Source organism: Xiphophorus hellerii, chromosome 8 (assembly GCF_003331165.1).
Source record: "Xiphophorus hellerii strain 12219 chromosome 8, Xiphophorus_hellerii-4.1, whole genome shotgun sequence".
In the NCBI taxonomy this organism is placed as follows: domain Eukaryota; kingdom Metazoa; phylum Chordata; class Actinopteri; order Cyprinodontiformes; family Poeciliidae; genus Xiphophorus; species Xiphophorus hellerii.
In genome coordinates this window covers 24,303,279-24,587,976 of record NC_045679.1, presented here as the reverse complement: position 1 = coordinate 24,587,976, position 284,698 = coordinate 24,303,279, and the positions used below count along the sequence as shown (strand labels likewise).

The following is a 284,698-nucleotide window of genomic DNA, read 5'->3' as shown; positions in this document are numbered from 1 at the left end:
TGATTTCTCCTCCAAATTACAGCCAATAAAATAACCTGATTTAATATCTGAAAGTCGAGGTTCGACCCGTTTGAGGAATGTTGGGCCACAGCAACATTTGTTTAATTGCGCGTGATGTCGCTTGTTTTTTTGTTTTTTTTTGTTATTGTGGGGCCACCGGAACAAGGCTTGGATTCATTCACTGGAAGGACAGAGCCACGTGTTCGCCTCATGTCGTCAACAAAAACATGAGTTTAACCCGAAGGACATTTGTAGTTCCGTGAGGTCCAGCTCAAGCAAAAAGATCAAATAAAAATAATATATGCAACTTAATGCACTGTAAAAAAACAAAAAAAAACATAAATAATAATAATAACTTTGGGGTGGAAAATATACACAATTAATCGAATTTCAACCACAACCAAATATATATTTAATGCAAAAAATAATTGTCTCATTGTAACAACACCCGTTCATTTCTTTTGTAAACAAATCCCACCAAAACAATTTGATTAGATTTTAACTGCTGTCAGTTCATGGTACGCCTATTCACAGCGCACTGATAAAACAAGCTTCACAATTTAACTAATAAAATTGGTGTAAAAATGTCCATTTGAATCAAGATTTCCAAGTAGGTATGAAAGAAATTGACACGTGAATAAATTCGCCTAATTTTAACCAAAAATTGACACAATTTTGTTTTAGACGTTAGTGTTAGCATTAGCATTAGCCCTGTGGCTAGAAATGCTAAAGCTGGATCGCAAACAAATCCCACCAAAACATTTTTATTACAATTTAACTGCCGTCAGTTCCCTGCACCCGTACGCTGATTCACAGAGCACTAACAAAACAAACTTCACAATTTAACTCATAAAATTGGCGCAACATTTTACACCTTAAGTTAGATTTGAATAAAAAGTTTCTAAGTGGGAACGAAAGAAATTGACACAGAACTAAATGAGTCTAATTTTAAACAAAAATTAGACGAAAAATGCAATGAAATTAAGCGCTAGTGTTAAGGCTAACATTAGCATTAGCGCTGTCGCTAAAAAACAAAAAGCTATAGCTGCATGCAGACTTACGGCCTACTGCCAAGACAGACTTTTACATCCACAGGTTTCATAACAGGCTGTATGTTGGTGCAGTTGGTAGGACTGTCACATTACAGCATTAGGGTTGTGGGTTCGAATCCTGGACTGAGACCTTTCTCCATGGAGTTTGCATTTTCTCCCTGTGCATGATTCCAAAAACATGTCGGTTAGGTTCTAAATTGTCCATAGCTCTGTACGTGTGTGTGTGTGTGTGTGTGTGTGTGTGTGTGTGTTGTCCTGTGATGTACTCTTCCTCTCGCCCAATGCCTTACAGCCTTAACATTTACCTGATGGACATCATGGAGTCGCACGTGAATGAGAATATTTGTTGTCTTAGTCAATAACGCCAGTCAAATTTTAATAAAGACGTTCATGTCTTACTTTTGAAAACAAATTCGTTTTCAGAATAAAAGCTTAATTTAAACAAATAATAGATATTTAATAGTCTCTAAAATTCAATTTCATTTATACGAAAGATAGAAACTGAACATATGATTCAAATGTTCTGCACTTTATCTCTCATTTTCATCACTTTTGTACTGTGATGGACACAAAATGACTCATGGAGACCAATCAAGTGGGCTTCCTGTAATATTATTGATGCCAAACTCACAATGTTTTATCAAATAAAGATAAAATAAAATAAAATAAAATAAAATAAAGACATTTCTAAGCGTTATTTGGTGTAATATGTAAAGGAATTGTGTTTGTCAGTTGAGCCAAGACAAGTTTTCTGCTGCTCCAGCACTGGACCTGGCTACACTGTAAAACCGAATTTTGAAGGGGATGTGATAATACCCAATAAAATTTAAAATTTGTTATTGCGTTATCTTATCAACTGTGGGAACAAACCTCAGCGATACATATTGAAGAAAATTAAACTAAAGAAGACAGAGAGCCACTTGTTGTTGGTACTGTGTGCTGTCCAGCAGAGAAATAAGTAAGGCTGATATGTGTTGTAAAATATAAATTGATGTTAAAAAAAAAAAAAAAAAGTCATTCAAGTTAAAAAGTTTCAAAAATGAAAGTCTGTGTCCATCTTTGGCTAGAGACAGCGTTAGCGCTCACATCAAATTTGCTAGCAAGCGGAGCTTTTTAGCTCTGAAGGAACTGTTGCCAATAGCGAGCACAACTTAGCTGTTGTCAAGGAGACACATCATCACTATTTCAGATGTTTCCTGCCGTCATCACAAACCAATCCTGATTTAAGATTTCATTTTTTTGATTGAATGACAAACCGGATGAGCAAAACCATGAGAATATTTCACGTAAACTTGAGTTATGACACTTTAGAAAATGTGTGGTGTTGTCTGTTGTGGCATTTAACTCTTAAACCTAACGCATGTCATTATTACTCAGAAATGTGAACCAAAACAGCTCCTAATTTCATTGATTCAATTCTGACAGTTTGTTTTTTCAGTGCAGGTGGACGCCTCCTAACTGGACGTATCTCCCATTTCACTGTCCGCTTAAGCAATTAGTGTTGAAACTTTAAAAAATGAAATAAAAACAATTTTAAAAAGTCAGCATTTTTGCTTTTTGAGAGTTTGATCATTTTGATCAAACTCTCTCTTATTTTATTATTATTGTACAGTACTTTGGTCAGCCTCGATGATGATTTAAAACTGTTTTTCAGATCGATTGTTATGACCAACATAATTGATGGACAAAATTTGCATCTGACGTAAGCACAAATTCTGTCCCTATTCAGTCCCGTTTAACAATCTGTTCAAATTGACTCGTTTTATGTGCACAAAAAAAAAAAAAAAAAAAAAAAAAAAGCAAAAACAAACTTATTTTATGCTTCTAAATCAAATTGAATTTAATAAACCCAGTGGATTTTGTTTTCTGTTTTTTTATGCAAGCGCATATCTATAGATGTGGACAAAAAGAAAGTCAGACATGTTGAAGACATGATGTCGGGAGCTTTCTTTCTTCTTCTTTTTTCTTTTTTTTTTTTGTTATGAAAGAGCAGATTTATTTATTTATATATTTATTATGCGCCACAATGGAGGCGTCCGAGCGTGAAGCCCGGGGTTCTTTTCTTTCTCCATCCGTCCAGGCTCCGGTTGCTGCTGCTGCTGCTGCTGCTGCTCATCTTTGATTTGTCTGCAATCTGGTGGCGCTACACGGAAGGATGGACGCTATTTAAAACGCCTTTGCGCTCCTTCCTGCGTCTTTTATATATAAAGGAGCAAGAGAGAAAGCAGCGAATTTGGACTTTTTTGTTGTTGTTGTTTTTGTTTGTTTGTTTGTTCGGTCTTCTTGTATCCTGTTATTTCCAGTCTGGTTTGCGAGGACGACATCGTGCGCCTTCTGCTATATTTATACAGGCAAAGGAACGGATTATGCGCAAATATAACCGCCCAAGTTTTTTTTTGTTGTTGTTGTTGTTGTTTTTTCATCCTAACAGCGATGCCTGTGCACACTTCTCCTGACGCACCTTGCAACACGAGGGTAATTTAGATCCTTCGCGTTGCGCGATGATGGATTGCGCGCTTGGTTTTACGACGCCACACACTTTGCGCCGCGCTTTTATAGCTGTGAGTGACAGCGGGTCATATTTAACCCGGGCAACCAGAGAGCGGATCATGATGTGAGGAATGAAGATGGGACAAACAAACATAATAATAATAATAATAATAATAATAATAATAATAATAATAATAATTTTAACAATTATTATCTAACAATAATTTACTTTCGAACGGCAGCTCGATGAAGGTTGTAATTAAGGAAGGAATCGTGGACCTTCGCGATGTCACACATTTTCTCTAATATTATCGGACAAACAAACAATCCTCGTCTTGACGAGTCAACGCGGTGCGTCTCTGTGGGACGTTTGGGTCGTTTTAGGTTTTCTGGAGACGAGGGGAGACTTTTACACTGCTAACACAAACTGTTGGATCTTAACCACTAAATAATAATAAATTTAAAAAAAAATAAAAAAAACCCCCGTCTACATATGGTAATATTTAAAAGAAAGATCTGAGTGGAAATTATTTAAATAAAATCCACTCGGGTAAATAAGAGGAATTCCAAGCAAATTTGAAAACGTCTGGAAATTAGATGTGTGGGAGGAATTCCCTTTGTACTTATTTATTTATTTTTACCTAAGAGTTTCGTGTATTCTTTTCACAAGTAGCTCAGTTGTATTGCAAATAAGTTAGTTTTGAAATATTGTAGTGTAACCTGCCTTTACTGCAATTTTCAAGCTTCCTCTCAATCTAAGGCCATTCGAAATAAGACAAAAATATGAAAAAAACTGTTTTGCTTTTTTTGTTCTCTCATCACCATCAAACTGTGTTTTTAAATACCTGCTGCCATATTTTCTGACAGATCACTTTTGTTTATTATTAATTTATTAATTTTTTTTTTAATGGTTGAGGGCTTGTGCCATCCTTTGACAAGATGCCACCCTAGGCAGAGAGCCATATCACTTCTATCAACTATAGCTGGAACTTCAATTCTTGGATCAGTACAAACTTTATTGATTGAAAATCTTATGACAGTTCTCGGTGCTTACCAGTGTGACATCCTTCATCATAATGCATGATACATAACACATTAGTCATACAGTTTTCTGCTGGACAACACAAAGGCCGAGAATGAAGTTAAAAGTACATTTTATTTTCACCCAAATAAAGAAAGTGCAATCTAAAACAGCATCCGATGAGTCGAACACCATCACCAAGCCTTTCTTTTTGTCTTTGGCCGGGCTTGAACCCATGACCTTCTGGTTACACAGACCAGAGCTGGTGCAGTTCCTGTTTCTCTCTCTCTCTTTGCAGTCCGTATTCACTCAATTAGAGATTTCTGAGGAGAAAAACAATCGATCTTCCATGTGCACCGTGCTCCCAGTTCAACAAATGAGATTCTTGTTTCATGCAGCTGATTTGGTGACAGTCTGGGGGATTATAGGAGGAATGAAGTTACCGTGGCGAGGAGAGGAGGAGGAGGAGGAGGAGGAGGAGGAGGAGGAGGAGAGCTGCTGCCACAGGGCGCTGCTCCGAGCTGATGCGGGAAAAGTTTGACACTGACAGACTTAAAGGCGGAAAATGGGACAACCTCTGTTGTGGTAAAGTGACGGAAATGTACGGCAGCAGGCTTTTAGGTTCAGTGGTAAAGGTCTCCCGTCTTGTGTGAGACATCAACAACTCTACTGGCTCCACATATATATATATATATATATATATATATATATATATATATATATATATATATATATATATATAGTATTTAGTTAAAACTGGTCAAATGCGCTTATAAAGGCTCAAAAGTTTAAAAAATGTAGTCAAGCGTACTAGTTTGTAAATTAATTGTTCAATAATAGCTCAATTCTAACTACATGTTGGTAATAAATTATCCTACATCAACAATATTAGACTTTAACTCAAGATTTACTGGTGTTTTTATTTGTTGCGTAACATACCCAGCAGAGGATAGCAAGGCTGATTGGTTATGGGTTGGACTGTAAATTAATTCAAGAAGTAAATAGAAATGTTGTATAGGAAATGACTGGAGCAAGTTTGGAAACAGCGCTAGGGGCTGATGCTAATGTGAAACATGCTGGCAAGTGAAGCTTTTTACCTCATAATTACGAGATAAAAGGCTTTTTTTTCCCCACCAGTGGCGGAAATGCTTCTTCAAAATGGTAGAATTTAAGGTTTCTCCATGACAACCGGTGTAGCTTTGCTATTTGCCTCATTTAAAAAGCTTCCCTTGCTAGCAAGTTCCGTATTAGCGTGAGCGTCGTTTCCAAGCTAGCTCATAATCTTAAGATACTGTCGCATAAAATATCACAGTTGGGTTTTCATAGAAAAAAAAAACATAAAAAGCACCATTTTAGTGCTTAAATAACAAGCCAGTTTTTATATGTTGTTTCTTTTTAACATGGCGGTCACTCGCTTCATGGCGCCATAGCCAAGGAGGAAGCTACAGGGCTTTGCTTATCACAGAGTTTATGTACAACTGTTTGAAACTTTATCCTTATAAATGTAAATTGGACAGATGATTCTGGATTGATAAAAAGAAAATGATTTTTGCTCAGAAACTCTGCATTGTGCTTTTTTTTTCTCCGCACGACAGATTTCCCCAGCTGTGTCTGAGCATTAAGTCCAAATTAAACTGAAAAGTTAGAACTTAATTTAGGTAATTAAATATTTGGATGAATTGATCAAATTCAAAGAGTGTTGTTCTCTAGCGTATGGTTTAATTCTTAAGCTTACAATTTCCTCTGGTGGTGGAGTGCTGGAAGCACAGGTTGATAAATGAACAGTATTATCCCTTATTGAGAGGACATGTGGCCTAATTCAGTGAACACTCCGATTAGTTAATAATTACATTGGAAATCTCTATTAATGCTCAGAAGAGTAAGGAATAACTTTAAAAAACTGATGATTATAATTTTTAAAACATGGTTAATTACGCAATGTTTTTAAAATAAAATAAAAAAACGTAACTTCTTACGGTGTTTACATCGATAATCGTAGTTGACCAGAATGTCATTTTGACTTTAAGTTTTAAATATTTTAATACATTTAGTAACACTTTTTACAGTCATCGTATGGTTCTGTTGTGGTTTCATGGTGGCTGCTCCATTCACTTATAGCATTTTTGCCAACTCTGGCTCTCTTCAGTTCATCAATGCGAGCTGTCCATGTTATGTGAACGGATCAAAGTTTGGTTCCGTCAGCCTAAATTGGCCTGTTACCAAGACACCTGAAAGCTGGATCTCATAATATGTTCCCCCATCTGCTGCCTCCCCACCAACCGGGACCTCCAGCCCACGTGTTTCCAATCCGCCTTGCCCGCGGTCCCTTCTGGGTCACGCCAACCGCAGGTGGAGCGCCCCGCCGGCCGCATCTCATGCCTCAATTAGCGCCGCTGCCCTCCTGCACGGACTCCCGATTAGGCCGTGAGTTATCCGAAAGAAATATAATTATACCTCCAAATAAAATAATCAGCATTGAAGAGCGATTTCCTTAACGAGACGGAGCGGGCTGGATGTCACGGAGAGGCGCCGCCTCATTAGGGCGGTAATGAGACTTTGGGGGTGATCCCGATAATTATCGAAATCTGCAAAAATAAGGATCAAGTCAAATGTAACCTTAATTTGTCTGGCAATTGAGCTCAGTTATTAGTATGACTATTTAGGAAGGACTCACTCAGCGGTAATGTAAGGTGTCGTTATTTTTAGGCCATTTGAATAATAAAAGGGAGAGAAGCAGGGGACGTTTTGTCATTCATAAGTAACTGACAGGGTTTCCCAAAGTGCTCTTGTCTTTATTGTAGGCATCAAGACACAATCCAGTTCAGTGTGGTTAGCAGGAACATACATGCAATTAAATTCTTCCAAATGCTTAGCTAAGTGGATTAAAAATAATAATAATAAAAAAAGAAATGAAAACCTACATTAAAGTTGGAAAAAAAAAAATACCTCTAGGAGAAACTTCACAGTGCATATTTGGGCTTTGATTGGTTAGAGATCATTCTTCACCGTACTTTTTATTTATTCAGAAACAAAAAAGGCTAAACAAGAGAAAGCAACATAATCCGAGACGACAGAAACTCGTCCCAGAGAAGGCAAAACATTCAAATTCATGAAAAGTCCCAAGAAAATGCAAAAAAAAAAAAGCCTTTCGAAACGTAATGGACCGAAAGTGAGCGTTTAATAATCAAAAACGCTGAGAAGCCCCCTTCGCTCCGTGGTGTTCATAAACAATATTTCACTGTGTTCTTATGGGATCTACACACAGGAGGAGTTGAACAAATGGAGGCGGGAGGCATTAGGAGTAAACAGCAGAAACAATTACATCAAGAGCAAGAAACTTTGAGGGGATTCTGTTGGTCTCTGTGGTTCTGAACAAGGCCTGGAGAAAAGGGAATGGACATTTAAGCCGGCGAGAATCCAGCGGCGAGAACAGAAAGCCGGCAGAAATTATCCTTCAAGCTTCACTGAGTCCAGTACTTTCCTAGCTTCTTTGTACTCCTCTGATTCGGCCAGATCCGCTTCTGTTTCCTGCACACACACACACAAAACACACACCAACAGGGTTATTGCCACCACTGCATTATTCCTGACTTCCATTAAAAACATATACAAAATTAATGTTTGTCACCACCATTAGGAAACGTGTTACTGGGAGCTAAAACTAGCAGGGCAGAAGTCGCCGGGAGGGACGTCGCGACCACAAAGCCGTCGTTTAGTCGAGTGCGTTCCGAGTTCCTGCGGTGGTCGCCGCCGTGACGCCGCCGCTAATGAGCTGTGATGAGCGTGTGCACGTCTGCCTCGGGGAGGGCAGGTTGTAGGAGAGGGGAGGTTGTGACTCACACCTGGAGCCGCCCGGCTGCTGCGCCGTGCTAATTGCGCTGACCCTGAGCCGCGCATGCTTATGTTTGCTTCTCGCCATATCAACTTAAATCCCCGGGGGTTTGGCCGCGCTCTCCGCTTCCATTGTCACACCCGCACACGAGTTCATTAATGCAACGTGTGCTTTCTGCTCATATTAAAAAGTTCACTTTGTTTAAAGCAGCCAAACGGCCGCTGAAGTTCGCTTTCCGGGCAGTTTGTTGTATTTGAGAAGCATATCTTATCTCAGGGTGCACCGATTGGGAGTTTTCTGGCCGATCGCAGATTACAGATTTTCAGAAAGCCTGACCTGCCGATTCCGATTTTGTCCGATACTGATTTTTATGGTCTAAAATGTCACTAACTACAATATGGAAGTTGCTGAGTTGGCAACAGTGGGATGACCATTGTTAAATACAAACTTGCAGACGTGGCCTGGTGTGCGGAGCTAACAGACAAAACTTTCAAAGCGGAGCAGAAGAGGACAGTGGCTTATTTTTATACGCTTGCAGAGAAGACTGGTGGATAAGATTGGCTTCACATGCAAGAATCAGCAGATCAAAATTAAGAAAATTGGGGCCAATTTATCAGTTGTCTGCTCTATCGGTGCACCCTGACTGTAATCAACATGAAAATGACTGACTGGCAGTATTACATCACTGCTCTTTCATTGGCTTATGGAGCTGAAGCTAGTTGGATTATACGAGTTGTGACAACATTTGATTTCCCTTTTGGGATAAATAAAGTATTTATGACTTGAATTCTATTCTATTTCGTTTAGATTCTACTCTATAACAAAAAAAAAAAAATTACAGACACTAAACAAAACAATGAAAAGATGGATTAAAAAAATCCTCATAAATTACCTTTAAGTTTGTAGTTCTAATGTGGAGAAATTGCAGGAATAGGATTAGGGTTTCCCAATAATTTCTTTTTCCCAGACCGAGTCAAAGTCAGAGTAAAAAAAAAAAAGGTAAGACGCTGTAAAAAAGTGTCTTACCACTTTTTTTTTTTTTTTACAGCGTCTTACCACATTTGTCGAGATTTTTTGAAATCTCGACAAAACCCTAGTTTGACCAATCCTTCTCAAGAGTAAGTAATCTTTGTGGACTGGACTGCTAATGGAGCTTTATTCTACCTCGAAAAGATGGCGGAAAAATCAGTCTAAAATTTTTATACAATTCATGTTTTTAAACTCTTTGTGGCATTATAATAGTTTCTACTGTTTCAAAGTTGGTCAATGTTTCATTTGTTACGGTTCTAAAGTAACTCTAAACAGGTGGGTTTTTAGTCTCAATTTAAAGGATCTCTGTTTCAACTGTTTTGCAGTTTTCTGGCAGTTTGTTCCAGATTTGTGGCACATAGAAGTTGAATGCTACTTACTAGCAACTGAAGCAGGTCTGCGTGGGCTACAGTGAGGCGGCGGCGGCAGTCTGGCACCATCATTCTGGACTCCTGCAGCACCTCCATCTGCACATGCACACACGGACCACATCAGTCTCTTCCATCTCTGATTATAAGACCTTAGATCTGCTCAAACTGTCAATTTAATACAAGAATTTCTTTAAGATTGTCGTGAAACTTTCCCTCCAATGTCTCGGCCTTTGATCTGAACAGCTAGGTACAGGCAGACTGATTGGCCGGGCCTTTGGAACACGGAGGGGAATGTCTCCACTGTGGAGAAACCTTGAGGCGAGGGTGGCGCTGATCAGAGGAAGTGCAATACAGTCGAGTGCTAACGTGGAGCGCCCTCCTATAAACAGCAGAACAGGCCATCAGACACACTTCTTCTTGACAGAAACTTCCTCGCCAACCCCGCTGCGGCGCCGCAAAGTCAAAAACAAGCCGGACGAGTCATCTAGGTGCGACAGGGCGAGTGGAGCGACGCTGGAACGAGAGGAAAGTCACGGCGCCCTCCCCGGTGCGGTGGAATGATCCCATCAGGACGGGATGAAGGCGACACTTAAAGCGTATTGATTCCATTAAAACATAAACCTCTAAGTCATCCCGCCTCACAAACCTCTCAACTTCAATAATCCATCTGGCCTCCCAATCCAATCCGGTTTAACACCGACTAAGCCTGTCGCTCAAAACTGCGACAAACCCAACACAAACAGAATCTTTGGTACGAGCTCAGCTTTCGTTTCTGAACCACTGTGGGTCCCACGCTGAACAGATGACTTCTTTACATCGTTTTAAAACAATTAAAGGAAAACAGGTAAATCACACATAAAATCGTACTTTTCTCACGAGTGAGATTTTATAACGACTGAATTTAACATTGGTATAACAATATTAGTTGCTATGAAATCAGAGTGGTAAGATTGCAGTTTTCAGGCCGATCACCGATATTTAAAATGCCTGATCTTCTGATCAGTGATTTTCTTGCCTGAAAAGTCGCTAAATGTGGCAACAAAGGAAATAAATCAACAGCAATACATAAAAGCTGTAAGCACATGATCAATATCGGTGTTAAGTCTGATAGAATATTCTAGAATTTCACTGAACTCCGATTCAGAACCGCACGGCATTGTTGGGGATGTAGGCAGAGGAAAGGCTTTCGCCACTCACCTTCTCACAGCGAGCAAAGCAAGGCTGCTGGCATCAACTAACTAACTCATTCAGTCTTTGGTTACCTAGCAACAACCTGTTGAGTAACTTACACAGCAACAGTTTCGGGTTCGCAACCCTGCCTCATAACTGCCTAAAAATGAAAATAAAAAAAATTACGGTGTGGAGTGAAAACTGGAAAAAAACAGGAAAGGTCTCACCACCAGTTAGGCAGTATATCAGATATGTAAGACAAATAAAACCCCAATCAATAACTATTAGGGTCAGAACTTTAGCAGGTTAATCTCAATTAATTACATAAATTTTAATGTGTTAAAACATTTTAACACAGTCACATCTTTTACACGCAAAAGTCCAGACCAAAAACCTTTGTGTTGTGTTTCTGGTACGCTCGTAAACATGACACACAAGTTTCATCTGCAAACAACGATGGAGCCGCTTCTCTTTGCCCAGTGGGGGTTTATTTTTCCTTCAAAAAAAAAAAAACAATCAGATTTTTTGTAGGAAAAGACAATTGTGTGCAATTAACGATTAAAATTTTTTAATCTAGTTCCGCCTGTAAAAATGACTGATATCAACTAATATGAAACCCTTATATCGTGTTACATTGAAAACACAGCACGAGATTACATGGGCCTGTAAACCGCTCAATTACAAACACGAGTCAGCAATTATCACACTGCAACAACCCAACATGATATAATCATGTCTGGGTCAGTTTAGAAAAACTCTAATGTCCCAAATTGTGGACTTACCTCATTACACACTCAAATAATCAACCAAGAGATGTGAAGTGTTAAAACCAGAGAACCAGTAAAAGCTGAACACCTGTTTCTTGATGAGGAATTCATCCCCTCCCTCTGCTTTCAGGCGCTCCACTTTCTCCTCTTGCTCCTTTGCTTCGTTTATGTATGAAAGCTCCTCTTTGGCCAGCCTGGAGACAGACAAGAGCAGAGGAAAAGAAAAGGGGAAAAAAAAAAAAGAGACATGGTTTAAGGCAAAGACACTGTGTTGTTCCCGCAAACATCAAACACTCGAGAGACCGGATAGACTGGACCATGAAAGGCAGGCTGTGATGGTCACTTTTTACAGACTGGGCCATTAATCTTCATGCACTTCCACTGACTGAGGGGACACAGAAGGATCATCTCCCCCAGGATGCCAAGGTACACACCACAGTAACAAACTCCTCTCTGCTGCCGAAAGACCTGCTAACTTTACCCTTTGACTTAATAATAAACATTTGAGTTTGGACAAGGGGTGGGCATTTATCGTATCGTTTATTGCGGTAAGTTTCTTATTGTGATAACCATTCTGAGTTATTGGCGTCACGATAAATTCTAATCAATGGTTTTTAAACCCGCCCAAAACTGTCGTATTGCTGAGATTCTTAGTTTTACTATTTTCTCCACTGTTTCGTCAAGGAGAGTAGAGGTGGGCATTTGTTGTATCGTTTATCGTGATAAATGAAGATTCTGATTTATTGCCATCACGATAAATCCAATTAATGATGCTTAAACGTCCGGATTGTTGGAATTGTTCATTTAAAAAATCTTCTCTACTGTTTAAAGAGAATATCAATAAATATCATTGAACTTGCAAATATGATTAAAAGTAGCTACTGTGTGCAATTTAGTGATACAAATGACCCTTCTCTATGTGACTGGTGTCTTAAACATGCATATTATAAATGGGTATGTTGTTCAAGAGAAGTGTTGCTATGATTGGTCTGCCAGGCAGACACAGTCATACAGTTAGTTTAAAAAGTAGTAATAAATAGTTCTTATCGTCGCTTTTGTCATTACAATAGTATCAAAATATCGCAATAAAACTTCAAGTTCATATCATCCACCCCATATCTTATTGCAAGGTGCTTTTTTATTAAGATTTGATTCAATAGTTTTTAAAAAAAAACACGTAAAAAATTAAGCCTATGCTGCATGATAGTACCTTTTAAATACAATCAAATGCACCTTCATAATCACCACTAATAATACTGGTGTTATCACAACCAATGCTGCAAGTTAGCAAGACTGAAAAGTGTGTATGATGACGGGTTTTATAAAATATGAAAGCAAAATATATCCCTTAAGTTTGGCAACCATTACAGTACAGCTGGAAGAAGACCAGAAACCCACTGTTTTAAGAAAAAAAAAAAAAGATTAAACCTGATAAGTTAGCAGGTCAACCTATGGAAAAACAAGCAGACACATGGCTAGCTTAAGGATGGCTCAAAGGCTTTAAGAAAAATAATTATATAGCTCCACAAGCTAAACATCACTTGGAATTGAAAAGGTAGCTTAACCAACAGCAGTTTTTCTAAGTGGTACTAAACAGTCACATGTAGAGCCTGCACCTGTTCATTTATTGACAATGACTTGAATAAATTGTTGCAATATTGGTGGAGTGCAGCCATGAAATGGTTCATAAACCAAGACAGAATAATGATATCTTAACATTATCGACCCAACTCAGTCATTTTTGATCTTGACGTACCTGACAGTGATGGAGCAATTTGTTTTTTAAAGGCTCTTCAATGCTCGTTTATAAACCATTTAAACTGGTTTTGATTTTGTTTTGCCAACTTGATAAAGAATGTGTCATATGAGGGGTAATGGTGGCATCAGAAGTTCGATTATTTCTAATAAATTAAAAGTTCAACAAAATAACTAATTTTCCCAATCTGTTTCACCCGTTTGGGACGACCACGTCTAAAATGGCCTACAAACGACTCAATTCTTGCACTATTTCTACTTTTGATGGACCACATTCTGGTAAGTCATTAATGAACAAGATAAAAAGCAGTGGTCCCAACGACGACTCCTGTGGTGCCCCATAATTGAGAAAAACTCAACTTAGTTAGCATCTGATAGGTTAGTGTTGAAAGCTTTCAGAAAATCAATAAAGAGCATCGACAACACCACCTGTACTTACCTTGCAGTTCCTGTTTCTGTTCATTTAAATCAATTTCAGAAAAATATTTTCATTTTACATGAAAAACGTCAATCCTTTATCTGTTTTTTCCCCTCATCAACCATCCATAGTAACTGCATTGTACCATCCAGTTCACATCTGAACGTTACTAGTTGGCCCTTTTAATTCATCTTTACCATCTCACCCACTCACTCCCACACACTACTACTCCTTTTTAATGATTAATTGATCATCAATTCATTCCCTAATTTGGACCAAGTCAGGTGGTAAATGGGCCTCCTCTCATTGATTGGTAGTGAAAACGGGCTTGAGCACATTGATAAATTTTGATTATTTATCAATTACGGGCCAAATGGAACTAAATCTATTAAACAGATTCGGAGCCTGATTGGCATAATAGAGTTTGAAAATATCGCTATTGGTAATGATTTCCATCTAATTGTCTTTTTCCGGCTGCGGCCGCTCGTCGGAGTGACAACACAAATTTCATTTTTCATAACATCAGCTGAGTGTAAGTGAGTAATCCTTCATTAGTCAGTCACATTACGGGGGAGCCTCGCCTCCGTGCTGCGCCGCTCCTCGCCTAACCAAGGAAGCCAACAGCACTCTGTCATATTTTACATCAATTACCCCTTATCGTAATGCGCTTCCATCAAGAAGCTTTTAAACAGGCACCATATGTAACGCCGCCGGCTGTCTTCCGCCCTCGGTGAGTGATGTCGTCTGCTCGGAGAGGAGAAGGTGGCACGCGGAGGAGGAAAAGATGGAGGAAGGGAGGCTAGGATAATTTAAATAAAACTGAAGGACAGTCTAATAGCAAAACGTCCATTCCTCCTCCACCTTCCAGACCGGATGTTAATTTCTTATTTCTCACAGACTTGGGAGCGCAGTGTGAATGAGGGGTGGGGTCGTGGCTGGTTTTAAATAGACCTGCCACCACGGGCTTAATGGAAAAGGCAGCTCTCTGGAAAATAGGAAGAAGAAGAAAAAAAAAAAGAAAAGGGAATTAAAGCCAACCGACACACACATTTGGCCGCCTTCTCTGGCACTGTATTTTTGAGCCGTGGTGTAGTCTCTGCTGCGACCGGAATGACAAAGGCAAATTACTGTTGTCATTTTATTAAGGGCATCCGCCTCGCCAGGGCCAGGGAGGTGCTGTCTGAAATGTGAGGGGGGCGGGGGGGGGGGGGGGGGGGGGGGGGGGAACGGCGCAGGAAGTGGGGCCCGGCTAAAAGAGCTAGGCAGGCTTTACCAGGAGCCCGAACGAACGAAGAGGGCGGAGGAACTGAGCAGAGACAAATAATTGTGTGTGCTTAAACCCAGTGGTCTGATTAAAGGGTCATGTCTCTCAGAGACGCTTTTGGTCCGGAGCGATTGGAGATTTAATATCTTCTGTCTGGTGCTGAGAGAATGTCAAAGCTGGATACAGTAGGAAGGGACAGAGACTGCTCAGTGAGACTGCGCTGCTGCTTCACCTCCAATGGTTGCTCCTCCAACATCCTCCGAGGAAAATCATTATCACGCAAGTCTGCAGGACCCTGCTGGTAATCTAATCCGAGTCAGAAACAATCAGTAGCATGCTGCACAAATCCAATCAACGGCGGGGAATTAGAGGTCTGCCTATCAAAAGAAATACACTTAGCTAATCAAAAATACCAATACACTGTTATTATTATTGTTTTCTCATGAAACCTACATCTTTTTGTTAGCTTATTTTTTTTAAACACTGGTACATCTGGTTATTAAACCTATTTTTATGTTTGCCCAAGAAATGCTTTTTCTGAAATTAGGCATATTGGTTATTGTTTCCTCCTCTGACACTAAGCATGTGCCAATTTTATTTAGTTTTTTTAATCCAAAATGCATTAAGAGATAACACAAAAATTTTACTGGACAATAAATTATCCTGGAAATTATTGCGATAGACGATAACATTGTATTGAGACCATTTCTAAGCAACGTATTGATAATGGAATAATGATGACAGTTCTTCCTTCACAAAAATTGATAAGCTTTCATTTTATGAAGAACACTTTACATTGGAACTGGAAGAATATTGTAAATATTTTTTGTCTTAAAATAGGTGAACAAAACGATCAGAAACAATAAATAAAGCCCCACACAACCGAAGCCATACATTAACTACAAAAATGTGCACGAAATTTGCCTTCATGTGAATTCAGAGAATACGTGGCACCATTTGCAGCCACATTGAATGTGTGTGTTGTTTAGAGATTTCTCTGCAATAAGAAAACCATTAAAACATTTATACCCATAAACATTAGTAAGACTGGAGGTAAATGCATCCAAAAGCGGTTAAGTATCCAAGTAACATAGTAATAACACAAATAAAACTCGAATTTTGGGAGATATTTGATCGATTATGTCATGAGAACGTTGCAATTACAGCAAGAAATAATTTCCACTCTCTTGTTTAATAAATTTACATCTGATTGGACGACCTTAAAAATGAGCCCAATTCAAACCGTTTAACATGACATGTCAGTCCTAAGCAAGGGAAATTAAACAGATAAAACTCATGATGCGGTGCGTTATATAAACAAGACAAATAGTTAAATAGTAAACTCTACTGTATATGTATAATGTAAAACTTATTTGTGGAACATATAAAAGTATATTTGCAAAAGAATTGTAAGTATGTGTTTAAAATTTGATCAGATATGGATTCATTGTTTCCTTTACTCAACTGTGGACCTTTGACCTCAACACACGACTGAATATCACAGAATAAATACAGCTGTGTTGACCCAGATGGAGCCGTTTGGTTCTATTTTCGCTCATAACGTTTGTAGTTTTCATTATTATTATTATTATTATTATCATTGGTTAAACATACATTATCTATAACAACTGAGTGCAACTTGTTTTTCATCAGCACAGCCAAAATTAAAACAAATAGCGGCAAAGCAGCGCATCACAGAGACAACCCTGTATTAGCCATATGCTAGCAGGTTAGCTTACCTCTAGCTTTGGCACCTCGAGGTTCTACACACATTTTACCAGTTCATTGTTTACAGTCGGACGTCTCCGCCTTCATTGTCACTCTGTACGGTTAGAGAGAGTCGATAAGATACTTCCTGGTGCCACGAATTAAACTCCAACAGAAGCTAACCAAAGATAGCGCCATGCTAAGCTAGCTGTTGCGCTCTAGCAGCGATCCGTCATCGGGATACACCACGCGGGCCCACGCGGCAAATATTGCACCGTGTACGGCGAGAACTTCCTGTATGACTTAGCCGGTTAGCTAACTAGCATTAGCCTCGGGGTTGCTTTCATGAGACCTCCGCCTTCGCTAACTAGATCTTATTTAAGTATAGCAAACAAAATACCTCTTCACGATGCCCGTTTTAATTTTGATCTGCCGAATTCTTGGCTCCGCCATGACCGCAGAAGATGAATGAAATTCGTCGCTGTGTGATTCCCGAGCTAACAGGAGGAGGAAAGCAGATGGACTTCAGGGATGACAAGCTGCTCGCAGAGAAGTCGATCCGCGGAGTAGATTGTTATTGAATTTTCAGGTCTGAATGGCAGGTCGAGTGAGAGCCCTATCTGAGTGAGCTGGTCTGTACCTCACTTGATTTCAAATAGATCTACCAATGATTTGCAATTTATAGAAGCTTTGTAAATTATTATATTATATTTATATTATATTATATTATATTATATTATATTATATTATATTATATTATATTATATTATATTATCTCTGTTGATAATTATAATTTTTAAGACTTTACCACTGCAACAGTGCCAGCAAAAGAATTTAAGAAAGAGTTTAAGTTAGAGTTAAAAAAATCAGTGGCAAGACTTTAAGATTATTATTTCATGTTCACAGATTCGATCGAACTGAGTTTGATCTGTTTCGCACAAAAACGTGTTTAAAAAAAAAATGTGTGTGTCACGATGGTAGAGGAATTCTAAGGCAAAACAAAATTGGTTCTAAAAGGTGTCAAATCCACACCACACTTTTAAAATGTTTATTTGTACAAAAAAGTCATCTTCCATTGATTTTACAATGTTGCACTCCTGTGCTGTGGTCGATTGCGTGGAAAGTTTCAAGGAATATGTGAATGTAATTTCTGGTTACTGTACTTATCCCAACATACACCTGTGAAATTTGAGTGAACACTTGACCACTTTTGTACAATCCATACAATAAGTATTTAAGTTAGTAAAAAAAAAAAGTTGAATAAATCAGATCTAAAGCACAAAATGAGATCTTGAGTGGGAACCCAAACAGAAATCGCCTTTCATCCGACACGTTTTTCCAAGTCAAATCTTTAAATGTCCTGTTCATTTACAGTGCACCGCTTTCATATCTGCCTTTGCGCTTACTTTGAACAAGAATTAAACACTCCACACTGAAATGTGTCAAATAAAAGGTTATAGGCCAAATAAAGAAAGGTATTTATTTACACAGTGTGCCACCTGAGCTAAACAATTGACATGCCTTTACAGAGCTGTTTTACAGCAACAGCGCATTCAATATCATTTGAATCTGCCTGCGTCTCGTATTGATTTGTGTGATCACAGAGAAAAGAATCAATTTCATAGCATTACCCAAGGCAACTTATGTCAAAAATATGTACTGTATTCTATACAGTTTAGATTTTTTGCTCTGTGTTAATAACAATAAAGGTTTATGTACTTAAACATCTCTTTTTTATTAATCTTACTACTGAGAACGTGGCTAAAACCTCATGCTAATATCAAAAGTGTTCACTGAAGCTGAAAGTGATGAATTCTGTACAAGCTAAACTTCTATAAGAAAACAATATGTAAATAAGAATTAATACACATTAAAAAGCTCTTAATAGAGCATATCTTTATACGTACCACAAAATACAACTAGGCTTTTGACAATGTTCTAATCTTGGTTGTGTCTGATGATGGGCAAAGGAATCCATTGTGAAGGAGGAAATACAGTGAATGGAAAGACATTTAATTGCTATCAAGTTTCTTGGATAAAAGCAGAGGAACTGTTTGTGAAGATTAATAGATCAGAAGGAGATTTAAAACGATTGTGTGGAAAAAGAAATCATCACTCAGCATTTGAAAGGGCAGTATTACATAAAATAAACGTTTTTGAGCTTCACATCATGTTATAATGTTATTTTCTCATCACAGACACACCTAGAGTGTTGCCTTGATTCTTTCATGCATACTTGAGAAGTCCTTTGATCTCCAGTGGCACCCATTCAGTTGTGCAAAAACATCTGAGTGGACCTAGCTCCGCCTTCAAGGACGAAGCTCCTCCTCTGACCTGCAGTTTCCGAACTTCTGCCTTACAGAGCAGCCCTCCCCGGTAACTCCACACTCAGCTCCTTCAGACTAGCCAGCAGCAATAAGCAAACACCTGGTAGAACTGCATCTGCTAAGCTAATTACAGGAGCTACTTCTCAGTGAAACGCTGGTAAAAAAAAAAAAAAATTTAAAAAAAGAAGCTTTTTTTAAAACCTATTTTGTAGGTAAAAAAGTTTTTAGGTACAAAAACTTTTTTTAAAAACTTGCACTAAGATTTGTCTTGCATTTAGACAAATCTTGTCTTAGTGCAACTAAATCTGTTTATTTGAATCATGAGATTAAACTGTATAGTGTCAATATTTCTTAATAAAAATGAATATTTCATGGGGTATCCTCATTTTTTTTAAAACTGTACATAAAAAAAATTAAGAATTTAAACCACATGGACTTTTTTAAAAAAAAGCTGTTTCTTTCCTGTTCTTTAAAACCTGAACGCTTTTAAAGATTCCCCAGTCATTCGAAGACAACATGAACAGCAGTCAATCTGCACTATGCATCGACAATTTTTGCGCACAACTCCTCATTTGAAATGTTTTGACGATTAAAAAGACATGCAAGCCGAGATAGACCGCAAATAAACAAAAGGTATAGTGCTGACTTTCTCTGCTCAAGAGCACTAATTCAGTCCAGGCTAACGCGTGATTGAATCTGAGGGGTGGGGGAACCCGGGGCTCGTTCCCTGCAGTTCCGTGGCCGTTGATTATTGGTATTTTCCGAGTTTTCCAAACTAATAAGTGGCACTATCAAGCATTTGGAAGCGCCGGGAGACTGCAGACGGGGCTGCTCGGCCTAATTGATATTGAGCGCGGCGCTGGTAGGCGCGGACGGGGCCGCTGCTGGGTAATTTGCGGTTTAATCAGCGTTTGTAATGAGGGCCGCTGATTAGCGCGCGCTGGAAATAAAAGAGAGTTACAAGGAACGTCTGTCAGAGTCCAGCGATAATTCCCCGCTAATTGTAATGATTAGAGGGAAAACTGGATGACTTTGGAGTTTTCTATCGCGTCGTCGTGACACTGTGTGTTAGAGCTGCATGCTGCGTGTTCCCGCGCCTTGTCCTATACGTGTCAATTTATTCTGGCAATCCCCCCTCCCATCAGAAATGACTTTTTTTCTTCTTCTTCTTTTTTCTTTTTGCACGCGCAGCGGAGAACAAGGCGGAAAGAAGAGATTTGATTATCAAACGAAAACAGCTCATTTCTGACAGGGGGCCTTTCAGGTGGGTTTGAATGAGGGTTTGTGTGTGTGGGTGTGTAGGGGTGTGTGTGTGTGTGTGGGTGGGGGGGGGGGGGGGGGGGGGGGGGGGGGGGGGATGGATGGACTCTGCGGCAGAGAAGGGAAGAGATGTGTTCCTCGAGACGTGCCTCGACCACTGCTGGAATAGCAAATGTGAAATTAGTGAGAAATGTGTGCATGAACGCCTCTGGTCAATTAGCGGGGAGAGGAAGAGGAGGCAGGAGGCGAGAAAAATCAGCTGGTGCTCTCATAGTGCAGGCCTGACTGTTTGGTAGAGAGGGAGAAGAAGAAGAGAGAGCACACACACACACACGCACACACACACACACACACACACACCCACACCCACACCCACACACACACACAGCAGCTGTAGCAGCCCCTCCACCCAGCCTGCTGGCGGCCCTCGAAGCTCCATGTCATTCCCACTGAATTATAATGGAGTTGGAGGAAATAACTTCTCTGACTGTGATGATGACCAGAAAGAAAACGCTCAACTCACATTGTTCCCCTTTAGAGCAATTTAACCAAACTGTAAATGTGTTTTCCTGCTTTATTGGGTTTTGATTAGCTTTTTTTAATGTCAACCTTTTCCCTGTTTGGTAATGGACACCGAAGGTCTTGTTTTCTAAATGTGCTACTCAGAGCTAGCCCAAGATACAAGTAAGCTAGGTCATAATGTTAAGACCCCCAGGACAGCAGGGGGGACCCCCCCCCCCCCAAAAAAAGTTTTGTTTCTCACACAGAATATGTGCCTTGCGGCCTTACCTTGTTCTGGCCCTGTCACAATAAGCAATACATCAATAAATCAATTAATCACATGATCAATTAAAACAAGCTCAGTAGTTTTCATTTTCATGATTTATCGCTTCTCTTTTCTCTCTTCCAGTCAAAAACTGGAGGATAAAAGTAATCTCTGGTGCTTTGGTCTCAACTACCACTTGACAATTTTGTTGACTGAGACTTCATAATTCGCTTTATTTGTTATTTTGTTTATTTTGAATATTTAAAATGTCTTCCAGTGTTCCAGCGTTAAACTTTAAACTCATCAGGATTTAAAGTTTATTGATCTTTTTAGAATGGGTTCTTGCATTACTATGCAATTATCATTATATTACACGAATATGATCTCCAAACAACAACATTATTGTCGTTTGTCATAATCACTTCTGTGACAATTTATCGTCCAGCAAAATTTGTTATTGTGACAGGCTTACGTGTTGCATTTAATTTGGAAGCTTGAATTTTTGAAGTAATGAGTGCTTTACACAACTGTACACCACACTTTTCAGAAATTTGTTTGCAAACAAGTTTGTGAAATTGACTCGTGCTTTGCATTCCACTTTGCTCATATTGTTCTGTTGGTATAAGATGACAAAATGTTCAAAAGTTTGTAAAAGTCGAAACTTCTCAACTTTTGAAACATTTTTGAAATTTCTTTATTCTTTCTAGAAATATTCTTAGATTAATCTCAAAATATCTGAGGATTTTCAAGCAATTTTTTTGATTTTTCACACTCAGAAAATGTCCTTGTTTTTTTTTTTTTCCCCAGAAAATTTCTGAGGTCAATCTAAAACATTCTGAGTCGTTTCAAGCAAATCTGCAACTTTTCAAAGTCAGAAATGGACTTATTTTGTCTGGAAAATGTCTTGAGATTAGTCTAGCTTTTTGGCGGAAATCTACTTTTTACTTTTCTTTCTACAATTGCCCTAATACGGCGTCACATGTGTGTACTTTTGCGATGTATCATAAATGAAGTAACTGAGATTGAGTTTCTCACTCGGTTGGAAAGAAGCGTCTTTGCCCACTGTTTCAGGCTCCCCAGCGGGTCTCTTTGGGAATCTGTCTGGTAAAAAAAGAAAAAAAAAAAAAACCCTATTAAAATGCAAAAAAGCCTCCCTGCGCACTGCAGCCGCACAGATGACCTGCTCGGTACCAGGTGTGATGTGCCACTACGCTGACCTTCTCAATCTGATGCTCTGTTGGGGCGGCGCGGCGCGACAGGGACCGGACGAGCCGGCGGGGGCCAGCAGGAGTTGGCGATCGATTCTCCAGCAAGAGGTTATCTATATGTGGTATTTTAATGTCAGGGAGTCGGGCCAAATTGATAGTGATAAATATTTGCCGGAAGATTAGGTGAGGAGGGGTGTGTGGGCGCGCGTGTGCGTGTGTGTGTGGGGCGCTCCATCTCAGACCTGTAACCCCGGCAGAGCTGTTCCTCTCTGTGTCGGATTAGCCCCATCCATCCAGTGTCAATGGCTGTCTTGTTGAGAAAATCAGTGGGTAAACACGGCTGACAGGGAGAGACAGAGCAGTGAGTGTGTGCGTGTGGGGGTGAATATATGTGTGTTAGGTGGTGGATCGGCGGCTGATTACTCATACAAATAGACTCCAAACTCTCCCTGGTCTCTTTGGAAATCTGTTTTCTCTCTGTTCACCATATCTCCTCTCCTTCTTCTGTCCCTCCTATATTTACTCCTCTCCCTGCTGTCTCAGAGGACCCACCCCCACCCCCTTCGCCCCGCACCACCCCGTCCCTCCTCCGGTTCCCCCCCGTCCCCGCCACCTGTCCTGCTGTTCCCACTTTGTCCCCATCAATCACTGTGGCATTGTGTCCTGGATGTTATATAGAGTGACTTAATATCCCCCCCCTTCATCTCTATTCACTCCTAAAATCATTCTCCATGAGGGTCCAACCCTGCAGCTTCACATATGACCATGTGTGTGTGTGTGTGTGTGCGTGTGTGTGTGTGTGTGCAGGTGTGTGTGTGCATGCATGCCTGTTTGTGTGTTTCTGTAAGAAGAAGATGCAGAGTTAGAAAAAAGATACAAAAGCCACAACAATCAGCCACTGGAAACAAGTTCAGAGTATTTTCTGTATCGAGTCTCCCAAAAAATGTTGATACTGATCTTGTTTGCACGACATCTTGTTACAGAGATCTTCAAATTAACAAAGATGCTGATTCATTAAAAATGTGTGTCCTAAAACTCTGGACTGCCCCCTTTTTAATCCTGAGCCTGTCTTTATTCACCTCTAAACATAGATTTTTTTTTTTTTAGGGGTGTCCACATTTCTTCAATAACCCCTATGCCCAATTATGACAAGCAGCATTGAGCGCCCATTGTGGTGAAGCTGCTAAATAGAGCTGCACAATGCACAAAATCGCAATCAGTGCAACATCACAACCACAGAGGAATGCTTGGAAGCAGAATTGGGTCAGCTACTACATTTCAAACGCTATGAATTCACACCCTGCTTGACGGTAAGATCCTTGGCAAGTTGGATGGATTCCTAGATTCCCTGACGATTTAGATAAAAGTAGCAGGAAAGCTCAGAGTAATGCGAGTCTTATGAACAATAGGTTTGAGTGTAAACAGTAGGTATGTCCTAGAAGCTAGAGGAAGTACATCAAACATTCTTTAGTTTGTATTCCTTCTGTGGACATATTCATCCATCCATCGTCTTCTGCTTATCTGAGATCAGGTTGTAGGTGCAACAGTTGAAGGAGGGAACCCCAACTTCCCTCTCTCCAGCACCATCCTCCGAGGCATTCACAGGATGCACAGTCCCTCCAGCGAGTTCTGGTTCATCCCGATCTGATTCATGAACCACCTCAGCTGATTGCATTCAAAGCAGAGAAGCAGCATCTCTACCTCACCCTACCTCTGAGTTTAAGTGCTGGCCATCCTTCTCAACCTGGCCCCTTCACACTCAGCAGAGAATTACGCGCTGGAGGTCCTGCCCTGAAGAAGCCAACAGAACAAGATCAACGTCATCAACATCCTACACGACTACTTGAGATCCAGTCCATGAACACCACATAAGGGATCTGTGACAAGGGGCAGCTACGGTGGAGTCCACTGGGAACTGTTGTGGTCTCAGAGGGTTTTTATGACCTGGCATGGAGAGAGGGTTGGATTCGTGGAGGCAAGTGGCTGTGACTTGATGGAGGGGCGAATGGGTGAGTTCCTCTAATCCCGAAGATTTGCTAATGGGAGCTGATGGCGGCGACGCTCCGGAAGACAACGGTGGATGATGGAGGTTTGAAGGAGATCCAAAGCAAGGTGAAGTTTGGAAACAGGAACCAGTGTGGCATGGAAGCCACAAAGAAATCAACCAGGTGGCATCAAATGGTTGCCTCACAACTTCTTAAAAGTCACACCACACAAAGGAAGTGATTACAGACAGGTATGAAGGCACCAGTAGGTGGATTACGTCCTCCAGAACAGACACATACAACCACTAACATGAATCCTAACAGGAACAGACTCGGCTTTGAGCTGAGAATGCGAACACATCTCTTTCTTTGGGCATACAAGGATCGGATAATCCTTAGACCAGTGGTTTCAAACTTCAGGGGTCAAATGCCAGTGTCCTGTAACTTTCACATGTGTCTCTTGTCCTACACACTGGAGGGTACCCAGATATCCCATAGTTCCACAGCAACCCCATCCCAAAATTACATGGACACCAGATTTAACCCAAAAACCTTACATCGACAAAATAAGCACTCTCAATTCAAAAACCCTTTTTGCTGCTAAATTATTGAATAAATAGAAGTATGAGCTCAATTACAAAGATATTTGTTTTAAATCTGTTAGGTTATGTAACCATCACATTGGTGCAAAGTGCTATCCTACCCATTCAGCTTTCAAGTGTTTCAGGAACAATCACTCCTAGAGCTTCTCTTAAACAAATGTGAACTGTGGACGCTGACATTAGAGTCCGGGGCGTCTGTGCTCCTGCAACACATTTAGCATTGAGATGCTATTTTAGGCTTGAATAGTTTAGCTGATAGGCTAACTTCTTTTAGCACAACTTGAACACAAGAATAATATTTTTCAGAGTCCCATCAGATCGTTCTTTGAAGCAAAAGTTAAGTCCCAGTGGGCCAACAGAAATGAGCTTTGACGTCCATCGCTGTTGTGCGACAGTTTTCGGGTTGTACCAGAAACACACGAATATAAAGGTTCCTCTCTGAACTTTTTGTATGTAAAAAAAAAAAAAAAGTGATTGTGTTAAAATTCTTAACGCATTAAAACAATTAATCGAAATTTAATTAATCGAAATTAAAACATCAAAATTTATCTCAAAAGGCTTAATTTTTTGCTTGTCAAACATAGGCTACTCTTCGGATTGAACACAGATGTAAAAAGTTACAACACACAGTCAAAAATATCTGATGGTTCAGACCTTGAACACATAAAACAATTCCAGTCCACTCAGTGACTCGGTCTGTGGGAGCTTATTTTTATTTACATCTACCTGAAACGCATTCACGTCTTTTAGTCTTCAAAATGAAGACATCACGTCTCCACCGTCATCCCCGTGTTTTATGAAGGGTCCCTGACAAATAGGGGCTCCTCGCCACGCTCGGGCGGCCCCCTTCACTCCGCTCCCGGCTTGTTTACACAGCACCAGGACCATTTCCACAGATTAAACAAATCGCCACCCAAGGGGGACATCCATAATCCGCTAACGGGTCACCGACAAGACAGTTAGAAATGCCTGCGTCTGGCGGTGGGGGTGGGAGAAATGTCCGTGTCCAAAGATGACCTTGTCTGAACGCAGCGCCTGCAGCTGTGAGCGGTTTATTACGCCACAGCAGGAAGAAAAAAACAAAATTAAAGGAAGAAAGAAAGAGTTTTGTCACAAGATGTTTTATTAGATTGTTATTAAATGGTTCGTTGCAATAACAAGACAAAAACAGATATTTCTAAAAGCCAAACCTCAGTCCACTCTGTTAACACCAGGCCCGGCGTTAAGAACCCATCACCATCCATCAGCTTTTATTGCCACATGAAAGACTTTGAGGCAGCCATAATAATAGCAGGAGACGTTTCTCCAACAAATAGAATGGCCAGTGAAATAGATCAGTAAAACACAGAGTGGATCTTGGACCAATTTAATTCATCATTCCACATTACGGCTTTATGAATTGCTCAAATTTGATAACAAGCTCTCAATTCGCTCTATTATGTAAGCTAAATTGGACTTTGCATTTTAAAAAAGAAGAAGAAGAAAAAAAAGTTGCGGGGTTAGTCAATGGCTTCTTGAATAAAACGTAATTTGCGAGAGAATTTGTTGTATCTGTCACAAATATTCGCAATTAGCAGCGGTAATTATTTGATAGTTTCTGCAATTACCAGCCTAAACGGTTAAATTCGGAACTGTGTGGAGGCCTAATTGGCCTAAATGTGATATTTTGCATATTTGCATAATGAGGAAATTGGTAGAAAATTGTGTTCATTCATTTGTGAAAAATCCTATGAATTTTATGAATTCCAAAGGCCTGCGCCTGCAGTCTGTGACTTTGCCGGCTGCTCCCCGAGGAGCCCAAGGGAAAGTGGGGCACAGGCAGGGCGCCAGATGGAGGTGCATTAAAAAGGAGAGAGGAGAAAGTGAAAGCGGCCTTTTACAGAACTTCAAGACTGCAGCCGCAGACTACTGGGCTGTTAAGCTAGCCTGGTTCAGTCACTGTGCTACTTGAACCGACACTGTAAACAATGAATTCTGGCGGGATTAGCCGTTCAAGTCATACATTTCAATGAGTTTAAGTCCAATGTTAAATGTTGGTTAGACTCTACCTTATTTTGGTAATAACTCCAACCTAAACCGTTTGACTGGAATATGAGTGGAGATGTTGGGTCATGTGTGGAACATCACAGTGAAGCAGTTGGATAAAAAGTTGCCTTTCAGAAATAGCATCACGAGTTCGAATCTCACAATGGGGTCTTTTTAGACGGAGTTGGCGTGTTCTGGATTCGGCCTCCTCTCACAACCAAAAACATGATTGTTACATGGAGTGAACACTCTAAATTGATGGAAGCGCTCCCTTTCAGGCAGTGTTTTGTCAGCCTTACTCCTGCCTCTTGCCCATTGGTGGCTGGTGACAGGAACCAGCAGACCACCGGGTTAAAGACAGTAGATGATCAGATGAATTATGTCATAAATTAGTTTATCACTTTGCTATAGGTTTTGAACTATCACCAGAGTTGTGGTTGAGAAGAATTCAAATCCCGTTGTTAGCTATCTTAGCAACAATGCTAATGCTGAAGTCCAACTTGCTAGCAAGCTAGCTGAGCTAAGTTACGAACAGCACATTTTACATGTGGTTATTGGGGAAAAGTTTAATACATCCTCTTCTCATAGAATAGTCTTAAATAGTTTATCACTTTTTTCCTGGGTTATTACTCAATTCTTTTTTATTTTCAACGTTGGAGGACAAACCAGATGTGCAGGTGTGCAATCCAACTAGAATTGACCTACTTGAGTCAGTCCATTTCTTAAAAGTCATTATTTAACAAAATTTGTGTTAGTTTTAAACTTAAATTTCAAACTGTTTTCTTTGAGGACGAATAGCATTGTGAAGCAGACAGGTCAGCGATAACGTTCTGGAAGAGTTTGAAGCGGGGCTGGGTGAGAAAAATGGAAAACAGAAATGGGAGGAGTATGGTACTGAACGGTGGTGCAAGTAAACTTTCAGAGGCAGCAAATGTCTTTCCACAGCCAGAAATGAAATGAAATGGTTTAGAAAAATACACCGAATCAGTGGCAAGGCCTGAAAATGGGCGTTCACGGACTTCCAGTGTGACTGAGCTTTTACCCACACGAAACAAACAGAGACGTCCGAAAGACTTCCCACTGCCACGGAGGTGAAAGTTGGTCCAATGAAACGTTGAATCTGGAGGCTGAGCACAAGCCCACGCCACACTGCACCTTATATCATATTTAACACCATGAATCATTTCCTTCCATGAAATGTGCGTTCGGGGATTGTAACCTGACAAAAATGTGAAAACGTTCCTCTTTCAAGTACTACAAATTAATTCAGTGTGCACACTTAAGTAAACGCCGAACCACTTTTGACTCTTTGCTTGACTGTTTATTCTTCGTTTTCCAAAGAAAAGAGCAGATAAAAAATCCCTCATCATCTTAACGGGAATCACGTTTGTTTGTGTTTTGTGCTTCAACAATCGTCCACGCTAATTAAAAATCTGACAGCTTCGATTGAAACAATACAGGCCGACAACATTGCGACGGGGTTCCCGTCGCCTCAAAGCGAACGGCTCAGTGTGAAGGTGGAGCGGCTGGATCACGGGGGCCTGACGGAGAGTTTTCGAGGGCGCACCTCTTTCCCCCTTTATTGTGCTTCCCTGTCATTACCCAGAACCTCATAAAGCTCATAGACAATAATGATTCTGCCATAGACTGTAATGATCCCACCATTTCATGGGGTATTACACTATAATGATGATAGCCCCCCCCCACCCCCCTCCTTATTGCCCCCACCCCTTTAACATTTGCATCCCATCCAGGCTTTAGTTGCCGAGTTGCACCTCCATCTCACCTGGCACGGGTAATTTATAGAGCACAGGCGTGAATAAGACTCTCTGGAATAACACGATCCACCACAAAGATTTATTACGAGATCGTAAACCCCGAGAAGGCAAAAAAAAAAAAAGAAATAATAATAATCCACCTGCATGGGAGATTTTTTTATTATTATTTTTTTTTCGTGGTCAGTGTTGAGAAATAAAGACATCCATGAGAACCCACCAATGACAGCAAGATAAAATATGATGGTGAGAGGTTGGAGGGATGAGGGGGGGGGGACCTGGGAGGGAATTAGGGGTGTGGCAGAATCATAAAAATGTTCGAGTGTTAAAAAAAAAAGAAAAGAAAACAAACTCGAGTGTAGACGTGCTCTTTCGCCCAGAATTTCTTTACTCCACCGTTCTTTACAAACAGAGAGACAACGACGCGGCGCCACGACGACACACACAATCGCAGAAAGGGAGAGGGAGAGGAGGGGAGGTGGTGAGAAAAAAAAAAAACACAAAAAAAAACAACAAGCCTGTGCGTATTTTACTCTGAGAGTTAATGGGAATAAAATACCTTGGTGGATGAGTGCAGATGTGTTTGATACAAATAGTCATTTTCCTATTTGCTGCCTCATTGAGCATGATGAATGATGGGAGTCAGGGAGGCGGCGTGATGAATGGCAGCACCTTGGCTCCATTGCATGCCCTATTGATTCTCCTTCTTTATTACTCCTACAACCCAGCTGGCTGCTCCTGCCCTCCCTATGCTCTCTGTTCTCCATTGACGGGGGAGAAGAGGAGGAATAGGTGTGCTTGTTGGGTGGGTGTTTGGTGGAGAGGTTGGTGGTTTGGGGGATCTTCTCCCGACTGTAAGACCCCGCCTCTTACAGGAACAAAAAAAAAAGAAACGAAAACGCAGAGCTATGTGTGTCTGTGTAAACATGCAGGTGAACAAGCACCATCTGTGTGTGTTTGTGTGTTATCCGCGGTCTGCCAGGAATTCACGGATGGGGGGGGGGAAAAAATGAGTTTTCTGATTAGCAGATTAGAGGCCAGCAGTCTCTAATAGGGACTTGGCTGGGAGCTGCTTAGTTAGAGGGAGCGCTCAGTTGGGGGAGGCAACAAATTAGCAAAAGGCTGGAATTCAAAAAGTGAAACAAAATTTGGCAGTACGGGGAACATGTGGGGTTGCTTAAGAAACTAAAATACATAACAGTTCAACTGACATCCTTATCAATGCAGCCTGGCCGCATGCGCCGTTGTGTGCAATGTCAGCATTGTAGGAACATTTGGCAAACTTGGCAATAATGTGGAAGTTCTTATCAGATTTTCCTCTTTAAACTTAGAGTGAAACTCTGAATGGGAGTCTTTTCAAGGAAATCTTAGACAGATTTGATCCCTCCGTAAATCAAAATCGAGAATATTTGGTCTGGTCCAACCTGAGCTGAATTACTGCAGTGGTGGGCAGTGGGGCGCCATGCATGCTAGAACCGCCACCGCTAAAAGAAGCGTGGTCCACAGAACCTTTAAACGAATTACATACCAACAAAAGCTTCATGAGCTCCTGTGGCTATCGGTTTCCCTCAACACAAGTGTCTTCATTGGTTCCTGTGGCGACACAGTCGCCTTCTAGACAAACGCCTTCACTAGTTCCTCTGGACAATTGCGTGACTGTCCATTGGTACCTGTGGCCACGTGGTCACCCTCCAGAAAAGCACCTCCATTGGTCAGTGTGGCTACAAGGTTGTGCTCCAGATAAACGCTTTCACAGGTTACTGCGGCCCCCTCTGTTGCCTTCTAGACAAGAGCCTTCCTGCTGGTTCCAGATTTATCGCTCTCCACTCAAACGCTTTCGTGGGTTCCTGCGGCCAACAGGCTGCCCTCCAGAATTGTTCATTTTTCTATCCTTCCTTCTGAAACTACTTCTGCCCACCCACGCATCAGTCAATTTTTGTTTGCGGACTAATTTGGGCATCTGGAATATACTCTTTACTGGGCGGTTCTGTTATCATCGTTGGGACTTCAGTCTTTTGTGCCCGGATTTCCTGTTTCCTTGTTAGCTTTTGGTCCGCTGAGTTTTTGTGTACTTCTAAGTCTATATCTCTACTAGTGTGTACTTCTGTTTGTGTCTTTGTTCCCAGATCTGCCCTGTAGAGATAGATCTCACTTCATCTGCTTGTTAAAATCACCTATCTATCATTCCGGTAATCATGCTTCTCGGTACAAAAACCTCTTGGTTTTCTCACCAGCCTGTTTCCCGGTGTTCCTCTCATAGTTTACTATTTTGGTCCTCCCACACCAAATCACAAGACAACACTTTCCCGACACTCTTTCTTGCTTTTTAAGGAGGACTGTTCCTACTAGACTTGTCGGGGTGTTTGTAAGTAAGAGATAAAACAAGTGTCACATAGAAAGCTACGTGAGTGACAACTCTGTGTTTTCTGCAGAGGTGCCCTTAGAAGATCAGCGAACAGAACCCACGCTGTGGGACTTCAACCCCGTTCCCGTTGGCTCCATCAAAACAAAGGCCTGCTCATCCATCCGTCCCTTCATGTGAGTCCACATCTGAGAGGCTGGAGGGGCGGAGGGGTAGACGCTTGGCCGGGGCCGACAGCTCCTGTGGGGAGGGGGCCGGCGAAGCGAGTGTGTTGTCGTCGGCCTGTCTTCGTGATGAAGGTTTCTCTCTGGTCAGGACGCAGCTAACCGGGACGGGACTGGCTCTCAGGATGCCACAGGAAGACTAGCCAAGGGTCGCGGCAGCAGACGCTGGAAAGCTGGAGGCTCTAAAGAAATCTGCAGAAGTGAAGCATGAAGAAGTGATGACAAGTGTACTTCTTTTGCTCTGTGTGTCTTGCGAAACTATTGATGGCCCTTGACGTTTTTCATATTTTGCGAAGATACAACCGATTTATTTGTTGGGATTTTAGATGATTATCAACACAACGTAGCACATAATGGCAATGAAGTAGGAGGGAAAATGTGCATGGTTCTCAAATTGAGTGAAATGTGGCATGCTTTTGCCTTTAGCCCCCTTTACTCAAATGCCCCTAAATAAATCCAGTGAAACCAAATGCTAATCATTCTCAATATCTACTGTTGCTCTGCTGAGGTATTAGGGGTTTTTCATAAAGCAGGAAACCAAAAATGACCTTTGTGACCTGCATGCTAACCTCATTGCAAAAGCACAAAATCTAACAACGCATATTTCTCTAGTTTCTAGTGCAAATGCCTTAATGCGTATATTAGAAATGAGACAAAACCAAATTAAAAGTAATTTTTGAGCAAGAAACAGGGACTCGTTGTGAGTCAGTAATTCTTTGATATTGATGGAAAAAGTACCAGCAGGTTATTTCACCTGCAACTTGGGGAAATGTTCCTGTTATAAGTGAAATAACCTGCCAGAAATTACTAAGAAATTATTTACTTAAAACAAGCTCCAATATTTTTCTGAAAGGTTACTTTTGAGTTAGTGCTGCCCCTTTTTTTGTTAAGTGCACCAAAATATCTGGAAGACTTGTTAGATGCTGCTAGGAAGCAGGACAACATGATGACGCAAACGACTGGTTTAGATCAAAACATATGTTAGTGTTAGGGTGACCTAGTCAAAGTCCAGATCAAAATCCAGTTAAGAGTCAGCAGAAAGACGTGAATATTCATGTTTACGGATGGCGTCTTTGTGATCTCATGAAATCAAGAGGAACAGGCGAAAACATCGGCTTCTAGAAGCTGTTCAATGCATTTCCCAGAAGGCTTGAGATTCTGTATGCAGTGAATATTGATTCCACAAGGTGTTGACTCAGGGGAGCTGAATACAAACGCGGGGCCACGATTTTCATATTTTCATTTGGAAATCCCTTTGAGGAACCCTGCACGCTGTTACTTTCACGTCACAACCAGGCGCCGCTTCAGATGCCGATCCTGATGAGGCACTCTGGAGCTGGGGCTCCTTCATGACCGAAAAGTTCCAAATGTATTAAAAATGTCAAAATAGCAACATTCTATCTGAAAGTACATCCCGAACACTGAAACCAGTCTCTCTTTTTATGCTAATTCAAAACAGTACATTGAACATAACGGGTAGTTTCTGCAGCCCGTTGAAGCAAATTTTGATAAAATATTTTTCTAAAACAGGCATATTATAATCCCCAACCAATAACATGCACTAATGCTACACCCCGAGGCGCACAGACACACACACACACACACACACGTATATCACCCTCACACACGCGTTTCGCTCTCGCCTCGGCCCTTACGCGAGAAGCTTCCCAAACTTAAATTACAAATGTTTCGGCGGATTGGAGTTGCTGGACATAATGAAGCAGTGTGGCACGCTGAGAAGTAATTACCCAGCAGCACTCACTCCCGGTGTTCCCCCGCCGCCCCCTGCAGCCTGGCGGTGAGGTGAGAGAGGAGTGGGGGGGGGGGGCGGAGAAGATGAATAGCCAAAGTACAAAACCACTGACCCCTCAAAAGTTTCATTTACCATCTCCTCCCTCGCTGTCTCCCCTCCCTCCTGATTTTGGGGAGCTTGGAAGAGGTAATCATCTAGGGACAGTTTTGGTGGCTTGATGAATGGTGTGTGGCTTTGGTGCTCCGACGCACATGGACACCTATTTATCTGCTCCGGCCCGGACCCAGCCGAGCAGGGGCCCTATTGAGTCACAAGAGCCAGCAGAGTGGAGAGACAGGAAAGGCAGGAAAGAGGGAGGAGTGGAGGGATGGAGGGATGGAAGGAGGACGAGACCAGCCCTGGCTTGGAGACAATCAATTCCCCCCCCAAACTCCCAACTATCAGTCATGTCCTCTCACTCTGTCCGTTTCTGCTGATGACACACTTTCTCTGCCCAACCGCCCATTTCCAGGCCAAGGGGAGGAAAGGAAAAAATCTGGATTTTGCCTCGTGTGTGGGTGTGTGTGTGTGTGTGTGTGGGTGGGTGTGTGTGTGTCAGTCAGGAGTTGCAAAGACACACCTGAGGGGCGGCTGTCAGGAGGTTGGAGTAGCGTGGAGGGAGATGAGGAGGCTGACCGTACTGTCAAAGTCCCCCCCCCCCCTCACACACACAGCCCCTCTCTCTCACCGGGCAGCGGCCCCTCAGGTGAGGCCCCGCCTCCTCTCCCAGGCGCCCCGGCGAAGGTGGCAGCATCCAAAAGCCTTGTCAATGCATAATGCATTAGAGACCCTCCAACCCCCCCACTACATCCTTCAACTGACAGCAACCCCCCCCCCCACTCCACTCTAGAAGCCAGGGCAGCTAATCAGAAACGACACATCCGAATGTCCGGGGCGTTCACACACACACACCCACACACACACACACACACACACGCACACACACACACGCCCTCGCGCACAGGCAGAAATTTACTAATCAAAAAGTGTATTTCCTAGAGGCCGACTCCCAGGAGAAATCCGGCTGGAAGAAATTGGAATAATTTATTAGCTTACAAGTTTTCGTTGACAGTTAGCCCGAGGCTATTTATCTCCGTAATAGAGAACGTCTCCAATGTGGCAAAATTGACCAAATCAAACAGCTTTGATCAGAAAATGAATCTGGCAAGGCTGTCTGTCTCCGGTTGTCCCGGGAGGTGAGAGGCAAACAAACAAAAACTGTGAGATGGAGAAGCAGACTCTGGGAGAAAGAGAGAGATTATTTAAGAAGTGACCAGAGGGAGGAAGAGGATGAGGAGGGGGGGGGGGGGGGGGGGGGGGGGGGGGGAGTGAAGGATAGGTTCACATTGCAAGTAAAATTATGATCAAATCCACCAAACGCGACTGGCGATACTTATAATGGAGGATGTTGCTGGATAAATAATGACAGCAGCAGAACATCAGGGCAATTTGTTGGGTTTGCGGTCTCTTGTCGTCAACTTTGAGGTGGTAGAAATTGTTCTGCTTTTTTATATTACAGCTGCGGAATCCTTTATTCACTTTGTCCGCTATGAAGTTGGTGAAAGAAGGGAGGTAAAAAAAAGAAAAGAAGACATATTTTTGACAGAACAAATAAAACAAGCAGAAGACATCTGGTCAGCTCTGGTCACTTCCGCAACGCCAGTTCTTGGTTTGGTTTATGTTTTTGGATCGGTCCCAGCTTGGCTCAGCTGTGTGTCATGATATTTACACACGAACTTTAACAAAAACCTCTAAAATGCGGAGTTAGGTCAAAGTATAAGCTAACTTTGCCAACACAGTAAGGCCCCCTGCTGGACTGGAGGTCCTAAAGGTGCAACTAGCCATTTAGTTGAAGTCTAGTTCACTTGCCAAGAAAGTCTTGGGAAGTTTGAACTATCGAAATCAGATGTGGGCCACAACAAAAGTGAACTCTGGTCCGCCTGAAGGCCAGCTTGGCTGAAGTGAAGACTGGTACGGTTTGAATGCGTGCCAAGCAAACCGGAGACCGCTCCAAAAGCAGGAAGCACACTACAACGCAAGGCATTCTGGGTAAATACAACCAAAACGAATGTATGTGTATAGAGCTAGTGGGAGAAACAGCTTGTGGTCTAAGGTGTAGCGAAAAGGAGGTAAAGTCCCTCAAACAAATATGGTCAGACAAAAAAATATATATAAATCGCACAAAAATAAAATTTTTGTTTACATTAGATGAAAAAGGAAGTCATGCTCTGTCTCCCGTCTTCAGAAGTTTTCCTGACGTTTCCTTCAGTGGTTCTTGGTGCAGCGCCACCACAGGTGGGAAGGGGAAGTGTTTTTCAAAGGGTTTGTTGTTCTTGTCTCTACCGGACTATCAGATCTCAAAGGGCACTCAAAAATGGTTTCTGAATGAACCAGTTGCACTCACACCACGGAAAACCTTCAGAATTCAAAAGTTAGAGAAACCCGCACAACCCAAAATGGTAGGCTTCGTACGCACTAAACAAATTATACTACTTTGAATAATGTCAGACGCTAATGTAACATTTATCCCACATAATTCAACTCAAAAACCTAAAAATCTGTGTAAAAATAAAAACCGGTGATAACATAATTGCATACATGTGAACACCCTTAAACTACTGCTGTATTATTCGGAACCACCTTTTGATTTTGTTTCAGCATTCCGCCCTTTTGGACTCACACCTGCCTATGCAGTTACAGCAAAATGTGATGAAGCTAAAACAAAGTTCTCCTGCATAGCGGCGCAGTCGCTGGCAGCAAAAAAACGTCTCGAGTTCGAACAGGTTAAAACCTTTGTCTACCTTGATGTCAGCAAGAGGCCCACAGTTTCGGTTCACATCTTCCTCCATGGTAACACAATTCCCCTCTCTTCAATCTCCCAGCTACTTAAGGGATTTGCAGACACTTCTAAGTCAAGTCTATTTCCACTCCTGCACAGTATATATCTCTGTCACTCCGTCTCAGTGACAAAGACACTGAGACGAGCTGTAAAACACGCTTTTGACACGATCCCCACGGCATGCCTCTCGCGGCGAGGGACACATTCATTTGTCGAGCCGGCTGACAGACAGTTCAAAGGGTCATTGGGCTGACACCGAAAGGGGGACAGTAAACACACCGCAACCGTCTCAATTAGCAGCCGGGCCCTTTGACTCCCAGCTGTCACGCTCAGATCCCGAAGATAGGTCTCATTATGTTAAACGCGTGTCGATCACGGAGGCTTTAAAGGCAACGGGAGACGAGGAGGCGGCGGAGGACCCAAAGAAAGTGACGCCGTGCAAACTGAACTGAAGTATTAGTAGCCCTTAGAAATGTTGGACATTTGTGAATTCGGTGAATTTGACCTATTTCCCAAAGGTGACCATGCATATTAATCAACATGAATGCATCACACAAATACGCCAGACTTAGCCAAAGAAGCTCATTTTCATCTGTAGTTCCCGAGCAAGATTGAAAAAATTTAAAGGAATTATATTTAACATGCATAATAACATACATGACCTATGTTTTATAACAGATTTCAATGTATAGCTAAAAGTAACATAGTTTATAGTAAATATTTATATATATATATATAAAAAGTCATATCCGTAAGAAAGAAGTATTAGGCACACTTTCAACTTTGAAGTTCAATATCTTCACTGGGAGTCATATAATGGGAAAAAAAAAGTAAAAGTGAATGTGTTGCTGGAAAGTGGAAGTTATGGAAGATATTATTATCATATGTTTAGCATTAGCAACGACCTGCAATAGCTGACATGAGTGGTAGCACACTTAGCGGCTTACATGAGGTTGATTGACAGCGCTAAGACCCTCCTCCCGACTCTGACTGGTTGTGTTTGGTCGGGAGTGGGTGGAGGAGCCATATCGTTTTCCATAAGTTGCATGCTCCCAGGTTTGTGACCAAAAAGCGAAACGCTCGGAGCGTCACACCCGGCAGAAAAGTCACGTCAACTCAACTCAACTCGATGACCTCGCAGCTGAAGGGAGAGGAAGTTTACGGAACAACAAATTCCTCCACAAGCGGGGCAGCCGCCACAGTAAGGAAACAATGATTGGATCAAAGGCGGAAATTTCTCCACGGACTGGCATTAGCATCGACACCCCACCCACCTCCACCTGTTCTGCCTCCGCGCCTCCTCCCTCTCCCTCGTCCTCTCCAATCTATCCGCCTAATGAATTTTTACCTGGCACAGACTGTTTTAAACTCCATTTGGACTTGTGCCTACAATTACCTCCTCAGAGTCTCCAAAGTAACTGCGCACAGCCTAATTAGTATGCATTATCAATTAACAAACTTAATAGCTGGCAGATTGATTGGATCCTCGGTAGGAAGGGGGAGTTTGGGGGATGAAGGGTGGGGAGGCAGAACTGGAGCGAAACACAAAATGGAAAATCTTCTCCCCTGTGCGTTTCTCGCTTCTCTCGCACAGGTTCGTATCTGTACCATATCTGTGCACGCTAATGACTTGGCAGGTACCAATCGCCGTGCATGTGGAGTGTCTACGCGGAAGGTCTTGTTTATTTGTGGAAAAGCTAGAAAATCTCCACAAGGATCATATTTAAACACACACTGAGGTGTGTTTGCAAGCTAATAGCGGTTTTAGATGTAAGGATGTGACTCAGAGTGTGAAAGAGGGCCCTGCAGCTCTCCATGCAACAATATCATCGTTCATCGCAGTAATTACTGGGACGATTTATCGTCCGGTAAAAATTTGATATCCTAACTATAAATAGTATTACATACATATACCACTCTTGTGTCTCTGATTTCAGAGTTCTTGACATGTTCTGGGCAGAACTTTTTTCATACATGGCGTCTGACAAATATGGTGTGATTGGTCAGAAATTTGAAGTGGGCGTGGCTACTAAACCGACCCCAATGCTGCTTTGGGGTAACTTATGAGGACACTGCAAGAGATGGGGTGGAAGAACTTGAGTTCCTGTTTTGTTTTAGAGGAATTGTCCTAATCAGTCTGGCACTACTGTTTGTGATTAAAACAATTATTTCTAGAGTTAATCTAATGAAATGAAGGTCAGATTTTTGCAACAATTTTCAGTGTGACATAATACTATCGCAGTGAGCTGTGAATAGGGTTATAAATAGTGTATTACCCTTGATAATACATTTTGTCTTAAACTCCTAATTTAGAGCATATTTATCAAGGAGATTCATGTTTGTGTTTAAGCTAACAAAAAAAGGCTTCTTTTTTTTCCTTTAAAGTGCAATTCACGGTAGTAAACGTCTTGGTCTTTTCTTGCATTTTAAAACAGCAGGATTTTTTTTTCTCCCCATCTTCAGCAATGTGTAACAAAGCATGTAAGTGTCACATCTGCATCGGGGTGAGTGTGATTTTTCGAGCTCCAGCCGTCGCCGGGTTGCGCTTAGAGAAGCGCTTGCCTTCGTTCCCTCACGACATAAATAGACGCGGCATTTGTTGTGCTTCGTTTCTGCTGCAGCAAATTAAGCAAACGTGCGGCTGAGAATTTTTAGAACAAGTTCAAGAACATAATCAGGCTCCCTCCCAGAGAGCTGGAGGCGTGTTGTTTGCTCTCTAATTTACGGCTTGGATAAGGTCTCGCTATGACGGCGAGGATGAGAAAACTTCATGTATGTCAGAGCATCATTGGTTAGTGTGAGTTTCACAGCTTCCACTGACTAAAAGGGATCGTTCCTGTCATGTGGGATACGCTTTATTCTGTCCTTTGTCGCAATTACTGATGTTGTTTTCTAATTTTAAGACCGTTTGTTGAAATAAAGGCCTTACAGCAGCTTAAGATATTGTTGCAGTGTTCTGAAATCATGCAGCTAAGCACATTGTAGATTAAACAGCATGTTATTTACAATGAAAGAACAAAATTTGCAACAAAAATGTTAACAGAACTTACATTTTTACACATTTTGTCATATTACGACTATAAACCTCCGTATGTTTTATTTGACTTTTATATGATAGACCAGGGGTGGGCAACTCCAGGCCTCCAGGGCCGGTCTCCTGCAACTTTTAGATGTATCTCTACTTCAACACACCTGAGTCAAATAATGAGGTCATTAGCAGGACTCTGGAGAACTTGACTGTTCTTAGGAGGTGATTCAGCTGTTGGATTCAAGTGTGTTGGACCAGGGAGACATCCAAGAGTTGCAGGACACCGGCCCTCGAGGACCAGGATTGCCCACCCCTGTGATAGACTAACGTAAAGTACTGCGTAACTGAAAGAAAGGATTCATTTATTTTTTTGTCTCACAAGTAAAACTCTGGAATGTTTCACAGTGACTTTCATTCATCCCCCTTTAACTCTAAAGCCCCTAAAATCCAGTTCAAGCACCTTCCTTTGGGAGTCCCATAGCTAGCAGTGAATACAGATGGAACACGTGGCGCCACCCTGTGGTCCAAAGCCGCTTTGAACTCAATCCAGAGTCTGTGGTAAGATTTTTTAAAAATCGGAGCAACGCGTCCAATCTGACTGAGATGGAACTATTTGAGACAGAGAAAACTGGGGGAAAAGTTCTCTAGATGCGCAAAGGTGGTAAAGACGGAACATGAACTACCCATCCTTGGTTCTTCAAACTAAAGGTCAGGAAAAAGACCAGCCGACTCGTGTCTCCTTAATCAAAAGGAATTTGCAAAGTTTTTGAATTTTTAACTTCGTTGAAAGTCGTGTCAAAGAATCTCAATCGGATTTAAGCCCAGACTCTGAGGAGGACTTGTGGTAGGATTTCAATTATGGTATTGCTTCGTAATCACAAACACATGAGAAGATTTTTTTTTTTCAGGATTGCTTACGGAGAACATTTGCAACAAGGTGTCTAGTTCAAACACATTAGACACAGACTTTGAGACTTCCACCACAAAGTTTGACTACCAAGATAATATACAGCTCTGCTGCCATAAGTCAATTAATCGCATGATAAATTAATACAAACTCAATCATTTCCATTGGCATGATTTATTGTTTTTCTCTTTCTACCAAAAACTGGTTGGCAAAAGTCTTCAGTCTGGTGCTTTGGTCTCAGCTAGCACTTTTTTAAGGGCAATTTTGTTTACAGGGACTAATAATAATAACAAAAACAACAACAGATAATTGACTTTATTGGTTGCTTTCTTAAATTATTTTGGATATTCAAAATGTCTTCCAGTTTCAGTGTTAAATATTCACTAGTTTATTGACCTTTGAGATTATGTTCTTGCGTTATTATGCCATTACTATTGCACTGGTTAAAAATGGTCTCAAAACAACAATATTATCATTTATTGCAATAAATTCTGGGACCATTTATCAATTTTCCATTGTGACAGGCCCGCGTATTTTTCCCTCTTGTTTTGTTTTCTCAATTTGTGAAAAGCTGCTCTGCTTGTTTTTAACTGAAGTTCCAAAAGCTACTTGTTCGATGACCTTTGACCCACTTCATGTTGACAGACAGGTTCTATATCTTGATTCTGCAGATCAGTCGGTAATCAGGCCTGGGCGTCGCCGGTGAAATTAAACTCGGCTTCCAACATTTATCCCCAGTATCTATGGAATCCAATCAATCGTCGAGATTCTCTTCTCGCATCATCAACACATGGCCTTCTCACCCATCACGTCCTGAACTGGAGGACCCAAACAATTCAGTATCAGAAGCATTAAAAAAAAAAAAAGGAAAGTGAATCATAGGAGACAAGCCCGGCATGGCAGACAAAAAAAAGTGGGCACCATCCCAAACGTGTGTGACGGTGCTAGAAGAAACCAATTTGTCAGGCAGATGAAAATGTTTGTAAAAGCAGCCATTCATTCTCCGGACACTGACGTCGCCATAAAAAAAAAAATGCTGTCTGACATAAAAGTCGCTGAGTGGATGAGAATGTCTGCATTTTTCACTCCTCTTTTTAATTAACGTCTTTTTTTTTCTTTCTTTTTTTTCCCTGCAGATCCTTATATGAAATCCCCCTCGGAATAAAAAGAAAAACAAAACAGATGCTGTATTTTATGGTTGCGCTGTGAAACCCGAGCAAAGGATCTAAAATAGACGATTTCCACCTTGGTGTCAAATGTTCTCATCACATCCGCTCTGTTAAAGTCAATGACTTTACGCCCTTTTTTTTTTTTTTTTTTTTTTAGAGGCAATTATTCTGTCTTTAAAACGCGAGGGGGGGAGGGTGAGGGCAAAAAATATCAGTCTTTCCGCGCGAGGCTAATGCTCGAATAACATTCATAAACGCATTAGCAAAACATGTTTGACAGAGTCACTTTACATGCAAATTGGCCAATCCGTCCTCGGCTCTGAGCGCGCCGGCCGTGCCGCGCTCATTCTCTGCTGTGAATCCAAAATGGTTTTGTTTTTTTATTATTATTATTATTATTATCATTATTATTATTTTCCACCTGATTCAAAACGGTCTGCCTGGAGAAACTCGCTCATTTACATAAATATCAATAAGGCGACATTACTACAATTAGCCGCCCCGCTGGTCACCAACTTTATATGCTTGGAAATATACTTTATTTTCATTAGGAGGCATGAAATGCAGTCATTAGAGCATTAATTAGGGCCACTATAAACAATTATATAGGTTAGTTTCTCCGCTGTCCTGTAATGGGTCATTGTTGTGTTAGAATCCGCAGCGAGCGCGACTCCAATCTCCCACACAACGCCACTTAGGACGGGACAAAAAAGGGCGTGGATCCCTGCAGCAAAATGAACAAATGGAATAATGTTTGTGCTTTTATGGAGCGTTTTTTTTCTTCCTTTCTTTCTTCTTCTTCTATATTTGTGGTAAAGATGGTCTCTCAGCAGAATAGCAGGGGGTAAGAGTTGGGGGTGGGGGGTGGGAGTGGGCTCCAGTGGATACAAAAAAACAATCCATTACCTGGTGCAAACACCGGTTGTCGAGATAGTTCATAGCGCGGTGATACAGCAAGGCAGAGATGTGCTGTAAATGCAGGGAAGCAGCAAAATTGAAGAGTCACATACAATGAGCATCATGCCAGGGAAGAAGAAGAAGAAGAAGAAGGGGGTGCAAGAAAGAGGGGGCGCAGATTCAGCAAAACACCAGAGAAACTTTGGAGAAATGTGAAAAGGAAATCTGATCTTTCCTTTTTAAAAAAATATACAATATGAGATATGGTTGAATTGTTTCCTTTTGCTTTAAAATAAATATGAGAAAACAAAATGACTTCTGGGTAAGACTGCGTGTCAGTTTGTACCCCACTTTTGTACCTAAGAGTTGCTGTGGGATACATTCCTCTAGGGGTCGGCATTTATCGCATCGCTTATCGTTTATCGTGATAAAAATGTTGATTTATCATTGACACTATAAACTTTAGTTAATGAGGTTTTTGTTTTTTTTAAAAGACAGCATTATTGGGATTGTTATTGTTTCCTTTTTTTGTATTTAGAGATGCTCTGTTTGTTCAACTACAGCATCAATAAATGTCAGGAAATCCCAAAATATGAATAAATGTAATTTCGGTTTTTCTGATATAAATAAAACCTCTGTAAGGGAAGGAGCCTGTTTCAAATGAGGATGCTTTTCAGGGGCAGCATTTGTGCTTGTGGGGTTAATAATGCTGTGGCCTTCAGTCACAGTCATACAGTTGCCTAGAAAAAAACATTGATGTATTCTTTTTTTTTTTAGTCACCATTTTTATCATTATCACAATAATACTACAAAATATCGTGATAAAATTCTAAGCCCGTATCGCTCACCCCTACCTTCCTCCATGTCGTAACAAACCGGTCAGGTCAGTGCCGATTCATTTCGGCCCTGCGCCATTTTGTACCAAATAGCAAAATTTGGACCAAATAGTCATTTCGTACCAATTTGATTCGCTGATTTCCTCTTGAATCAGCGAATCAGGATCGCTGATTGGATTTGTTGGGCTGGCGGGTACAAAATGTCTGCTGGCCAGAGCGTTGTGCTCTTTTGTGACCGTTTTACAACCGTTGAGCAGGTTTTTCTTTTTATGCTCAACCAGTGTAGAGTAAGACATGTGTTTCGATGACTTTAGTTAATACTCATGAGTCGTAGGCCGCTTAGAGCTAACTGCGTTTTCAGGCGGTCGTAGTCTGTCAAGAGCTCCAAAAAGGGATCAAAACAAAGATCATCTGAAGAGAGTGTAATATCTTTTGTCCCATTTTTAAAATCATAAACAAGAACCTTGAAGCAAAAATGATCAACTCAAACGTTTGGATATCAGCTTATTTTTCTTGTTTGTTGCAAAGACTCGATTGTGACCCCTAATCAAACAGCAATAATTGTGAGCATTTTACGCATGTAGATGTGCAGGAGAATAAAATATCAGTAACATTTATCATTGAATTCAATATATCGCTTATTTTTTTGCCGTCATTTTAACCAGATTCATTATTACAATACTTTTTCTTTTTTTTTCCTGGCGCCCGTATAGGTGCTAACAGCCGTTAACATCAGTGAAACTGTTGTGAATTTAATTTTGCACATTTGTTCGTGGCATACAAACCAGGGAAGTTGTATCAGAAGACTGGAAAGAAAACAGCTAAACATAACACAGGTCAAGATTTCAAACGGAACTCTTGCGTTTATAGATGGACTAAATTATTGCTGCTGTTTAGAACTTGTCCCTTTAAAAAAAAAAAAAAAAAAATCACATTGTGTTCCACATTTCTGAGGTAAACGGTGATTGCAGGCGGGAAGGGGATGCAAATCCCGCCTGGTTTAAGGAAGAGCTCCCATCCTGGTGTGATTCAGCTTCGACAGTGTGTCTAATCGGCTGGGCGCGCGCGTTAAAGGGCGCAAATGAGCGACTTATCAGGAGCGCTGATTCGATTTGTTGGGCTAAATGAACATTTGGGGCTTTTCGAATGGCTACAAAATGGCAGCGGTGAAACAGAGCCACGCGCTGGCTTTCACTAAAACGTCCCAAACAGGAGCAGAAATTAGCAAGGAAAACATGGAGGGAGGACACATGAGGGCGCGTGCGGCTGCGAGCGCCTCCTCCGTCGTCACTTTCGCTCCTAACCCCTACCCCCCCTTCTTCCTCCTCATCCTCCTCCTCACTGATGTATATTTTGTTGTCCGACGGCTTAATTTTGATTTATAGTCCGCCCATAAATTAGAAAAAAAATATGCGTTAGAAATCCAGAGGAAAAAAAAAAAAAGAGGGGGCTCGTGATGTCAGGGGAGCGGCTGATATTTAAGATGTCAGAAATACATATTGGATTAGCGCGCTTTGTTCCCCCCAGCAAAAGCAGGTGTTTAATCACGGCTGATGGCTCGAGCGAAATGCGTTGGGACAGGCCGCGCGCGCCACCGGATAAAAAAACAAAAAAAACAAGCAGCCGCTTCGGCTCCCATCGCGATAAATCACGTCGCATCTCTCCTTTCCTTCAAAACTAGCTTTGCTTCCTTCCTTCCTTCCTTCCTTCCTTCGCACGCGCGCACACACACTCTGGGTTTACCTCGTCGCGTGACGGTCGCGCGCTTTCCCTCACGCCTGAACCCGCGGGTTAAACCTGCTGATCAGGAAAGTAATTGAAGCAACAGTCCTTAATGTGAGCCTGATGCGATGACGGTGAAACAATTACTGGCTGATATTAATTTAATTCTTCGGACTAATCAAGATTCGCGAAGCTTTGGATGATGTGCTTAATTTTTTTCCTCCTCCTTCTTCTTCTTCTGCTCTCTCTCTTTCTCTCCAAGCCGGTAGAGGTAGCGCCGGCAGCACAGGTGAGATCCGCTGTCATTTCCTCACATTAGCACGGATGAGCAGTTGTGAACAAACCCGCCTGCAGCCCTTTTTAAGCTTATTTAATCGCTAAATGGCACAAATTAATGCCATCCATCATTTAAAGCCACTTGCACTCAAAGTATCAACGCTGCAAGTTATTTCAATAGACTTTTAGAAGACATCAACAACAAAGAGCGCGAAACTCACTCTTAATTTGAAGGAAAATTATTATTATTATATGGGGTTTTTTTTACAAGTAAAAACTTCGCCTTCAGGAAGTCACCACGACTATTAACCCTTTAACATTTTTTATCAGCATTTCACTGAGAAGCATGAGTTGAGCAGATGTCAGTTCCACCAGGTGGTTGCTAATTGCTGCTGGCTAGTCTGAAGGAGCTGAGTGGGGGAGTCAGAAGCCTGGAAACCGAAGCTCTGAGAAGGAGCTACATCTTGAAGGTGGAGCTTGGTCCCCACGCCCCCAGGTGTTTTGCACAGCTGAACGGTTGACACAGAAGATTAAAGGATTTATTAAACATGCGTGAAAGAATCAAAGCAACACTCCATGATGTAAAGCTAACAAACAAAAAAAAGTTGAATTACATAATACTGCCCCTGAAACCTGCAGACAAAACATTAGAGAACTCATTCAGGATGCAACTGACAGAAAAACGTATTTTTCTCTCCTCTTGTGGCGCCCCCTAGTCTGTACCGCCCAAGGCAGAAAGCCCTAACTCCCAAGGCAAACACATGTTTGTTAAATCGCTATTTTAGTTTGATGATCCTGCTGAGTTGGGTGGAAGGAGGCGACTCCACCTCAGACACCACGATCACCCTCAACTGGGAGGGCTGCCTGGAGCTCTGGAGGTTGAGACTGGTGACGGAGGAGGTGGTGGTGGTGGTGGTGGTGGTGGAGGATTGGGGGAAGTGTGTCGGCGTGCGTTTAGGAGAGCAAACATTCCCAAGGTCACCCGGTGAACTGGAACCACGGGAGGAGAGACGCATGGAGAAAGTAGTGCGTTTTGACATGAGCGCGGCGTTTGATTAAAAGCCAAAGTAATGGGTTTAAACACACGCAGTGAGAATGCCTTCAGACTCTCCGCCCCTCCTTCTCCTCCTCTTCCTCCTCCTCCTGCAAATTACTTAACGGTGCAGTGATGGAAATAAGGTTGTAATGTTTGGTAATGGAAAAGAAAGCCTATGCGGGCCGTTCTTCTCTTTTTCTGCTCTTCTTGTTTTCTGACAAACACAAAATAAATTACCCAAGCTAATAACCATGGCGCATGAATTCTCTCTCTCTCTCTCTTTTTTTTTTTAGTTCCTCGGGTGAATTGGACTTTCTTCTTCTCCGAGCCTTTTTCCATTCACAGCAATGCTGAAAATGATGAGGCATCAGTCTTGTAATGTAACACTAGCAACCGAGACTCGAGGGATAAAAAAAAAAAGAGAGAGAGAAAAAGAAGAAAACTAAGAAGAAGAAGAAGAAGAACGCTGGATGTGAATTTGAAATTAAAGCGGAATTAGAAGGGGGGGAAATAAATGCGGCACCTGCAGAGCACGAACAGGGAGGGTTGCTATGAAATCCACTCGGAAAACGAGCTCAAGTATATTAGTTTCCAGAGAGAGAAGTGCTAATCGGGCTTTACTGGACATGAAAACTCAACAATTAAGTGCAGGAATCCACCGATGACAACGAGTCTCTCCCTCCGTCTGTCAGTCAGTCAGTCAGTCTGCTGTTTGTCTTGGAACCACCTCCTCAATAAATCCCCTAATTCCTCTCTAATTCCGCGTGTCAGGGCCCCGTGTCCCCGCCGCCCCACCCATTGGCCCCTCCGCCGCCCCGTTTTCAGCTCTCCCCAGCATTAGTCAGCTCAATGACACACGGCAAATTGCATTTAATAAATTAGCTTAATGGATCCGACTATCGGTTAGCGGGCGCAGTGTTTCCTCTGGTTAAGCGAAACATTTATATCCTCTTGATCCTTTTCTCTTTCTCTCTCACACACACACACCCATACACACAGTGCCTCGCAAAAGTTTTCAGTCCCTATAAACTGAACTGTCCCTCGTTTTTGTGACGGTAAACTAGACCTGTCACGATACAAAGTGATAAAAAACGTTGCTGGGCGATACGTTGTCCCAAAGGTTATCGCGTAAGTGATAATATTGTAGTTTTGAGACCATTTTCAAGTAATATAATGCTAATGGTACAATAACGCAAGAACACACTCTCACACTCTCAAAGATCAATAAATGTTAACATTTAGCACTGGAACTGGAAGGCATTTTAAATATCCAAAATAAATAAACAAAACAACAAATAAAACGGATTGTGAAGTCTCTGTAAACAAAATTGTTCTTCAAAAAAAGGGGGTTAGTTGAAGACTTTTTTTCATCCAGTTTTCATGCAAATAGAAATGATTGAGTTCATTTGAACATATCATGCGATTAATCGATTTATTGCTTACTGCAACAGGCCCAGGTACAACAGACGTCCAGGTGTTTGCAGTTTCACGCACATTTATTTCCCAAATTCAAATCAAAACAATTATTTTCAGAATCATCATAACGTAACCTCTAATGTGTATGGAGAGCCAGAATGGGTTACAAACTAAACGAGTAACTATTCTATAAAATAATTCAATGTAAATGTACGAAATTCACCCCCAAAAAATATCCCATTAAATCGTTATTATTCATCAAGGGCTGCAAGGTTTATGAGCCTCTGTAACAAACACACAGCTTGGTGAAGACCAAGGGAGAAGTTTAAAGCATGGTTGAGTTAAAAGAAGAAATGTCCCCAAGCTTAATCTGAAATGGACTGGAAAGGTGGGAAAAATGAGTTGACAGGACAACTGGTGATGGGCCAGACAATACCGAGACTCGACAAAGAGATGGTAGGGGGCGCTAAACACAGGACAAATCTGCAAGAAAACCTGTGAGATGATTTGAAAGACTTTACACTGGTTGACGATCTGTCTTCCAGCAGGACAACAACCCCAAACATACAGCCAGAGATCTAATGGAATGGTAGAGGTAGAACGGTCCAGTCAAAGCTCAGAGATAAATATAAATGAGAATCTGACTGGAAAACAGGTGATAAGAGAAACTCTCGATTTTTGGACACTTGGGCATATTTTGGGGGATTTTCTTTCCTCCCCACCGTTCGTGCGCCGTGTCGTGTCGGTTCTGCCGCGTGACATCCGAACACGACACGGACAATTCTGCGGTTCTCCAAGGGGGTTGAATACTTTTTGCAAGGCGGCATGTTCGGTTGCAACAAGGGCAAGCAGAGACCTTGAGTGGAGCTGCGTCCTTTTGCCTCTCTGCCGTCGTTCATACCCGGAGCATGGGGGGAGGGGGGGGCTCTAAAAAAAACCTTTTCAGACCATAAATCAGGATCATCAGCATCAGCGCCGCCAGCAGCAGCAGCAGCAGCAGCATCCTGCACTCTGGGAGCCACGCTGGCTGCACGCGCCTAAATGTCACTACATCCCTTTATGGCCTCTGCATGTTTGGTTGCGCAAAACAATCTCATTGGACATTATTGATGTTACAGATGTTATAGTAATCAAATTATCGGCCTGTGAAGGGCCCCCGTGTCACAGCGCCGTGTGATGAATTATAGGAAAGGTCACTGGCTGCTGCTGCTGCCGGAGGGTTGATGCTGACGCTCAGGTGAAAGGATGCAAACACGTTTTTCATTTGATTTATTTTATTTTATTTTATTTGTCCTGTTCAGCTGAGGCGGACAGGGCTTCGGCTACGTCTCCATGGAGACGGGGGACAAACAGGTTGGGGTGTTTTTTTTACCTTTAATTATTAAAGGGAGAGTATAATGTAAAATCACATTTTTTGATTCGCTTTGCATCATGTCGTAATGTCGCACCCTCATCAAAAACTTACCTGGAGCGCTATCTTGATTCCTTCACACATGTTTGAGAAATTCTTTTAATCTCCCGTGGAAACCGTTCAGCTGTGCAAAACACTCGGGTGTAACATAGCTCCGCCTTCGAGACGTAGCTCCTCCTCCGAGCTGCAGTTTCTAAGCTCCTGAGTTTCCTCCTCCTCCCCTGTGGCTCCTCCACTCAGCTCCATCAGACTAGCCGGCAGCAATTAGCAAACACCTGGTGGAACTGTGCAAAGACGTTGTTAAAGGGCTAATAGAGGAGCCATGTTGTGATAACTTCCTGAGGGAGGAATTTCAGAAAGAGCCTCGAAATAAAGAAATAGAGGTCCAATTTTGAGGCGTTAAATCAAGAAGTAAAATTTCTCTAAGTCATATTTGAAATATAAATACCATTTTCATAACAACTTTGATTCATTCTTCAAGGAATTAAAGTAGTTGCTGAAAGGTTGCCATATTTGAAATTAATATAATATATCAGCATTCCCTCAGAGCCTAAGCTTGATTTTTTTCTTTCCTAGATTTAAAAAGTGATACAACATGGCTTTTGTGTTTATAATGGAATCAGACCAAATAAAAGCAATAGAAATATACATAAAAATATAATAAATGTGAAAGACGCACTGAACCAGATTTACATAATCTTTTAGCTGCTAATGCAGACTTGCATTAATAGAACAAATAGCATAAAAAAAATAGCATTTCCTGACTGCAGTCCTAGATTGGACTGCAACTAAATCAGCATAGCTTCTGTGCATTTCTGAACTTCAACTCAAAATGTTTTTTTCCAGATCATATATATATATATATATATATATATATATATATATATATATATATATATATATATATATACTGTATATATATATATAAATAAAATCAACCCTGTTGTGTTTTTTTTATTACATAGCCAACAAGACTAGTTATTTAGAAGTCATGAGGTCCTACTTAAAGTTCGACACAATCCATGTAAGGAACAAGGCAAACATGTGGAAGAAAGTGTTCTATAGTCAGAAAATAACAATTTAGCTTCCTAAACTCAAATGTGGTTTTCGATGCATTCATTCACAGCAGCACTTTGGGGTTCGTTTTTGACCGTCCTGCTGGTCCCTACAGAGCGGGGTGAACCGGCTGCTTAAGGCCGGAAGCTCCGCTGTCACTTCCGGCCGCATTAATCCAGGCGCAATTAGGTGTCAGCTGCTCTCTGCTGTGATGGCGGCCTTGAGGCTGAGCGAGGCGGAGAGAGAGAGAGAAAGAGAGAGAGAGGCCCTAATCAGGAGAGTAAACTCCGCTATATTTCAATTTGGGAGGGCGCTCTTCCGCTCCGGGGGGCTGTGGCACCGGTGATAAATAAAACGCCCATTTACTCCCCATTTCGCCCGCAACGCAGACATCCAACAAAAAAAAAACAAAAAAAAAAAACTGCGCTGCGCCATCGGCCCCAGTAATCATCGCCGAGCGCGCATTTTTTGGACGCCGAACATAAATCACGCAATTGGAAACGCCGTGATTAGAAGAGTAGGGGGAGGAGGGGGGAGGGGGGGTGCCAAACTCAAACAAATGCAGCGTGTAACCTTGTCAGCTCCTGAAATCATCTCCAATGAGAAATGAAACAAAATGGAACAATTGACTCATATCCAAACAGGAGGAGCTGGAGGAGCGGTGTGTGTGTGTGTGTGTGTGTGTGTGTGTGTGTGTGTGTGCGTGGGCGTGTGTGTGTGTGTGTGGGTGTGTGTGTGTGTGTGTGTGTGTGTGGTTGGGGGGGGGGGGGGGGGGTATCAGTTACACGTGAAGAAAGAAAAGAAGCAGAAGGAGGAGGGGGGGAAAAAAGCTCAAGATAACAAGATTACAACCTCCTCTGGTGTAATCCCTCTGTATTATGACACATCTGTTATTAAGAAATGTGACAAAGGTGGCCCCCCGAGTGGCCCGGGCCCTGAAGCCCCTTTCAAATGTTAACCAGCAGGTTCCCGGAGCCGCTCCGGAGTGCTAATTGGCCGATTGAGTCCATTTATGTAATCCCTGCGCTCCCCTGCTGCCCTTGAGCCCTCCGCGCCGCCAGTGGGTTTCGGGCTGAAGTGCCGCGCACGGTTCTCTATTCAAATACTTCCATATGACAACTGCCCACAGAGCGCTCCAATTAAAGGCCAGTCACTTTCCATTTGGGCCGCGTCAATGGACCTGCGCCGTGTGCGTGGCGCAAACAAAAGGACCCTTCCAAAGCATTTAACACCCCCTCCCCATACATCCCCTAAAAGTGACCGCTGGGTGCCGCCCCTTCAAAAAAAAAAAATCCCTCTCAGGGGATTTAGGCTTTGGAGGAGAGTCAGGGCCGCTAAAGAGATCCGTGGCTGTACGTGCTCAGCAGCGTGAAAATGAGATGCGCATTTAAATCTGGGAGCGGCTGGGTCCACGCGCCTGCCAGGGAAGCCCGGACCGGCACCGGGCGTCCCCGGCAGGGCCGGGCCGGGCCGGGGTTAATTAAGCGGCCTTCAGAGCGACAGAGGCAGGACAGGCCAGCCTCGATTCTCCCTACATCTCTGATTTCAGATTCCTCCCCGGTTCTCTCCCCCGGTGTCAGAGGGGAGGATTTTTAAATGGTAAATTAGCATGCAGATGAGAGGCGGCTGCAGATGACCCATTCTTCAGAGCAGCATTCAGACAAACAGTCCCGCCTGCAGCAGGAGGTCCATGCGGCCAACTGCAACTCTCTACAAATATCTCCCTAATGTGGAACATGAAAATTTTTTTAAAAACATATATTTTGACAAACATTTTCGTGATGTCAAAATGGAATTTGATCCTCAATAAGTTTGATCTATCTGCGACTATTGATCCCATAAAGTCACAGCATGGCGTGGCCATTAAAATCTCAGTTGGCAGACAGTCTGAGATTTATCCCGTTCACTTGGATTCCCCTTCCGGTTGAATTTCTACCGGCCAATCAGCGAACAGAAGGAGAAGTGGTGAAGGACGACGCCGATTCTCTGAGCCTTTTCAGAATTGTAGACTGTCTGTAGTTTTAGCAATGGCAGCGGAGGAAATGAACGAAGCCGTTCAGTCCGTGTCGGCCAACGCTTCCAAATTTTGAATCAACATGAGCAGCCATCTTGTCCGGCTCAGCACTGCTTTCCTTGCAGTGCAGGAAACGTTTAGCAATTGGGTAAAATGTGGAACTTCAGCAGAGTCCATGCCTCCAGGAAGGATTTTTTTTTTTTCTCAATACCCAAGAGTTCAGCCCAAGAGGCCGTTTTTTTTTTTTACCAGGCTAGGAAAGCAGCAGAAAACAGTTGAAATCTGGGCAAGCAAGAGAATGTGTCCTTCAGAGCAGAAAGATCTAGTGTGTTTTTATGCCAAAAGACTAATAGTCCAAAAGACTCGGTTCTGTCAGGGACCAAAATTTTAACTTTTGTTACATTTTCAGCTGCTGTGGTTCGCTTTCACACTGCACTGAGTCAAAGGAACCAAACTAATCAAAAAGCCCGTTCCCCTTCTTGCCTGTGGTGGCGCTGCACCAAGAACCATTGAGATAAATGACCTGAAAACCAGGGGCTGCACAGTGGCGCAGTTGGTAGCACTGTTGCCTTGCAGCAGGGTTCGATTCCCGGCCCGGGGTCTTTCTGCACAGGGTTTGCATGTTCTCCCTGTGCATGCGTGGATTCTCTCAGGGTGCTCCGGCTTCCTCCCACAGTCCAAAAAGATGACTGTCAGGTTAATTGGTCTCTCTAAATTCTCCCTAAGTGTGAGTGTGTGCGTGTGTGTGTGTGTGCATGGTTGTTTGTCCTGTCTGTGTTGCCCTGCGACAGATTGGCGACCTGTCCAGGGTGAACCCTGCCTCTCGCCCGGAACGTTAGCTGGAGATAGACACCAGCACCTCCTGACCCCACTGGGGACAAGGCTGTAAGAAAACGGATGGATGGATGGACCTGATAACCTCTGCACAAGACAAGAGCTGAACTTTCTTCTCCATGGAGCGGGGATCCGATTTTAGCAGTTGTAGGATTTCACTTTTGTTGTTGGTAAAAGACCACAATTCATTTCTCACGCTAGCGCTAGACTCGCTTTAGTTTTGTGTGTTTACTCTGAACGGCCTCCACTACAGTCTGCTCCCTGCTCTTAAAGCAGTCCCCAGCTTGTTTGGCAATCATAGATGAATTCAAACCCCATCAGAGTTCACTTCAACTGAGGTCTAGGTTTCTAGGCAGACCAGAGTTTGCCGTTTTGAACCGCATCAGAGTCTGATTGTGCATTCACACCTTCCCAAACGAACCGGACTTTCTAAGCAAACGAGCTAGAGTCCTATTAAAGTGGACTAAACAGGGCTGGTGTGAATTCAGCCTCCTTAGTCTTAGCTGTCAGCTACAATGCTTTCAGTCCAGCTTTGTACAGAGCTAAAGTTTGATCTGATTGACTCTAGTTGTGTCATCTTTTCATTTGAAGGCGAAAAGGTCAATCGTAGTTCTGCTCACACGGCACGGCTTTTATTTCGTTTGCTCTCAGTTTTAGTCCAGGAAAAATAGTCATTGACAAACCCTAATTCAAGAAGTTTTAATCATTAAACTAAAAGGCTGTTTTGTATTTTAAATGACTTCACTGTATTTGATCATCTTATAACTCAAAATCTGCAACACGGGCCGTGTTTCCATTACAAATGCACGCAGAACTCTGTCAATATTCCGCTAGTGTCGAACAAAAAAAAAACAAAAAAAAACACCACAATTTTGCAATTGCAGTGTTCCCGTTAAAAGAGAAACCCGATTAAGATCTCACATGAATAAGTTTGTTTGTGCAATAACTCATTAAAAATGATACTGCGCCATCATCCTCCAACTACTTCCTGTTGTCTTCTTCTTCGTGGATCGCGCCACTGGCAACATCCGTTCGTTGGTCAAACGACTCCTGTGCTGCGACAGAAAGCGTTTCCATTGCAGTTTTGCGAAATAAATACATTTTGATACGGCTGGAAAAAAAAAAAAAAAAATCTTATACTAGCACCAAATTTTTTTTTAGCAAGAAACAAGAGTTTTTCTGAGATTGGCGTGTTTTTATTATGCAAATTTCTTTTCAAAATGTCAAAGTTGCACCGTATAGTTCAAACTTGAACAAAAAGAGAATACTTTAAACTTCTGCTTTGGTATCTGGACCATAATACTGTACACCAGGGGCGATTCTAGGATCTGACCTTTAGGGGTGCTTAGCCCCCAGCAGGGCTAAGACCCATAAGAAGATATTCGTTGGTGCGGTTTTCTAAACCTAACTGCTTATTTACATACATTTACATACCAATCAGCATTAATAGATTCGTGTATTCGCAGGATGAACTATTGGCGCTTACGAACAATGCCGTGACTGGTCTTCGCCATCCTGTTCCACCGGAGCTAAGGCGGAAGTACCGGGGCTGCAGAGCCGGCTGTAAACACAAGGCTAGGCTAAAGGCTAAATCAAGGACTCGACAGCGTTTAAAGCCACCAATTCCCTCAGTTGTGATGGGGAATGTGAATGCCTTATCTAATAAGATGGACGAACTGACAGCGCTGGTTGAGAACCAACAGTGCTACAGGGAAAGCAGTCTGCTTATTTTTTCGGAGTTGTGGCTATCTAGCCACATACCGGACGCCAATGTGGATCTGCCTGGTTTTACCACTGTGAGAGCAGACCGGGACCCTAACGCCAGCGGGAAAAGTAAGGGCGGAGGCCTAATTCTGTACGCTAACAAAGAATGGTGCCATCCAAATCACTTGACAGTTAAAATTGTATTATGCAGCGCTAACTTGGAACTACTAGCAGTTAGCATCAGACCCTATCGCATATCCCGTGAGTTTTCACACGTCATAGTTGTGTGTGTCTACGTTCCGCCAAGAGCAAACGCAGATGCAGCGTGTGATTCTATTTGTAACGTCACTACAACACTGCAAACTCAGCATCCAGAGGCTTTCGTCATTATCTCTGGTGATTTTAACCACATTAATCTGGAAAGTACCCTCACTACTTTTTACCAGGTTGTAGACTGCCCCACAAGGAGAGATAGAACAATTGATCTGTTGTATACAAACACTAAGGATGCCTACTCAGTTACTCCTCTTCCTCCTCTTGGTAAATCGGACCATAATCTTGTACACCTGCAGCCTACATACACTCCTCTTGTGAAGAGACAAGAAGTCACAATGGTGCAAGTCAGGAAGTGGTCCGCTGAAGCAGAGGACGCTCTCAAAGACTGTCTTGCGATCACAGACTGGAGTGTTGTAGTGGGGTCTTATGGGGAGGACATAGATAATAGTCAAATAGTCTGTCATGGAGTGTATGACAGACTATTTGAATTTTTGTGTTGACATAGTTGCCCCTGTCAAAACAGTAAAATGTTTTTCTAACAACAAACCCTGGGTCACCAGTGAAGTAAAAGCTATTCTGAACAGGAAAAAGAGAGCGTTCAGGAGGAACAACAACCGTGAAGAGATGAGGAGGATACAAAGGGAACTTAAACTCTGCCTGAAGGAGGCTAAAGAGACATACAGGAGGAAGCTGGAAAAATACTTGAGTGATAACAACATGCGGGAGGTTTGGAACAGTATGAAGACAATAACAGGCTGTAGTAGTAAGAGTGGCAGCGCAGTGGATGGGGACCCTGAGAGAGCCAATGAACTTAACTCTTTTTTCAATCGGTTCAGTTCCCCTCATGCCACCCCCTCCCTCCTGAAATCCTCCTCCAGCCCTCCTATCCACCATCCTTCCACGTCTATCTCTCCTCCTTCTGCCTCTGTTTCCTTCTCACCTTCTCCACTCGCTCCTACCACTCATCCTCCTTCCATCACTGCTGACCAGGTGCGGACTGAGCTGAGACGACTCCATCCTAGGAAGGCTGCAGGACCAGATCGGGTGTGTCCGAGGGTTCTAAAGGTCTGTGCTGCGGAATTGGGAGAACCTCTACAGCAGGTCTTTAACCTGAGTCTGCGACTGGGTGTGGTTCCCACACTATGGAAAACATCCTGCATAGTCCCTGTTCCAAAAAAGGGTCGCCCAAGTGAGCCAAATGACTACAGGCCAGTTGCTCTGACGTCCCACGTCATGAAAACATTAGAGCGACTGGTCTTGAACATGGTGCAACCCCAGGTGCAGAACGTACGGGACCCTCTTCAGTTCGCCTACCGAGAGAGGGTGAGTGTTGAGGATGCTGTTCTCTTCCTGCTTCATCGTTCCCTCTCCTACCTGGATGGAGGGGGCTGCTTTGTGAGGATCCTTTTTTTCGACTTCTCTAGCGCCTTCAATACTATCCAGCCCCTTCTTCTACAGGAGAAATTGAACATCTTGGCTGTAGACCCCCACCTGGTGTGCTGGATAACAGATTACTTGACCAACAGACCACAGTTTGTCAGGATGGCGAGCTGTAGGTCCACCACTCTGACCAGCAACACAGGTGCTCCACAGGGCACGGTTCTTTCGCCCCTCCTCTTCACCCTCTACACTTCCGACTTTAAATATAACTCAGTTACATGCCACATGCAAAACTTTTCGGACGATACTGCCATTGTGGCGTGTATAAAGGAGGGTGAAGAGGGGGAGTACAGGAGCCTGGTGAAGGATGTACATGTTTTATAAGTCCATTGTGTCTACTGTTATATTCTATGCAACTGTTTGTTGGGGGGGCAATGCGAGGAAGAGAGACATACAGAGACTGAACCGCCTCATCTGCAGAGCTGGCTCCGTGGTCGGTGTGAGCCTGGAGTCTGTGGAGACGGTGGTGGAACAGAGGACACTGTCTAAACTCAGTCTAATTTTGGAGAACACCAGCCATCCTCTGTACACTGTTTTCTCCAACCAGAAGAGCTCCTTCAGTGACAGGTTCCTCTCACTGGGTTGTTCAAACCTAGAGGATTAAAAACTCCTTTGTCCCACGGGCCATTAGGCTTTACAATGCTGCTATTTGTGGGGGGGTGGGGGTGGGGGGGGGGGTGACGGGGTAACTAGTATTTTAACATATTTAAGCACTTTTCTAGACTTCTTTTAGTGGGAATGTATTTATTTATTATATTCTTGTATCTTTTATGGATGTCTCCAAATGTACGATTTTAATGTGTGGATGTGAATTAATGTGTGAGCAACAGATAACCTTAATTTCCCTATGGGATTAATAAAGTTTAACCTAACCTAACCTACATTCACAAACAAAATTAAGAGACATGTCAGTAATTCACAGAACAAAAGAACAATGTTAATTTTACTCAAACATATACTTATAAAGACTAAAATCAGAGAAACTTTAAATTTTTCCCAGAGGTGTATAAACTCAGTTTGAAACAGAATCTCTAGACCACATCATGCCTGAAAACATTAATGAGACACAAGCAGCTGTGGAGTGACACAGTCCTAGTGTGGAAATCAAAATAAAATCTACGTACTCAAAACTTTGCATTTCCAGTCATTTGAAGAACATTTTACTAAATGCATAGGATTAATAAACCTAAAACCAGTTTATTATCAAGGTAGACGTTCAGGTAAATGACTATTGAAAATGAGTCTTTAACCTGAACTTTATTTGAAAATCATACTTAGAAATTGCATGACCCTTATTTTTGTCTGAACGTTATGCGGCCGTTGGCCTTTTTTCTTTAAAGAAGAATGAATGTCCGTCTATGGAAAAGTAGAAATTATGAGTCGGGGTTTTACTATTTCAGTTCACAGTTCATGAAGTGGGTCTGTCATAGTTTCAGTACCAAACACCTTTCTGTTCACACAGAAACAGCCTGACATTCTGCACTGCTCTTTAGTTTTACATTATTTAAGTGACTCCAGAGAGATTTGGGAAATTAATTACAAAACAACACAACAGTCACTAATCAAACTTCACAAAAGACCAATAAGAGTAATTAACAAGGCTAAGGACTGGGATCAGACTAACCCATTATTTATCCAAATATTTTGCACACATACATTTTGTACTGAGGTACAAAATACTCTTCAAATAAATAAAGCCAATGCTGTACACAATTTCATTCATAAATCTAAAAATAATTCTAAATTAATTAAGTGCTGCATTGCCCACTGCAAAAAAATCCCTAAGCATAATATTTTGCATTGCAAATTGTCATCTGAATGAAGGCGCTGATGATACAAGTCTGGTTAAAATAATATACAACGGTCTTTACTGTTTTCTTTAGAGGCTGGTTCTAGACCAAATTTACCACAGGGGCCCGTGTAGTCAGTGTTTTTATGGAGACATTTGAAAAATGAATTAGACAAAAACACAGCAATATTTCATCATTTAATAATGTGAGCCAAAGAGCCACTTGTGTCTCCGGAGATTCAGGTTGCAGATCTCTGATTTAGCAGATGGAAAGTGTGAACTCCATACAGCAGTTAAAAGAGCAGTACTATAATTCTTAATTCATTAAATTAATTTTTATTAAAAATAATTTTAATGTATTTTTAATCATACCTTAAAAAGAAAATTGTGAAGAAAAAATATCTACCACTGAATATTTAAAAAAGACATTTATTTAGTATAATTTCTTCAGAACCCCTCTTGGCCCCCGTATAGAACCGGCCCTGGCCTGCAGGGTCTGGTGTGTTTTTGCTTCGCATGTTTTTTCTTCATTGATAGGAAGTCAGATTATCCAAACTGGTAAACCACATTAATAAAATATTAGTGAAATAATACATTAAATGACCACTGGACAATTATTCATAAAATACATCAACATTTTTGAATAAAACACACAGAAAGTAATGTAATGTAGGCAGTGGTGGAGAAAGTACTCATACAATGTACTTAAGTAAAAGTACAAATACACAGACAAAAATTTACTCAAGTAAAAGTCAAAGTACCACATTATTATTTTACTTAAGTAAAAGTAAGAAAGTACAAGCTTTTAAAACTACTTAAGTATTAAAAGTAAAAGTACTTGCCGACCATAATACCTAACGGCTTATATAATGTCATTAAGTGTACCTATCGTATTTAGTTTTAATAAATCAGTAATGTACCATTTTAATGAGCAATGCTGCAGATAAAGCATGTTTTTATTGTGTTTACCCCCTGTGACAGTTTAGATTTAGATATTTTATTCTATGCATCAGAATTCCAGGGATGACCTGCAGGGTTACATGTAATTAGGCAAAATGAGAGAAATTATTATACCTTTGAAATGTTTTATTTAATTCAAAATAAACACGTTCAAAAGAAAATTGTTTCCCTGAAAAAAGGGACTTTAAACTGACCTAACAAACATCAAGCGATTTGGAAACATCTAGTCTTTCGTCCTAACAAAACATGAACTTAACTTTTTTGCCAGCTATTTTGAGAGAACTCTTAACAGAAAGGGGCTGAGGACATTCAATCAAGGAAGAGGAGTCCAACTTGGAACAGCCACATAAAGTTCTGTAGCCTCTGTATATGGGTGCGCCTGATCTGAATGAAATTGGTCCCCCCACATTCTTCAAATCAGACAATTGGTGTCAAACATTTGTGCTGTTTATGCAGAATTTTTTGTTTGTTTGTATTGCTTACCTTTGAAGATATTAATGAGCGTCTAAAGGTCCAAAAGTCAACCAGTCCCCTACCCCATTTACGAAGTCAAAATTACCTTTAAACGTCCATTGATATTTTCAAAGATAAAACAGGAGAAACTCAAATTTTGCTGCACAAAACATTTGACATTGATTTGAAGAAAGTGTGGGGGTCAGCTTCAGTCAGCCTACTCTAATCATAGCACCACATTAACTTCTCATTTTAACATCACGGCAAGAATTTCTTGTTCAGCTTAAGCAGAAGTTGGTTCTCAAAGTTTTTAGAGTCCAGCCTGGCTCTTTTGGGTGAGAAAATTTGTCCTGCTATACTGAAGAGTCTTTCGCAGGCTGCTGAGGCGGGCAAAGGTGTGTTTACTTTTAAAGACAAATTAAACACTGCCGGAACTGACTCGAGAATATCCATGGTATCACTTGTGCTGGCCAAATATGCATCTAGCTGTCTGGTAGTCTCTTGAATGTTGCTCTTAATGACTCTGAAGTAGTCCTCCTCATCTGATGAGCTTGAGTTGTTCCGAACGAGTTGCACTGGCTCTTGATCCAGGTTTGTCTTGATGTAGTCCAGTCCTATACAGAACAATCAAAATTAATACCACATAGGAAACATAATTCATCAAAATTTTATAAATGACACATAAATGTCACCAATATACTTTTAAAACCACAAAGTAGGTCTTAACAACTACATATATATGACCATAATGGGTAGCACCTACAATTTTGCTCCTCGGTGGTATGAGAGGAACAAATAAGGAAGGTGAAGACTGGATATAATTTATTCAAATCATAAACTACTATACACTATGTAATGTATAAAATTTTTGATTTATAGGTAATATTTTCTGATGACCAGGAACTGTTCTTTGAATTTGACAACAATAGAGTATTTAAAAAAAAAATTTTAATGGCCATTGAGGAACAATTTTTATGATTTACCCATTTTCAGCATGTCATCATTGCTTGTCCAGGATGTTCGGAACTTTGGAAGAAGAATCGCTGCTGCAATGAGTTCAGGGTCAGCAAGCATGGGTCCAAAGCGCTGCTGTATTCCTCCTTGAAGTGCATCAATCAGTGGCTGGCAGAACTTAGCAGAGATCCGTAGGCGGTCAAGTTTCACACTCAGAAGACTTGTGGTGGGCACCAGCCATCCCATATGGACGTCTGCTTCTGCCTGCATTATGTTGAGGGCCTTGACGACTGGTCTCATGGTTGAAACATATTCAGTCAGGAAAGCAAGCTCAGCAGGATTTAACCTGTTAAACAAACAATTATACAATTTAATGTATATTTATATTACATGTTAGTATTAACTATTTCATAAGTTATATATACTAATAACATGTCTTTTTACAATTCACTAGCAATTGCGCCTGATAAAAAACAAAAACATTTGCATAAATCTTAAAAAGTTATATTGCCATCAGAATGTTTCTGTAATTTGATTTTATTCCCAAATAGTTTGTGTAGGGTAAATTTTCAGCAGTACTACTATCAGTAATGCTTATTTCAGACTCACTGACAAAAAAGTGCTATTAAGTGTCACTTACATGGAAACTTTAAGTACAATGCAAACTGCTCTGATGGCCCCTTCTCCATTGTCTTTGATGATCCTCAGTATATGTTCCACTGCCAGAAACAGGGAGTTCCACCTGGTGTCATTGGGGCGGATGAGTTGGAGCTTACACTCTTTTCAATTACCTCAGCAGCTATTGTAGATCGAGCACTCTTGTTCCACAGACCCCCACACTTGGCAAATGATGCACATGAAAGCTTTTTGTAAGTCTCATTTGAGTTTGCTTTGGTGGCATCCACTGTTGAGATCAGATTAAGCACATGACAGGCACAGCGATGATGCTTCGGTAGCTGATATTCTGAACTATCATCTTCTTCATCCAAGAGAGATCCAATCTCAACAGCCTCTACCTCCACTCCCAGAGCATCGTCTTCCTCATTTTCATTCGCTTCCACTACTTGGTGCCCTTCAGCTAAACTTCCTAAACTAGATGTGTCCAGACTGTTGTTTTCATCAGGGCCATAAACCCTAAAGGCCTTAACAAAATTGGAGCCATTGTCAGTGGTGGTTCTCACAATTTTCTCCCGGATGTTGAACTCAGTATGAATATCGTTGAGGAGACCAGCCAATGCGTCAAATGTGTGGGGACCTTTAAGTCGCCTGCAAGCAAGAGCTACCGATGATCTCTCAAGACTTTCAGGATCTATCCAGTGAGCAGTCACTCCAACAAAGCTCTGCCGGTGTGAAGTCCAGGAATCCGTTGTTGTAGCAATGTATTTGATATTTTGCATTGCTTTTCTCACATTTGCCTTCATTTCTGCTGTATTTTTTTCAATCATGGTTCGAACTGTTGAACGAGATATCACAGTAGAATTAGGCTGAAGCTGCTGCACCAGGCTTCGAAATCCTGCCTGTTCTACTATTCCAAAAGGGTGCAAACCCTGGACAATGAAGTTTATCACTGCATGGTCAACACTCTTCTGAGAAACTTTACTGCTTTCCTCAAGTTTTCTCTGCTTGCTGGTTGAAGCACCTTCATTGGAGTCAGATCCTTTCCTTTTGACGACCACTGCAGTCATTGCAAGGTATTGCTGGAGATGGCTGCCATGCTTTCTCTGAAAATAAACATATGCTCTTTATAAATCTTAATCCTAATTTATACAAATTAGATAAGAATAATAAAAAACATCAACTGTTAACACACAACACTATCAAACAAAAAATCCTGAAAGGATGGGCTCTTTAAAGCAGTGATCTTAAACTGATCCCTCTGATTGTGCTAAGTTCTTTGCGTTTTGCTGCCATTTAGAGGCGGCTTGGAAAAGCAGGTTACGACATGTTAACAACGGCTTAAACAGTTTCAACTCCTGAAAATAGTGACAAAAAGCACAGATATGGGAAGTGCGGAAGCTTCTACTGTATCAAATTGATATAGCAATAACGGAGAGTTGGCCATTCTAAGGTAAAAACAATAAACACCTTCCAGGCAGGGGGAGTACGGCTGACTCTGTGGGCGGGAATGTCCGCCAATGTCGCCGGACTTGCGACAATTGCGTCTCATTGGAACCCATATTCTAATTTATTGAATATGACTGTAACTGTTACATGGAGATTATTTTAATGGCGCTAACATTTATTCAATAACCAGGACGTGAAGGAGTTTAGCGTCAACTTATATGTAACATTCATGGCGGGAGACGTGATCACGACCGCAGTAATCACTGTTACTTGCAAGTTCATGCTAGCTTATAACAATATACAGTAATCGTATTTATTTACTGCAGTCGAGTTCAACAAAAAGCTTGCTAAGATTACATAAAACTTCACTAACACAAATTAATTTAACATCGATAGCGTTTAGCAACTTAACTTACCTCAATATGTTTTTTCAAATTTGATGGTGAATTTTTGAAAGATAGAATTTCATGCTTTCGGGGAAGGCAAAGGCGGCATTGGAATCTCCAGGAAGCGTTTTTTGACCCAGTTATTTCAAAGAAATCTTTTAAATAAGGCCATGGGTGGGGCAGGTCTTCTGGAGGATGACTATCCTTGGACTCCATTCTGGGAGTTAATGATTCTGCAGGTCCTGCGTACTGTGCTGCTCTTCTTGAGGGAGGGCCTAATGGTTATTTCCCGCTTTGGATTGGTTCAGCGGACTGATTCTGCTCTCGCCATTGGATACTTTCAAACTAACGAACAAATCAAAAAACTGAAATGCGTCTTGGATGTAACGAGTAAAGAAACGCTATATAGAAATGTAGTGAAGTAGAAAGTACAGATACTTACTGTTAAATGTAGTGGAGTAAAAGTAGAAAGTATCCATTATTAAATCTACTTAAGTAAAGTACAGATACACGAAAATTGTACTTAAGTACAGTAACGAAGTACTTGTACTTCGTTACTTCCCACCACTGAATGTAGGAAATATTTATGTATTTACTGTTAATCTATTCGTATGATTTGTTCTTTAAATGGCCACTTATTTTGGCTATTGCTATTATTTATTAAATATCATCCAAACTCAACATCCTAAGCAAAGAATCAAACCACAATAGTCAACTAAAATCACAATAATCAATAATAGCTAAATGTTCGGTACCATGTCAGCCTCAGGAGATGATTGAGGATGAAGAGACGTTGATTTCTGGTTCTTAAGGTTCTGATGGGTCTACGGTTCCTCTCCTGATCCATTCAGTATATCATACAGCAGCGCACTGAGCAACGACAGACACTTTTTCTTTTTTTTTGTCTTTCAATGTCCACAGTATCCATCCTAACTGAAATTGTTCAGCTTTTGCGCGTCTTTTCACTCACGTCTGCATTTTTAAAAGCGTTTTTGCTTCTAAGGACATGGAATCGAGTCGAGGACGTTTTAAAAAAGACGCCGGTTGATAGCAGCTCACCGCGGCTGCGTAGTGTCCGTCTCTAGGCAACGGTGACGTTCAGCGTCGGTCCGTAGCGTTTTGGGGTCCTTTTAGCTCCCGCCACGACAATTTAGCTAACCTTAATATTTCCTGTGTTTTATTTTGGTCATTATCGTTAAACTTAGTGTTGATGTGTGTATGATAGGCGTTTCTATCGGACAGTTATGTATCGGTTCAATACGGGACGCACATTTAACGGCCAAATATGGGACGACTCCGTATTTTACGGGAAGGGTGGCGACCTGATTCAGGGCTGCTGAGACACAGTTTTCTAAAACAGGCCTAGATGCGCCACTGCTTAACAATACTAATACGGAAGCGCGGCGGGGAAAATACGTTAATTTCCCGGCCAAAACGGGAGATTTGACATATAGCTGTATATACCCTATGACGTCATTGACAGGACGTAACGCAATGATGACGCATCAACGGCTTTGATACGGTTCGAGTTACTTTCTCCTTCACTGACTCTTCACAGACAAAAGTTCTAAGAGTTCTCACACTTAAAAGCGTAGAATTGTGCCGTGCAGACTTTTAAAGAAAAAATGAAGATAAAGAGGATATTTTTTGATTATCCCGATGTTCCTGACCCTACGGAGAAGGTACTTGAAAGAAACCAGCTGCAGATGTTTGCAGCTAATTTAACGCTCGTGCTGCTGGTCGACTGCGGGGCTTTAAAAGTTTTAGATCAGCTAGGCGAAGAGGAAATCGCTCTCATCAACAAAGTAAGAGACAGGATAACAGAAGGTAGCACAATCCCAAAGAAGTTTGGTACAACGTCGAAAAAGCGGAAATGTATGTGCAGAAATGTGCTTGTTGAGCTGAAAAATACACACAGTAGCTCAGAACTAGAAGATCTGTTGAAAACAAAGGATGAAAATCTCATTGCCGAGATGACTGAGCTGTTGCGAGAACAAATGAAAAAGGTCTTCAAAGATTATGAGAACAGGGTTCTCAAAAAGGTGTTTAGGGCAGAAGTTGCAGGATTGGTCATGTCATTTGTTACCGTAGTTATTACAGGCTTGATAATAATGCTGTAACAGTTTAGTTTGAGAACTACACTAAACTGTTACAGCGTTAGTTCAACTAACTGATAACTTATTTGAGAAACTGATTTATTTCTCTCTATGGGGGGTGACAATCTTAAGCCTCCATGGCAAGGTCTATTCAGGGGTCCTGGAGAGGAGGGTCTGTCGGATAGTCGAACCTTGGATTCAGGAAGAGCAGTGTGGTTTTCGTCCTGGTCGTGGAACACTGGACCAGCTCTACACCCTCGGCAGGGTCCTGGAGGGTGCATGGGAGTTCGCCCAACCGGTCTAGATGTGTTTCCACCAGCACCTCCCGACTCCACTAAGGACAAGGGTGTAAGAAAATGGATGGATGGATGGATGGATGGTTAATAATAATAAGAAGAACTAGAAACTTCCTGAAGAAATTTAACTGGGGCCTGCCAAAGTGTGCCCATCGGTTTGGACCTAGCGTTCTAATGCTAAAAATTAGCATCAATGCTAAAGAAACTGCAATGTAATCAATAGCATCTGAATAGTAACAAGCATGTTGACGAACCTGGACTTGCACCATTCAGTATGCTAAAATTTGTGTATAAGCTAAAATTAGCCAAAGGCTAATGTAAGCCTAAATGCTGTCAGTAGCATGTGGGGTATCATTAGAATGTTTTCTTAGATTGACTTCCTACATTCAGTGTCCAACATGGCTAATATGTAAGAAAAATAGCTAAAAGCTTATTTTAGGGAAAAGGCTTATGCTAATGCACTGTCTTGCGCACTGTCTTCATTAGCATTGCACTGTCTTGCGCAAAAACAGTGCATTAGCACTGGGCACTGGCCTGTGCACTGGCGTGAGAGAAAAAGATAGTGCAAGGTAATATTATTGCACCTATGGTGGTGCACTAGTGGGGGGCAGCGAAATGCTAATGTTTGTGCTAATGTTAATGTACTGCCTTGCTATGCAAGGCAGCACACTAACCTAAGAGAGAAAGATAATACAGGCGAATATTATTGCACCGCCATAGGCGGTGCACTAACCAGAGGGGAGTATTAAGGCTTTTATTTTGAAATTTTAAGTAAGCTTCATTTTAAATGTCCAAACTAATCCCATGAGTAACAGTGATTGGGTTAAATCATTTCTATAATGCTCAAAAGAGCAATAATCTCATGTAAAAATTGTCAAGGCTTTTATTTTGAAATTTTCAGTAAGCTTCATTTTAAATTGCCACACTAATCCCATGTGTAACAATGGTTGGGTAAAATCAGTTATAAAAAGCCCAAAACACAAGTAGTTCTAAAGGCCAGCTCAGTCCTCCTCTGTAGTAACTGACAGTTCCGCCATGTTGTAGTTCTGACATTCAGCTCAAACCTCTTTTGTAGGCACTGAGTGTCCGCCATGTTGTAGTCCTAACCTTGAGTCATTGTAGTTCTAAAGAGAAGTTCAACAGACCTTTTTCACGCTTCCGGGTTTTAAAGCGGATGTGGGGTTTGACAACTTCCGGTGGCTATAGCGTTAGCATTAAAAGGCTAGGAAAATGGCTCAGTCTCTGCGCAGTTGTTTTTGTTAAGTCCCTGGTTGTTCATGTGGGGCAAGAAAGCAGCCGTATCTGTCCTATCATGCGTTCCAGACGGACCCGGACCAACGGAGGCAGTAGATCCACACGATCCGAAGAGATGTTATTTACTGGCAAAACAGCCAGTAGTGCTAAATGGCAGCTCAGCCCTCTGTTTTAACTGTGTTAGTGAGAACTACAGATATGGCGTATTTGTAGTCCTATCCATTAGCATTAGGTCAAAGGCTAATCTAACCTGAAAGAACAAGATAATGCAGGCTAATATTATTTCACCGCCTATGGCGGTGCACTAACCTGACAGGAATATCGAGGCTTTTATTTTGAAATTTTCAGTAAGCTTGTCCTTGTCGTTCTTCTTCTTCCTCCTCTTAAAAGCTGAGTCTTTCGCCGATCAAACATTAGATTCCTGCATGATTGATTGAAGCAGTAATGAGTCCTCTTATCGCAGCAAACAAATTCAAGCCAACGTTTGATCAATAATTCAAAGTAAAAAAATCTAACTAAAATGAAATAATTGAGGATTCTTGGATAGTGAGCACCCAGGTTGCCCACCAATCACCACCCACATCAGCTGGATTCGTCCCAGCAGATATTACTTTACATTTCATCAGCCAGCACTCTTGTCAATCTATCAAAAAAAAAAAAAAAAGGCTGGGCTCGTTACACTACAGTGAACAATTTCGACCCGAATTGTTTTGCGCTCACTTTGGATTCTCTTGTGTTTTGTGAAACATTTAGTCTCTTTTTGACAAGAAATGACCAAAATCACTGCAAATATCTCACCTCCTCTCTCTTTCACGAACCTAATATATCTGGTCTTTGAAATTTGTTGCACTGTACATTTTTTTATGCTATAAAACAAGTAAACAGAGAAAAAAAGTCCCGATTCACACACAAACACACACATATATATAATCTACCTTATAAAAATATAGAAAACAACATGCAGTTTTGCATCTGTAATTAACAGAAATACTGCAGCACCTACTAGTGAGAAGAAATTAACTCGAATGAGAGACAAAAAAAGTAATAGACAAGAACATGAGCACCGACAACCGTGATGGAGGCAAATCACGATATATATATATATATATATATATATATATATATATATATATATATATATATATATATATATATATACACACTGCTCAAAAAAATAAAGGGAACACTTTAAGTGTTAAACACCTGTTTAAGTGTTCCCTTTATTTTTTTTGAGCAGTGTATATAATATATATATATAGAAAAGAAAAGAAAAAAAAATGGCGAACTCAAATTCCACGGACGAACAATACGTCCATCGAAAACAAGACAAACAGGCGCGCCGAGGCACTTCTCCCCTGATTTCCAGCCTCCATCTCGGCTTTCATCATCATTGAGAGCCCGCCGCGGACGCAAAGTGTTTGCGGGCTCCGAGCCCCGGCCCGGCACTCATCTCCCGGTGCTTCATTGTGCCATACAGGCCTTCATTATGAGCACCTAGAGACCCGGTGAGGGAGGGGTGAGTTGAAGGGGCTTTTGTGAGCCCGCATCCTCGTGGTTTATGTGTCTTTAGCGCCGCTAAATACGCCGCCATGTCAGATGGAGTCTGTTTTAGTGCGCGAGCCTTTATGGGCGGCAAATTGGTGGCGAATAGGACAGCGGAGCACTTTAGCAGCACTCACCTTCTCCTCACCCCTTTTAACTTATTAACTTATATTAACTCAGTTTGAAGCTGTCAACAGGGCTCGCGCGCGGATCGCAAATAAATCCCGGCAGCCGGGCGGGGAAGAGCGAGCGAGAGAGATGTGTTTACCGCCGCGTGAAAAAGGCCCGCACGCGCGCTCTCTCGCTCGCTCGAGGCTTTTTTTTTTTTTTTTTTTTTTTTTTTTTACCTCGCAGTCACCATTAATGAAGCCAATCTTCATTTTGACCGCGTGATCACTTTTTAATGCACTTGAGTGGCTTTTAAAGCGCAATCAAATGCTAATTAAAGGCCAGGGCTGACCATAAATGCTCTTTCTCCGTGGGTTTTTTTTTTTTGTTTTTTTTTTTGGAGCATGCTCTCAACTCCAGACTGAAGGCAAGCATGAGTCAATTGTTAAATGCACCTGCAGGGAGGCCGTTTCTATGAACGGTGTGCTTCACGGGAGCAACGCAACAACAAGAAAAGAAAAGAGTCCGATAATGAAAGCAGGCTTTTAAAGAATTTGTGTTGAGTTGGTTTTGTTTTGTCGTCTGAGAGGCTCCAGAGGCACACATTAGAGCAGGTTTTTAATAGTCATGCTAGCCATTTAAAGATGTGACGTGGCTATTTTTAAGGGATTTTAGTTGCAAAAAAAAAAAAATCAAAATAAAAGGACTTTCACTTCACCATCCTTTGCTATTTTGAACTAAAATCAAAATTTCACATTTTGTCACAACATCCATCTGTTTTATTTTGATTTCATATCAAAACGCAAAGTCGCACATGGCACATTGTGTCCCAATATGTACATATGTACAAAAACTATATTTACAAACGTTGTGTACAATGTTCCCACCAGCTCCGACTTGCTTCCTTGTTCTTGCCGAAGAAAACCATCCTGGCAGCATGATGCAGCCACCGCCGTGCATCAATTTGGAAACGCCGCGTTCAGTTATTTTACCAGCCACAAGTAAAGTTTGTTGGTCGAGAAGTTGAATTCTGAGCTTATCCGCTGCACATGCTCAACTGAAATCAGGTCTGGACTTTGACTGGGCCGCTCTAAAACATAAACCTGCTTCAGTGAGGCTGGAAGTTTGGCACCAGTCATGTGGATGGTTGTCCATCCAGCCCTTTCAAATCCTTTTTCAGCCTCTCCAACTTTCTGTCTAGCTTCCCGTTCCTGAGCAGCTGCAGGGATTTGTGCTCTCACTTTTTTTTTTCTTCTTTTTTTTGCTTTTTGGATAGTTATGACACGTAACCATGGCAACAACATATTGCTTTTACAACTTGGAGCAGACGATTAGCATCTCTAACCTCTAGCGTAAAGGCCAGACACAGATCTAAAGCGGAGCGGCGAAAGCAAATGAGGTGGATTAGCGGCGCTTACGCCGTCCAGGACATTTTCCTCTGCAGTATCGCATCTGCTGTCCAAGTGTTCAGCTGTTAGCCTGTGATGACAATCATGAGACTATCATCCAGCAACAGTCTTCAGTCAGAGGCCTCTTCAGAATCAGGGCATGACTGACTGCTACTGGAGAGCCTTCCAGGCCACAACGACAACGTTCATTTTCCTCTGAAACAGGGTGGGAGTAGGAAGGAAATCGAGGACATACAGCGAAGAAAACTAAACAACACCTGATTTTCTCAAGGGCATTTCTAACAGTCACGGGAAATGTACTTGGCTCACCCTGGTGATTCGTTTAAAGCATTTAGTAAACAGAACGCGGATGCGAGTTCAGAGCAGTTTCGTTTGTTTCCAGGGCTGATTAATAAAGACGTTTCCTCGTAAGCCGGCGCTTTATTCCACAGCTGATCTTTTCCCAGGCCGCAATTTCAGCTCCTCCTCCTGCGACGTAACGCAAACGTCTCAGTAATGCGCTAAGCAGTCACAGAACCACAACCTCTCCCACCGCCCTCAAAAACCAATCACACTGTAACCGCAGCACACCCCTGGGAACAGTAATTGTAGTGATTATGCTTTGCAGACATTCCTGTGTTTCTTGTATCATAATTAGATTTTTTTTTTCCTTTCTCTCTTTTAGTCACACCGAAGTTTCTTTTTAGAAGCTTCTTTGGAGCGTGGAGACTAATGACTACATGTTTCCGCGCCGAAATATTCAATAAACGGCTCATTAGGGCTACAGACACATTCAACTCTGCTGATTTGATTTTTCACTCTCCTGTTTTGTTTTTTTTTTTCCCCTCAGAGTCACGCATTTATCAATCTGCGGTCCGGAGGAGATGAGAGGAGCGATTCCTGACAGGTTACCTGATCCCTATACTGCAGGATGCAGTGTGTTGCAAAAGTATTTATACTCTTTGTACTTTTTTTTTTTTTTTTTAAAAACAACAAAAAAACATTTTGATGCATTAAAGTCACAGAGTTAATTTCTATGATGTGAAAGTCCAACAAAAAGTAATTCAGAACAAAAAAAAGGAAAGAAAAAAATGAAAATTTTCCCTTTTTTTCCCCCCAAATGGAGATCTGAAAAGTGTAATGCACGAAAAAGTGAAATGCATCTGTATTCTGCCCCTTTCACACCGATTCCCCTAAATAACATCCAATGCAAAGACGGAAAAATTGCAAGTTGCGCACATTTTCTTTACGGAAGGAGACATGGTCTTATATGGTGGTGGCAGCATGATGCTGTGTGGGAAAGCGCAGCATCATGCTGGATGAAGCTTCAAAACCAAACATGCTATTTAAAGCATAGGACGGTTTCTTCTAGCATATCTAGCAAAAAAACCAAAAGAAGCCAGAAAATCACAGTTTTCTCAGAAATAAGTCATTTTATTTTTGTTCTGCTTTAAAAATCGATCTATTTTGAAGTTCTCCCTGAAACATTGTTGAATATTTACCATCCAGCTAAAATATATATATTTTTACCACCTTAGTGCCCTAAACATCATCACCAAAACCAGCCAACAAACACTGGCGTAACCAAACTCGCCACCGACCTGCATGGTCTCTCACTTTCCTCATATCCGCATACAAAGCAGGTTTCTACAACAGAGTCAACAGTCAAGTTTAAGGATGTTATAAAATTACATATTCATCTCATTGACGTTAGTCAGGTATAACGACTAGGTGGATTCTTTGTGACTCCAAACACCCATGTGACCCATGCCACTCATCACCTCAGTTACTTCAAAAACCAATATGGCTGCCACATGTAAGAAAGGCACTTTTTCTGTATTTGAACCGCCAGTATTTTTGCTGCATCGAATTTTTGGAGCTTTTCATCCTGTTGTAATGTTTTTTCATTCATCAAAAACATACCTGAAGTGTTGCCGTGATCCTTTCAAGCATGCTTGAGAAATCCTTTAACGGCAACCGTTCAGCTCTACCAAAACGCCTGGGTGGACCTAGCTCCGCCTTCGAGGACGAAGCTCCTCCTCAGAGCTGCAGTGTCCAAGCTCCAGAGCGTCTGCCTCACGGTGCAGCCCCTCAACCGCGACGCCTCTACTCAGCTCCTTCAAACTAGCCAGCGGCAATTAGCAAACACCTGCTGAGCGAATTATATGAGCTACTTCTCAGTGCAGCGCTGGTAAAAACGTTGTTAAAGAGTTAATAGAGGAGCCATGTTCTGACTTCCTGAGGGCGGAGTTTCAGAAACAGCAGGAGTTTTTAAAGAGACAGAGGCCCAATTTGAAGTCATAAAATATCAAACTCAGATTTCTTTTCAGTTATATTTGATATATATTGCATTTTTTTAGCAACTGACAGTAATAGTTACTTGATTGTGCCATGAAATGACACTGTGTGTCTGGAAAACACTGTTTTAATAAAAATCATGAACTCAAGGAAGATGAAACATGAGGAGGATAAAACTTGGCGGAGGATAACATTCTTACACCTGTCATGGTGATGCTGTTAGTCATTAGAGGTATTGCTGAGCATTAAGAGATAATGATGTTTGGGGGTCACGACAGTCAAACATATTCATGACAATTCAAAAGTGGACAATGACTTGTGCAGGTAGTGAACTCTTCGCTCTATGTACCATGATGTTCACGTTGCTAACAGTTCAGAGCGAGTGCCAACATCAGCAGCTAGCCAAGATTATAACGCTAGAGGAAGTCGTTATCACCTAAAGGCGGCAGCCTCACAGGTTTTCCGTATCCATCATTTAAAAACACCAAAACGTCATCTGCACAGAGGCGTCATGCTGTAGCGCCGTAGTGGAAGGAGTTTTTCTTAGTGGATTTATTGCTGTGCTCTAACAGACTGCAGATGGGAAACAAACACATAAAGCTTATTACATGAAGTAATTCCATCAGTTCTTATAAAACTAACGGAACAGCAGGTACTTTCCCTGACGACGATCATTTCAAAGCTCCACTAGTTTTTTTTCTACTAGCAAGAAAGAAAATACCAAACTACTTTTGCAAAAACAACTTAAGACAATCAAATACTTTTAAGTTTGTTTTTTTTTTTATTTCTGCCAGTATGTGCCTCCCTGTCTCTCTCTCCTTCTGGATGACGACTTGATTTTTACGATTCGGGGATGTTTCCAGAAAATGGATGCAAGTCGGCGCGATGTCCTCCGACGCGGCGATGGGAACGCGACTGCGTGCGAGGAAGATCCATTTCCTCGGCGCTGGCACCTGCTGCGATGGGCTCTGGGGCGGAAACGGGAGAACGCGGAGCCGCCTCTCCTCCCCGCCGGCGGCTCCCTCAACCCGGCTGGCCGGTGACAGCTTGATTTCGGCACCTCTCTTGAGGCGGAGCGCGCAGACGTGACGGGCCTGTTCTGCTGGTCTCATCACAGCCTCTGCTGGGGAGCGGAGATGGAGAAAGGAGCGGGTGGGGAGGACAGAAGCAGACACTAGCTGAGGAGCTGACTGTCTCACCTAACCAGTGAGATTCATCTGTCATCAGCCAGGTCATCTTGGATCATCCCAATGCAGACCTGACAGGGAGTCACACGTGAAAATGGCGTAAACAAAAGCAAATTGATGAATCCTTTATCGATTTGCAAAAACCTCGCATAAAAACGACACTTTAAAGGGGCAGTGTTTCGTAAAATGATATCTTTTGAGCTAACCATCGTGGTATAATGTAATTCCCTCTTCAAAACCGTACCTGGAGTGTTGCTGTGATTCTTCAGGACGTGTTTGAGAACTCCTTTGATCTCCCATGGCGACCATTCAGCTGTGCAAAATCCCCGGGTGGACCTAGCTCCTCCTCTGAGCCGCAGTTTTCGCCACTCGGCTCCTTCAGACTAGCCGGCAGCAATTAGCAAACACCTGGTGGAACATCAGCAGAGCTCCTTATATGAGCTACTTATCACTGAAATGCTGGTAAAAAAAAAAAAACGCTGCTAAAGGGTTAATGGAGGAGCCAAGTTGCGATGCCATCCTGAAGGCGGAGTTTAGAAAGAGCAGGAGTTTTTAAAGAGACAGAGGCCCGATTTCACAAGGCCTTAAAATACAAACATTTCTTTTAAGTCATATTTGATACATAAAGCATTTTTTTTATAATAAATGAAGTTAACAGTTATTTGATTATGCTATAAAATGATAATTTTAAGAAATATGAACTGAACAGTGAGACAGAGTAGGGACATTATTCTACCACTGGAGTCCCTGGAGATCATCTTTTTTAAAGGGAGACCTAAACACATGGATAAAATGGTTGGCATCCCTCTGCTAATGAACACAAAGCCAACAATGGTCAGTGAAACAACTTGAAATTGACAAAAGTAACAGTAAATATAATAACCAAATAACCAATGAGAATCAGATACCGCTTTAGAATTGTGTCTCAACAGAACCACTTTTAAAAAAAACAAACTATTGGAAACAAGCCTGGACAAAACTGATGGTACCTGCTACTTAATGTTGGGTTTTGCAAACTGTTGAGGAAATCATTGCAATCAAAAGATTTCTGTCGCTGTCAAGGAAACCTCTGGAACTGTCCAGATATTTTTGCTCTTATCCTTTCATGTGTTTTTAGCTCCATTTTTGCCTTATGATTAAAGTGAAATATAATCCCCTTCTTTTGCAGATTTTGAAAAGATTAGACCTTCATGTGTTGATATTTCTTAATACAGAGGTACATAATAATGGGATGTTTTGATTTTTTTCTTTCTCTCCATCTGGCCGGATAAAGAGAAGCATTGCCGTTGTTTTTTTTTTCTTGGTCATCTGGAATTGATATAATTGTTGTTGTGAAGCAGGATTTGAGTCAGCTGCGTCTACCGTTTACACAATCCTACGCTATTAAAGACAGTTGCTCATTATATTGCTAGATGAGCCGTTTATGAAACGGAAATGATACAACACACCAATGACAAACGAATAATTAGCACTAATAAATCAGGCCTTGCAAACAAACACTGAAGCAGTGATCTTTGGATAAATCGAAACGTTTCCTCCGCTGCCTGCTCTCTCCTCAATCCGGTAACGGACTCAGATGATGTGAAGGCGGGACATTGTGCACATTTAATAAATTCACACGTTCTTAAGAAGTGGCAAATGAAACTTCTGTTTGCGTTCGTCTACAGAGCAAATGAAAGAACAACCCGCCAGCAATGGTTTCCTGTTCACTTTTCACTACAGAATACGTTATTCGGTCATAAGCTAACAGAGGCTACCAAAGACTTTTGGATAGGTTACTAATTTCCAGCACATGATGGAGCACATACACACCACTGCCACAAAATCAGTGCAAATTCAGCAGTGAAATTTAATTGCAGACACTTCACTTACCTCAGCATGCTCGATGCTTGACACGGAAAGTGAAACTCTAAACGTGCCTATTAGATGACTTTGCTACTACTTAACTGACTGGTTGGAAGTCATTAGAAACTGAAGTTTCATTTTGAGATGACCAATTGACTCTCCTAGACAGAGAAACTGCAGAAAAAGCAACATACGGGGCCCTGATGCAGCCGAACACTGTGAATTCCACGCCGTTGATCCCAATATGTATGCACTATTCAGAACTGGATTGGACAAAGAGTGACGCATGCCTCAAAGAGTTGACATGTTCCACAAATCGTTTCCTCACATTTCGACCTGCGCAGCGAGCAAGAGCAGTTTGACAATCTTCAACACAAAAGGTACAGCAGTGTCCTTTAAAAATTGCTTCGTGTGCAACCTTTAAATCTTCCTAGATTATTCACAGAAAAGTGGTAGGTTTAGAAAAACCTCTTAAATATGTCTTTAAATCACTTTCTAGTCTTCGAGGGGCGCACTTGCATTTTCTTCTTCTCTGTAGCAGAAGGTAACAACAATCACGGCATTAACAAACATCCACTTTGTTAAGGTGTTCTTTTCATGAAGCAGCATGTCAGGTGTGCAGATATGTCTGAAACTCTGATCGAGTAGAGAGGTACCGTGTTGAGGGGGGGGAGAAGGAGGTGTGTGTGTGTGTGTGTGAAGTGGGAACAGCTGGCTGAGGGAATGAGTACAGAGGGAGAGGTGATGGATGCGAGTGGAGCTCCTGTGACAGATGAGCTAACAGGTGTTCACCACGGCCCTCAGAGAGACGCTATTTATGAGCCAGAGAAGACAGCCAGAGGCAATGCGCGCCGCGCCGCCGGCCTCCTCAATGCCGAAACGCATCACAGACATCTGCACAACTTCACTCGACGAGGAGCAACACGGCAGAACCGGCTCCAGCCGGCGGCGCGGTGTCCACCTTCTTATTCTTACGTAGCGGCCAGGTTAAGGCGTTTCATCCATCAGTCTGTGGAAAACAGGAGGGGGGAAAAAAACTCCTTCATATAGGTTTTATTGCTAAATATTTAACATAAGATAATTTTATACAACTCAGTGTCTTCATCTGATAGCTGAGAAATTATTGTGCTGCTACCACACTTAGGATTTACTCCCAAGTCTGTCATTGGCGTTTTTAGTGTCTGTGGTAGATTAAATAAAACATTCACAGTATCATTACAATGCACAATAAAATGTTTATTGTTCAGCAATGTTTGGGTTCGCCGTTCTGAAGCCGTTAGAAATTATATACAAGAAAGAAATGGCGCCATTTTATTATTTTTGAGAAAGATGTGCACGATTATAGTGACTGTTTATCCACCTACTTGGTATGTTGCTTGTGTGTTCCCATCAGTTATCCCCGTTTCACCTCTTCTTACTACAATGTTTTTCCTTCCACTCAACCTTCCTTGTACAAGCTCAGACACAACCAGCTTCTTTCAACAAAGATCTTTTGTAGTTCACCCTGCTCCTGGAGGACGTTCTCCAGCTGCGCTTCCGTTTACAAATGTGCGCAAAGCGTCGTCTGCATTACACAGATGTCCAGCATAATATAGACAATAATGTCGGAACAAAATGTTGCACTTACAGCGTTTCCATCAAAATAAGAAACGCAATTAAAATAACAAGTGATTAAGTTCGTTCATGCAATAAAGTTATTTTAAAAAAATCCTCCTCCCACCACTTCCTGTCGTCGTCTTCGTCTTTTCTGCCAGTAGTAACATTCGGTTGTTGATCCCGTGATCCATGCGGTGCAAAAAAAAAAAAAAGTGTTTCAGTTGCAGTTTTGCGAAATACACTCATTTCAATATAGCCGAAAAAACCTCTCTTCATCCCTGCACAAAAACTTATTGAAAACGACCCCCACCCAAAAAAAATAATAAAAAAAAACTGCCATGTCTCTGTCAAGCTAATTTACTTTAGCAATTCCATTTAGAGGCTCAGGAAGCCTTTCCAGGTGTTTTGACTTAATTAAGGTAGGACACCACAAGTTTCAAATAGAATTTTGTTTAACTTTTTAACTGTAGTCAACTTTTGTGAGATACAGAATTTTTGATTATTTGTAAGCGTCAAAATTACAAGTAATATTTCACTCTGTGTGATCACTATACGAGTGTCACTCTCCGAAAGAAGAGACTGAAATATAAGTTTTCATTATATTTTTACAAGTTTATGGTAGTAAACATCTGATTCCCACTTTAAATACTCACCTCCAGTGAACCAAGTCATTTATTAAATGTATCTATTTTGCTAACGGCAACAAATGGAACTCATTTTCTAACAAAAAGTCAAGATAAGTTTGTGGGTTGGGCAAAGTAAAAGAACTATAATTACATCACGCTGCTCCTAATGTGGCAAAAACAGACATTTAGAAGGAAAGAGAACAACCAGTGACAATGTATTCAACAAATCTAGAGCAGATCACATTAATTATTTTTATTTTAAAGAAACACGATGTGAAATGCCCGCAAATAACTGCAGAAGTTTCAGGGTAAGAGGACATTTTGGTTGCAAATTTTGGTTCCAAAATGTCCTCATTTTGGAACCAAAATATCAGGTTACAAAAATGATCAAAAAAGACGACGGGAAAAAAAAAAAAACTTTGACAAAGTCACGTTTTATTGATCAGAAAAAGCATACAGATAAAAAGACCTTGGAGCCTAATTGATCATTGGTTTTCTATGTAACATTATTACCAGCCGGAGGAGCTTCAGCCATCAATCAACAGGGTTTGTTTAAAGGCTGGTGTGTAAAGCTAAAGAGTTTCACTAATTCGGAGTTTCCTGATGAGAAAGTCAATCTCTCCCTTCTGTCCTTGGCAAGAAAAAAAACCCGAGTGGATCACGGTGATGATGGGCTGATTCACCGGTACGGTAACTGATGCAGCGATAAAGACTGTTTCAGTATACAGGCCGTTTCAAAACAGGGATATTTAGTCCAATAAATTGACAGGAAGAAACTTACACAAACTTCAGAAATATGGAATGACTGGAGTGCCAAAAAAAGAGAATACATTTGTAAAAAAAAAAAAAAAAAAATATATAAACAAGGACAAGAAAAAAAAACATGAAGACAAATTGATGACATACAGATCTTAATGGATGTAGAATTTTTGTTTAGAATTGCAGAAAATATATCAAAAGAGCTTCTGGATCTTTTGATATTTGTTCTGCTAGTCTTTTTATTAATTTCTGCTTCACCCATTTGTCCGTGCACAGTTGTCAAATCCTAATAATCTAAATCTTAAAAATTGAAGAAATTAAAAAAAAAAGTCAAACAAATATTTTTTTTTCTACTTTTCCAAATTATTATTATTAGACAAACATCGTCATTTTTTGGCACTCCTATCATTCCATACAGTCCAGATAAAGTCAGTATTTTTGTGAATGGAGCCTTGTCAGTATTTTATTTTATTTTTGGCTAAAAAGGTAGTGAATTTGTAAACACAATGAGAAAAGTGTCACATCTGAAAATGTAGAGTCGTATCCGTGATGCCTTCCAACACTGCCGAGACTTTCACATATTTATTCTGATGCTTCGGGACAACCCTCGCTAAAGATGCCGGCCTTTTAAAGTAGAAAACACTGAACAGGAGTTTCTTCATTGCTTCCAGTCCATTTTGAGTCAAGTCTCCTGGATTTCAATTAAAAAGCGCCGCGCACTTGTTAAACAGAGCCAGAGCCGTCCCAAAATAGGGGAATAAAAAAAAAAAAAAACACGCGAGATCTTCTAATAAGAACTGTTCCCCTTTCTTGGTAGCTTGACCTATGCCTGGTAGAGGGCTTGTTTGAGATCTCTGAGCAACATGGACGCCATGACGGTCTTCTCTGTGTTGATGGTGAGGAGGGCAGTGGAGGACTCTCTCAGCTCCAGTGTAACCAGAACCAGAGCTCCGCTGCTGACGGTGCGCCCAGCAAACCTGCAGGAACACAAAAGAACTTCAGCAGGGAAACAACAAAAAAAAAAAAAATGCCACGCACTATTAGGCTAACGGCTTAAAGACCAAAGCGTATACAAAAACAAAACCAAGAGATGAAATACTGAAATGCAGCCTATACAATACTTTAAACACCCTTCCACCACATGAAAGGGAAAGATGCATAGCTAGACATGTCACGATACTTTTTGCTGGATGATTAATTGTCCTAGAAGTTATTTCAATAAACGATAATATTGTTGTTTTGAAATCATTTTCAAGTAATATAAAAGGTAATTGTATAATAGTGGAAGACCACATTTTCAAAGACATTTTAAATTCTTATGAACAATCTTATGACACTGAAACTGGAAGACATTTTAAATATCCAAAATAAACAGAACAGAAACGAGAAATAAAATGAATTGTGAAATCTCTGTAAACAAAATTGTCCTTCAAAAAATGGGTTGGTTGAGACCAAAGCACCAGACTGAAGACTTTTGTCATCCAGCTTTTGGTAGAAAGAGAGAAAAGAGAAAAACAATAAATCGTGCAAATGGAAATTATTGAGTTTGCTTTAATTTATCATTCGATTAACTGATTGATTGCGACAGGCCTGTGTATGGCCATCAAATCCAGGAAGGCCTTTCACTCTAGTGAACTCAAGATTAGAGGCATTAATTTAAGACAACTACCGACTAAAATCATTTTAGATATCCCCATTCCACTTTCAAAAAGCTTCAAATACCAATGAGAATTTTAATCATTTTTTTCAAAGAAAATGTCTTATGACAACTTACCTACCACCTCAACATTTACATTTTACTGCATTACAGACAAAACCTACTGGATTTTATTCATATTTTGGGGGATGGACTGTAAATGACCTCCAATTAGGAAGGTAGCTGCACTGGGTTTGAGTCAAACCAATAGATTTTGTAACAAAAGTCGCTTCATTACTTCTAAACCCCCTCCCCCCCAAAAAGACCAAACAAACCAAAAAACAATTTCTTTCAGGAATGTCACAGATTTTTCTTACTGGATATAAAGTATGTTTGTATAAACAAACGAGGCCAGCAAAGTAAGTCTGGCTCTGCACTAAGCCACATGTAGCAGAGCAACAGAGTCTATTATCCCATCGGGCCATTGGGGACGGAACCGCCCTGTATGCCCGTCAAACAGCACTCAGCCTCTTTTATGGACTGAGAGTCTATGACTGTGTGGGAACCGACGCCTCCCCTCCTCCCCCAAACCCCGTCCCACCAGCTCCCTCTGGGGCCATGCCACCCCCGTTTCCTTGGATACCTTCGCCGCAAATCTGAGTGCACATGGTCCCCATTGAGAGACGCTAACAAGAGGTAGACAGAGGCTATGACCCGGCGTGACCCTCTTTGAGCGTGACAGTGTCGAGCCGGGACCTCACGTGACACATTCCTAGCCATCTGGCTCCGTTTAACACTACATCTCCCGCAACAAAGGCCCCCTGCGGCGGCCCGCTTAGGCCTGACAAACAGCCCACAAAGGGACCCACTTAGGCCTGACTAAAGCCTGTAAAGAGCCCCCAACAGGACGGGCCGCGGACGGACGCCGTGCCGCGCTGCGACCGGGGGCCTAACGCCTCCGCTAATTAGCACGCGCGCGTCAACAGCGGGGGGGGGGCGGAGGAGACGACACGCACGTACAAACCGTACATCGGGAGGAGGGCAGGGAGGGGCGGGGGGGGGGGGGGGGGGGGGGGGTGACGTCCCTGGGGAGACGCTAAATTACCATCAACAGACGAGAGGGAGTTTATCACGGCGCTCTCAGCGAGGAAAGAGAGAGTCCTGCTTGGACTTAATTAAAATATTAGCCACTTCAGCAGGAACCGACTCATTCAGGAAGAAGATGGATTTCAACCCAAAAAAAAAAAAAAAAAAAAAAAAGAACCTCGTTTCTGCTTTCATTTCTTTAAATAATTCAACTGTTGTAAATCGGTCCTTATTACCCGACAGGGATCCATGCTGTGGCCTCGGCCTCTTCTAACCCTTAAAAGTATCAAATTTGATATATTTCCTTCTTTATGTGACAAACAAACACATAGTTGCTTTGTTTCCCCTCCCTCCTCCTCGCCTCTCTTGCCAGTAGCCTGGGGGGTGTCTCTGCGGTCCCTGCGGCTTTGCTAATGGATTTAGGATATAAATCTATCATTTATTCAGCCAGTTAACACCGCCCCGAGGCCGCTGGCGCTTCGTCTCAGGAGATGCGGGTGTGTGCCCTCGTTCTCGCTCTCTCCTGCGCCTCCAACAAGAGCTGCCGAAAGCACAAGGATCGCGTTTGATTTCCGAGGCCGGTTTTCATCGAATGCTTTGCCGTCGTGCGCACGTTCTGGCGCACGAAAGGACGAAAAGAAGAAGAAGAAAAAACACACACACACACATCACATCTGGATGTAGCACAACATCAGCGCATCTTCATGGACCAGGAGGGAGCGATTAAGGTCGAGCGTGCCCTTAAACGGGTCATTGGTATTCTGCTCTCTCCGTAAAGCGGGCTAAGCGCTGGATTAATTGCGGCGCGTGGAAAAGAAAAGCAAAGCATTAGGCCCCGGACTTAAAGCAGGTGGATTGACATCGATCGTCGGGGCTGCGGCTAAGCATCGCTCTCCAATTATCTGTGATTCTCTCCGCACCGAGTGGAGCCTGGGAGTGCCATCTGCCTCTCCTCTGCCCGGCCACAGCAAACACAAGACTGGGCTCCACCTTTTACACGGGCTTCCCTCTGTAAACCATCTTTTCACGCTTCTCCAAACTCGTAGAATTAGACATTTAGAAATAGCATTTCAAATCACATCAAGTCGTCCAGCTGTCAAAATCGACCAATTTCCTCTTGACCGTGTCTGATCGGTCGAGTACAGTAGAGAGATATTTTTCTTTTATCCCGTTTATTAAACACACCAAAACATGTGAATCCTCAATGTAATGTTGGACACTATAGCAGGGGTGCACCGATTGCAGTTTTCTGGCCGATCACTAATCTAATCCACCGATTCAGATTTTGGCAGATACAGATTTTTTTTTTTTTTTTGCCTGAAAAGTTGCTAAATACAGCAACAAAATTCCTAAGCTGACAACAAAAAGTTGCCATGGAAAAAAAGTGGACAATGGTAGATTTTCAGGTCTTTGTGGATAAGATTGGTTTCACAAAATAAAAATTTTTTTAAAAAAATCGCTCAAAATTAAGGAAATCTCAGCAGATTTATTGGTGCACCCGTCGACATATGATTGTAGCATAAATAGTCATAATCCTGTAGTCGCTTCATTTTCTTCTGCGATCTAAACTAAGATCAAATAATCCGTTTTTAAAGAGAAAAATCTTAATCAAAAGTAAATGCGAATCAGTAAAATCGATCAGGTTTTTTTTCTAGTCAGTGCCCTCCCACCATTCTAGCATTGAAACTGATCGGGTTTTATAAAATAATATATAATAATAAACTTCTTTAACACTGCATTTTATCTTTTACCACTTTTATTCTGATTTATGACTTCCAAAAATATTTCTTTCAATTCTGAACAAGCTGGTGCCATACACTCACTATAACCTGGGATAAAAATATCAACTGTACACAATATTTAAGTACATAATTTATTAAAAAAAAACAAAAAAACAAACAAAAAAAAATTATTCCTGCTAAATACACAAATCATTTCAGTCATATTATCTAAATCATATATTAGTCATTTTTGATGCATAGACTTAAAACCTTAGAAAAACAGCAGCTGTTTTTCTCTTTATGAACAAAGTCTGGGAACGTAGCATCATGTTAGCTGCATCATCAGTGGAGTTACAGCTGGGAATTCTTTAGTCACAGTCACCTGAAATATTTCCAAATAGCCTATTATGTTCAGCTTGCAAAAAATGGGGAAAAACAACAACAACACGGCAATCATGTTTAAGCCTGCTGACTGGCAGTGCACAGGGTGGAGGGATGGCAGTGCCAAGTTGCTCTTTGCTCCATTCAAATGGAGGATTCTGGGAAGTTTTCTGGCATCTTGAGGACACTTTGACCTGTAGAAACTCTCTGATGGAGCGTTTTTGCTTTTGTTTCGTTTTTTAAACCAGACATTTCGAAACACTCTGCAGTCGATTTAACACTCTGGCTAGCATACGAACAACCTTACAGGGTTTCTGGAAGTTTCAGGTAAAGTCCTTTTCGACACCATTTTTAGTTAAATTTTATACCAAAACAACTTACTAACGTCATCAATTGTATACCTATAACTTATAACTTATAGAATTATAACTTTTCCAGCTTTTGTGGACTTTTTTACTCAGTGGTCACTTTAACGGATTTCAGTCTACTATTAAAATCCTGTATTAAATTTAGACTGTTTAGCAATAAAATGACTAATTGTACATAACGTCACAATTTTATTAGCCTCAACATGAACAGAACTGGGCAACACCTGCTGGATTTAGCAATGAAAACAGGAACATCGTTAATAAAAGGAAAAACTACTCAGCTTTATACCTAAATAAACAAATGCTTTATGATCATTAAATTTGTCTGGAAAAATCTTGAAGCCATCGCAAATTTGCTGCATTATGGAATTGTGGGCCAAGGGGCCAAGAAAAATCATTTAGAGGGCCTCAAATGGCCCCAGGGCCACACTTTGGACATCCCAAGATTAAAAACATAATAAAGATCTAAAATGGTGACAGAATGTAAAACACAATCTGCAATGTAGTAATTCAGAGCTAAAAGACGCATTAAATTATTTAAAGGAATCAAAAAAAAAGAATACAGATTTTACTTTTTGCAAAAGGTGTGGAATAAAACTATTTTCTGTACTCTTAATTTTCAATTTTTACATCCAAATCTGCCAAATAATAAAAGCTAACTCTGTAGCTGAACACCAAAGGGACAGAGGCCACACGACCTGGACTGAACCAAACATCCAAACACGCCTGACGCTCCCGGAAATGAGCGAGTCAGGCGAGACGACGGCTAAAACGGCACGTTCCGGTCCCGGTCAGACGGATACAGAAGCCGCAGCTGTGCGGCTGTTCGGTTCCTGGCCGGAGCTGGACGCAGGCGGGCCGAGTCGGACCAGGCAGCTAGCCAAAGCTATTAGCCCCAATTAGAACCAGGAAGCCCGCGCGCATCGGCACGAGCGAAGACGAGCAGGGGGAGGACAAACGGATGATGGAGGCAAAATTAAAAAAAAAAAAAAAAAAAGGACCAGAGTGATGCGAGGAGCTTCACAGAGAGCCCGGCGTTTTAATTAGGCCGCAGCAAATTAAATACAAAACAGGAACAAGAACGCAACAGAGGGGAGAAAGAAAAAGAAAATCTGTTTAGAGAAACATAATCTAATTATAATTCAGTGTAAAAAGACAAAGCACAGTTTATAAATCAAAAGGGTTCAGATTTAGATTGTTTTTTTCCCTCCAAACTTATTTTTTTAGGGGGGAGGAGGGCTCTGAATTGGGCTCTAACCAGTGGGGATTGGCAACGCATGCAAAATTCGATCAAATTTGCTTTCAAACGGACTGAAAAATAGAGCACATTTATTCTATTCCGCCTGTTTAGACATAAACAAGAACAGCGTTTTCTACATTTGCTTTCCTGCTTGATTTATTGCCATCCCCCCTTCCCAGCAATCAATTTCTCTGTTTCAGTGGCAAACCTACCCCGCCCCCCTCCTCCACCTCCTCTTCACACCCCACCTTTCTCGGCTTTGACGGCCTGTGTGGGAAAAGCAGTGCTGCACCCTGCTGGCGGACGGGAGGAGTGCAATGGAGAACGGGCTGTCGCTTTGTCAAACCAAACCAGAGCTCAATTCCAGCTCTATTCCACTGATATTACCTTTTATTTTCATTCTGAATCCAAACTTCTAATCCTGTTTTTTTCCCCCTTCAGATTTTACAGGGATTTTTCTCTGGGGGTTTATTTGGAAATACGGGATTCTTGATGGAGGTCACTTTACATCACATTTAATGCAGACTGACCTCTACATTAAGCTCTCAGTGGGTGTATCCGATCTGAATGATTAATCTAATGTCTGTGTGTGTGCGCCATTTAAAGCAGGAACTGCAGCAATGCGTGGGTAATTTGGGCCACTTATAGGGGGGAAAAAAAAAATTAGACTCGCTTTTTTGTGTCGAGCTAAAAAAGTAATGAGAGCTAATCTGTATTTTCAACGTGGCACAATATTCTGCAGAATAATCACTAAAGATAATCGTAAATCAGTGCTAATAAAGCTACTAGTCATAAAAAAAAAATAAGGCTATAGATGGAGACTCAAAAATACAAAGAAGGTGTTCAAAATTTATTTTCGTGCAAGCTTTTTTTTCTTTGTTTTTTTTTTTAATTACTGGAAAAGTTTTTATTAATATTGCTCCTCTCAAGCAATTCTTAAAATTTCATTAAAACACAAAAGTGTAACAATATAACCGACTAACAGTTTTGACACCACGACTGTATTTTTCGAACTTGACCCGTTTCCAAACATTGGGATTTTTGCTTCACTGTGAGCATAAAAAAAGTGCAGGTGCACTCTTTCAGCCAGCTGGCAGAGTGTGCAGCAACGGGCAGGGGAGGGGCAGGACCACATTGCTCCACCCAGCAGGAGAAAACCCTTTTATTAGACTGTCAATGATGATCTTTTTGACAAAACTTGGGTGAATCTTGATTCCAGCTGCCTGGATACATGCAGAATTTAGCAGAACTGGTTAGATTCTGACGTTAGAAATACAACCACAGATTGGAATCTGCTCATTTTCTCCTGATCAGGTCTGATTGGTGGTTGGCTGGTCAAATATAAAAAAAAAATTCTGATTTTTCTTTTTAATAACTGCAGCAAGACTAAGAAGACACAAGTAGCAAATAGGAATTGATCATAATCAAAATAATAATGAAAAAAAAACAACACAAATTTTTAGAGATACACTAATTGCAGTTTTCTGGCAGATCGCTGATTTTAAAAAAGCCTGACCTGCTGATTTTAGCCGATACCGATTGTTTCGTCCGAAAAGTTGCCTGATATAGTGAAAAGTTGCCAAGCTGGCACCAGTGGGGTGAGTTTTGTTAACCGTGTACCTGCAGACGTGACCTGGTGGGCTGATCGTGAGACTTTTGCGGAAGCAGATGAGATCCGTTTCTCACGGAAGGATCGGTCGATTAGCCAAAAGCATTAAGAATTTGAGAGAATCAGAGATTTAAAGAAGAAGAGGGAAAAAAAGAACAAAACTAATGGAACGTTGTGTTTCTGTTAATGGAACAAATCTGTGGAACAATCCGTCTGAAGAAACCAAAGAGAGTAGATCAATTTTTACTTTTAAAAATAAAATATAAGATCCTATCTAGGTATAATGAAGCATATTGATTCAGTAAAGTGCTGTGTCATTACAAAGATATGTTTATTTCTTTTTTACCATCTCTATAGTTCACATTGCCCGTTTTGTGTTTTTTGAAGATGCATCTATATGGATGGTCGATTGATATTTAGTTGCTTATGGCATAAGCAAATTGACTTGACAGACTATATGAGATTTGTTTTCCCCAAACTAATCCATTTCATTAAAATGTTTTCTTAACATACGACAAAAACATACGTGTTTTTTGTCATAATGAACTGTAAATAAATGAAACAAAAGTAAGAATATTATCAATTCAACCCAAATGAGATCGATACTGACCAGAAAATCGTCTGATCGGTGCAATTCTAATTTAAAAGTAGACACGCCTGTAAAGCCAGTGCTGCAGGAGCTTTGATAAAACTAATTCCTTTCTGGCCGCCAGTTGTTTGTGTGCAAAACAAAAAGAAGAAGAAGTGGAGACTCGGAGGACTGCCGGAGTGAAAAATGACAGAACAGATCCAAGCCTCTGAACCCGGGTGGTTAACTTTATTGGGGATTCTGTCGGCGAGGAACTCCATCACGTTGCTGATCATAGGGACGGCTTGGACGAGCGTCTTCATTACCGCGGGACAGCGTCTTCCTCTCGAGCCGTCACAGAGGCAGAAAAAGAGATTGATGGCGCAGAGTCGTCTGATCTATTGGTTATTCTGAATGAAGTATGGGCGTATCGGTCGCCGGCCTCTCCCACCGGCTACCATTGATTTCCACTCAGTCTTTCGGCTCTCTGCGCTCTTGTGCAAAATGCCTCCCTCTTATTTTATTTATTTTCATTTTATTTTTTCTCACTCCCAACTTCCTCTGTTGGGCCCTTATTTAGCCAACGTCTCGGACGATTCGCTGCTGTTCGAGCCTAAATCTATAAAGAAATCGTCGCCGAGAGCGACGCCGTTTCAAGACGACACGGCCAGGCAGACGAGGAGAGACGAGAAGGAGGGAGAGGAGGAGAGGGAAGGAGTGAAAGACAAAGAGGAAGTGAAAGACAGACAGCAGTGCAACGGGTGAGACAGGTTGGGGTGTGTGTGTGGGGGGGGGGGGGGGGGGGGGGGAGGAACTGAAAGAGGGACAGAGCAGGAAACAGAGGGAGAGCGGGAGGTGTAATTATCTATCAGGTGTTCGGGTGTGCGTGACAGAGGAGGAAGCTCATTAGCACACTCTGTGTACACCAATTACACAGCTAGGCTTCTCAGGGCATTCCCCTGGCTTGTGTGTGTGTGTGTGTGTGTGGGTGTGTGTGTGTGTGTGTGACAACAGGCACCTTCACTCTGACAGAAACACACTTTAGCAAAACTTTCGATTCAAAAGGACGCCTGAAGAAATATCCAATAATAACAATAGTAATTAAAAAAAAGGGTTGGATTTCCTTTAGACTTTTCTTCCAGATTTAAAGTAGTTCAGTAGGATTGTATTCAACGGATCAACAGAGACAGAACACGTCTGTGACGGAAAATGTTTCTCTGAAAAGTAAAAAAATAAATGCAACAGCTGTTTGTATCCCTTTAATCTGGAACTCATAGATTTAACTTATTGCAACCAATATCTATTTACATAGCAACTATGTAAATAGATGATGCCAGGTTACAAAACAGCAGCCGACCTATAATCTAACAGGCCCGGGCAAAAATTAAATAATTACAAAAAAAAAAAGAGTAATAATTATGGAAGTAAGTGGAGCTGCAGAGATCCACAGTGTCCAAGATCCAAGAGTTTACCAAGCACACAACAGATCTGGTGTTTGTGGAAGAGTGTCAAGATGTTCACAAATGCTCTCTTTCCAATTTAACTAAGCGTACTTTGTATTTCTTTGTAAAATGCTGACAATTTTAAGATTCCGAGATGTGTCAGCTTTTTTCCCCTATAAAGGGGTGCGACATTAAAAGAAATTAAATAGTAAAATGAATCAGTATTTTCCCTGCTCCGTTTAAGAACTCCTGTGGTGACTAATTTACGAAGTAACACGACCTTTAAAATGTGTGGTTACAGCTGCAGTACTGCAATCACTAAGAAATAAAACCTACTAAAACCAAGTAAAGCCATGCATTTGGAAACCACTGCACAAAACTAACTAGACTGAAATAAATGAGCATTCTAACATTGATAACAAGCTATGTGTAAGCATCGTTACATACATAATACGACTCAATAAGACAAGTAATAAATACACATTTTCATAAGAGAAGTGAATGCAGGTGAAATGTGCGTGTGTGTGTGTGTGTGTGTGTGTTTTACCGTTGAAGGTTGTTTTGGTCAGATGAAACCACTCCTACATTAGCCACCGACAGGACCTGCTTGCTGATGTTCTGCTTGGAGGTGTTGGCAGTTGCCATGGCGATGGTTGCTGAAGTCTCATTCATGCCCATGAGCTTCCCTGAGAAGATGCAAAATGTTTGCTCAGAAAAATCACAAAACAACAACAACAACAAAAAGAACTTAATTTTATGTGTGAAGTTACATTTAAAATGGATGAAAATTGAAGTAAAAGTTGAAAAGGATCAATCCGCAGGTTTACAGATGCACAGAGAAGCTGGCTGGTGACCAGAGTCAGCAAATTTATAGCTTAATCAATCCTTGACAAGCTGATAAGCAACTCAAAAATACTATCTTTTTCAAAAGGGGTGAATGCACCACATCCTAAGCACTATCAGATCACACCAACACTTTTCAGTACTGATGTCTTTACTGAGGGAAAACGCTGCATTAGCTTATTTCAGAGTCAGTCAGATGCTTAAATTAAGTGTGGTCTCCGCAGTAATTATCAACAAAAGATCCTAAAGATGGTTTAAAATGTGAAGAAAATCTTTTGTTATCGTTTTAAACTTATTTAACACTGTTTCACAGAAATTCCTCTGAAGCATGAAATCACCTAAGAGCTATAAAAATGATTTTCAATGTCATTTTTTTTGGAAAACCTTCCTATAGAATAGGTTGGAATCTGCCAGAACTAGTATCGGCAGCTCAAAATCTTCGAGATCGGCCACAAAATTCTGATCGGTCCATCTCAAAAAGTACAGAATTGAATAATGAAACCATCCACAACCTTTCAGCATGCGAATATAATCTATCCTGTGTAAAAGAGCGAAAGTAAACAATAAAAGACCAACAAAAAAGGAGAGTTTATCTGTGCAGAGCAAAGGGAAAGGATTTAAATAAACAAATTGAGACAAATAGGAACGTTTTGGGTAGAAATGAAAGTGGTCCCATCATCAAATATAATAAAAACCTATTATCTGAAATAAGTTATTGACTTCACTCCAATAGTATACATTAAAGTACAGTTGTTTGAGAGAAAATGGTCCGAATGAAAAGGCTGTTACTTCATCTTAAATCTCCCTTTGCTTTTATCTAAGTGCAGCTGAGCTCAGACAATCATGAATGAGGTTAATTAATGCAGAAGCAGCATTTAGCAGCACTCAGAAGCTCGCTGACGGGTGGGAGGCGTTCCTCTCCGCTCCCAAAGGTACCACATCATCTGCAGCGGTGCCCAAAGTCGGTCCTCGAGGGCCGGCATCCTGCGTGTTTTAGTTCTCTCCCTAGTGGTAGTAACAACCTCCTCAGCATGTCAATGTTCTTCTTAGGTCTTTAATGAGCCATCATTTGATGCAGGTGCATTAAACCAGGGAGAGAACTAAAGCATGCAGGATGCCAGCCCTCGAGGACCGACTTTGGGCACCGCTGATCTAGAGGATATGGACGAGCTGGAAGCCTTTAGACCAGGGGTGGGCAATCCTGGTCCTCGAGGGCCGGTGCCCTGCAACTCTTAGGTGTCTCCCTGGTCCAACCCACTTGAATCCAACAGTTGAATCACCTCCCAAGTGCAGTCAAGTTCTCCAGAGTCCTGCTAATGACCTCATTATTTGACTCAGGTGTGTTGAAGTAGAGATGCATCTAAAAGTTGCAGGAGTCCGGCCCTCGAGGCCTGGAGTTGCCCACCCCTGCTTTAGACATTTTGTTATTGTTACTCTATGCACGTGTAAACAGATATGGTTAATAGGTTTTATGTGACAGTGGTTGGTGTACATAAAAAACAAGCCCACAGTGACCACAAGCAGGACTGTATCAAAGTGAAATGTGGAGTTTAGATTTATGACCCGAGCCCAACCTGAACCAAAATTTGGAAAAGATGTTTTCCATTTATTAAAGTCTAACTAGGTGATTAGGTAGATTACCCTGTTGACAGACGAAAGAAATGAAGGCGTAGAAGTTCAGTAGACGATAACGAGCGCAGCGCACTGCACAGTGCGCCCTGCTCCGCTCCTATCACACATCCCAGAAGATTTGCACTTAACTCAGACTGCGACTACAACAAGCGACAAAAACGGAGCTGAAAGATGTTAAACAGAATTTACACTGCTTACTCAAATTATAGTCTAAAAACAAAATCCAAAATATCTTCATTAAAAATGACATGTTGTGTTTACTGTGGGCATAAGCCTATAATTTAAGTTAATTTGTCAGGTCGGGCTCGGACACAATGCCTAAGGGCTCGGGTTGGGTTGGATTATTCAGGCCCAGGGTTTCCCCCAGTGCATTATAAGCCTGGCAGGCCACCAGGCTTTACTTGCCCTTCCACCAGGCTAAGGGTTGCGCAACAATTGCATCATCCCTGCACCTGCCTGTTGGCCTCACACTATTATTTCCAAATTATGATGCCTGCTCGTGCACCTCCCAATTTTTGTTACTTTGAACATTTTTCAACAGAAAAACACGGTGGCCTGCTGATGAACTGCCCTGACGCGCCGTCACCGCTCACTAGACTGATTTCTCATTTCATTCAGTCTAGCAGTTCTCTGGCTCACACACATTGAAAACAGACAAGTAGCATCTTCACATACTTCTGCCTGATCCAAGGAGCATAAAATAGTAAAGTCATCAAACCTGGACTGAGACTCTGTCAGCAAATATAAAAACTGAGGGAAAAGCTCAATACCAAAAGGTTTTTATTTAGTTAAAACCACCGTGGATCAGGATTACGGCGCTCGTCTTTGAGCATCTGTTGGACTGTGACGCATTTCTTTACGTTTTCAAAAAGAGAAGCGTGACACAATGCACTCACTTTGCTCACTGCAGAAGTCTGGCTCTTTCATGGTGCTGGGCATTACCAGCTCTCCTACGGCGGGCTGAATGGACACGCTGAACTGGTCCTCCTTGGTGCTGACGAGGGACAAACAGAATTACAAAGGGTTTGTGAAAAAAAACAAACAAACAAAAAAAAACGCTTTCCTTACTGGACCTTAGATTGTTTGGTCGACAGAATGTCTTGACCCGGGCTGTCGACGTTGACGCATGCGATCAATCTAAAAAGTTTAACTTTCTTAGAACTGTATTAGATTTGGAACTGCACTCACATAACATAATGCAGATTAATTGAATTACCCCTTTGTCCTGAAACCCTCCGTCCCGTAGAGTGTCACTTCAAAGCAGCGTGTTACACGGCCTTGTACTGCGGTCAGCAATGAGAACCCTTTAGTGCTTCCTAAAGGGTTCAAGTTTTTAGATTTTGTCCAAAAAGTTACTAACAACCAGATCAGTTTTAGGAGGGCTCGGCCTTTAATTTCCACAGCAACTGCACCACAAATAATAACAATAATAAAAAAAAATTAATAAAAATGAAATGACCGTTTCCTGGTATGCATATTTTTCACACTTCTGGTGATAAATGAAGCACAGGTACAGCTCCTGTACGATGAGCCGCACATAAATTATAAACTGAACATTTAATCAGCCGCAAATATTATCTTCTGTTGTACACTTTTCATGGATTTTTTTTGAAAAAATGTAAAATATTTTTTACATTTTTTGACAAATACACACGATTTATTTCTCATGTTTGCCTGGACCTTGAAGTGGAGTTTTGGGATGATTATAAAGAAAGGGTGTAACACAAACATTATCCAATTTCTTTTTTTTATTGTGTCCCTTAGGTTGGTGAAAAAAGTCTAAGCTCTAACGAACATTTGATGATAAAGGTGTGTTTCACGTTTGGCCATAAAACTCAATATTTAAACATTCTTAATATAACTTCATAGATTAAAAAAAATAAACAACTATTTCTATGACATTTTTATACAACTGTAACAGAAAATGATTCGACAGATCTAAGAAAACGTTTCTGTACGAAGCGGCTAGTTAATGATGCTAAAGCTAGCAGCCAAACATGGCTTTTCATTAGAACTAAATTAAAGGGCTAGCTCCCAGATTTTAGAGAATCTGGGCAGCATATGTATTTCAAAACCTGAATCAGATATAAACGGAAGTGGAAAAACTTTGCATTAAGCAGAACATCATTAAAACACACATCAGTGAATGAAACTACATTCCAATTATTTGTTTTTTTTTCTTTGCACAAGAATCACATTGAGAAAAGTGTGAAAACAAACTTCAATATATTTCTATCAAATGTGGAACATCCCACAATTAATACAAAATCTTTAAAACACAGCAGTTTGTGCTTTGAGGAAGCCTTTATTTATATAAAAAAAGATGGATATTTCAATAAATATTTTCAAAATATTTATAGATTGATAACAAAATTTGTAGGAAATGATTTGCTTATGTTCCAATATGTTCGCTAATGTTGAGCTATTTAAGCTTCTGGCTTAAATAGCTCAACGTATTATATATATATATATATATATATATAAAATATGTTTATATATATATATATACGTATATATACGTATATATATATATATATATATATATATATATATATATATATATATATATATATATATATATATATATATATATATATATATATATATATATTTAAGTGAGCAGTCGAGCCCATTTAAAATGCCTTTTAGTTTAAACTGATGCTAATACTAACATAAATGAACCCATAGAACATAACGCATCGTGTATTTTGAGCGGCCTTATGTCCCTCATCCCTTTTTTTGGAAACGTTTCTCCTCTGGTTGCCGAGCAAACCGATGGCTCTGTGAATAGAATTTTGGAGCGGATTGATCCGTCCTCTCCATCTCAGACAGATTTTCTGATAAGGTTATTGATCAGCTGAGCAGCGGCGCCAATGGCATTCAGAAGGCTGATTTGGGTTGGGGCTGATTAGTGGAAGAGGAGGGGGGGAATAATTGTTATCCCAGTGAAACGGGATCAATCGCGGTTGATGTCTCACCTGGGAACGAAGGCAAAGTGAGGGGGGGAAAACAAAAAGAAAAAAAAATAACAGCAAGAACAAGCAAGAGAGGCAAAACCAGCAGTTGGCGAAATTGATTCAGTCATACAGGTGAGGTTTTTTTTTCCTTTTTTCAGGGTTTCCTGTTATCTTACCATAACTGGAAGTTGGCCGCCTGTGTTGAGTCGCTGAAGTCGATGCCCATGGACACGCTCACCGAGGCCCCCGGCTCCAGCCGCTCTGAGAGTGGAAGTAAAAGGGAAAAACACAAGAAGAGAGAGTGAGCTCCAAGGGCAGGGCGTGCGGCGCGGGGGCGAGGGGGGCGGATGAAGGAAAGGGAGAGCGGAGTGGAACAGACAAGCGTCTACACAGCGTGTGTTTTCTACATCGCAAAGCAAGGCCGCCACGTGTGAGAAATCTATCCTTCAATCTCCTTTCCCGACAAATTCAGCCTCTGAAGAGGAAAAACAAAAAAGAAGAAATACGAAAGAGAAGCACCTTTCCAAAGCAACAGAGCCGCCAAGGGCTAAATCAGCATCAGGAGAGCTGAGGTAGAGAGTTGAAAATACGAGGAGTTTAAAAATGTTGGAGAGAATCGGAATCTTAAAGTGACACATGAAGTTTGGAGCGACTTTACCCAAGTTAGAAAACATAATCACTGCTGATTAATGATGATTTATTTTCTCTTTATTTGCATGATGGGATCCCTAGGCTTGTCTCTGTAAACTTTGCTGGATAATTAATTGTCCCAGAAGGTATCGCGAAACATGATAATATTGTAGTTTTGAGACCATACAACCATTTTCAACCAATATAACAACAATATTAGCCTAATAATCCAAGCACACCCACTCAAACATCCAAAATAATTTAATTTCTAAAAACATTTAATTTGGAACCAGAAAACATTTTAAATAAACAAAATAAACAAAACAAACAACAATTAAAATGGATTTTGAAGTTTGTAAAAACTAAAATACAGGGAAAACAGGCAAAAGTGGCAGGTAGTGCAGACTACTTTGTATTGGGTGTCAAATGTTTGCAGTGTTTCTCAAAACGGCGGCTTTTCAATTACTTTAAAGGAGAGCGTTTTATTGACGACTGTTGTCCAAATGGAAATTATTGCGCTCCTTTTAATTTATTTTCTGACTAATTGTTTTATTGCTTATTGTGACGAGCTTAAGGATGCCTCTCCCCACAAAACCAGCAGAAACATAACTCAAAAGTAAACACCAGTGTCCTTTGACATAATGTGACATGATAGGCGGCAGAAAAGAGCAAATTTACTCATCATCATCATCGTTCAGCAAACAGACACAAAGCAGCTCAACATAAAGCTTTTGTCTGTATTCATCCCCCTGCAGTTCATCCAAACTAAAGCCAGCCTCCGGCTCACCGTACCCACACTCAATCGATCCAAATTACCCACCGTTTGGCTGCATGAGTTCCTTCAATGCCCAATCAATCCCCTGCAAAGGGCGCTTTTAGCATGCTTCACCGCGCACCGCTTCTGTCTCGCACCAGGGCCCGCACGCACCAGAGGTTTTAAAGGTACAGTTTATCAGACGGAAACCTGGGGACGGCGTGTCAATTTTCTTCTTCTGATCGATATCAATGAAAATGTGATTTGATTGGATCTGGTGATTAGTCGTTGGCTATTTTTATTTATTTATTTTTAGTATCATTTTTAAGATCCGTCTGGAAAACACGAGCCAATAAGCCACTCACATTCAGTAGGGGGTGTCCAAAGTGTGGCCCGGGGACCATTTGTGGCCCATGAAATGATTTTGATCGGCCAACAAAACAGAAAGCTAATGCAAGTTATCTTTTTTTTTTTTTTTTTTTAATAAAGCAAAAGTCCGAAGTCCTATTTATGTGTTTGATCTTTAATGACATACAAATTTCATAAAATGTGTTTATTGTTGAGCAGGAAAACCTATAAATCACTAACTAATTTTGTATTTCTTGTTTAATTAATTTTGTGGCCCGCCAGTAGTTTCTAAATTTGTCAGTTTCGGCCAAAGCGTGGCTGCTCTTTTAACCCTTTAAAAACATTTTTACAAGCGTTGCTCTGAGAAGTAGCTCGTATAGCTCCCCAGGTGTTTGCTAATTGCTGCTGGCTAGTCTGAAGGAGCTGAGTGAAGGAGTCGGAAGCTCAGAAGCTCACAAACTGTAGCTCTGAGGAGGAGCTGTGTCTCGGAGGCGGAGCTGGGTCCACCCAGGTGTTTTCCCAAGCTGAATGGTTGCCATGGAGATTGACAAATTTCTCAGACATGCATGAAAGAATCAAAGCAACACCCCAGGTATGTTTTGGAGGAGAGACTAACATTATAGCATGATGCAAAGCTAAAAAAAGAAAGTAAATTTTAAATAATAGTGCTTCTTTAAAGCAAATGTGGACTTTTTTTTTTTTAAGTGACTAACAAACTCATACAAAGCATCTATCCGGACAGAGGAGACATTTCCATGCTGTTGCTACCAATGTACAGAGTAACGGGTGTTGGCGTTTTTTGTGTGCAAGCGACTCACCAACAGTGTTAAAGCAGTGGACATTGAGGCTGGCTGGGCTCCGATCTCCTATATGGATCTCTTCCAGGCTGTGATCTGAGCTGTTGGTCAGGATGACCTGCACCGCAACCATACTGGGCTGGTACAAGCAGGGCTGCCGGGGAAAATGGTACTTGGCCGACAAGCCTTTTCCTGTCATATGGTGGAGCAGCTCGTAGGTTTTCACGGGGCCAAACGATGAAGTAGTGACCTGGAGAGAGATCGGAATAAAAATCAGTGACGCAAACAGGTAGCCATGATACATCGATTCTACTAGATAAGTCTTTACACATTTCGTCAACGTATTGTGTTTTACTGAGATTCTATGTGACACAAAGTTGATAAGTACGTGTAATTTTACATTATTTAATCTTTTTTTTTTTTACAAATTGAAATCTGAAATGCCTAATTTGTAAACTGAGTCCACCACTTTCTCATTTAACCTCAGAATGAATGAAGCAGAGAGCAAACACAATCACGAAGACCAAGAAATGCAACAAAAACAGAACTTCAGTCAGTATGACATATAGCAAAAATCCAAAAAGAAAACACACACTGAACATCACTATTAAACATGGTGGTGGCAGAGTCATGCTGCGCTGGGATGTGGAAGCTGGTTAATGGTTGATGGGAAGTTGGATGGAGCTAAATAAGTGAAGAAAATCTGTTAGAGGCTGAAAAAGAGTCAATGGTTTTCCTTCAACAAGGAGAATGAGCCCAAACATTCAGCCAAGAGTTAGAAAGAGATTAAAGGATATTCTTTTGTTAAAAGGGCCTATACAAAGTTCAGACATAAATCTGTAGCCAGAGAACAGCTGCCACTAGCAATCGATTAATCGGATAATAAAATTGGCACTTTCTGCAGACTCGTCAATTAATCACTTGAGCTGTTTCTAAATAAAATTAAAAATACACTAACATATGCAAATAAAGTAATTAATTACCTTTTTTAAATAAGAAAACATTTGTCTAAGATGCAATAACATTCTATTAGTGAACGCTTGGTCATTTGCAGCAAACGATGCATCTGCAGCTAAAAAGAATTTAAAAAGTTTAGTTTTTTGGTGTTTTTGTATATTTTTACAGCTTTGACATAATTACGGCTCTGGGCGTGTTGTTCTTCGAGCAAAATATTTTCTTTTTTAATTTTCTTACCGAATCGGTGTACTCCGGTTAGCGATTAATCAGTTAGCTGACGATTATTTCAAAAATCGATCAATCACGATTAATTGCTTCAGCCCTAAGTCAGACCTGAAAACTGATGATCACAGATCCCACCCATCCTATCCCGCATTACGATTACGCATCGTCTTGTGAACAAGTTTGAGGCGGCTTCCTGCAAAAACTCAACTGCAACTGCGTCCAAACTAAAGGCCAGATCGACACGAGAATATCCGCCCGTCACGTGACGTACGCTCATCCAGCCGAACGTATCTAATCAACAGCTAGACGGCGCCTCTTGTTAGCGAAGAACTCTCCCTTCGTTAAGTCTGGAAGGCGAAGAGGAGTGCATCGAGGAAACGTCCTCAATCAGCTGAGTTAGATGAAAATGGGCCAGATGCTCAGGCAAAGCAGGCTGAATAAAAACACCCCTAATGAATAGAAACACAAGTGCCCGAGCCCCTGCCTCTGGCTGGCTGTTTAAAAGGAGCTTTTACCCTTTCGGAGGCAGGAAATTGTATTACCTCGGAGAGGCACTGAAAAGAAAGGAGGTGGAGGCGGCGTTTTAGTTTCTATCTGTGGAATTAACATCCTGTTACAGCAGATGAACGCCGTTCGCACTCCGTGGTGTGGAGATTCTCGACTCTCATTAGAGAGACAAGATGTCACAGGCAGCCCACACAAGGCAACACAATACAGCAGGCAAAATGTGTGTGTGGTGTTCTGTTGGGTTTTTTTTAAAGCAGAAAATTATCACATAATGTGAACAAACAGCAGACGCCTTAGTATTGTGTTCAAAACAAAACAAAGCAAACAACAAGCGCAACAAAAAGTATGGGTGTTTTCGTCCTGCTGCAATAAAAGTCAGATCTTTTCTTTCTTGAGTGACGGCACTAATTAGATTTAATTAGACTAAAATTAAACTAAAAAAATAAAAAATAAAAATAGAGATTGTGTAAGACTCAAAAAATAATTATCACCTGAAGGCACTCAATCTGAGTTCAGGGAATAAAAACGAAAATATCAATCGAAAATCGGGACGAGAGGATTGCAAAAGCAGAGAAATGAAAAGTATTTTTTTTAAAATAAAAAGGCTGGAAACAAACTTAATGATTCTACAAACTTACAAACCCAAAAGGTGTGATAAGAATGTGTCATTTGGGGTCAATTATTAATTTTGGGTTTTATTTTTTGATCCATTCTCGTTTCTATTTTGGTGTAGATTGATTATACGACATTAAGGTTCTGTTATGTTGATGCGAAATGAAGAATTTTGTTAAGTCTAAGTAATTGGGGATTTCCTCTTATTAACACAGTCTAAATAACATCAATCAAGATAAGTTGTGCAGCACATTTCAGCAGCAACGCAGTTCAAAGTGCTTTACTTCATGAAAACACGTAAAACAAAAACGAAGGTCACTTCATCTGCTTCTTAGCAACAGCACTCATCAGTTCACACAACCTACTTGTTTCGCTCCCGAGTCGAAATTTTATTCTCCTTCAATAGCAGATTTTCCTTTGGTTAGCCTCACAGAATTAGTGGTTTTCTTACAGCTACAAAGTTGTTCCACTGAGTTTTCGTCATTGTGCTTGTAGTCAACCTACTGTTTTTTTTAATCAGTTTCAGTTTCTTTACTATTTATTTTTACATACGCTATTATATTCCTAATTACACTGGCTGAAAAAAATTAATTTGTGTTGTCTTTACATGTTTGACCAAACTTGTGAAGCTGCAAGTGTATCTAAATGTGCTGGACCAATGTAGAGTTAGCAAATAAATATGTAATTCAGCCCATTTATGTCTGTGTTAAAAAATATAAAACGTTTTAAGTCAATTCAGCACCGATTTCTGTATCAGATCATTGTCTGCCGATACCGATATCTGAGGTTCAGTATCGGAAGTTAATAAAGTGGATCGGTGCCTCCCTGGAATTTAAACTTTTCTATTAAAAACCTGTGGAGTTAGCTGCAATCATAACATCTTCAAAGAACCAGTAATTTGTAATTATTTTTTAAGAATATAGGCAAAGCAAACTTGCAGATAGATTAGAGACGCTTAAAAAAAAAATAGAAATTTAAAATAAAACGTGCATCTCCTGCCACTAGGCCATCGTAGCGTCTGTAACAGAGGTCACAAAAAACATTCGTCTCTGGCGGCCGTCACGCCGCCACGCAAATTTATCGGACCACTTTTGGATGTGTCGGAGCAGTCGGTGTCGATAAAGCCCGCCGTAATGTTTGCCAGGCCGTCACGACGGAGATTTACCTCCCTGACAGAGACATCCCGCCTTCAAGGTCCTCCTGTGTGCCGTCTCGCGCCCCTCCCCGCCCCTATCTGAACGGGGACGGGGACAGCGCTTCAAACTGCATATTATCACCAATTTGACATGGTGGACAGTTAAAGGCTGACACGAGTGCCCACACACCATCCGCTGTTGTTCTACGCCGCGCGGAGCAATCCCATAACACCTCAAGTGTAAATAACAGAGGGAGAGGGAAGTAACCTTGACTTCTCTGTCAGTCTCTCTCTTGTTTTTGTTTTTTTCTTCTTCCCTTTGGGTCTGGGCTCGGAGGCTCGGTCCCGGACAGGAAAGGAGGAAGGTGACAATGAGACAGGAAGTTGATTGAGAGGCTCTATTATGCATCAACTTAAAGGAAGCTCCGGTGATGGATGACACAGACACGACAGTCACCTTCAGAGCACGGACGCAGCGTTCCCAGCATCCTCTCTGGCAAATGACCTGAAAATCCCGCTGACGTGCTCAAAAAAAAAAATAAGTGTAAGGATTGAGGCGGGCTTCTCGTTGAAACGAAAGAGCTGTGAAGTGCACAGCGACGCATGGTTTATATATTGAAAAATCCAGTTTTAGTTTTTGCAGATATTGTCCTCTTGGGATTTCATTAAACTCTACAAGAGTCACCGGGCTTAAGGTAAGGGAAACCTGCGTTTGATTTTTAGGGCCCGGCCGTTTCCCCCTTCGATCTGAAGATGACAATTAATTGAAGGGGCGTCACAAAGACCTTGGCTGCAGATTGAATTAAATAAGTGTTAGCACAGCCGCCCTAAACCTACTTTAACTTGACAAGGAGCCTCTCCAGAACACACATACAGAGATTAGTTCATTTGTGTCAATTTTTCAGGAAATTAGATTTTCTGAAATGATTAATTTTGATTTCTCTTTTCTTCATTAAGGCAGATTAGCAATAATAGAGGATTGATATTCAGAGGCAGGAGTGTCCTTCATCCAGTTTTGTGCCACACACACTTTTTATGCATCTGAATGGGGGAATTCCACTAACAAGAATTCCTCTAAAAATGAAATGTAATCTAATCTAAAAACCCCAAAACATTTTAAAAGTAAAAATATTAACATTTGCAACTGTGCGTTTGGAAATGTGCAATTAAAATTTGTATCTTTTTCCCAGGTGTTTGGATATTTAGATAGTCAGGGACAGATATAAAAAGGATGAGGGCCAGTGGGCAGGACCAAGTTTGGTGCATTAAAGAAAAATTATTTCACTAATGCAAATTACAATACACCAATAAATAGTCTTACATATTTTCTGAGCATTGTTTCTATTCATGAAAGTCCCAAAATATTTATACAACTTGCGTGATATGCGCTGATAACTTTTAAATGAAGTACAGTGTTTGCAAAACATACTTTCAAAAACTAAACAAACAAAACAAACCAAAAAAACTTTGGTAGGCCCCCCAAAAGTTGGGCCCTGGGCTACTGCCCCTGAAAGCCCTTCATAAAATCAAATCTGTCCAAGGTTACTTTTTTAACCGTTTCAAATGGATTCAACCACTAAAAACAATGTATTTTATTAGGATTTTTCTGCTAGGATTTGAAATGCTTTCAAATCTGAAAAGTGTGGCTGAATGCTTAACGAACATGCAACTTAGCTTGCCACCACAAGTGAGGAGTTGGGCTCCTTGAGCTTCTACACCATGATTGTCCATGTTTTTATGAAAGCAAGCATTTCTAAACAGTTACATTTGTCTTGTTTTCTAGCAATCTTTCTACCTGCTGACCTGCAATGTGCAGCAACAGGTAAGAGAGGAACGGTGCCGCATTCCTAAATGCTCCATACAGCCAGAAAGGGTTCACATTAAAATTATATTTCAGTGGGAAAAGTATGAATTAGGAATGCACCAATTGCAGTTTTCTGACTGATCACTGATATTTAAAAAGTCAAACCTCTCACAGCAGAGCAGAAGAGGACAGCGGCTGATTTTCAGACCTCTGCTGAGGTGGGCAAGATCAGTTTCTCATGCAAGTATCGGCCGATTGCAGATCTACCAAGACTAAGGAAATCAGGGCCAGGAAAGCCTGGTGGCCCGCCAGGATTATAATGCACTGGAGGAAACCCTGAACTGTAAAAGACAAATGGAGCTTTATAAATTTTCAAAATGAAAAATTAGTAAGTTCTGAATGGCAACAAATTCACATATCATAAGTGTAAGCAGTAGGCCTGTCACAATCAATAATAACTCAATTAATTGCATGATAAATTAAAACGAGCTCAACAATTTCCATTTGCAGGATTTATTGTTTTTCTCCTCTCCCTACCAAAATCTGGTGCTTTAGACTCAACTAGCCCCTTTGTTCACTTTATTTGTTGTATTGTTTTGTTTGTTTATTTCGGATCTTTAAAATGTCTCCCAGTTCTAGTGTTAACTTTTCATTAGAATTTAAAGTTTATTGATCTTTGAGAATATGTTCTTGCATTATTATGCCATTATATTACTTGAGAACGATCTCGCCGCAACTTCTGGGAGAATTTATCGTCCAGCAAAATTTGTTATTGTGACAGGCCTAGTCAGTAGTTAAAATTCAGAAAAAGATAAACACAAGTGAAAAGAGAAAAGAATGAAAAAGAAAACAAATTAGAGAGTGACGGAAATTTTTTACAACTAAAGAGATGCTTTAAAACCCGTCCGTTCTCCATAACAAGCGGCCGGTTCACCTGACTGACCGCTTCCTCGCGGACATTTCTTCCTATTTAAGAAGCAATCTCTGCAGTTTGAGTGGCAGCAAGAGGCTTGGAGGGCAGGAGCTGCTATATTCGCGGCACTGGAGGTCCTTCTGCTGATTCATAATTAGACGTGAACCCTGGGGCTTACGGCAGCGTGTGAGGCGGGGGGCGGGGGGGGGGGGGGGGCTACGAGGAGGTCACGGGGGTGAGGCAAGAGACGGGGGAGGAGGAGGGGACAGAGCCTGCGCCCGCCTGATGGACACCAAATGAACAAATTATGATGGGCCCCTCTGGGCGTGATGGGGTCAAACGCCCCGCGCCCCGCCGCTGACAGTTCAATTTCCCCCTAACGCGGCCCCATTCGCCGACCGCTAATTATGAATGAAAAGTTATCAGCCTCGGCCGCCCGCACCCCTCACCCCCCAACCCTGCCGCCGCACACACACGGACAGCAGTCGGAAGAGGTTCGGGGGTAGTGGACGGGGGCGGGGGGGATTTAAGAGGCAATTGTGAGAGATCCTGATGTCAAAATGTTATTAGAGAGAGCGGTAGCATGCAGAAACGAGGGGAGAGAGGAGCAGGAGACAGAAGAGGGAGGTGGGTCAAAGACAGTGACCGGGGTTAATCTAAACGCCTTTGATAACCATGCAGTAATTCTCTAAAAGGGCCCGAGCGCTCAGCTGAGACACAACCGCTGCCTCTGTGGGCAGATTGCTGAGAAATAGAAATGACACAGGGGCCAGTTGGTGTGAGTATGTGTGTGTGTGTGTGTGTGTGTGTGTGTGTGGAGGAGGGGATGTGCATATGCACGAGCTGGTGTGTGTGTGTGTGAGTAAAAGGTGAGGTTATTTACCCTTGTCTATGAATTCTGCTGCCCCATCATGTATTTATGCATAGAATTGACTCTAAATCAGATGGTGATGTGCAAAAAGTTCGCTGTTCTAATCTGCATTTCTATTCGCCATTACTCCCTGGCCTTCACCTGAGGAGGAGAGACTGACTAACAAGACTCCAGCTGCATCCATGTTGGCTTGAGAGCAGCTGTCAGTCATCCTGACAGGCAGGCAGGAAGGCAGAGAGGCAGGGGGGTGGTGGGCAAACGCAAACTACGTGCTAACTTGACGTAAAACTCGTCGGCTGAGAGGGGACAGTAGGAAGAACATTTGGGGTGCGTTCACACCTGTACTATTTAGTCTGCTTTAATCAAACTCCAGGTCGCTATGTCTAGAAAGTCCGGTTTGTTTGGGGAGCTGAGAAAGAGTAATCGAACTCTGATGCGGACCCAAAAATTTAACTCTGTTTTGGCGAAAACCTAAGTCTCGGATCAACTGAAGTGAACTCTGGCTTGGTTCAAAAGCAGATGTGCAGAGCAAGTGGACCAGAGACCGCTCCAAAAGTAAGAAGTGGACTACAGCGCAGGGCATTCTGGGTAAATACAACCAAAACAAACGTCAGAGTCTAGCACTAGCGGGAGAAATGGCTTGTGGTCTTTTAGCAACGACTGAAGAGAAATCCTGCTACCAATAAAGTCTGACGCTACTCCATTTTTTGTTTACATTTTGAGTGAGGGAGTTGAGCTCATGTCTTCTTCAGAGGTTTTTTTTTCTCCCCTCCAGGAGGTCTTTTGTGGGCTCTAGAGTCCCTTATATGAAAGTAGGCTGACAGGAAAGGGGGAGCGATAGGGGGGAAGACATGTGGCAAATATCGCCGGGTCTGGGAATCGAACCCGTGACGGCCGCGTCGAGGACTCAAGGCCTCCAAACGTGGGTCGCGCTATCCCCTACGCCACCACAGCACGCCCCTTCAGAGGTTTTTATGTTGCTTCCTTCAGTGGTTCTTGGTACAGCGCCACCACAGGCGAGGAGGGGAACAAGTTTTCTTTTAAAGTTTGGTTTGTTTGACTCAGTGCAGAGTGAATGAGAACCACAGCAGCTGAAAATGAAACAAATGTTGCAATTTTGGTCCCGAAATCGAACCAGGGCTACCAGACTAAGGCTGAGACCATGTGTGCCAGATTGAAGCCTTTTGTGATCCACTCTTTTGGCAGACAGAGAGAGACGTGGGAAAAACAAAAAATAAAATCATGCAAAAGGAAATTATTGAGTTCTTTAATCATGCGATTAAATCACTTATACTGCTCACTGCGACAGACTTGGCTCCAACCCTGAGAAATTTTAAAGACAATGAATAAGTGCTCTCTGCTTGAGAAAAGTGAGTTTTACATTGCAGAGCCAGTAGGGGTACCACTAGTTACAATTGTTTAAAAAACAAAAAAAGTCTGAACTTTTCTTTTGTCTCCATAGAACAGATTTATCTATTCATCTGATCTGAAGCTTTTACAGAAAGTCGATCAGATACGACTGGACTATGGTCTCATAATCTAATAAAGTACCATGCAATCATAATGCCATTCTGGTAGAAAATTCTGAACTGTTCCACTATAGCTAAAGGTGGAGTCGGGCAATATAGCTGAAAAATGTATCAGGATATAAGCATTTCATATCAGTAGACAATGATAACTATTGATCCGTTTTTTGATTTAAATATTCATGTCAAACTGGTAGCATGACCTTCACTGTTTTATCCATGACTTTCTCTCCACACGTTAATTTTTAAGAAGTTATGAGGCGAGGTGGCGAAACATGAAACTACTGCTGCGCAAGTTACTCAACAGGTTGTTGCTAGGTAACCAAAGAGTGAGTGAATGAGTCGATGCTTAACTGGCTGTGAGAGGTTGAGCAGATCAACTCTTTCCTCTGCCTACATCTCCCACAATGCTGTGCAGTTCTGGATAGGAAGTCAGTGACTATTCCATATATTGAATATTCCACCAAAAGTATTATCAATTGATATTGATCACTTGTCTACCGATTTATTGTCTAGCCATACATAAACTTAACATAATATCCCTACAAAAGGCGACAATTGGTTGCAGTAGTTTCATGTCATCATGATTTCGTTGCGATTTAAAAATCCTCTATCCGCAGCATTTCCAATCATCCAACTTTGTCGTAGAAAAATAGACACAGCAGCAGCTGAGAGAGTGGTTTGGACGTTCCCCTCCCAGGGGAAGAGACGGGATACAAAACACACAGATGTGAAGAGCTGCTCACATACTATGGAGAGAAAGGAGCCGTCACACCAGGAAAGGTCAACCATCAGATATACACAACGCGGAGACACGAGGGACGCAACACCTGACAGAAAAAGATGGAGGGCTGCAGAGGAGGAGGAGAGAGAATCAGAGCGGTTGGACTTCTAGATGAGGAGCAGAAATAGAGTTCAAGGGTGTGGAAGAACAAAAAGACGGCGACGGTCGAAAAAGACAGACTATAAGAGATACAGGAAACGGGGAGAGCTGCTGCGCTGTCCCGACTGGCTATAAATATAGTGAGGCTGGAAAGGTCAATAGTTGGCGTCTGGCGCCGAAATGTTCCTCAAGGGAGAGGAGGCTCATTTCGCCATCGCGTGTTGATGCTGCGGTGTCAGGGAGAAAGGAACAATCGACTCCCGGCACACACTGCTGGAGGAAATGTCACTCGGTCTGGCCGTGACACGGTCAGATGGAAAGTTTGGAAATGGCGGGCACCAACCTGCATGGTGGACGAGACGTTGGAGAGAGAAAGGCCTTCGAGGTCGGACAGCAGACTCGAGGAGAACACAGAGGACTTTGGTGCACTCGGAGGCGCAGGAGAAACTAAACAACAAAAGAAACAATGACTCAAACCATGCTGATTCAGTTAGTGAGACTGGCAAACTAGTTGTGTTAAGCTATAAGATCAAAAAGGTAAAAACTGAGAGTACACAATCATTAAGCCCCCTCAACAATGGATTAGGGCTATTTAGACTCCTTTATGTTCAGTTAAATCTGGACGGGTTTAAGAAAAAAATAATTTAGTGTGAATGCTTTCTAACTTCATAATGCCAAGAAAAAGCAGATGGTATTCCCCTCTTTGTCCTAAAACATTAACATGTGCTCCCCATCTTAGCAAAACTCTCTCGGATGTCTCATTAGCTTGTAGCTTTATGTGGGAAGATCACTCCACACTCACTATAATCATTCTCAATTTCCTTTAGTCTCCCAGCAACCAGTGCAATTTGGAGGTGTGCACCCTTCTCCTTCAGGGTCATACTCACATGTGTGGGGATCAATCCATACAAATTGAGGTGTGGTATTTATTAGTAAATAATTGCATGAATTGTTGATTTCAACAACAGTATTACAGCTTCATCTGGGCCTTTTAGGTGATCTAGATTCACCTAAAGTAAGCGTTGTCAGTCCAGATTTCAAGTTTTGTTAAGTTGGAGAGGATTCTCTATAACAAAGTTCTGCAGTACAAACAACATGTAATTTGCTGACATATGTCGTAATATTTATGAACCCTGCATTATGGAGCAACCAGGCTTTTATGAGCAATTTTGACATTGATAGAAATTGTCTCTAACCATTTCAGAAATAAAAGTACAGTCCTTCCACCTACAGAAGATTTATTTTGGGTGAATAATCCTACTACTTCATTATTACTGTCATTATTGTTCCTACAGCCAATTAGGGATGAGGCAGGAAGATGATGCAGAACACAAATCTGAATACAGTGGACCACTACCTAGTCAACTTTCTGTATTTCATTTTTTTCTGTGGAATGTGACTCGCAACTTATTCGTTGAAAATTTATCTAAACTATTTGGAAGAAAATGCAACTTGCGAAGCTGGACGCAACTGCGCACTTGACACGCCATTGGCTGGTATTTGCAAATCAGTCAATCCATGACCTGCATTTATTTTCCTTTGGAACAACAATAAAGGAGACTCTAGATTTTATGCCGCGTTGCATTTGTAGTCGGAACTCGGAAATTTTTGACTTCCAAGTTAGCAAAAATGGACTGGAACTCTCCACGACTCCCAAAGTTGGACTTCCGCTTCAAATATTCTGAGAATCTTTCAGAAAGACAACTTCAAGATTCAGCATGGCCGCTCCTCGTATCAACAATAGTAAACTGTGGTGAAAACACAGTACAAGTCATACTTGTAAGAGTGCGTCCGAAACCAGTGATACATGTAGCGCCTTTAGCTAAACTGAACAAATGAAATGTGTTGTTGTGGAAGGTACAGCCTACGACGATGTTCGTAAGAGGCACTGCGTAAATGGCTGCTTGGGCTTCACGATATAGAAATCACGACTTTTCCGGCTAAGATAACTGGAATGCTGTTAACCTGGCTGTGACGTTATTCACCGCTCCCAGTTCCAACTTCTGAGGTTAGTGGGATGCAGCATTAGCTTCTGCAGTAAGTCAAGGCAACTTTATTTATACAGCACTTTTCAGTCAAAGACAATTCAAAGTGCTTGTACAAGAAAATTTAAAAAACATACAAAAAGAAGATGGTAATAATAAAAAAAGAAAATCAAGCAGATTAAAAATAGACAACGTAAACATTCAAATTTTAAATATAGTGAATGAATAGAATTAAAAAGAGCTACGATGGTTTCTACAGTGTGCATTAATGCATATTAAGGTATATTTGGTGTGTAAACTATTAAAACAGGCAGTGTTGAGCAATTTTGGAGGTGGTCTCAACTACTCACGGATTTTAACTATGCTCAGGCTCTAGTGGCTACACTGAGTTTCACTAGTTTACAGCCTGCTGCCATAGGAAACCAGTCTTAGAACTGACAGATAAACTTACAGTCATCTAGATCCAATAAAGAGACTTCCTTCTTGGACTTTACCTCCACCTAAAAAGCAAGCACAGCAAATTCACAATGAGTGTAAAAATAAAAAGACAAGAAGATGAACTGTAGCATTGTGGGAATTCCATCTAGAGAGAGAGAAACATTTCAATAACGAGACCTTGAAGATGTTACACATTCCTCCCCAAATCAATTGGTTTACATTTCTATGCGACTTGTGCCACGAAGAGTCTGGTAGAGAAAAGCACACATGCTTCAAACTCACAAACCTGCAATAAAAATCAGATTTAAACATATGAGCACGTTTTTATCACCCTTTCTCGACAGCCACCTAACCAAGCTGAGTTTATCACATCGCATAAAGAACCATAAAATCCCACTCTGCCAACTCCAGGCTAGATAAGCAGCAAACAAACAGGACAAAGGAGTGAGAGGCAAACAGGAGTAAAGAAAAAAAAACAAAACAAACCGTAAAGTTCCAGGCGGCCGTATCTTATCAGATTTTCTCTGATCGAAGCTTGGTGGGGGTAATAGAGACGGAAACCCTGTTACTGGAATAGCGGTCTGAAAGAGCCGTGCAGAAAAAAAAAATGGCTGAGGGGAAAAAAGATGCATAATTCATAGGCCATAACCAAATGACAAAGTGAATGAAATGAGAATTTTATAGCGCCGAACGGCAAAAAGGGTGAGAGAAAGATAATGTGATGAGCGTAACAGGTAAGAAAAAGATTGTGAGAACTGGGGGGGGGGGGGGGGGGGGGGGGGGAGAAACTAACATAAAGCGGTGGAAGAGAAAAACAAAATAAAGGAGATGCCATGGAGCCAAATGATATCCCAGAGAGTAAATCAGGATTTTGAAGCTTTCAGCACACACAGCTGGGAGAATATCATGTTAATACTCAGTGGGAGCTGAAAAGAAGAGGACTGTTCTCCTGTTCACAATTTCAACCCCATTATATCCCATCAACCGGGCTGCGTCTCGTACCACACAGATGAACGTTACAACATGAAAGTGAATGTTCCACTGTAGCTTTTTATCAGCAGCCCTCAGCAACGGTAATCCAGTAAAGCCAACATTCTGTAGGTGTACGTTCAGGTTTTCTTCTCTTTTATCTCTTTAATAAGCTCTAAAGCTCAATATTTTACTGGCAGTCTACAAACCGCCCAGTGTGCAGAGATCTCTATAAGATTTGGGGGATCAGCTGAGACCAAATGCTGTCACTGTAAGTTTTGCTGGACGATAAATAGTTGCCGTAATTATTGCGATAAACGATAATATTGTTGTTGTCAGACCATTTTCATGTGATACATGTGTTACTGTTGTTTTATGAGAGTGGAAATGTGAAAATTTGTAGCCTTTGATTGACTGTAATAATCAATTTTCTTGACTTGACTGTAACTCAAACTTGTCCTAACTCTGAGTTGCAAAGTCAAGATTTTGAGGTACTTGCTTCAGCTAAGCAAGTACCTCTGCTCTGCTGTGCCAGGCTATAATGACGTTGAAGGGTGACATCACCTTCGGTTTAGTCTTTCCGACGGTCTTCTTCTGCGGAGCCGGAGAGTCGGAGTCGGAATCCTCCGAGGAGTCAGACTCCGAGGAGGAGGAGCTTTCAGCGGATGAGCTGCTGGTTTTGCCCAAAGGACCGTTTCCGTTTTCATCCGAGCCACTAAAACAATCAGGCAAAAGAAAAACAAAATGCCTCAAACATACAAGCAAGTTTCAGCAAAGCCATTTTCCCATTGTATTAACATTTTCTAGAGATGCACTGGTCCTGAAACTGAAAAAAATTCTAGATTGTGTATCTGTGACAACTGATAAGGTCGGATCTGTTCGGTCTAATTCTATGTTTTGAGCTCTGAGCGACGTCATTATTTTACATTAAATATAGAATTTCTAATTGCAATTTCAGAATAATTTGACAGGTTTGTTGCAGTTTATTTTCACATGTTTGACCAAGACAGTCAACCTTTTGTTTAGTCAGGTTCTTTATTATTAGTTCTACTTTGGCTGCTCTACTCCTAATTGTACTGACTGAACATGTAAAAATGTAAAAACATGTAAAAACAACAAATTAAAGTTGTTGTTTTTACATGTTTGATCAAGATTGTGAAGTTAATGGCGTAACAAATAAGTGTGTAATTCAGTACATTCATGTCTGTGTAAAAAAAAATTGCATCGAGTCAATTCAGCACTGTTTTTCTGCATCGTATCGTATCGGCCGATACCAATTCTCTGATATTGTTATCGGAAGTGAAAAAAAGTGGTTAATCTCTAATAATTTAGTTTACAAGTGAAATAACCTTGAGTCACATTAAACACATTCAGCTGTAACAAAAACACCGGGGGGGAAAAAAAAAAATCGCGTCGAGAAGTGGAAGCAAAACAAACTTTAAGGCGTCTGAAAGCTCTCAGTGCGCTCGATCAAAACGACGACGATCAATCTGTTTTTGTTTGCAAAGTGAATTCAATGCGGCGCTCAGTCAAGAAAGATTTTCTCCATCTTTCTCCCCTCTCTTTCACTTGCTCTGTCCCTCTTCAATTTGTTCCAATAATGAGTGTTTACTCCGCCTGCCTGGGATTTTCAGCCGTTAAATTAATGAGGGGAATTGTGACGGTAACTGGCTTTTTAACTTGGGCGATGATGAAAAGCCAGTATTAATTTGGCCTACAGATTTCATTTGCTGCGAACAGGAAAAAGTGATATAAATCACTGTGGGACTGATTAGGCCCTGCCTGAAATGACTGGGCCATAATGAGGGCATTATGCTGTGTTTGTTGTGGAAGCACTGGGGTGAGCGGCTCTAATTACCGACTGTACGCGTGTGTGCGCGCGTTCTGGTGTGTTTGAGCACTGGGGTGAGTTGCTCTAATTATACTCTCTAATGGAGAGAACAGGGTCAGCCGGCAGCCTGTCACACAGCAAAAAAAAAAAGAAAAAAGAAAAGAAAGAAAAAGAAAAAGAAGATCAGGTACGTTCGGTGATTTTGTGTGTCCGTGAGTAAATGAAGTGCGCTGCGTAAGAAACTAAATTTGCCAGTTGTGTAAGGGAGAGTGCGTGAGCATATTCTGTAGTAATGACTCAAATCTCGTTTATTGGTAACACCAGGCTGCTAAATGACCAATCAAAAGTCATTATCCATTAGCCATGTAAATGTGGGTTACGCTACTGGAGAAAAATTCTCCTTGATTAGCTTGTTAATGGAACGCCAGCGATACTCCTGCAGACCGGCCGACCCGAGAGAGAGGGAGAGAGAGGGAGAGGGAGAGAGAGGGAGAGGGAGAGAGGGAGAGGGAGAGAGAGGGAGAGGGAGAGAGAGGGAGAGGGGGTTTGTGTGGTAAAGAAAGGACAGACGCTACAGTACATTAAATTTGCATGGATTTAGGGTTTATTCTGCATTTAAACAGAGTTTATTCAGCAAACTTTATTGGTTGCAATAAGTTTCCTGGATGGACGTTAATGAAAGAAGGGGGGGGGAAAGTAGTTTTTGTGTGGGAGGCAAATGATCCAAATGGGGAAAACTTTGTTTTCTTCAAAAGCTAATGATGCTAAAGCTAGCATCGATTCACAGCTTTCGATGTGGCAGTGGAGTAAAGCGCTACTCCACTGAATTTAGCAACTATGGGTAGGGCTGCAACTAACAATTAATTTAGTTATCGATTAATCGATCATTTTGATGATTGACTGATTAATCGGATACAAAATTGGTACATTCTGCTGATTTTCCTTTTAAGTCTATATTATATCAGAAATTCATCGCAGCCACACAAATTTAGACAAGTCAAATTTGGAAAAGTTATGCTTTCTTAATGACTGTAGTTAGAGATTTGTGAAACCTGAAGAATCTGGCAGACAGCGTGGATTTCACCTCACCTGTCCGCAGCGGTCTGCTTGCTTTTCCTCGGGGTCACCTTCTTAGCTCGTTTCTTCTCCTTTTGTTGGGATTCAGACTCGCTGGAGCTCGCTTCGGATCCGCTCGAACTCTTTTCGGAATCGCTGGAGGTCTTCTCCAAGTCTCTGCTGCTCTCCTCTTCGCTCTCACTGCCCGACTCTAAAGAACAACATCGTAACTGTAGGTTCAATATAGTTCTTTTTACTCTAATAAATCTTATTTTGGTGTCGTTTGTGTGTTTAATTTAATTGAATTTGTTTTAATTGTCATCTGAAATCAGCCGACCTGTTTATTTCGCGTTGCAAATATTTTCTAATAATTAAGTAAAATAAAATCGATTTCTGTCAAAATCTAAAGGAATAAAAAAGCATTTCTGTCAGTTTCTGAAACCCGCTGCAACATTTAAACTCTAAAACACAAACACACCTTCACTGCTGCTGCTGCCACTGCTGCCACTGCTGCTGTCTTCACTGCCACTTCCAGATCCTTCCTCCTCCTTCTCCTCATCGTCCGAGTAGAACTTATCAGATTTGGGTTTTTTGGCTTTCCCCAGAGACGGCGCCCACTCTTGTACCTAAAGCGATGCAACACATCAAGTTATGTTGCCAAGAGCGACGGGAGATAATAAACGAGCTCAGAGATTAGCAGATTTTTTTCTTCTTTTCTGCTTTTTTGTTAAAGGCCACATTTAAAAATATCTAAGCTTTATTTAAAGACCGAACAAAGTTGCTTTGTTATCATTGTGGCAAAAAGACGCAGTTGTTTCACTTTGGAGTTTAAAAGATTTAAATGGACGGAGAAGTGGATGAGCAGCAAATTTTGTATCTCCAGACATTTTTCTCCTGGCTTTCAGCAGTGGGTGTTAATCAACTTTCACTTTGTGGATGTTATCTGATGCCGTGTTTTGAGCTTTGTGCAATCCAAAGCACGTTATGGACAAATACTTTAAAGTACAAATGTAAATCCTTCATTCCCTCTTGGATCGTCTATTAAACAGGCGACACGAACTGGACAGGACTCCATATTATCGCCAATTAGATAGCTAAAGCTTACAGTAAAACTATGTATCTTCTAAAATATTTGTTAAAACTGTCACTATGTCCTGACAGCATGGGACAGATAATCTACGAAAAAGAGCTCCACTGCCTCCTCGATGCTCCTGCTGCCATCTGCAGAAATGCACCGCTCCCCATCAGCAACAACCAATCAGAGCCAGGAGGAGGGTCTTAGTGCTGTCAATCAGGCTACTCACACCCAGTTTTTACTTTCTCCATTAAATACATATTTTTCACAACCTTATTATTATTTTTAAGCCTGTTGGGGTAAGATACATTTAGAGTAAAACGGGAAAATACACAAACGTTCAAGAAAGTAGGTGACAATTTAACTATTGAGCTGGTGAGAAACATAGATGCTCCAAATGTTTATTTCTTTTTCATCCCTGAATTGTCTGTATGTTAAATATGACAATAAAAATTAACATGGCTGATGATGATGATGACATGAAATATTTGTATTTAACTGAATTCAATGTATCTGAAGGTGTACCTATTACAGTTTACTGCTGGAGTAACTTGAATACGTCAAAAACTGCTGAATGAGAAATGTTTCTGATAAAAACCGTACCGGTTCGATCACTTCCACGTTCCTCACAGACGGATCCGGTGCCACCGCTGGCCAGTCGGACAGCTCCTGGTAGCCGGTGGTTTTGATGTTCAGGCTGTGGGAGAGGGTCCCCAGCTGGAAACGGTCTCTGTCTGAACGCAGCGGGAAGGAAAATGAAAGGAAGTCCAAGAAATCCGACACAAATTAGCAAGAAGCTCAGTTGTCAGTGAAGAAGTCGGTGATTGGGTGTCGAGGAATAATTGTTTTTGTCGTTAATCACCACAATCACCCATTACTTTTTCTCTGTGAGCAACAGGATAACGAGTGCTTTTGTCCTTAGAGGGCGAAATAAGAAAAAAAACAGTGCTCCTTTGTTTGATAGAAAAGAGAAAAAAAAAGAAGAAAACTTCACTTGCGAATATTAAGAATGACAGGAGTGAATAAGGCCATCCATAAACATCCAGTGGGTGCAAACTGCCTGTGAATTTTAATGTTACAGGAGGCTGTTTCGTCCATTTTGTCAAGGAGGAAGAGAGAAAATGAAGGGTTTTTTTTCCTCCACCTCCCGGTGTCTCAACAAAGGTTTGCGCCGGCTCGATAATTTACCCATCTCATTAGTCCAAGGTAAAGGGGTCTGACCTAACTGCCCTTCAAAGAGACACACACACCAGAATAATGAAAGCGCCGCCTGAATCCACTGGAAACAGAGCCACTCAATTTGAAGTAAAGCTTCCCCTAATTCATATTCAGAGATTCTCTTCTGGCTTAAGAAAAACAGGCAGGAGAAAGTAATGGATTTAATCGCACCTAGAAAAGTGGCTTAGGAGGCCTAATACGTTTCATAAATACGGCTTAGAGGTTAAAACGACGTGTGGGTGAAGTACCTTTGAAAGCGGACTCGAGGACCGGCGCCGGCTTGGAGGCCAGCAGGATGCGGCGGGCGTACTTGTTGAGGGCGCCGCTCTTCTCGCTGGGCACGATCAGCTGTCGGATGAAGCGTGTCCGGTCTCGAATGTCGTAGCTCTGGTCGTATTTGCCGAGGTTCAGAATGTACTGGGTCAACAGCTTGGTCTGGGAGTGAAAGGAGAGGTAGGACCTAGAGCTGATTCGTGCACAATGTGATCTACTGAAAAGAAAGGTTCCTGTTGCTGCTGGGGGCTTTAGTGCTTCTGTCTGCACAAAGTGCAAATAGCATCAATATTTAGCTAAATTTTCCAACGCTTTTATCTTCCTAGTTTTCAAAAAAAAATTGTTAAAACAGATTTTTGAAAATTTTTTGGTATACGACTCTTCTGCTTAAAGGAAGAACATGAATGGTTGTAAGAGTTTTCTGTCAGAAATGATGGATGAGACAGAAAGAGAGGAAATTAAACACTAACATTAAACTGTCATAACAACAGTAACCTTACAATTCTTTAAAAAAGGATTTATATTGAAAATTGTATATTTTTATTTGGCTAATCCACATGTTTGTAAATAAATTGCCAGTACGGTAGATGAACATGATTTTTAGTAGAGATGCATCAAGAAACTATCTGGTAACTGGAATCGTTTCATTTTCAACCAGGTCATCCCTGGGCAACAGCTAGCCTGTTAGAAACCAAAAAACTTATTTTTTCCAAATTAGTGAAGGACCCAAACTACCATATAAATAATGTAGTGATATTATTTATGCGGTATTAATATATTATATTCTTTATTGTGATTGCTTAACAGTCTCTTCACTGTTTTTGGCAGGAATGTGACGTCGTAGGTCAGTCGATAGTTTAACTTGTCTCCGACATTCTCTCGTTACTAACGTAGCCTCTGCAAATTTTACAAAGGTGATTCCGTCTTATCTCAAAAAAAAAAGCACTTCCTGTTCATTCATGACTTCAACATCATCTCTCATTCACCCACGTCGTGATTCGCATGCTGTAACTATAAGCTACAGTTACATAGTTGAAAATATTTGATACTTGTTTGAAAGATCTAAGGTCAGCATCAGAAATTTGTCAACGGGTTTTCCTTCCGGTGGAAACCTTCTGCACCTGCTTCGAGTTGGTCAGGTACAGCTTCGCCGCCAAGTTGACCGTCTGCAGCTTTACGATATCTTCCTCAGCAGTGAAAGTCTTCGCCATCTTTCGGAGTACGTCCGGCGCTATCTTCGGCACCCTCTCGCAGTACTCTCCCATCAGCCACAGGATGCTGGCCCGAGCCATGGGAACCTGCCGAGTTAAAGTGAAAGATGGAAGCAAAGTGGCCACCTGTCCTTACGCTGTTTAACAGCAAAGTTCATCAATAGCTGCTTTTCAATCAGCCACAGAATGCCGCAAATTAAAATTCCGAAAATGAATTTGTGTTTCGAAAACACTTAATTTTTTCTAAATAGTTATTGCACTAGGATGAGGCGGTTTTTCAGCCATATCAAAATGGATGTGCATATTGCAAAACTGCAATGGAAACACTTTTTTCGCATCACACGAGTCACGTGATCAACAGCTGGATGTTGCTACTGCTGAAAAAGATGAAGAAGGCGACCAGGAAGTGGTCTTCTAGGAGGATGACGGTTTGTTTTGTTTTTGCAACAATATGCACCTGGCTCCCGCAGAGCTCTCACAGCATCACACAGCTCATGAAAAGTGTTGTGTCATTCGAACGTGTAGAATCCATAGCTCTTCTGTAAAATGGCTGACTACAATTTTCTCCAAAAGGCCGCATATGTAGCGGCTCCAAAGTATGAGAGGCTTGTCGCTCCAACGCTTGAATAAGACTCCAGCATTCCTCTGATGGCTGAAGTATGAATACATCTCATGTAACTGTTTACATCAAAATCAGCCATGATTTTTTAATAACTTATCACGTGAACAAGCATATTGAAACCTGTGTTCTTTTGACACTAGCAGAATATCGACAAAGATTTGGGCACATTGGCAGTGGAAACGCAGCTAGTGATGACGACGTCACATACGGTGATGTTGTCGAAGAGCTTGGCCATGTGCTTGATGATGTCACAGTGCTGGGTGGGCTGAGTCTGCAGCAGCTTCTTGATGACCACCACGCTCTCGGCCACGACCGTCTCTGTCGAAACAAGCCAAGCAACTAACAACGGTCGCCCCGGAGACGAACGCGCGAGGCTGCACGCGGCTGCGCATTTTCCTACCGTCTCTGTTGGAAAGCAGCAGCACCAGGCCGTTGAGGCAGGTGTCCGTGACTTCGGAGATGTTGGTGGCACACCTGCCGATGGCCTGGATGGTAGCGGCAGCAAACGCCTTGTCCTGGCTCTTCACGTAGGTCTGGAGTGCGATCGGAACCGTGAGAAGAACGTTGAGGAAAGGAAAGCCTTGGTTACTGAAGACAATACTTTAAGAGAACCAACAAACCTGGAATTCCCTCAGGATGGTGGAAATGTTGGCTTCGTTGGCGAGATTAGTTAGGATCTCCAACTGTAAAAATCGGGAGAGGAACTTGATTATCGGAAAGTGGGGTAAAGAAGTGGAGTGGGATTTTGTGAAATACAAAAACACTGTGGAAACCAGAAGTTTACACACACAGAATAAAAGAACATACACATCTTTTCTTAAAGTCTGAAGTTAAATCAGATCGAACTTCTCTTGTTTTAGGTCCGTTTGAATTATCAAAATTATTTCTGTTTGCTAAATGTCACAATAATGAGAGAAAAAAACAAACAGTTCCACTTTAGTTTCATCAGATCTCAGGACTTGTCTCCAAAAATAAAGGTCTTTGTCACTCTGTATTTCCAAACTGCAATCTGACTTTTTGATGTTTCTTTTGGAGGATTTGAGTTTCCTCCTCACAGAGTGACCTTACAGGCCATGTTTTTCTGTATGTACACTTGTGATCTTTAAGATATTAACTGGTAAATTCAATTTTATGATATGTACAGCATGTATATGAGGATTTGACCTCTAATCAATTGGTAGGCAAAATTAACACAAATTAACACAAAACTATTAATTTACCTGCAGAATTACAGTATATAACAAAAAAACAATGAATATTAATGATTTTGAAAATGTCATGCTCTTCAAATTTAAATGTTAATTTTGATTCACCTGAAAACTAATCCCCTAACAAACTTAGAAACATTATAATGAATTAAATAGTCAAACAATTTATGAATAGGCGCAGTTTGCTATACCAATCTGCTCCATATGTTTAAATTTTTCCTACAGGTTACCAAGCAACACAGTTTCAAGCAGTAAAATAATTAGTGCTTGTCATTTAGGTTCACTTTAAACTCATGTTGTTTGCAATAAAGCAGGAATCTGTTACCTTCAGTGTTTTTATGTGGGTGGCGTCTGTGGACCTGACATAGAAACTCTTCATGTACGGCTCAAACATCCCCTGCTCGAGACAAATTAAAAGAAAAAAATAACTTATTGGGAAAGCAATAAAAGGAATTGATTGTTATAATGTTTTGTGAACAGCCTCACCTTCCTCTGAATGGACATGGTGGCGATGTTCTGCAGCACGACGTACTGGACCTCTCTGCACGAGAACAAGAAGGAAAACAACCTTAAGGTGCAGAGACTGCAGAGTACAACGGCACATTAGGGCCATCGTAGAGAGAAACAAAAGAGGAGCAAATGTCTGCCAAAAAAACTCAGAAGTTTCAAGATTAATCTCAGAAAGTTTTAGGTTACTCTCAAAAATTTTCAAGAAAAAGATAAGGAAATTTTCAGAGCTCCAAAAGTTGTGAATTTGCAGGAAAAAAACCCCTCAAGAACATGGACATTCTCAGAGCTCCGAAGGTTTTTACATTTGAGAGAAGAAAACGTAGAAATTGTATTCATTTCAGAAGTTTTTGAGCAAAATACAAGGAAATTCTCAGAGCTGCAAAAGTTGTAAAACAAATCTGAAATTTTTATTAATTTTAAAAGTTTTCAAGTAAAAAAAAAAAGAAAGAAAGAAAAACAGGAAATTCTCTGGGCTCAAAGTTGCAAATTCGAGAGAAAATAAAACTCAGTAATTTTCAAGACAAAGACAAAGAAATTCTCAAAGCTCCAAAAGTTGTGAATTTGCAAGAAAGAAACTCTGCAATTTTGAAGGATTTCAGAAGTTTTCAAGAAAAAAAAACAAAAAACAAGAAAATTCTCTGGGCTAAAAAAAAAAAGTGTCAAAATTGTAATATTTTCAAGAAAAGAAATTTGAATTTTTTTTGTTAAAGTAAAGACATTCTCAACTTTTTGTGCTCAGAAAGTGTCCTTGTTTTTTTCTTGAAAATTTCTGAGATTAATCTCAAAATTTCTGAGTTTTTTGGCAGAAATTATCTCCTCTTTTTTTAGTCCTCCAATACGCCGTCATAGCAGAGCTACCTTTACATTTCACCTTCTTTTTTTTTTTTAAACACCATACCAAATAGTAAGAAGGGTTTTTTTTAGTTACCTGTGGCTTCTCAACAGTCGAACTAGGGATTTAGTGACGATGCTCACTTCGTGTTTAGGGGCGAGATGCCAGTAAAGTTGAGCAACAGCCATCACAACCTGAACACACAACAACAACAACCAAACAGTAAATCATTAAACAAAGTCTGCTTGCTTTATTTTTATTTTTTTTACAGATTCGTCCTTTACCAGAACACATCAACACACTGAAAACATTCCACAAAAGCACTCAAGATACAAGGTAATTTTTCAGGGGGAGCTTTAAATAGCAGGAAGACGCGTGTCCGTCGTGGGGAGGCAGAATGAAAGGCCCGAGGCAGCTATGAAGATGGAGGATGTCACTGCGCTGTCACGAGTAAAGACACAGCATGTCACATTTTAATCAACACTTTCATTTGGGAGCATTTTTCCTCCCGCTGCTACACTGAGACACAGACCTTGAGACTCCTGGTTGATGGAAATCTGTAATCAGTTTTCCTTTTTTTTTTTTTTTTTTTTGTCTTAGGTTCACTAAGAGATGTGCAAGAACAAAAATGGGATAAAGGAGGGTTGTGTGTCTAAAAATAAAAATCATAAGTTACTATAGTTGCTCATATTGTTATTAATAAGTTTGATGAATTTTGTGTTTTATCCATTTAGACATGCCTGTCTGGTTGGTTACACTTCAGAAAAAGATTGACAGCAATTATTGTGATCCATTTTTTAAATTCTTCATTTTTTATATTTCTCTGTTGTGTCTAGTTGCCCTTTTTAATATAACTGGAAAAGTGAATTTGTTTATTTGATAAGGGCTAAGCTTCATTTTTGGAGAAAGTTTTTACACCCAAAAACAATGAAGATTACAAAAACAACAACACCAAAATAAACAATTATTGCAGCGTTTTTTTTCCATCATCATGATAAATGAACCATTGATCACCACAGGATAAGTTTTTTTGTGCATCATTTCAATCAGAGACATTTTCTGGACAGCCTCTAGTGGCCAACTGTGGTACTGCTATTTTATTCATTCCATATTAGCGTCATTAATAGAAAGTCACTGCAATCATCTTTTACAACATTCAAAAATGAAAAACTGTAACAGACGGAAACCAGTAAAGTTGTAGACGGTTTAAAATTTCCCCTCCATGATTATTGTCGACAATAAAAATGAAAACGCATCGCTGTTACCGTTGATCATTAGCAGCATAAAACAGCTCCCGTTTCCTCTATTTTCTGCCCTCGAAACATTGATAGTGTGATGGAAATGGAAAATTACTGCTGAGTTCCAGCGCAGACGTTTACATTACATGTTCCTGTAGGATGAGGTTATTTCAGATGGTTCTCCAACAGGAGGTGTTGTGGGTGTGTGTGAACTCACAGCAGTGTTCCTGCTCTGCAGAAGAGGCTTGGTGTTCCTCAGCAGCAGCCTGTGATCTGGATCCATGATGTACGGCTTCGCTTCTCTCTGGCCTTGTTTCTCCTCGGAGTCGGAGTCGTAGAAGGCTTTCTCGTTCTCGTCGAAAATGCCGTCCTAAAATTTAAAAATGAATACATTCATACAAGATGCTAATGTACACCAAAACATTTTGTAAAGGAGTAAATGTCATTAAGCTTTGACATTTAAAGCTTAAATGTTAACGCTTCTTTGACATTCTTGGATTCTTGGAGAATCAATGATGCTGTCGCAATCAGAAACATTGTTTTTCTAATTGGGATTTTACTTAATAAGTCAAAATAAAGGGTGAGAAAATTGTGAAATGCAAAAAAAAAAAAATTAAATACACAAATAAAAAAATGAAAACTTTGTCTTTTCACAGCATATTATGTTTTTTTTTTCTTTTTTTAAGGTTTTGGATCAGCTGGCCTTTATTTGAGAGAGGTAAGACAGAAAAGAGAGAGGGGGGAAAACATGCAGCAAAGGTTACCAGGCCGGGACTCGAACCTGCGATAGTAAAGGCCTCCACACATGGTCGGTGCTTTACCCCCGCGCCACCACAGCATCCATTTCTTAGCATTTTAAGCTGCCAAGTCTTTTGGAGAAAATCTCCACCAGCTTCGCACATCCACTGACCCCATGTGCGTTTCTTGAACTGACAGTCTGACAGAACACCTGTCCCACTTCCTCGCTGTCAGACTGTGACATCGCCTGAGCGGCACGCCAAGGCCGTGTGAGGATTCAGTAGACAACATTGGCGATTTAAAGATGAGGCCAATAAGAAGACTGTGTGAAATATTCATCATATTGTCACAATCATTAGTAAAAGTCATATTTAAGTCATTTATAACCAAAAGTATTCCTCGCAGTTCACGATTTTGGGTCAAGCGGATTCTGTTTCGTCCTGAAACGTTTTGGCATTTGATACTCCCAAAAAGAAAAATTTAACTGGATAATTACAGGCTGTGGAATACTGGGGTCTTAAAACCCTTCAAAGAACGAAAGAAAACCAAACTGGTTTTAAACGTACCAGTTCTAAACCTGTCTGGTAAGTGTTTTAAACTTAACAGTAAGTTAAGTTACACCGCGCCTCTCACCTCCTTCCAGGGGCTGGTGAACTGCGTCCGGGCGTAGCGCGTCAGCATGTTGATGATGACCACCTGGCCCCACTCCTCCACGTCCACCAGCAGGTTACACAGCTTCCTGTAGTTTCTGTGGATCAGGTCGATGCGGTCCGGGCACACCTCCTCGAAGGCCATCACCACACTGCCGGCCACCAGCTGGAGGACAGATTTCACTCCGTTAAAAAGAAACTCTGGAGACATGGGTTTTTTTTTCTTCTCTTTTTTCTGTTTGCCATTTAAGTGTAACGTTTATTTCCAGTTAAATCTGTTAATTTAGGTTATGAACATTTCAAGCGGCTTTCTCCTCAGATAAATTGTACAATTACTTCATCTCTTGAACAAGCAACAATTTAGGGACTCTAGAGAAATAAAGCGCCGTTACGTATGACTCTTGTTGCAAACTTTTTAGTGCGGCTGCAATTTCAGTCCACATAATAGCAATTTACAGCTCTGATTACAATAAACTCTTTTAGCCCCTTAAAGAAGTTGGATGATAATTAAAACAACAATACAAGCAAAAACACTTTATTGAAGAGAGCGCAGGCAAAGGCCGAAGCGGTGGCGAAGAGAACCAATTATCAACCGTTTAATTAGTTTGTTGTCTGCTAGCAACGCCCTGCTCTCCCAAACACATCAACTTCAAAATGTCTGCTGCCTCTGTGATCAACAGTGAGACCAAGAGAAGGACAACGTGAAATATGAATCAATAAACCACAACATAAAGTGACAATAAAGCAAAAAGAACCATAATACAGTTTTTCTTCTGTTCTGACTAACCCAATGCTTTGTGTCGGTGTTTTTCAAAATAGGGGCCGCCAGGGGGCGCCGTGGGAAAGTTGGAAGAAAAACGAGAAAGAAATCATTTTTAAATTAATCCTGTAAATGTTTTAATCTTAATTTTTGTTTCCCTTTTTATTCAATGACTTTTGAAGAATAAAATATTAGGTAAAGTAAAGGATTTAAACACTATTTTTGCTGACGCTGAGTTTCTGGTTAGCATTCAGTCAAATTCATCAAACTGTTTTGTTTTTCAAGCTAGCATAGCGGGAAATGAAAAAGTTTCTCACAAGATGCAAAAAATCCACAAGAACTGTGGGAATAAAATAAAATTTGACGTGATTCATGTATAATATGACTTATTTTCTTACAATCAAAAGAGAGGATTGTGATGAAAAATGGTATAATCTGGCAATAGTTATAATATATGATTTATAATTAAAAAATGGCCATCTAAAAATCAGACAAAATCAGGAAGAATTTATGCTAACTGAATGTAGTAATTATTGAACAGTGAATAAAAACCATTTTAAAACTTGATGTCGTGTGGGAGAGGAGTTCCAGCATACATGAGCCTGATTGACAGCGCTAAGGCACTTATTGTGGCTCTGATTGGTTCCCTCTGACTGGGAGCCATCTATTAATCAGCTGATTAAACTATTAAATCAATCAGTTTGTTAAAGTCAGTTTAATGTATGAAGAGTAGAATAGATTCTGCACAGTGAGCGCCTGACAGCATCTATCAAACGAGTTCATTCTAAATCGTTCCATTAGTGATGAAATCACTATTACTGAAGCTGTAATAATCAATATGTGACACTATTTTACACAGTAGTGGAAATATGAGAGTTTATGCTTTAAATAAAAGCATTTAGATCTTTTTTTTTTTTTTATTTGTGTAAATACAGTTAAACTGGGATGTTTTTTTTTTACTCTTAAGTTGCCATGTGGTGAAAAAAAGGACACAAATCCTCACATTTTAACCTTTGTAGTTTTGTGTTTTAGCAACACTTCCACCTAGCGTTTTACCGTGTCACTTACTCTCTCCGTAACCGTCCAGCTCTCGTTTCCGACAAAGACCACTGACCTCCACCCCTAGGCCCCCGATTAGATCCGGCTCCAAGGTAAACTACACGCACCATCAACAAATCTGACACCCCAATCTGTGGCGTTCATACGCCGCCGCCTCCCCCTCGGTCCCCCGGCCATATTATCTACCCCCGCGTGACAAGCCGGTAATGGAAAAATCACACTAAGCAAATGGTTCTTCTAATAACAATAAATTTCCTATAAAATTATGAAGGGGCCCAAAGCGTTTCCTTGCATCTACTTTGCTATGAATTCTAATTAAGGTGGCGGGGAGGCGGAGAGTGCTGGGTCATCACGTCAGAGACAACGCGCGCCTTTTTGATTGATGGCCCGGCATGGGGTCGGCCTATCCTCCTATCCTCCCTTCTCTTTTCTCTTAAATTAATGGGCATCTCACCTAGGCCCTAATCATAGTACCCCACCACCCCCGCCCTGCTCTCCCTTTCTGTTCTCATTTCAATTTTGCAGAAGGTGCAGGGCGGGGGACGGACGGGAGAGATCGATCATTTATCTTGTAATGGCTGGATAATAGATCCATCACGGTAAAACAGCTGCACAAACTCCTATGTTGTCTCTGTCATCAGGCGCTCCCCATTTTCTCTTTAAAGCGTCCTGCCTACAACCAGCCCGCCGTGTGCCACGGGCGTTTAGCTAAACGCCAGCAAAGGTGTGTGTTAGGGGGGCGAGACGAAGACGCACACGGAGCAACTACCGGGTGTTTCAGCACCAGAAAAAAACCCACCAGATTAACAGTGTTTAACCATTTACCTGATGTTAATTTGACTTATTGTGCAATATTGTGAGACGACTGAAATTTTATAAGGTTACTTTAAATATCAAACTGATTTAAAAAACACACAAACACACAAGGGAAAGCTAATTATTCCTTGATAATCTCTAATTGGTAAATTTTCTGTAAATCACAAAAATGATTCCGTTTTTCTCCCTTCTAAATATCTAACGCATAAACAGGAATGATCCTGTAGTTCTCTCCTTACCTGTTGGATTCAAAACAAGGGACGAATGTTTTTTTCTTTTTTTTTTTAAAGTATGTGTTACAGTCCTTAACGAAAGTAAATATCGGTATCGGCCACTGGGATGATCGGTGCATCTCTATAAAGAAGAGTTGGTAAAGTTTTGTCAAAGTTGCTTTCTTCTGGGAATTTTACAGTCGTGACAAGAAAAGCACTGAAAAAAAGAATACTTGAAATTAATGTTAAAATAAAAGAAAATTAAGAAGTCAAATTTTTCCTTAGTAAGTACTTCAACTTAACAACGTAAAAGTAGAGGAGCCCTTCTCATATCTTAACACAGTAAAAGGCTTTTTTTACACAAGAAAAGTTGAAGTCAAATTTTAACTCGGAAATTAAAATAGAAATCTAAAAATGATCCCACTTAATGCTACAAAACACAAAGATGTACCTTGCAACACAGCTAGACGCGATTGTGTAGGATTTTAGCTGTGGCATCACTTAAAGATGTCACTTAACTGGTTCTTTTTGATTTGATTGGATAAAACTCAATTATGAAAGAGACAGAATTGATCCAGTTAAAGTTCTATAAAAAGTTCCCAGAAGACCAAATTAAAAAAAAAAAAAAAACTTAAAACAAAACAGAAAGTTGGACAACAGCCAACATGAGCCAAAAACAGACTAGGAAGTTATCTGAAGTAATTCAGCTAATTAGCGATGCACATAGAGCTCAGCTGTAGATCAGAATCAAGACAGTTTTTGACTTGTTTGGAAACTCAAAAATCCAGTCTTTATCCAATCAGTGAACACAACATATTTTCAAGAATCCAGTTGCTTCTCCAGGAAAGACTCTAATTTTTCAGTATTACTTGACTAGTTCAGATGAAGTCAGAGGAGGCACAGAAAAATTAAAAGCCATTTCAAATAAAACAGTGCTTCCTGCAACAGGTTCAGACTCGTCTGTGACTTAATCAGGCTGCGAAAGAGAGAAAGAGAGCAAGACTTTCAGCAGGTAACAAGAAGGCTGAGTTAAGTCAGTGGTTCTGCGACAGACTGACGACCTGTCCAGGATGTACCCCGCCTCTCGCCCAGAACGTTAGCCGGAGATAGACACCAGCACCTCTTGACCCCCTCTAAGGGACAAGGGTGTTAGAAAATGGATGGATGGATGGAAGTCAGTGGTTCTGTGTTACCCCTCAGAGTTTCATACTGTCGGTCATTGAAGCTGGTGGATTTGGAAACATTGGCAGCCTTTTGGAAAGTTTAGAGTGAAGGGAAGGAACTGAATTATCTAGGGAATATACACAGACTGATATTTTAACAAAGCTAGCTGCTTGCTAGCTAGCTAGGTAATGTCTATGTTTGCCTGGCTTGTTGCTTTACTTTACTTTAGTAAAGTTGCAAAAGCTTGTTTTACTGCAACTTCTCTCACAAACGAGGTTTGTTGCTTCTGCTTCAAATAGAAATAATGATTGACCAGAGGAGAGACGACAGAAAAAAATACTTTGAATGTTTTTTCTACTGTTTTTTTAATGCAGTTCTTTAACGGACAGTATTACGTGTTTTCCAGGTACATAGTGTAATTTTATAGCACAATCAAGTAACTACGTTACCTTCAGTTGTAAAATGCTATATTTATCAAATATGACTTAAAATAAATGTTACTTTCTGATTTAACGGTTTGAAATTGGGCCTCTGCCTCTTTAAAATCTCACTCTTTCTGAAACTCCGCCTTCAGGAAGACAAACCATGGCTCCTCTCTTAACCCTTTAACAACATTTTTACCAGCGTTGCTCTGAGAAGTGGCTCTTATAATGAGCTCAGCAGATGTGCAGTTCCTCCAGGTGTTTGCTACTTGCTGCTGGCTAGTCTGAAGGAGCTGAGTGGGGAACTCACTTGCCACGGTCGATCGAAGAATTTATTAGACATGCATGAAAGAATTGAAGCCACACTCCAGCTATGTTTTTGATTAAGGGGATAGCATTATAACATGATGTAAAGCTCAAAAAAGTCGATTTCTCACAATGGAGAGAAAATTGAAGTCAGCTAAAAGCTGGAATCAGGAGGTCAAGGTTTTACTGGTCATGTCATCAAAACGAAAAATATTCCAATATACCATTAGACATTTTGTCTCATGCTAACAGGTAAACTGTTATTTCACATGGTTGGCTTTTGTTGTCGTCGCCGCTGCAAGTCCAAAAGATCCTCGAACAGCTCGGGTCTTAGCATCACAAAAATGCATTACTTTACAGACATTAGGCATGTGCTGTGTTTAGGTTTTTTTCCGCCATTCATCACCGACTGATGCGCTTGTGTGTCTGTGTGATGATGCTGCCCTTTCCCTCTGTCCCCTGCCTCGCAATGTGGGCTCCGGCACGGAGAAGTCATCTGTCTTCGTTAGCGTTTGGTGGCTAAATATGCTCTGCATCTGGTACCGGGCTTTCCACCCACCACTCCCACCCCACACCTCCTCCCTTTTGGCCTAAGCTGTTTTGTTTTGTTTGTATAATGATAGTTGGACTCTATGAATACGTAATCACAACAAACTGCGCGATCTGCGCGTGCAAACACAACCCACGGCGTACTCTCTAGCCTGTATCTACATATCTGAAATTGCCATTTAAAGACCCTTTAGTATTTGCGGTGACCTCCTCGAAGCGAAATGTGCCGCCTGCTGGCTTCCAATGGGCCGTCCGCGTTGTTTCTAAACACAGAATCCAGCTCATTTAAGGTCTACTTTATAGGGGTGGGGAGAGGAAAAAAAGAGGAGCTGGCCTTCGAGAAAATTAAGCTGACACTAGCATCAGAGCGAAAATTCCTTCCAAATGGACACTTAACAGGGAGCATCTGAAGACGTGTGGGTTTAAGTGGGTGTTAACAAACCATGGCATTGCTGAATGAGCCGGGGTGCCGGAGGACTTGCTTGACTCCGGCGCCCTCCGGTGGCCTGCGTGGCGAACTGCGCGGCAGGTACTCACCGTGCTTTTGTCTTTCAATAGTTTCTCAATCACTTCGATCAGATGCTCCTTCTGGTCAGCGTCCAAGCTGAGAGGAAAAGAGAAACGCTTTTAAAAAGGGCCAAACGGTGAGCAGTTGAGATGCGATTATTCACATGAAAGAATCGAAATGAAATCACCAGCACTGTGTGGTCAGAGTGCAGCTCCTAGCGTCTGTATCGATACAATCTGAACTGGTTACAGCCACATATCTGAACGTATTTTATTGGGATTTTGAGTAATGGATGATTGTAAACAAGAAGCAAAATGTGTGATTTTGAACATGTTTTTCAAATCAAAATCTGATATGTGTGCTTAGGATTTTCATTCAGCCTCACTAATTTGATGCTTTGTAGAACTTTCTATCATTTTGTCCACTCTTACGCGCAGAATGGCTCAGTCAGACTTAATGGAGAGCATCTGAACATTATTTTTCCCAAGTCTCGCGAAAGTTTCTTGATTGTATTTAGGTCTGGACTGTGTCTAGGAGATTTAAAAACGTGAACATGCTTTTCATCTTAACCAGTGATGTTCTGACATTTTGGTCACATGGGGAAATTATGTCAAGTCAAAAGTACTTGTGGGCATAAAAAAAACCCAAAACACTTCAAAGATTATATTTACAAAAAAATTGATTTTTTTAAACTGCTAAACAATAAACTATGAATGAAGTGTTTTTTAATTAAACAAATGAAGTACTCTTGTTTTTTTCTGTAAGAATGTTGGGTGTAAATTATTGTGTATCATAACTTGAGGGGTTATTATTGTTTATCACAATAATTTCTGGGAGAATTTATCGTCCAACAAAATTTGATATCGCCTAATCCAGTTTGCTCGTTCTTTCCAACTAGATTGAATAAAAATCTGTTTTCAGCAGTGAGAATAAAGTTTGCTTTATTTTTGAAAGCGCTTACTGTATTTAGTTTAACAAAAAGTAAAGCAGACTTAGGTGCACCAAAGATGGCTACCATGCATTACAATCCTCAACTCTGTCCACTTCCTGTAGTCATCCACTTCTCTCTTTACCATACTTCCTGTCCACTAATGAAGAAAGACCACGAGGTTATAAAACCCTTTTGAAAACAAAGTCACAGTTATTAAAAGATGAATAATTTGTGGCAAAATAAGGATCAATCCATGTGGGATGAATATCCACCAATGAGGGCCGTTTGTGTACAAAATCCTACCTGTAGAGTTTTTGGATAGCATGCGCAGAGGTCTTCCTGACGTAAGGGGAAAGGTCGGAGGCCGCCTCCTTGATGGCCAGCATCATGATGGGGACGATAATCGGGACGCGAATACTGGACAGGACCCTTAAGGCACTGGCTCGGATGAACTGGTTTGGATCCTGGTGCAGAAATGAAGAAGAAAAGTGAAAACGTGTCCATTGTAGTGACAGTGATATTTGAGTCAAGAGGGAAAGGAGAAAGTAGAAGTTATTTTTGTTTTCATCTCTAATATCAGGTTCTCAAACTGTGGTACAAGTAGCACTGACGCTAATTTCTACTGATTTTGAAATCAGATGTTTACAAGAAAATAGAAGCAAAGTGAAGTTGGTCAAAATGAAAATTCTGCAGAAAATAATTCAAGATGGAGCAAAAACTGAAGAAGCAGACGATTGTGAAGAGAGAGAAAGAAAAAAAAAACAATGATGGAGAGTCAAACTGGGATAAAGAAATCTCAAATCTCAAATCTTATCCATTTAGGAAACAAGTAAGATTTGTTTCACTCAATGACCTGGCTAATTAGCATTAGCAACACAAGCTAATGGAGGGTTAGATTTACTACTGGGCTTCAAACTGCCATGTAATGTTGGGGGAGGTATAAAAAATATAAAAAAAACAAGTGCTCATCTCTGCCATGTTAATGGCTCTCTGCATTGTGATGATTGCAAACATGCATAACAAGTGGCTTCCCCAATAGCTTCAACACCTTACCACCTTCTAAATCATGTTTATGCAGCACTAAACAAAAAGCTACCAGGATGAAGGTGTGACACCTCAATGATTTTCTTAAATTTATATCCAATCCAGGCAGTTCTTTGCTTTACTGGTGTGGCCAGTTTCATTTCCCAAGGAGTGGAAATGAGTGAGAATGCGTTCCAAATGGATGTGTGACGGTAACACCATTTGGACATGACTTGGCGGTTGAAACACTTTGGATTTATTTAAAAGTTGGAGAACAATCTGCCTGATAAAACTCCAGTGTTTATAAAGCTTCAGACAAAGAAAAGGCCACAGATTGGACTATTGTTACCTTGAGGGCCCGTTGAAAGGTGCTTATTGACAACAAAGCCAAGTCCTGTTGTTCCTCTGCATACCTCACCAGGTAGACGTACACAAGCTTCTTCAGCTGCCCAACACATGAAAGAGAAGAAAGAGTTCATTTAGAAATGTCATGTTTTAAGTCAGAGAAGAAAACAAACTGGTGGTTGGTTGTAAAGTCGCTTAAAAAGCCTTGGATTGGAGTTATCAAATGGAAAACATGGACAATGACGTATGAGATAAAAAGGACAGCTTTCCTACAGTTTGTTTTTTTGTTTTTCATTGGAAGTCTATTTATTCAACAGGCTGGAAAAAGTGTTGCTATAAAAGGTTTCCTCGTCTTCAGATGTTCATGGTTTGCAAACACCTTTTCAATCCATGATTTACGCCTAGTCATCAGCTAAAAACGTGCCGACCCAGAACGGGAACCCGGAGCCTTTGACCCGCACACAGAAGAAAGTCACAGACCAATAATTACGCCGTCCGTTCTCACCAAGATTAAGAACGGACGGCGTCATTTTTGTCTCCTAAGTGGATTTTCTAGAGGAAATCTAATATGAGAAACAAGTAAATCAAAAAAAAAAAAAAGTCTAACATGTAGAGGACTCAGGTGTTTGCTCACTGCTGCTGGCTGGTCTAAAGAAGCTGAGTAGGAGGGCTGCTATGAGACAGAAGCTTGGAAACTGCAGCTCTAAGAACAAGCTATGCCTTTAAGAAGCAGCTAGGTCTAAGCAGGTGTTTTGAACAGGTGAATGGTCGCCATGGAGATGAAAGGATTTCTCAAACAAGCATGAAAAATCAAAGCAACACCCCTAATATGATTTTGATGAGCGAATCACATTATAATAACATGACGTAAAGCGCAAAAAAGTTGATTTTACATAAAACTGCTCCTTTACACCTTGTAGTCATCGTCTTAGTTTTTCAAACACAGTCCACTCTCGCACACAGTGTGACGTCACCTCAGCTCCTAGTGAAAACATTTTGTTAGAATATTTAGATTGCTGTTAAATAATTATAGCTCTGAAATACAAATTAGAGTCCTCTAAAAATCAGTGTCTGCAAGTCAAAACTTTACAAAAACAGATTTAAAAATCAGCCTCAAATCTCGTTAGAGCTCTAGAAACAAACCGAGCCGTTTCCTCACAATGAGACGGAAGAGCGGAAAGAAGAGGTGTTGTGAAAAATGACGACTTGCTTGAGGAACTACTGATCCCATTTATGAGTTGATTTTAGTTGGAGGTCAGGAGAAAGGTTACATTCCAGGTACAATCATGGAGAGCTTCAGCCAGTAATCGGGCCTGTGCGTTCTAGTCCAGCACGTATTGACCAGCAGCAGAGCACCACAGTTCTCAATCATCATCCTGGTCATTACTGCTGGAATTAATGGCATTACTCACCATGAAAAAAGGAGACACAACCCATCTGCCCTCAAGAATCTGCTAAATTGTTTCTGAATCAAATTCTGACCCTTTCAGGATTAGAAAGACACTGGAAGATTCAAATCTCTATTACACACACACACTTTTTTCTACAAATAACTTAGTCTTTGAAAATCTAGACCAAAAAAAGAGCAAAACACACAGCTTCAAGGTTTGTAGGAATCACAGAGCAGAAATGATTAGAATAAAAATCAAAAGCTTTCATATGAAATGGCAGCAGCTGTCAGCAAACTGCACTTCCACTCTTCAGGTTGTGCAGTAATTAGTGCGACTCTGTGGCCGCTCGCAGAGACGGGAGGGAGGCGAGCAAGGATGAGGAGGCCATTTTTAGAGACAGACACACACATACACACTGGAGAGAGCCGGGGAAAGACGAGAGAGACAAGATGAAGTAAGAAGACCTCACACAACCCTAGCAGCTGGTGCAGACGAGGCAGGAGAGAGAAGATGTGACTGCAGACCGACTCTGTCCAATTATATCCGCCGGCCTGTCCCCGGTCCCTGCCGCCCAGCTGCTTCGGCGCCATGACTCGTACGCGGCGCCCGGCCTCTGGCCCCCTGCTCACAGGCTAGCCCCCTCCGCGCATCGTGATTTATTCTGCTGCTGCTAATCAATATTCACAGGCTCTGGGCATGGACCCCCTTCTGGAGCAGCTGCTTAGAGTTTGGTCATTTGCTAAAATCTGCTTCGCGGGGAGGATATCGAGGCCCGTCCTCGGGATGAAAGAAACTCGCAACATGTTTTGAGTCATATAACCAAAAAGAAAAAAGAAAGATAAAACTATGTGTTATCTTTGTGTATGATGCACTACTTTTCAAGTTTAAAAAAAATCTAATTAAAACATATTGAATTTTGTGGTTGTAATTAGGCCTGTCACAATAAACCTTTCTGAACGATAAATCGTCCCAGGAGTTATTGCGATAAACGATAATATTGCTGCTTTGAGACAATTTTCAAGCAATATAATGTTAATGGTATAATAATAATAATAATAATAATAATAATAATGCAAGAACACATTCTCAAAAATCAATAAAATTTAAATTCTAATGAACATTTAATACTGGAACTGGAAGACATTTTAAATATCCAAAATAAATAAAAAATAAAATTCATTATGAAGTCTCTGTAAACAAAATTGTCCTTCCAAAAAAATGACAGATTGCAGACTTTTGTCATCCAGTTTTTGGTAGAAAGCGAGAAAAGAGAAAAACAGCAAACAATGCAAATTAATTTAATTTATCATGCAATTAATTGATTTATTGCTTATTGCAAAAGGCCTGGTTGTCATATAAATGAAAGAAAAATCTACAGAGGCCAAACAGACAAACATTTGAAACAGAATCAGCTTTTTCTAAAATATCCTGATTTAATCAGGTCATCCACTGCATGGACAATAATAACGCCGCAACTCAATTAAGCCATCCACATGATCCAATTCTTGCTTTATATGAGGAAATTTGTTGTAGCGCCACGCTAGCAGAAACCACATGGTGAGTCATGCCAACATGACATGAATCATCTGCTTCTCAATGGTGTCATACCTCAATGTTCTTGCTTGCGACATTCTTCACCACCGCCGGAAACAAGTCAGATGCATTTTTCCCCTTAGAAATGAGCTAAAAGGAATACAAATATGTAAGTATATATACATACATAGTAGTTGTGGTAGTTTTTTCTAAAAAAAAAAAAAAGTAAAAATGGCAAATAAATAAGAATAAACTCACTTGAACAATTCTCTTCATGGCCTCCAGTTTGAGGGACTCCTTGTTGCTCTCCAGCATCTCTTTCAGGTCTTCGTTTCTGGGAACAGGAAGACATTTCTGCTCAACATCTCAGCTGGAACATCGTGTGCCAACAGAGGCTATTTAACTAATCAATTTCAAAGTTTGGACTGGGTCAAAGGTGCTGTGAAATCCCCATGTTCTGGACATCTGGATCCATTTCACCCATTAAAGCCACACGCACACGTTTACGTGGCTATCTTTGTGGGGGATTTTCCATTGACTTTCATTCATTTCTACAGCCTAAACCTTACCATTATCGTAACTCTAACCATTACGTACCTAATCCTAACCCGGACCAAAACTCAATTCACCCCTTAGTCCTAAATCTACCCCCTACTCCAAAAACAGTGTTTCTCGGGGACCACACAGGTTCCCACAAGGAGCCGTGGGTCCCCACAAGGAGCCGTGGGTCCCCACAACGTCGTATGTGTCAAGAAAATGATCCCCGCAAACGCACACACACGCAAAGGTAACGTTGCACAACAGCGGCACTGTCTGACAACAACGCTGTCCTCGGAAAAGGTTGAGGTACACCGGCTCATTGTTGGCATGACGACAATGATTATGTTTTAGGAAGCTAACGGGCTAACTCACAATGGTTGTTCTCAGTGTCCCATGCGGAGAACAGCAGGACATTGTTACCAGTCAACTGTTTCAGCGAAGACTCAGACGGTTCCCATGACAAGCATTGTTACGTTTTGCTGAGGCTAATTGATGCAAAACTCTGCAGACGCCTTAATTTCATCTTAACTCATTCCACCTTGAATGAAAAAGTGTAGAGATGCAACAATCTGATGTTAATATCTGTATTGGTCCTGATATTGATAAGAATTCCAGATAGGGTATCTGTGACAATGTGCCCGATCCTTAATGATGAATCTATTCAGTCTAATTCTATGTTTTGTGCTCTGAGCGACTTCATGCTTTGTTTTTTTATTTTACATTATATTTAGATTCCCAATTGGACTTTCTGTACAATTTGAAAGAAAGTTTATTCACATTTCATCCACTTTTTTCCACCTCTGATACCGATATCTGTATCAAATTGGTGTCAGCCGATACCAATTTGATACAAAAACAAAAACGCTGAATTGATTTAAAGTGTTTCTCTTTTTTTTAAATAGACATAAATGTACTGAATTACAAATTTATTTGATAACTCTGCACCAGTGCAGAATGTTTGAATACACCAATAGCTTCACAAGTTTGGTCAAACATGTAAAAACAACTTTCATTTGTTCAGTCGGTGCAGTAACAGCCAATGTAAAATAAATAATAAAGAAACTGAAGGATACGGGTTGAATACCTTGAATAAACTGCAACAAACCTTCATTCAAATGGTTCAACAAGTGAAATTAGGAATTCTGAACGAAGTGTAAAATAGTAAAACATGACGTCGCTCAGAGCAAAAGGCAAAGAATTAGGCTGAATAGATTTGATCTTATGAATTGGGACACATTCATGGAAACCTGATATAAACATTTTTTCAATATCTGGAACTGATACAGACATCAGTATCAGATCGGTGCATCTCTAGTTTCGCACATTAACACAGTGATTTCAATATTTCTGCTCCACAGTGCTTCAAACCACCAAGTCGCTTTTTTAATTCTCCTAACGTTCTTCTGTCTATTTCATCTGGCTCAGCAACCAAGCAGACATCTCTTCTCAGACAACGGCCTCACTGCTGTACCCAGCTTTGAGTTTCTCCTTGGGTTTATCGCCGGCGTGCGTCAGGGCCTGCTCCTCCTGAGTGAGCTCAGGCTTCAGAGTGAGCTGCAAGCTCTCGGCGGACACCAGCACCGTCCTCATGGCCCCCGCCGCCTCCGAACGCAGCGACGAGAAACCGCCGTTCATCCTGGACTGTCTTCAGACGGAAAGTCCACAAACGTTTGTTTCTTCTTCAGGTTCAGTCTGAAGTCGTCTTTTTTAGCCAAAGCCAGACACTGCTGGGAAAACACCACAAGACAGGCTTGCACAGACTTTGTCATTCACTTCTCTCTTCCTCTTCTGTTGTGAAAAAAAAAAAAAAAAGAAAGTCACAAGATGCCCCCTTCAACTCTCTAATGGACGGTCATCCTTATGCCTGAGGATAGGGTTTGTTCACGTTCTCTCCTCCTACTGCTGAATGGACGTCATTCGACCGTTTCTGCTCCCTGCTGGCACATGTGGCCCCGGCTGCCTCACCTGCCTCCTGGCTTTGTGTGTGACTCAACAGCACTTCCCTCTAGGGGAAAAAGGAGGGCCTTATCTCGACTGGTGGGTAAACATAGAGGCACTTTTCCTCCACTATCGCTGTACGATAATCCATTTTTGGGCCGACACGGCCGGGGTCTGCATGCCCTGCCAAGTTAGGCAGGCGAGGCCAACAGGACAGGCCTTTAATCAAAGATAGCCGAGCCAGGATGAATGTGAGGAAATAGCCTTGAAGACGTGGAGTGCAAAAGAAGGGAGGGTTTTTTTTTTTATTGTACATGGAGAAATCTGGCTTATGACAAATTTAGTTTTGGCCCGTTTGAAACCCGGATTGTTTTCCTTGAGGGGATGGATTGACAGAATACAGAGGAGGAAACTACAATTATGGAGGAAAGCTGTTTTTCTGTTGATGTGTTATGCGTTTTCCATCCATGTAGTATCATTTTATAGCACAAACAGGTAGTTATTTCACCTTCAGTAGTTATAAAAACGATAGATGTATCAAATAAGACTTAAAAGAAAGTTGACGACTTGAAATTGGGCCTCCGTCTCTTTAAGAAGCCCATGCTCTTTCCAACACTCAGCACTTCATCACAACGAACCTATATTATGCATTTACAAACATTCGTTAGAGCACAGAGCACCAGACTGAGAAATAGTTCATGTAATGAGCTCCAGGTGTTTGCTAATTGCTGCTGCTAGTCGGAAGGAGCTGTGTGGGGGAGTTGCGTCGCAGGGCTGCTTTGTGACGTGGAAGCTCGGCTTTTATAAACTTGAATGGTTGCCAAGGGAGACTAAAGGATTTCTCAAACATGCACATAAGAATCAAAGCAACACTCCAGGTATATTTTTGACGAGGGAATAACTATATACAGTATTATGATCAATTGCTTAAAAAAACTTGAGTTTACATAGTACTGCCCCTTTAAAGTATATATTTTTTAAGTCTGTAATGTGACGTTCTTTTCCTAATACAGGGTTTAATATAATGTCTTTTGATAATATAATGACCTTTTGCGACTATAACAGCTTCCACTCTTCTGGAACGACATTTCATAAGGTTAGGGAATGTATCTATGGGAACTTTTGTTCATTCTTTCGGCATCACTATTCATAGCGTTAAAGCCAAAATATAAAAATAAATAAGTAAAAAGTTCTCTTATCACACACCTCGGATAACTTAAATCTGAAGCTCTCTACATCAATGTGGTTGACTTTAAAAGTATTGGATGCAAAAGCTGATTCAAGTTGTGATTTGCTGACCTCTGGTGGTCGCTTTCTGACCTGAAATGTAAAAAAACCCCAAAAACCCTGCAACATGCTAACTATAGCCTCCTTCAAACCAAACTACATTGAAGAATAAACAATAGTGTGAACAGTTTTGCAACTAGAAAAGGTGTTTGACATTCTTACCGCATTTTTGCTCCAACAGTCACAGTTTGCAAAACTGAAAAACTATATCAGAATGTAATGGTAAATGGACTGAACTTATACAGCGCTTTTCCAGTCATTTTGACCATTCAAAGCGCTTTACACTAGAGTCACATTCACAAACACACACACATTTATACACCGATACGCAGATCGGTAGGCAATTTTGGGATTAAGTGCCTTGCCCTCCTGCCACATTGACATGTGGCAGTAGGAAGCTGGAATCGAACCTACAACCTTCCGATCGCAAGACGACTACTCTACCAAAGAGTCACAGTCGCCCACAATTGGGAAAACAGTTTGTTTTCTACAGCTCACACTAGAAATGTGTAGTAAAATTCTGCTTTTTAATGATTGACTTTGAAAAATTAAAAGCATAACCACGTAAAAAAAAAAAAAGCACGACAAAGTTACACACCGACATGAAGATTAGGCAAACAGCCCACAAACATGGAGCAAAAAATGACTTAAAGCCAATCAAAAACAATAAACTAGTAAAGGTAAATTTAATCGGCACGGATTGAGTTTTTTTTCTGGCCACTTCAAATTTCCGGCTCAATTCCAGTTTTGGGGGTTTTTTTTACTCCAAGAACTCAAACAGAAAATATATTTCCAACATAAAATGAAAGAAATACAAGTTTCACTTTTACATCAAAGCTTGTCCCTAAGGTAGGCATTCACTATATCATTTATTGCGTCAAATTTATTGTAAAAATTTTTGATTTATCGCAATAAACTCCAATTAATAATGCTTAGAAATCAAAGGAAACTGACTGTATTGTTGGAATTATTTTCTGCATTTTTTCATGAGGGCATCAATAACTTTCAATAAATTGTACAGGATGACTAAAGTGATCAAAATAAAAATCAGTTCCATATGAAGGAGACTATTTCAAACATTTTTCAAGAGTGGCATTTGTGTGGCTTTGATTGCTGTGCCTTAAAAAAAAAAAAGACTGAAAAGAAGCGAAAGTGTTTCATCATCATTTTTATCATTATCACGATAAACATCAACCGAAAATATCACAATGAAATTTGATATAATAATATCGGCCAACCCCGAATTCTTAACTTCGTGCAGGAAAAACTAAAACTGTTTTGCGCACCAGCATAAAAAAGTATAAGCACAAAACGGTGACGTGTACTAGGTTATTATTTTGTTGGCGTCAGCTGACTTTAAAGGGGTATAGTTGGAGCTCACATGACAGGTCAAAGGTCCTTAACGATGGCGTGCAACAAGGAATGCTAGCAAGTCTTTCCGCTTCAGAAGCTGCTTTGTTGATGCTGGCCGCTTACGCTGCAAACAGCTGCATGGCGTCGACCCACAAACCCGTTCACTCAAAAGCCCGGAACTATTTGGAAGTGAAACATGTGGGAGTTGACTTACTTCTTAAAGTCGGTGCTGAAAAGTCCAAAGGCAGCCCCGCTGCTGGAGGAGGTGGCGGTGGACTCCTGCCCCGCTTCCACCGCAGCCTCCGCGCCTCCCTGCTGGTCGTTGTACAGAGCCGTAGTCGACATGACTTCGCTTCTAAAACTGCAGTCCGAGCGGAAAACTGACTCCGCGTAAGTTTGGAGCGGTAAACGTCGCGTTACCTGGTCAAGAAAAATGTCAGCGTAGTGTCTTTTTTTAAAAAGTTCCTGCAGAGCTAAACTTCTTCCAGATTTTTCACAACTTTTTTACACGCAGAAGCGGAAGTGTGAGTTGGACAAGTTGGCGTCACATGACCGGGCTTCAGCTGCAGGGCGGCCATAGATATACAGCGACTAGAGCGTGATGCAAGAGAAATAACCATGTTGACAAAAGTTCAGTATTAAATTAAAAATCCACTGACATAAAAACATTCAGTATATATATATATATATATATATATATATATATATATATATATATATATATATATATATACACACACATTAACAAACCGTGTTTAATACTTTCATTCTTACAGACAAATTAATTACTGATGCATTTGAGTAAATATTAACAGATTTATCTGTGTATTTTTATTTTATTTTTTAATTGTGGGTCTTTTGGTTATCTTTACCATCAGCAGTAAGTTAATAAACGTTCTAGATTCAAGAGGTTTTGAATAGTAACATTAAAATCTGAAATATTTCCGAATTAAAAAGCAGACTTCGCTTCTTTTCCCCCCATGCGACTGGGAATTACGTAATGCGCAAGAATAACATCCTATTAGGAGAATTTTTGCCAGACGTGAATACCTTTTTCTTTTTTTTTCTTTTTTTTACGTGAATACCTTTTTCCTTTGTGTTTCCCCTCTGTGACGTTTCTGCACTTCCGCCTGACGTGTCCTCGTGTCACGCTGGATCCGGCGTTTCTGGACCCGTCAACATTTTCCCCTCACCTCCACCTGTCAGTTGTTTCGTCGGCTGCCTCAGAGCCACTTCACCCGGCTTTCAGGTGTAAATATCACCAGAACCACTAACACATTAGACGGACCCGGACGGAACCGACGGCCATTCAGCGGAACAATGTCCAGCTTCGACAGCAACCCATTCGCGGACCAGGACTTTAGCAGCCCGTTTCAGGTAACGCTGGCCGGCTAAGTTAGCTGCTCTAGCCGCTGTATTCATACAACATTTATAGCAACTACATGGCGACACGTAAGACGGGAAAGTTTGGTACCGACTGGGTTCTGTGAAGGCACTGGAATAAAACTACTTGAATGTGAAGCTTTATACGAATTATAGAAATATAAAGCAGGTGTTAGCGCTAACTCAGACCGCAACATCAACAGGTATATACGCACTTAGTTTTTCACATTTGACTTGATTCACTTAATTCATTTATACACAGAATTATATGTTTCTAAAGAAGCTTAACGAAATATTAAATACTCGAGTGATGAGGAGGAACTCAAAACAAAGCAGAGCTATGAGCGCATATTGTCTTTGTATCAAAATGTCCCCCGTTTCTTCTGTCTAGTGTGGAGACAGCTTGCGTTTGATCAGGTGCACTTTGACCTTTAAGCTCCGACCTTCCCTATAAGTCATATCTGATGGTACAAACGGGCATCAATTGTTTGTTGCGGATGTTTTTGGTGAACCTGAAATTCAAAAGTTATTAAAAAGAAATTTGTGACTGATTTAAAGAGGGGGCCTAATTCCTAAAAGAGTTCCCACCCAGGGCTGGATTTAGAAGGATAAGGGCCCCCGGGGTTGGTTAGTTTTGGTGCCCTGTCCACAAATAAATAAATAAATGAAGCATTTTACTTATGCAAAGTTCTGTGCACTAATAGATAGACTTCTACATTAGCATGTTTGAAACGTCCCATGTAAGATAGTTGGTCCCAAAAAGAAAACTATAACTTACGAATTGTCAAATGTACATGTATACATTGATAAAAAATTTTAACAAAATTAAAACAACACGTTTCACTTGAGTTTATGGGTTTCATATAAAGTACAATGCTTATTAAAAAAACAAAAGAGAAGAAAAAAGTCTAAAACTTTGAGCCGCCCCAAAACTTTGGGTCCTGGGCTACCGCCCATATTGTCTCAAAAGTATAAAACAGATCAGCTATGCTGTAATCCATTCAGACTTTCTTTGGGTGTCATTCTGTCTTGAAGCCTGAATGAATGATCTGTGTTTCATCTGACTTCATATTTAAACTACTCACACTTATTGGAAATGGCTAACTTTGAGTGTTATTCCCTCAGTAAAACCATTCACAAGGAAGAGTGTCGTAGTAATCATGAGCTTGTAGAGCTTACGTGTAGTTAAAGCAGTAAAATGTATAAACTTACTATCTTCATCGCAGTATCACTGTGTACAATATTGCTTTTGAACAAGGACTGCTTGCTTGTTTTGTAGCATGTTATATTGTATATTGTATGCAAATTCTGCATTCCAACAATACTAAATAAACAAAAGAAAAGAAGGAAATGGTATTTAATTTAAATAAATATCATAACTTTATTAGCCCATAGTATTGCCATTGCATTTGGATCCTGGTGCATTTCTATAACAGAAGTCACAGTCAACAAAGTGGAAAAACTTTGAACTCTTCTGACAATTTTCCCACATCTGTCGTTTTTAGGGCACACACAATGTTTGGCTGCCTTTCTAACGTTACCAAACAGTTAATAGATAATTATGGTAGTAATTATAATGATCAAATTAGTTCACATCATCGTCTACCCTAATTCCTTTTTAACAGAAGAAGTCGCTTTTAAGTTTTGTCTGGTTTTAGATTCTCATTGTATTTATAATCTAAAGTGCCAGTGTAATCACACAAAAGAAATCAGTTAAAAACCTAAAACATCATCAGATTGCTTTCATTGTAAACAAAATCAGCAATTATTCCTGCTTCCTCGTGAAGAATATGAGCATTATGAGTAAGATGGATAATTACAACTGTAAGATTTTTATCTATAACACTTGTTATAATGTAGAAGAAAGAGAATAAACACTACAAAATTTAGCAGTTTATTGTGCAGAAGATTGCCCCATTTTACGGTTTTGCTCTTTATAGAGTAACTCTGAGCTTTTAGCTTGTTGCTTATAACAGTGTTGCCTTGTCATGAGATGGGTGGCTCTCCCTTCGTTTTCTCTGCATAGGTCTCTGGATTTTTCACTGTCCTAAATATTTAAAATATATTCTGATTTGTGTTTCTTGTAGGCAAAGGAAAAGTGTAGTATCCATGCTTCAGCCAGCTGGCCGGCAGTGCGCGTCTCCATCCTGTCTCATTAAATTAACTTAAAACCAACAGTGTGGAAGAATAGGCCTGTCATGATAACAAATTTTGCTGGATGATAAGTTGGGATAAATGATAATATTCCTCTTTTCAGACCATTTTCAAGTAATGTAATGAAAGAACACATTCCCAAATATCAGTAAATTTTCAATTCTAATGAATATTTAAACACAGGAACTGGAAGACATTTTAACTATCCAAAATAAATAAACAAAACATCAGAAACAGCAAATGAAATGATGAAGATTCTGTAAACAAAATTGTCCTTCAACAAAAAGAGCTAGTTGAGACCAAAGCACCAGACTGAAGACTTTTTGCCGTCCAGTTTTTGATATAAAGAGAGAAAAGAGGAAAACAAACGATAATCATGCAAATGGAAATTATTGAGCTCGATTTAATTCACCGTGCCATTTACTGATTTATTGCTTCCTGCAACACACCTAGCAAAGAACGGAAAATGTTTGAAGACTTTTGCAACCGTGACACGATTTTCAGCTTTGAAAATTAACGACTTAATATGAAAATTAATCAAATGTCGTCATCATCGAATGATGACGTACCCAGTAAATTATTCATTTCCTTCATTTCCCGATCCTGCGCTCTACTGCCTCATGTCGTTCATCTGCTGGCTAACGCCATAACGCTCAGAGCCATCATCAATACTTCATGGAATCATATGGTGGCATTATTGGCGACATATGGGGAGAATTGACCCTCTGGTCTTTGACTGTTTTGTCCTATTTCTCAGAAAGTAGGCTAATTAGACTCTGTCAGGTTTTGTAATGATGGAGATCTCACATCACAACTCTCTGCGGCTTGCTCGGATCCAGGAGATGGTAGAACGTTTTACGCACTTCTACATTAAAAACAGTCTCCATGATGGAGGCATGCAGCAGGCAGAGCGTGCCAGATGATCTTTTGATGTTCCAAAAGAAAAAGGACAAAAAAAAAACACAGTTAATTTGCATTGGGTGCGTGGAGCCAGGCGGTAGGACGGCATTAAAATTTAAACACAGTGTACACTAAAAAATTAACGACAGCGCTCCGGTGACGCCTCGTTTGCATGCGGAAGAGCTGCTGCGAGACATTTAAGAGTCAGGGAGAGACAATAAGAGGACATCACCGGGACTGGATAAGGCTGGCACTTCAGGAATAACCCAGATTGGATGTTTGTTTCCAGCAGCCATTTGAATGACACTAGCGCGAGGCTAACCGGCAGCTCATGGTAAGCTAATTATGAAACAGTGATATATGTCTTCAACAGTTGCGTGCGGGGACGAAGATTTTAATGCAAATGCATGTATACTAGGGATGTGCGATGTGGGTTGAAAATAAAGTTTTTTTTATTTTGTCTAATCATTTCCGGTTTTAATTGATTTTGTTTGCTTCTGTTTTGGGGACCCGAAACCTGTGACGCACGCGTCCGTGAGTCGCGCGCTTTACTCCTACACCTCTGCCGTGCCCAAACGACGCAATTTTATCAAATAATAAAGTCTTAAATTTATGAGAGAAAAAAAATATTTTGAGGGGGAAAACACCCTCCGTTATCAGGAGCTCCTCAGTTCGCGTTGTTTGTTCTTCGAAATAGATTCAGTCGTTTACAGAATCGTTTCAAAGTTCTGCTACTAATAATAATTAAATGCTAATGTATTTAAAGATTCAACATTTCTATTTAGTATTACCTGTAAAACCTGTACACAAGTATAACTTGACAAGAACCTCAACATTCTTCATGTAAATTTTTTTGTTATTTTTTTGTGTTGGAGGTCTCCTAAAATTACGACATGATTCTTCTAATTTTACAAAGGTATTTGTGTAATACGAATTTTTTCATGTTATAAAAAAACAAAAAATCTAATATACCGTCAGAGTTTACATGAAGTACAAATGGAAGCTGTAAAACACGCTTGTCAAAGAAGATGTTCAGCCAAATCACGATTTTCCAAAAATTAAATCTTCAAAAACCAAAATTTCGAGTAATTGATAAAATCAGTTTTTCGCCTTGCCCTAAATTATCCATATTTCTGCTTTTTTTTTTAAAAAAAAATTTTTATTTCACTCAGGAGACAGCTGTCATTTCTTAGCAATCAAGAGGTATGATAGTTTTGCAATTCAATAATTAGCTAAATTCTTGTGAGAAACGTGCCAGATGGTGTTCCTCTTTCTATTTGTTGGAAGCGGCTAAAATAATTTGCCCTCCTATTCGAACTCAAAAGGCCGACTATTTTTATTTTCTCTTGTGAAAATCATTGAGATGATCTTTTCTAAATATTTCTGCAGAAATATTGAATTATAGACTAGTTTTGTTTGAACAAAGCGAGCTCTCATATCCTCTCTCATGTTACTTTTCAGAATCCAAATCTAGTGATATATTTGAAAGCAATGCCACATGAAAGCCAATTGTTTTTGTTTCAGGATCCATCGGTGACACAAGCAAGACAGACGGCCACTGCAGGGCCAGAGGAGTACAACCCCTTCTCAGATGCCAAACCAGTGAGTCTTTGAACACTCATAGATTTGCATATACTGATAAATATATTTTTTTTCTCTGAATTGATCCCTGATGCTCACTTGTTCCAAGTTAAAACCTGTAACCACACTTGTCATCTTCTCTTATCAAGGCACAGCACATACAGGTTTAAAATTTAGATTATTTCTGCAAAAATGTTGACTCTGTTGGGGCTGAAATGATTAATCGATAATTGAAATTCTGGTCAACTAATTAAGTAACTGGTTAATCGTTAACTACAGCAAACAGGCTCTAAAAAAAAGACCATTTGCTGAAAGAACAAAGAGCTACTCTCTTCATTTGGAGATGTATGACTTTTGCTAAAATCATCCACATATGCCATTATTGCTGAAAAATAGAGGAAACAAGCAAAAACAAAGCTGTAATGCTGAATGTGTTCTTATAAAATGGATTTTTCAAACTGTTTTGTGTTGATATTTTCTGTGAAATATTCCATCAGAATGAGTCATTTCAGCAGTTCCCCGGAGGGAATTGGTTCGCCGAGTCTTATCAGATTTTTACTGTCCTATTGGAAGACTTTATCTAAAAACAAATTCAAGAAAATACCCTGAGCCACAGCTGAAATGTCATAAATCAGAGACTGACTTCACATTTTAAAAACAGGGACATAAACGGGTTCAGATTTCTCCTCCCTTAGCTATTATTTTTGAATCGTTTGCTCCACTCCACGCAGCATTACTTTTTTAATTTAATCTTTTTTAAATGTTATTGTTTTATTTATATTTAACGTGCTGTACTTTTGAGGTGTTTTTTCTCCCTCATCACTAATTAATGATGAGGGAAGTTAGTGATGTGAACATGTTCACACCATGTTCAGAAGGTGTGATCGTGCTGATAACTAACAGATCGGCATGTTCGCCATTTGAAGAAACATTAACTTCCTCATTTACTTGCAGCAGGTTTTTTTTTTTTTTGAGAGCATTTGTAACCTACAAATTTTTGCCATGTTACCTCACTGTCGGACAGTGTGAGATAGTGGCGATCTCACAAAAAAAAAACTTAAATGGCTGTTTCCTCTTTTGGTTCCTGTGCAGAGCCCTGCAGGTATGGCTCCCAGGAGTGCAGGCCCCGGGGCCACCACACAGCCTGCCATCATGAGGGCCTCAGAGGAGCCTCCAGCCTACTCACAACCTCAGGCGCAGGTACAACAATAACAAAAACTGCATGTTTTGTTTTTCTGTAGTTTTGCCGCAGGTTTCCAGTGTGAGGAAGCCAAACAGCCCCCAGCATCACTGAGCCACTTCTATGCACTTCATAGAACAAAATTCCAGTGTTGTATAGTAACGAAGTAAAAATACTTCACTACTTTACTTAAGTATATTTTGGAGTACTTCATACTTTCCTCGAGTATGAAAATTTTTGATGACTTTCACTTTTACTTCACTATATTTCCGAACTTAATTGCGTACTTTTACTCCGATACATTTTCAATGTGTGGTTTAGTTACTCGTTACAAAAAAGCGAGAGAGAGAAACAAAGTGTTTTGACCCCACCTACTGATTAGCAAGTAGGCTACCGAACAAAGTCCGTAGCCTGCTTGCCTGGGCTTGTTCATCACCTCCAATAGGATACACCTGTTTCGCTTCTCCCATTGTTGGGGAAATCAGAAATCAGAACACAGAAGAGTGCTGCCCGCACTGACGCGGCTCAGGGATTACGTGACACGCAGCGCCGTGCCCTATAATGCACTGTAAGCTATGTAATGTGTTTGAGGCAGTTGACCAAAATCCCGGACAATTTTTAAATTCCCCCCGGACATCTTTTTAGGTCTGAAAAGTAGGACATGTCCGGGAAAAAGAGGACGTCTGGTCACCCTAGTTCAATGGGGGACAGAAGCCATAGCGATAGCAATTTAGACTAAATTTAACGAATATAGGAAAGGCATGCAAGTTCAAAACCACAAACCATTAACATGCGCTACTCTTTAAAACTGGAACAATTTATTAGCAGGTTTCATTTTGCCTGCACTTGGTTGGGTACATTATTTTAAGTTTATTTGACAAGTTTACCAAAATATAAGAAATGTCATTCACACTTGCCTTGTTTTACTTTTTACTTGTACTTTTCATTACATTACTTGAGTACATCCATTTTTACAGTAATTTCCATACTTAAGTACAAGACGTTTCAGATACTTTAAGACTTTTACTCAAGTAACATTTCAGTCAGTGACTTCGACTTTTACCAAAGTCGTATTTTGGAGAGGTACTTGTACTTTTACTTGACTCTGAGATTTCAGTACTTTATACAACACTGCAAAATTCCCGAACCTCTTTTGGCTGAAATTTGTCCGGTGGCATCTCAATGCTGCAGGAGGCAACGTTTGTGAAGAGAGAATTTAGGTCTAATCTGCAGGAGTAACAACAGAAAAACACAAGCAAAAGCAGAAGAACCCAAAATGTTTTCCGGCGTGTTGATGGATTCCTTCTGGACTGTGCTTGCAGGAGTCGTCAGGAGCAGCTTCTGAGCTTCTGCGGAGGCAGGAGGAGCTGGAACGGAAGGCGGCGGAGCTGGACCGACGGGAGAGGGAGATGCAGTCCCTCAGCGCGTCAGGAGGTCAGAGTGACAGAGAAGAGTGTGATGTTTTGTAACTCTGCAAAAATATCTTTGCCAAACATTTATTTTCCACACAATGTCCTCTCTTTAGCAGCAAAATTTTTTTTTTGTTTGACAACTTGGTGTAAGTTAGATCAGTGTTTTTCAAAATGGAGGAGGGCATTGCAGAAAGTTGGAGGGAAGATGAGGAAAAAAGGAAGAAAAAGAATCTTATAAATTATTTTCATCCTAACTATAATTTTTAAAATAAAATCTAATCTATTTTTCAATAATTATTGAATGACTATTAAATTAAATTACAAATGATTAAATAATAAATATTATTTTTCCATGTTCATCGTTCTGATTGGCGACCAGCCAAATTTATCAAGCCACTTTGCTCCTCAAGCTAGCTTAGCGTAGCGCGCGGGAAATGGAAAAGTTTCTGACAAGAAAACAACAGAAGGGACCATCCAGCAAGAACTGTGGGGATGAAATAAAATTTTAAGTGATTAATATAAAACACCACACATGATCTTATAAAAACAGAATGTCTATGGTCAGAAGCTACTTCAAATTTGCTGTAATACAGACCGCTACAGGAGATCTTTCCTGCCCACAGGCATCACCATCTATAACAACACTGAAGTATTTTTGAATTAATATGAGCTACAGCAAAATTTTATTTGAATTATCAAAAAAGGGGATTGTGGTAAAAATCTTTATCATCAGATAATATATTCTCATGTGAACAACAGATCATTAAAGACATAATATTACATTAAAATGTTCCACCACAAAACTCTTGGCCAAGTAAAATCAGAAGGTATGAGGTGGCTTTTATGCCAAAATTAAAGTATTAATTATTAAATGGTGAATAAAAGTGAGAAAAAAACATTCTTATACTTGATGTTCAAATATATTGAAGCATTTTTTGTGGCTTTGGCTGTTTGGGGAGCCATGGCATAGAAAAGTATATAAACCCCCTGACTCATATAATCACATTGAGAATTAAAGGATTCTCAGATCCGTCTTTTCTTTGTAACTGTTTTTGTTACATTATGAGCTTCTAATTAACTGTATGTTGATTGATCCAGGCAGGAAAAACAACTGGCCTCCTCTCCCGGAGAAGTTCCCGGTGGGGCCGTGTTTCTACCACGACATCACCGTGGATATTCCTGTCGACTTCCAGAAGACGGTCAAAATCATGTACTACCTCTGGATGTGTGAGTGGCTTCTCACCTTTTAGGATTTACAAACCCTTAACAACTCTTTTTCACATTTAGAGCTGAGATGATTAATTGGATTAGTCGTGATGAATCGGTTATTGAAATAATCGTCAGCTTTTTTAGTAATCAATTAATTGTTAACTGGAGTATAGATACTCTAAAAAAAGGGCAAATTGCTGAAAGGACAAGACACTCAAAGCAGTTTAAGCAGAAACTGTACAAAAACACACACAGTTTTGCATTTATGATAATAAAAAAAACCTTTGCCTGTAAATATATGCTACCCAAAACTTCTCCAGTGGCGTAGGTTTAGCTTCATCCTGTTCAGATTCGCATGTATTAATAATATTGTATTTAAAAAAAAACTTAGAGTATATGCAGAATGTGCCAATTTTTAAAATTTAATTAATTGTCTGAATAATCGACAGATTAATCGATAACTGAAATAGACCTAAGTCTAATTGAGGGTTTGGTGGCAAGATTTTAGAATTGATGTTCAGAAACAATCTTCTAGCAATTTTACAATTGTGCTTGAGCTATTTTGTAAAGAGCAGACGGATATAATCCTGGTAAAAGGAGATTCTACAAAGGCCTGACTCAGAAAGTTTGAATTTTGATGAATGAATGAATTTTAAAAACAATGCAAAATTTTCGCCTTCACTACACAATTAGAGCCTGATTGAGATACTTCTGGGTTTTTTTTCCAATTACAAGATTAAACTCAAATGAGTAGAATAAATACTCAATATTACCAGAAGTAAATATTAAAATTATGAGAAAAAGTAGTTTTAATGAGAGCACATTTTTAATAGTTATCAACATCTGATGTAACCATCTTTCTTTGAAATGATAATTTCATGTCCTGGTGCTGATACTAATTTCATCCTCATGTTCTATCTAGTAGATGACCCATTAGTTACTTTAAACCAATGATAAAGTGTAACTTGACATTATACTCCACATTTCCACGTTTTGACTGTTTTTCATGGAGGAATTCTCATCAAATTACTGCTTCATCCACCTAATATACAACCTTATTCTGTTTTTTTCTGGTAATATTGACTTTATTCTCATGTTTTATTTAGTATTGACTTTACTGTAGTCTACTTTATTCTTGTATAATTATGAATTTATTGTCAAACAACTGTTTTACTCACAATATTATGACCTTGTTCTCAAAATTAAAAACTGTTTATTCTTCTAAGCCTGCCGCTAATAGTCGGTGTATTAATGATAATACAAACTGCTCCAATAAAATACATGTACAGTAAGATTGTGCTTGTAAGATGAAAGAAACGAGAACAAAAGTAGTCCAGGGGTATGAATACTTTTTACAAGGCACTGTGTTGTTGTTATCGTCTTCACTGGGGGTTTACTTAAGTTAAACAGAGTCTCAGCTGTTTAGGCCAAGCGGCTCTCGTCCATCTGAATAAAAGCTGGGATCCTGCAGCTGCTGTGTGAGTGTAAACTAGAAGGTGAAGGACTTGGTGTGGAATTCAGTCGCCACATGACAAACGCGTGTTGTGTGATCATGTGGTCGGATGAAAGGAGTGGGTCAGATGATTCCTTAAAGGTCGCTCCATTCTACACGCAGACCTAAAAGAGAACAAGTCAGAATAGTATTCAGTAAAATGCTTTGTTAAGCCAACCAGCTGGAGTTTTTTTTGTTTTTTTTTTAAATTGAGGCGCATTAAAACAGGACTCTCTCTTGAGTCTGCTCTCCAGCAGCCTTGTGTCATATTCCACACCGTGACATGAAATCCCAGAGTCAGACAAACTCTGTGCTTTTCGTAGTGACGCCTATTAGGACTCATAAAGCAAATGCTAATGAAAAATTAAGTGCACCTGTTTTGTTTCCCAAACCAACATGTTGAAATATTAAGCAACCATTTTCTTCTGCCCACTAGGGATTATTGATTAATGAATTAATCTAAAGTTGATTGATCGTATTGTTCAATTAGCGATAATTTGATAAGCAGCCATTTTCTTTAAACTCTTGTTTGCTCTTGTACAAAGAGGGCCTTATTTTCATAACATATAGGGCTTAATTTTTCATAATAAGCTGGGTTTTTTAAATTTATTACTTTTTTTAAGTCATCAAATTTTAACATTATTTTGTGAGCTGTTTGAAAAACTGACCGAATAAACAGAAAATGGTGGTTTTCTCACATGATTAAACTCACACTACAGGAACTTGTTGTGTTCTTCTGCTGTAGAGAAATAAAAGATGAAAAGAATAGATTATTTGAAGCACTGAATTCCCCATGAACAGAGAGCTGTTCAATCAGAAGTACCGTCTGGAAGAAAAGCTAAAACTTTGCTCCTTAAAGTGCATTAACTCACGACAGACCTCAGAATCGACCTTGCTTATTGGCACCATGTTTTCGTAGCGCAGCAGTAATTTCTGAATGAGAAGTTGACGCTGCATCGTCATGCAGGTCAGGTGAATGAGCGCTATTAAAAGTCCTAACTTTAAAAACTTGGCGAATGTTCATATTTTAAATTAGAACAGTATAAAGTGCCTTCTGCATCCCACACAGAGCTCTGTTCAGACCGTTTCTCTTACCCATTATGCTACGACACCGCCATCGTTATTCTTGTATCCGCTGGCTCTACTTAAGAATGACCAGCGGTGCCCTCTCCTGGATGGAGGCCAAACTACAACACTTAAAGAAGGTCTAAGCGAACATTATTAGTTAATTGACTGGAATTCATTCTGACCTAACATGCTATTAGTTGATAGTTAGTCGGAAGTCAATTAATTGTTTGCATCCCAAAAGTCTTACAGTCCCAGTTTCAGTAAACGCTCCTTCATCCTCCTATCCTACTTTCAGTTCACGCTGGGACGCTGCTGGCCAACCTGGTGGGCTGCCTGGCCTGGTTCTGCGTGGACCCAACACGCGGAGTGGACTTTGGCCTGTCCATCCTCTGGGTGCTGCTCTTCACGCCTTGTTCTTTCGTCTGTTGGTACAGACCGCTTTACGGAGCATTCAGGTAAACAGATCTGGAAGAAAAGACAAACAGTACAGGCGATGTTTCCTCTGTCTCACTCATTTTTTTTCTCTTTGTTCTTCCTGCAGGAGCGACAGCTCTTTCAGATTTTTTGTCTTCTTCTTTGTGTACATCTGTCAGTTTGGAGTCTACGTCCTCCAGAGTATTGGTATTACTGGCTGGGGTGCGAGGTGAGACGATAAGGTCAAACATTTTGTGTTTTCAGCAGAATGTAGTTCACTTATATAGGAGGATTATGACTAAATGTTTCTGTATCACAAGAAATTCACAAAAAGGGGAGTATTTTTTTTAATTTTTTTTGCATTTGGTAGCAGATTTATATTCTGATGGAAATTTGTGGCAAAACTTGAAAATTGCTGTTCACAATCCAGACAGCTTAGACATAAGGTTGTTTATGTCTATTTTGTAAATGACTACAGGCACAAATTAGACTTTCTAGATCTGCCCAGCTGGTGGCGACGTACCCCAAAACGCATCTTGAACTGACAACAAACACAAGTTTAAAAAGGGTGCATTCACACTAGCACTGTTTAGTCCACTTTAAGCAAACTCTAGTTGGTTTGCCTAGAAAGTCTGGTTTGTTTGAGGAGTTTGAATGCTTGATTGAACTCTGGTCCACCTAAAAACCTAGGTCTCTGTTCGGTTGAAATGAGCTGTGGCGCTTCGAAGGCATAAATGGATGCTAAGCATTCTGGAGACCGCTCCAAAAGCAGGAAGTGGTCTGTAGCACGTTTTGCTGTTTTGGGTAAACACGACTAAATCAAATGTCCGGTTCTAGGACTAGCAGAAGAAACGGCTTGTGGTCTATTACCAACGACAAAATAGATCCTACAATCACTAAAATCTGACGCCACTCCATTTCTGTTTACATTTCATGAAGAAGGAAGTTGTGCTCAGTGCCTTCAAATGTTTTTGTGTCGTTTCCTTCAGTTTATCTTTACATTTTGTGGCAAAGTGTAAAGATAAACATGAGTATCTAGTGCAGGAAATTGCATGTTTTTTGGTTTCAGAGCTAGAATGAGTAGTGAAAGAAATGTCACCGTGCCTCTGTAGAGTTATTAATGTTCTGTCGTGCTGTTCCTCCATCTTAGCGGTTGGATCTCGGCTTTGACTGGCCTGAACAAAAGCGTCCCAGTGGGCATCCTAATGATCCTCATTGCAGCTCTCTTCACCTCTCTGGCTGTCCTGTCCCTCATTATGTTCAAGAAGGTAAGCCTCTAACCGATTTGTCCAACCTTTGAGAACGTAGCGGTCAAATTAACCCTCTGGTTGTTTTCCAGATCCACGCGCTCTACCGTACCACTGGCGCCAGCTTCGAGAAGGCCCAGCAGGAGTTTGCCACCGGCGTCATGGCCAACAAGACGGTTCGGACGGCGGCTGCCAACGCCGCCTCCACGGCTGCGCAAGAAGCATTCAAAGAGCAAGTCTAATCAACGTGAAGAGCTCAGTCCCCTCCCGCCGCCCTCTCTTATTGAGCCTCCCTCCAGCTGTCAGACGGGAACTGAGGAGGTTTAACAAGCGGCCTTTGATCTGACATTCGACCACAATCTCAGCCTCAGTGAGAAACAATCACCTGGAACGTTCCTGGGACCCGGCCGTGTTGCGCACTCTGGAACCTCCTCTTAACCACTTAACTGGTGTGCTCGACTTCCTTTGTGTGGGTTCACGTGTGTGTGTGCACGCGCGCGCGCGTGTACGTGTGTGTGTGGCCAAGTTAAATGCTTGTGTGCCTTTTTGGATGTTTGCTGTTGCCTGTAGGATCAGGGACAGATACTTCCTACTCTCTCACTGTCTCTGAGATCTTCGGGGCGTTTTTCCCTCCATTAAGCACTTTGGAATACTTTGACCTCTCGTTCAAATCACTTGACATTAATGAGTTTATTATTTGGTGAAAAGAAAATGCAAAAATGTCTTCTGGTACTTTTAAACTATGCTAAAATCAAAAGGTGCATAACTTAAGACCAGGGACCCCTAGTGGAGGGACTGTGTATTTCTAAAAGATGGATGCTGTGCATTCTAGGTCATGACCTTGTATTTTTCCATCCTTGCTTTTTTATCTCCAAGCTTTAGTGCAAATTCTGGAGTCATTCACCCAAAATCTTAAACTCTCCAATCAAGTCTGTGTTGCATTTTTATACACAGTAGTTAAGCAGATTAAGGTAGTGCAAAAACATTAAATTGAAGAAACGTGTATCAGCAGCTGTAGTGAAACATTGTCCTCTAGATGGCAGTGTTGATTTATCAGCAAACCACAAGTATCTATCCAATCATGACTTCCTCTGTTCATCCAGGGGGTGGAGCCTATCACCTGTCCATCCTATCTTTTCCCCTTACTGTTTTCTTTTTTGTTGTACGTTTTAAAAAAAGAAGCAAGTTTGAAATATTTAACTTCCATTTAATGTCATTTGCTTTGAAACGTTTCTCCTATTTTGTAACAGAAACAGACCTTGGAAAAAATTAACTATTTATCTTTTTTCCTGACATGTTGTTTTGCTTGTATCATTCAGCGTACTCTTTCCATTGTGCAATCCAAAGAACATGGCACTTTAAATTTGGAAGTAAAGTTCAGACTCCGATGAAGACATCAGTTATCAAGCATTGTCAGTGCATTTTATCTTCTAAAAGAAAAAAACATTTGAATATCTATTTTTCTAGAGATATTACGAGCCCCAAGGTGCTTTCCATTGCTTGAATGTCTCCTCGATCACAGTTTGTGTTATGAAGTATAACAGCCGCATAAGCCTTTGAAGGAAGATGTATTAAAAAAAAAAAAAGTCTTTATTTACTGTCCGTCTCCCATCAATGATGTTACTAAGCAACAAGAGGTCATTCATGAAAGAAGGGTATTTATGCATGTTACCTACTGATTTTTTTTATGTGATCAATAATGTGGTAAAACTGAGAGAAGTGCTTAACTTTTATGCTGTGTGTTAATGTAGATGCACAGTGGCTTCAGGTTATTCCTTACAGTCAGCATGGTTTGATATATACACTGGTACTTAAATTATCTCTAAGCCAGTTCTGATGACTGTAGAGGGGGGAGAAGGACTGTATGTATACTTTGTATGCTCTCAGATGGTTTGGTGTCATTTTAAAATGCACACTGGTTTTACCTTCAGTCATGTGTTGAGTAGTTTGAGATTGAGTTTTGTATATTTATTGTTCTAATGAATAAAATTCTCCTTATGGCTTCCATTGTTTCTTTTGCAGCCATATCGACCTAATGTAGTCTGCCTCTGTAAAATGCAAAAATAAATAAAAAGTGGACTTGTAATATCAGCTAACTACCACAGGGGGTCACCAGTTTTCCACCAATGTCTGATTTGACATTGGTGGATTTGACACCCGATTTATTATGAAGCTATTGAGAACAGTCACCACACGGAACACCATGATGTATGTGAAAGATTTTCAATATGCATCATTATCTACACCTTTTCTCGTCTCTGTCTCTATCTGTTCTTGTTTTGAAGTGCTGCAAAGTTGCACTGGACACAGAGTCTGAAATAACCGTAAACTATGTGATTTTATTTTTGGAACAACAAATCGTGACTTTTTATATCGTTTGCGTTTGTTTTTAATCTATGTTTAGAAGTTTAATTTTGATTTTTCATGTTTTGCTTCAGTACATATATATAAATTAACTTGAATTTTAATTGAGGTTGAGATTCGGACTGTTTTTCAGTGTTTGGACAGGCAAATATGAAATCTTTCTAAGAACAAGTCAGTTTATCCCTTATATAATTATAAAATAATTAAACAATGAAACATTATATATATCTCATTTGGACTGTTTTATTTGGGCGGGTTTTACATTGTGTTTCCACTGGAAACTGTCGGACCTGGCAACCCTGCCGAACAGGTGCACGTGTCATGCGCGATAGCGACATGGAGCTTCTACGGCCCGCGTGCCCGGCCACACAGCGACATGAAACCGTTCTGATATTCATCAACTCCGAAGCCCGGTGTAAAAATAATTTCTAGTCTCCTAACACGCTGAATCCGCCCGGACGCCTTGCTTAAATAACTGAAAACTTTTGCGGTCCAACCTGAAATTGTGTCCGTGTTGGCACCTTAACACACCTGTAGAGTATCAGGGCCTAGATTGGGCCAGTAGGCCACTGGAGCGCCATTTGCTACTGGAGCGTTTTGAAATCGCTACGTCTGTTTAAGTAAGTTGTTTGTCGGAACCCTTATTCTAAGTTTTTTTAAATTTTCCTGGTGAAATTATGGAAGCTATTTTTTGTGAATAAACAGAGCAGTGGACAAGGAACGACGGACCTTGGCCTCTCAGCAGCGGTTTGTTGGGCAGCTGGCTTCCCTAAAACATCTGAGGAGAAAAGATGGCCTCTAATACCGTCAGCTGATCGATGATGGACACTGAACCGACCACTACAATCAAGCTGAGGATTCTTCAAGCTGCCTGGGGGTCCACCCGACTCATTAAAGTTAGGTGAGGTCAAGCAACTGCTCCGATGGCGGATCCAGAAGACATCTCTAAGTAAGTGCTGTTGCTGGTTGTTGCTGACAGCCAAAGCACTTTGGCTACTGCTGTGCTGGTTTGTTTTGATTCACTGCGATGAGCCGAGAAGGATTCTGCTTTGCTGAAAATTCTTTTATCTTGAGTTTTTTTCTTTGTTTTGTGCCGTTTTGATGCAACTAGCTTGTTGGAATCTTAAGTTTATGGTTGGAAATGAGTTGTGATGTGAAAGAAAGATGGCTGCCAAAGCTTTGGCGAATACAGTCGAACGACTGCAGGAAGTGATTCAACTTAGTCTTAGTATATATCACTATAATAAACCTTTGTAACATACTTACATATTATTAAAGTGATGATTTATTGTAGCTATATTGACAAATGTTAGTGAAAATATGTTGCTGGGTTAAAATAAGGAAATTCAGTATTTAAATCACAGAATACCTTTTCTTTATTTTTTGTATCTACTTAATCTGTACTTACCAGCAGAGGTGGGGACTCGAGTCACATGACTTGGACTCGAGTCAGACTCGAGTCGTTAAAATCACGACTTGAGACTTGACTTGAAAAAATGCTCAAAGACTCGGACTTGACTTTGACTTTCATGCCATTGACTTGGGACTTGACTCGACTTGAAGCTGTTTACTTGAAAAGACTTGATATTTTTTACTCAAAGTCTTAAAATTTAAAACACATTATTTATAAAGTGGCGTCATTAATTAATTTCACTCACTCCGTATCAATATGCGCAGTCACTATGTTTTTCCTCTCTCCTTATGTATGTGTGTGTACGTAGCTGCAGCACAACCAATCAAATTAACAGGATTTGGACGTTTAAAAAAACGCGGCAAAGCTACAGAGCTCAGGGAACGAAATACGAAATAACCGCTCGAATATGCTTCCGCGAGTAATTTCTTTTGGCTACGTAGGTTATGAACTTTCGACTAAAAAACGAACTGCAACTTGTAAAACATGCAAGAAGAGAATATCGGATGGAGATGCCACGACGTCCAACTTTGTCCGGCATTTGAAGCTTCACAAAGATCGGTAGGTGGCACTTTTCTTTTGCTGTAAGATAGTTGACTTTAGCTAACTTCGTGTTAGCATGTGTACTCCGGGTTAAATTGGTGATGATTTACCATAAATCCGGTCCTTCAAATGCCTCCACAAACAATGTGCACCGTGTTAGCTCAGGAAGCCGGTGGATAGTGAGCGGGGCTCCGGAACAGAAAGCAGATTCTGGACCTGAACACAGGGAACAGAGTCTCTCTGTCCCATCATGATGATGAGCCGGGTCTAGTATCATCTAAGGATGGTTGGTGTATTTGAAGACATCTACGTTGGGAAATTATATTGACAATATATTGTTTACTGCAGTCAGTGCATTAAGTCAACTGTTTTTGACTTAATGCACTGACTGTTAAGTTAAGGCGTGACTGTCACATGTGGCACAGAACCCATTTCCAAGTAGTATAGCTTTGCTGGGAAAAAAAAAAAGACCAAATACAGTGACTGTCCCAAATAAATTTTGTGTTTAGAATATCTGTCCCATATTTACGGAGGACTGAAACTAACATACTTAGAAATAAAAGCAGAAAAATAAATGCACCAGACCTTCCTGAGGTTACTTGTGATAACTTCATTTATACTTATTTCATTTTTTGCAAACTATGATTGTTGTAGTGTTGATGTTTATTTATGAATAGAAGGAGTAAACTGAAGTCAAATGTAATTCATGAATGGCTGTAATTTATTTTCTGACATCTGTTTACTTCTGACAGATTTGAAGAATACCAGATGAATAAGAGGATCACAAATGAACCTCAAATACATATTTTAAAAAGAACAAATGGTCTATTATTTGAATTTTATGTATAATTGCAAATTATAAAAAAATAAATAAATAAAAACGACTCGAAATGACTTGAAATTAAAGGTTCCTGACTTGAGACTTGACTCGACTTTTGCCTTCTTTACTTGAGACTTGACTCGGACTTGAGGACAGAGACTTGAGACTTACTTGAGACTTGCAACACAGTGACTTGGTCACACCTCTGCTTACCAGTATCATCTACTACAGTTATCAGTAACAAATTTTATGCGTGTTCAACAACAATTAAAAGTTAAACGTGAAAACCGATTATTTTTGCGGCAGAATAACGTGCAGTTCATGGGACTTCATTTCTCCTAATGGAGAGATCTGCTGAAGCTGCAGGTCAGAGGTCACAGAGGTAACATTCACACTGTCCACCATCTGGTTTTTAGATTTTAACCTCAAACCAAAGAAGAAAAACCCAAAATAAAAATTTGTGGTTAGAAATTTAGAAATGAGAAATGTTCTCATTTGTAGAAAATGAGAAATTATTAAAGGAAATCTAACATGGTTAGTAGTTTGGAACTCCGCGTCGGCTGAACTCATTATAGGAGCTACTTCTCAGTGCAATGCTGGTGAAAACGTTGTTGAAGTGTTAATAGAGGAGCGATTTTGTGATGACTTCCTGAAGGCGGAGTTTCAGAAAGAGGAGGAGCTTCTTAAAGAAACAGAGACCCAATTTCAGGGCGTTAAATGTCGAAGTCAAATTTCTTTTGAATCGTATTTGATATGTACAGCATTTTTCTAACAACTGAAGGTAACATATTTGCTTGATTGTGCACTATATGCCAAGAAAATACATAATATTTTCTTGGTGCTATTTTAAATGTGTGCTGGTGTGAAATAATTTGCATTTGACATACTAAATGTATGCATTTCTTAGATTTCGTGGTAGATACCTGGGAATAAGCTCTTATACTGTATGTTTTTGCTTTAATGTTACAAGTAAGTTAAGATATTTTATACTAAATATTTAAAAAAATATGGAGTGTGTACTTGTCTGTATGACAAATACATATAGATTTTCTAAAACACTGCAGCTTTGTTCATGATCATGGTGTGACACTGTATTCACACGTAAAAACATTTACATGTTGGGGAAATTTGTAACTAAAATGCAACTTTAAGATACAATTACCCAAGAAACTGAGTTCAGTCATTTTTAAATCATTCACTTCTACAGTGTGTGGCAGCGAGTCCAAATCTTAGAGGAAATTTGAACTTAAAAGTTCAGTCATTTTTAAATCATTCACTCCTACAGTGTGTGGCCGTGAGTCCAAATCTTTCCCGTCAAGGTATGAGAAGAAGCAAAGCGTCAGAGGCTCTGGCTCCTTTCATCCTCGCTTTCTGAAATTGCAAATCAACCCAAAGCGTCTGGGAGCTAATTGGGCCTGACTCTCTGCAGCGCTCGTCAGATTGCACGGTTCATCAAGTGGCCAATCTGGAAGTCATCAGACGCCGTTCGAGCTGAGCTTGCGGCGAGGGAAAGGGGGCTGCGGGGTCGTGCCAACAGCTTCGCTGCTGGCCGTGTGGATGGAGGAACATCTGGGGAAAGAGGCTGCTTGTGTTTTGTGTGTTCATTCACAGAAAAGACAAGAAGCAGGGTAGAACGGGTTTAGAACAGATCTGAAAGGTGTCTTAAGGTTTAAACCAAAAACAGCAATGCAGCCTGGGCTAGACTTTGGAAAGGGTTTACAGGGGCAGTAACCCAGGGCTCCAAAAAAAAAAAAACTATTGCGTTTTCTGTGTATGTTCATGCTAATGTCATGGGCTCATTTTGTATTTAGTGTTTAATACACTAAAGATTTGCTGCTGTTGTATCATGACCTTAAGTGAATGAGAAAATGAGATATTAAACCCAACAAATTTTTATGCCAATGGTCAAAGTCCTTCTTTATGGCAGACATATTTAGCTCTCTGTCCCTGTTGAAGAAAAGCACTCTCTCAGCCTCACACTGCCACCACCATGTTTCACCAGGGGATGGAGTGTCAAAGGACAGCGCAGTGTTCATTTTGTGGCACACATACCAATATTTTGATTTGAGAATCGATTTTAAGAGCATAAAGATTGAGTATTGATATTTTCAGAACCGATCCAAATGTCGCTGTTGGACATACCGGACTACGAAGTGTGATATTATCCTCAGAAACGCAGACATACACTTCAGTTCTGCATCAGTGGAAAAACTGATCACCCACCGGCGGAAAAAAAAAAGAGAAGCCCCCCACACCCTACCCTCTTTCCCACCTCCAATGCCAAACCGAGGTCTCGGCGCTGAGCCGGCTGCTCCGCTTGCTGCATCTCCTCCCTCACACCACCAGATAAACACCCACTACAGACATCATCAGTTTTCCCTTCTCTTTATTAGTTTGGCAGAAACAAATCAGAACAGATACGATACTGCCTTCGACTTGGCACACACACACACACGCACGCACGTATACGCACACACAAACTCCCTGAAACCAGACAGTACTAACAACAGCAATACTTCATTTCCTCGCGTCCTCGTCGTTCAGTCCGAGTCTTTTGTGCAGGGATTCCAGGCGGTCCGACCAACGAGGACCAGAACCTTCTTCACAGAGCGTCCATTGGACCGTCCTCCTGCAGTCCCGAGTGAATCCTTCCCACCAATACATTTCAGCGGTCTACAAAAACATGAATCGTTCAAATAGTACATTCTGGAAGCTCGAACAGGACATCCACTCTGAGCTAAAGGCTGCTTATTCTGACTGAGTAGTGGTTCCCTTGATGAGTTAATACTCACTTGTGGCACACAGTTAAAACAAAAAGAACCAGGTTTGCTGGTCGCGATATTATAACGGCGCATTAGAGCCATTGTAGATTGATTTTTAAAAAAGTAGCTTCGGGCCAAAAAACTTGGAAATTTGAGCATTGAATGTCAAAACTTTACATGAAAAAACTCAGGAATTTTGAGTTTAATAAAGAAAAGTTCCAAAAGTTTTTTTGTTTTGTTTTTTTTCTAGAAAATTTCTGGGGTGTTTTGCAGAGATTTGCTCTTTTTTCCTACCTACAATGGCCCTAATACGTCGCCGTACGATCTGGTGACAAAATCACCAGGTTACAATTTCTTTACATATTTATTTTTTAAGAGTGGCAAGAGTGATGTCATCGGGCCAGCCAAGATCAAGCCGAGCATCATTCTGCAATCATAGCTATGTACAAAATACATATAATCACATTTATTTACAGAACATGTGGCGACAGCAGAGCCACGACATGAATACAATAACAAACACAGCACCTCCTGGTGTCACAGGGACAAAGACGGCAAAGACAAAAAAAAAAAACTAAACAAAAAAAACACTTGGCACTTGCAGATTTCTCCCACATCGACACAAAACAAGAGACGAAATAAGAGTCGATTTTTAGTGGTAAACAATGCCGCGGCTTCTCCAGCCCTCACAGGAGGCAGATCAGGCTCTTGCCCTCCTCGATCTCCTCCTGGACTTTGTCGCTGGACGTGGCGATCTCGGCCTGAGCCGAGAAGACGGCGCAGATGAAGGTGAGAACGGTGCCCCCCATGGCGGTGTAGAAGGCCCAGCCCATGGAGCAGAGCCCGGCGCGGTACGGGGCGGCGTCATGGCCGCAGTACAGCTGAACTTTGTCGGAACCCCAGCCAGCAGGGTACAACATCAGACCCAGAATCAGGAACAGACCTGTGGGAAGACGAGCGGATCGGGTGGTTAGCTTGGAGGGTTTGGTGATTAAACGCAGCTTAAGCAGCAGCCCACTAGTACGACGGTGAATTAGGGTGATTGTAGATAGAAAAGAAGAAAAAAAGAATACATTTCCAATGAAAAACAAGAAGATTTTGAGAATTAGGCTCAGAAATTTTATAGACAAAACAAGGACATTTCTGAGTTTCAAAGGTTGAAAATGTTTTACTTTTGAAACTCGGTTTCAAATCTTTTTTTAGTTTCAATTTTTTTTTATCTGTTCCAAATCCTTTTTGTTTCTAATCTTTTTGTTTCAAAACGTTTTTCAGTCTCAAAACTTTTTTTGAGGTAAAATCTTTCTGTTTCAAATCTTTTCAGTTTCAATTTTTTTATCTGTTTCAAATCTTTTTTTTCAGCTTCAAATATTTTTGTTTCAAAAGGTTTTTTCATATATATATATATATATTAATTAATTTATTTTTTTTACTTTTGAGACGTACAGGAAATGAGGATTTCAGCTGTGATATTTTCACTCCCTCTTCCCCCTCCCTCTGAACCCAGTCTTATTTTGTTTCTGTAATTTAGCTGCATACATAATACGCCGTCATAGACAGGATTGTGGTTATTGCACAAAAATATATGGCATGTGATGTCAAACTGACTTTCTGTTAGATTTATTTATGGGTTTTAGTTTTACATGATGAAGAATGGGAGGAGGGGAAAATATCTAAGTGTGATTTACAGCTCAGATATTGTGATCTGAGAGTTAGTAGTTTGGCAATAAAGTCAAGTTAAGAACCCTAGAAGGAGCTTTACATTTTAAGTGTATGCAGCTCATATTAGAAATATTCACTGCAGGTTTTCATGCCAGGTTTAAGTTCAGGTATGCATTCTTGTAAGATACTATAATGGAAAACAATGTGTACAGGTGAGAAGATGCATTAAAGAAGATACATGGATCAGGAGCACTAAAATATTGATTTTACAGGAGTTCAAACATGTGGCCTTGTTATATTTAATTGATTTGTGTTTGTTTGATTGGCTGGTTTAGAATGCTAGCATGTTCCTAGGCATGTGCATAAGGCCGCAATAGCTAACAACAGCTAATAGGGTAACTAAGTAACTACTGCAGCTTGGTCTAGGAATGACACGTGACCAGATCTGCTGCCAGATATTTGACTAATAAAAATGTAATCAATTGTAGAAAATGTGTTTAAGATGCCTGCTAAACATTAAAGTGTACACCGCTTAAAGAGAAACATGGGATGTCTACTTTCTCCCCAGAATAACTGAACCACATAAGAAATGACAGCAGAATATACAGTTGTGTTCGAAATAATAGCAGTGCCTCAACAGCAGCAAGAAAATCACTGGTTTTATTAACATTTCAAACTCTATACCCCAGATAAGTTTCTGGGGGGTAAAATAAAGGTATAGAAAACCAACAAACCCAACAGGACAGCCATGCATACTGTGGATTCTGTGAAATTGAATGATTAACTGAAAAGGGTGTGTTCAAAAAAATAGCAGTGGTGAGTCCAATTAGAGAGGGCATCAATTAGGGAGGGTATTCTGGGAAAAAAGGGTGTTAACAGGTGATCCGTATTTAAGGATCAAGACAACTGGCATGCTGGCTGTGCATTTCTCCTGAAAAAACAATGAAAATGGGTCGTTCCAGACACTGTTCTGAAGATGAGCGTTTCCTAATAAAAAAATTGATTAAAGAAGGGAAAACATACAAAGAGGTGCAGAAAATCATTGGCTGTTCAGCTAAAATGATCTCAAATGCCCTGAAATGGGAGCAAAAAACTGAAAAACGAGGAAGAAAAAGAAAGACAACCCCTCGAATGGACAGAAGAATAGCCAAACTGGCGAAGACTCAGCCAATGATGGGATCCAAGAGGATCAAGCAAGACCTTCAGTTGACAGTGAGTACTGTGACAATCAGAAGACGTCTTACTGAGGTTAACCTTCCAGCAAGAAGCCCCCGCAAAGTCCCACTGCTGAGAAAAAGACATGTGCAGAAGCGTTTACAATTTGCCAAAGAGCACATTGACTGGCCTGAAAAGAAATGGCATAATATCTTGTGGACAGATGAAAGCAAGATTGTTCTTTTTGGGTCTAAGGGTCACAGGCAGTATGTCAGACGCCCTGCAAACACAGAATTCAAGCCACAGTACTCACTGAAGACCATTAAGCATGGTGGTGCAAGCATCATGATATGGGGATGTTTTTCATACTATGGTGTTGGTCCGATTCACCGCATACAAGGGATCATGGATCAGTTCCAGTACATCAGGATCCTGGAAGAGGTCATGCTGCCATATGCTGAGGAGGAAATGCCTTTGAGGTGGACCTTTCAACAGGATAATGACCCCAAACACACCAGCAAGCGAGCAAAAGCATGGTTCCAGATGAACAAGATTCAACTGATGGAGTGGCCAGCACAATCCCCGGACCTTAATCCCATCGAAAACTTGTGGGCTGACATTAAAAGTGCAGTGCATGAGGCAAAACCAAGAAACGCTGAGGAATTGTGGAATACAGTGCAATTATCCTGGGCTGCAATACCTGTGGAACGATGCCAGAAGTTGGTTGACTCCATGCACCACAGATGTGTAGCAGTCATCGGAAACCGTGGTTTTGCAACAAAATATTAGTTTAGGATACTCAGCTAGGTTCACTTATCAAGAATTTCTTTGTTTGTACAGTACATTTTTGAGTTTCCAAGGAAAGATGGCAACACTGCTATTCTTTTGAACATGCCATTTCTTACTTTATTTGAAATATTATTATTATCATTTAAGTTTTGATGACTTTGCGCAATTGTTTTGCTTTGGAATAGAATGTACTGTGTCCCCAATGTATCTGTGTTCATTAAAGTACAATTTCTTTGAAGAATTTTGACATTTACTCATTTTTCTAAAGGCACTGCTATTATTTCGAACACAACTGTATGTTGCGGAATCAGACATTAATGTAATGTTATGTTCAGTTTGGCTCAGTAAACAAAACTGGAGTTCACCAACTTCTAGCAGCAGAAAACCAGTTGGGGTTTGCCGTTTGCTGTGGTTAGCAACCAAGTTAACTACTATTAGCTACACACTGATTATGCCTCTGTTTTATGGTAGGAATACATAAAACAGAGGCACTGTGTATAGATATCACAGGTTTATTTACTCCAACAACTTGCTAACACCTGGCAGCCATATGGGATATTTAGCTTGACTTTCCTTGACTTTCCAAGCTGTAAATTTGACATTGGCTGAAATTCTTATAGATTTTTCTGTTTGGAAATGTAATATTCAGCCTTCCAAGAGCAAATTATATTCACTGTTACTTTTATTAAAACGGTACACATCTTCACTTCTTTTATATGAGCTAGCTAGTATTAGCACTGCAGTACTTCTAGCAGTTGCTAGGAGCATGGAAAGAAGCAGTTTGAACCCCATAATAAGTCATTGCTTAACAGTTAAAAGGAGGCCACTTTATTTTTATTTTTTACATCCATTACGTTTGCCTTGTGTTGGCCATTGGTGAAGTACAGTAGTTAGCTAGTTAGCTTACTTAGTTTAATTAGCTTTTAGCTGGGCTTCAACATTAGCGTCTAGCTGTATTTCCATGTGTTAATGTCGCATAAAATCCTAGTGAGGGGATTCCAAGGTGCCTCTGCTGTGAGGTACTGCAGACAAAAACATTTCCCGTCGAACTCCCATTACGACACTTAAAAAAAAGAGGTTGCATCAGGCAGGGAACGATTTCCTGATTTCCCGCCAAAACATGCGACCGAACATAAATGCAGCAAGACCCTCGAGTATGACAGGAAAGAGCAGCCCACCCCTTGAATCTTCACACGCAGTCCTGTCAAAGGAAAGCGGAGAACAACAGGATAAGGTAGCCGACCCAACCGCACGGTGTCCTGCGTCTCAGTGGAAGTCATGAAAGCAGCAAACTGCTTTTATTTTTTATTTTTTTCAGCACACCAACGCGTTACAGATCCGACAGAATTTGAATTCGATTTGAAGTCACAAGGTTTCCGGCTTCCCTTTAGATGGGTCAGCCGGCCAGACGAGCAGCCTGCCACCGATGGAAGCTCAGGGGGAAGACATTCATACTAATGCAGTTACTGAGACCCAATGAGACGTACAGGAAATGAGGACTTCAGCGGCGATATTTTCATTCCCTCTTCCTCTCTCTGTTATTTTGCGTCTGTAAAACAAGGAGGTAAAACGCTGTCTCTCTTAATCCCTCTTCCTCTCTCCTCGCTTCCTTTCTTTCTCCTCTCTCTCTCTTCAAGCACCCAATATCACATTAAACAAGGAAATGAAAACTAGGTCATAAATTCTTTCCACATGTTGCTGCACTGCCCCGACGTCCAGGCCATGCCTGGTGATGGATTGAAGGCATGGTTTTAATTCCCAACACCACCCCACCCCTCCACTGACACCCCCACTTCCCCCTTACACACACACACACACACACAGATACACGCCGTCATTCCCAGCCCCCTCCACCTCCTCCACCTTAAAACTGGACTCTCTAACCTAATATCCTACTGAGCTCCGCCCTCATTTAGCCTCAATAACCCTTTGCACTGGCTCTTGTCTGCGTTGCTTCCAGACTGTCAGTTCTCCGCCGTCAGTCCATCTGTGATAGCGGCCGATCCTTTCCCCCAATGCCAATTTTCTTCCGTTCGGGGAATAAATAGGAAGTCTGGAATGGGGCTGGGGCTGGTAGTCGATATTTAGAAAGAGATGTTATGACTTTTTATGGTTTTGCACCAAAGTGTAGAAGAACTGGCATCCATTTCTAAATTTATTTGACAACCCCCTCCCCCTCCCACCTCAAATTAGGTTTTTCAAACTTGATGCAGAAATATTTTTGGACTTCCAGTTCAACCTGAAAAATAACACCCATACACAAAACAGAAAGAAAAAGATTGTATATTATGAACTGCGACTCGCTTTTCATTGATGCTCCTGGGCATTAAACCCTGGTAGAGTACTTAATAGGGCGAAGGTGTTTCTTTATATTCCTTTAATGCCGGTTGTGTTATATTCAACACATACCGCGGATCATGTTCCCATAAACTCATGATCAGATTTAAGCCAGAACATAATTTTCTCCATTCTGCATACGAGTCTATTGTGTGTGCGATACTCGAATAAACAATCTACTGAACAGAAAAAAACATAGGTTGTTGATTATTCTATAAATTGTAAATGAATTGAAGCAGTAAGGGGGTAAAAGTACATGAGGTTGGCTGACAGCGTTAAGACCCGCCTGCATTTCTTCAATAATAACTGAGAGGAGATCTTTTCACAAATTATCTGTCTCATACTAAACTGTCACAATATTGAGACAGTTTTAACTTTTTTTAAAACAAACAACAGCTTAACATTCCCTAATAAAAGTTGAATTTGATCCTCTCAGGAAAACATTCCGTGAGTATTTCCACTCAATACTCATGAGTCATCGCCATGACAATAATAACTTCCTTATCTGGGTCTGTCAGGCCCAGTTTTATCTTCATTGTACCACACCTGCGGTGTAAACACAGATATCCAGGAAATGCTCTTACAGGCCTGGCTGTGCTGTTTTCCTATTAGTCAGAGCTGACGTGTCTGCTTCTCTGCTTTATATGAAGTGGGATTTCTTCCGTCAGTGACAAGAACTCCATAAAAACAGCCCTAAACTCCTGCTGGAGGGTGTTTCGTTCCTTTCGCTTCCAGTCTGGAGTTTCGTAAAGCTCTGTACCTAAACCTGCAACAGGGCCTGTGACTCAAGGCCAGAGGAAACTTTATTGTGGCTAATAAAGGCACACGGCAGCAAACACACAGGAATCAGAGACAGTTTTACAGCTGAGTTTGTTTGGCGTCTCGTCTCTAATCCTTTTCCTGCTCCAGTGAGGCAGGCATTTCAGTAAAAGTGGAAATAAATTCTCTTATAGGTAGTCTAACTGCTGCATAACAAGCCTTTTGGGGACCTTTAAAATGTACGCCGCCAGGATGCAATGCTTAGCCGACTGACCCTCTGCAGAAGTCTGCTCGAGTCATTCTGCTAGTCTTAAAACCAACCAAGCCTACGCTGTCGCTTTTAACGTTTTGCGAGACATGGCGGCGTTCAGGACGCGTGTCACATGGGTCCGGGTGACATCGGGGTAATGTGGAGATGAGACTAATGGGACTGGAAGTCACTTGAGCGCAATGACGCGACCATCTCTGGCAGCTGCATCGCAATCTTCCCATCTGAGGTCAATCGCTTTCCCAAACATCTGCCGTCTGGTTCCAGTTTTCTCATTACCGCGGTGACGATACACTTTCTGGAAATAATCATTAGCAACAGAAAGTCGACGTGGTATATAGTCTCTTCGGTAGATATCACCCGGAGTGATTATCACCCGCCAAACTCTTCAGAAAATGAACTATGTTTAAGACTGTGAAACGCATTAATGAATGACTGATGCTGGAGGAAGAACGAATCAACAGAAACATTTATAATGACACGACAGGCGGCAGGCCGGCTCCGGTTTCAACCCACTCAAGTGAAATGAGGGAATGGGAAAAGTGATCAGAGTTCAGCTGCAGGGAAGCGAGGGAAACTTGGTCGCCTCGTTTCAATGTTCGAAGCTCCCTTTGCCTCGTTTCCACATCCTCATCCTGACTGAGCTGCATGTTGTCTGCACAGATTTGGTAAAGAAAGTCAGAGAGGCTTTGTTGTCACTGCTGTTCAAGCGATGAGTCTGAGATGATTTGACTTTTGCACCTGCAGAGTTTTACAAAGGCTTTTGTCTGACTTTACCGACTCGTCCCTTACAAACAGCAACTTCTCAAAGTAGAGGCTGTGAATCTCTTCACTCTTTCACGCTTTTCTAGTCGAATTCATCGCTCCGGCCAGTAAAGACATATTGAACTTACCCACCAATGAAGATTGTTTAAATTTTAGTTCAAAACGTGGAGGCAGGGAAATTGACAGACCTGGTTAAGTCGACATCAATGACAGAAAAGCCAGAAATGTTCAACTTCTAATGATCATTCAGAGGACATACAACAAAAAATGTCTAAAAACAAGAAAACTGATGTTACTGTGGACGCTCCGTAGTCCACACATTATACAAATAGGTTCTAACACCAGCACTAGTATTGGCAAGGCGCGCAATAAAACCTCCACCTATAATAAGTTATTTTAAGCTCACTGTTATAACGGCTGCTTGTCTTGGACCAGTTGAATGGGTTTCGGTGGATTCTGAGGACCGGGTTTACAGCACTTCGGCATGTCCTTCACCACTCGCCCAGCTTTTCTCTTTGGCCCGGCACCAGATAAACAACAGCGGGGGAGGACAGCCATAATCACCGGTGGGGGTGAAGAGAGAGACCGCTCCTTTAAGCATGACCTCCTCCCCTCTATAATTCACCTCGTCGTGTCAAAGTGGCCCGAGCTCTTCCCTCAGTCGCAGAACGCGCATACAAACAGATACGCATGCGTACGTCTTGGATGATAGGGCTCCAGCTGACCGGGTAAACATTTGGGGCGACGGTCGCCCCCAGGTGACGATGGAACGTCTTCCTCGTCTTTTCATTTTCTGCGCACGACAAAGTTGCCCCACCTCCCGGCCCCAGAATGGCTCCAGTAGAATAAAAACACATAATTCCAGCAGTGGGAGTTGTGGAGCCAGTAATGAAGCGTTTAGCTTTGAGCAGAGCTTCTCATTTACCTTGATGAACGCCGGAGGCCACAGGAATGAACAGAAACAATGCGGCTCGGGTGAACCGAGGCGGCTCTATTTATATCTGAGTCAAACCGAACTACAGTCAAGAAGGAACGATGTATATTGGAGCATGCGCAGCTGGGCTGAAATTGGTTCTTGGTCAATCGAATGCTGACTAAGGTGTATGCTGAGAAATGTGTCAAACAAAAAAAAGCTTGTTGCTATGGAGATTAGTGCTGAAAATGTCTGGCGTCCAGGTGGGAGATGTGTACTGAATATGTGGTTGGAAGCAGATTTTACACCCTGTCAAGTTTTTCACATTTTGGCCTGTGGTTGGCTTTTATTGTAGTGTTTCAGTTATCATGATAAATTTCTTATAAAGAATTTTGATCAATGTCACAATTAATGATGCTTAAAAACCCACAAAACTCTCCACATTCTTGAGATTGCTTATTTAATTATTTTCCCCCCAAGTTTTGTTCAATGCGAGAAGCTGATTAATATGAGAAGTAGCCAAGGAAGCTATGGTAACCGTGGAGGAGCTGCAGAGATCCACAGCTCTGGTGGGAGCATCTGTTGACCGTATATCAATACTTCCTTAAAAGCTGCTTTTTCTATTCTTCATGATATTCCAAGAAGAAATCCATGGTGGAAAGAAAGATGTGAGAATTCAATTTGCCTTCGAGGGTCACAGCAAACATGTGACAGAAGATGTTTTGATCAGATGATATCAGACATGAACTTTTTGGCCTACAAGCAGAAAATAGTCATGGTAACACATAGTGTTAAATTTAATGGGAAGACAGATGGAGCCAAGTATAGGGCAATCCAAAAAAAAATCAGAGACTGCAGGCTGACTAAATATGCACTATATTATTTAGTTATTTATTTAGTTTAGTTATTATTTACATTATTTGTAAAATAAAACCCCCCATTAAATCCATGTATTGCTATCCTTCCACTCCATAATCATGCACTACAGTTGTTTGTCTTGGCTATATTAATAGCCTAAAATAATGTAAAATACTTTTAAGTAGTACCTGAACAACACCATCTTGGAAATAAGAACAAATCTGAAAGGACCGAACAGGCAGCGAAACGTGTTTAGATCCAAAACAAAGATCCTCTCACCTGCGATCCCTTGCAACAGTCCGCACACATTGAAGATGCTCTTCTTCATGATGCTCTGGAAGCACATGGTGAAGATGGAGATGAACGCCACGGCACACAGCAGCAGGATCCCCGCGGCCAGAAAGATGGAGGTGGCCTGCCAGAACCCGCTGGCAATCTCCCCGAAGTGAACGGCGTACGGTCCGCACAGTATCCCCCGCTGCATGTGGGCCAGCTTGATGCAGCGCCCGTAGATCCCCAAAGTCGGTCTGTAGGCCTCGCCGGCCGCCGTGGCGAGGTGGGGGTAGACGGAGTCGTGCGTGCGGGGGAACCCCACCAGCCAGTCAGTGCTCATGAAGGCGATGAGCTCGCTGAAGGCAGCCACGATGCTCAGCAGAGTCCACAGCATGGAGCGGCAGGTGACAATGACATGGCACATGGCTGACGGTCGCTCAGGGTTACCGACGGGTGCTGAGAGGCGAGAAACGTGCGTGGGCTACCTGTCTCGTAAACACCGCCAAGCTGAGGTTACGATCCTTCTCCAGAGGAGACGTGGGAACAAGGCAAACCCTTTGCAGGAAGGACACACAAAGGTTCACATCAATGATTCACAGTCCGCACCGTCCCTCTTGTCCCCTCGCGAGTTGTTTCACTCTTCTTATCTTCCGCCAGAGTCTTTTCAGAACAGCTGTCGCTCCGTCCTCCTCTGGGCCAACCCTCCTTCTGTCAGCTTGGTCTTCAGACTCTTCTGCTGACTGCTGTTTGGTGTCTACATTGTATTGAAGTCGTTTTGCCACAGCCAGCCCGCTGGCGTCACTTCAGACACACCTAAGAGATAAAAAAAAAAACACACACAGGGAATCAAGAACAAGAGTGAGCACTTTAATTGCATGCATAAAAGGTAATTGCACGTATGCGAGAAGCTCAAAGATGAGCGGCAAGTTTTTGTGCCGCGTACTGAGGGAGCCCGGGACTCGATACGGCTTCCCGCTTTGATGAACGGAAAAGACGTGCAGAGGTTGAGGAAAAGTGTGCGGGAGGAGCAGAGAGAGGAGGAAGGGAGGCTGCTGGTGTAGATCTTGAAGGGAGGAGTGAGAGGGGGTCTAATGAGTTGTGGAAAGATGAGTTTGTTTCAAAAGGGCCTTCTCTCTTTTCACTTTGTTTATGTTAAAGGATTTGTGATCAGGTCACTCAGGCTGCTTCCTACTCCCTGCGGATCGTCGACTGAAGTTGTAAAAATGAAAAGGAGAAAATTTATGTGCGTGTCTGGCTGTGTTTTTGTGTGCGCACTGTGGAGAAGGAGATGGGGAGGTTAAAATAGACGGGGAGACGTCGGAACGACGAGCGGATGCAGACTGAGAGAAAAACAAGCTTGGGGCCTCTCATCTGGCAGCCCACACAGCTGACCTGAGGTCAGCCAACGGATGATGGGATAACGGCCGTCCGGCTGTCACGTGACTGCTGATAAACTCAGTGCATCAACTCTGCTGAATCAGGGGGCACTAGAGTCAGGAAGTGACATTTTTATTGACTTTATTTACCCTTCATCTAACCACAGCAGATCTTCCCCAGACGGTTTGCTGTTCATCATCATCAAAATACACACAGCAAACACTTTACTTTACCAGCACAGAGTTGCATCTCATTTTGCCTTCAGAGCTAATAACTGTCATGTGACTTTCCCGTCACACTGCAGACACATTCACCCACTTACATCCACAAATGCACATTATACACACCGAAAGGCAAAACAGCAGGCAACTTTAGGCCAAAGTGCTTTGACCAAAGTCACATCGACTTGTGAAGGAAGCAGGATTCATATCGACAAACTTCTGATGTCAAGACATCTCCACTACTGAAGTGGTCGAATCAGCAGTAAAGTATGTCATCTGCATATGGGTGTACTTGAATCGTACATCCATACGGTTAAAGCAAAATTTTTACGGATGCATGACTACTTCTTTCAAATGCTTCCTTTGAGGATTGCTCCTTCCTTTTGTCTCTTTGTCCTGGAATAATCTTCAGGTCATACAAGTCATACTTGTATTTAACATAGTGTTATTACTCACCATTGTAACTATCTTATTTAGGACAAAGCTAGCATTGTAGACGTAGGAAAGAGAAGTAAATAACTACACTTGATGACCCAAAGAGCAAGCAAGCGTCACCAAACTCCAACAACTCAACTGAAAAAGAGACGCTTGATCTACCAACTCAGTCTAAGAGTTGTTTTGTAGGGATTTTTGCTAAAAATGGAAATATGTGTCATGGCAGCTAAATTAGTGTTCAACAGCAGTTTTTAACCACACAGTTTCGGGCCGGAGCTTCAAACTTGGCATTACCGTTCCTATTTAAACAAGTTTACTGATTAGATTGTGGGCTGCATTCTTTCTGAAAAGGCGATGAAACTAATCTGATTAGTAACTCTAATGCTCTGATGGGAACGGCGCGTTATCGAAAGAGGACTGGAATGGCTTTATATTTGGGAAGTTCTTGACTTTTCTAGTAAACGCTGCTTCACACACATCCCCAAAAAGATTGCAAAACCTGTCATCTTTGGCCACCGTTTAGTGAAACACAGCAATTCCTGACAAAGCAACAACTTATTCAACTGGATTTCTTTCCAAATTCGAGCTACTCATGCTGTTCCAACTGAAACATAAGCTTTCCCCGGAGTTATTTTCCTTACGTCGACAATTGTATAAAATTTCATAGATTAGGTAGCTTAGCTTGATTTATTAGGCTGTAAAACAGCTCTTTTCAGTCGAGTGACTGAAACGACAGATTCTGGTTAATTGCAAGAGAATAAAGGACCTCCTCGTTCACGACTTCTCTATCCAAACCCCAAGAAGAATCTCCAAAAAGCCTCTGGAAACAAAACAAGCGAACTTTCAGTGAGTTAACAAAAGTATGAGATTTTATCTATGAGAGGCATTAACATATGTAAGCTGAGCGCACATTAAAAGAGCAGCGGGGATGCCAGAGAAGATTAAAAGGTGCTTATACAAGCCTTTGTGCTCATGTTATAAATACAGCTCTGGGCCAAATCTCAAAGCTGTTTCTTCTCTTTGAGTCTACTTTTTTTTCCCCTCCCTGCCTCGGTTTCCCTGCTGCCTCTTGGGAGTCTGTTAGTCATTCTCCGACCGGAGTTTGGCAGGGCAGCAGAGAGAGCAGGGGACCGCTGTTGACACGTGTGCCGGCCGCACTGAGAGGTTTCCATCCCTCGGTCCCCGGTGATCCCTCCCAGCAAGGGATAGGAGGAATGCTGGTCCCTTTGTGGTCACATCTCAAGTGTGTGTGTGTGTGTGTGTGTTTTTAAGAGCTTTGTGCACACGCACACATGCGAGCGCGTGCTCTGGTCTACGTCATCCTGTGGCGATATCAAGACAAGTCTTCTTTCTTTTTTTTTTCTTCTAGCAGACAAAGTGACCCAGATCTCTGGTCTTATGCAGGGTGGTGTGTGTGTGTGTGTTTGCACAAACTAGCACTGTGTATGTTTGGATTGTGTAAAACAGATGAGCTCATAAGATCGGGCGCAGACAGCCGACTCCATTGGAGTTGGACTAAAGTTAACTCCATGAATCACAAGTGTTCTCGTTGCCTCACCATGAAAAGCTCCGGGAACAAAGGCAAAGCTCTTTCAAAGACTCCGCTCCACCTTTCGCACTCATACAGCTGATGTCTCCGCAGTGTTTTGACAAGAGACGCGGTCTGACGTGAGGACGTGAGACAAACGGGCCGTCCAAAGGGGTCGGGGTCAAACATTTGCCGGCCCGTTGCGAAGACTAATTCCTCACTGACAGGAATATAGTTGAAAAACACACCGGAGCTGAAAGAATCCAAACCAGCTGGGGGAATATGGAGCGTGCACGACCAGGACATTTAACCTTTGACCTTCGCCTCGCTGCAATGTGGTTGAATCGCGTGCCAGCTAGAGGCACAATTCCTTGCTTCTCTAAGGTTCGTCTCGAAAGGGGATTCGAAGATGTAAAACTAGTCCAGTTCCATTAATGTGCCTGGTATTTGTGGCAACATGTGCCCAGACGTCTGCCAAAAGCTCCCAGACAGACGGATCTGAACCCAAGTTTCCCAAGATAGAGAGGTCCATCTAAGTGGGGCTCGACTTGGATTTATGATGTCCCTAATACTCTGAGTAACCCGGGGGGGGAGACGGGGGATTATTCGAGGTTCAGTTTACATCCAAAGAGGAGTTTAAAACCCCCAGACTGCAGCAACTACCCCACTGACCTCCCACTCTAATCCCCATGACCGCCACTACTTAAAGGACTCTCAACATCTGACACATGTGCCCCCCCCCAAAGCTCGAAGGCAACTGCTCGCAGGAAACCCGAGCTGGACCCAGAATCAGAAGACAACCAGGGGTTTCCAGGCAGGACAAAAGTGCGGTCTGTTGTGGTTAATTGATGAATTTGAATGATCAGAATGATAAAAGACGCGCAATGATTCTGTAAGATGTTGAACTTTATTAGAACTGCACCAAGGACGATGCTGCACAGCTAGCATGTGATGCGTTACGCTGATGATACAGCAATACATGCAGTGTTGTTGAAGGATGGTAGAAGATTTAAAAATGTGTGTCTACATATGACTGTTTACAGTCTGTCCCACAAAAAGTAAGCACTTTGATAATGAAACAACAAAAGAGAGTAATCATGTTAGCTAATTTCATTTGGGGATTAACAAAGTAACATGACATTTAATTTAGTTAGTCACTTTTCCTTTGAACTATTGTCAGCAGACCCCTAAACTGTCGCCAGCTCCACTAATCAAATAATCAGATCACAAATTGAAGGCGGGATGTCATCTCAACTCTTAATTTCCCATAGAGAGTAGAGAACTACCAAATCGCCATCAGATTTCACAGCAATGGATTTCTACACTATTGTCGTCAAGGAGAATAAAAGGCTTCGATAGCTTTCAAAGACCTTAGAGTTGACGTTTCAGAAAGTACTGAGTCACATCCTTAACGTGACTCAGCATGGAGTCAGTTTAAGGAAAAAGCTCAACTTTCATTGTAAAGCCAAGCCAATCAGATAGCTGGCTCAATGAGCAAAACATACTACTGTGTTTTTGTGGATTTCTGTCAACATTTGTTTCAGTAATGTGCACTGAGGCGGATCAGTCGGTGCCAGTGGTGAAAAAACACTTTTTTACTAAAGTTTGCTTGCTTAAATTTGATTGGTACCTGTGAGAGATCCTATAATTTTTCAGATATTCATGAAGTCATAAATTTGCTTGCTTGAATATTAATCTAATTATACTTTACCCTGTTGACATTAAATGTGACGGTAGTTTACTCTATAGCTTTTGCGAAAATCCCCTTACCTTTCAAAGACATCTGAGCTTGTATTAAGTTATGGCATGTCAAAAAAACTCAGAATAAAATATATTTCCACTATTTTTGCTTAGCTGACCTGGACGCAGTCAAAATATTGATTGTGATATTAATAGTGAAGTTTCTTTTAGCTGGTTTTAAAATGGTATTCTGGTAACATTTTTTACAGCATAGAAAAGAAATCAAGAGCTGATAGACAAGACAATTGTGCAGTAATGTGGTAAAACATTTTATCTTACTAATGAAGCTGAAGTTGGTACAAGATTCACAACTTTATATTTGGTAGTAAGCTAAAGCACAGCAGCGTTACAATACACCCAATTCACAAGAGTAGGCTTTCCATAATACTGCCAGAGGAGCCGGTTCAGTAACAGACTGCTGCTTCCCAAGTGCTGGACCAATAGATTTAAGAACTCTTTTGTCCCCCATGCCTTAAGACTGTACAATTCCTCATTGGGGGGGGAGGTGACACAGGACAGAGGGTGGAAGGAGTAGTGACCCCTTGTATTTTTCTCCATACTTATCAGGTCAAACCACATAGTGCAATACGATATCACTGGTCAATCTATCCGTCAAATTCTTATATTTTTTTTTGTGTTGTATTTATATTTACTTATATTCTTATATTCTATATTCTTATTCCTTGTTTCTTGCATAATTTAAGGTTTTTCTTGCATAATTTAAGGTTTTGGTTACTCACATTTGGTGTGTACCTTAGTATTTAATTTGTATTTTGTATTCTTTTGCACTTTTGCTTACTGTGTGTTAACTTTGTGTTTTGCCTGGGAGCTGCTGGTAACTTCAATTTCCTGAGGGAGTCTTCCCAAAGGATCAATAAAGTACAAGTCTAAGTCTAAGTCTATACTGAATTTATGAAAATACAAGACTTTAGCGGAGCTTTGGGAAACATTTGCAGGTTTTTTTTCTCTCCACGAACTACAAACATTGTTTTCAATAATGAGTCTATAGTATTATGGGTCAGATTTTTATACAAATCTAACTTTAGGAGTGTCCTAACACTTAAAAAAAGATTGAAAATGCTCTTTTACCCCGAAAATGCAGCTCAGTCTTTCTGGTTTGATAGATTTTGTGCCTAAAGACAGTCCCAGCGCTTCTAAATTATTCCTATCATTTGTCACTCTCACAACATTTTTCTATCGTGAACTCAAATTGAACGACTCAAAACATTTCTTCAAGGACTTAAGTAACTGTTGCCAACCAATTGGATGATGAGTCTTTCTTAGTCGACTCTTGGTGGAATGAGATAGTCCAAGAACTACTTCCTTGCTTACTTCAAACTAAAAGTTTCAAACATACAACAGGAATCAAGGGGTCAAGTTTGAAAAAACTATTTTAGGCTGACACCAATTGGACACAGGATAAGGAAATTGAGGAAATCGCAAGATACTTAAGGCCTCCATAAGATATTTACAGTGGACCCCAATATTCAATGGATTAGGAACCACAACCGCCCGAGAACAGCTGAAGTTTGTGAAACCTCTCAAAGAAATGCCTATAATCGCTTCTTTTAATAGTTCGAACACCAGTTATACCTTAATATGTACAACCAAGCAGGACCAGGGAAAGCAGAGGGTACTCCTGGTTCTGGATTATTTCACTCTGAACCCGTTTAAAGCCTCTGGGAGCACACCTCCTGTTCAGACGGCCCTCAGAGTTGCTCTCTTTTCACTTCAACAACACAGCAGGAAGCGCCTTTCCACAGTACCACCGACAGGAAACAATCTGCATATCTATGGACTTGTCAGGACTGGAGTCACGCGTCACCATGGTGAGTGTTTGTTTAGAGCTGGTGGAAGAGTTAAGAGGGAGTCAATCCATCAGGGGAGCTCAAACGTCCACCACTAAAACTCATCCAGCGCCGCTACAAATAACTAGATTGCTTCGCTTTCACACCGATTCCTTTGTACCACGCAAGGAAAGCAATGACATAAAACAAAAGGAGTGTTTATAATCTGCAAGGATGTGTTTGAATGAGAGGCCCCAGCAGCCGCTGAGAGGGAATGCAGGAAGCTGCCGGTCACCGAGGGCATTAGACCGGCAGCAGCGACGTCTGGTGAAATCACGTCAAGGAAAATCTACAAAGAGTCTCAAAACTCTGCAACAATGACGAAGTCGTTCTCTTGCAAAGAAAACACAGTTGTCATGTCTAACTGTGGCCCACACAAAAGCCTCGGTCCTGATATTCTTTAAGGAAAATTACAGACTGGCATGGTAGTAATGACATCACAGGTCAGATTTTCCACCCTGACGAAGCGAATCTGTCCCAACTTTTCTGCACATCTGCTCAACATTCACTGCAGTTCAAATTAAAGGCGTAAACTTTCTATTATGTCACATCAGCCAAGAAGTTTCACAAAATCTCCTAGAAACCTGGAGAGCTATCTCAGTTAAACGAAGAACTCAGCACACGAAAATGAGAGCGAAAATCCGGGTAACAGTCCGACCTGTCTCCATCGGTCTCCTCCAGTTCTCCATGAGATGTTGCTCCTCTGCAATGACTCTCCTCCCTTGCACACACACTTTAAAACTGTCCCCTCCCGCTCCGACCGCGGGACCCTCCCCACGTCCCTCCTCCAGGACAGCCGAGCCACGTCTGATTGGCCGAGCCTGCAGCTGGAGCTGCGCGACTTGAGAGGGTCCACATGGTGGCCATATTTCAGCAGAGAATCTGGGTTAAAAAAACAAAGCGGCGGAGCAGCAGAAGGGCTCGCTTTCCTTTTCCCTTTCAGTCTCAGTTTCTCTCACCTTCTCCCTCGTCAACCGAGGCGAACATCTCACCACCAGTTCACAAAGGAGTTTACACTTTAAGAGTACCCCACAAAACACAGTTGTGGATAAAAATCGCACTGTTCTTTGGGTAGTAAATAATAATAAATTGTACATAAAGCATCTTTTCCACTCACAGCTGAATGGTTGCCATGGAGATGAAGGGATTTCTCAAACATGCATGAAAGAATCAAGGCAAATCTCCAGGTATATTTTTGATGAGGGAATAATATTATTACACGATGTAGAGCTCAAAAAAGTCAATTTTACACAATCCTGCCCCTTTAATTTGTCCATTTTTATATCTGTGTAAGCCTTAATTAGTTGTAATATTAATCAGCAGTTTAAATTTTACAGTTAAGCTCAAAATTGAAAGATTTCCTTTTAAAGTTATTTCATCTATCTGGACGAAGTTGTCAAAGATTAGGCTCTCAAAGACCTAATGTGCATTACCAAAAATAATTTTGAAAAAAGTGGGAAAATGTCAAAAGCCGGTCTGAATTTACACAGGGTTTCCTATATGGGTTTTATTGCTGTTGTGCCACTAAAGATTTTTCCACTCCATTTTCCGCAAAAACGAGAATACGCTACTTTCACAGTAGCTAAATATGTTAGAGAACAATTCCTTGAGTCACTTTGTAAAACAGAGCGCGAAGTACATATTCTTAATCTTTACACAAACTTTACTTGAACTTGGACAGTAAAATATTGCAAATATTTTCTGCTTTTGCAATTTTACAAACCGTTCATTCTGTAAACTTTGCAGGGACTCAAACTCCATCTGGTTGAAGTCGCTGTTAACCAAACCCTGAACCACAACACACACAGATCCCCTTACATCCTCCTCCTTCAGCCCTGTGTAAACATGTGACGGCCTGATTTGTTAATTGACTGGTTTAGCAGATGGCTTCATATCTGACTAATGCTTTTCCTTTCTCCGGCTGGTGGGAGAAAAGTCTCCCAGGACTGCTTACGGCAGCAGCGAGTGCATTCGGCCAACAGTGCCGTCAGCTCTGCAGCGTTTGACTCACAAACGAGTTCCATATGAAGGCGGAAAAAAATGGGGGCCGACGCGAACAGGAAGAGAGGCCGAGAAGTTGATCAACGCGCAACAGGAAGCTCGAAAAGGAAGATCGTCCTGTCAGGCTGAGAGAAAGCCTGGCTGTTCAAAAAACAGTTCAAAAACTGTTTTGAAACGAGAAAGTCTGTAAACTCAAACTAGTAAAAGTTCTCCTGTGACCCGTTTCTATTAAACCCTGGTGCCTCATTGTAATGCTGTGGTTATGTTGGATGTATGAGAAGAGGTTAATGGGCCATTTAAAAGCTGCACACTCTTAACTAAAATGTCTTAGCATATCACAAATGTGCAGTTTCTCCAAAAAAACAAAACACACAGGCTGTTCACTAAGCCCGCTCAGTTAATCCTATTGATGCCGGCCAACTTTCTGTTTTTTTGCGCTGGATGCAAAGTTTACAATGCCAACGCTGGAGATTTACCTCTCCTTTCATCTCCGTAAGCAATTGCTTCTTGCACTCGCACTAAAAACAGCGATTTATTGTTTCGGCCAATTAAAAGAAACAAGAGGCTTTTGTAACTCGCATGATAATCAAGCTACTTATACGCTCTCTTTGGTCAAACGGCAAGCTTCTAACGCCTCCAGATTTTGTTGAAGCTTACGACGACTATAATCCTAGTGTCAAAAAAGGCATCAAAACAGTCCAAACTGCTTTGAAAAATGATGATATCCAGGGTGAAATAATTAACAGCAACCTAAAACTGCTAAAAAAGTGAAACGGTCCTTTTATTTACTATGAATAGAGATCAGGAATCAACGTTAGCTTCGTTAGCATGCCACGGTGTAACACTGCGAGGCGTCCACCTCCCGTTGACTGCATATCCAAGTAAGCAATAGGAAACATACTGGCAATGTTTTCGAGCACATAGATAGAAAACCTTTTAGTTATATTTTTTAAAGTGCTGCTTGCTGATATCCTGGGACATGAGCCACTTTAACCATATGGGAAACTGCTACTGGACCAAATGAAAAGCTTCAAATCAGATACCAACTTCAGCACCAACACCCACCAGAATGTATGGCAGTACAGTGGACCCACAGTCACAAATACTTTAAATCCACGAACACTAGTGGAGAAACCCTCTAAAAGACGTGTAACTGTCCATTTAGATACTCCCAACATCAAATATGCCTTAATATCCGTTAATGCGAACAGTGTTGACAGTCTTAGCACTACGGCAGCAGCTAACATTTACAGTCTTTCTTATCTCCACTCTTGAGGGTACAGGCAATAACTTGGTGCCTTGGTTTGGCACCAAGAAAGTAGCAAATATAAGGGCAACTGGATTGCCCATAGCGTGTCAAGTAGCATTTCGGCTAGGTATTTCAGCTTCCCAAGATGCTTTTTCTTTCAAATATTGTAGATATTTTCCATGAAAAAAAAATTCTGCGGACCTGTGAATTTTGGAGTTAGAAATTCACGACCAAGTAAATTTGCGAATGGTTAGCTGCGAACTATATTTTCTTCACACTGGGGACGGCGCTGTTTTTCATTGGCCAAACGTGCCCAAGAAAACTTTTGTTTTTATCGACCAAATCTGTTTATTCCTAACTTTCTTTCGGACTAAAGACAAGACAACAACCAGTTTCTGCGGTGCTTCATTGATTTCATGTGCTAAAGTGTCTTGCCATTTACAGCCATAAACAAAAAAATATCTTATTTCATTTCTCAACATGCACAGAAAAATCTGTGACTTAGTGCATTTGTGGTTTCAGTTTAGAAACCCACCGTGACTGCAGTCTGCTTATATCCTCCACGCCTCCAGAACCTCGCGTTTAGCAGACCCGGTTCCACTACTCCGTCGAGGTGCTTTGAACTCGCTATTCATGCCAAGATTTGACCACAAATCATCTTCCAAAACAGAGAGAGAAGACATCTGTGGAGCTGAAGTGAGAGCGAAGACGATCTGACAAGTTTCCTCCAGCGGTAATGGGAGCTCGGGCTCTCACATCAAAGACCGGAGGATCGGACAGGAGGAAAGACCCACATGTCAGGCCAACGCGTCATTCACAGAGTCAGCCGAGTGGCCCGTGATGTTGCTGGTCATTCATCTTCCCCCCCCGTCACACTTCGGTCAGCGGAGTCAGGTAGATCTGAAGAGAGACGACGACTGTGAAGCAAAGCAGGGCAGCAAACAGCTAACAAGTAACAGGTCGGACGACGAAATCAACCCGGCAGGTTAGCCAAGATGTCTGCGAAGATAATTTATTGAGTGACCAGAACATGAAACACCAGGCTCTGTTTTGAATAAGGCATGGAAGGGATGGCAATTCAGGAATTACAGTTATTGATTGACCAAACATGCCGAATTGTCTGATTCAGAGAAAATGTGAATATTACACTGGCAGAGGAAATAAAAAGCGAATATGTTTGACATTAGTATATCAAAGTAGTAATATAAGCAAGATGTTTGGTGTTTCTGTGTAGCTTTGAGCTCTGAAGTTTAAAAAGCTGCCCCCTGCTGGCTAAAAGAAGTCTGAAAGTCACATCCAGTGCCTTGTAAACAATTCATACACCTTAAACTTTTCACATTTTTTTCATTTTGCATTGACCGTTGCAACCACAACGGTCAATGCATTTCAGTGGGATTTTGTGTGACAGACCAACGATAAAGTAGCAGATAGTTGTGAAGTGAAAGGGAAATTTCTTTTTGGGATCAATAAAGCACTTTGAACTGCCTTGATGCTGAAAAAGTGCTATATAAATAAAACTCCTTCTGAATTTGAATGATGCATCTTTCATTGTTTTCTACAAGTACAACTCGGGTAAGTGTTAGTTGCATAAATATTCAGACCTCTTAACTTTAATACTTCTAGAGAAATGAAAGTCCAAACAACCTAATAAAGAAGAAAGCGATTTAGTTTAGATTTATGTCCTGATCTGAACCCGAACAGAAATTCAGGCCAGGTTCTGGTCGGGTTGCACATCTAGGACAAAGAAAGCCAAATGCACAATATAAAGTTGTGTTAATCTACTAATTACCGTCCAAGTAGAGGAATAGATAGTTTAACTTCTTGATGAAATAAACCTAGGTGAGAGTTAGTTGGGTGCAGAAGTTCATCAGACTGAAACGAGCGCATTGCACTGCGGTAACACGTGTCTCCGCTCCTCTCAATCACTCATTACAGATGATTTGCACCTGACTCACCCTGCAGCTACAACAAGCAACAAAATGGAGCTAAAGCTGGAAACACAGAAGTCACGCTGCTGGGTTGGGCCTATCACTAAAGTTAGTCGGGTCAGATCGGGCTCGAACACAATGCCTCCAGGCTCGGGCCGGGTCTGCAAAAGACTTCCAACTGAGGTCAAGGGTCACCTTCCAGCAGAACAATGACTCTAAACAGCCAGAGCTATTTTGGAATGCTTCAGGTCAAACTATTTTTGTGTATAATAGCGGCCCAGTCAAAGCAAAGACCTAAATCCAACAGAAAATCTGCGACAAGGATCTATTTCGACTATTTGTTGGAGATTGAGCTATTCTGCAAAGAAGAATGGGAAGAGATTCCAGTCTTTAGAAGAAACCCCAACAGACTTACCAAGAGGGAACGAATTCAAACAAATGGCACTCTTTTCTCACTTTTACATGATGAAAATGATTAAGGTGTTGTTAATGTAAATTCATTTTCTTTTTTATATATATACCCAATCCCAAATTTCTGCTTAAGGCAGAAAGAAAAACTACTTTAGAAAGAACAAAAATTGAAACCAGCATAACCAAAAGCTTTGTTTTGGCCCGTGTCGAAACAATATTTCCGGACATTCCTCATATCTCAATGAGGTTTTTATCGCCACGTGTTTTCAATCGGAGGTGCGCCTGCCGGCCCGTGTTGCATCGCTCCTCGGCCCGGCCGCCTCGAGGACACCAAGAAACGGAGCGGCAAGAAGGATTTATGGAACCATATGGATCGATTCAGTCATGAACTCCTCCGAGAGATTACAGAGTTTCCATTTTCTTTTGAGAAGGGAAATTGGATGACGACTGCTTTACAAATTCCTAAAACAGCAGAGCGACCGAGACAAAGGGACCGTCTGCCATCCTGCTGGGGCTTAATTTAAAGTGAATGTCCTCGCTGTGTCTCCTTTCAGCTCTGTTTGGCATTTCCCCGCCCTCAGAAAACCTCCAGCAACAGATACGCAGCGACAAATCCAGTCCTCGGCGCTACACGTCTGCGGTGCAATGGAGGTCTGAGCTGAGTTTGAATCGCGCAGAGAGAGGCTGCTGCAGCACATCTGGCCCCGTCAAGAACCCATCAGCCGCCACATGGAGACAGATGTTTGACAGACGCACACAGAAGAAGAAGAAGAAAAATTTAACCGAACCTACAGATCAAGTCAAGCTGGATGCTCCTTTTAATCATTGTTGTTACAATAAAAGAAGTGATTCAGAATGCACATGTTTTCTTGTAGTAATATGAAGCCATATTTATATAAGGGTTGCGCACAGACAGAGCAGAACTTCACAGATGTAAATATCATTTAAAGCTACTCACCAGAATTTTCTGTCAAATCAACTAAGCTCACTTTATGTGTAGTTTTCCCACCTAGAGAGACATATATAAAGATCACATGTTTTTTTTTTTTTATTCATGGATTTATAATTATTCAGTGTAAAGAAAATCTACCCTACCATGACCATGCTTCCATGTGCCACTGGTGACATCACAAAAGGCAACTGATAAGTCCTTTCAAATGTCGATTTGTATTTCTCGTGTTTTCCGTCTACGTCTATCTGAACATAATCAAACTTCCGTAACACTTGTGATTTTAGTTGGGTTTCTTATTCAAGCCGCTCAGTTTGGGTATTTGCAGTCGACAAGGTTGACCAAGAGCGGTGCCTCTGAATTTGGACACATCCAGTGTAGAGCTAGCATTAGCATCTTTTTGAGCCTCTGTCAGCTTTTGAATTCAAAAAAGTTATTTTTAAATTATTATTATTTTTGGTTGAAATTCTGAAGAGGAAATCTGTACTTCATTACTCAGCTGTGTTTTTGTTGTGATTTTCACATCAATGACGACAACCTGAGCAACGATGATTTCCGTTTTTACAATAGAAAATCCTCCAACCCAACCTGGGCAAATGTGAAAAAACGTAGTACAACACAGAACAATAATAAGACTTTTTTTCAAAATACCTACTGCATTTTGAAGTGTTATCTGTACGGCGTGTTTAATTTGTGAGCCAACAAGGGAGCATGGCTGGATCATAAACGTGCAGATGTGTCGAAGATGAGAAAATCCCTGCAGGACAGGAGCGTGGGAAAGAAATGGAGCACACGAGTGTTGAACAGACCCACAGTGTAGCTTTTCGGCCCTTTAGGGCGTGCACCTGCCAGAGGTGTGGGGCGTACCCGTCCAACACGGAGGATCAAGTAAGGAAAAGCACCTCTGACTGAGAGGAATAGTTGGATGACTTGTAGAGAAAACAATCTTAAGTATCCCACAAGTCTTGTTTTACAGCACATAGTTACACGGTACATAATAAAAACTGCACACATGGATTTAAGTGGGGGGGGGGAACATGAATATTTCGCTTTTATCTTTTAGTATATGGTTACTGTCTCCCCTGAAAACATCTGTTTATGCAGTCCGACCGACTGTACGTCAGAGCGGTTGAGAGCTGACAGGGAGCAGGAGTCGTTCTCTTCAGGGATGCGGAGGAGGTGGGAGAAAGGGGAAACCTTCAAATAAGCCTCTGAGGGAGGAAGGTCAACAATGCCTCATCTCCTCACACTGACCGAAAACACCCGCGGTCCAATGAGCCCGCGCAGGAAGGAGGCACAAAACAAAAGACCATCTGACATATTTTTTTTTTCCCCCTCCGGCCTCAAAGTGGGTGGTCAGCCAATTCCGCCACAGACGGCGAAAGGTCCCGGCGACGTCTTGCCCGGAGATCGTTTTGCTGTTTGCCTCTCCCCACTCTGACACCATCTGTATGGCATCAGTGAACAGCTACATATCAACTTGTGATGTCTGAGCTGAGGGTTAAGGAGGTGGAGCCACAGCAGCAACACAGACATCCATCACAGAGATAGAAGGAGAGAGAGGGAGATAACGATGGGACACGGAGCCAGATGGCAAGAAAGAAAAACATAACTCCTTAAAATACCTACCAACACATCTTGATGTTGCCTTAATTGGGTTAAAACAATACTTTAGGTAACACCTCATCAGCAAAACACATCTACAGTAGACCTAACCTATATGTAGGGGTTTGGGACCAAAATACACAAGAGCCACCCAAAACACGCTTATAGTTGCCTATTTTAATAGCTTAAAAACCAGATATACCTTCATGGGTTATGCATTGATACATACAGTTGAAACCATCTTAGCATTACCACAGAAGCTAACATCTACAGCCTTTCTTATCTCTGCTCCTGGGTAACAGCCAATCAGAGCCAAAGGAAACAAATTGCGCTCCAGGATTGGCTGGTTTGCAATTGTTAAGGGGTAGCATGTCAAGTAGCATTGCAGCTTGGCATTTCACCTTCTCAAGCAAGGATCCAGTGTACTAAACCTGTGAGCATGTTTATGTTAGCATTTAGCTTGCTTGACTGTGGTGATGAACTACAAGAGATGTTCACGCAAGTCTTGCTAGGCAACTGAGAACCCGGCTAGGCTAACAACAACCAGTTAAGATCGCAGGTTAACATTTTACACTGTGCCATGCTAACGCCGCGATATTTTCCGCTCGCGGGTCAACTTTTGCTGCTGAATAATTGTAAAGCAGATGTAAAACATTGAAAACCTGGAGCAAAAATCAAAAGCGTGTAGCTAGCATTTCAAAATGGCACCCACAAAAAGGTGGGAAAACTGGGTTTAATTTGCCTGTTTCATTGTTGAAGAATGTCAGACCTAGCTTGTAGGGTGTCGGTTTATTATGGCTCTTGTCATTCACTAGTTTTTCACCTGATGTAATTTATTTTGATAAAAATAACCACATAGGAAAATGATTGATCAATATGTGCAGTGAGGAGGGGAAGCTACGTGTTTGCCACTGAACAATTCACATTTTATTTTACCCTCAAGTAAAGAGGCGTCCAAAATATATGGCAATGCAGGTGAGCTGCCACTCAACAGTCTTTTGCAAATTCATCACCATGGCAGTATTACTCTATGCAATACGCATGGTAAGAAGAAGAAGACTGCAATAAGTGTTAGTTCATGTAAGGACTATACACTTAGGATCTTTATCCCTGTAATATATTTGGCCACATTTGTTGTTTAATGCAGCATAAATGTTTTAGATGTTAAATTGGTGGTGAAGTGGTAAAGTCATTAAGCTACAAAACATCAGACTACAGTCACTTTATTATACTTTTATTTTAATATGGCTGTGTGGTTGAAACAAAAGCTTTACATTTTAATTAAATTTCCTCGTTAGCTGGGAAGACGTTAGCACTGTTTATTGCAAATCATATCACTGTGGCAAAATCCACAAATCCAAAAAGTCCACAGCAGGAATTCTTCATTTTGGGGGTTTTTTTAGATTAACTTTCTTTGAGCCTGTCTATGCTATAAAAATCTGCATTGTGTACCTTCGTCGTAAATTTACATGCTACCAGTACGAGTATTTCAAAGTGTATCTTTGAAATGGATGCATCATGTTGAGATTTCAATTTTGGCAGAAGATTGGTTAACTTTCAAACAAAGATATTGGCGTTATTGACAGCCTGATTTTACATTGTGTTAAATTGATAATACGTTACTATGTGAAAAGTCCCTTTAAAGGGGAACCATTATGTCAAATTGACTTTTTTGAGCTTTATATTATTAATATATGCAAAAGTTAATAATATTATTGCCTCTTGCATGTGTTCTTTCATGTTTGAGAAACTCTTTAAACTCCTGCGGCAACTATTCAGCTGTGCAAGACGCCTGGGTGGACCTAGCTCCGCCTTTGAGACGCAGCTCCTGGTTGAATCTGCAGCTTCTGAGCTTCCGCCTCACAGAGCAACCCTCCATCGCGACTCCCCCACTCAGCTCCTTCAGACTAGCCACCAGCAATTAGCAAACACCTGGTGGAACTGCGCATCTGCTGAGCTCAACATACAAACTACTGCTCAGTGCAACGCTGGTAAAAATGTTGAAGGGTTAATGGAGGAGTATTGCTGTGATGACTTCCTGAAGGCGGAGTTTCAGAAAGAGTAGGAGTTTCTTAAAGAGACAGAGGCCCGATTTCAAGGCGCTAAGGCGATTTCAAGTCAAATTTCTTTTTAGTCATATGTTACTTAATTGTGCTGTAAAATGGCACTATGTGTCTGGAAAACACATAATACTGCCCCTTTAAGAAATTCTTGACGCATCTTTGCTCTGACAGCTGATTAACTGAAGGAGGACCCCAAACACTCCCTTATGTCAAGGAGTCAAAGTATTTGAGGCCCTCAGGTCTATCACTGTTTCCATTATGCTTAGCTGTGACCAGCCTGTGCCACAAACAACAAAAAGAGTCCTTCCACTTTAAATCCTATTTTTCTGGGCCAAATTTGAAGGGGGAAAAAAAAGTCATTCCACTAAGATGGACGGACTCAGCGTTTGGCCCCAGACGTGTTGTTCTCCCTTTGTTTTCTGCTCGGGGGAGAGCGAAGTTTAATCCTAACTTCCCCGTAGTTCTGACCTTCCTGCTCCCAGCGGAGTTTCCCACAATAGCACAAAACAAGCTAAACTCCCCCGCAAACGCAGATCTCTGAGCCTGCTTCATCCTAACGCTCCTGGGAGGGAGAGGGGGTCACTCTGGGCTCAACCTGGTCCTCTGCTTCAAATCAAAAAGTAAGCACTGCTGAAAAGCATTGGCAACACCCTCTCTCTCTCTCTGTCTCTCTTTCTGATGTTATCCCTGCTCCCTGCAAAGAAACTCTAGAGTAGCAAGACGTTGGGAGATGAGGTATGAGGACAAATAAGGAGATGGGATGGGGATGTGAGCAAAGGAGAAGTGTGTTGCTATTGTTAGGCTGGTTTCAGGGAGTAAAGTGAGACGTGGAGAGACAATGGCTTACGGACAAAGACGCAAGTGTTGAAGTGTCGAATCGGTCAAGCTCCTTTTTACAAAAACCTGACAGAAACTCGTCCATGTCAGATTACACCACGGCGGTTTCCCACAGCCACAAAATGAGTCCAAAGAAAGCCGATAATATAGGAAGTCGAGGTGGGGGAGGGGGTCATGTTTGATGAATAAATGAACTAAGATATCACCTGGGTGACAAATAGTGACAGAAATAAGATGAAGATGGAAACCAGAACACTGCAGCAAGTACAAGATAACAGGAAGGGAGCTGCTGACACGACGTTTCCCTACTCTAAGCCCATATTACAAACTAGTAGTTTGTTTGTTATGTTAGCCGGGGGCTTTCCAATTCAATGGCCTTCACAGGTGACCCTGCTCATTATTTCCAGCTCCATTGTTTTCACTCTATATTTCAAAAACACCCCCCACTACTTCCTTATTCGCCAGATAAATACACACGATTGATTTGAAGCCTTAGTGAGGCTAAGTAGTCCCAGTTGAGTCACATTATATGGGTCATGAGACCAGCTTTGCAAGGCGGTGTAAAATATTAGGTTTTATGAGAAGCTAGGAATAAACAAACTTCAGACAGTCTGAATTTGAAACGCATCAAATTCAGAGTTTTGATGTTTGAATTTGAAGAATAATTTACATCTCTTTTTGCAGAGCATTAAAATCAGCTAAAAAAAATACCCCCAACAATGATGCTACCGTCACCATGCTCAGCAATAGGTAGGGTGTTGTTGATTTTCTAAGGTCATGCGTTACTTTTCTAATCATAATTCTTGCCACTGTGACCAAATACAGTGCCCCTCCCACCTGTTTGTGGTTCAGTATTTGCAGATTTTGCTGTGGAACATAAATCCTGGTCATTTGCAAACTTTTTCATAGAGCATATTGAAAGTATTCCAATGAAAATGCACCTTTGGAAATGGAAATTGCTAGGTGCAATGCCACTTGCTAAGACGCTATGATAAAATGCCTATAATACAATGATAATGTCTTCACTGACAGTCTGAGTTTGGACTGATTGTAAGTGACAGACTTTGTAGGCAGACAGATGTTGGCCAACATGTGCTAGAACCATTGAGGCCGTGGGAACAGATGGTATTTCCACTTGGAAGAAGTGTCAGGAACCCCAATATTATCATCACAAGAATAGCAGGAAGCTGTGTTTGCCTTTGTGTCGTCTTTCTCCAAAGGAAAAGCTTTACTCTGGACTCACAGGCCAGTCAGAAACCCACTTACCAGCAGAAATGTGGACACCTTAAAAGTTTCTCTTTGTTGCACTAGCATAATTTTACATTGAATGGTTTAGAGAAAATGTACTTTAATTCGAGGAAAGTCATTCAAGTCTCAGGTGCAACTTTAACTGGAACAAAGGACATTTATACCCACTGTCAACTATTGTGGATGATCTGTGATGCCGCAGGCCTGTTTCTCTTCTAAGAGGCCATAGTATCATGAACTATAAAATACAAAGACATTTCCAACAGAAATAAAACCTTCCATGTGAAGACGGATCACCAGTAGCTATGTTTCCATTACGAGTGTGCACAAGATTTTGTCGATGTGCCGCCAATTTTGAACAAGCACAATTTCGCAATTGTGGTGTTTCCATTAAATGAGAAATGCGATAAAAAAATAACATCTGAATAGGTTTGTTCACGTGACAAGTAATTAAAAAACATGCCACGATATCATCATCCTGCCACTTCCTGTTGTCTTCTTCATCTTTTCCAACAGTAGTAACATCGGGTTGATGATGTAAAAAAAAAAAAAAGTGTCTCCATTGCAGTTTTCCAAAAACTTTTCATTGAAAAACTTTGGGGGGTTTTTTGTTGTTTTTTGTTCCAAAATTGGCGCGTGTCTATTAAGCAAATTTAATTTTCGTAATTCTAATTTGCACAACTATACGGTCAATGGAAACGCAGCTTGTGAGTTTTTCAAAAAGTTGACTCCTTCCCTAAAATTTAAGGTTTCTAAAATCTTCAGTCTGAAATTGTGCTTTCGCGACAACAGACAAATTTATTTTCAGATTTTTACAAATTCTTACCAGAGATGCCAATTTTGCATATAGTGCAAAATGACATTAAAGGGCGAAACACCAACCTCTTGTGTGGAATCTGATTGTGAAAGCAGGCAAGTCTCTTCAGTTAAAGCCAGATGATGTGAGTCTCGTCTCTTGGTGCTGCACAACCTGTAGAGAGAAAAGAGCTCTGAGTCCAAACGACAAAACCATACCATCTCCAGAGGCCAACAGTTTAGTCATCGCTGGCTCTCCAGCAGTAACAAGCATCCTTTTCTGATTGCTTATTGGTATTTTCCATCTAAACATGTCACAGGGAAGAAGCTGCACCTGGAGAAACTTAAACTGTTTCACATGTCCATAAAAACCCGAGCAGACGCTGACATCTGTGACGCTCGTTAGGGCAAAGTTGCATAATGTAGAGCGCGACGTAAACGTTTGCGTTGGTTGAGGAAGCGAGGTATAAAGTTCCTCGCTGATGGCCAATTTTAGATCCATGGAGCAAAAACTTTAAATCTACTAGTTTAACTCATGTAGTTTTAGTTTGATTGTGAACGCATGCTTTGTTTTTGTCCTAAAACCAGACTAGTTGAAACTGTACTGAGACTATGGGCGACGTCCAACAGAAGTAGGCTTGTGGTCACATTTAATTTACAAAATGCTGAGACTGGCCCTTCGGAACAGTTTAAATCAGTTCCCATCAATATCGTTGAACCAATAAAACAAAGTGATTGAATGTAGTTTGAAAGGTCTGCCCTACAGGGATAATGAACCAATAGAAGGTTGTAGCCTGACTTTGTCTTTCCCTTAGTCAGTTCTGAGTAAGTTTCAGCTTTATGCTTCACAAATTTACTGTTTGGACTCAGTTATCGCAGGTCAAATCGTTTCCAGCCACAGCAGGCATCTGTTTTTAAAGAAACAGTCAATGTACTTTGCAACACGTGATATCAAAAGTTAGCAGCTTATTGATCATTCAGCAGCTTACGACATGAGCTGGATGAGGCCAAAATAAAACATGATGTTGAAGTTATATGGATTTGGTGTCCAAAGACATAATTCCAAATAAATCTAAAGCTGCTGTGACTTAAAGGCATTTTACCAAATTCATCCTGAGGAGCCAACAGTGCTTCTCTGACCCAGTTAGGCTAGCATCTTAATATTAGCTCACCATGCTTCAAGTCAGCCCTGTGAATTTTAGTTGTTTTTTCTTTTCTGAATACTTTTCATTCTATTGATATGTTGAAGCAGATTCTAATAGTTGCAAAAGAAATTAAGCAAAATCCTGAAAGTTGTGTTAGCCTCTCACACAAAAGGCTGGGCTAGCAAACTGTTGTGGAAAATTCAACAGCTTAAAACATGAGCTGGGTAATAAAAGCAAACAAAAACCAAAAGTAAACGGCATATTGCAGTTTCTTTATGTGTTTAGAAACGTGTCTGTTATTAAATTGTTTATCAGGACCCAGCAGGTCTACTCATACTGCCAGGAAATATTAACTAGGCTGACGTCTTTGTATTCTATCACCATACTTTAAGCTAGCTGATTGAAATGTGCTTTTTATTGTTTATATTTTGCTATGAAGAATTTTGTTTGACTGGAATATTCAAAAAGATGTAAAAGTCGGAAAATTAGAGCAAAAATCAAAAATATTACAAAACAGTGCATGTCGGGTGGAGGGAAATTGGTTTGTGCTAGCTTAAATATACAATGTAGTTTTACACAAGTTCTACAGAAAGGAATGGTATTTGTGTTATCATGACTTTGAAGCAAGTGAAATTTATGAAAAATCGTTACAGCTTACAAATTCACTGTAACATATCCATTGTTCTGCATCATGCTGAATGACAAGTTAGCAGCTTGTTATGGCAGATTTAGCAGCCTTAGGCATGAACTGACAGACAAACTAAACCAAAACCAAGAGTAAGCATTAGTGTACTAGGATTCTCATCAATGGTAAGCCTGTTGTGTGTCAGCTGGATGTGTATAGCTTATCATAGTGTTGCCAAACGAAATATAATTTCTAAGATTTTAAAAAAGGCAAACAAAGTTCAAGGAACCCAAAAAGCACCAAGTAGCAACAAAGTGTATGTCTTAATCGTCCTGACAGCTGGTGAATGATACAAAACAAAAGTGGCTCAGAAAAAGCCACAAACATGTTTCTGTTGTCACCAGAAGATTCAAGTTACTTTCCCTGCTGCACACAAAATGGCACACAAATGTGAAGCTGCAGTTAATTAACTAATGGCTGATTGCTTTCCTCACATTCTGCGAGGCTTTCTGAAGTCTCCTATTGTCCATCAAGAACAAGCACTTAGCCTAGTTAACCCTCAGGTGAAAGAGGTCACTTGAATTTGCTGACAAATCAACAAATGATATTATTGAAGAATATCTCAAGGGTAATATCTCAATATCAACACTTGGTTGAAAGAAATTTTCAATCAGTCATTGATTCCTGTAGCAAAAAACAAAAACACAGCTACATTGTTTAAGCTCAACAGTGTGAAATATATTCGTCTCTCCAGCCATTTAGGATACCTCATTAATCTCTGCTTGGCTTCTGCTTACATCATCTGCAAAAAGCTATGCATGCGAACACACCATAACTCAGCTGCAGCGAGACATAGGGAAACAACTTATTCCCAAGAGGCATGCACACATTTCAGCAGAGCCAAAGCAACAGCTGCTAAATGGTCAGGACAACACGGCAGAGAGGAAGTGTTTTTTTCCATTATTCATGAACCCGCTAACACGTTGAAGAGGTTAAAGAAGAGACTTTGACTGCTACTATGTAAGTCTAAATATTTTCAACTGAATATACACAAAAAAAGTGGTGCCAAATAACTTAGCTAACTCAAAACCGTAGCTTAATTTCTTTCTGAAATTTGGACCCAATATTACATCCACTCACCCATTTACTAGATATTGTACAAATGTCACAAAACAGCCAATTTTAAGTTTAACAGATCGAGCAAAACTGGAAAAATTTCAAACTACAAGTCCATTAACAAGTAATTTATTTGTGATATCATAGCAGAGGTGATATTAGCAAGTAAAAACCATATTTTTTGTCCAACTAAAGCCTCATGTCATTTGTTCCAAATCTAGTTTAAACTCTAATAATGGACATAAAAACACTTTTATCAGATGCACGCCACTTGGTTTGCTTATATACTGCACTACCTTGTTTGTTTTTAGTATTATTAATCCATTGGCATGGCACATCTGCACTGTGTGTTCAGATATGTGTTGAACTATAAAGTGGAAATGATCCCTTGAGTCTTAGTCAAACACTTTTAAACAGAGGAAATAAGAAGAAAAGGATTTTTTTCCAGCCACCAACTGCATGCCTCGTTTTTAATCTAGCCTGTCGCTAGTATTAACAAACATAATATAACCAAAATCTATCCAATCAGCAATATGAATAAAAGCCCAAACAGTGGAAAAACAAACACCATTTTACCACAAAAACCTTGAAAAATACATTATTTGCACAACAGCTTCCGTCAAAGAACTGTGACATTAATTAGGCCAAGAAACGGACGCCAGCAGGGGTTCTTAATCGCCAGTCACGCAATCATAAAACCAACACTGATAGCACGCTGGCTGTGATTTGGTTCATTAGTTGGCCATTTTCTGTAATTAAGAAAGCAGGCAGAAAGAAAGCACGTTATACCGATCGGCTCCAACAACAGGACACTGCTGCAAAGCCTGAAGGAAAAATAAGATGATTGCTGACTATTTTCTCCCTCTCGCCATGTGCTGTGAGCATAATTTTAATCTCAAGGGAACCTCGGCCGCGTAAATCGTTGCTGGTTATATTCCAAATTGCAACAGCTGAGAGGATTTTCTTCCCGAGTGTTACAATCCGACTACTATTTTTGCTCTCTCAAGTGATGCCAGAAAATGCCCCAACATGCATAAAACCCAGCAATGCCTCTCAGTAGGAGCTGTTGGATACAGGCAGCGGAGTTCAGCTGCCGAGCCACTTCCACAGCTGGAGATCGACTCTTATGTGGGGACTGGAGGTATGTTCTCCACAGCCAGGCTCACCACAAAAGGGTCTTTCTTATAGTAGTTAAGGGCTTTGGGAAACGGGGAATTGACTGGAAGGGGTTGCCTTCTTTCAGCGAAGTAGTTCTAGGGAGCGCATTTAATAACAGAGTTACTCCGTTTGCACGATTTGAAAGATTAGCAATCGCCATTGGGTTCACCATATGCTAAAAGTTGTAGGATGATGATATGCTGCTTTATTGCTCTACTAAAACCAATGGCTCATTTGGTATTTTAGATACTACTTTGAATAAACGTTCAAGGCAAAGTAAATGATTCGGACTACTTAGTACTTGGAGTCTGTGCCATTTCATTGTACGTTTCTTCAGCCTCTCCAATCGTCCGTGGTTTGATTTATACTTGGAAGTAGACATTTTTGAGTTCCAGGTTATGGTGGAGTACGAGTAAGCTATCAACACTGCATCTATGTTTGAGCCTCTTATTTTGAAAAGGGAATGGAAGTAAATACTAAGTTGCTTTGTTTTGTTAACAGACTCAGTTGATGAAGACTCTCGGAGTCTTCGAAAGATGGCTTGTTTCAATCGTTAGCTCTGGAAGTATTTTTGGATCCTTGGTAGAAAAACTATACATATGCCAATGATTTCTTAGAGCTATATCAATAACACAACCGGCTAATGGATAAAGTTGGCATCTTTTTCAGTTCTGTCACTGCTTACTCAAAGCGATACATCACAGGATTTTAAAGAGTCTGAAATCCACTTGATGAACTCTTAATGATCTAAAATACTAAAACCGATCAAATCTGGACTGAAAATTACCGTACATTTCCACAGTATCTCTTATCACCTTCAGGCAAAAAGTGGCGGAACTAAAAATCACAGGAAACAACTTCTAAAGTTGGAGGTTCTTCAAGTTTAATAATCAATATGTCTCCTGCATGCGTAAAACCACATCAAGGTTCCAGGAATAAGCCATTATCTGTATTTCCACTGGTGCGTGGCAGCCTTGTTTCTGTCATACTGCAAAACGGGCAGCTGTGGCTACAATGTAGCAGGTTACAACCATCTGTGTTTCTGAAAACACATTCAGAAATTGTGTTTTCTGAATGTGAGCAAGGAATGGTTGGATGATATGCAAAGATCTTTGGAGACCTCTGGACAAGATGAAGCCCTGTACGACTGTAGGCTGTTTACCATGCGGTGGCGCCATTCCCAAATACGACTTCTCTTTAAAGTCAGACGACATGTTTCTATAATATGCCGAAAAACAAAAAAATTTACTTGGCTCATTTTAGGACGTGTGACCTGTTTGTTTTCAGAATTTATTATGAGTATTTCAAGAATTATCCTCTACATTTAGCATTCAGCTACCAGGCTGAATGTTGAATCTCTGCTTCACTAGCCGCGTTTCCATTGACCATATAATTATGCAAACTGGAATTATGAAAATAAGTTTGCTTAAAGGAAGCAAGGCAATTTCGCAAAAAACTTTTTTAAACCAGAAAAACTGTAATGTAAACACTTTTTTCGCATCAACAACCGGATGTTACTACTGGCGAAAAAGACGAAGAAGACAACAGGAAGTGGCAGGAGGATGATTTTTAATGACTTATCAGATGAGCTTTAACTGCACCAAAACAGTGAATTTACTGTATTTAATGGAAACACTGCAATTGCAAAATTGTGTTTTTTCTTTTTCCGACGACAACAGGGTAGTTGCTAAGTTTTGCGCACATTCGCACCGGAAACGCAGCCAGTGAAAAATAAACCAAACACCGAATCCCAAACATTAAACTATTCAAATGTTTCCGTAAACAAACAAGAAGGAGCCAAATGTGGGCACTGTCTAATTGAAGTCATGGGTTACCGCTGTGTCTAGCAAGGTTGAAAAGAAAACACGTCAAGCTGTTCTCTATTTGTTGATCCCATCCTCTGTTGGCTCGTTGGGTCTGTGGGTTTGTAATAGGAGGCATGTGAGTCTGAGCATGGAGCATTCTCATTAAAACACCCGGCTCAGATGCTTCATCCCTCAGGTCAGAGTACACCTGCACACGCAGGTGTCAGGAAGCGGCCACATCGCTTCTCCCAGCACCGATGACTTTACGGGCGAGCAATTAAGACAAATTGCCAAATGAGCCGGTGAGTGATTGGTTAACGAGTGTCGACGATCAGGTGCTCACTGAGGTTTGTGTGTGAAGCAGGTTTCTGATAGTTTGGGGTTTTTCATCACAGTTTAGTTTTATTTTGTCTGTCTAATCCAGTTAGTTTTAGTTAGTTTTCAGAGTGGGTTTGCTAATGTTCTTTAGTCATTATTAGGTAAATACTGTTTAGTTTTAATTTAGTTTTTATTAGATGTATTAGTAGCTTTAGTTTTTTCCTACTTTAAGTTAATCTTTAGGTGCAGAATTCAAAAAGGTCAAAGTATTATTGGGTAATGAATGCCATTTTCAAAATATGTATTCAATTATTTAATGTCAGTTCTAAATAAATTAATAAACACGAAAACAAAGGATGCCACATCTATAATTTCAGTATGTTTTAGTTAGTTTTATAAGCACATAAGGTGGTTCCATTTAGTTAGTTATCCCCATTAATTACCATTTTTATTTCTGTCAGTTAATGAAAATGTTTTCTCAATTTTAGTTTTTTTTTTTATTCATTAGTTTCAGTTCACTATTATAACATTGAACAATTAAATCCGCGCTTTAATTATTACCCAAAGGAAGACATCTGCTCTTACACAAAACACAACAGATGTTTGTCTGATTTGTGTTACATAAGAGCTCCTATCATAAGACTGGGACTGATTAGGAACCACAGAGGTCTGTGCAAAGCTCTACCAAACGGACCGGCTCTGGCCTGAATATTCTCGGCGTGTTCACATTTTCTTGTAATCATAAAGTTGATGCTGTATCAGCACCAGAAAATGGGTTCCAACCTACAAAGACACAACCAATAGGTCCGAACACCATTCAGTTCAAAACAGCAGTCCTCGTTTGGTCCTTGTGTAAAAAAAAAAAAAAGGCCTGGAATGTCCCAGCAGTAAAGGTAAAACATAAAAAGGATATATAAAAATCAGTTGCTGTCGAGGGTAATAAGTATTGCCTGGTTCTGCTCAGCTGAGCAGCTGGGTTGCATTATTTTAGGAGCCAACTCTAAGAAAGAGGGGCTTTGAAATCTCTGCCAGTAGGCCTTCAAAGAGAAAAAGGAAAAACTGTTGAGTTTCTGCTGCCACAGGCGGCTTCCGCTTCGGAGTCCGGGGGGCAAAGCTCTGCCCGGTGACGGCGACAGCGAGGCAGAAACAATGCCGGTTTGTGTTCACACCAGGTCTTCAACGATTAGCTTGCATTCAGCAGACTGATTTTTGAGCCCCTGCACTCAACTGTGAAGGCTGAACACAAAGGACGGTATCAGGTCTGTCAGCTGAGACCTTTATCAGTCCGAAAATAGTGACAAATTGATTTCAGTGTGCAAACTTTATAGCTAATTTAAACATGTACTCCTGAGCTAAAGATGTCCGACTTCTTTCGTAGAATTATCCAGTTTGCTCAGCCAAGTATTTTAGATTCTCAGGCAGAGATGGTCAAAAACAGTCCAGACTCTTGAAATGTTTTAAAACCATATGAAACAGCCATTTAGTTTAACACCAACAGGAAGTAACGAAGCAGATGCTCACGTTAGCATCGTTAGCATATGCTGGTGTCCCTTTTCAACACCAGTATACAGTATGGTGTTGAAGATGAAGGCTCTTCCTACATTTACCATCAAACGTTGAAAATTCGGCCTGCGGTGCTTATGTATTGCTTCTGTCTGCACAACAATCAACTCACCAGCCATTTCCTTCTTTCCTTCAAAATAAACTTCTCAAATAGAGATGCAGCAAATAATCTGTCTTAAAGTGTACGTCTTTACACGCAAGATCTTTAAGTTTACTTCAGACCGACAGAACAGAAGCCAAATTATTCGTCGAACTTCTCTTTGATGAGAAAAAATCATTTGAATATCGAGATGATATAGAAATATTCCAAGCAGATTTGTAAAATGAGAACACAAATACAACGTTAAAGGAACTGAGATTTTTCCAAGATTCAGATAAAACAAACAAATTTCTGTCTACGTTTAAAAGAAATTTTAAAATCATTGCTAAGAAAGTGAAGCGATACAGCGTTGAATCAGCTGATGTTTTGTTGTGTATTTGAAATGTGTGAAATAGTCTTCTGAGCTGAATAGCTCATTTTCTTTACATGAATAGTGGGCAGATATACGTTTCTTTTTCTTTCTGCTCCTTTTAATTAATGGTACATTAAAATAATTACATGAACTATTGATATTCATTATCGAATGGATTAAATAAAAAATCAAATGAAATGAGATGAAAATTAAAATATGACCGTAGACGCTACTTAGCTTCTTAAAGTCAGTCGCCAAGAGATAAAAACCTCAAATTTTTGTCCAAAAACACAACTAGCGTTGGACTGCGTTCTCTCAACTAGCCTCTAATTCCCACCTTCAACAAAGCACTTCTAACACCATCGCACTAGCTAAAGTGTTACAACATCTCTGGGCCTGTAAACTAAAAATACGGGGTGTGTTTTACTCCCCGAGGCGCACAATGATTACACACTTTGCGCTAATGCAACAATTAACCAGGCTATCCAATTTCCGTACATGTTTGCGAGTGTGCATGTGTGTGTGTGTACGTGCGCCGATGACAGGCCTACAAGCATTTAAATGTGTCGTGCCTGTAAACCACACGCGGCACGCAGAGATGACATCACCTCACGGTCCGCAGATTAGCCTGTTAGCTCAACGGGAGACACAACAGACCACTCAGCCAGGCTGGTGTGTGTTTGTCACTTGGAGCAGAAGTGATTACCTCCAACAGGCTGTACGTGTGTTTAGATGTGGTGAAGTCTCCACTGGGGTCAGTCTCTCACTCACTCTCTCTCTACAGCACAAGACAGGTGTAATGAGCGACCTCTTAATGTGAACCGGAGGGGAAATTCTCCAGATTGGACGCCAGCCAGAGCTATCCCAGACATGATGACGGACATAGCAGGCACCAGGGTTCATACGCGCACACGGAGTCGTGCATGAAATTATCCCTCACCCACGCAGGGGTGTGTATGTGTGTGTGTGTGTGTGTGTGTGAGGTCAGGCTCGTGTTCACCAGATTGTGTAATGTCTGAAAGACAAAGCTTCTTCATCTTTTCCTCCTCCTCTTCTTCCGTCAACCACCTGGAATCTGACTGCCCAGCTAGCTTAAAACCCGTCTTAAAGTGGCTAACCAGAGGCAAGGTTACTTGTTTACGCGATGGGGTTGAACGCTTCCCAGCCCTGGCGTGGCAAGAATGAACGCAATGTTGAGCCGCAGTTAAGATGATGAATAAAACTGTACCAATAAACAGTGCCAAGTACCAGTCACTGGTCGATGTTAACGTGTGAAAATTTAAGAGTCATCTTTTTCAGAAAATTTCATTTAACCACCAGTTAACTGTTATAATTAATATAATTCTCATTCAGTGCTATCATTACCTCCTTATAGAAATATCCTTTTGTGTTCAAATGCTGTTAATAGATGACTGAATGACTCAGGAAGTGCTTTTATTTTGAAGAACAAGAAATGTATTTGCATTGAAGTAGGTCACACCAGATAATATCATGTTTGAGTCAACTGAACAAACTGCATTGTGCATTAGATGGTGTTCAGTCATTTATCTTTTTTCTCTCTGATTCAGATGATTTACTAGGCGAGGAGCAAAAATCTACTACATAAATATTAATTTGAAACATTTAAGTCAAAATGTGAACCATGTTCCCACCTATGTTATAAATCACACACTGAAGGAAAAGGGTGATGCTGTTAAATGGGAGTGAATGTTGAATTTCTGAATTGGTATGAGGAAGTGCTTTTACTTTGAAGAGCCAAAAGTTAATTTGTAATGATGATATCCTAACAGGGCTAAGCAAGGTTAACTTTATTTTACTTTGAAATGATCAAAAGTCCATTGACATACAGTTCACTTAAGACATATTCATGTGGTCATTATTGAAATGCTACAGCTAGCAAGAAAAGATGATTATGAACCATTATTAGCCCATCTTATTACATAGGGTGCATATAATTTAAGGCATAGAAGTCCCAAAACTTGAGTCTAAGTTGAGTACAAGATGAAGTCACGTCTAAAGTCTTTGTTGCAACTTAATTGTGACTTGGGAGTAGTTTAATTCCCGAGTTCTAAACTTAGCGTCAGCATCACTTCCTGGGTCTTTAGGGTGCGAGTGCAAGCTAAGTGTAAAGTCTATCCCTTTGTGAAATCGAGTCATAAGTCGGTTTCTTGAAACTTAAGTCTATTTCTAAGATTCAAATTCTAAACTTTTAATCGATGTCGAGTCGAGAGTCTAGTTAGCCCAAGTCAAGTCTAAAGTTTTTGTTTTAGTAACCTTGGTGGGGCTCAAATGTTGAGTTTAAGTCCAGTCTCAAGTCTTTTCAAGTAAAAATCCAAGTTAAGTCTTATGTCTGTTGCTTAACTGCAAGTCGTGTACAGATTTCAAAACCTCTGGATGAATGCAGATCTTAAAATAGTTTTGTTTGTACGCTACTAAAACTAAGTGATTTAAAACCTCTTGGCTGTCCTGAGGACGCCGGTGTTCATATAGCCCTGTTGACTTGCACATAGCCATTTTTGAGGTTAAACGAAAAAAAGTATTTCATGCATATTCATTCCCTGCCACTAGAGGTCATATGGCAGGGGAAAAATGACTTTAGATTGTTTTAGTTCTACTTTTATTAATTCAGAGTGCAGAACAAAAGGAAATCCTGAGTTGTCAACTTAATCCACACTTTGAATAAAACCATCAGTTTAGCTTGGAAAGCAACAACGGCAAAATAAAACGTGAAAGTTTTTGTCTAAACCCGTTTTAGTGAGAATTATATTTCCAATGAGCAATGAAAGAGAAGTCGACAGATGGACGGATGAATGGGTGAATGAATGGAGGTCAAAGGCAGCTATTAAAAAGAAGCTACCAATCAGAGCGAGCGCTCTGTGGGACAGGCAGCCATGTTGGCAGGGGGAAGTCAGGACCCCATTGAGGGACGCGCTCCCCTGGGACAAGACTGCATTTCTCTCATTGTGTCGGGTTTTCACATCGTCTGCCTAACTATATTTTAAACATACGTACTCTAGCTGTTTTTATTTTATTTTTTATTTTTTTCAAATTTTAACACAAATGGAGACTAGCTTAGTGAGATAGCTTATTAAATGGGTCAATTTAGGCAAGAATAGTTACCATCTACGTTATTGCTGGCTAGAAATGAAAATCCTGTTGTTTCAACCATATGCTTAATGCATAAAAAGATGAGTTGTTTTTTTTTAAATAGTAGGTGATTAGTCATTTTCTTAAAGCATATTAAGCAGGATGAGGCTGAACCAGTGCCCTGTTTTATAGCCTGACTCTCCTCTGTTAAACCTAGAACTGCTGAGCCAATAAATTGCTAGAGCGCATGTTAATAACCTTTGGCTACCAGATGTAAAAATGAATAATGAAAGGTCTGCCTCTCCAAATTACAGATATTGTTTTCGTGGCGCAACCAACGTTGGACAACGCATCGACACCGACTGCGCAGTCATACGGGACCTGACTGTAGAAATGAGCGAAAAGTAAAGGAATGTTGACCGCGCTGCGTTTGAGCCAAGAGAGGGATTCATTTGAGAAATCCTCACGATAAAAGAGGCAGCTGGACTGCAATGTTGTGATCCAGAAATTCCAACATATTTAGACTTGATTTGAAGAAAGCACAATACCCAGCTGTTGCTCTTTTTTTTAAAATATATATTTTTTTCATACTGCAGAATTCGGACAAAACACTATTAGGTTCTGACAAGAACTTAGATCACTTCTTGTGAAATAGGCCAAAATTTTCCAGTCAAAAAGATTCAAGGGCCAAAAAAATATATAATTTTAACCAGTCAACAATAAACTAGTTAGATTTGTTGCTGGAAAAGGAGGTGGGAATTATTCTGGATGCGAAACTTCAAAAAGTGTTCTGCAGGTTTGCCGTATTAAAAATAATTTTGATAATTTTCTAGGTATCAATTGGAAAAGAAAGTATAACACCACTTAATCAATTCGAGTGAATAAGATCAGGATTCAGGTCACTCTTTCTTTGAAAATACTTGCTGTATTTAGCCAAATTTATTCAATGAATTCAAAGCAGGTTTGGGTAGAAAAAGCAAATTCTTCGTCTTATAGCCAATATTTTACTTGCTTGTGATAATTAAAAATAGAGAAAGTCTCCGCCAATATCAAATACCTGAACTTTCTCAATTGCCGTGTTGTCATTAAGCGAGTTCAGTTTCGAAATGTCAAATTGCAAAATCATACGGGCAATGAAAACTAGTGCCAAAACATATTTTTCCAAAGAAAATATTTTTTTAAATCACCGTCTTTCCCTTAAGCAAATTTATTTTCAAAGTGTCAAATTGTTCGACCATATGGTCATTTCGGTGGAGGGAAAAATCTCCCTACTGGTTGAGAAAATGCCGAGTTGTTTGTTTAATTCTAAGCAGCTTAGCGTTGAGAATGTTCTCGATGGCCAAAAATCCCCTCGAAACCAGAATTTGTTGTTACTGAAATCTTCTTAAAACAAAACACAACTTATCCCTTCCACCAAAAGGCAACTGGCCATTGTAGTATTTGTTTGGACGAGCTGGACGTTCACCATCTCCTTGTAGTGGTTCTTGCGGCGCTCTGCGAACCGGGAGCCAGCCGTGAAGCGAGTCGTGACTACTCTCATCCGTCACACGAACACAATGCTCGGCTTGGTGCTATCTCGTTCCCACAGCTTACAGCCTTTTCCACGACCCGAGCCAAAGCGAACATATGATACGGGCCTTATCGCACATCGCAAACACAGGCTGCCTATTGTGGTCCGGTGGAACCCTTCCATCATTAGCATACAGCTGTGACTCCAGTGACTCCAGGTCCGGCGTGATCAATATTCAAACGTGTCTGTCGCCGCGTTTGCCGGCAAAGACACACAAAAAAAAAAGGGGAGTGAAGAGAACCGGAGACGTGAGCTCAAACGAACACGCAAACATGTTCAGCTTAACGAGTCTGCAGTCGCTCAGGGACCAGACAGAAAGCTGAGGGGGTGGTGGGGGGGTGCAGCTGCAAAACCAACCGTCTGTCTGCCGTTCATTCCCCAGAGACTGACTCCCGGCTCTCTACAAATGAACAAAAAATAAAAAACCCGCCTCAGATTCTTTCTCCTCGTTTCACCCCACAGGAGGGTCCAAAAGCCCCTCCCTGGCTTTCTCCCCTTCTCTCCCCTTCACGAGTCGTTCGTGTCTTTGCACCGCTTTCTCTTCAGACAAGTTTCGGGCGAGGCTTTGTTATCGCAAAAGACCCCACCATGCTGGTTTCCCTGTAAACAGAGCTCTGCTTTGCCGCTTGAGGCAGATGTGTATCCCCTCTCCCACTGCCACTCCCTCCCACCCCCTGAGGGGAGACTCATCTCCACAAACCTCAGGGAGTACAGAGGACATGGAAAGTCCAAGGAGAGGAAAAAAAAAGAAAAGAAATGACTGGGGGTAGTAAAGAATAGCAGAGGGAAGGGTGATTAGCTCCAGTGCTGCCTAATCTAATCAGCGCGCATGACTGGCTCGGAGCGCTGCATTTGAGGGCGGGGACGCATGTAGAGAGCAATAAAGTTCTGTCAGGTTTCAGAGGGTTGGCGGGGCTGGATTGGCTGTTTCGGTGCGTGGAAAGAAACACGAGGGCAGGAGGAGAGGTCACTGCGTGAAAGAATAAGTCAGGTTGATTTCATCGTGACAAATCCCCCCCGATGATATACCCATTGTGTCGTGTTAATTTTGCACTCAACTCCAATTTAATTGTCAGCGGGTGGCTCAAAGTAACGTATACAAGGTCGAGGTCTTGACCGCCGCGGAGTTCCCCGCAACAACATTGTTCCTACGCTGGTTAATTCATATGGAGCCATCGCACACGAATGGAATGATCCGTTTGTGTGCAGAGGTTGTGATTTGGGAGTTGGAATTCCAACTTGGGACGTCGGAAGTTGCTAACCAACCCTTACCTCAAAATCCAATATGGCCGCCACTAGGCCTGCCATGATGACAAAGTTTGCTGGACAATAAATTGCCCCAGAAGTCGTTGCGTTAATATTCTTCTTTCGAAACCATTTTCAGCTTATATAATGGTATATCAATGGAAGAACACATTCTGAAAGATCAATAAACTTTAAATACTAATGAGCATTTAACCCTGAAACTGAAAGACATTTTTAAAAAACAAATAAACAAAACAACAGAAACGGCAAATAAAATTATTTATAAAGTCAAAATTATCCTAAGAGAGAGAAAAGAGAAAAAAGGAAATAACCTCCTTTTAATTTATTATACGACTGATGTATTGGCCTACCCACCACTGACTATTAAAGAAAAATCATAATATTTATAATATAATATTTTATTTATAGACATTAATTTAGCACTGACAATTTGTGTTTCATTAAAACAGCCTGACACAAAGCACTGTGTTAGTACTACTATGGCTGTAATAATACTGGTACAGACATGACCATGTGATTTATTGGTTTCACAGGAATTCATACAAATTTAGACATTTTTTTGGCAAGATTATGATAGTAAAGGTTCCAACAAAAAAAAGCGAGATGTGTATAAAAGAATTTGCAAACGGCGTGCAAGGTTCCAGTTCCAGTTTGACTAGTGAGAGTATTTAGCTTTTTATGCTTTTCTCCTCCTAAGATAATACTAATGGGGGGGAAAAAAGCGACAAAAATTCTCCACTTTTGTATTTTCACAAATAGCAAATGAAAGGTTTTGTTAATGTCAAATTGTGTCCAAACAGACTTTGAATAAATCAGTTTGGAATGATCCAACTCAGGTTTGGAGAACATGACTAAAATTTAGACTTTGACATCCTCAAATCTCCAGACCAAAAATAAAGCTATAAACCAGCACCTCACCTAAATGTAGACAGGCAGCTCTGACAGCTAGTTTTAGCATCATTAGCTGCTAATGACACTACAGCAGCCACTGTTACAGCTGTGATTGGCTAAGAGCTAACCAATCACAGAGTTGTAATAATACCTAACAATGCTACATTTCTTTTCTGTCATTCTGTCAGTTTAAACACGGTGGAAACTCCTTCATTGTTTTTTATACCTGAGTGCTGTTAACTGTCCAACAAGAGGTCTTTAGTCGCCTCTGTTCACGAATCAGGGAAAATAAAATAAAAAAATTTCCTTCTTTACATCAAAATAAGAGTCTAAAGAATTTATAAAAAGGGTGTCAAGTTTAAAACCCTCGCATTCATCAGAGTAATCACTTACAATTTCTTCTCAAGACAAAATCACCTTTCAACAGAAACTTCATATGACAGACTTTCATTTTGACAAGAAATGGCACTTAATATCCGAATATCTCGTTTTATCTCGAATGTTTGAGCGAGCAAACCGGCAAACAAACAATTGTTGTTGTCCTTGTATTGCTAACAGAAATTAGCCACGGGGCACAGCGGCTAACGTATGTAAATTGTATTCCACACGTAGTGTGTGACGTCATTCCCAAATCAAAGCTCCGACTGCGGTGGCAGATGGGAAGCAAAAAATCACAAACGTTTCTATCCCCAGGTGAGGCTCCTAGCTAAACTATATCCATCTGAGCTTTCGCTGCTGGCTTGTTTAACAACAGCTGTTTGACGTGATGCTATAATCTGAGAAGATAGTTTCAAACTACTCTACGTCAGACCACTCGGCAAAGTTGCTTTTAAGTTTAGCTGAACAAAAACCGTGACGGTTTTAAAGGACGAGAACCAAAAAACTAAATAATGTGTCTCAGATGTCTGAGAGGACAAGTGTCCTTTCTATGAAGTGATCCCATTAAAAAAATCAACTAAGTCTGACACACAGCAGCTTTTAACTGTGGAAAAACTCTCCATAGACCCTTTAAGAGGAAAAAAAAAAAAGATTGACGTAATGTTACCCAACTCTGGATTAGTAAGAGTTCTCGCATTACGTCACTTTTACAGCCAAATAAACAATCCTACGGGTGACATAAAAACTGTGTTTTGAAGGTTCCATGAGAAAAGAAAAAAACAAAAAAAAAAAACTAGCTTCTCTTGCTAATTGTTTTATTGACACAAAAAGCACTTCCAAAGGGTGAGCCAATGACCTGGAGAAGTGCTTATAATAAAATCAGATATGAAAAGAACAAGCTAACTCTAAGCAGAACTCTCGTCTCAGTACTTTGAGGACGTGTGATGCAAACGAACGAGCCTTGTTATCAGGTCCATTTCCATGGAAGGATATCCACCGTGGGGCTTTTACTTAAAAAAAAAAAAAAACACACACACACACAAAAAAAACTGTATTCCAGATGTTTAACTCCAGTTGACTGGAGTCGTTTAGGTTAACCTTTCTGGCGCGGGAGCAGACATTCAATTAGTGGATTTCACACTTTGGTCATGGAGACACTGTGGTCTCGGTTTTGGTTTCACTCAGCCGCCGGTTGGGTCCCAGGTCTAATTTCCGTCTGTAAACCCGCCCGACAACGTTTGCTCTCGTGCCTGGATAGGTGCGCGGGTATTAGGGAGTCAAAGAAGTGCTTGATATTTAGCTGAAATCATTCACTAAAAATAGTCTCCCGTCCCGGAATCGTGCACTGACCAGCCCCCATAAAGCGTAACCAAGATCCTGGACTCGTGACAAAAGCTTTCCCTTAAAACTGGAAGAGGCACAAAGAAGCAGATGATGCGGTTTGTTTGAACAGGATCGCAGTTAAAAATCTTTGTTTCATGGTTTTGTTTTTTTTTTTGCTTCTTTTTTTGTGAAGTGCAGTCAAAGCAACGCTGACTGCATCATCGGCACCAAGCAAAGGAGGAGGTTGGTAATCCTTTTTCCTTGCTTTGAAGAAGAAGAAGAAGATAAAATGTACTTTTCCGACGCATCTGCAGCTCCAGGCTGCTGCTGGAGAGACAGAAATGTGTGTCTTTGTGCTTTTCTTGCGGGTTAGGTGGAGGAGAGCGGCACTCAGCAGAGCCGTAGCGAAGAAACGCTTTGGGAGTTTTAGCGGGCCAAACACGGAGCCTTGGGGAACCACGTGAAAGGAGAAGAGGATAAAATGGATTCTACCAATTGGATCTGCGCGTCTAGGCTGCTGCTTGAAAGACAGAAATGCGTGTGTTTATCCTTTTTTTCCTGTGGGTTAAGTGAAGAAAAGCTTTGGGATTTTTAATGGGCCAAACACAGAGCCTTGAGGAACAACAGGCGATCTCAAATTTCTCCCGGCTGCTGACCGCGCTATGTTTAACCCAGATTTTAATCAGGGCTCGACTGCTTTCCTTTAAGTAAAGAAATCACAAATAGGTTGTAGCTAATTGCCGTTACAAGCGCGAGACCACACTTTTACTGCTGCAGCGCTATAATTTCACAGCTGTAAACGTGACAACAACAAAACAATTAAGCAAGCTTAAAAAAACAAGAAGGGACATTAGCAGGAGAGCAAAGAGACGAGAAACGCGTCTAAGAATTAGCTGCAGTGTTGAGCGTCGTTCAATGCACACCTCGCCCTGAACAGACCTTTTCTTTTTCACACACAAACACTGGTTTGCAACCGGTAATGAAACTCAACGCTACAACCAGACAAAGATCTGGGTCGCATCTTGTCAAGAGCGCAGACTTTCTCCTGAAGCCAGAACAGAGCAGCAACCTTAAACCACTCATATGCCTTCTGACACATGCAGGTGTTTGGGGATAATGACGCTTTTCCTGGAAGGGATCACTTAAAAAAAAGGACAAAAAGATTAGCTTGTTTTATAGCTTAAGCCATAGCTGGTAAATTAGTAGCTTTCCGTTGGCTTATTAGGGGTTTCGTCTAATGAGGCAACCTGAGAAAGTACAAAAAGCTGTTTGCAAAAGAGGATTTTCATTTACCGAGAGAAGAGCGTCATTGTGCCGTGTGAAAAAAAAAAGAAACTGCCCCGTAAACTTAATAACTAGTTGTACTATACTCTCAACATCAACGGCTCGTTCAAGGTCATGCCACTGCATCTCAATTAGATTTATGTCCAGACCTCAACTTGGCCACTCCACCTTCCTTTTTTTTTCTTCCTTTTGCCATTTAGATGTGGTGTTCTTTGGATCATTGTCCTATTTCACAACCCATGTTTTCTTCTGCTTAAGGTCAGAAACCTCATATTTTCCTTTGGAGCGTCCTGGTAGAGAGCAGAATTTGTGGTTCTATCAGCTGTTGCAAGTTGATCGCAACCCCAGACAATCACATTGCCACCGCCATGTCTGATTGTTGACGTGATGTTCGCTTCCTTTCGGATGTAATCCAGTCTTATCCGTCCACAGAGTAGTCTCCCAAAAAAAGTCTCTGAGATCGTGATCCTGTTCGGGAAACGTGAGACAAGTCTTTGTGATCTTTGGGGTCAGCGGCAGTTTTCACCTTGCAACTTTTCAGTGGGTGACATTTTTGCTCAGTCTCCTTTTTCTGTTTTGTTGTTGTTGTTAAATTGTGACCGGGAGCAGCTGATTAGCATCTCAAAAGCTCACATGATACCTAAACTTCGACCCCAAATTCCAGAGGCTTTGAAAGACAAGGTTCCCAGACAGAGAGCAGGACCAATGAGCAGAGAGAGAAGGAGGAAGTTCAATTCGTTTCTCCAATCGAACAAAGGGTCATAGCCACCAACTTCAACGCCTCTCTGCCTGGATTTCTGACCATACGGCCAGACAGAGATTAGCAGTGCTAACAGGACGTATTACTACGGGATATTGTCTCTGCTACCTGGATATTGAGCTATTAGCATGTCGTAGCAGTCATGAGATTGTCATACAGCAACAATCTTCAGTCAGAAGCTCCCTCAGGTTCATAGCAAGACTTACTGCTACAGGAGCCCCTTGCTACCTACATCAACACCATCCACAACAACTCTTTGAAGACACATGGACCAGATTTGAGTTACGACAACATTTAATTTCCCATTGGGATAAATCAGGTATTCTTGAAATGAATTGACTGACCTTAACTGAGAGAAGGGAGGTCCAGTCTCTCTAATCTAGGGGTCTCTAATCAGGTCTGGGTGTGGCTACGTAAATTAAACTCCAAAACTCGTTTCAGCTTCATAAGTGAAATAATCATTTGAACATTGCATCTGGAATATACTCTGCATGTCTTTGTATAATATTAAAATTAGCTTGACATCTGAAGTATTTAATGTGACACACAAAAAAAGCAAAAACAGACTAAATCTGAAGACGTTTTTGTAACAATGATATTTGATTGTGTTGGAATGAATTCAATTGATTTAAGTTGACTTTGAACTAAATCATATATAATATACACATCTTGACTTGATATATTTTCCCCCAAAAATGTGTTTTGCATTTAAAATACGTATTTTTTAACTTTTGTTCAAAGAGTACGTCTTTTTTATTTGTTATTTTTATATCTACCTGTTTTACTTCATGACAGCCCACACGGGAAAATAATACCAGTCGGCAAATATAAAGATTCCCCACTTCTGATTATCGGAATGGTTTCCAATCGTCCTGATTCGTATCGTTTCCGTTCAACCCTGAAGCGTTTCTGACGGATCCGTAAGTTTAGCCTTTGCATTGTTTGGCACCGCATCAGTTCGCTCGGCTTTCCTGCCACGCGTTTCCCTTCAAAATCACGCAGTGGAGACACTGAGGCAAAAAAAAAAAAAAAAAAAAAAAAAAAAAGGACCACATCTACTCCGATTGAAAGCTACAGGGGTTTAGAAAAAAAACACAAAACAGGAAAGGTCTATATTGTTGCCACAGACGGAAAGTTAAAGAAGAAGTTTGGAAACATTTCCCTTCAGACTCGCGTACTTACGTGGAACAGTGAGGAACGAAACGCCCTCTGATCCCCACGAAGACTCAAAAGTTCTTCTCCTCTTTCTCTGAATTAAAAGTGTCGGGTTTGACGACCGGGTCTTGGTTATATGCCGTGACTTTTCTCGTCGTCAGGCTGTCTTCATCCTCCTCCACGTTTCGTCCGCGGCTCGCGGAAGAATGAATGGCTCCGTCCTGCCAGACTCTGCTGCTGCTGCTGCTGCTGGCTGGGATGGGAGTGACTGACTGGGTGACCCGGTAGATCCCTCCCCCCAATCCACCAAACCTCTGGATCCGGATCGCTCGTCAATAGACGATCTATTTAATGTCGCTGCGAGGCGCCGAGCTCTGATTGGATCACCAGAAAGTGTTTGTGTTCTTTCAGATGAACAGGATTTAGTTTTGTCACTTCTGAAAATGGATGAATGATAGTAGAACGAAATGTTGCTAAAAGGCAGAGTTGTGTACTAACTGTTAGTTACTTGAGTTAAATTTTTTGGGGAAAAAAACCCAAAAACTTTTTACAATGCTCTACGTTTTTTACTTTTACTCGAGTAATTTTATTATGGAGTATCGTTACTCTGAATTGAGTGTCCAAAGTGTGGCCCGGGGGCCGTTTGTGGCCCTTGAAATGATTTTGTTTGGCCCCTGACCACAAGTCAGGATTGGTTTAAAAAAAAAAGAAAAAAAAGGTAAACAAAATAAAAATAATAATAATAATTTATCTAATGATTTTTGAAATTATTTTAATAAGGCAACAGTCTGAAGCCCTTTGTTCTGTTTTGGTTCTGTAACAATACACAGATTTTATAAAAGTTTTGTTTATTGTTGAGCAGATAAAACTGATAATAAAAAATAAATAAATAAATACAAGAAATAGTCCAGTACACTCATTTTTGCACTTTTTAATTTCTTTATTTTGTTTTTTCTTTGGTTACATTTTAGCATTAGATATCCCGCTGTGGTAAAAAATGACCAATGTAAAGACTGCTGGAGCCATTTTTCATTAAGAAATTAGTTTTCCTTTAATGAAAGATATAATGAATTGGAGAATATCAGCAGCGTTTGCACCAGAATAGTCAGATAACAGTTTGTTATACTTTGTTAAATGGTTTCATTTAAGCCCACAGTGACTCTCTTTAGTGTACATTTGTAGAGTTAGCAAGAGGAAAACAAATTGTGAGATTCTTACGTGCATTTTGGGTTTATACATGTCAACTCAGAGTTCACCTTAAAGTGTAATTCGATAACCGAGTCCATAATCAAATTACTGCTTATTTTTCAACTCACTTTGCTGTTGTTGTTTTTTTAAACATTTGTTCAAAAAAGGTCACTCATCACCAGATTTAGTTTGGATGTAAGATGAGAAAGCCTTCATGCTAAATCTGTCTTTTAAGCTCCTTCCTATTGGGAAGCTAACAGCTGAGGAAAAAGCCGGCGGCGGCGTCCAGGGCAGATTGTTCACATGCTGAAGGCTCCTTCGGTTGACGTCCAACACGTCTGCCAAACTTCGCTTTGTTTCCTCGAGTGTTTATTGGCTCCACCGTCTTCCATCCTCTACTTTGGCCTAATTCAATAGAATTATGTGGCGGGAAAATTGGAGGTCGGCACCGGCCCCGCGTAATGAGAATGGTGCGAAACAACAACTTTTGTGCTTCCAGCTACCGTTTACACGACCGTGAAGGAGAGCGAGCCGACTATTTTGAGAGTGTTGAGACTGGGAGGGGAGCAACTGGTGCCAGTCCTCCCAGTGCCCTCTTATTCCTGCTTGTCGGTCAGTAGGGTTTGAATGCTGTGTAAACACAAGGGAAGTCTCATGACTCGATCGGGGAGTTTCTGCATAAACAAATGTTGGTATTGTCAGGAACAACAGCCTTGATGTTATCAGAAGTTCCTGGGATCATTGTTACTCCGACTGACCTTCGGCTTGGCAGTCCGAGCAGAACAACAGGGGTCTCCAGTGAAAGTACTTCGGCTCACACCGATGACGAATCAGTCGCCTGTCTGAGATCAGGAGTGGACTTTGAATCTCAGGGCTGCAGGGATTTACCCAGAATGCCGAGGAAAATATCTCCAGATCCTGAAGCTGTTGTATGTCATTTTTGTTAGAAAAAAAGAAAAAAGTTTTACATATTTGTTGAAACCGTCACCATGTTGTGACAGTGTAATACGAGACAGATAATCTGTGGAAATTGTTCTTTTAATCTTGTCTGGCTTCTCCCATCGCTAATTAGAAACAACCAATCAGAGGCCAGTCAATCGTGTCTTAGCTCAGTCAATCGTGCTGTGTGTGCCCTGCTAAATTTGGTCAGTTTTGACTTAATTACTGCTGTGAGGATGTCTTTTGGGTTCTTTTTTCTTTAGCAAATTGCCTTTTTTAAGTCTGTATACTCGAGTTAACTATTGAAATAGTCAGTTATTTCAATAATGGATGGATTAATCACAATTAATTGCGATTAATCGCCTCTGCCCTACTTTAGTTTCTTGACACTGACTACTAATTCGCATCTCTCCTGAAATCCCAACACCACATGTGAAACAGGCTAAGTTCTGGACTTTGACTAGGACGGTGCAACTCATTTAATTTTTTCTTTCATGTCGATAAAGAAAAAGACAAAAACCTTAAAAGGTTTGTCAAAAGAAAGTCCCTTCTTTCAAAACTAGAGCATTGGTTTAGAAAAACCATGTCTTTTTAAAATTTGCGAGTTAGAAAAAAACAAAAAACATATGTGGTAAAGGGAGGAAGGCTTCATACCAGCTGGTAGGCATGGAGACGGAGGAGTAATGATTTGGAAAAGCTGCCAAGATGTTTTTGTTAAACAAATAACACGGTTTTAATAACACGTCACCTGTTTTTGCTCATCTGGTATCTGCATTTGCCACATATGCCTGGTGATGAACAGACGGGTCATTTTATACATCCTCACAGGAGACACCTTAAAAAAAATAAAAAAAAGCTCCGGTCTAAAGAACCGCCTCCTTCGTCTTTCATCGTCTGCCGTTTTGCGGCGGCTCCTGAACCTTTCCGGCTCTTTCTCTCTGGTGGTCCGCAATCGTTGTAAAAGAGCCGTCAAGGACTTCCGTCTGTACGAGGTGCGATGAGCAGCCGGATCTCCTTCCTTCAAGGCCGGAGGTTCAACACATTCCTGACTGGTCGGTCGGCCTGATTTGAATCCGTTTTCACAGGCAGGCGGCGCAGACAGACGCCATCTTGTTTGCAATTCCAGCCCCTCTTCACCGCGGACCGAGGCCTTCGCTCCCTCCTTGCGGACATACCAGAAGGGGCTTCAAGGATGGCAGCCGCTTGTCCGTCTTTCATATGCCGTTCTTAAAATATAATCGCTGCTACTCTGTAGCAACTTTCACAGATTTCAGCTGTTTTCAGATCTAAAACGGATCAGACAAAAAATAACCTAAGACACAAAAAGTAGTTTTAAACGATGGCATTTCTTAATAAAAAAAACTATCCAAATAAATCTAGTTTTATGTGAAAACGCAACTGTTTCTTAGATCGTTAACTTCAATCATCCAAATTTTTTGGCCCGGTAAAAACCAGTCACTTCTTCCACGGTTTGCTTCGTACAGAGGGTCCGGACTCTTAGCTATTGAGAAACGATTGCTTGTTTTTCAGCATTTTACCAAATTGCTGTAATAACAGTTGCTACTAAAGAAGCTACCAGCAGGGGGCGCTCGAGGATCAGAACTTGTACAAAAAGAGACAGAATAAGTCCTGAAATAAACGGCCAGGTGAAGCTATCATAACAGCACTTTTGGATGTTTCTCAGAAGAATAAGAACATAACGTCTGGCCATGACACAAGTATGCTGGAGGGTCTTAGCGCTGTCAATCACTCTTGTGTTCACCCCTCCCCTTGCTCGCTCTTTGCTAAGCTAAAGCCAAAGTTAGCATGGCGACCGATGATGGCGGATGAACGGTTTCCCTGTAACGGTGAGTTATTTTTCCACCATAACCAAACTGTGGAGCATACAAGAGAGTGATTGACAGCACTAAGACCCTCCTCCTGGCTGATTGGTTGTTTTTGACCAGGAGCGGTACATTTTTGTAGACTGTAATTGTACCACTTGTAGAAGGTAGAGGAGATAGATTTTTTTTTTTTCCACAGACAAAAAGTCTCCTGCCATACTATCACGACGTGGTGACAGTTTTAATAGGCTTGGAAAAAAAACATTTTTGTAAAAGTTGCACACTGCAGCTTTAATGGCAGTAAAAACGAGTTAATTGATCACATGAAATTTACCCTTAAGTCTGCATAGGTGTCTTTCCCAACGACCTCTTGAGCCAGCTTGGGGGCGACTTTAGAGGCACCGAAACGCGGCGCTGACTCAGCCTGAGAGTCACCGGGCCGCATCAAGTGTGAAAACAGCTTAGAGAAGTAAAGAGATGGGCTGTGATACCATCATCATAGTAACACGGGCAGGAACGGCGTAGCTCGGCGAGGAGGGCCGGCTCGCCACGGATGGGAGTATTAGAAGCGCAAAAAGAAAAAAAAAAGCGGTCTGCAGACGAGCTGAGAAAGTGTCAGGCTCTGGTTTTACATGGACGGCAACGTCTAATTAAATGAAATATTTCCCCTTCCTGAAATTCAGACTTTTGATTGTAGAGTAAACTAACAGAGGAGGCGGGTGGCAAATTTATAACCTCAGCTACGTACTGAGGACTTTCTCAGAAACATAAAATACTCATGTGGTGTTCTCATATTCACTACCGAGGAAACAAGTAAGCCAAGTGAGAGAGTCTGGAGAGTTTTAAAGAAAAAAAGCAAAACATTTTACTCCTGAAAAGCATTAAAGCGACTTAGAGAAAATGAAACTAGAACTGTTTAAAGATTAAGCGAATACATGTGCAGGACCATATGGTCTGTCTGACTGTTACTAAATAAATAATTCAGCTAATTGTGATCTAAAATCTCAAAAGCCACTTTAGGTTTAAAGCTCATTCTGCCCTAAAGAGACCAATAGGGTTTGTAATGTGCCGTTTTCTGTAGAGTTGCACAGTTCAAAATGTCAACAAGTCAATAATCAAGAAGTTGTTTAGTTGGAAAGCTGAAGAACACCATGGAATCTAGCTAAGGCCTCTGTTTTTATTTTTTAACATTAAATTGATCAGACTTTTTAAAAATTTGTTATTTATTGCTTAAATATATTTATTTCTTCTATGATTTTACTGATGCTGCTACATTAGCCACTACTGCCATGGAGAATACCATGCATTTTTTCGTGACGCAACATAAAATGGTCAAAAAGATATTTGCTAAAAATTCATTGGAAAATAGATCACACACTGAAATGAGATCATCTTCATCGGGGTAGACTGAGAATGTGCATAGGATAAGATGAAATGTGTTAATATCATTTTTGGAACATTGCTGTGATGTAGCAAATTTGAATGACCTTGTCCTGGAATGTAAAAGAAGAAAATCTTTTTCGGAAAGGAAACAAAATTGTACACAAGCTGAAAAAAGAAGACTTTATTCAATTACACAATATATTAATCTGGCCTGCCATATTTGTTTTATTTGTTCATTTTCATTCAATTTCACATCTGAGTTCTGCAAAATGAGAGAAGTTGGGACATCCAACATTAACACAAACTAAAGGAACAGTACAAAGAAACAAGGCGACCTCCAACATACCTATACATATACATATATATATATAAATTTTATGCCTTGCAAATAACATCCAATATTCAAAATTAAGATAATTTCAATCGATGATCAAAAATCATTTCTTTTTACAGCCTTTTTTTAGATTAGGTTAGCTTTAAGGAGCTACTTTAAAATGAGCATTTCAGGGATAAATCACTTCTGTTGACTTTCATCCATCAGAAAATTAACGGCTGACGTTTCTCTGAATGATGAGATACTTTTAACAAGAGAGGAAACGAGAATGCTTGAATTTATAAAAAAAAACAACTTTAGAAGCTATTTTAATGCCATTTTGATCCACAAAAAGAGCATCAAAACCTTATTTACTGATCCTTCTGTGTCTAGAAAAAATATATTCAAACAAACAAATGTATAAATTTAAACTTTTCTCTAGTTTAATGACTTTTTTTTCTAATTATGTAATGGAAGCATGCTGCAAAAGTGGCCTTGAGGCAGAGATGATACCATCAAAGTGGTATGAAATATTAGTAGCGTTTCTTAATATAACAATATTATATTCTATATATTATATATATTTTGCTTAGACTAAATTGGAATGTGGCTGCTATCTGCTTTTAATTTCAACACATTTTAGTCCATATAAAATAATAAATTCTCAACATTTTAACATTTTAAACCTACTGCTTCTGTGTTCTTTTATTTCTACGACACGTCAGTGGATTTTCTCAAAAGGAGAAAAATGAAGTGCAAAAACCAAGCAGAACGCATCGGAGACTCTTACTCAGACATATCATGTTGTACGGACATCAGAAATGTAAAACATTTTTTAAAAAGTTCACAAAAACATTACTAATGTTCCCTGCTGTTAACGTTCACAGTGAACAAAGTGCAAATAGGATCCTTCACAATGCCTCCATGTTGTCTCCATCTAAGCCCACGGCCCCCAGGCTCCGGTGAGGCCCGGGTCACATTTGGGGTCGTCGTCGGGGTAGTTTATGGGCAGCGCGGTTTTCTGGTGCTCTTGGAGTCTGGTGAGGAGGTAATCCACCACGCTGGGGAACTGGGCCGACACCTCGTTCCTCTCCTCGGGGTCTTTTTCCACGTCAAACAGCATGATGGGCTTCAGTGGGCCGAGCTTAGAGAGCCCGCAGTCTGACCCGTTGTGGCCGGGTCGGGGGAACCAAACCTCGCAGCCTGGGGAGGTAACGAGGTAAAGGGCAGTAGCAGCTAAACGTGTCATACACTGCAAAAAAACCCACCAAAAAACTCAATCTTACCAAGTATTTTTGGTCTAATTTCTACTGCTAACTTCTTAGTACACTTGAAATAAGATAAAACTAACGTACAAGTAACTTTTCAGCGAGAAATAGAATATTGACCTTGGTTTAGGTCAATAATTCCTCAGTATTGATTTTTAAAAAGTACTTGTTCCACTGGCAGATTATGTCACTCATAACATGGGAAACATGCTTTGTTATAAGTGACATAATGTGCCAATGAAACAATTATTTTTTTCATAAATATTAAGGAATTATTTACTTAAAACAAGCTCCTTTATGCCACTGCAAGTTAGCTTCTAAAACCTTCCGACTGTCCTGAAGTTGCTAGTAAAGCAAGCTAGCATTAGCTTGACATCTAGTATTAGCTATGAAGCTGCAATGGAGCCAGAGGAAACTGCCAGGTTGTTACAGTGTTTACAACACAAAGTCATTCACTGTGGAACTGTTTTAGATGTAATGTCATTTGACCTTTACGTACGTTTCACTTCTAAACGCATCGTTTACAAAGACTGATGAGGTGTTGCTGCACTTTTTCTTTTTTCCCCTCTTCAGTTGGTGGTGAAAAAAAATAATTGATGTTCGTTGTTCTTCTTGGAAACTGCTTTTTAATGAGTCAGCAGTTTGGACAGTTTCCTTATCAGCAGGTCTGACAAGGTTACAGCAAGATGTTCTCACAGAATGTGACAGAAACATATGAAACCAGATTACAAAAGACACAATGTAAAAAAAAAATAGAACAAACTCCCCCAAAAATATATATTTATAATAATATAAAACAGGTCAGTAAGAATTACCCCGAAAGTATTTTTATTTGCTAAATGTCAGAAAAATGAGAGAGAGAGATTTGGTTAAATAAATATTTTCAATAAAAATACCGAAATGAAATTCCATAGTTTTCCAGAATCCTGCATGGCACAAATCCGGGACAAACTTCCAGAAAACTGGAAAACTGCTGAAACACTGAGTTCCACCTGAAGAGTTTACTTTGACAGTAACTGGAACATCGACCAACATATTTGCTGCGTATTGATGATTTTGATGATGGTAAATGTAATATTTGCTCCTTTTGTATGATGTTACTCTGGTGTAAAGCACTTTGAACTTCCTTGTTGCTGAAATTTGCTGTGCAGATAAACCTGACTTTGAAGCGGGACACTAGTTTAAGACATGTCCGCAATGAAAATAAGCATCGTTGTGCCAATACTTTAACCCACAAAAGGCTGAGTTTTCTACCAGAAATGAATGAACATGATAAATAAATGCCAGTATAGACGCTCTACTTGTGTCCGACATTCTTCCTTCACTTAGACTAAACGTGTCATTACTGGTGACAAAGAATACTGACCTGGGTATCCAGTCAGCAGCTTCCAGTTTGAGGATCGGATGGCGGCGTGAATGGACACATTGAAGCCGGACTTGGCCCAGCGGTCTTCAGCGACCCCCCGGGCCAGAGTTAACCGACTCCGCCTGCCAGGACCTGCGAGGAGAAGACAATGGAGCTGATACTTCACTTCGTCCACCTTCCAAAAACAAAAAAAAAACGTTCAAAAAACGCTGACCCAGAGGATATCAGACCACCGGCAGACACAAAGCCCCTTCTGTGTGGGTGTCTGTGTAAACCAGACGGGACGGAAGAACGGCACCGAAGCCTAGCGCGTGCCTGAACGTCGCAGTAGGCATCGAATGAAGGCGTCAAAATAAATAGACTGAAAAAAAGGAGGGGGGCGAAGAATCTGCAGAGGAACAGTGGGAGCAGAGTGGCTTAAAACAAACAAAACTTTAAATGGATTCGTGTTATTTTTCCACAAAGCGGACGACGTTTCCCGAGGTTTCACTGAAAGATATTTTCCCCCCAAAATACAACAGGAATATAGTAAAATAGTGCAGTGGGACGGTCTTCTCAGCATAGCTAGAGCACAGCGAGATGCTAGGAAACATCTTTTGGTCTTCTGGAGTTCACGTCCTCCATCGTGTCTTCATTTACCAAAACCAGGCCCGTCGTCATAGCAAATTTTGCTGGACGATAAATTGTCCCAGAAGTTATTGCGATAAACGATATTATTGTTTTGAGACCTCTTTCAAGTAATGTGATGGTAATGGCAGAATAGCACAACAACACATTCTCAAAGGTCAACATGAACACTTAACAGAGGAACTGGAAGACATTTTAAATATTCAACATATATAAACAGAAAACAACAAATAAAACAAATTATGAAGTCTTTGTAAACAAAAAGTGTTAGTAAAGACCTGACTGAAAACGTTTGCCATCCAGTTTTGGTAGAAAAAGAGAAAAAGTATAAATCATGCAAATTATTCAACTAATTTATTTCTTATTGTGACAGGCTCAGCCAAAATTAAAGTTCAGCTGACTTTCCTCGTCTTTGCATCCTTTGGCTAACCGTAGTATTTGAAAACGTATCAGTCAGGAGAGGGGTACAAACAAAATCTTCCTTTGATTCACACAACATTGGTGTTCTGTTAAATGACAAATAAGGTGGATACAATTTTAAAAACAGGGACATCTTGGGTCTGTTTCTTCGCTCTTCTTCATTGTTTATAATGTATTTTTGAGTTAATGGGTCGGGACTTGTTATTTGCCAACACTCAAAATCAAAGGACTTGGACTTGTGAGGCAACATAATTTGATCAGGACATCCTCAGCAAGGACACACACACATGCACCCCCCCCCCCCCCCCCACACACACATAGCATCAATAAGTAATTACTTTTAATTGGTAGGCAATCTTTGACGAGAGAATTTGTAATAGGCAGGATTTTCCTCAAACATGGAGCATTTAAATGTAGAAATCTGACAAATGGCGGTGATGTGGTCGACTCAGCACCAGTCCTCCACGCCTGCCAAGCACAATGAGTAATTCACCATGAGTGGAGCTCCACAGATACGATGAAAAATTACAGCCATAGTCACCAGTTGGCAACACTTTCTCTGCTTTCATGAAGCAAAAGTCAATTATTTATCCTTGTATTGACGATGTCCAGGATTTTCTGGAACCTCCCGCCGTGAGCTTTCTCAGCCGACGGGGAAAAAAAAAAAAAAAATCTCCCAGAAACGGAGCACACATGTCTGTGATTTCCAAGAGGAGCGAAGGAAACCTGGCCTTGGGAACATTCCCGGGTTCATGCCGCTGCTGACCCCAACAATGTGCTCCTGATTAGGCAGATTTGCTAGTGATCTCAGCCTCCCGGCGCTGCGGGAGAAAAAAAAAAAAAGTTCTTCCTCGCGTTCTTTGCGTACGGACAACGCCGCAACCCACGCGAAGCCCGTCCACCGCAGCGACATAACTCGTGAGTCAAAACATTTCCGATCTCAGCGTTTCTGAACCACATGATAAAAGCTACGACATCCAGTTCTTCACTCTTCGTTGCGCAAGTGACATGCGGGCATCTTAATGGCTCTCGCATGCATTCAGCTGGGCTGCTCAACTGGGAGAGGCCTGCGAACCAAACAGGCGCTGTTGCACAACGGAGTGGTATGTGCAGTGCCTTCCATAAGTATTCATAAGCCTTCAGTTTGTTTTTTTCTCCACTTTGTCACATTGCAACCACAAACTTTAATGTGTTATTAGGATTTTAGGTGGCAGATAGACACAAACAAGCCCATAATTTTTAAAACACAAAAATGAAGAGTGAATCCAGCTGTGAAGGCCTCAGAGGTTTTCTGAAGAACATTAGTGAACAGTAAGCTAAACGGAGCTAGTGCTGCGTTCAATTTGTAGTCTAAACTCAGAAATTCCCACTGCCCAATTGGAAATAATTACTGAAACGCCACCCAAAGTTGGACCCCTAAATGGATCCTAACCCTAACAGTTAGGATATTTAAGGCCAACTTTAGGGTTCAATATAGTTCTGTTGTAAACTAATATTTTAGTAATCAAGTAATCTATCGATTATTCTTACGATTAATTGAGTAATCGGATAAGAAAAATTATAAAGTAAAATACTGGTAAATCTAACATAACACCAGTGTTACTATCAAATACCAACATCAGTCCAATTGTTCATATTTGAACTTCCCCAACAATAACTTTTCTGTAGTTTAGGAAATTAACCTGTAATAATAGCTCACTTTCTAAGTTAACGTGAAAAAAAGTTATATAAAATCTGATATATTAAATTTAATATGCAAGCTCACAAATACGCTTATTTAAAAAAAAAAGGTGTATACTCCAGCTTTTCGTTTATGTATTCATCTCCAGTCAAAGTACCTTGCCCAAACATTTATAGCTTTTCTGTTCATGTTAGCGACAGAATTTGGCTCCTTAGTTCGTCACAGAAACTCGTCCACCAGCTCTGTACCACCACGATGAGCTCCGCCACCCTTTTGTTGAGACCTGTATGATATGAAATTCATTTTTCGGTTTGTCCATAAAGCTATAGTTACACTATAAGTATCAACTACACAACAGCCGTCCGCCCGCCGTATTCAGTCTATCCGCTCACCTGGATAAATACACCTGCAGCTCTTCCCCGCTGTTTGCTCTGAACCGCCACCAGGCAGCAGTTCTGGGAGGAGAAAAGCTGCCGTACTCCAGGCATTGCGCCAGTCATTTTAAGGATGTTTATTGGTCCCCCAAAAAACAATAAAAGCCCGGACATTATCATGAATCAATAAAATCCTCCCAGAGCGAACTTGAAAATGCTGCTAACCCTTAGCTTTCATCAACAACTCAGGCAGAAGTGAGAGCGCTGCACAACGCTAATATTGACCAGGCCGGAACACGGTGCGCTAAATAATAAAACATAAATTAACAAAGCTTTGAGGCAGATAAATTTTCCTCGAGGAATTTTCATAATCGAGGTACTCGAGGAATCGTTTCAGCCCTAGTTCAATATGGTCGCTTCTCGCATCAATGGTAATGTGTGTTGGAGGCATGTTTATTTTACAAGACACAGTAAAGTAAGAGTGCGTGTAAAGTCAATGTTACCGTAATATCTGGACTATTAGGCTGCACCACCAGTAAAAGTTCTGTCCAAATTTGAACCGTGAAATTGTAGCAAAGCTCAAACAACGATGATCAAAGACTCTTTTTGTCTGAGCTGGGGTTTCTGCTGATTTCACCAACTCAAATTTAAGACCTCTTTAAGACCATTATGAATGAAATTTAAGACCTGCGTCACGACAAACGTACAAAGGAAAATTGCAAAGAGGCAACTTGTATCGGTTGGCAACAGAAGTGAGCAAACCAAGTCCTGCTGATAAACTTTGCACTCGCACATAATGGATGTAAAAAGGCGAGGTAATTAGCTAGGAGGAGTATATTAGCAACTAACTACTCATAGTAGTTAGCTGCTAACTAGCCGTAGTGAACGCATGGTAAAGTTTTGAGTAACAGTAAAGTTCTGCAAGAAAAAAGGAAACTACATAGAATTTATGCAATTAAATAGTCCTGCCACAACAAAATGTAAGACATGTAATTAACGTAATTAATGCCAATTTATTGTTTTTCAATGGACTTAAGACATTTTAAGACCTTAATTTTAGATGCATGAATTTCAGAGTCTTTAAGGGTCAGTGGTCACTATGTAAGCGAACTGAGCTTGAGCTATTTTGCAAAAAAAAGACGAACACGTCAAAACGATTGTCTCCAGATGTGGAAAAACTGGTAGAACCCAAACACTTGCGCCTGTGGCTGCAATGAGACGGTTCTGGAAAGTATCGACACAGGAGGACTCAACAGAAATGCACTCCAACCTACTGAGAATTTTGTTTCTCAAAGTATCTGAAGCCCATTTATCATTTTCTTCCACCTCACAACGATGCAGACCAACTTTTGTGTTGGACCGTCACGTACCGTTCCAATAAAAAACATTAGACCTTGAGGCAAAATTCAAGAGGAATAAACACTTTTTTTGTGCAAGCAGGTGGGAACATAAATTATGTGAGCTTTACTGGATTTGATTTGTTTCCTGGTGCTCGAGCTCTCGCTAATTTAAGGAATTTGGGCCTCCAACGCTTTTCCCCACATGTCCACGTGTTAAAATCATTCCACGGATGAGCTCGGGAAGACGATACGCTCTTCTAGACCCATGGCAGATGCTCTGCGAGAGGAGGAGCGAGTAGAGCGAGGATTATTTTGAATCAGAGAAAGAGCTAGAGGGGAAAAAGCTGAAGAGCTTTGTAGGGAAATCTGGGGGTGTTACAAGTCTTGGGTCAAGTCCAAGACTTCTCTCTCCACACCACCTCCTTTGTGCCTCTCCCAACAATCGAGAGCTTCGGGGACCCCTCTGTGACACATTTAGTCGACATCCCCTCTGCTCACGCTGCGAGAGCAACAGGAAAAGGAATTTTTTCAAAGCCAACTTGAAAGGAGGAAAGTATGTTGTGGGGTGGGGGGGAAATAGAACCCTTTTCATGAATTAAACCCAAAAAACTCAAAAGAATGGCAAGAGACTGAGAGGAAAAAGGGGAAGGAACTCGGAGTGAGAAGCAGCCTCAATAGGAGAGGAATCCCAAAACCAGCAATGCTAAGAAAGGGAGACTTGTTGTCGGTTTGGTGGCTGACAAAGATTTCAACATGAAACACAATGGCGCAAGCTTGTAAAGCTGTAGTGTTGCTCTTCGCCGCCTCCTCTTGTCTCCGTGATTTATATAGTAATGGTCACCAGTAAATTTTGAGGAGAATCCCAGGCACCGTGGGATTTGGTTCCATAAAACGGTTGTGTCTCAAAAACCGGTGACGTCAGCAGCCGGACTTTCAACACATTGTTCATCCGAACTCCGGCTAATTACCATATACACTTGCTTTGGTAGTTTCGGACGATTCGAGAGGTCAGGAGTTCAAGCTTTCCTCCAAAATCTTTGGAGATTATCAATCCAGAACGCAACAGAAAAAGAAATTCTCTTTTACATGTAAAGATCTGAAAAGTTTTGGATGCAAGTACAATTTGAAAACAACAACCTTTAAGCAGGTATTAAACATACTTTTGATTAAAAACAGTTATTTTTATTGGGCTGATGTAATTTTTAAGGTCTCATTTTCATTACTTGTAAGTGAAAAATAAAAAGAAATCAAGGAGTTAAAACATCAGTTTTGTCTAATTATTCTATATATATGGTGTTGGAGTTACTGAAATAAATGTAATTTTCAATAATCATCTAATATATTGAATATTGAATATTGAATGGGTGTGTAGTGGCAGAATCATGCTGTGAGGGAGGGGAACACTTTTCTTCATTAGGGACAGTGAAACTAGTCAAAGTTAATGGAAAGTAGAGTGTAGAAACACTAGAGCCACAGGTATAATTGAATGATTTTTAGCAAGTGTTAGAATGGCCCAGTCAAAGTCCAGACCTGTATACAATCAAGGATCTGTGGAAAATTGTTCTTTGGAGGCCCTTTGACTGATGTTGGTGCTATTTTGTAAACAAGAATGGACAAGAATGTCCATACAAGAACAAGAATGATGCACTTCCTTGTACTGGGATTTAACAACATATTGTAAAATCCCAATATGTTGAAGTGTGGGGTTTTTGACTGAAAGAAAGTGGGAAAAAGTTCAGACATGAAAACTTTTGGCACTTTTACTTTCTTCATCTGTAAAGCCAAGGAAAACTCTGTTGCTAAGCTACTAGATTTCCGACCTTCAAAGCCTGCGTTCCAAAAAGGCCCAAACAAATGTCCTCCCTAATCCCTTGTTTTCCACAAGCCGCTCGAAAACAGCCCCGTGTCAAAACAGCTCGGCGAGATATATTGGTGTGGGTGTGTTGTTCAAATTACAATCCGCAACGCAGAGCTGAGGTCACAGGAAGAGACTCGCCACCACATATTAAAAACGCTGCGCTCCGGTTCATAAAGCTGTCACCAAGTATGTTACAATGATTGCAAGTTAAGGGCTAAAACTATGGGATTCATACCATTACGTAATGCACAAACCATCACCATCTACTTCCTGTCCCAGCAGCCAGCGTGTGGAATGCGGAGGTGGGGTACGCCCTGGATGTGTTTGCTAAATTTTCACCTCACTTAGCTTCGCCAGCGTGCAACATTCATTTTGGATAAACAAGGAAAGCATCTTTAATGAGGCAAGTCATTAAAGGCAGCTAGCAGGGGGCTTCAGTTTGACTAGCTAGCTATTAGCTTTCCTCAAGGTTCCCATGTTCCAGAATGTTCCAGGCTAAAATTATCCAGAGTTCCAGTCCGAAAATTTCTAACTAGAACTTGAGATTTGGTAGAAACATTTATCCAAATTTTATATTTCATTTGACAAAGCTGCATGCGACATTCATTTTGGATAAACATGGACAGCATCTTTAATGAGGTAACTCAGGCAGTTAGCTACATAGCTAGCTATTAAATCGCACTAGTTGTCTCATGTCAGCTAGTGGCTAGCTACGGCTAGTAGGTAGTATCTACTACTAGCTACTAGACAGCTAGTAGCTAGCCAGATTAAGTAGCTATTAACTATCCTCAAGGTTCCTACATTCCAGAATGTTCCATGCTAAAATTATCCAGAGTTCCAGTCCGAAGATTTTCTACCAGAACTCAAGATTTGATAGAAAGATTTTAAATATTTTATCTAAATAAAATGTTTTATTTGATACAGCTTAAATAAAAATGTTCAATTTATAGCAATACCATGTATTGTGGTGATGCTAAAGTTTAGATTCAAATTAGTGATGCTTTGGTGTACAAGTAAAGAAAAAATATACAAAATACACATGACTGGATTGTTCTTAAAATCCCAATAAAAGGATCAACCAGCCTTTGGTCTAGTCTGTAAGTCAAAGTTCTCTCACAGCATTTCTATCATAACGCATCTGTTACAAACTTAGCAAAAAATCTAAATTTTTTTTTGTTTTGCAAAACTGATTGTTTCGTAGGATTATATGATTCACATCTTTTCCTCCACTGACCCACTGTGGCACAACAGATTTCAGAACAAAAAACAAACAAAAAAAGGTCATAAAGAAAAAAAGCATGATATTTTTAAATGTCGAACATTAAGGTCCAGTCTTCACCTCAAAGTCAGAAATAGCTGCCACAGACCAGAGAGTCCCATTAAGCCCTCAGAGATGGAGGTGGTGGTTGGGTTCACAAATTATTAAGTGGTTAAGGCAGGAGTCCACCCCTCTGTGTTTCCAGTGTGTCCTCAGTCACATGACCCTCTTCCAGGATTCCTCCCTACAATCAGAGGTTAAACAACGCACGCAACACCCAGCTCTAAAAACGAGCACTTCAGCACTGCTGGCTGATAACAACGACCAATCACAACTCCAGCTGACTGAATAGCAACAAGAAGAGGCTCTAACAAAGCGTGAGGACGAAACGTGTATCTCTTTCAAATAATCCTTTTTCTCAAAAACAAGAACAAGACATCCACTGACAGTGAACCGGAGGCAGCGGTATTTAGTTTTTGTCACAAAGTCACAAACTTCTGCGTATTTCACTAGGACGTTATGCAACAGACGGAGGACAAGATCACACAGTTTTCAAACATTGTTTCTTTGCAAATAAAATATCTGAAAAGGGGGGCATGCATATGTATTCATCCTCCCTGAGTCAATACTGAGCTGTGAAGTAACTATGGGTCGTTCGGCTTCTTTTTGCAATAATTGTGATTTTTTTTTTTTATTATGGCGGCCTAAAGTTACTGAGTTACTGGCAGTCTTTTAAAAGAAAGTGGCACATTTTTTAAAGCTTTATTTATGCCATTACGCGGTCTCACAAAAGTTGAAATTGCTGCACATTACCTTCCCCCCAAAAAAGACAGGATTTTAACATAGTTAATATGAAAAGTGCAAATAACATTCTCAAGTACCTTTTTGAAGTAGCACCAATAAATAAAACTATTTTCTGAGGAGTTGTCAAAGTGCAAAGGAAATATTCCATACTGGTCATGGATGTCAGCATGAACCAGTATACTGTATAACACAGTACAAGCAAATCCTATAGAACTTCTCAAAATAGTTGATGCAAAACAAAAAAGGCGAAGGCAACCATTTAGCATCACACATGCTTTCATCTCGCAGGTTTGGTTTTCAGGAGTTGCCGTGAAGCAGGAAGTTAAATTAAAAGGAGGCGGCAACACTTTATTTGAAGGGGTCTTTGTGGAGGTTCCTCCATCGTTTCCCCAGCGTTAGTATTTATTTCAATGATTTCACACAATATATTTATAATTTCACTCTTTTTGTGTTTATTGCATTAGGTGGTTTACTTTTATGGGTGCACACATTTAGTAAACTCCTTTTGTTTATTGGAATTATTAAGTACTTTGTTTTGCTGAGTTTGAAGGACTGGCTGAAAGGCAAACCAGGAAGTGGAACAAACCATCAGGCTGCTGGAAACAGGGGACTTGATGTTTAAGAACCTGCCTCTCTCTCTATTAATAGCACAACTCCTTAAACAATTGTGGTGTTGGGTTGTTTTGTTTTTATAGTTGTTTTGTAGTCAAAATGTGTTGGTTTGAATTACTTATTTATGTTTATGCATTGTCTGTCTTTGTCTCATTTCCCCCTCCTCGTTTGTGTAGGCTAGCCTTTGTGTATAAGTTACCCTGTGTTCATTGTGTGAAGTCAGTTTTTGGTTTGTTATCCTGAGTTAGGTATGCCTTAGTTGATTTCTTTTGGGCCCATTTTGTTATATTTTTGAGATTTGTTGTTGAAAGGCTTTTGGAAAAAGAAATAGAAAATAATTTTTTATATATGCTTTTGTCCTTGTGCCTTACTGGTCGGACCGTAACAGTCTTCATGAATGTTTATGACTGAATGAAGTGTCATTTGGTAAATAATGACACTTCTAATGCACGTTTGCATTAGAAGTTGCATTACAAGGGCATTAAAAGTGTCAACTTAGCATTATTTAATAAATATTTACATGTTTATGCAAAGTTGCATTAAAACTTACATTAACGGTCCATTAATAAAAGCAACTTTGCATTAAAAGTACCAAATGACACTTCATGACAACAGTCGTAGACATTCATAAAGCCTCATTCATGTTCATGACAGGTGGTATGGGGCTAATGGGACTGGTCAAAAGCCAGCTGAGTTGCAGTGATTGGTCAGAAAAGAAGGAAATACAGCAAACATTAAGGTGATTGGTCAGATTTGCGGAAAAGTTGCCATGACTGGTGAAAACGGCAAGTCAGCGCACAACGTGCGAACGACGAGTGAATTTGCGTTAATATTTGCGATCGCAACATTGCAACATCCTGGATGATACTCATCCTTATTTAAACTTCACAACTTTATTCCTGAGAAAACCAGGACTCTACTGTATCATTCTCATTCCCTTTTACAACGGTGCCCAAATGTTCCCGTTTTTTTTTTTTAAATACTAAAGGTTTTTTTGTTTTTATTTTGTTATTGTATTGTGACAAAAATACAGTCCACAAACACACCGAACATCCTCTAATCTACAAACACGCTTAGAGCAAACATATTTTTGTGCACTGGAAAAAAAGGCTTTGTCTAATATTACACAACGACATGCTTTGGGATCTGCTGCGCGAATCCAAACCCAAACAAAATTCCTTTGATCTTCCTGCCCATGCTGGGAGGAAAGAAAACAGCAGATGTACACCGGCGGACGAGGAGAGACACGCATCCCGCACAGCGCGAACATGGGAGGGGAAAAGACGCGACAGGAGGTTTCCATCTCCTCGGGCTGTATCAAGCCGCTGGCCGTCGCCCAGGGATGAATCACGACTTGGACAGCTTGAAACGGGCCAGCGGAGGTATTCTCCCACAGTTCAGGGATGCTCACGGTAGGTAAATTAGACGCTGTAAATTTCGGTACTCCACGGAATCCAGCAACCTGACGAAACCTATTCAAGCTGCGAGATTTACAGCACGGCAGGGATGTATTCTTTAGAATCATGACACCTGTCATATTCACTGTGATATACTGTAGATCGCCGCTGGGCTCTTTTTACATCTGCATGAGAACGAACCAGTTCTTTCAAGATGATTTTTCATGGGTGCATTGCAATTAGAATCCAAAGAAAACTTGGTAGTTAGGAATTTGTGAAGGGTTATGAATAAATAATTTGGTTACCAAACGCAGAATAGCTCATGTCTCATAATTGCTCTTTTTAACCTAAATTATCACACATTAAAAAACTAAAAAAAAAAAAGACAGACATTACCTCAATTAATTTATATCCTGTGTATTTTGTAGCAAACTGTGCATTGCTGTAAAGTAAAACATAACTTCAACCCTTGATTTTCCCATATAAAAACATATAAAGAAAACACATCAATCAAAAAAAAAAAACTGAAATATGTAGCAGCACCCATAGACACATGTAAATGTCTAATTTTGTAATGGCATAAGCTGCCGGGTTTAGCTAATATTAGCATTTAGCTTTTTCCCGCTTAACGTTCTACTGTTGATTTTGGACAAGACAAAGTCCAATTTCTGTGTGTCTTCATAATCTACCCAAATGTTAATAGTTCTGGAAAGTTTGGCTAATGCTACTTTAATCATCTTTAAAGTGTCTTTATGACTTAACATTACCTTTGACTAGAGTGTGGCAAATTTGAAAAAAATGTAGGAACACCATTCTCATTCAACACATTTTTTTTTTTTTGCTGAGTTTTTCCACATCCCTGAGGCTTGCTAGGCTAGCATGTCTGGAGCTATTAGCATGTACCTGCTAATACAAAATTACTCTCATTATAAGGTTGGAGATCACACATTAGGCCTCTGCTACACTATGATTACTTTTTGAATACATTTTTTTCCCTTTGTTGTGAAAAATATCTGTCTGCACAATCAATAAAAAAACACGACAAAGTAATACCTACGATACGACAGCAGGAGGCGATAAAGTCAACAACGAAGTCAAAACAACAAAGATCTGAGCGACTAAAGCAGCGCTAGGCTGCAGCTTGTGTTTACCAAGATGTTTACCCTTTCCTCAAATTCATAAACTCTTTTAGCTTAGAATTAAAGTTTAAAGGGAGAAAACAAAAGAAGTCTGTGGAAAACATTTGTTTATTGCTTCGTAATTCTTGTGGATTCTAGCAGGGAAAGTACTTGTGTGCAAGTAGGAAAATGGGACCCTTATGTCAGTGTTTCCAATAATCGATTGCCGAATATTCAGCGTAGGTGTGCGCAACACACACGTTTTTTTTATTTTTTTTATTTCCCCTTAGGGAAGAATTTTTCTCAGCTCTGCAAAAAAAAAAAAATCTTTGTTGAAAGGGGGTCAGGGCTCCTATAAACACACAAAGTATGAATTTTTCAAATTCATACTTTGTGTTTTTAAGTTGCCCACAGTATTTAGGGGCTTTTTACGCCATTCAGGAAAGGCAGGTGTTTTAAACAGTTAGAAGATTGGAAAAAACGAACAATCAAGGAGCCAAGACCAAGTGCTTCCTTACTAGCCAAAGAGGTATGTACAACATGCTAAAAGTACCATGTTGTACTACTTTTAGTACAACATGCTAAAAGTAGAGAGTTTGCTCAATTTTTTTAAAATAAAATGGAAAAAATAAGTTGGCTTTGTCATTCTTAAATGTATGGATTTTTTTTTTTTTTAGACCAAAACAAAAACAACAGTTCGTTCAGACAATGGGTCCTCAAAATTGGTCCAGAAGGAACTTACATGGAGCGAGGTCAGAATACAAAGGGTCGATGTTGTGCAGCAGCTCCTGTCTGGGCGAGGCGAAGCCTTTGCTGCAAAAAAAAGAAAGAAAAAAAGAAAAGGGGGGGGCGTTACTGTTGAACACATGGACACACACACACACACACTCAGAGGGATGGTGACGTCTAACTCATGCACAGTGAAAACCCTGCTGGGATCTGTAAATGTGAACCAGCTGGCTGCCGCTTGCCAGCTTCTGACCGCACTCCACCGCCGAGAAAACGCTCCCCTCGCGTTCACCACACGCTCTGATAACACAACTAAAATAACTCTGGCTCTTCTGCTGCCTGATGCTCGGTTCCTGTCCTGCCGTTAGCCGACAGGTCGGCGAGGGGAGATGTACGGCGTTGTCGTGCAGCTCCAACAAGTGGCGGTGTGCTGATTCGGTCCATCAGATCGCCAATAAATGATCGTGATTGCATGTCAGGTGGCATAACTATTTGTCCTGTTTTTGTTTTTTTCTGTTTTTACTATTATTGTCTGTTCGAAATAAATAAATAAATAACAATACATATCGCGAAGGACACATGATCAACATCAATAAATAATACGTCTGAAAGAATATTGAATAATTACACTGAACTCCGATCCAGAACCGCACAGCATTCTGGGAGATGTGGGCAGAGGAAGAGGCTTTAGCTCATCAACCTCTCAAAACTAGCTAAGCACGCTTGGTGGCATCAACTAACTCATTCTCTCTTTGGTTACCTAGCAACCACCTGTTGAGTGACTAGTGCAGCAGCAGGTTCATGTTTCCCCACTTCACCCCGTAACTGTTTAAAAATAAACGACGACGATGTGGAGAGAAAACTGTGGATGAAACAGGAAAGGCCACGCCCCAAATTGGCAGCATTTCAGATGTTTAAAACAAAATTTTTGATGTCGACTGATTCGAAAGTCTTATATCGCGATGTGTTTTTCAGCCCTAAAATAAGCCCAGGGCAGACGCAGCTCCTTGAATTGAAAAAAGTCGCTACTGCCTGGTTTGGGGCAAAAACAAGGGAATTTTGAAAGCGGGGCAAATACTTTTTCACAGGACTGCAGCATGTCGGTCAGACGGGACTCGCTGACAGCTTGCCAAACTCACAAGCTGTGAGTCTGTGGTCTGCGAGCGGCCGCATGTGACCCCTCCGAACTATAATCGCTCCTTTACAAAGTTCCATAAAACACAGGGGAAAAAAAACCCCATCCAGCTACAAAAGTAATTCAATCAATTAATTAGCTCTGTTGACACGGCGTCCGCATGAAAAGATCTGCTCTGAAACCAACCGACAGCAGAACATCACAGGCAGTGAGGAGGAGGAGAGATTTGTGTGTGAATGAATGATGGAACTTCCTCCCTTTTCTGCTCGCATTGCCACGGTAACAAACACAGATCCGGGTTTAGGGAAGCAAACAGAGGGACAGCACCTGATGGTCTTCCAGACGTTGAAGCCGTCCAGAGGCTTCGTGCCGCCGGTGCTGCCTCCCGCCAGGCCGACCAGGGTGGGCAGCCAGTCGGAGACGTGGATGAGCTCCCGGCTGACGGTTCCGGGTTTTTCCAGCAGCGGGCCGGCAACGAACCCCACTCCCCGCACGCCTCCCTCCCACAGCGACAGCTTCCTCCCACGCAGCGGCCAGTTGCTGCCACCGTACACCGTCTGACCTCCGTTATCTGGCGGAGAAAAATAGAGAAATCTGGTCAAAAGAAAAGCAGATTTCAGCTTCAAAGCCTACGCAAAAGTCTTCCTACCTCTAAGTTTTATGTTATGCTAAAACCCACACGTTTGGATGTGTTTTATTTGTATTTTTTGCTTTTATTGTGAAGTTGAAAGAAAATTCATTATTTTTGTAGTAAAAATCATAAGTGCACTGTCACGATATATTCTGATAGACGATCAATTGTCCCAGAAATTATTACGATAGACGATAATATTGTCGTCTTGAGAATGTTTTGAGGCATAATGATGCAAGTAGCTGGAGACGGGCACCAGAACCACTAGGGAAAAGGATGTTAGAAAATGGATGGATGGATGATGCAAGTACGCAATGTTGATTTCCAGAGAACATTTAACGCTGGAACTGGAAGACATCTTAAAAATCCAGAATTCAAAAAAAGAAAACAACCGAAACAATAAATAAAACAGATTATGAAATGTATCATTAGGCTCAGACAGGCAAAACTGCCAGCTGGGACTTAAATAGACAATAAAAGTGCAAACTGACTACTCTGTCAAATGTTTGCAACATTTTTTAAAATGCCGTCTTTTCAATAACAGTAAAGGTCGGTATCTCTTTAGAAATTAAACGAACTTCACAAGCAAGCAAGAAAATGGAAATGATCTCACTTCAATCTATCACAATTAATTGATTTACCCTACCTTTTCTCTCAGTTTTTATATTCTTGATTTTATGTTTGGGTCTTTGTGACACATTTGTGATTTTAATGTCTGTAGTGTGTAGACGCTACACAGACAAATTTTACTTACTCACTCACATGCCGATTCTGATATATATATATATTTTTATTTTTTGTAGCACACAAGCTGTCATCATCCCATTACGTGGGTCCGGTTTAAACACACTTCCCCAGTCACGGCCAGCCAGGGATCCCCTTTCAGTTGCAGGGTGCCACGCGAGTCCAGGAAGTAGCCTGTGTCAAACTGTGCTGGAAAAACTCTCTCCTTAATGCCTTTCCAAGCTGCTCTGGCGCTCGGCGGACCTGTTCGCTCTTTTCCGCCGTGGCTCTCCCTCGCCCAGAGAGGCGGACGTTTTACAGTAAGACGGCAGAGCGAGTTCAGGGCTCATTTACATCCTGTTAGTCATGACACGCAGGAGCCAAGCACAACAGCTCGACCGGGGAGATGGATAAAACTTTTCACCGGGGGCGCGGGAAGTGTTTCATGAAGTATGAAAGCTTGCATCACTGATTACTGACACACTGCAACGTGTTTTTTTTTTTTTATTACTGTAAGCATTTGCAGTGTTTCAGTGAGGCACTGCTGCTGCTGCTGTCAGAGCCAACCAAATGCGTGGAAGAAACAATGAAATGGGACCACCTACTGCATCCAACCTCACATTTTCACTATCAAAGCATTGTTCCTGTTTTGTAATTAGCCATTAAAAATAACCCTCTAAGTAGTTGCCTACTTCACATGCTAACCATTAGCTATTCCACATGTGGAAAACTGTGAGCAGCCACATGTTTAGATGACCAGATGATGTTCTCTCATAAATTTCTTTCAGATGGAGAACTGTCAAAAGGCCAGAGACTTTGGCTGGCCCCAAGAAGTGCAGCGACATGCTGCCCTCTAGTGGGATATCAGGATATTAAAGATAAGAACAGGTTAAGATCAGCTTGATTTTTCTTCTCTTTTTTTTTGGCAAGCATGCAAAAATTTTAGTCTCTAGATGTGCAAAAATATCTATCTATCTATCTATCTATCTATCTATCTATCTATCTATCTATCTATCTGATCAGAGGTTAGCCACTTGCAGCTCTGGAGCTGCAAATGGGTCTTTGGATAACTTTGATAACTTTGACTAAAAAGGAACAGGAACCAGATATTGTTTTTAAATAGACATATAATAACATATGTAGGTTTTTCCATTTTTTTCTTTTAATATTTGCATTGTATTTTCATAATTAATCACAATAAAAGCACCACATGCTTTTACATTCGTTTCCTTATTATTAGGTTGGAGTCTATGTACTTACAAAAAAATCCATCCACTTTTATGTTTATTTTAAATTCTACAATTAGAAGTAAAATGCTAGTTCTTTAAAAATGACAAGAAAATTTCAAGATATGTCTAAAATTTGTCTTCTTTTTTTTTTTCAATAATCGTGCAACATTTGTGAGTTTTATTTCACTGTCCTGAGGGCAAAATGGCTCTTTAGGCTGTAAAGGTTACAGATAGTTATGTTATGTATCTGTATTACAGTGAAGTAAAGGTAAAATAATAGCTGTTTTTGTGGGGGGGGGTTTTAACAGAATTTCTGGAAAGTGTGGTGTGTATTTGTGTTTGGTTCTGTAGGTTAGCGTATGGTTGTGTACCTGTGGAGAACACGAGGACCGTGTTGTCCCAAAGTCCTTCCTGCTGCAAAGCCAGGCTGATGTTGCCCACGGCCTCGTCCATGGCCGACACCATGCCGGCGTACAGCCTGCGATGACGGTCCTCAATGAAACTGTAGGGGGCCAAGTACCGCTCCGGTACCTGCAGGGGTGAATGAACCGCCTGCAGCGCCACGTACAGGAACAGTGGCTGAGACAACAGATGGAAAAAATGAATATTTCATATACAAGGCAGGGAAACTAAAAAAAAAGAAGATGTGTGTGTGTGTCACCTTGCTGGAGTTGTGTTTCTTAATGACACCGACGGCTCTCTGACTGAACAGCTCAGTGGAATAGTCTCCTTTATACGCGGCGGCCACCTCTTCCCCGTCCCTGAGGTCCAGCGCGCAGCGCGTCAAGTTCAGAGGAGCGATGTCATAGCAACGCTCGTGAGTGAAGTAGTCCTCACTTCCCGTCAGGTAACCTGCGACGCAAAGGTTTCGACTTCAAGCCTGCAGCCATGAAACGTTTCTTCTTCCCATCCCAAAATCACTTCCTTACCAATATTTGTGTTACAGTATCATCATATTATGCTACATATGTTTACAATGTTGAAGTGATTCGAGGAACTTTGGCTAACTTTGCTGAGATATTGCGAGCGGAGTGTTTATTCGACCGTTATATCCACTCCGACCACCAGATGTCAGTGACACACAAACCCTTAGAAGGTGATGCATGTTTTGGATGTTTCCCTGGTTCTGCACACCTCGATCCACTGATGGCTCATTACCAGGCCTCACGAGCTTCGATTAGGATTGCTACCTTTCAGAAATCAAAATAAGGGACGCCCACCAGAACTGTACTCCAATCAGAGTAGCATACCTTCAACACATTTACACTTAAGTAGATTTACTTAAGCTTTAATGAAGTAGGTGTAAAATGTATTTGGTAAGAATCCACTCAAGTACTGAATAATTGATCAAAACACCTGATTTAATATTCAAAATGTGTCCTCAGACAACCCAAAATATAAAAGTTATGTGGACATTATGTTGTTTTAAATAGTATTACCAAAATATTTATACAACTAAGGAGTCAGGTTTGGAGGCCGAAGCGTTCCGGTTATCTCCCGCCACGACAATTTAGCTGACCTTAATACAGTCGTCTCCGATCCCCGGACCGCAAAAGAAATAATTAAATATTTCCGTTATGTTTTATCTGACTCTGGAGGATCTTCTATTTTGAAAATCCTTTAACCGGATTCTCTCGGTTACGTCTTACGCACCAATACTGAGCCCACAAGTTAGAAACTAATCAAATGTCTTTAGAAAGTTTCTTTGGGAAGGGGAAAAGGCCCAGCATGCTAGTTTGTTCAATCTCCACACCACTGCTTTCTGATGCCATTGCTTCTCTCACTGGACAATTGTCCCATAAATATTTTTCCCCCGTGAACCCACACTCAAGCTGGACCCTGCTTTTTTCTTTTATTTCTTCAATTCACACATGGAAGCTGATATAAAAATTAAATGTTCTCTTTATTCCGTTAAATCCCATGTAGGATTTTTATTATTTAATACAAACCAAAGTAAGTGTCAAAGCCGCGGCGCGTGGGCAGGCAGTCCTTCTTGTACATGCCCAGGTGCCACTTGCCCACCATGTGCGTGTCGTAGCCCGCCTCCTTCAGCAGCTGAGGCAGCAGTTTCTCATCCAGAGGGACGCAATACGGCTGGCACGGCCAGATGATCTGGTGCTGCATGCCCGTGTGGATCTGAGGGGGTAGAAGGTAACCGGACAGTTAGGAAACAGATGGAAAAAGCGGAAAAGGCTACTTGCAAAAATAGTGACTGGCAGCCTGTGATGTGGTAGAAATGAAGCAACAACAACAAAAAAAGTTGCAAAATGAATGTCAACATTGCTTCCATTTCTAAAACTACGTCTATAATCTCGACTTAAGAACGTTAATCATTTTGTTACTTGGATGGTTAAAATGACGGTAAAGGCAACACTTCCTCATATTTTTTTTAAAAATTACTCTGACTTCATCATCAAATGAATCAGTTGTTCGCTATTTCAACAGCAGAAACGTAACACTTAAAAACTCAGATTAAGTTTATATTTTACAATAATATACCGTGTTTTCTTTTGACTAGGTCAAAAATTCAGCATGTTTAAGTGTAGGGTTTTATTTGGTAAATGTCAAGTAAAAAAAAAAAAAATTTCATTCAGAAAAATGTTTGATGTAGAACTAGTTCCTGAAAGTATATTTAGATTAGGACAACTATTTTTAGTTGGTAATTTCTTAGTTTTAATAAAACACAAGAAAGGTATTTGTTCAACAATGACTATTCAGCAAAAAAAACATTTTTGAAGGTTTTAGTGTAATGGCATCAGATTGCATGTTGGCCCTAATCTAGCTCCATATAAATAAACTAATTGTTTTGTTGTGCATATTTGAGATTAGTCCACTTCTGGGTGTAAAATGGCAGAACTGTCCCCTGTACTCGGGCCTCACCTGGTACCTCCCGGTCATGAGCTGGTTCCTGGATGGGGTACACACCGGCTGGACATAGTAGTTCTCCAAGCGGACCCCCTGAGCCGACAGTCTGTCCAGGTTTGGCGTCCTGATTTCCGAGCTGTGATAGCCCACATCGTACCAGCCCAAGTCATCGGCCAGGATGAAAACGATGTGAGGCGGCCGAACTGCTGAAACCAGCCCGGTCAAGACAGACAGGAGCCCCGCAGCGAGGATCCAGAAAGCCGCCTGACTTTTACCGTCCCGCGTCATTTCTAGCTCAGCAGCGGCGCTGCTTTTCGTGTAAACAAGGAAGTTCCTGCGGCCGCTTTCGACGATGGAAACAAGCTGAAGTGGCCGTTCCGGCGAGACGGAGCAGAGTTTTAATACAAAGAAACAGGAAGTGAGCCCATTTTGTTTTTTTCAAAGTTCAGCACTACGGTGTGTAAATATACCAACAGCGATAGCAGTCAACACGCACGCACAACTCATTTTCCCAGTTCCGCAAATTAAAAACACTGCCCTGGCTGCGACACCCAATCAGAAGGCGGAAGAGAAACAGCGTCACGCCGTACGCGGAAGTGTAATGGAAGGCTTTAAATCAGTGGTCCCCAAACTACGGCCCGCGGGCCAGATGCGGCCCGCCTCCACATTTGGTCCGGCCCCCTGAACAATACCAGAGTATTTTCATATATGTGCATTTTTATTTGATAAGTTGGACTTTTGCAATAAAATAAATGTTAGTAATGAACTTTATTTATTATTAACTACTAGTTAGTAACTATTTTATACATGCATATAATTGACCCTAACCCTTTTTTTATGTGGAGAACCCAGTGTTATTTGGTTATTATTTATTTCATAAATAGTGTTATTTCCTAACTTTTGTTCTCTGAAGAACCCAGAAAAGGTTATTTGATTGTGCTTTCTGAAAAACAATAAATTTTTATGTTTAGCACTCTTACAATCGTCACACTTTTTCTGTTACAAACTGACCCCGGCCCCCCATCAGAGAAGGGACAAGTTATGTGGTCCTCACAGGAGAAAGTTTGGGGACCCCTGGTATAGATCATCTTTATTACATTTTGACCCCTTTTTTTTATTCAACTAATTTTATATTTAAAAAATATTTTTTTCAAATGTTCATAAAATGTATTACCTCAGATGATCATCGCATTTGTTACCTGTAATGTTCAATTACATAAAATTATAGGACAGGATCTATTTCATTACATGCTCACTTCTTACTTGAAATATGTTAAATACAACAAATATTTCCTTAAAGTGTGATCTATTTCATAACATTTACTCGTCACCTTTATTGTTCACTCTGAACTCTTTAATTACACATTAAATATTTAAAGATGGGCTCTTTTATCTGGTTCAATACTGAAATGTTAAAGAAATGACAAAAATCTGTATTGGCCCATATTTTGCACGCCAGGCAGAAATATTATATACATAATTGTGCCTAATATGTGTATCTTACATAAAATGAGGTCAGGTTTAAATATTTTTAAGTAATGAATATTAGTTGACAAGATGAGGTCAATGTTCAAAATACAACCACACTGTTGTTATAGGGGCCCCTGGGAGATCATCAGCATATGAACTAATGATATTTGTTGGCCTGAATGAGCACGGTTGCTACGCAGTCGACTTTTAGGGCTCTGTCATCTGGGAAGTGAGGCTACATTAAATTGCGTCTCTGGAGAGGAGGACTTACTGGGTGCACCAGTGATGATTAACTGGTTTCCAATTCACTGTAACAAATTGGTCTAGTGAAATTACTACAAATGCAGACATGTTTATTACACCTTAGATATTCCAAAAATCTCTCACAAGACAATATTGTAATACAACAGAAGCATAATTCTGTTGATTTTTTTTATTTGTAAAAAAAAAAAAAAAAAAAGGAAAAATGAAAAGAACAGTGAAAATAAGGGACAGATGAATATCTGGTTCTCAGGAAACATCAGTGCCTTGCATTTGATAGATAATTTTACATACATTTTAATTAGTCTTTTTTCCCAAATAGGACAGTTTGTAACTTATCAGTGGATGTGATGAAAACAAATTGCTTCCCGTTATTTTTTGAAGTCACAGATTAGACGATGAGATGCCTAAATATTGTCAAGAAAATCCGAGCTCATCCCACTTCCCCATGCTGGAGATTTTAGTTTAACAGTAATAATAAATAAAGTTATCTTTAAAATGAATCACTCAAGTGACTTCTAGGCCCAACAGTAGACTTAAGTGTCAATAAAGTTAGTTTAACAGTAATAATAAATAAAGTTATCTTTAAAATGAATCACTCAAGTGACATCAAGGCCCAACAGTAGACTTAAGTGTCAATAAAATAAATCTGGTTGTGTGTGTTGTTTTTGTCTCATGCAAACTTTGCTTTAATTCTACTTTTTTCTATCTAATCATAAGAAATCATAGTCAGACAGAGAGAGTCATGGAACAGGAAAAGCAGGTTTCCTGGAAAAAGAGGAAGTTTCCAGCCTGCAGATTTATAAAAATAGCTGAGACTATTTCTTATTTTAAAGGTAAAGTTTTAAAAGAATTAAATCTAAACATTTTGGTAATTTGATAAGATTCAAAGTAAAATACTTATATTAATATTGGTTTACTTGTAATAATATTTACACGTACATTTGTGAGAACACTTACAAGAAAAACAAGTAACTGTAACTTTGGCATCAAATAATTAGAATCATGTATTATTCTTGGTTTCTTTTCAGAAAAACATCTGTAATAACTCACATTAAGATTATAATAAGTATAATTAATAAGTTATGGTTATAAAATCATAAATGAATGCTAAATCAGAGAAGCTGAAGAAAATAAATGTGATATAAGTTATGGTTATAAAATTATAAATGAATGCTAAATCAGAGAAGCTAAAGAAAATAAATGTGATATAAATGTGATTTTGACATTAAACTTGAAATGGTGTAGAGGGTGTAACTGCAATTAAACATCACTGATATGTTGGAGGTAGAGAGTAGGTGAAAGGTGAACGGTTAAGGGAAAAAGGGGAACTAACAGGAGAGCAGAGATGATCAACGCCTTATTTAGGTAAAAGGTTGTGCAGGCAATGGACATAGGAGGTTGAGCAACTCTGAGACATTAGCACAGACATCAGGACATAATGTCTGAAGGACAGTGATGGATGTGAGGTCATCTGTCTAAGCAGACAGCCAATGAAAACGCACCAAAAGGGTGGATAAACCCTATATAAGGTGGGTGCAAAAGAGGAACCTTTGGTTGGATCCTCCGGGCAGCTTCGAGCCAAGAGATGGACAAAGAACTCTGCAGCTGAAGAAGAGCCGGAGCCACAGAGCCGAAGACTGTCCCGCTCATGGAGACCAACCGGTCAGGCCCACAACCTGTGGCTTCACATCGCACTTCTCTCATCAGCTGGGTTCAGACCCCAAAGACAAAGATGAAGACAAAGGCAAAGACAAAGAAGAAGAACTGGTGCCTTTTTTCCTGCCAGCACCAAGTCCTGTGTGACCTCACCATCCATGCGGAGAAGAAGCTCATCAGACCTACAGAGATCCCTGCCTTCGCTGATCAACTTCCTCCTCCTGCTGCAACACCTTCTTCATCATCAAGCCAGGTCTGGGGTTCGAAACGTCAAACTCCGTCCGTCTCTCTCAAAGGTTCCCTTTTTTTAGTTTTCAGTATCAGCAGTAGGGAAAGATAGACTAGATGATTGATTTTACTGATTTGATTATTTCTGCTACTGAATTAAGCTGTACTGACCCTTGCAAAACTGCCTTACTAATAAAATATTTAGCATAAAGAAAATCTAAAAGATGTTGTGGACATTCAGTTAATGAGTCACCTTAAGGTTCTTTGATGGTTGTAAAATAGCTGTGATGTTTGATTCTGGAGAGGAAAAAGTTTAAAATGTTTTTAGGTTGCTGGTAGCCCAAATTTAAAACGTCATCCTTGGGACTCACCCGAGTCACTAAAACCTACCTGGTTCAATAAGAAATGCAAGTTGTAAAATAGAGAACGAGCGACCGTTAACAGGTGTGCTCTGTGAAACTAGTTGGCTGTAGGCTGCTCAGTCTGGCTAATTCACAGGGGGAAGAAGGGTGGGACACCTGGATGTAGGCCGTCAGAAAACCAGGCGAATCGTTTCTCGAAACCAGCTTAAACAGAGTTTACTTCAGTTCTTGGCAGGGTAAATCCCAGCAGATTTAGGAAACTCAATTAACCCGTTAGAAGGAGAGCTGGTAGCACATCTCCCCTCTCAGAAGAGGAAGTAGAGAGTGAGACAGTAGAGACAGAAAGGAGGGGGGGGGGGGGGGGTGTTGCGCAACAACAAGTGGCGCCCAACGTGGGGCGGCGCACAACTGAGTAGGCGGGCCCCAAAGATACCAAGTCAGTGAAGACAGATGAGAGACTCTGAATAGCTCACTTGGGTCACTAACTCTTAGGGAAGAGGGTTAGTGGTGACTGATAAGGCCATCAGTCACAACCCTTGCAGTAACTGTATGGCATACAGGTGAGGGAAAGCTTCTACTGAGGATAAATGACCGGATCCAGACAGTGAAGCTAGTAGCCAACATAGTCTAGACCCATCCCTGCTCGAGAGCGCAAAGAGAGGCTTTGGGGGATAGACAACTCGAACCGACAGAGAGACGGAGTGATGGATGATCACTTCGAGGAGGAAAATCTGGGGAAGAAACCGGAGGAAGCCGGCCGCCCAGATTGTTTGGAGAAAGAGGAGACCTCAACAGAACTGCATCAGTTTCTGCACAGCTACTGTGACTCAGACCTGAAGCAAGTGGGGAAGTTGGTTCCAAGAATGAGGAACTGAAACATCAACCCCTGACAAAGAAAAGTTGGCTCACTCTTGCTGGAGTGGATCGTGATGTCATGTTGACAAGAAAAGAAAAGACCAGCCTGCAAGCATGCACAAGAAACACAGAAAAGTATCATCAGCTGACGATGGATGAGGAAGCACACCGCGTCCTCCACTGCAGCCATCGAGAAGACATCCGGCAACAGAGGAACAAACACCAGCAGCTGACATCATCACACAGACGCAGACATGGTTAAAGACATCCTGCTGGACCCGGAGCTTGAAATTGGGCCAGCACAACCCACCAGTAAGAAACGACCGCAAGCGACATCTGAGGAGCCAAGACAACTGGAATGGACAGTCCACACCGATGGATCCAGAAAGGGGTCCGACCAGTCGGCATACTGGGGATTTATTCTGAAGCAAGACGGCAAAGAGAGATGCCGTCAGAAAGGAAAAGCTCTCGGTAGTGCTCAAGCCGGAGAAGTGACGGCAGTACTGGAAGGATTGCTGGAGCTGGTGAAAAGGAAAATCAAGAGTGCCAGGTTAGTAACTGACAGTTACTACTGTGCTCAGGCCCTTAGAGAGGACTTGGCCATTTGGGAAGAAAATGGTTTCGAGACAGCAAAGGGCAAGCCAGTGGCACACAAAGATTTGTGGAAGAAGAAAGCAGAACTGAGGCTCCACCCGAAACTTGAGGTGCAGCGACAAGGCGCACACCTGAGAAGAAGCCCTATGGAGGGGCAAAGATGACGACCTTTCGTGCCACTAAGAAAGGTTGTCTCTGCCGGTGTCGAGGTGGGACAGAACACCTAAGGACAGGTGGTCCTGGAGTAGTACGGGGAGCAGGTAGTACGGTGCGTGCATAAGGCCCTCGAATATGCAGGCGTGCTACACCCCCGTGAAGAACTGAGCAAGCAGGACTGCTGGATGTCCCTTCAGCCCATCCGATGCAGCTGTGTGACTTTGAGGTATGTGGTCGATACGCAGGGCACCCAGGGCAGCGGATGGAAGGTTTGTTCATCAAGAGCACAGTCCCATGGGGTTCAGTCTGCATGGATGTAGCAGAGCCAATGGGGACAACAGGAAAGAGAGGTGAGAAGTACCTCTTGGTGCGGATGGACACAGTGACAACTGCTAGAAGAGCAGGTCTTCCCCTGCAGAGGAACTCCGTTCACGTCACAGAAAGCAGGGAGGCGAAGACACTTCTCCTTTTTGCTCAGAGGAGGAAAAGGGAAGTTGCAGCTCAAAGTGTCACTGAAAACAGGGCAGAGAGTTGGATTAAAGCTCAAGATCGGCCTGCAGCTACGGTGATCAAGCTGAGATTCAACGCCCGAGATTTTGTAAAGCAAGTACTGAACTTCAATACAGTACTACTGATGAAGAAAGGGGTCCATGAGGAAGCAGTGCTCAAGCCAGTTCTTAGCTACAGCAAACCAGAACATTACGAGAAGATGGCCAGAGAATCAAGCACCATGCCATCCTACAGTAGACTGGCCACTATTACAGGAAGGTTGCCGTTCAAAGAACAACTTCAAGGCTTTGGACTGGGAGGGCCGTGAAGAAATTGGACTATGCTAAAGAAGAACTCCTGTCACATCCTGATGGATTAAAATGGAAAAGGATCATGATTACGGATAAAGCGTCATGATGCTTATGCTTTTTGCTTTGCTCTGCTGAACAGCCAGAATTTTTTTTTTTTTGAGGCCTTCTGTCTCAACCCATCTTCCCTAAAGAACCATCCCACATCCTGAAGAACCGACAGTTCATCCAGCGAAGGTTCTTGTAGAAGAATCAGAGCGATCCAAGTTTTCTTCGACATTCATCACCTCATGGGGGAAATCAAAACTCCAAGGAGGGGGTGTCAAGAGAAGTGGAGTTTTGATGACTACACTGAGCCCTTTGTGACAACTGAGGATGAAGAATCTGCATCTTCGCATCCCAGATGAACATCTTCTCTTTCCAGGGGATGAGGACGGCGAACTGCAGGAGGGTGATGGACTCCCAGCATGTGAAAGGTCTGACCTCGTGGAGGGGGTGTCAAGAAAATCCGAGCTCATCCCACTTCCCCATGCTGGAGATTTTAGTTTAACAGTAATAATAAATAAAGTTATCTTTAAAATGAATCACTCAAGTGACTTCTAGGCCCAACAGTAGACTTAAGTGTCAATAAAGTTAGTTTAACAGTAATAATAAATAAAGTTATCTTTAAAATGAATCACTCAAGTGACATCAAGGCCCAACAGTAGACTTAAGTGTCAATAAAATAAATCTGGTTGTGTGTGTTGTTTTTGTCTCATGCAAACTTTGCTTTAATTCTACTTTTTTCTATCTAATCATAAGAAATCATAGTCAGACAGAGAGAGTCATGGAACAGGAAAAGCAGGTTTCCTGGAAAAAGAGGAAGTTTCCAGCCTGCAGATTTATAAAAATAGCTGAGACTATTTCTTATTTTAAAGGTAAAGTTTTAAAAGAATTAAATCTAAACATTTTGGTAATTTGATAAGATTCAAAGTAAAATACTTATATTAATATTGGTTTACTTGTAATAATATTTACACGTACATTTGTGAGAACACTTACAAGAAAAACAAGTAACTGTAACTTTGGCATCAAATAATTAGAATCATGTATTATTCTTGGTTTCTTTTCAGAAAAACATCTGTAATAACTCACATTAAGATTATAATAAGTATAATTAATAAGTTATGGTTATAAAATCATAAATGAATGCTAAATCAGAGAAGCTGAAGAAAATAAATGTGATATAAGTTATGGTTATAAAATTATAAATGAATGCTAAATCAGAGAAGCTAAAGAAAATAAATGTGATATAAATGTGATTTTGACATTAAACTTGAAATGGTGTAGAGGGTGTAACTGCAATTAAACATCACTGATATGTTGGAGGTAGAGAGTAGGTGAAAGGTGAACGGTTAAGGGAAAAAGGGGAACTAACAGGAGAGCAGAGATGATCAACGCCTTATTTAGGTAAAAGGTTGTGCAGGCAATGGACATAGGAGGTTGAGCAACTCTGAGACATTAGCACAGACATCAGGACATAATGTCTGAAGGACAGTGATGGATGTGAGGTCATCTGTCTAAGCAGACAGCCAATGAAAACGCACCAAAAGGGTGGATAAACCCTATATAAGGTGGGTGCAAAAGAGGAACCTTTGGTTGGATCCTCCGGGCAGCTTCGAGCCAAGAGATGGACAAAGAACTCTGCAGCTGAAGAAGAGCCGGAGCCACAGAGCCGAAGACTGTCCCGCTCATGGAGACCAACCGGTCAGGCCCACAACCTGTGGCTTCACATCGCACTTCTCTCATCAGCTGGGTTCAGACCCCAAAGACAAAGATGAAGACAAAGGCAAAGACAAAGAAGAAGAACTGGTGCCTTTTTTCCTGCCAGCACCAAGTCCTGTGTGACCTCACCATCCATGCGGAGAAGAAGCTCATCAGACCTACAGAGATCCCTGCCTTCGCTGATCAACTTCCTCCTCCTGCTGCAACACCTTCTTCATCATCAAGCCAGGTCTGGGGTTCGAAACGTCAAACTCCGTCCGTCTCTCTCAAAGGTTCCCTTTTTTTAGTTTTCAGTATCAGCAGTAGGGAAAGATAGACTAGATGATTGATTTTACTGATTTGATTATTTCTGCTACTGAATTAAGCTGTACTGACCCTTGCAAAACTGCCTTACTAATAAAATATTTAGCATAAAGAAAATCTAAAAGATGTTGTGGACATTCAGTTAATGAGTCACCTTAAGGTTCTTTGATGGTTGTAAAATAGCTGTGATGTTTGATTCTGGAGAGGAAAAAGTTTAAAATGTTTTTAGGTTGCTGGTAGCCCAAATTTAAAACGTCATCCTTGGGACTCACCCGAGTCACTAAAACCTACCTGGTTCAATAAGAAATGCAAGTTGTAAAATAGAGAACGAGCGACCGTTAACAGGTGTGCTCTGTGAAACTAGTTGGCTGTAGGCTGCTCAGTCTGGCTAATTCACAGGGGGAAGAAGGGTGGGACACCTGGATGTAGGCCGTCAGAAAACCAGGCGAATCGTTTCTCGAAACCAGCTTAAACAGAGTTTACTTCAGTTCTTGGCAGGGTAAATCCCAGCAGATTTAGGAAACTCAATTAACCCGTTAGAAGGAGAGCTGGTAGCACATCTCCCCTCTCAGAAGAGGAAGTAGAGAGTGAGACAGTAGAGACAGAAAGGAGGGGGGGGGGGGGGGGGTGTTGCGCAACAACAATATGTAAGCTAGTCAATATAAGCACTATAACTCCTTCACTTCATTACAAATATATCCCCAAATTGCGCAGTGAATCTGTGATCTCTAGCAATTGTTCTCTGCATTTAACTGTAGGGGGCGCCATATATGTTTTTGTTTTTTTGCTGCACAAGAAACTTGTACGGATCAAAAATCACCATGGGGAGACTGTCAAATTGACTACTTGGAGTTCTGAAAATTTATTATGCACACATTGATGTTAGTCTGCTAAACCTGTTCACCTTTCCATCTTTTGCAGATGCATTCTACGACAGACTAAAACCCATTGGAATCAAGGAGAGAAAGTACATCCTAGCACTGAAGAAGAGGGAGTGCTTGATGAAGGGCTTCCAGTTTGATGGGCAGATCAATGCCTGGGACTTGCCCTACTACATGAACCAAGTGGAGCAGTGCAAGTTTGCTGTGAACAAAGACAAACTGATTGAGTATTTTCCCCTGGAGGTGGTGACAGAAGGGCTGTTTGGTATCTACAAGGAGCTGCTGGGCCTCACCTTTGAAGAGGTCAAGGGCGCTCACGTTTGGCACGAAGATGTCAAGCTTTACTCAGCCCACGACTCCGAGACGGGGGAGGAGATTGGACAGTTCTACCTGGACTTGCACCCAAGGTAAAGATGGTGCAACCTCTAAAAACACTGAATTATCCTTATGTTCTTAAGTTTTGTCATAGCAAACTGCAACTTTTTGAGCTTCTGATTCTAGTCTTGTAAATGCTGACTTGCGTGTTATTTAGGGAAGGGAAGTATGGCCATGCTGCTTGCTTTGGCCTCCTGCCAGGATGCAGAGGACCTGATGGAAAACGCAGGCTTCCGGTGGCTGCTATGGTGGCTAACTTTACAAAGCCGAGAAAAGGCTGGCCCTCCCTCCTCCAACACCATGAAGTGGAGACATATTTTCACGAGTTTGGCCACGTGATGCATGAGCTCTGCTCCAAGGTGTAAATTCCCCACAATTAGCAGCTTCAGCATTGTTTCATTCTATGCATGGTTTGATTTTATTCCAGCAATAGAGGATGAATTTGTGCTCTTGTTTGACCCAGACCACGTTTTCAGAATTCAGCGGTACTCAGGTGGAAACAGACTTTGTGGAAGTGCCGTCCCAGATGCTGGAGAACTGGGTTTGGGAGAAGGAGCCACTAAGAAGGATGTCAAGCCACTACAAGGATGGGACACCGGTCCCAGATGATTTGCTCGACAAACTGATTGCATCCAGAGTAGCAAACACGGGTCAGACGCTCCGAATTCTCTGAAACCTACAACTCTCTGTAAGGCGCATGCTTAGAATCTCTCTCAATTTGATGTTGTTGATTTTAGGTCTGATGAACCTGCGGCAGGTTGTCCTCAGTAAAGTGGACCAGTCCCTTCACTCCTGTCCAAGTGCAGATACAGCTCAGGTGTTTGCACAGCACTGCCAGGACATCCTCGGTATTCCTGCTACACCTGGTCAGTTCTACTAACAACAGCTAGATTGTTAAAGTTGTATGGCACTAGAGTGAAGACTGACTACTGTAAACTTATCTTATTCAGCCATGCTTAACTTGACTCTGAAAAGTAAAAATGACCAAAAGTCTCTCAGCGGTATGCAGCACTCTTGAAATTGCTAAGATTTTGGGAAGTGATCAGAGAAACATCAAGCTTTCTTTGGAAGTAGTCAACAGGGTTGCAAGAAACTTCATCTATCTCCAGTGGTCAATGGAGAAGAGGCAGGGTACACCCTGGACAGGTCACCAGTCCTGCAAGAAACTTGTTGAGGAAAAAAAAAATACATAAACTAACTACCAAAGAGTTGAGAAGAATTAAGTGTGAAGCTATCAGCTTTTCAATTGGAAGCTTTTGGTTTTTTGCAACTTTTACGAGGGATGCCAGTATTAGCACAGCATGCTTTATTGTTAGTTTACAGTCATAAACTCACCCCATCCTCCCATACGCTTTGCTGTAGGTTGGGTCAATCCCAATGGCTCTTTCACAGTCTCCAGTCGCCTCAATATAATTACCCAGTTTACTGTGAGCAGCAGCTCTGCAAAGAAAATACGTTCATAAAGAAATCAGTGGTCACTAACAGAGTCTGCATCAGCACCTGAAGACGGTATACTGGCTTTACAACATGAAGTTATAAAGTCACAATTAGACCTTTATTGAATCACAGCATTGGACACAACTACATGTCCTTAGTACCTGTTGCAGTAATACACAGCGTTTCTTAGGTCCAGATCTATGGCCTTTGTGTAGCATTCAACTGCACATCTGTAGTTTTCCTCCTTCATATGGTTGTTCCCTACAACAATTTGAGAACAATTGTAAATGATCTTAACCCTTTACAGTCCAAGATAATATATATTTTTCTGTGATAAACCAACAGAAACAACTCAATAATTATGAAGCAGAAGGAAAAGGAGTCCCTTTTCTGAAATATATTGTCACAAGGGCCAATTATTAGCCTTTATTGATAATTCATTTCTTAGATTCAATTCAAACCCCCCTGCAGTCCTAAGAGGGTTTGAGATCACAAGATCTGAAGATATTTTGGGGGGTTAGGAGGTTGTGGTTTTGGGAAATGACGGGTTAACGGGACAGCATCGCTTCCCCGTTGTCCGACCATGACATCTGCCGCTATTAGATTTTTGCAAAGGCAAATGGACAGAAAAACAATCATGCACTTTTCTGTTAATGTTTGGACTTCTAATCTCATTTATGCTTTTGGTTTGATCATTTGTTTATTGTTAATGTCCTTTTTTTTTTTAGATCAGTGTTTCTGTATTGGACTGCACAGTGGCGCAGTTGGTAGCAGTGTTGCCTTGAGGCAAGAAGGTCCTGGGTTCGATTCCCGGCCCGGGATCTTTCTGCACGGAGTGTGCATGCGTGGGTTCTCTCCGACTTCCTCCCACAGTCCAAAAACATGACTGGCAGGTTAATTGGTTTCTCTAACTTCTCGAAAGTGTGGATGGTTGTTTGTCCTGTTTGTCCCTGTGTTGCCCTGCGACAGACTGGCGACCTGTCCAGGGTGACCCCGCCTCTTGCCCGAAACTTTCGCTGGAGATAGGCACCAGCACCCCTCCTCACCCCTCTCGGGACAAGGGTGTTAGAAAATGGATGGGTGTTTCTGTATTAGATTCAGATTCTTTTCCCTTTATTTTCACCCCTCCATTCTGCTCCCCTTGCCAGCTGTTAATCATTTCCTCGTTTGCCTCTGCCTGCTTCCTTCCCCAGCTGCATCCATTCACCTGTGATTAGCTCTCCTGGTTCTCTTGTCATTTCCACCTCCATCAGTAATCCCTCACCGCTGGATTCTCTGTTATTCCTCCCAATTTTAGTTGTTTTCCTACAGGATTCTCTGAGCTTTATGTAACTTCTCTGTTTTATTATTCATTCAATAAAGACTGAATATTATCCGACACTTTGCTGACGCCTGCACCACCCCCATCGTCAAAACCATTTAAAATCCCAATAAAACACAGTGAAATGTTTGTGTGCAGCTTGACAAAACACGGAAATGTTAACGATGCATTTACATCTGCTGACAACATACCTTCATTTTTAAGTTGCTCCGCCCGTTCTATGTCTTCAGGAGACGGGGACGTCTCTGGTACGGTGAGGTTGTCGTTCTGCGTGACATGGAAAAGTCGCGGATGAGATTTAATAAACATAAATGAAACTATTAGAGACGATTTCTTTTCGTCTATTAGTACCAAGGAAAGGACAAGACACCTCAACTTTCACTTTGCTACAAGACCCCAGCGACTGACCTTTGAAGAGCATCGATTTGAAATGACACATTTGCAATAAAGCAGGTAAACTGGAGCTAACTGTTAACAGTTCTCATCCAATGTGTCCAACAGCTGCTTCCATCATGTCACCGTGCTACGCCGATGTCACCACCCACCTTGAGCAGAGCGTTGAGGAATATCTCTCTGAGTGGCTGGGATACAGCGAGATGGCAGTCACTGGAGCTGATCTTGAAGGTAGTCTCCAAGCACTGGATCGCAACTGAAGAGAGGAAATAATCATGCAGCTCAGGGGAAGTCAATTTTAACAGCATGCGAAGGCTTCGTGACAGTTCACTACAGTAGCGGTCGGTTCTTATCGGGGATGTTTCAGTGCGATGGCGGGAACGGAAACCAGCCTAGGACTGCTAAAATAAACTGTTGGTAGTTAGATTGGAGCTGAGTTGAGGAGCGACTGATTTATTTCAAGAATGTTTTTAATCTACACAAGGAGGCACGGTGCTGCCGGCATCATAGCGGTCGACGAAGCTGGTGAAGGTTCCTGGAAGGAAACGCGGCAGCTGCGGATGAAAACCCATAAAAGGTTGCCAAGAAACTGAGAGGGTTCTGGAGCTGCCAGGGCTGCAGAGGAAGAGTTTATTTGAAGGCATATTCATGTTTTAGAATGACCTAGTCAAACCAAAAATCCAGTCACAAGTCTGTGATAAACCTTAAAACATGATGCTCTTGATTCAATTCAGTGAATTTGAGCTATTAATCTTCTAGGAGGGGATCCTAGAAGAAAAAACCTGCTTTGTTTACCTACCATGTAAAACCCCAATAAAAAAGAAAAACAAAGTGTAACCCACTACAAAGTGAACTTTTTGTAGTGGGTTCTCTACACAGGTGTACAGAATAGTCGGGTGAGCTGACTTACCCTCCAGGCTCTCTTGCTCATCAGAATTTAAAGCACTGCGATGAGTTTGGTCTCGTAGAAATTGCACAATAGCGAACCCCAGGCGCTTCTCCACGGCCATTTTGACCCAGACACTGTTGAGCACAGGAGGAGATTGGGATTAGGGAAGAGGAGGGCGCTCGTTTTTGAATCCACCATGACGAATTTGTCAGAAAATGGGAAATACGTTTCTGCAGTTTTCGGTCGTGTAATTGAAATGTCGTTTTTAGTATGTAAACTGCAGTTCCTTATTATTCCAATTAGAAATTGAGTTTTAATGTGAATACTGGATTAGTGTACAGTGAACAAACACACATAAAAAATGGAACTCGAATATACTTATTCGTTCACTTTTCTGATTAACACTACTGAAAAAGTGAGTTTAGATTGAATGTAGTATTGCCTGAGTATTCTGCTAATTTACATCCCCCAGCCAAGATTTCTTAATCAACCATTTTAGATCCCGCTGCATGTTTTTGGCTCTTTGTTCTTGTTACTGCAATATGTTGCTTTGGATTTTATTTAGCGGACTCTGAGTAAAGAGAGGAAGAATTTATTTGGTCAGAGGCTTCCTCAAATTTGTTGTGAAACAGACTGCTACAGGAGATCAACAGCTATCGTCGTCCAACAGTAACTCTTTGAAGAATTTGAATAAATATGAGTTACAATAACATTTCATTTCCCTTTGGGATCAATAAAGTATGTTTGAATTTGAAACGCACATCGGATTTTCAGATCTTTTCTTAGTGGAAGAAAAAAAAAAAAGTAAAAAACTATTACATTTGCCTCAAATTTCAAAATGATGTATTTCTGCATTGGTCCCAATAAAGTGCCTGGATGTTTGTGGCTGCCAGTGTGACAAAATATGAAAACGTTAATGGCGAATGCACAGGCGCCGTTTATAAAGCGTCTCACCCAGTAAATAAACTGTGAGATGCACAAAGATATGAAGGGTAGTTTGCTGAAATGTACCATCAATTGTTACATTGTTACTAGTTTATTAGATTCCTTCTACTTCTGGGATGTTTTTGTAGAAGATTTGACACAGGTACATCTAAAGAAAAAAAAGGAGATTGTTAAAAAAGTTCAGTATTTTTGTTGATGACAATCAGCTTGTAGGAAAGCTGAGGGATTATGGATGCTCACGCTCCTTTGATAGCATCATGCGTAGGGTTCTTCTGTGAGTGGCGACTCTTGATGCTCTGAATCCAATACTTGGATTTGCTTAAGGCTGTGATTACTCATATGTTTCCTGCCACACTTTTTCCTTCCACTTAACTTTTCCATGAATGTGCTTAGATACAGCACTGTGATCATCCAGCTTCTTTGGCAAATGACGTCAATATATCATGCAAATGATAATTTGCATGATAATTATGTTGCATAATTATGCAAATTTATACATGCTAAATTTGCACAATGTATTATGCGAACTTTTACAATTGAAAAGTTACAATTTTCAATTATAACTTGAAAATTGTTACAATTTAAGTTTTTTTTGTTTGTTTGTTTTTTTTTAGATGTACCTGTGTGCATCTACAATATATATATATATGTACTACTGTATATATATTGTAGTCCTATAATATTTAGTCCTATACTGCTGATGGTACTCTTGATAAAAGAAGCATCGTAACATATGAGGCTGACTCCCTCCTGGTTCATCCAGCCACGTTACCATCAGTCAAATATGATAAAGACTCCGGCCTTTCATGCAGCCCCTTGTTTCCAGGACAACTCATTGCATAATTCGGACATATTTACTGTTGTTGCATTCACACGTTGGTTGCAGCTCCACACTGCTTCCCGTGCGCCTGACCTGATAATCGGTGCACCGGGGGGGAGGGGGCTATAATAAAGCGATGACGGTAGTAATATCGTCTGCATGCTGAAAAAACACAAACACTGCCTCATATGTCGGTCACGTGCTGATGCCATTCGCTGTTCTGTTCATTCTGGTCCGGCTGGAACAGCCCACTCCTCCCTTACCGTGTGTGTGTGTGTGTGTTGACACACGGCTACATGCGGTGATGCGGGAGCTGTGATGTAAGAGGGGAGGAACTGGGGTGTTTTCATTCATAATGCACACGTTTTGCTGTTAAAAAAAACAACAACAAATTTATCAGCTCTATTTATCGGGTTATATGACACGCAGCCGGGCGTTGGCTGCTTTTAAAACAGCCTAATCTGAACTACAACGCTCTGCAGCCGGAGCGATGCTGCACGCAGACTGACACAAACGCAACCCTCTGAGAAGGTGAAGAAGAAAACATCTCCTAACGGATGAAGCATCAGCTATTAAACCCGCGTATTCGTAATAGCTCTACGTTAAAGGGTAATGATCGGCGTCTCCCATCCCGCCCACCTTACCTGAGCTCCTCAGCTGTCTGTTTGCCACCGCGTCATGAGGACGGGGCGAGCGTTTCCTTCCCCCTGCGCATGCGCTCTGGGCTGCGGAAGCGGGAGCTTTTTTTTTTTTTTAAGTGTCACACACGCGAAGAGAAAACGTCGACAGGAGCGCAGCTTCTGGGATTGTAGTGTCGACAGTAAACCCTGAAGAGTTTTGTTTTCTGCCCTGGTAAAGCTATAAGCGCATGACAATCCGGTGGCATGTGTGCGTCAATGGCTGCAGTGTGCAGAACACTTTGCAGGTATGCCGAGCATCTGCTTCCGGTATATATATATGCACGATATATCTGCACTAGCATTGATATCGGCCGATATTGAGACGATTAGTCGGTTAACTGGAATATACAAACTCAAAGAAGCCGATTGCTTGAGGAACAACAGTCTCAGACCAGTAATTAAGTCAAAGTTGTACACATTTTGGATTTGAGATTATTTTAGTTAAATTCTCTGTAAATATGTTCGACCCAAAACTCCTCAAGTGGCCTAGTTTTAGCTATCCCCGGTTCAAATTCTGTTAAAATGATAATAAGAATCTCATATTAAGCAGCTTTTGCTATACAATTATTCATTTGTAATCAAAAAATAATCAACAGATCATCTCAGGACCCTTTTCACATGTTGATGTTAGTATTTTTTTTTTTATTTAGCCACACATGCATTCTTTGCTACAAATGGTCAAGCGTTCACTAAAGGAATCCTGTTATTGAACTTTAGGCAGTAAAATGTTTATATTCTTATTTAAAAGAGGAGCTGAAATATTGTTTAGGGTTAAGATTTTATAAAAGACTTCACTGGAAAATCTGCAAATTGTTTCAAGGTTTTTTTTTGTTCGATTAATCGTCATAATAATCGGTATTAATCAATATTAATCGAACTACAATAATCGTTAGATGTAGCCCTAATCTTTTAACATATATAAATATAAGTTGGCCAACATTGACATCTTGGCTTATTCTGTATGTTTGCAGTTGTGTCATACTTTTTCTATCATTGAATGGTAGAACGCACAGTGCTGTGTAAGAGACTGAAAGCTTTTGATGCATGTCTTATAAACTAAACCTAAATTAAACTCTCTCCTTGACTTGTCTGATGTGTTCTTTGGTCTTCAATGTTGCTTGATCACATGTATTAAAAAAAGAAGTGTGGAAGACGAATGAAAATAGTCATTTTTGGGTTGTTTGCTGATTTGGAGCTCCTTTTGCCCTAATTAGTCATACTTGATGACTAATTTTGGTAAACTACAACAAACACATCATGCAAGGTTTTGAGCTCAAAAATGGAAGGAGGATGGTTAGAGCTTCTTATGCGCTCTAAGGGCTATTGACCGTTAAAGTCCAGAGTCAATTGTGTATCCGGTTAATTGACCGGGCCTTAATTTCACATTGTCTGCAGACTACAGTGGGTAGTCTGGAGTAAAATCAGATCAAGACATTCTCATGAAACCACACCAGAGCCACTAGATCCTCTAAAAATGTGGGTCAAGCATTCAGGCTTGGAGCGTACACTCCTAGTTTAACTTGCCAACTAGTCAGGAATATAGTGACGTATCGCTTGGGAAACCATATCATGTTCTTTCCACTTGTGTGTCAACTACTGCTAGATGCTCAAGACACATTTATCTTTGCCTTCAGGTGTTTAATGACTGCAACCTGCTGCTATATCCCAGTCTTCTTTAAGGAACTGAGTTCAGCTAAGCTTGTCACATTAACATATGATTACAATTATTAGTCAATCACTCAATATTATGCAATTTGATCACTTTCTGGGGTTATGAACATTCACATGCAACAAGATTTCACTGTCATTAGCAATGATAATACCGTATATTTTTCTGAGATGGTGGGACGCAGTCGTTCTCTGATCACTGTTTTAATAATAATCTATTTTATTGATATTGCCCTTTATGTCTCAAATTGAAATACCAAAGGGAAAATTCACATGCTGATGATGGCAAGCTACTGGGTTGTAGCTACGGAAACTGTTGAGTCTCAGACCGGTCTTTGCCCAATTTGTCGAACAAGACCAAGACCTAACAATCCGAGACAGAGGCCAAGACTGGGAAAAAAATCAGGAATCGAGCCGTCCTTCACTGGTGAACCTTCACTGGGATAATTTGGTAAGACTTAAAAATTCCTGTTTACGAAAAAATGTCGACGGCCACAATTTCACGCTACTTCTATTCCGTCAAAGGCCAACAACATACTCCTTGAGGGTTGTGGCTATAAGACAAAAAATTGGGGAAACGTTCAAGGGATACCAATTCTTTTGCGATGTTCTGTGCATTTATTTTATTTAGGGGTTTTTTGGTTCTAGTGGCCTCAATTTGAAAGTGCTAGGACAAAAAAGTGGGTAACGAGAAAGAGGGAAGACATGCGGGAAAGGTCATCAGGCCGGGATTCAAACCTGGCCACGTCGAGGACTAAGGCCTCCTTACGTTGGTTGTGCTTAACCCCTGCGCCACCACAGCACCTCCATGTGCATTTATTTTAACGGGAAACCTTGTTCTACTACATAGAAACTAAGATGGACTTAAGCTGGCAGCAAAAAAAGTTGTAGTTTTTAAATCCAAAACTTCATAAGGGCAAGGATAAACCTGCAAATTCACTTGCAGCATTTGTTTATTTTCATTCAACATTGAAGGGGGGTGCACCGTTCCTGGAGGTACTGCAATACCAGGTCGATGCGTGGAGTGGACGGAGCAAGCCCCTATTCCATCTCCCTGTTCCAAAAATCAATTTAATATATGGTCCCCGGGTAGGGGACGTATCAGATATTAAACTGATAAGAACAGATACTACACTTGATCTTAGCCAAAAGGCCGAGAAGCGATACCACATAACTGGGGAGGAAAACATATAAATCTGATCCACCCCATTCCGACTCACGGTTTAGAAACTTTAAAATTTTATCACTCACAAAACAATTAGCGTGAATAGAAATTGTTGTTTGTAAATCGCTGATGTTGGTTTGGAGTGGAAAATAAAGACGAATGAGCCAAATCAAACTAAAAGCTTGGGTGAAAAAGAAACCGATTTGCTTTGTTTCTGGTCACATGACATGCTTATAGCCAATAGAAAGCCTGAAGGTTGAAAGTCGTTTAAAGTAAAGCACTCTCCTCCTTACAAAGATGTTTAAACATTAGCATAGCTGTTATACCCAATGGCTGCTATTCAAGCCATTGGATTTACATTTGAATACATTGAATACAGCTGTATGGTTGAAATTAATGAAGCCTTTCACGGCTTTTGGCTCTACATAATGAGCTTACAGCGGTCTCTAGTGGAGAGTGAGAGCCTGTTCAGCACAAACTAAACATTGAGTTTTCTTGAGTAAGTTTACACATAAAATGATACAAGATAATATTCTTGCTACTTTTAATTTATTGTTTAGGGGCACAGTCAGGCCTTCAGATACACACATACAAATACAATTATTTAAAAAAATAAAAAATTCATGAAAGGAAGTGGAACTTTTGGGCATCACAGTTGATGCAGGTGCTCATGCGCCATATTTTAGGGCGACAGTTTCAAAGGTAGTTAAAATTAAACTTAAAGGGAAAAAAAGGCTGTTTTGTTCGTTTCAAAAAGATCTTCTGGACTGCTCTGTTGTGTGTAGTGGATTTTCCCTTGCTTATGTTTTATATGGTATGCAAATGCTTGAAGTTCTCAGTGGTTCCTTTGTGTTTCCTAGCATCCCGCCACGTTCTTGACTTCCCTCAGTATGTCTGTCCCAACAAGGAGGTTCGATCGGCGAGCACAGAGGCAGACAAGAAACTATCTGAATTTGACGTGGAGATTAGCATGAGGGAAGACGTGTTCAAGCGTATGATGTCCTTGCAGGTACATGTTGTTACTAGAAAATACAACAAAACATCTCATGGATCATCAATTGGGATACTGCCTCCCCTTTTTTTACTTCTGATTAATCCTTGGATGGAAAATAATTGTTTCATATAGTCAGTGATGTCTAGTGCTACTGAACGTTTTTTTTGTTTTTTTGTTTTCTTTTTCTTTTAGAATGGCCTCAAATCCACCAATAAGATGTTTTGTGTGATGTGTGTTTTGGCAGAAAAAGTTTCAAGACAATCCTTCAACTGAAGAAAAGAGATTCTTAGACAGACTGGTTACACTGGGCCAGAGGAAAGGACTGCATCTGTCTAAAGAGATACAGCAGGTAATCTCACAGATACTAACGATGAACATTTATTCTAACATTTATTGTACCACAGCACTAATTGTAGGACAATTTAAGGTATGATTGATGAAACTCTGTGCATTATCCTGGACAAGCTATTGGTTATTTTTATGGAAGTGCAGTCAGTGGGAAGTTGGTGCTTCCTCCTGGATACTGAGAATAAGGAGATTAGGTTACGAGCTTTGTACTGCACCGCCTTCATAAATGGGGTTCCTCGACATTCGGTCTCAGATCTAAATATACTACAAAAGGTTTTCTTATATTTTGCCTTGTTTGGTGTATGTTATGCTATCTCCTTTGTTTTTTCTGTGAGAGATTGTCTTTAAATAGTCTGTAGTTATGTTTTTATTGATTGTCTCAAATTTTGGTATAAAAAATGTCTTTCTTCAATTTTCCTTAGGAAGTAAAAAAAACCTCCAAGCTTATCAGTGACCTCTCCATAGAATTCAACAGGAATCTGAATGAGGACAATACATTTCTTGTTTTTTCCGAGCATGAACTGGGTAAAAGCCTGCTTGCATTAATCAGTGCCTCATGCGAAGAAGCGCAAGACATTCATTCTCACTTTGTTCACCTGGCGAAGGAGGCCTCACTGAAATCTATCTCAATGGTCTGGAGAGGACAGCCGAGGGGAAGTACAAGGTGACGCTGGAATATCCCCACTACCACCCCCTGATGAAGAGGTGCCACAATCCTGAGACCCGGAGGAAGATGGAAACAGCTTTCCACAGCAGGTGTAAACAGGTGAGTAATTCCACTTGCCAACAACCCCATTCTCTTCCTTAAAAAGATAATTCAGGGGTTCTGTTCAAACACTATAAATAGCTTTAAACTTTCAAATCTTAATTTTTTTTTGTTAGATTAGTCGTTTCTGACAACATGATTCAGGTATTTTTTTTTTGTTTTGTTTTTTTTTTGCTTTCTACTTTCCCCCAGGTGAACACGGCGATTCTTGAACAGCTAATCCAACTAAGGGCAAAGGTGGCAGACTTACTCGGTTACAGCAGCCATGCAAACTATGTGCTGGAGATTAACATGGCTAAACACGCAGGCAATGTGTCCGGCTTTATAGGTACGAGCCTTCTGATACCTCGACCTCACACAAGTACATATGCCGTAATTTATGTGGCATGTAGGCTGCCAAGAGCGTGCCACAGTACATGTCTTACAGTTGTGTTACTTGTGTTAGAAATCGAAATGCGTGTGTGTGTAACATGTATTTAAAACCTTGTGGGGACCATTTTCTGGACACATTGAGACGTTGTGGGGACCCACAGCTCCTTGTGGTCCCCACAAGGGGAATTGCTGTTTTGGGGATAGGGGTTAGGTTTAGGACTAAGGTGTGAATTGAGTTTTGGTTAAGATTAGGGTTCGATATGTAATGGTTAGGTTTAGGGGTCAGAGGTGGTTTAGTGTCACAATCACGTCCCCCTGAATTGGTGCATTGACCAAAACAGTTTGGTGTAGGGAGTCAAAGGCAAGGCACCGGTCAACGCATGTCATTCTAACGCAGGGGTCACCAACCTTTTTGAGACTGGGAGCTACTTCACGGGTACAGAGTAACACGAAGGGCTACTTGTTTGATACATACATAAATTTTCTTGGCTCAGCCTTTATAACAATAATACATATACATATATATAATTACATGCGGTCTAATCATATTAATGTTAGGGACTACTCACATAGTTATCAGTAAGGGCAGCTATGGTTAATTGCTTTTATGTGACCAAAAGTTCTTAGTTCAGAGTTTAAAGTTTGATTCCCTTTGGAGCTTTTCTGTGTGATTCTAAATTGCCTACAAGTGACTGAGAGTTTGGATTATTCCAGTAGCACCTGCAGCTGCACGGCTGTATGAGTACCTTGACATATTCCTTTGCATAAAAAAGAAAAGAATAGTTATTGTATGTTTTATTATCTAATCCTCTTTACTATTAACAAAATTGTGGAGAAAAAAAAATCTGCGTCAAAGCATCTTGTACGTAGCGCAAAAGGCTAAATCTTATTGGTCACTCAGTTTACTTTTGTTAATTTGGTGCTTTTTCTGTGAGCTAAAAATGAATGAGCTCTTCCCGTTGTTCTAAGGGAAGAACGTGCCTGAGCTTTTTACCATGCACGGTTCTGCCAGACTCTAGAGCCCACAAAAAAAAAAGACCTCCTGGAGGGGGAAAAAAAACAACTACGAACACTGACCAAAGAGCAACAAGCAAGAAGTAACCAAGCACAAGGCGCTCACCATGACTGTTCTCACCCTCTTTCCCACTGCATGAAGCCAGGCAGCCATTTTGAACGAAAGCGCGCCACGTTGAACGAAAACAATCAATGAGCAATGCGCATGCTCTGCGTGCTCTTTCGTTCTTGTGTTTTATTTATTTGCTAATTAAATAAATATTAATGTATATAAATAAATAAAATAATAATAGTACGTGTACGCTGAGCATTACAAGAGCAAAGAACGGCTCTCAGTGAGGCTCCAGTCCTTTCTTCTTAGTAAAGAGAAGTTCAGGAGACTCGGATCGTTCGTGAATGTCTCCTCACTATATTGCTGACTTTTGGACACCGTGTTGTCCCACATATGCGACACGTTAGTTAACACCTCTGCACAATAATTCAGCAATGAGTGACTCTTTTTTACATCGTAAATGCTTATGTGTCTCTGTACAGCTAGCTTTGCCAACATCACGTTAACGGAGCTTACCTTTCTTTGAGCTTCTTTTCTAAGTGACGAAACAAGTTAAATCTGGTCCCCACCGTCTGTGAAAGCGAAGCGCTGCTGAATTAGCTGTCGGATTTCTTATGATTTATGCTGCGCAATTCTATTACTGACGATTAGACAAACTTCTGCCGTTCAAAGAAATCCACTGCGCATGTCTTGGAGGCGGCGTGCGAGTGAAAGGTGAGGAGGGGGTAACAGAAACACGTAATGGAGCTTTGGAACTGACGTCACTGCGTGTGACGTTTACGTCGCTGGGCGCCATCTTGTATGACCACATACCAAAACAAACTTTTTCCGGCGTTTTCATTGTGCTACCGACCGCAGTGAAGTTGTTTCAAGTTGGATATTGAATATTCGCGCTCCGCGGAGTAAGGAGCGTTTAGCTCAAGGTTGATCCGATTTATGAACGCTAATTCCGGCCAGCTGTTCTCTACCGCTCCCTCCTCAAGCGCTCGGAGGTTTACATTGGGACCGTAAATTTCCGAACCAAACACTCCTGTAAATAAATGACTTGTGACCAACTGATACAAAAAAAAAGCGGTAATTCATGCTATTACACGAGGCACACTATCCTCTATTAAAATTTTAAGTGACAGACTGGCGACCTGTCCAGGGTGTATTCCGCCGCTCGTCAGGAACGTTAGTTGGACATAGGGACCAGCACCTCCCGACCCCACTAGGATGGATAAATCATTTTAATATTAAATTATGTTTTCTTCTATAGCTTCCAAATCGTGTGCCCCACAACTCAAAATCAGTGTGAAATTATTCTACTAGACTGTATAGATCAGTGGTCCCCAAACTACGGCCCGCGGGCCAGATGCGGCTCGCCTCCACATTTGGTCCGGCCCCCTGAACAATACCAGAGTATTTTCATATATGTGCATTTTTATTTGATAAGTTGGACTTTTGCAATAAAATAAATGTTAGTAATGAACTTTATTTATTATTAACTACTAGTTAGTAACTATTTTATACATGCATATAATTGACCCTAACCCTTTTTTTTATGTGGAGAACCCAGTGTTATTTGGTTATTATTTATTTCATAAATAGTGTTATTTCCTAACTTTTGTTCTCTGAAGAATCCAGAAAAGGTTATTTGATTGTGCTTTCTGAAAAACAATACATTTTTATGTTTAGCACTCTTACAATCGTCACACTTTTTCTGTTACAAACTGACCCCGGGCCCCCATCAGAGAAGGGACAAGTTATGTGGCCCTCACAGGAGAAAGTTTGGGGACCCCTGCTTTAAATAAACGCTTGGATTCATAATGATGTAATAAATACATAATTAGTTATGTATTTAATTTATTACAGTATTGGACATCTGACTTTATAATAGATACAATTACTTTCTGAATGTATGTTTCCAGTTTGACTTAAATTGTGACAAACATATTTATTTAATTAAACCATAATGGTACATTTTGGCCTGATAAATCCATTTTTTATGATTTTTAAAAAATATTTTAAGTATCTTCAGTTTCATATGGGTCATGTGCTATGTAATTAATTAGCAGTATAGTTTATAGCTTAAGGCCTACATAACTGAACTGAACGGGATGCTGACGATGTACTATTTACACAATTTTAATTGCCTTAGTCACACAAAAATGATTTACAAAACGATATATATTTTTACATTTAAGGAAACAACTTTTCTTCTGGTTATTTCTTGGCGGCTCCACGCTCTGTTCCAGTTATCACACGGGAACATCTGACCTGTAAACACTGATCTTCCTTTCATGGAATCAGAAAAAAGGTAATTACTCCCCCTCACACACACACAAACACACACACACACACACATTGTGGAAGACTTCCCATGGCATCCAAACAATTTGTTTCCTTCATCTTGTCAGGACACAGGAGGTTTTTCTTTTTTTTTGTTTTTATCTAAACTGTCCCCTGATCTGCAAACAGTTCAGCATGTGGACCACATTTATTTATTTATTTTTTTCCTCCCTTCATTCTTGTCTTTCATTCACAGCAGGATTTTTTTGAACCGGTCTTTGATGTCGACGGCTGCTCATGCTTTGGCCTTCGCTTTCTTAGCGAGCCGGGTCCGCGTGGGCTCGGTGAGGACGAGGGGCTCCTGGATCACCGTGGCGGGGAACTTCTTCCCCAGCAGCTCCACCTCCACCTGCTGGCCCACAGAGCACAGCTCCAGGGGCAGGTAGCCGAACGCCAGGCTCTGCTGGCTGCTGTAGCTGTAGGCTCCGGACGTGGTGTTGCCCACCACCTGAGGAGGAAGAGGAGTTCAGCTTACTGGACCTCAAATAAGAAAAATTAATGAGTAATAATAAAAATCCCCCCCTCACACACACGCACTTTGTGAAATCTAGCAAATTTCTGAAATTAATCCCAAAATTTGATTTTTTTTTGTTTTGTTTTTTTGCCTATCAAATTTACAACTTGTCAAACTCAGAAATTTCCGAGGTTTTTCTTGAAAATTTCGGAATTTTTTTTCTCAATTTGTTTACTTTTCAAACTCAAACATTTCCTTGTTTTTTTTTTTTTCTATAAAATTTCAGATTTCGCTCTTGGCAGAAATTTACTCCTGTGGTGTATTTTCACCATCACAATGGATACACAGTTTAAATGTTATTCACAGTCTTGTTCCTCTCTCTAACATTGTATGGTTTTTTCTAGAATACAGGACAAGTTACTCAAAACGCACTACTTCTGCATTTTGTAATAATCGGCAGAAAATGTAATAACTTTACTAAACAATGTGGCAGGAAGTATTACAAAATGCATTCAAGGATTTTGCTACATTTTTATGAATTACTATATGATGCAGTTTTCATGTCTTATTGCATTTTGAAGCCCGATTTCATTACACGGCTACATATCGTGGTGTTATTACATAATATTACAACGAGCCGTTTGTGATTTTATCGTTTCCGACCTTGCCGTCGAGCCAGATGGTCTCGTTGCCCTCCGGGTCGACGTCGTCCGTCCTCACAGAGAGGTAGGACAGCTTCCTCTTCAGGCCTTTGGCTTTGACCTCCTGAAGCGCCGCTTTGCCGATAAAGTCGGCCGGCTGTTCGCAGACCAAAGATTTACCGCAAGTCATGTGATAGATGCTTAAATACAAACGTCTCTCCTGCTTAAAACGACCGCACTTACCTTGTTCTGTTTAATGAAATGGTCCAGCCCAGCTTCCAGAGGATTCGTGTCACAGTTCATCTGAAAAGACAAAATGTTTTTATTCATAAAAGAGCAAAACATGTGCAGCACTTTGCAAAACTATCTCACGTTTCTGGCATTGAAAGCAACATAGGAAACGCAGCAAAGATGTAGAAAAGACAATTTGTCCAATGAGAGAAGACTTTAACTTTGTGGTCTTAACTAAAATGATGATCTGGAAATGATCAATATTTCTCAACACAGACAAGCAGTAAATTGAACAACTGCACTGCAGGGAATGTGGTATATATAAGTGTGCAGGGATCGCGAAATGGTAACTTTTAAACACAGGTAGAGAAATCGTTCCATGCAGTGTGAGTTTGGTGACGTTCATCTGTATTTTATGTCAGTTTGTGCACCTCCGCTCCCCAGCCCCTGAAGCCCTTCTCCAGTCTGAGCGAGGCCATGGCATAGGTGCCGAAATTGTCGATGCCCTCGTCTTTTCCCGCTGCCATCATGGCCTGGTACGCCGCCGCCAAGTTCTTCTGGTCCATGTACAGCTCCCAGCCCAGTTCACCTACACATGGAGACACCGAACATCTACAAGCAGCTCCGAACTCTGGAACAGTAGAGTGTGGATTCCTCTGACCGTACTTTGTTTTTTTTTTTTCTCTTTTTATTTTTTATGAATGAATAAATGGAAGTGTGTCCTCTACCGGTGTAGGAGATCCTGATGGCCCTGACCGGGACGCCAGCCAGCTGAATGTGCTTGCAGTGGAGAAACTTGAACCCGGCGTCGCTCATGTCCTTGTCTGTCAGCTTCTGGAGAACCTTCCGCGAATTCGGTCCCGCAATTCCCAGCACGCCGACGTCGTCCGTCACGTTCCTGATGTCCACGTCGTATCCGCCCTCTGCAGCTTCTGCTTCCATCCACCTGAGCCCAGTTCACACCAAAAGCAGGAAAACAAACTTTAAAAAAACAAAAAAAAACTGTTTATTTTTTGCATATTTTAACTTTTTTTTTTTTTGGTCAAAAATATGGATCTTTAAATACAAGGCTGGCACCATGAACCATGCATCTCCACTGCAAGCATTGGAGGTCGCTGCATAGCCGCTAATGTTCCCCTGCGTTTTGAAAGTGGACTGGGTAGGAATGTCTTAATGCGCTGCGGCTTCCAACCGGAGCAAAAGGAGGAGTGTAGTACCGACAGCTGCTGGGAGGTTTTAAATTTCAGCAGTTAGAAAAAAAGACTGTGAGAGAAGTTATCCAGCAAGGCTTGAGCTTTAGCTGCTGAGAGCTAAAAACGTTTCTGCGAACACCGAGTAGAGGACGTGCATGAGACAAGTTTCTGCTTCTAAAATGCTACCTTTCAAAATAAAAAAAGATTGAAAAAAAAAAAAGTTTCATTGCACTACCCCTCCCCCGCCTGCACCAGTTGCTGGAAAGGTTATAGTATTTTTCACATGCTTACAGCAAAAATGAATTCGACTGTTTAGTAAGAAACAAAGGACATGGTTCAAAAGTCCAGGCGTAACCTCCTTCCCCTACCTGTTTCTGTGCCCCACCTGCCACCTGGTCGAAAAAAAGGGATTCTGTTGTTTTTTTTTTCCGTGCTCACAGCAAAAACGAGTTTGACTGTTCAGATAGTTTCTTTCTTTCACAAAGGAAGAAACTTTATTTAAAAGAACAAAAGAGAAACTGACTGACAGAAAAGTAGGCTGCATATCCGTCTTAGCTTGCAGATAAAAACTACATTAGCTAAGCTAATTTTGCTAGTTCGGCAAAGCGAAGCAAGCTAATTTTGCTAGTTAGCCTAATATTACACAGAGGTGGGCAGAGTACTCAAATCATAATCGAGTAGTAGTTGCAATGTTCTTATATTGTTTATAAGTTAGACAGGGATGAGGCGAGAGCTAGTTCTAAGCTTGTGGCTTGTTTACTGTTGTCATAGCAACTCCTTAGCAACGGCCCACAAAGATGGCTGGCAACTACAAAGTTCCCGGAAGTGTGACTAAGTACAATTTCACTGAACTCAGATCCAGAACCGCACAGCATTCTGGGGGATGTAGGCAGAAAAAAGGCTTGGGCCACTCAACCTCTCACAGTCAGCTAAGCTAGGTGGGCGACATCAACTAACTCACTCACTCTACGGTTACCTAGCAACAAGCTGTTGAGCAGTGGCAGCTGGTGGTGATATTTGAAGGGTGGACTTACATATATATATTCTCTTTTTAATAATTTTTTTCTTTTTTTTTATTTCAATGGAGACCCATCCAATTTGAAAAATAAGGAGAAAATCTTCTATAGACAACCATAAAAAAACAACCATGGAAACATACCAAAGACCAATTACATAGAGCTTCTGCAGTTGTCCAAATTAATTCCCCGGCATTAATTCCCCAACACTGGACACAATCACACTGATAAAATGAAACAAGATACAATATGTTTTTAAATGAGACCTACCTCATTTAAAGAGAAACTCACTCCATCGATTTTTCTGGGACGCAAAAAGGTAAAATAATCCACCTCGTTTATGCTAATATTGCTCGCCATCGCTCCTTCTCAGTCTACGCCAAACCACGCCCACACACACTCTAGCTCGAGGAAAGTCCATCCTGATTGGATGAATCCTGCGAGCTGGTCCTGCGCCGACCAAAATTAACCTCAATGAGCCGCAAACCGAGGGGGCGTGGCTAAACGCCTGTCAATCATTCTGAGCCGTGACAGACAGTGACGCTGAATGGGTCTGTCATTAATTAGCCCTTCAGAAAGACCCCGGGGTTTTCCCCAGGCGGTTTGACACCAGGTGTGTTGAAAATTTTACAAAATGTGATACATTATTTATAAAATGCATTTATTTTTAAGTAGTTATTTTTAAGTTGTTTATTTTAACAACTTTATTGTAAATGTCAGGGAGGGCTTAGCCCTTCTAGCCCACTTATACCAGGCGTCCCTGCTGTTGAGTAACTTGTGTAGCAGGAGTTTCGAGTTTCGCCACCATGCCTCACAACTGCTTAAAATGAATAATTAAAAAAAACAATGGCATGGAGTAGAAGGAGAAAATGAGTACAACAGATGGAGAGAAAATTGCAGATAAAACTGGAAGGATCACGGCAGTATTTTAGATATTTAAAACCAAAAACATAGTAGTTTATGATATGGACTGATATGAAACGTTTACATCAGTTTTTCAGGCATATCGTCTAGCCCTAGATTCTAGCCCTTTCTCACCTGAGGTCATGGAGCTCAGAGCCCGAGCCTGTGATGAGCAGGAACTCTCCCGGCGTCAGCTGGGTGATGGTGACCTCGGCAAAAACTCTCCCAGCAGGTGTCAGCATGTGGCTGATGTTAGTCTGGCCGACCTGGGACAGACGGTACATTGGAAAACAGCCTATTTGACTGACAGTGGAATCACCCAGCTGGGTGACTTTTTGCAGCAGGCTACGCTCGTGCTTTACCTTCGGCATGGTGTTGGCAAACAGGCGGTCGAGCAACTTGAGCGAGTCCTTCCCTTTCACGACGAACTTCCCGAAAGGCGTGAGGTCGATCACGCCCACCTTCTCCATCACCAGTCTGCACTCTCTCCCGACAGGTCCGAACCAGTTGGTACGTCTGAAACTGGGCCTGAGGGGAGCACAAAAAGTCAGTAGCTGCGTTTTTGTCAATCGTAAAATTGCGCAATTTGATATTTTGAAAATAAATTTTCTACATTTTCGAAATGGAAACACTTCTTTCGCATCGCACAAGTTATGTGATAAACACCCGAATGTTACTAGTGGCGAAAACGACAAAAAAGGACGACAGAAAGTGGAAGGAGGATGATGTTGCCGAGCAGATTTGCAGATGACTGAAAATTGCAAGTTGAAGCAAAATTTGCGAATAAGTGAAAGTGTATTAAAACTTGAGATAGCAACATCGCAACTTCCTGGAGAGACTGGACTATATCACGACTTTCCCTGAAGACAACAAACGGTGTTAGCTGTTGAAAATGGTTGAAAAGGCTAAATAACCCAACGATGAGGGTTTTTTTTATTCAGATCACAGGAAAATCGCAGTTTTAAGGAAACGCCATACTTGTATCCGGTGTCATCTCCGGGTTTGTAGAACCAGTGGGGTTGCTCCCAGCCAGCGTGGAAGCCCATGGAGCATTTGTCCTTCAGCAGCTCATAAACGCCGCTCGTCCTGCACGTCGGCCGACCGGCAAACCGCTCCTCTTTGGGGTAACCGACTGGAAAAACCCAACACTATGGCCTTAATAACAGTCCTCCAACAAAGCTAAACAATGCGATGCCTTTTATTTTCTTCTTACCCACGTTGTTGAAGCCATAAGACTCCCTCGCTTTGGCGCACATGAAAGGTACATCCGTCCATTTGCCGTATCGGTTGGGATCGCATTCAATCAGGTCGTATGGAGGCTCTCCGTTCCTAATCCAGTCGCTCAGGAACTTACCGATGCCGCCGGCGTGGATAACTCCATACCTTCACAAGCAAAGTTCAAAGTTCATTTACTGGAATCAATCAGTTTTTCCACAAGTACAAGAACTGTATTCTTTTATAGCTATTTTGCCACAGTGACATAAAGGTATGCTCTGAGGAATCAAGGAGAGGCTTTCAAACCTATAAACATTGTAACAACTGTAAAGCGTGATAGCGGGAGCATCATGCTGTGGGGCTATTTTGCTACTACTGGTACTAGTGCATCACACAAGGTGGATAGATCAATGAAGAACAACTGACCTCACCTCAAATCAACACCATGCCCAGTTAGAACTTGAACTTGATTGGTTGTTCCAATAGGACAAGACGCCCAAATACCAATCAAAACTGGCTTTGGAGGTAGAGAAAGTCCTTCTTAAAACACCCACTTCAAGATTATTTAAAACTTTTAAACAATGCTTAAAAAGCAACATCCTTGTTACCTCTAGAGTGGTCACATATATGAACCAGAATCATGCCAAACATGCAATTAGGCTTCCATGAAGCCTAATAGTATTGGTCTGCCTACACAAAACATGTTCATTCCATTTTTTATTTTTATTTTTTACATAAAATCATTCTTAAATATTTTAGTCTGGTCAGTTCTCTCTGTTTTGATTGAACTGTTTTAGGGCCTCTTGTCACTTTAAATCTAACTAGGCTGCTGCTGGCCACGCCCACCGCAGCCCCAATTCAACGTTTACACACGCATGTGAAAATGGCTGCAAAGAGATGCACAATTATACAAATGTACATCTTTGAAAAGCAGAGTTGGGGCCTCCTGCACAACCAACCAGGTGGTTTAGGAAGCAGCTGAGACCCAAATAGACCCACAAAACGTGCAAAATGTGGATTTTTAAGTGACCATAAACCAATGATTAGAAGTTAATATATATGTATTCAAGCCGGTATATAATTGTGTAAATTTAATATAATCGTGACTCGTGTTGTTTCCATACAGCTGCCTCTGATTTCCTTTATCTTTTGCTGATTTTTTTTTTTTTTTTGCACCACTCAGCTAAACAAGCCCTTCTTCAAAACGCACCCAAAGCCAATGGCAGTCCAGTAGTTGCGGACGCCCTGATGTGGTCCAACCATGGGCAGCAGGTCCGGGGTGTATGTGATCGGTCCAGACACGACATTTATGATGTCGGCTTTCTTCAGCACGGGAACCATCTCCATGGCCATCTCTATGTGCTCCATTATTCTGTCCAGGTCCGACTCAAACAGCTCCTTCCCAAAACCTGCAGCAATAATAAGAGGACGAAGTTAAATGCAAACCTGCCGACAAAAATAAGTTGTTGACAAATTAGGATGTGGATGATCCGTGGGCTGCGGACCTGGTGGGACTCCATCTCTAACCCAGGAGTCCTGAAGAACCATTTTCTCCATCTTCTCATACGGACCAAACAGCAGCCCGTCTCTCTCCTGGCGTAGATAGTAGGAGCCCTCCAGGTCCCTGATGACGGCCAGCTCCTTCTTCAGAGCCTTCACCTCTGGTACCGTTGCCGTCACCACGTACTGGTGATGCACAGGGATGGTGGGGTGTTGGAAACCAATCATCTGGCCCACTTCACGCGCCCAAAATCCTTTTAAAACATAAACAGTGCGACAGGAAGTATACATTTATGTATTTGAAGCTGTTAAAGTGTTCCAAATCCACAAGCCATAGCTCTGTCTGCAATGCTCTATATGAGTTTCACATTTTTTGTTAAATTATTGAAATGAATCAACTTTTTTATGACATTCTGATTTATTGTCATCCCCGTTCTCAGTGTTTTCCTCTCCACTCATTGGCAATGTTTTCGTCCAACTCTCAGCAAGAAATACAACTTTTGAAGATATGGTAAACATCAGTTTAGTTCATAAAATACAATTAAAACCTGAAATAAAGCTTTGCATGTGTCTGAAAAAATTCTGACAATAAAGATAGAGGATAGACGACGCAGAAATGAGGAAATCTGCACATATAGTAAATTTATTTATTGATGAATAAGTTTGGGTCATAAAACTGCCACCCCTCGCCTTATGTAATGTACAATACATTGCACCAACCATTTACAAGAAGGAAAAAAATAAAGCAAACAGGAGCTATTGCTGATTATATGTGAAGTACAGTATGACTTGGATTAAAAATGTACTTCTACAAAACAAAATAAGCTGGGTTTTGGAGTTTGCTAGTGCCGTGAATGAAGTCCAGGCCAAGTTGCCAGACCAGAAGAGTGCAGCTGAAGCCAGTTGAAGCACTGCTAATATGTGTTCAATCACGAAAAAGTAATCATACTTGCATTTTTTTTTAAAGCAAATTCTTTGCAAGACGCCCTCAACGTGTGCTGTTATTTCCAACCAGCTCAACTGGACAGAAGGCTGTTTACCAAAAACTTGCACACAGGGCTAATTCATTGCATAACGAGCATCAACACATTCACCTAAAATAACCCTCAGAGCAAGCCTGGCTGTGCTCAGTGTTAATCTGTCTCTCAGTGTATGAGTTTAGACTTTTAGTAGTCAAATCAGTGTGCTTAAAATGTCGCAGGAAATTGGGCTTTGCCGCTAATATTAGGCATTGCTGAAAGTACAGAAGATGCTCAGTTGAACAAGTTATCCGCAGCTGAAACTCCTTAACATAATTTGCGGTGAGTTTCAAGGTTCGTTTGTCTGAACATGGCCTAGATGTTTTTGGACTTTTGTAGGCACCAGGACTGGCTGGAAAACTCCAAACAGTAGCGGCGTTTCCATTACACATGTGCGCAAACCTTTGTCGATATTCTGCTAATGTTGAAGAGACACCATTTCGCAATCGCGCCGTTTCCATTAAATAGGAAGTGAAAAATAAAATCACACGTACATAAGATTTATTCATAATGCAGCCATGGCCATACCAAGGCACCAGCTGGGATTTAAAAATGGCCGCTGCGAAGAATTAAACTTCTCATGCTCCTCCTGTGGTGTTAACAAATTGAGCTGGGAAACGTCATTTAAGTGGAGTCGTTTAATTTCATTTATTATAAGTTATTGGGACCACAATCAGTGGTTTTTGTCACTATAGAGAAAAAGTTACATGCATTTATCTGCTTTATGTGTGATGGGATCTGGATTCACGGTTCAACTGAATATTAACTAAACCGCATAAAAAATGAGGCTGAAAAACCTATGTTAATATGATTATAATTTGACGGATAAAAATAATACATGGCTGATTTTTCTTTTTTGTTGTCCGTCAAAACGGACAATAAAAAAAGTCTATCCTCTGGCCGCCATGTTGAAATTCTGACTACCGATTCCGTCACCTGGAATGCCGTCCCCTCGGATGTGACGTCGAACCCGGCTTCGAGTCCCGACTTCGGAGGGAAACGAAACGCACCGTATGTCTTGAGGTCAGTAACTACATTATTTTTACAGTACCAGGTAATTAAAAAAAAAAAAAATTGTTCGCAAGAGAAATATACACAAAACTGACGGTGAGTACAGAAACAGTACAGAACTTTCCGTGTTGACGGCTCCCCTCTCGTAAAAGAGGACAGGTTTAATTCTGGAAAAAACTGATACAATAATAAAAATTATGCGTAACATTACCATGACGACTGCTGTAAACCCATCTCTGCCAGCATGTTTGTAGGTTTCTATTTAGGGTGTGCACTAGGGAAGAGGACCCGGTATGCATATCTAAGGGGCCTATGAAGGGAATCTGGAGAAAGAGGTGAGGAACATGAAATTTCTTACACGTTATGCAAGAAAAAAAAAAAACAGCTTCCTGTGCTTCTCATCTCAACTCTACCCACAATGCATTTTAAAAAGAGCTAAAGCCTATTCTGTTTCTGGAGATGTTTTCAGCCTTTGTAGATGTTTGAAAAAGAAAAAAAAAAAAAAAGAAAAGCTGGCTGATTTTCCACGAGGTTTTCTGCTGCCTAGGAAGCAGCGGCATCTGTTTTCAATCTATGGAAATCCACGGTGAGTGGAAGAACAATGAGAATCAAAGTCAGAGCGAGTTCGGCGTTGTATTTCCTAAAACCAGCACTGTGCACCACACACACAAAAAGGCAGCATGCAAACAATGTTAGGCCAAAAATATGAATTAAAGCAGTTGAGCTTAATTAAAAAAGAAAAAAATGTCACGCATGTAAAAATCCAGTTGCAAAAAGCTAAAAAAATAAATAAATAATGTCAGGAGGTGTGCATGTTCTGCTCCTTCACGATTGGCTGGAATGGGATCTGCTGGCTTTTTTTGTATTGGCTGCGAAGCCGTGCTAAACTTCAACAGATCCTCACAATATGGGTTCTGTTGTTGCTGCGTTATAATTTGCCATGTGCTGCTGATTTCCCATATTTAACCACATTGCCTCTAGAACAAAAAGATGACTAATCAAAAAGCTACAGGACCTAAATGCAGCTCAGTTACACAACACCTTCCTCGGGGAAGAAAAGTGCCGAAGGGGGATAATGGACTGAAGCTAAATTCCTGAATCAGAGCTGAAAAAACACTCAGCGGTAGGAGGGACGAAATGAGACGCTGTAAACAAGATCTCCCCAGAACTGGTCTGGCCCAGTTTAAACTCAAAGTTGTCTTGTACAAACTCTGCAGGCTGTGGTCTGAGTGGGCAAAGTTCTCCTGCTGTGGAGAGTTTTCAGATAAGATGCTCTGCTGTGTTAGCGCTGCTGTAGGAACGCTCCATCTGTTTCTCAAATTAATTTTGTTGCCATTTTGTTAAAATAAATTGGCAGAGGAACAATTTGTTTTCTTAGTTTTAGGCCAGTTACTAGATACCAGAATACCTGACTCATCTAAGAAATGATTTCTTTTTAACAACTTTCTGAAGCGTGGGAAAGCCCAGGTGACGATGTCATGTCCTTGCAAGGTTCTGATTGGTTGGGTCACAATATTTGAGCTAACTGAAAATGCCACTTTTATCTCTTCATACAATCCCACACCTGCATAAACATCACGGTTCTACGTCCCAGTCAACCACGGCTCGCATTAACGGAATATTTTCCATATTTGACCGTTTTGGGGTTTTTTTAGACAAAAAAAAAAAAAAAAACCCAGAAAAATGTGAAAGCCGTCCGTCATTTCGACAGATTGCAATTCACGCCACCGACTACTTTGGCGCAGATGCGCAGACATTTTCAACTTTCCACACAGAGTACCTGTGAGGCTGTGTGTTCAGACCACAGCAGGTGAAGTGTTCATAATTCAAGTGGAGTCGTTTAACTTCATTGTTCTTATGTAGTTCTAGGGGCCAAAGTTGATGGTTTCACTGCAAAGAAAAAGTTGCATGTGTTCATCTGCTTGCTCTGCGATGGCATGTGGATTCTCTGTTCAACTCGTTGAATATCAAAACGAAACCGAATGTCGGTATTTAAAAACTGACTGGTGAAAATACAATGTGACGGAAGTTTTGTCGTTTGGACGCCGTCAGTCAAAATGACAGAAACGTAAAAGTCTAGCGCGACCTCCGGTGTCAGCTGATGCATAAAGGCATGCCGGACGAAGATGGTGAAAGAGTGTCATTATCAGCAGTGAAACATAATGCGGGCTGAAATGGCACTCGGCGAAGAAGAGGTCATTTCTCTAAAGTAAAATTAAAGCTAGATTGCAGTCTACAAATGCATTTCAACTTCACACTTCTGAACAACATCGTGTTGGTGTTCCAAATAAAATCCCAACAATACATATCGATATTCATAAGTTAAGGTAAAATTGCCAGTGTCATATTTCCCTGTTGAGTCAAATATATTCTGCTCTTAATATGAAACAGCTTTCAACTGTTCATGCTGTTTTTCTATTTATTTTTGTCTTCTTTTGCACAACAGTTATTTCCAAAAACCTCATTATCGACATCAGCACGCACAAACCTGCTGTGTTCACGATGCGATTTGCGCGAATGGTCCCGTGAGGAGTCTGGACGTCCCACTTCCCGTCTGCTGTCGGGCTGAGCCCGGCGACTGGAGCCGGATTGTAGATCTGGGCGCCGTACATGCGAGCTCCCGCAGCCAGAGACATGGTCAGAGAGTACGGGTCGATGTGGCCGTCTCCGGGGGTATAAAGACCTGCCAGCACCTAAAAGAATAAAGTCACCTTAAATGTAAAACTATAGTAGGAAATGATTTGAATCCCAAGGAAACAGGGAATCGTGGAATATTAAATACCAGTTCCTGGACATTCAGATCAACTGAAAAAGAACCAACTCAAAATATGCCGCAGTTACGTTTGTCTTAAAAGGCTGCCAATAAGTCGGCCATCAGGAATTGTATTAAGAACAAATATTTCCTATTCAAATTTTAAAAAGGGTTTTCCCAACATTTTGATTTTAAGATGATGATCCTTTAATAAAGGATTACTTTATCTTAAGGCGTTTGACACAAATGTACCAGGGTTGGCCGATAACTGTGGCTGTACGTTTAGCACCTTTGATTCAGCCTTTTTTTTTTTTTCAAAGATGTCTATAAATTGGTGTTTGTTCCAATTAAAACAGATTTATAAAACCAAAATGCACCAAAGATGCTTCAAGAAATACTTTTGAACCAACTTCAGTTTGAATGTTGGCAATTCATTTTCAGAAATGTACAAAAATATCTCAAAATCATTCATATTTTGTCATTATTAACCACTTTGTGTAGGTATTTAAGAGTAAGCTATACTTAAATTAGAAAAAGAAGTCTGTAAGTAAAAATTAGATGTAGAAAAAGAGAGGGGTGTGGATACTTTCTGGTGACATTGTAAATTTTATGAAAATTGCAACATTCAAATTCCATCGATTTGTGTTAGAGGAGTTGAGTTTTTCCATTGTATCTGTGTTATCCCAAGAGTAACTTGGAAAGCGAGTGTAAAGACAATGGTCAACATGACGATCCAAAGACAAGAACGGACACAGACCGAAAGAAAATCTCCAAAGTTGATTTCATCACATAAGCGCCGTGTGATCTGGCGCTGACTCATACAAACCTTGTCGATGTTGAGCAGGGGGAAGAGTTCTTGGACTTTTTCCGGTCCGATGAGGTACTGCGGCGTCACGTGCCAGTGCGTCCGAGTCATCTGGTACCTCATCTCGTCCACTCGGGCCGCTGTGGCGGCGATGCGGACGCTGCCGGGCTGGTGGAAGCCCACGGCCTGCAGGGAGAGACGGTACAGAATACGCGACGTGAGCGCGATGTTTCAAAACATGGAACGATTACGACGACGCCGAGGCGCGTCACCTGTCCCGTTTCCGCCTCCAGGGTCTCGTAGAGTTTGATGCTGTCAAAGTGGACTTTCTTCAGGTTGATGCCTGGATGGTAATAAGTCGTCAGACCTGCCTGAAATGCAAACACAAAGGCTGATCCTTCCTATCCGTTTTAAACTAGGAATATCACATACCTCAGAAGTCAACTGTACTAATGCAAAAGCCACAAAGCATGAATTTATCAGGAAATATCTCCATTAATCCACGATGTTACAAATATATAGAGCCACAGTCAACATCACTCCTCTAGGACTCACGCAGTCTCTTGAAGTGGCTTTGCTTCAGAATCCTTCCACTTAACTTTCCCCTAAAATGCTTGGATACAGCAGAACAGCCATCTGCGTTGGCAATGACATGGCCCTCCCTTGATTGATGCAGTTCAATTTCAATGAGAGCCAGAAGTGTATCACTTTATGTGCCATACGTCTCTATGACATAGACGTTTCACTTTTTGAAACGAATTCCAGAAATGAATGTACTTTTTTGTGATATTTGAATTTTTTGGCACACACAAGAGCTTATGGAAGTCAAAACGTAATGAAAGCTTGTAAATGAATACGGGTGCAGTGGCAGCTCCAAAGTGGGTCAGGAACTCCAGTGCCTTGAAAACCTATAGCACAGCAGCTGTTTGGTGTGAAAGTTATAACTGCAGATTCACGTTAAGAGCAGCTGCCGAACAGACGCTCGCTTCAGCAGGCTGTCGAGGAAGAACAACAGACAGCTTCAGCTCTGCAGCAGCATTAAATAAAAGAAATCATAAACTCTGCGTGAATCACTACATTTCTAAGGCTAAGTTCACACAGCAGGCGCATGCGACCTAAACCCCAATTCTTTGCCCATGTAAGATTTATTCATGGCAGTCTGAACTGTCCAATTCAGATTTTTTTCACCTCCCAAAAAAAGCAGATTTCTGCCACTTCCATACTTCCGTATCGGATGCGTATCCAATAGTTTTCAATGCGTTGACGTGAGACGCGTGTAGGCCTGTCGCAATAATCAATAAATCAATTAATAGCATGAGAAATTAAAACAAACTCAATAATTTCCATTTGTGTGATTTATTGTTTCTCTCTTTGATCATCCAAAAACTGGATGATCAAAAGCTTTTGTTTCAACTAGGACTTTTTTTTTGTTTTTTTGAAGGACAGGTTTTTTTTTTACAGTGACATCATCATTTATTTTATTTGCTATTTCTGTTGTTTTGTTTATTTATTTTGGATATTTAAAACAGCTTTCAGCTCCATTATTAAATGTTCATTGGAACTTAAACATTTATTGATCACTGAGAATGTGTTCTTGCATTATTACTATACTATTACTGTTAAATTACTTGAAAATTGTCTCTAATCAACAATGTTACTGTTTATCGCGATAACTTCTGGGACAATTTATCGTCCAGCAGCATTTGTTATCGTGACAGGCCGAGATGCTTCATAATTCTGGACCAGAAGAAGCCAGACTCAGAAAATCTGGACGTAAACAATGGCTGAATGAAGCAGTGCTAACACTTAGCTTCCTCTTTCATCATCTTCTTTTGTCTTCTTATGACGATACTGTCAGCTCCAATTGCTGAATAAACTTTAAAATCAATTCAAAGAGGGCTAGCGTCCATTATTACCTCCTTAAACAAAGCGCTGCCGTATGATGTCTACGTTCATCTTCTGCGCTTTTTGTCGCTTTGGGGTTGTAAACCATTCAGTCTGATTGCGACTGCTTTTAATTAGCGGTATGTATGACCATATACACACAAAAAAGAGTTAACTTTCAGCAAGATAGCAACATAGGCTAGCAAACCCAAACCTCTAACGATCGGGTCTGTATTTCAAAACTATTACGTGAAAACAAAGGATTCTCATTTATCAAAGTTTTTGCATTCATCTTAAATTTGGAGTAACTGGAACTGCAATTATTGGCCGATTTTTACTCAAAAGCAAATCTACCAGAACAAATAAGAAAGAAAAAGAAAAAAGAATCAACCCAAAACAATTAGAAAGTGTACAGGCCTGTCTTTATGTTTTGTATCTGCAATGATCTGTTTTTGATACAAATCCAACTATTTTGTTGATTTCAGTGAAATTGCCATTTCTTAGTTTATTGTCGAGTAGATAAAATAAAAAAGGCTCAAAAACTTTATTTCAAAACTTTATATAAAATATATATATATATAACATTTTTGTGGTTGATGGTAGTTAAGAAGGGCCCGGAATCAAATCCTGTTCAGGGCCCCATTAAACCTCGGACCAGCCCTGCTGTGACGGCATACAGCTCCTAGGATGATGCTTCTCACCACAAACCAACCCAGCTGTCATCTTCCTGAATTTGCCAGCAGCCTGCTTCCTCTCAGTAAATCATTTGGGACTAAGAGTGGACGTACAGCGTGCCAGGTGGAGCCCGCCGTCAGCTCAGACTTCTCCAGCAGCACCACATCCTTCACGCCGCCTTTGGCCAGGTGATAGGCCAGGCTGGCCCCCACGCATCCTCCGCCAATGATGACGGTGTCTGCGGTGTCCTTCCAGCGCTTCCCCAAAGCCGAAGCGGCATCACTGCAAAAGTTGCAGGGCACAGATTGCAGGTGAACAGATGCAGCAGCAGCAGCAGCAGCGTGTACACTATTGCTCAGGTGTTGCATGCTTCAGCTGGAGAAGTGACTTTAAGTTTAGTTTTAACTGTTTGGTTGACATTTGTTGCGTGAGATTTAGCTCTGAGTGTTTATATGCAAGCTAAACTTTCATTACATAAGCAAAGTAGTTCCGGTTTGATGTAAAGTGTTTGGTCCAAGCAGTCCAGGGAGGCGGACTCGTCTCACCCTTCTTCTGCGTGTTTGCTTGCGGTGCAGCAGACGGTCCTCGCGGGGAGCCGTGGAATCCCTCCACGCGCACTGACGTCTTTGCGCAGTTGAACGCTAATGAGGTTTAATATCCGAGACATATCTGCGCTAACAGACTGACAGAAAAACTGACCGAGCAGACAGCACGGTCAACCCCCCCCTCTCTGTTTGGACCCCTGTGCTGGCCGGAGTAAGTTACAAATATCCCACTTTTACACTGACGGGGCGCCTTGTGGATCCGCCCACAGGTCCGAAGGCAAGACAGCAGGGAGGTTCAGCCGGAGTTAACTGTTTGTGCGCCGAAGATCCGGATATCGGTCACAAAAGTATCGTCACCTCTTCTTTTTTTTTTTTTTTTGTTGCCTAAAGTGATTTTTTTTTTTCCAAATCAAATTCTGGTAATAAAAAATGTGGTGGTGTTTTATTTATTTATTTATTTATTTATTTATTTATTTATTTTGCCAAAAAAAGAAAAGGAAATAAATAAAAAAAAGTATTTTTTTTTAAAAAACAATCCAGCCCATTAATGAATGATTTTGTTTTTATTGAATTTCATTTTAAAAGTGAAAAAGTAGAACAGGTGTCTGAAGGAGTTGCAACTTTTAAAATTTTGAATAGAAAAACCTGCTGTGATATGTTTTTTGTAGCATTTTTTGAATGACAAAAGTCTTTTTTGAAGGAGACTTTTGTGCACAGAGACTTCGTAATACGTTTTATTTGATTCTATTTTGTTTATTTATTTTGGAGACTTATAATGTCTCCCAGAACCTGAAACTAAACCTTAGAAATCCTATCTGAAAATGATTTATGCAACACTTTAGCTAACTTCTCCTATATGTTTTCCCGTCTTATAACGAGAAAACTGAACAAAAACAATCAACGATAGCCCAAAAGCAGCAAAGTAATATCAGAACAGGTCAAAAGTCTGAACAGTGGCATGTAGCATCCAACAGGAATCAATAAGCTGACCCGAAATCATCGGTCAACTTCAGCCTGACCTTTCCATCCAGAAACATTGATCTCTGACGGGTCCTGGAGCCTCTGTGAGCAGCACAACCTTTAACCCTGCTGGAACGGTTGCAGCAGGTTTCAGCCGTTTCCTGATAACTGGAACTGAAAGGCCTGATGGAAACGCGTCTCTTACCTGTTTGGCAGTGTGTATTCAGTGATAACGCTCAGAGACGAGGAAGACTTTGTGGGAGAAAGGAGCAAACGTTTACAGATTATTAGTTTAAAAAAAAAGTTTTCATGAAAAAGTTACTTTTCCAGCTGAGCTGAGGATGAAATATCAAATGATTTAAATTAAAACTGGTCCGTCTCTGGTTGACGAGTCCTTAAAATGTTTAACTTTTGAAAGATTTCCGAGTTTCAAATTTTTAATATGTTTGACTTGCAACTCAGAAATTTGCATGTTTTTTTTCTAGCAAATTTTCATTTTTTTTTTCAAACTCAGAAATGTCTCTGTTTTGGTTTATTTGTGGCTGTTGTTTCTAGAAATTTTCTAAGATTAATCTTAACATTTGAAATTTTGGTGGAAATTTACTCCTGCTTTTTTTTTGCTGTCTATACTGACCCTAATACGTCATCGTACCTAAGCGTTTGCATTGCAACACAGACCAGATATATAGTATTTTTCTCTTTTTTTAAAAATAGAATAAGTGTAGTACTAACGATTATTTGACTGTTTCAGATTAGATTAATTCAAATGTTTTAAATTGCTTAGAATGTAAGATTTAAATAAACTGGCAAGTTTGCTTTGTAAAAGTGCCAACAGAACAACATGTCATGGTTAGCCTTTGCTACATCTTCATAAATTATTATTTATTCAAGTCACATCCACTCTCCCAGCAATATATAATTAAACCCTCAATCAATCAATCAATCAATACACCAGATTTTCCACACATTTCCCCTTGACGATCTTCTCTCTGTAAAGCAACTAAAGAGTGAATCAAACATGAACAGGAAGTGTCCTTTCTTGACTGCAGTGGCGGAAGTGGTTGTTGTTCATCCACGAGCGCGTCTACAGGTAGAGCCATTGACAGCCTCAGGGAACTCGGACGGAGCGTGGTTCGGTCACGAGAAGCTAAGAAGTGGAAGAGCGGTTTAGAGGCATAATCTGGACTGTGAGTGAACAAAGATGGCTAGTAGTAGTGGAGGGTGCTCAGAGGATGAAGGAATGGAAACAAGTTGGTCGGTGGTAGAAAATAAGAAAGGTGGAGGAGGAAAAGATAAGGGAAAGAAAGGGATAAATACAGGAAAAAGATCTCTCGAAGATGAGGAGGAAAACGTCGAGACGCGAAAGAAAGTAATGATGGAGGAGTTCAAGGTAATTTTGAAGTTCAGAGCTGGACAGGATTTGACAGGAGTGAGTCCAATCACTCTATCTATTGGTTTAAAGAAAGTAATTGGAGATGTGGAATTAGCTAAAGTGTTAAGAGATGGAAGCCTGTTGATTATCTGTAAAAATGCTGAACAAAAGAATAAAGCGTTAAAATTACAGTCGATTTGTAAAAGAGAAATAACGGAGAGGAAAATAATGGGAGAAGAGAGAGGAATAAAAGGGGTAATATCAGGGATTCCATTAGGAGAAAACTTGGATGAGTTAAAGAAAATCATTAAAGGAGGAGAAGTGACAAATATCAGACGACTGCAAGCTTTCAGAAATGGAGAAAGAGTAGATAGCACTTCTGTGCTATTAGAGTTTAAAGGAAAAGAAAAACCAGACAAAATAATGATTGGTTATTTGAGTTTCAGTGTTAGGAATTATATTCCTCCACCGATGAGATGCTACAAGTGTCAGAGATATGGACATACAGCAAAAATATGTAATGGGAAGCAAAGATGTGGTAGGTGTGGAGGAGAACATTCTTATGGGGAATGTGGAGAGAAGCCGATAAGATGTTGCAACTGTGGAGGAGATCATACTGCAGCATATGCAGGGTGTATGGTGAGAAAAGAAGCAGCAGAAATTCAAAAACTAAAAACAGAGAAGAGAATGTCATATGCAGAAGCAGTAAAGGAGGTGAAAAGTGCAGGGGTAAGTCAAAGAGCTAAATTAGAAAAGAAGACGATAGGTAAAGATCAAAATATTGTCACGCTAGAAAAACTGATCCCGTTCTTAGCTTACATTATAAATTGTTCAGAACAAGCGAGGACTAAAACTGAAAAAATTAAAATCATAGTGAAAGCAGCAGTAAGATTCTTTAATGTTACAGACTTATCATGGGAAAGAATTCAGGATGAACTCAGACAAGGAGAGGGATCAGGAGAAAATGAAGCAAATCAAATAGTCATATAATTTTAATATTACAATGGAACGCTAGAAGTCTAATTGCTAATGGTCAAGAGTTTAAAGGTTTTATTAATAGATTAAAGGAGAAACCAGATGTAATCTGCATTCAAGAAACTTGGTTAAAACAAACATTACAGTTTAGTATTAGTGGGTATTCAACTATAAGAAGAGACAGAGGAAAGGGAAATGGAGGAGGATGTGCTATATGTATAAAAGAAAAGATAAAATTTATTAAGATACAATTGGACACGGAATTAGAGCTTAATGGAGTTAAAGTGTGGACAAAAAATGGAAGTATAGAGATTATAAACTATTATAATCCTTGTAAAAAAATAGATAAAGCAAAGTTAGAAAGTATAATTAAACACAGGGGAGGGAAGCTAATATGGTGTGGGGATTTTAATGCACACAGCACTTTATGGGGTGAGAAAGATGATTATAATGGGGGTATTTTAGAAGGAATAATTGAGGAAAAAGAATTGGTAGTATTAAATAATGGGGAAGGAACTCGGTTGGATGTGATTAGTGGTAAGGAATCTGCCATTGATCTCACTCTAGTATCACAAGGTATGGCAGATAGTTGTAAATGGAAAATAAATAAAAATAGTACAATAGGCAGTGATCATTATCCAATATTTATTGAAGTTGAGCTAGATATGGAAAAAGAACAGGTAAATACTCAAGGACGATGGAGGTTTAAAGACGCTGATTGGAGGAAATATGAAGATATGAGTGAGAATAGATTGATAAATATAGATATAAATAAATCAATAAACGAATTAAATTTAGAAGTTAGTAAGAGTATTATTGAAGTAGCAAAAGAAGCAATCCCAAAAGGTAAAGGGATTAAAAAGAAAAGAATAGTCCCCTGGTGGAATATAGAATGTACAATGGCAATTAAAGCAAGGAATAAGGCTTTTAAAACACTTAAAAAAGATGTTAGTTTCCAAAACCTAATTAGTTATAAGAGGAAACAAGCAGAAGTCAGGAGGAAGATTAGAAATGCGAAAAAGTTTTATTGGAGTAAGTATTGTGAATCATTAGGAAAAACTACAGCATTAGATAGAGTATGGAATACAATTAAGAAAATGTCAGGAAAGTCAAAGGAATATAATTTCTCAATACTGAAAAATAATGGAAATATGATTATAGAAGATAAAGATAAGGTAGAATTATTAGTTAAAGTTCTAGCTAAAGTGCATAGTAATGAAAATCTTAGTAAAGAAGAGAAAGAAGGAAGAGAATTAACGATGAGAAAATATAATGAAAGAATAAATGAGGAAATGGTTGATAATGATACTATAAATATGAAGTTTTCAATGACAGAGTTAAAAAAAGCATTAAAGAATACAAAAAATTCAACACCAGGGGAGGACCAAATAAATTATGTTATGCTTAAAAACTTAAATGAAAGGAGTAAATTAGTTTTACTAAAACTATATAATAAAATATGGGAAGAAGGAACCTTGCCAGATAAGTGGAAAGAATCAATTATTATTCCTATATGTAAACCAGGTAAGGATCCTCAGTTAACTGAAAGTTACAGGCCAATAGCGTTAACATCTTGTGTCGGCAAAGTAATGGAGAAAATGGTGAATAATAGATTAATTTACTTCTTAGAATCGAGAGAAAAAATAAAATATCAATATGGCTTCAGGAAAGGAAGAAGTACGATAGATCCTATGGTACAGCTTGAACATGAAATCAGAAAAGCACAGGTGAATAAAGAGGTTTTAATGGCAGTGTTCTTGGATATTGAGAAGGCATATGACATGTTATGGAAGGAAGGTTTACTGATTAAAATTAGACAAATAGGGCTAAGCGGAAAAATTTATAATTGGATCAAAGACTTTTTAACTGATAGAAATATAAGAGTGAAAATAGGAAATGAAATAAGTTCAAAATGTTTAACTGAAAATGGCACTCCTCAAGGTAGTATTATAAGTCCAATGTTATTTATAATAATGATTAATGATATTTTTAGTAAAATCGAAGGTAATTTTGGAATGACTTTATTTGCGGATGATGGTCTTATTTGGAAACGGGGAAGAAATATAAAATTTATAAATGATAAAATGCAAGAAGCGTTAGGTAAAGTAGAAGATTGGGCGCTAGAATGGGGATTTCGAATTTCAAGTTCAAAATCTAAATTTGTTAACTTTACTAATAGGAAGGTAGGAACCAAGATAAAATTAAAAATGTATGGTAAAGAAGTAGAAAGGGTAGATAAATTCAAATATTTAGGTTTATGGTTTGATAAAAAGCTTACATGGAAAATACATATTAGTAAAATAATAGAGAGAAGTAAAAAAATATTAAATATCATGAGATGTTTAAGAGGTAAAGAATGGGGAGCAGGTAGGAAAACTTTGAAGATATTATATATTGGACTTATTAGATCGGTAATAGATTATGGATGTGTGGTATATAATTCTGCCTCCAGTACCTTATTAAAAGAAATAGATAAAATACAGTATCAAGCGTTAAGAATTTGCTGTGGGGCAATGAAGACAACACCAGTGTCAGCACTACAGGTAGAAATGGGGGAAATGCCATTGGAGTTAAGAAGGAAACAATTAGGAGTAGGGTTCTGGGCAAACGTAAAAGGGCATAAAAAAAGTTATCCTATAAATAATATATTACAACCATGTCAAGAAAATGTTAAGAATGTAAATGTAAATAGTTTTGGATGGATAATAACTAAAGAAATAAAGGAAATAGGATTAGATCAATGTTTAATTAGCCCGGTGGTAGATTTTTCATGTAATCCACCATGGATACAAAAAGAGATGAAAGTTGATTTAACATTGTTGGAAGAAGGAAGACAGACAGTAGAAGGAGAGGTGGAAAGATACATAAGAAGGGAATATGGAGAATACTTACAAATATATACAGATGCATCAAAAATGGTAAATGATAGAGTAGGGATAGCATTTATAATTCCAGATTTAAACATCATGGAAAATAAAAGATTAACGGATAGTTTGAATGTATACACAGGAGAGTTACTGGCTATTTCAATGGCGTTAAAATGGAGTGAAGAATTAAATGACAAGAAAGTGTTAATTTGTTCTGATTCAAGTAGTGCATTAATAAGTATTATGGAACAAGAGTCGAAAGCAAGACAAGACATATTGATAGATATAAATAAATCAATACATAAAATGGGGATACATAGATCTACTGTCAAATTTATTTGGATTCCGGCGCATATTGGAATAATTGGAAACGAATTAGCAGATACATTTGCAAAGAGTGCGAGTAAGAGAAGTGAAATTGAATTGAAAATTAAGTATAGTAAAAGTGAGATAAAGAGTATAAGTAAAATATATTACAAGAAGAAGTGGCAGGAACAATGGGAGGGTGAAAAGAAGGCAAGGTTTTATTATAGTATTCAAAAAAAAGTGGGGGAGTGTAGAAAGGAAAATAGGAATAAACAAGAGGAAGATATTATATCTAGGTTAAGATTTGGACATGTAGGGCTAAATAGTACTTTGAAAATAATAAATAAACATAGTACGGGGTTATGTAATTTTTGTGGAAAGTTGGAAACAGTTGTACATATTTTTATGGAATGTAATAAATATAATCTAGAAAGAGAGGAATTAGTAGAAGAGTTAAATAGGAATAAAGTTAAATTAAATATTAGAGATCTGCTACAAAAATCTTCTGGAGATGTGGTTTTTAATTCCGTATTTAGGTTTCTTAGAAAAACAGGTCTAATAGGGAGATTATAGGGTTTAGGCATCTGGTTCATACTCCAGTCCAGAAGGTGGCGGTAATGCACCTGACAGTTGTTTGCCAACCGCCATAAAACAAAAAAGAAGAAGAAGAAGAAGGTAGAGCCATTGAAACGGCACGTGCTATTCTCAGCTAAGACGTTGGACACCTCGAGAGGAAAACAATTGGTGATAAAATTATAATAATACCAATAATAATAAAAAACACACGTGTAGCTTGAACCTAAATGTAGCTACGAGATAAATATGTAACACGTTACGGAAACCTGAGTATTTAGGTTGCTATTTAGCTAGCAACCTAAATATTTAGCAGGAGAAGCTAAGTGCTTAGCTAAATGTTTAGCTTGCTTGCTATTTAGCTAGCAAGCTAAATATTTAGCAGGAGAAGCTAAGTGCTTAGCTAAATGTTTAGCTTGCTTGTTATTTAGTTAGCAAGCTAAATATTTAGCTTGGACACTAAATACTTAATGTGAAAATTTAACGTTTAGTTTGGAAATTAAAGGTCTAGTAAGGAAAATAAATAATTACTTTGGAACTAAATATTTAGTTAGCAATCGAAATATTTAATTTAAAGCTACGTTTTTGGCTAATGAGCTAAATATTTTTGTTTTTAGACAGTTATTTAGCTCAATGTTAAACATTTAGTTTAGCTTCCTAATGTAATATTTAATTCGAAAGCTGTTTAGTTTGCTTATAAATTAATTTGGAACTAATTAACATGGCAAAAAAAGACTGAAAATGAATGCTTTTTTTTCCCTTTCATATTTATTTATTTTTGCTTTGACAGGCTAAATAAACCAAAAATATTGCTGCTTATTGTGCAACATTTCGAACGGAACCACATATCAGTGAGTACGAGACAAAAGCCACG

The 284,698-nt window shown here is 40.7% G+C and overlaps 9 protein-coding genes, 1 long non-coding RNA gene and 1 other non-coding gene across 19 annotated transcripts; 3 read left to right on the top strand and 8 right to left on the bottom strand.

Moving 5' to 3' along the window:
* Positions 1 to 7,334: 7,334 nt before the first annotated feature.
* tbca (tubulin cofactor a) lies at positions 7,335 to 17,444 on the bottom strand. Its single transcript, XM_032570525.1, has 4 exons — positions 17,277 to 17,444; positions 11,821 to 11,926; positions 9,805 to 9,891; positions 7,335 to 8,091 (listed from the first exon to the last, which is right to left on the bottom strand). The coding sequence occupies exons 1-4, from the start codon at positions 17,327 to 17,329 to the stop codon at positions 8,011 to 8,013; spliced, it is 327 nt and encodes a 108-aa protein (XP_032426416.1). The 5' UTR covers positions 17,330 to 17,444; the 3' UTR covers positions 7,335 to 8,010.
* Positions 17,445 to 58,593: 41,149 nt separating this feature from the next.
* LOC116723876 (uncharacterized) lies at positions 58,594 to 62,681 on the bottom strand. 2 transcript variants are annotated; one of them, XM_032569065.1, is made up of 3 exons: positions 60,860 to 62,681; positions 60,249 to 60,565; positions 58,594 to 59,879 (listed from the first exon to the last, which is right to left on the bottom strand). In XM_032569065.1, coding segments are annotated over exons 1-3 (675 nt in total). In that variant the 5' UTR covers positions 60,862 to 62,681; the 3' UTR covers positions 58,594 to 59,523. The 2 variants fall into 2 exon arrangements, with proteins under 2 accessions (XP_032424956.1, XP_032424957.1); XM_032569066.1 differs by lacking the exon at positions 60,860 to 62,681 and having other exon boundaries at positions 60,249 to 60,853.
* A 14,638-nt stretch (positions 62,682 to 77,319) lies between these two features.
* Positions 77,320 to 137,632, bottom strand: ap3b1a (adaptor related protein complex 3 subunit beta 1a). 2 transcript variants are annotated; one of them, XM_032570757.1, is made up of 27 exons: positions 137,315 to 137,632; positions 132,241 to 132,316; positions 132,058 to 132,132; positions 129,063 to 129,158; positions 127,994 to 128,154; positions 126,789 to 126,855; positions 120,947 to 121,129; positions 119,793 to 119,945; positions 118,434 to 118,531; positions 117,482 to 117,536; positions 117,321 to 117,392; positions 116,408 to 116,470; positions 116,188 to 116,320; positions 115,996 to 116,105; positions 115,076 to 115,252; positions 113,930 to 114,116; positions 113,067 to 113,197; positions 111,867 to 112,014; positions 111,422 to 111,599; positions 109,066 to 109,216; positions 107,546 to 107,594; positions 105,453 to 105,556; positions 95,698 to 95,926; positions 93,324 to 93,408; positions 91,087 to 91,184; positions 88,263 to 88,401; positions 77,320 to 78,641 (listed from the first exon to the last, which is right to left on the bottom strand). In XM_032570757.1, the coding sequence occupies exons 1-27, from the start codon at positions 137,443 to 137,445 to the stop codon at positions 78,488 to 78,490; spliced, it is 3,303 nt and encodes a 1,100-aa protein (XP_032426648.1). In that variant the 5' UTR covers positions 137,446 to 137,632; the 3' UTR covers positions 77,320 to 78,487. The 2 variants fall into 2 exon arrangements, with proteins under 2 accessions (XP_032426648.1, XP_032426647.1); XM_032570756.1 differs by lacking the exon at positions 137,315 to 137,632 and adding an exon at positions 133,994 to 134,297.
* A 569-nt stretch (positions 137,633 to 138,201) lies between these two features.
* LOC116724962 (secretory carrier-associated membrane protein 1) lies at positions 138,202 to 153,143 on the top strand. Of its 4 annotated transcripts, none has more exons than XM_032570758.1 (9): positions 138,202 to 138,477; positions 143,062 to 143,139; positions 144,199 to 144,318; positions 145,621 to 145,732; positions 146,809 to 146,937; positions 149,775 to 149,934; positions 150,021 to 150,122; positions 151,044 to 151,161; positions 151,233 to 153,143. In XM_032570758.1, exons 1-9 carry the CDS (start codon positions 138,421 to 138,423, stop codon positions 151,380 to 151,382), a joined length of 1,026 nt encoding a protein of 341 aa, XP_032426649.1. In that variant the 5' UTR covers positions 138,202 to 138,420; the 3' UTR covers positions 151,383 to 153,143. The 4 variants fall into 4 exon arrangements, with proteins under 4 accessions (XP_032426649.1, XP_032426650.1, XP_032426652.1 ...); XM_032570759.1 differs by having other exon boundaries at positions 138,208 to 138,477; positions 144,211 to 144,318; XM_032570761.1 differs by lacking the exon at positions 138,202 to 138,477 and adding an exon at positions 141,517 to 141,871.
* Positions 153,144 to 158,647: 5,504 nt separating this feature from the next.
* On the bottom strand, positions 158,648 to 209,228 carry lhfpl2a (LHFPL tetraspan subfamily member 2a). Of its 3 annotated transcripts, XM_032570763.1 has the most exons (4): positions 208,974 to 209,228; positions 189,138 to 189,225; positions 168,823 to 169,629; positions 158,648 to 159,983 (listed from the first exon to the last, which is right to left on the bottom strand). In XM_032570763.1, exons 3-4 carry the CDS (start codon positions 169,238 to 169,240, stop codon positions 159,727 to 159,729), a joined length of 675 nt encoding a protein of 224 aa, XP_032426654.1. In that variant the 5' UTR covers positions 169,241 to 169,629; positions 189,138 to 189,225; positions 208,974 to 209,228; the 3' UTR covers positions 158,648 to 159,726. The 3 variants fall into 3 exon arrangements, with proteins under 3 accessions (XP_032426654.1, XP_032426655.1, XP_032426656.1); XM_032570764.1 differs by lacking the exons at positions 189,138 to 189,225; positions 208,974 to 209,228 and adding an exon at positions 176,623 to 176,705; XM_032570765.1 differs by lacking the exons at positions 189,138 to 189,225; positions 208,974 to 209,228 and adding an exon at positions 169,760 to 171,680.
* Positions 209,229 to 214,445: 5,217 nt separating this feature from the next.
* arsb (arylsulfatase B) lies at positions 214,446 to 236,563 on the bottom strand. Its single transcript, XM_032570541.1, has 8 exons — positions 236,043 to 236,563; positions 235,112 to 235,298; positions 233,824 to 234,014; positions 233,534 to 233,741; positions 230,907 to 231,150; positions 229,458 to 229,528; positions 217,227 to 217,358; positions 214,446 to 215,795 (listed from the first exon to the last, which is right to left on the bottom strand). Exons 1-8 carry the CDS (start codon positions 236,313 to 236,315, stop codon positions 215,530 to 215,532), a joined length of 1,572 nt encoding a protein of 523 aa, XP_032426432.1. The 5' UTR covers positions 236,316 to 236,563; the 3' UTR covers positions 214,446 to 215,529.
* A 4,450-nt stretch (positions 236,564 to 241,013) lies between these two features.
* On the top strand, positions 241,014 to 246,612 carry LOC116724933 (neurolysin, mitochondrial-like). The gene is made up of 5 exons (XM_032570728.1): positions 241,014 to 241,119; positions 245,398 to 245,764; positions 245,890 to 246,091; positions 246,196 to 246,382; positions 246,470 to 246,612. The coding sequence occupies exons 1-5, from the start codon at positions 241,014 to 241,016 to the stop codon at positions 246,610 to 246,612; spliced, it is 1,005 nt and encodes a 334-aa protein (XP_032426619.1).
* Positions 246,613 to 246,774: 162 nt separating this feature from the next.
* LOC116725091 (small glutamine-rich tetratricopeptide repeat-containing protein beta-like) lies at positions 246,775 to 252,319 on the bottom strand. Its single transcript, XM_032570988.1, has 7 exons — positions 252,182 to 252,319; positions 249,794 to 249,906; positions 249,036 to 249,139; positions 248,682 to 248,757; positions 247,331 to 247,430; positions 247,068 to 247,172; positions 246,775 to 246,898 (listed from the first exon to the last, which is right to left on the bottom strand). The coding sequence occupies exons 2-7, from the start codon at positions 249,891 to 249,893 to the stop codon at positions 246,880 to 246,882; spliced, it is 504 nt and encodes a 167-aa protein (XP_032426879.1). The 5' UTR covers positions 249,894 to 249,906; positions 252,182 to 252,319; the 3' UTR covers positions 246,775 to 246,879.
* A 2,540-nt stretch (positions 252,320 to 254,859) lies between these two features.
* On the bottom strand, positions 254,860 to 255,050 carry LOC116725123 (U2 spliceosomal RNA). Its single transcript, XR_004340329.1, has one exon. It is a non-coding gene; the product is annotated as a U2 spliceosomal RNA (small nuclear RNA).
* On the top strand, positions 255,045 to 257,970 carry LOC116723865 (uncharacterized). The gene is made up of 4 exons (XR_004340059.1): positions 255,045 to 256,059; positions 256,289 to 256,393; positions 256,815 to 257,158; positions 257,351 to 257,970. It is a non-coding gene; the product is annotated as an uncharacterized LOC116723865 (long non-coding RNA).
* A 2,737-nt stretch (positions 257,971 to 260,707) lies between these two features.
* Positions 260,708 to 276,893, bottom strand: dmgdh (dimethylglycine dehydrogenase). Of its 2 annotated transcripts, XM_032570792.1 has the most exons (16): positions 276,772 to 276,893; positions 276,340 to 276,508; positions 273,940 to 274,038; positions 273,689 to 273,853; positions 272,599 to 272,803; positions 268,086 to 268,334; positions 267,791 to 267,989; positions 266,579 to 266,748; positions 266,344 to 266,497; positions 265,728 to 265,893; positions 265,501 to 265,631; positions 262,982 to 263,199; positions 262,685 to 262,842; positions 262,266 to 262,325; positions 262,045 to 262,179; positions 260,708 to 261,375 (listed from the first exon to the last, which is right to left on the bottom strand). In XM_032570792.1, exons 1-16 carry the CDS (start codon positions 276,891 to 276,893, stop codon positions 261,163 to 261,165), a joined length of 2,613 nt encoding a protein of 870 aa, XP_032426683.1. In that variant the 3' UTR covers positions 260,708 to 261,162. The 2 variants fall into 2 exon arrangements, with proteins under 2 accessions (XP_032426683.1, XP_032426684.1); XM_032570793.1 differs by lacking the exon at positions 276,340 to 276,508 and having other exon boundaries at positions 276,772 to 276,879.
* Positions 276,894 to 284,698: the final 7,805 nt, after the last annotated feature.

Bases quoted from the DNA above. Each gene is read 5' to 3' on its own strand.
- ap3b1a (XM_032570756.1), bottom strand. From the start codon at position 134,157: ATGAACGGCGGTTTCTCGTCGCTGCGTTCGGAGGCGGCGGGGGCCATG. The intron at 129,159-132,057 runs GTATGACACCAT...TGTGTTGGGCAG, and splicing joins TCGCAAGCAAGAACATTGAG to CTGAAGAAGCTTGTGTACGT. The intron at 117,537-118,433 runs GTAACTAAAAAA...GTTCTCGTGCAG, and splicing joins CGACTGTTGAGAAGCCACAG to AGAGGTCCAGTACGTCGTGC.
- LOC116723876 (XM_032569065.1), bottom strand. The intron at 59,880-60,248 runs GTAAATCATAAA...TGTTCTGTATAG, and splicing joins TGATGACATGCTGAAAATGG to GACTGGACTACATCAAGACA.
- LOC116724933 (XM_032570728.1), top strand. From the start codon at position 241,014: ATGGATGAGGAAGCACACCGCGTCCTCCACTGCAGCCATCGAGAAGAC. The intron at 241,120-245,397 runs GTTAAAGACATC...CATCTTTTGCAG, and splicing joins ATCACACAGACGCAGACATG to ATGCATTCTACGACAGACTA. The intron at 245,765-245,889 runs GTAAAGATGGTG...CGTGTTATTTAG, and splicing joins TACCTGGACTTGCACCCAAG to GGAAGGGAAGTATGGCCATG.
- LOC116724962 (XM_032570758.1), top strand. From the start codon at position 138,421: ATGTCCAGCTTCGACAGCAACCCATTCGCGGACCAGGACTTTAGCAGC. The intron at 143,140-144,198 runs GTGAGTCTTTGA...TTTCCTCTTTTG, and splicing joins CCTTCTCAGATGCCAAACCA to GTTCCTGTGCAGAGCCCTGC. The intron at 146,938-149,774 runs GTGAGTGGCTTC...TCCTACTTTCAG, and splicing joins CATGTACTACCTCTGGATGT to TTCACGCTGGGACGCTGCTG.
- arsb (XM_032570541.1), bottom strand. From the start codon at position 236,315: ATGACGCGGGACGGTAAAAGTCAGGCGGCTTTCTGGATCCTCGCTGCG. The intron at 235,299-236,042 runs GTGAGGCCCGAG...CTACCCCCTCAG, and splicing joins TCATGACCGGGAGGTACCAG to ATCCACACGGGCATGCAGCA. The intron at 217,359-229,457 runs GTAAGTTCCTTC...TTCTCCTCGCAG, and splicing joins GTATTCTGACCTCGCTCCAT to GTCCTGGCAGGCGGAGTCGG.
- tbca (XM_032570525.1), bottom strand. From the start codon at position 17,329: ATGGCGGAGCCAAGAATTCGGCAGATCAAAATTAAAACGGGCATCGTG. The intron at 11,927-17,276 runs GTATTTTGTTTG...GTCTGTCTCCAG, and splicing joins AAAACGGGCATCGTGAAGAG to GCTGGCCAAAGAGGAGCTTT. The intron at 9,892-11,820 runs GTGTTCAGCTTT...GTGCATGTGCAG, and splicing joins AATTCCTCATCAAGAAACAG to ATGGAGGTGCTGCAGGAGTC.
- LOC116725091 (XM_032570988.1), bottom strand. From the start codon at position 249,893: ATGGCCGTGGAGAAGCGCCTGGGGTTCGCTATTGTGCAATTTCTACGA. The intron at 247,431-248,681 runs GTATGTTGTCAG...AAATTGTTGTAG, and splicing joins GGAGCAACTTAAAAATGAAG to GGAACAACCATATGAAGGAG. The intron at 247,173-247,330 runs GTACTAAGGACA...TTTTCTTTGCAG, and splicing joins GCTGTGTATTACTGCAACAG to AGCTGCTGCTCACAGTAAAC.
- dmgdh (XM_032570792.1), bottom strand. From the start codon at position 276,893: ATGTCTCGGATATTAAACCTCATTAGCGTTCAACTGCGCAAAGACGTC. The intron at 267,990-268,085 runs GTCCGCAGCCCA...TTATTGCTGCAG, and splicing joins TAGAGATGGAGTCCCACCAG to GTTTTGGGAAGGAGCTGTTT. The intron at 265,632-265,727 runs GTAAAGCACGAG...CGTCTGTCCCAG, and splicing joins TTGCCAACACCATGCCGAAG to GTCGGCCAGACTAACATCAG.
- lhfpl2a (XM_032570763.1), bottom strand. From the start codon at position 169,240: ATGTGCCATGTCATTGTCACCTGCCGCTCCATGCTGTGGACTCTGCTG. The intron at 159,984-168,822 runs GTGAGAGGATCT...GTCTTCCCACAG, and splicing joins ACTGTTGCAAGGGATCGCAG to GTCTGTTCCTGATTCTGGGT.